Source organism: Pocillopora verrucosa, chromosome 10, assembly GCF_036669915.1.
Source record: "Pocillopora verrucosa isolate sample1 chromosome 10, ASM3666991v2, whole genome shotgun sequence".
NCBI classification, from domain to species: domain Eukaryota; kingdom Metazoa; phylum Cnidaria; class Anthozoa; order Scleractinia; family Pocilloporidae; genus Pocillopora; species Pocillopora verrucosa.
Window position 1 is genome coordinate 1,558,161 of NC_089321.1, and position 281,700 is coordinate 1,839,860.

The window sequence follows — 281,700 nt, forward strand, 5'->3', positions numbered from 1 at the left end:
GAGTCATAGTTTGATTTGATTCTGCCGAGTTATATAGTAATAACAAGAGACAGGAGCCCATCACTTGGAGCCTTCAACTGCTCTGTATTTTTGTCAGGCGTTTTCACAGACAAGTCTATTTTTAGTTTGAATTTACCGCGAACTAGGACTCCCCACGAGAGCACATCGACCAATCAAGATTAGCGCCTGGTTAATTTCTAACTTTACTCGTTAATATATCAAAAGAAAAACAGCAGAGGGATGCAAGGCTTCTTGCGATAGTTCGAGTGCAGATTCGTGTGAACAAAGGCGTCCCAAGTTCACGTCTCGATAAAATGCAGACGATTTATTCATGAAAGCGTCACATGTTGTGTGACTCGATGTTGACTTAGGGGAGGAACCGTTGAGAATTTGAACATGTTACGAGGAATAGCATGGGGAACGAAATATGGTCGATTTACAACGATAAATATTTCGAAATATGAACATTTTACACGTTAAATCAATAGAATTTAGTCACATCTTTTGTGTCCGTTGTGGTTTCCGGCGTTCTCTGCCGTTTTAAGCTTGCTTTGCCGTCACCGTTATTCCTGTTATACAATGGTCGAAATCGAAATGCGCAGCGTTGACTTCGTCTTATAACAGGAATAACGGTAAGCTTGGGACGCTTGTGGTGTGAATATTTTGAAAATACCTCGGGAAGCAGCAGTTCCGAGGAAAGTTCTAATGAAGATAAACCTGACTCTTGACTGTACAATGATCAAAACGACAATAGGCACCGTGAATTGTGCCGCATGCGGCAATTATCGACCGCACTTCACAAAAATAACTGAGATTTGACAAGATCGAAGCCTAATTCGAAAGAGTAGCATTATCTTGCGATCTAGAAAAACACTCTTCATTTTGTTGCATCCGCTCCTGTTCAATCCTGCGTCGCAAAATTTCCTTTACCGACTGTGTGGATGAAGATTCTTGAGATTAAGACAACTCGCACACAGCTTGCTCACGCAAGGTCTTGTTTCTGCGCTCTCCATCATCGCTGGCATTTCGCCTCTTCATCGTCTTGAATTTGGACTCTTTTCATGGAATTTTCTTTAGAGGGGCCAGAATCAGAAGACGGATGACCTTTGATACACACGAAAATTTAAAAACAAAAAATAAAAATACAAAGATGATCCGCACTCCTGCGAATTTTTTCGTAAATGTGAAAAATTTGCAAAGGATAGTGGGATATGTAGGGAAAGGAAGGATTGGAATACTGGAATACAGCAAAAGAAAGACGGAATTTGCGTAGTTTAGATATGAAGACGTCCCCGCATAGGGTCGCCGTTTTTTTTCGTCACGTTTCATAGATCGTATTACCCAAGTGAGCTCGAGTAGCCTATTTCCCGCGAAAGGATAGCCTAAAAATAAACCGTTCTGTAAAAAGGCCGTGACATAGGCCCAGTATGGAAGTTTTGGCCAACAAGTGCTCAGTATTTTTTTTAACGAAAATTATGGCCGCTATCTTTGATTGTAACAGCAGCAGAAGGCCGTGAAGAGAAAGAAATCTCTACTAAGGGGGCGGTTGACGGTCAAAAATAAGGAGAGGAGTGGGGTGGGGGAGTGAAGATTACTTATCTTTTGCCCATTCCCCGCTCCCTACCCCCACCGTCCACTCTAACTCCAAATCAAACATAGCCGGTCGGATAAACGATCGCGAACTTATAACGTTAGCTCGCCCTAATAAGACGCCTGCACTGCAGGATAAATTATCGTTAATGGTGACGACTTCTATGCGTCTGTCCTCCAAAAGATCATAAGTAAGAACCTGTCAAAATCCCTGTATGACTTACTTTATCATAAAAATTCTATTCCTATCGGGAAAAATGATGACGAGTGTGTGTGTGTGTTTAAATTCCCCACCTCCACCCACGCAAGGTTCCAATTTCCCCAAGTAAAGATGAGTAAAAGGGTTAATAGTTGAATAATGAGCTTGAGATGTCTTGTGGGAAACTTTGATGACTGCGAGGTGTGAATCACCTGTCACGTTTGGAAATCAAGAGCGAATAATATAATTTTATATTAAATCTATCAGTCGTCCAAATTAAACAAAACAGGCTGACACTTTTATTTCATTTTGTTTCCAAACGCACACTGGTAAGTTACTCACTACTTAACGCGGAATAGAGAGCGAATAGCGTGGCCAATCAGATTGTTGCGTTTTGATAAAACCTGAACTGCACAACCCCATTTAGTTGCTAATGTTCGACAGTTACAACGTTTGGCGATTTCTGACTTTATGACAACTTTTTCTCTCAATATTTACTTTTGTACCCGGTCTTCAGGAGTTATCCTTCCTCAGCACTCGAATTAGAGAAAAAATGCTTCAGTCTTCAATTTTGTTTAGCACATTGTCAAAAGTCTTACTTTTAATTAACCTTCTGCGTGCGTCAATTAACAGATGAACACATGTTACGAGTGTCGATGTAGAGCAGGGTTGTTCCTAGACAAAACTCAGGATCGTCGGTAACAACAACAAACTGTTTTATTTCCACGTAGTTGACTTCTTGTTTTTAAAGCACTAAGCTTCCTCGCAAATCTCTCTCTCTGTTCGATGGAACTGTCGCTCTTATATACATAAAGTATAAGGATCTAGAAACTTCTCTAAAGAACTAAATTTAGTAGATTAACAGGGTTTCTAAATTTGAATAATTACGTAAGAAATAGAACGTTCCAGAGTGTTCTTTTTACCAGAAGGTCACGTCTAGGTGACTTCGGGTTCTAGAATGTTCTATTAGAATGTTCTGGGACTTTACTTAGACAATTTTTCGTAACGACACAAAACGCTTCACTCAAACAAGTGATCTTTTATTTCCCCACTTTAAGTCTATCCACTGAAAGCTCGTCAGAAATACCAATGCGGATCTCTTTTAAAAATGGACTCACAATCCACATAACACTAGAGAAAACTACACCATTTATCACAATTATTAAAAGTTTGATAATTCTTCCCTTCAACCCGGGTATGAATAATTCAATAACCTACTAATTTCTTATGTGAATGAATTCTTCGTGGCAAAACTCGTAGGCGAAGATTTACACTCTATCGCTAAGGCTCACGTGTAAGATGATTGTTTACATGTATTACTTATACTCTAGACCATTGTGATACGGTGACTTTAGTATAAAGTAGCATGGACAACTGCAGACTCTTCCATTCTCTTACTTTTTAATGTCTACAATTTCATGTAACTGCTTCTAAGACACTGATAAGCAATACCCTTAAAAATTGATCATAAAAATTTGCATCTTTACCATCTTTGAATATGGAAGCGATCTTAGTAATAAACACTTGTTGTGAATTTTTTTTTCAGGCATTATTTTTACTACTGACTGAGTAGTGTTTATTACTGCGAAGATCGCTTCCATATTCATTTATTTAGCCGCAGTTCACATACATGATTTACATATGTTCACAGCCATTTACTCTCTTTTACCAAACAGGAGACTGTAATATGAGGTTCTAAACGGGAATGACCGATCATTTAGCTGTTAGACGTAAAAATTGACAAATTTTAACCGTTAGACGGAAGAAAAATTAACCGTAAAATAAATTTATGGTGACAACAATGGAAACAATGGAGTGGATGCTCCACTGATGGCGCCTTTCTTATGGTTTAATATGTCACTTGCTTCCCCCGGGCCATCAGAAGATCTAGAAGCACGCAGTTTTGCAGAAGCATCTCTCTTTGGGAAGCATATGACACCAGGACATTTACCGGCAAATTAATTTCCAGTCGGTAAGGGAACGCCTGAGAGTAAAAAATAATGAAATAAATAATGATAAATAATGAATCTGTAATGAATCTTCGAAGATGCCTTTGATTAAGTAATCGTTTTGTTTTGATTTAAAGTAGGAAAAAAGTTCTGTCTTGTTTTATTGTCGAGTTTACGCCCTAATTTTAATTTTTAATTACGCCCTAATTGTACTATGTCCGACCTTTTCCGGGACTTCTCTCTAGCTTTTTTTTTTCGTTAATTGAAAGTGAAATTTCGGAACAAGCAAGCCGGCAAGTAGCAATAGAAGAACCAAACAAAGGTTTGTAAAAATGTCAGGCGCTGTAATTTACGTTATTATAACGTGAGTAGAGACGAAAATCCTCGAAGAGAAAAAGAAATGGATAGTCCGAGTTCTAAAGGTTTTCACGCTCAGTTATTAGACTGCAAGCTTACGTACAGTAATAAAAATCAAACAAAGTTAGCACTGCTATAGTATATAAAGTTTTGTGTTCAAAAACAAAACAGGAATTATAAAAATTTAACCAAACTGGCATAACCGTTAGAATTCATACTAGCCATGACGGTGTCAGAGCGACTCTGATCACGCTATGGTCCATCGCGGCTCGCTCATCATGGCGATCTCCGGTCATCTCAGTGAAGCAAGCCTTAGAAACTAAATCGGCCGCCCCTTGAGTGAAAAAATAGGAGCTTGCTCTCATATCCTTTAAACTCTGATATCCTTTCCGATGCGTTTAGTGGAAAGCGACATCAGTCACTGCAGCCGAGTTTTCCGGTGAATTCGGCTATCGTTCAGTCATAAACACTCGCCTTGAACAGTTTGTTTTCTACTTGTTATGTGAAAAAACTTGCGTGTTTTTACAAGCCACAATTCGGCCGAATTTCACTGAACATTTCACTTTCAGATTCTGCATTAGAGGCTAAAGAACCTTCAGGCAAAAGTGTTAAATTCGACCTGCCGAACTATTTAAGTTTGTAAACTATTGCAGAAGGTGAACTTTGATGGGTTTTGAACTTTGATGGTTTGACATTTTGACAGCTTCAGTCTTTTACAGCCAATCAGATTACTTAAACCATTATAACAGGGATTCTGATTGGCTTACTGAAGCGTGCTTTATGAGAGTATAGAGCATGCTGACGACACTGTTTTTCGGTTTGGAAATAAAGTTTGAAAGTAATTTAACGGATTCTTTAGTATAAAACAAGTAGAGAAGCTTTGACTGTGCTATGTTCTGTTGTAAAGCACTTAGGAAGCAGCTAAAGCACTCAAGAAGTGGGGAGAAACACTCGAATACGTCTCGTGTTTCTCCCTTCACTTCTTTCGTGCTCTAGCCACCTCCTGCGTGCTTTATAACAGAACAGAGCACAGTCAAGGCTTCTCTATTTGTTAATTAAAAGTCGACCTACTGTCCCGTTTTGACTCCATTTTCTCTCGAACAACTATCCATCATTTTCATAGCATGCGTAACCCGTTTACTGTAGGTAATCTGAAATCTTTCATCTGTCCAGTATTATCGCATTTCTCATAAAGCGCAGTAAAATACACGCTAAAAACACGGAAAAGGCAACATTTCTCATTCTAAAAGATGATTCCATTTTACGAACCGCTCTCTCCGAATTCCTCATTCCTTCGTTGAAATTTGAACACCTCTCGAACCAAAGAACAAAAACGACGCTCTGATTGGTGCGAAATACATACCCTACTGCGACAATTTGATTGGTGCGAGATACATACCCTAAACGATCTGATTGGTGCGAGCAACATACCACTCTCTGTACGCTAACATAGACGTTATTTTTTTTTAATAAAAAAAAATAACTCAATTATAGACATCTTTGCAGTCCATCGAATCCAGTGACAGCTGAATTGTTTGGAGATGATCTCCCAGAGGTTGTTAAAGATATCTTAGACACAAACAGGCTGAGTTCAAAGTTCACCAAGGACAGCAGCTCTAAGAGTAGCCAACGACACCATGGTTGGCATAGAAAGAAATATGTTAGTCCTCACAATTCCAACAACAAGCAATCAAAGAATTTAAACTTCCAGACACTCCTTCATTTCAGAAGGAGGCAGGAGGGGAAGAACAACAACAACTAAGCCCAAACCCTATACAGGTTAGTCTAACAACAAATAAATTTGCTGGTAGACTGAGGCATTTCGTTTCAACATGGATGAGTATCAGATCAAAATATGCTGGATATGGTACAGCACTGCCACCTAGAGATTGTGAATCCACCTCAACGAAGGCCAAGGCCTGAAATTCAGTTTGATTCCACAGAGGAAGAAATAATTACTTCAGAAATTGTTCACCAGCTTGAATTAGGTGTACAGCAATGCAACATAAACATGAAACCACTATCATTAAGCTAGCTCAATTAGTTGGCATTCTTGTCTCCAGCTTACCTAGGGTAGAGTTTGGGAAACTTCATTATGGGAACCTAGAAATAGAAAAGAACTTGACCCTCAAAGAACATAAGGGTAACTATGAGGCTCTCATATCTCTGTCCCCAAGAGCAAAAGAAGATCTTGTTCAGGGGATTGAAAATAAGGATCCAATATCACATGGAAATCCTGTCATCGAGATCAGAACTGATGCGTCGAAAAAGGATTGAGGTGCGTACCTTGATGGTGATACCACCCAACACTTGTGGTCTGGTACAGAAAGCCAATTGCACATCAGTGAGTTAGAATTGAAGGCAATCCACTTCGCCTTGCAAGCTTTTGGTAAAAGGCCAAATAATAAGCATGTCAAAATACTTTGTGATAACTCAACAGCTGTAACATATATTAATGCTATGGATGGAACAAAATCTTCAAGTTGCAATCAAGTGGCATATGACATATGGGATTGGTGTGTAAATAACAACACCTGATTGACTACAACTCGCATAGCTGGAGAAGAAGACATTGAGGCTGACAAAGAGTCCCGGTTGTTTAATGACCGCACTGAATGGGCCTTAAAAAGGGAGATCTTTACACAAATAACCACCCATTGGGGCATCCCAGAAATTGATCTATTTGCCAATAGACTTAATGCACGGCTCCCCAGGTTTGTCTCTTGGAAACCTGACCCAGCCTCTTGTTTTGTGGATGCATTTACTATTAGCTGGGATTCCTTGTATTTTTATGCTTTTCCACCTTTTTGTCAAATTCACAGATTTTTACATAGAATTTTGGAGGAACGAGTACCTCAGTGAATCATGATCTTACCACGTTGGCCCACTCAAGTTTGGTGGCCACAACTTCTGAGAATGATAATTTCAATTCCATTTATGTAATCAAAGCACCAGAACCTACTTTCACTGTCACATTCTCCCCAAAAGCTCCACCCCTTAACAAAGAAGTTGACTATGCTGGCGTGTCTCCTGTCTGGCAGTCCATCCAGGACCGGGGGATTTCACAAGCAGCTGCAAAGCTCATCGTGGCTTCATAGTGAAATGGAACAAAGAAACAATACGGTACCTACATCAAAAAATGGCAAAACTTCTGTACTCAGAGGCAAATTGATCACATTCGACCATCTGTAGTGCCTGTGCTTGACTTTCTCACTGCTCTATATCAACAAGGCCTTACATACAATGCCATCAACACTGCCAGAAGTACTATGTCTAACTATGTTACTCTTGAGGATGGGACATGTGTAGGAAAACACTTACGAGTGTCCAGGCTGATGAAAGGCATTTTTCAGGAAAAACCTCCAAGACCAAAATACACAGAAATTTGGGATGTGTCTATTGTCCTGGCATATCTCCAGTTTCTATCCCCAGTAAATACAATGTCACTGAAGGAACTGACACTGAAACTTGCTGTGTTAATTTTGTTAGTTTCTGGCCAAAGAGGTCAGACTGTACATTTGTTGAATATCAACTACATGGTTTTTTCAAATAATTGCTACACCTTCCAGCTTGTGGAACATCTGAAGCAAAGCAGACCAGGAGTTAACAACCCACTTGTTAAACTTACAGCTTTTGAAGATAAAACTCTGTGTGTTATATCTACGTTAAAAGAGTACTTAACAAGAACACAAAACTTAAGAGGCTCAGAACGCCAGTTGTTTGTTAGTTATCAAAGATCTTTCAAAAAAAGTTAGTAGAGATACTATAAGCCGGTGGGTGAAGACTGTTCTCACTGACTCTGGAATAGACACTTCCAGATTTAAACCACACAGCACACGGGCTGCCAGTACATCTACAGCTAACAATACATCAGTAAGTTTTGACGACATTTCACACAGCTGGTTGGTGCTCCGAGTCAACATTTGCTAAGTATTACAAAAAACCTATTATAATTGTTAAAGAGAACACGTTTGCTGATAAGGTACTCAGCACTGTGAAGTAACACACAGGTGTAAAATAAAAGTTTTGCCATGACAATGCTTAATGTTCATGTTGCTTCAAAATCTCATGTGATCTTACTGCCCGATAACGAGGTAGAACAGTAATATTAAACGAGATTTACCTGTAAGTTGAAGCTTGATTGAGATTCTACCGAGTTATAAAGTGCTGGGAGATTACATGTCCTTCCACCCACCATTAGCGTAATGGTGCCTTGAATCACTCGCATTAAGCCTTTAAAGACTGAGTTGCTATCTCATGTAATCTCCCAGCACTTTATAACTCGGTAAAATCTCAATCAAATTTCAACTTAAGGGTAAGTCTCGTATAATCTTACTATTTATCTTTGTTCGTATGTACTTACGATTTTTGTACTTCTTAAGCTCCTCTTGTAGCCTCTTGCATTCTGACTCAGAGCTTTTCACTTTTCTGTTGAGGTCCTCTATTTGACTCGACAGGTCACCAACTTGAGTCTTAAGCTGATCCAGCTCCTCCTGATCTGTTTTAGCTTGTAACTTCAATCTTAGTTCCTCCTTCTCGGCTTTTAGATCTCCAATCTGTTTCTCCATTTGAACTTGTAACTTCGATTTTAGTTCGTCCTTCTCGGCTTTTAGCTCTTCAATCTGTTTCTTCATTTTTTCCTTCTCTTCCACAAGACTACTTTTCTCCGTCTTAATCTTTTCACTTGTTCTTGTCAAATCATCTATGTGATTTACTTGTATTTTATTCGTTTTCTCTAAGTCAGCGATTTTGGTGTTGTTTTTTTTTATTATCTCATCCTTTTTTTTTGAGTTGTTTATAGATGTCTCTCTTTGTGTTCTTAAATTGTTGATTTCCCTCTCCAAATTAGGACATTGCAAACATCTATTCATTTCTAAATAAAAAAACCTTCAGATTAGAATAATTCAATTGATATTAACATTACGTCAATGAGAACTTTTATAAAAAAAAAAAATTTAGTGAAGTAGCGATCGGACAACAGCTTTGGATGAAGGAAAAAAGACAAACTAGAATTACAATAAAAGAGAGTGAAACGAATTGAACACGATGAGACCATTCACTAATACTGTAAAAGTTTAAAATTTGTAAAAACAAAGAAAGATGACACATTTGACATTCCGAGTCCCTAACGGTAGTAACTTTTCTAAACTGATTGATCAGTGTGTACACACTTTGCATACTTTCCTAATGAATATCGTGCTTCATATTTCATGAGATTAATTAAGAAACAAATTTTGTCATTAGAATAACACTTAGTGATTCACTAATCGTCCAATATCAGCTGACTCGGCTTCAGTTGAACAAGCCGAGTTGTATGTTTTCCTCTTTCCTTCTTTTTTCTTCTTAATTCTTTGTCTTCTTATCTTCTTCCTGCTTAAACTTTAGCTGGATGATTTTGGTTTTTAATGTTTCTTTTTCTGTTTTCATATCACTTAGTTTCTTTTCCAAATTAGGACAACGCGAACACATTCGGCTTTCTGTATATAAAGAATCTCCAGATTATCACCTTTAAAATTACTCATTAAATGAAGACTTGGCTGCCAAAACTTGAAACATTCGTATTTCTCTGAAAACCCAGCGAGAAAATCCTTGCTGAATCAAAGAGATAGTATAAGGCTCTTAGCATTATATAAATGCGCTAACATTCAGCCCAACTTTGACCAAAATATAAAAAAACATGCAGTCTGACTTCCTCAGATTACAGAAAAGACAACAACTAAAAGAACGTTACTAATAAAAATCACCATAGACTGTAAAACAAATGACTGAATTGAACAAAAAAAAATTAACTATTATTACAAAAATCAAAAAATTTGGCAAGAACTAGACATCATGTCACATTTTGTATGCAAAAATCTCACAGTGGTGATAATGAGATTTCCTGGGGTTTTCCAACACCATGGCTTGATACAAGTCGTCTAATGTATTCACGAGTCCTACGATTCGTCGATTCATGAATATTCATTACGGAAAGGCTGTGCTGTCGATTCATGAATGTCATAAGGGAGACTTATGTATTTTTTCACCACTTTGAGAGAACTGAACCCAGATGGTGGTGTGTCGATTCGTACGAGTCGTACAAGTCGTCGATTCATGAATATTCATCACGGAAACCATGGAAACGATATGCATCATTTATTTCTGTGGAACCAGTCAAATTTGTTCGATGCGTCAGTAATGGCGAGCGTCTTCACAGACAACGTTATTTTATCGAGGCTCTTGTTTGTGTTACATTTTATCGGAGAAAGCTTTTGAAAAGTAAACGACTTCATAAGAGTCGCGAGGCGGTACTGTTTGGGAATCATAGAGGATGACAAAGGAGAGGGGCAGGTTTCCATGGAGCAGTTTCGTAGTGAGACAGAAAGCTTGCTGTTCATTAACAGCCAGGTTTTATGTACTCATTATAACCTTTGCTTTGAGGAGCTTCATCAATCATCTTTGATGTCAGGAGTACCTATGGGTGCCATCTTTATAACTGAAAGGTAGAAATGTAGGTTTTGCCAAAAGTCTGATTTTGGACGGAAAGTCAAACGTTGTGGTTAATCACAGCGAACTTGGAACGTTACGTGAATTCGATGTTTCGTCACTTGCGTTGAATTTTGCATACGATTGAAAAAAAGAGTTCGCCTTACTGTTATTTGTTATGTGATAAGAATAAAAATTTTTATACTTTTCCTTTTACAAAGTGGCGTTTTCAATGAATATTCCATTTGAGTAATCTTTCACACCAACACAAAATATTGCTGCTAAACAACCGGTGTCAAAAGCCGTAGTCAGATGCTTACGCAAAACGCTAAGGGTATGCCTTCGAAATCAAGTACATTCTTAGAAAAACTTATAAGCATTCTTTTTTCTTCCTTAATCATCGTTTCAACGGTCACGTTGCATGTATTCGGTGTTCCGACGCGTGCGTCGAATGTGTCCGCTCATTAATATTGCATTGTATTGAAACAGAATTCGCATTACTTTCGGTTGTGATTTGATAATAATAGAAATTTCTATCCTTTTCCTTTGACAAAGTTCTGTAGAAGTTGCAATTTATAACAAATTATAGGTGACAAGTTTTCTTTTAAAATAAAATTATCTATGAATACCACCTATGAAAGTCAGAAAGAAATTATTTCATTCCCCGCCGACCCTCCAGCCCAAAGGGCTTCGAAAACACCATTCCTAAAGGAAATTATTTGGTCCATTTTGCGTAGTGCTTTTTGCTAAGACGAGAAATGCAGTGGTTGTTTGTGCATTACGAGCAGGGCCTTTTTTTGGAACAAAGAGAAATAGACTTGTTATTTGTGTACTGCACGCGGTGCTTTTAGAACGAGGAATACTTTGGTTTTTGTGCTCTTCGCACGGTGCTTTTAGAACAAGGAATACTCTTTGTTTGTGCACTTCACGCAGTGCTTTTAGAACGAGGAATACTCAAGGATCTTCTTGTTTGTGCACTTCGCGCGGTGGTTTTCCTAGTCTCCCTAATGACATTCATGGATAGACAGCACAGCCTTACGACTCGTTTCGTTTTCATGGTTTCTGCAATGAATATTCATGGTTTGACGAATCGTACGACTCGTACGAATCGACGTAATACCATCAGAGCTCAGTGGTGTGAGGTGAAAAACTGTTAGTCTCCCTTGTGAGGGGCACGGGTCGCACGACTCGTGAATACATTATACGACTCGTGAATAAATTAGACGATTCGTGAATATATTAGACAACTCGTGAATACATTAGACGACTTGTATCAAGCTGTAGTATTGGACATACTTGGAGGGAGGCATGACCGTTAGCAAAAGGGTCAGGGGCATGCTCTCCTGCACATTTCTAATCTTTTCCAAGTGCCGTTAGATTCGCTTGAAAATAGCAAACGTTTTTAATTTAAAACTTTTACTGGCGTTTCTACTCTTGAGAAACTGATCCGTTTAAACTCATTATCAATAAATCCAGAATAAAATATGCCACACACTTCCATTATTATTATTTACAATTATTATTATTTACCCTATTTACCCTATTTACCCTTCGATTACTTTCTTTAATATGGCTTAAGGCCCCCAAGCCTCTTCCCCACCGAGGTGCCCGCTACATGAAGGACTTGCCTCTGTTTCAAGGAGAAAAACGCGTCCTCTTACAGCTGTAAAACCAAGTAATTCATTCATCACCAAATTTCAGTTGATCCCTTTAAAAGACCTAAGAAGGGTACTAATGTGACCTGGCTCTCACAATTTTGTGCAGTAGCAACTTACCATCCCTCAAAGGTTGTCTTTGTACTCCATCCATTGTTGCAGCCTCTCGTGTTTGGCTTTCCCCACGTACTGCTCCAGCGCAGCTTGACCTTTTCTTCACAGTTCTATTTACTAGGTAAAAAGGGGCAAGATTTGTAGATATACATGGTAGTAAGATTGCTGGCTCTTCAAGCCGTTAACATTGTCCGAGCAATTATTCAAATGCTGGCATATGCAATTGCAGTGGTGAACTAGTTCAATTTTCTTCAATTATTTTGAGGAGATCTGACTCGAGTGTAAGGGCTTTAAGCCTCCATGACTATGCTTCAACCTTAAAAACCGTGCGCAGACACAACCCTAAGATACCCCTTTCTTGGTTTAACTTAATATAAAGGCACCGCATGTGCTTACCGTTGTATAGTTGTAGAGTATTGCAGTTGAAAAACAACATGGTATAAAATGTAAAGGTGTAAATGAAAAGCTCTTGTCAAAGCCAAAATTGTGACAAAAGGAGGACTTGTCTAGAACAGACTTATGCACTGATAAATTGACAGGCCAAGGGCAGTAAATTAATCCAATAGGTTCGTGTATTAAATTTCTATCAAACACATAACTTAACCAACATTTGCACGCTATTCGTACCCAGCAGGATGGATGTACCTACTCCTTTCGAGTCCGAAAGTATGATCTTAAGGTTCGAGCCCTGGCCGCGTCAACTTTCTGTTGTCTTTTCTCTTCTTTTTCCCTTTTTTTCCTTTCAATTTCCATTCTTCCTCAAAGGATATGTTAGAATGTTTAGAGTAAAACGCACATCTGAGAACGTTCGACGACATATCTTTTACGTTCAAATCGATAACAATGTCATAATGCAGAGATGAGACCCTGAGAATATACCGAACTTAACCCGACAAAACTAAAAATGAATCCGAAGAAATTCGATCAGATTCGTTCAATGATGGCCAGTGTCTGAGCTGAACCAGGACGAGTCACAAGAGACGTTATGAGTGTCTCATGATTCGACATGATATTCTACCATTTTGAAAACCGCGAAGGTCTTGAAGGAAGTTTACGGACTTGTACGACACAATACACGTAGCGCCTCCGGCCATCCTATAAGGAAGGCACAGCAGGCACAATAGAAACTGTTCGCGGTGCGATCTACATCTAAAATGAAGCCTCCTTGACAAGGCTACGAAGACTTTCGTTCGAAGATCTTTTCCTACATAGGTGTTTAGTTTTTTCGTTATGAAAGTAAATAGATCCAGATAACCCGATATTGAGAGATTTCCTTTTCAAGAGATTACATACCACGCAGTTTTCCGATGACGTCTTTCCTTTCTATCACTCCAAGAGCATTTTTAAGGATTTCCACTGTTGCTTCACTTCCTTCTTTTTGTTTCCACTTTAGAAGCACTTTCCGTGCCCTTTCACGGCATGCATCGTGAGTATCATTAATATCATCCATAGTGTCTGATTCAATCCCTAAGACTGTACCCAGGTCTCTCCAGTTTACGCCTACTGCACCACATATTGCAAATATCTGGATTTCAGTGACAGGGGCCTGTTCAGATGGTATATCACTAGGGGTGGCTGCAAAACAAGTAAACATCATCTGAACAAAAATTGTGGCTTAAAAAGAGCCGCAACAATTATAACTGCGAACACCGTATTTATTAATAACAAGTAACGACTTGGAAGGGATATTGAGTAACACTGATACCGTTTTATGAATTTATGAACATAAAACCTTCATTGCTGGCTTCTGTACCATCCATCCGTCAAAAAAAATCGGTATTGAATCCCGTGTTGGTTATTTCCAGCTTCTGACTTGGCTAAATTAGCTAAAGGAAAGAAAAAATACACTTATGTAAGGATTGCAATTAATCCACGATCAAGCCTTCTGTTTTATCTTTCGGGGAACTCAATGTAAAGTATTATCCTACTTCAGAAAAAGATGGTACGAATTATATCAACAGGTACTTTTATCGCTCGTATTGAACATATAAGCAGTTGAAACTTCTCAATCTACACTTTATATATCGATTCCAATTAGGAAGATTATGTTTTTAATTGTTCAAGATTGGCCATCTTCCCGATGCTCTTGAAAGATTATTTTCGTTTTCAAGAGCAGTCATTGCTATTACACCAGAAAAAGCAACTCCTTTTATATACGCCCTTCAGAACAAATATTAGACAGTTTGCGTTTTGTTTCCAAGGACCTAAAGTTTTCAATTTTCTCAATATAGAAATACAAAATGTTGGCACACTTTCCCTATCTAAGTCTAAATTGCGAACATTACTCCTGAGTTGATTTCCCTCTTCCTTTTTGTTCCTTCTTTTATCAAGCTGCTTAAAAGTAGCTTGAATGTTTCTTTGAGTGTCTGTTGTTTTCTGTGCGTGGGTTCTTTCCTTTTTATCCTAGAATATTTTATACCTGAATCACGCTATTTAACTAATACCTCACTTTTGTAAAATATGAGAAGCCTGTAGCCCACATAAGCTTCTTGATTTCTCTACAGGTTTCCTCGCCAAATGTTAAGTTTTCAATAATATTATATTATATTATGTTATGTTATATTAACGTATCAGTAATTCCTTTTATTTCTACTGATGTATTATAATTGAAAAATGGCAGAATAAATAAATAAACAAAGATAAACAATAAACAAGCAATAATACTACAAAATAAGAGTTGACGGTCGAGAAAACGAGGAAAAGTGATAATGTGGCGGTGCAAGAGTCAGTGGTCGGGTATTATCACGCTTCCCAGTAAGAAATCTCGTAAAGGAATTTAATAACAACTTTTAATGAAAAATATTTAATTTGGCCCGTGGATGTTCGTTTTAATATGGATTTTTTTTTAAATATCACATTCGTACCTTCAGAGTTTTGAAATTCTTCCAATGCACAAGTTATGGCCAGATGCCACGTAATTTCACAAACCATTCATTTTACCCGCTTCAATGGTTACGAATGATTGATTATGTGGGGCATCCTGTGCGATGGTAAGTATCATCTTTGGACAGTCATAAATTGTTTCAATTTCTTCAAAATTCCAGAGCCCCGTTGGTTTTGATTTTTCATTTTCTCACAACTTCTCAATCTGTGAAACAGTCTCGCCTCCCTATATCCTATATGATACAAAGGGGGGAACCTGCGATGATAATGAATGAGATGCCAGTAATCGGATCCTTATGTTTGCGCAAAGATTTCTGGGATCGCCAAGGTGTTAAGGCCTATTTACACGGCACGACTTTGTCGCATGCGACAAGCTTACGACAGGCCTACGACATGACTTAAGAGTCGTAAGCAAGTTGTAGGTTTGATTTACACGAAACAATTCGTGTCGTAAGCCTGTCGTAAGCTTGTCGCATGCGACAAAGTCGTAACGTGTAGATAGGCCCTTAGAAGGAAATCAGATATAGCGAAAGGTTGTTTCGACGTCAAAAAAACGATTTTGGAGAGAGATCAATGCTCTTTCGCTGCCAGTCTCATTATAAATGGATTAAGATAATGTTGATACGAGGGAAGTGAAGTTTTTTGTTGGCATTACCACTAAAAATGTTATAAAATACACCGATTAACTTCTCTTCTTGCGAAAGATCTGTTGTGGAATCGTCATCGCGTAATGGTCTCGACATATTAAAAAAATTAGCCATAAATCGCAGGGAAATAACTCAGTTAAGTCTTTTCAGTTGCATTTTTGTACGTAAAGCCTGTTTTTATACTTGTCAACGTATTGAATAAACAATTTACGATGTCTGAAAATATACGTCTTTAAAGGAGAGAAGCCGTCGTCCGGCAGCGGAGATGGAAATTGTTTTTGGAAAGATGAAACAAGCAGTAAAAAACAAAAGGAAATCCCTAGGTCAAGTGACAGTTTGTCGAGAGAAATCCGAATGTTTTTGAGCCGCTACTTTTCTCTTCGAACTCCTCGGAGGGTCTTGTCAGGAAAAGCAAGATCACGGGAACTCTGGCAGAAAATGTGGACATATATTCAGTTGTGCATCGCTCCTTAAGCAATCCATTTGTACCTACTCATCGTCGCATAAGAAAGGGTTGAGTTTTGAGCCGATTATCAACGCTGGTTCGTTCTCATTGATCACAACAAAGAGGCAATGTAGGTGTTTAATCACTTAATGTATCCCGATAATATTTAATGCTCAAGCACACCATTTCAATCCTTTCTGCCTCGAGGTAACTGTTGTAGCGTTTTATGTTGTTGTTGTTTTTTAATTACCAAGCTAAGGAAAAAGCAAGAAGTAGACTTAACACACGTAAAAAAAACTGAAAAGGCTTTATTTGGTCATCTCATGGCGATTTATAATTAATATTTCCAAATCTCGAGATCATTACGCAATGTTAATTTCACCGTAACCCATGCGCATAGAGAACAGTTTATCGCTAGATTTTACTGATTTCACGGTTGTTCGAACACAACCTTGCGCTACCCTCGTATCACTATTACCCACACCCATTCTTGATAAAACAGCGGCAAAGAAGCGATGATCTCTCACCAAAATCGTTTTTTTGGACGTTGAAAAAACCATTTCTCTCTAGCGAGTTGTAATGTTTGCCATGTGGCGGTCCCAGAAATCTTTGCGCAAACAGAAGGATCCGATTATTGGCTTATTCATTATGAACAAAGTTTATTGAAGGTGGTTGCTATGTTTCTTTTCATTATGAAAGTTGTCCGCATATTATAGCAATTACGTCTACATAATCAATCGATTGAATCGCAGCATTTGTCTTTTCCCGGTATCAAGTTAACCTTCTCAAAGTATTATTTGATAAGGTACTAGCAAAGAGAATTCGGCAACGAAAAGCAGCTCTTGGCTGAGCTTTGCCCATTGGTCGCAGCATTTTGTCACGTGTACAGTTGCTGTGCACTAATCTTCTGTTTGTTGACATTCTTTAACGCGGGCTACGAAGTATGACGAAGGGGATTAATAACAGAACACACTGTCGTAATATTTAAGTTGTCTTTCATGCCATTGCTGGCGTATTTCCATAGAACTAAATTCTAGTTTGGAAAAGAATATCGTGTCACAAGAACAGACTTTTGTAAACATGAATTTGATAGGGTTTTTGGGTTCCTCTCCGATCTCGAACATATAAACTTTCTAGGATGAAGTCTCTACTTCCTCGTCTTGAGACACGCATACTTTAAACGGATGATAAGGTTCTCTTCATGCTAACAAATAACAACAAAATGTTACTCTAGAGATTCTAAGGCCCCTCTTAGGTCGCTATAACTTGTCTCTTATGACTTTTTTCCCTGCCTGAGGTTGTCCACATGTCAGTGACTTTTACGTTATCGACAACAATCTTTTTCAAGACTACTCTCCCCCGGCGATCAGACTACACGATCGACAGTTACTCCTAGGTTCAAACCATATACTGATTATTCTTAAGGTAAGGCTAACCGTTGAAATTGATCCTGACTGATTGCGCACAACAAAAGTAACTTTTCTAGAACGTTTACGGCATTGCTCTTTCAGATAATGAAACTCACATGATGCCTTACCTCAGAATGTTGTTGTAGCCAGTCGAGAACTCAAAGACCTATTGTAAACTCTGACAGATTTTGGTATATTTAAAGAGAAAATTTGCATTTGAATCAATGCATTTTTGCGATTCAGCAACTTCGTTACGATCTTCCTGTCATCACACACCGTCGAATAGGGGGAACTCAAGGAGAAATTTTTGAATCAAAGAAACTAGTTCATAAGTTCGTATTCTGGTGAAGACTTGCCTACTTCACTGCTCAGTTAAAAAATTCAAACAAATGAAAAAAATTCAGTTACTAGATAACATCCTCTACGTGTGTAATTACACTGACACAGTCAACCTTTTTATCATCCCATCAAACACTGACTAGTGTGTTCAAGTTCTTACTGTCGTTCATTCAACTTCAAGAGAAAAATGAGCAATTATCATGACTTATCAATGCCGAGGTTCGAGTTATCTGCCGAAGCTGAAGGCATGAGGTTTGATAATTCATAATATCATGCGAAAGCCGAGATCAATAATTGTTTTGTTGTACATTTTAAAAACATCCTGCTAACGGAGACATTACTCGGAAGACGAGGCTTGGAAACCAGGTAGACTTTGAACACTTTGAATCTTCACCCGCTATTGGATATTATTATACATTCAACTCACTATCTCTTTTCTGATTCGCCGAAAGCGTACAGGGAATTTTCGAACGGGCGCGGAATTTTCAGTATTTCAGCAGCCATTATCCGAAAAGATTCCGCCAAACGACCTCAGATTGAGAATGGTGAAGGCCTCGCCGTTCGCTCATCAACCTGGCCGTGTGGTGCGATAGGCGAGCGACGTGTCAGCAGCTGATTGGCGATATCAAACAGACGTAAAAATATACTATGCTTTTTCACGTGTGTCGTTTCGGCTTTTCTCAGGGCTGGAAATCCTTGTTTAACACCGTAGTTTACATGATAAAAACTGTTCGCGGCGCGATCTACGTCTAAAATGAAGCCTCCTTGACAAGGTCACAAAGACTTTCGTTCGAAGATCTTCTCCTACATAGGTGTTCAGTTTTTTTCGTTATGAAAGTAAATAGATCTAGAGAAACCTGGTATTGAGAGATTTCCTTTACAAGAGGAGATTATATGCCACTCAGTTTTTGGATGACGCCTTTCCTTCCTATCTCGTTAAGAGCATTCATAAGGATTCCCACTATTGTTCCATTTCCGTTTGTTTCAGTCTTTCCAATTCTTAAGCTACTACGAGGAATTTCGTTACGAGGTGTTTGGCGCCCTCGTGGAGACACGACACTAAGTACTGATCAGGGTGCGTGGGCTTCCTGTATACGCTGATGGTGAGGCGGCCGTCAGGTTCCCTTGTTTGGTGTCATTCTCAGTCTCCTTGGTGAAGCGGGCTGCTGGTTGTTGCGATGCTGTAAGAAGTTATCGACGCTTCAACGATCCAGGATGGTAAAGTGTCGTGTACATAGCGTTTCCAGATCCTAGGCTTGTAGGATGATGAAGTTATTGCCTGTTCTTCAAAACTCTCTATTTAGGGCCTAACAATAACAGCGGAAACCGGGCTCCCCATAGCTGCGCCTTCTTGTTGATCGTAAATCGATCCATTATACTGGAAGTATGTGGATCTCAACACAAAAACCAACCAATCACAGCGGAGCATCCTGCTTTCTAATGATGAAGACTAGCAGAATGCAATCGAAACGTCGCGATTCACATCATAAGTGACCACATCGTGAGACAAACGATAATACTTTATCATTATTGTACTCTACCACGATGAACAAGCACAAACATTTTTCCGAAAGTAAACATCATTTGAGCAAAAATTGTGACTTAAAAAGAGTCGCAATAATTCTAAGTGTATTGAAATTGAAAAATGGCGAAAGAAATAAATAAACCGAGATAAGTAATAAACAAGAAATAATGCGACAAAACAAGAGTTGACGGTCGAGAAAACGAGGAAAAGTGATAATGTGGCGGTGCAAGAGTCATTGGTCAGGCATTATCGCGCTCCCCAGTAAGAAATTCCCGTAAAGAAATTTGATAACAACTTTTGATGAAGAATATTTGATTTGGCCGGTGGATGAAAATGAAGCTTAGAAATGAAAAAGGGAAAGAAGAAAAGAAGAATCCCCTAAAATTTGGTTGGCGCCTAACTTGTGGCTTGGTAGCTCAGTTGTTGTGTACAAAGGTTCTGTTTGTAAGTATTCTTTTCATGCGAGCCACGAAACATGACCAAAAAGAGTTGATATCGAAACACATAGTCGTTCCATTCATTTCGTCATTGAGAGAAATTGCAAGTTTGGAATGTAAAACCGCGTAACAACGACACTTATACAGACATGAATTTCAAAGGATGTTCGCGTTCATCTCTGATTTTGAACATGTGAAATTCCTTTGGGATCAAGTGCGTACTTCCCTGTCTAGAGACAAGAACTTTTGAAACGGATTATAAGATTCTACCGATGCTGATTATAAATGGCAAAATGTTACCTAGGGGTACTAAGGCTCCTCTTTCTAAAGTATTGTGGAGTGTCCTTTGCAGTTAACTGCTTTACAAACATTAACTTTCTCGACGCACAAAAACCTGAAAAGGGCTCAAATTGAGCAACAGACCGAACCAACTTGCATAAAAATCTTCATCAATAAGAAATGCACAGGTCTTGAAAAAAGTCAAGCAAAATTGTCTCGGAGACTGTTAATTCAATAACGTAAGTAGAGAATAATACAAGGGCGCGCGTAGATATGGATTTCTCGGGTCAATATCAATATCTGGGCAACTGCCCACCTACCCCTCCCCTAACTCAACAATAGTCAATTGATAACAAGTTAATGTTGGGTTAGGGGAGGGGTAGGTGGGCAGTTGCCCAGATACTGATATTGATCCGATTTCTCTTCGAATGTTGAACTCGATAGTTCACGAGTGAGATGTGAGTTGAACACGAGAAGAAAACTTTTTTGTCATTTGTTTATCATATAAACATAATAGCCCTTTACTTGACAAGAAAAGTCAACTTTATTGAGGAATGAAAATAAAAGGATCGACAATCCCCGCATAAAAATCGTCAAGTGCGTTGGCGCACTCAAGATGAAAACATGCGTTGAATCACTACAAAAACAATGGGCCTAATTTTCAATATACAAAATTCTTATTTGAATTGGTCCTTACCGACAGAAGAAATCTTTCAGGTACACGGCCAAAATTGGCCTTTGGTAAATCATCCAGTTGTCGGTTCTCGTTCTCAGCCGCGAGAAATGCCATTACCAAAGACACTGAATATGTAACTTTCAGTTTTTCCTCTTCATATTTTGATTTCTTTTCCTTCTAGGCAAGTTTGAACGTCACTGTCTATAAGCGATAGGGATTTTTCAGTGTTTTAGCAGCCATAATGCGAAAAGATTCCGACAAACGACCCTGGATTGAAAATAGTGAAGGGTTTGCCGTTCATTCATCAACCTGACCGGGTGGCGCGAAAGGCGAGTGACGTGTAAGCAGCCGATTGGCGATATCATACACATGTGAAAAATATCGTATTTCACGTGTGTTGTTACGGCTTTTCTCAGGGCTGGAAATCCTTGCATAACACCGTAGTTTATATGATAAAGAGGGTTATCTGGAGGTCAATCTATTAATTACTTAGGAAATCCAGGGATGCACACTAAGCGTCAAACTGTTTAGAAACTTTCAATTTATGTTTCCTTTTAGAGAGATTCAGGTTTAAAAACTCTTTTCTTGTTAAGATCGACGTTTCAGACACAGATATTTGCTCCTTTTGCCAGATCACTCCGGAAACTAATTCACTAGTAATTCTGGGATCACTCGATTACGCATTCTTAGTTTGGAATAATTTACAAGCGTTTCTGGTCTTTTCGCATTTCAGTCGATCTGTTGGATGTTCTCACGTTCTAGAATTTCCGAAATCTATACGAAGAAACGTTATTTGATCTAGAGTACAAATCCCTTTGCAACTTGCCCATTAATCAAAAAATAACACGCGTTGTCTCAATTTCAAAGAGAATACTTTAAATTGTTATACACATATATAAAATGACGTGTGAAGAAGCCTATCAATACTTTAGTACCGTGGATGTCATAAAAAGTTGTACCTCCACACTAAATACACCCAATACATGGCTTTTATACACGATTTAGCCACTTGAAAGTACGACACCAACGAATTCCGAGACAGAATTAAAAGGAAAAATAAAAAATACAACGCAGCCTTTATTCAGGGAAACTTTCCCTGGTCTTATGATTGTTCCCCTCAACAGCGGATCCACCGTAGCATTCCCTTTTTCTAGAGTAAAAGATCATCAGGAAAAAGTCTATATCATAGAGAGGCAGCATGATTGATGTTGACCGTTCTGCTCTAATGGACTTTCAACAATGCTAGGTACTTCAAAAGTAAGTTTTCAAAGGTTGTTATGCATGTGCTCAAGTCCTCGCGCACTTTACCGAAATAGCAGGTTATGTGCAAAGTGTAGAGAAGGACATTTAGGTTGAGGAAGAAAATAGCGTCGCATTCTCCGGATCCAAGGGTGACTCAGTATTTTCAGTGAGGCAATGGCTTCAAGAGTCGAATTGTCATCTACTTCAGGAAATTTTTGACGTCAATAATCAAGTTCAAAAACGTCGAATTTCAAATTAAAAAACAAACAAAAAACCGCTGCAGTTTGCGGCGAGTCTGCTGGCCACAGTATGTAATTTCGTGATATGTTTAATCTCAGATGTCACGTATTAGATATCTGTTTCTTTGCCCTCTTTCAATCCGCGTCTCAAAGTGTCACGAAGCATAAGAGAGAAGGATGTTATTAAATCACTTAGTCACTTAAATCATTTTGTTCAACAAAAACAGTGTTAAATGAAATTGCAGGATTATGTATGGAGACTTAAATGCTAGTTTGGAGATAAAATAGCATAACGAGAAAACTTCCACAAACATATATTTAATAGAGAATCGGACGATTTTGTGATCGTGATCGCAATTACTTTCCCATATCAGCTTTCTTCTTCTCGTCGCAGAGTGAGCTGATGGTAAAGTTCTCTTAACACTGAAGGAAACATGTTACCTAGAGGTATTTAGGCACCTCTCGACACCACTCAGCTGAAAAATTTACCCCTCCTTTAAGTTGATCGTGATCCTACTCCTACTGGTACTCTATAATGGTTCTCCATGCACTGACCTTTTACATCAACCGAACTTTCGAATGCGCTGCCATGGCGCATATCTAATTTTCATGTAGTTGTAGATAAGAGAAGCATTATTTTTGTATTTGTACAGCTTTAGTAGATTTAAACAAGGCTGTTAAAACCTGCCTTGATGAGATTTAACATTTAACATGAGCGGTGAATTAGCCAAATGAAACAGCACTCTGGATAAGAGCTGCTTTGCTTGGCATCAACTTATATAGTAGTCAACTGATTTTTTTAATGACAAGGCTCAGCGGAGGTCAGTACAGTTCTTAACACTAATGTTTTGTTTTATTGCCATATTTTATAGCAGGAGTAATCCAACTTACAAAATAGAGAATAACTTATGTAAATAAAGGAAGAAATGATAACCTACCTCGTGATCGCTACTACTTCCCAATACTTCCCCCAGCTTTATTCTTCTTGTCTCAGAATGAGCTGATGGCAAAATTCTCTCAACACTGAAGAAAATATTTTAGCAAAATGTTACCTGGAGGTACTTAAGCACTTCTAGACACTATTCGGCTGGAAGAATAGACTTTCCTTTAAGTTGATCGTGATCTTATTCAACAGTGATATTCAGTATTAATTCTCCATGCACTGACCTTTTACATCAACCGAACCTTCGAATGCGTTGTAATGGCGCATATCTAATGTTTTAATATTCCCCTTGCAATCCGACTTAAAACTCCTCGCTCCATTCACCCTGTTCTCCCTTCTACGCCTTACTCTGCGCCTTACCCCTGGGCTCATAAGTCATTTATTAGTTACAATGTTATTATTTTCCCCGCTGCGTTTAGTTTGCTGTCTGTAATGCATTCGAACGGATCTAGAGTATCCAAGACGCATGTTACATTGGGACGCAGTAATAGCTTGGCCGGCTCTCCATAGAATTCTCTGCAGCTTTGTTGTAGAACATCCGAGCGCCGAATCCGAAGATCTGGGGCTCGATTGCTCGCAAGGGAATCAGATTTTCGCCCCATTCTTATGAATAAATGCATGACATATTTCTTTATCCTCTATGTAGTTGTAAATAAGAGAAGCATTGTTTTGTATCTGCACAGCTTTATAAGATTCAAACGAGGATGTTAAAACTTGCCTTAATGAGATTAAACACTCAAGCGGTGAATTAGCCAAATGAAACAGCACTCTGGATAAGAGCTGCTTTGCTTGATTTGCATCAAACTACACAGTGATCAACTGATTTTTTAATGACAAGACTCAGCGGAGGTCAGTCAGAGTTCTAAACACTTCTGTTTTTTTAAATGCCATATTTTATAGCAGGAGTAATCCAACTTACGAAATAGAGAATAACTTATTTAAATAAAGGAAGAAATGATAGCCTACCTCGTATATGTCAGACAGAGATGGAAGAAGATTTGACTTCATGCAAAGCGAATCGTGCTGGTGTCAATTTCCTAGTCAGCTTTACTTCCCTGTCGTAATCTGTGACCGTGTTTCTTTTCAACAATCCTAGCATGGAAATATGAGTTTTACTTGGTTCATATTCCTCCCTGACAAAGACTTGCCAATAAACGGAAGATTATATTTCTTGAATTCTTGTGCAGTTTAGACATTGCTGAAAGTCGTTAAAACTAACAGAGAAATTGGACGATTTTGTGATCGTGATCGCAACTACTTCCCGATATCAACTTTCTTTTTCTTGTCTTAGACTCAGCTGATGGCAAAATTCTCCTTTCGGTATTTGCACAGCTTTATTAGATTTAAACAAGGCTGTTAAAACCTGCCTTGATGAGATTAAACATTTAACCGGTAAATTAGCCAAATGAAACAGCACTCTGGATAAGAGCTGCTTTGCTTGATTTGCATCAAGCCATATAGTGGTCAACTATTTCTTAATGACAAGGCTCAGCGGAGGTCAGTACAGTTCTAAACACTAATGTTTTGTTTTATCGTCATATTTTATAGCAGGAGTAATCCAACTTACGAAATAGAGAATACCTTATGTGAATTAAGGAAGAAATGATAACCTACCTCGAATATGTCAGGCAGAGATCGAAGGAGATTCGACTTCATGAAAAGTAAATCGTGCTTGTGTCAATTTCCCAGTCAGCTTTACTTCGGTATTGTTGAAATCTGTGCCTGTGTTTCTTTTCAGCAATCCTAACATGGAAATACGAGTTTAACCCGGTTCACATTCCTCCCTGACAAAGACTTGCCAATGAACGGGAAAATCATATCCCTTGAAATCTCGTGTAGCTTAGAAATTGCTAAAATTCGTTAAAAATTAACAGAGAAATTGGACGATTTTGTGATCGTGATCGCGACTACTTTCCCATATCAGGTTTCTTTTTCTTGTCTCAGAGTGAGCTGATGGCAAATTTCTCTTAACACTGAAGAAAATATTTAAACAAAATGTTACCTGGGGCTGTTTAGATACCTCTCGACACTATTCAGCTGGAAAAATAGACTTTCCTTTAAGTTGATTGGGATCTTATTCAACAGGGATATTCGATAATGGTTCCCCATGCATTGACCTTTTACATCAACCGCACTTTCGAATGCGTTGCAATGCAGCAGATCTAAAACTTTAATATTCCCCTTGCACTCCGACCTAAAACCCCTTGCTTCATTTACCCTGTTCTCCCTTCCACGCCTAACTCTGCGTCTTACCCCTGGGCTCATGAATCATTTATTAGTTACAATGTTATTATTTTCCCCGCTGTGTTTAGTTTGCTGTCTGTAAAGCACTCTAATGGATCTAGAGTATCCAAGACGCGTGTTACACTCGGCCGGTTCTACATAGAATTCTCTGCAGCTTAGTTGTAGAACATCGGAGCGCCGAATACGAAGATCTGGGGCTCGATTCCTTGTGGGAGACTTTGATTTTCGCCCCATTCCTTCAAATTAGCGAATAACTTTTTTTTTCTTTATCCTTCATGTAGTTGTAAATAAGAGAAGCATTGTTTTGTATTCGCACAGCTTTATTAGATTTAAACAAGGCTGTTAAAACCTGCCTTGATGAGATTAAACATTAACCGGTAAATTGGCCAAATGAAACAGCACTCTGGATAAGAGCTGCTTTGCTTGATTTGCATCAAGCCATATAGTGGTCAACTATTTCTTAATGACAAGGCTCAGCGGAGGTCAGTACAGTTCTAAACACTAATGTTTTGTTTTATCGTCATATTTTATAGCAGGAGTAATCCAACTTACGAAATAGAGAATACCTTATGTGAATTAAGAAAGAAATGATAACCTACCTCGAATGTGTCAGACAGAGATCGAAGGAGATTCGACTTCATGAAAAGTAAATCGTGCTTGTGTCAATTTCCCAGTCAGCTTTACTTCGGTATTGTTGAAATCTGTGCCTGTGTTTCTTTTCAGCAATCCTAACATGGAAATACGAGTTTAACCCGGTTCACATTCCTCCCTGACAAAGACTTGCCAATGAACGGGAAAATCATATCCCTTGAAATCTCGTGTAGCTTAGAAATTGCTAAAATTCGTTAAAATTAACAGAGAAATTGGACGATTTTGTGATCGTGATCGCGACTACTTTCCCATATCAGGTTTCTTTTTCTTGTCTCAGAGTGAGCTGATGGCAAATTTCTCTTAACACTGAAGAAAATATTTAAACAAAATGTTACCTGGGGCTGTTTAGACATCTCTCGACACTATTCAGCTGGAAAAATAGACTTTCCTTTAAGTTGATTGGGATCTTATTCAACAGGGATATTCGATAATGGTTCCCCATGCATTGACCTTTTACATCAACCGCACTTTCGAATGCGTTGCAATGCAGCAGATCTAAAACTTTAATATTCCCCTTGCACTCTGACTGAAACTCCTCGCTTCATTCATCCTGTTCTCCCTTCCACGCCTAACTCTGCGCCTTTCCCCCGGGCTCATGTGTCATTTGTTAGTTGCACTGTTATTAATTTCCCGTTGTGTTTAGTTTGCCGTCTGTAATGCATTCACCAACGGATCTAGTGTATCTAAGTCGCGTGTTACATTAGAACGCAGTAATGGCTCGGCCGGCTCTCCATAGAATTTGCTGCAACTTAGTTGAAGAACATCAGAACGCCGAATCCGAAGATCTAGGGCTCGATTCATTGTAGGGAAATTAGATTTTCGCCTCATTCTTTTGAATAAACGAATACCATATTTCTTAATCCGTCATATAGTTGCTGATAAGAAAAGCATTTACGCAGCTTTATAAGATGTAAACGAGGCTGTTAAAACTTGCCTCGATACGATTAAACACTTAAGCGGTAAATTAGCTAAATGAAACAGCACTCTAAATAGGAGATGCTTTGCTTGATTTGAATCAAACTTTACAGTTGTCAATTGATTTTTTGATGGCAAGGCTCAGCGGAGGTCAGTACAGTTCTAAACACTAATGTTTTGTTTTATCATCATATTTTATAGCAGGAGTAATCCAACTTACGAAATAGAGAATGACTTATGTGAATAAAGAAAGAAATGATAACCTACCTCGTATATGTCTGACAGAGATGGAAGAAGATTCGACTTCATGCCAAGTGAATCGTGCTGGCGTCAATTTCCTAGTCAGATTTACTTCCCTGTCGGAATCTGCGCCTGTTTTCCTTTTTAGCGATCCTAACATGGAAATACGAGGTTAACTTGGTTCATATTCTTTCCTGACAAGCAATTGTTAATGAACAGGAAAATCATATTTCTTGAATTCTCGTGTAGCTTGGAAATTGCTGAAAGTCGTTAAAATCAACAGAGAATCGGACGATTTTGTGATCGTGATCGCTACTACTTCCTCATATGATTTTTATTCGTCTTATCTCAGAGTGAGCTGAGAGTAAAATACACTTGACACTGGATAAAATATTTTAGCAAAATGTTACCTGGAGCTACATAGTCACCTCTCGACACTACTCAGCTGAAATTAAACTTTCCTTTAAGTTGATCGTGATCTTATTCAACAAGGATATTTGATAATAATCCTCCATGCATTGACCTTTTACATCAACCGTAGTTTCGAATGAGTTGCAATAGCGCAGATCTAAAGTTTATTCCCCTTACACTCCGACTTAAAACTCCTCACTTCATTCAATTTGTTCTCCCTTCAACGCCTTACTCTGCGTCTTACCCCTGGGCTCATGAATAATTTATTAGTTACACTGTTAGTATTTTCCCGTTGTGTTTAGTTTACTGTCTGTAATGCATTCGAACGGATGTAGAGTATCCAGGACACGTGTTATATTGGAAAGCAGTAATAGCTCGGCCAGCTCTCCAAAGAATTCTACGCAGCTTAGTTGTAGAACATCGGAGCGCCGAATCCGAAAATCTGGAGCTTGATTCCTTCAAGGGAAATTAGATTTTTGCTCCATTCTTATGAATAAACGAATGACAAATTTCTTTATCCGTCATAAAGTCGTAGATAAGAGAAGCATTGTTTTTCGGTATTTGCACAGCTTTATTAGATTTAAACGAGGTTGTTAAAACCTGCTTTGATGAGATCAAATATTTAAGCGATGAATTAGCCAAATGAAACAGCACTCTGGATAAGAGCTGCTTTTTCTTGATTTACGTCAAACCATACGGTGGTCAACTGATTTCTTAATGACAAGGCTCATCAGAGGCCAGTACAGTTCTAAACACTAATGTTTTGTTTTATTACCATATTTTATAGCAGGAGTAATCCAACTTACGAAATAGAGAATAACTTATGCAAATATAGGAAGAAATGATAACCTACCTCGTATATGTCAGACAGAGATAGAAGGAGATTCGACTTCATGCAAAGTGAATCGTGCTGGTGTCAATTTCCTAGTCAGCTTTACTTCCCTGTCGTAATCTGTGCCTGTGTTTCTTTTCGGCAATCCTAAAAGTCTAAAGACACGTGTTACATTTGAACACAGTAATAGCACGGCCGGCTCTCCATAGAACTCTGCAGCTTAGTTGTAGAACATCGGAGTGCCGAATCCGAAGATCTGGGGTTCGATTCCTTGTAGGGAAAGTAGATTTTTGCCCCATTCTTATGAATAAACGAGTACCAATTTTCTTTACCCGTAATAAAGTCGTAGATAAGAGAAGCATTTTTTTGTATTTGCACAGCTTTATTAGATTTAAACGGGGTTGTTTATACTCGCCTTGATGAGATTAAACATTTAAGCGGTGAATTAGCCAAATGAAACAGCACTCTGGATAAGAGCTGCTTTTTCTTGATTTACATCAAACTTTACAGTGGTCAATTGATTTCTTAATAACAAGGCTCAGCGGAGGCCAGTACAGTTCTAAACACTAATGTTTTGTTTCATTACTATATTTTATAGCAGGAGTAATCCAACTTACGAAATAGAGAATAACTTATGTTAATAAAGGAAGAAATGATAACCTACCTCGTATATGTCAGACAGAGATTGAAGGAGATTCGACTTTATGCAAAGTGAATCGTGCTGACGTGCTGGTGTCAGTTTCCTAGTCAGATTAACTTCCCTGTCGTAATCTGCGCCTATGTTTCTTTTCGGCAATCCTAACATGGAAATATGAGTTTAACTTGGTTCATATTCCTCCCTGATAAAGACTTGCTCATAAACGGAAAAATTATATTTCTTGAATTCTTGTGTAGCCTAGAAATTCCTGAAAGTCGTTAAAACTAACAGAGTAATTAGGCGATTTTGTGATCGTGATCGCAACTACTTCCCCGTATCAGCTTTCTTTTTCTTGTCTTAGACTCAGCTGATGGCAAAATTCTCCTGACACTGAAGAAAATATTTAAACAAAATGTTACCTGAAGGTACCTAGACACCTCTCGACACTACTCAGCTGAAAATTAATCTTTCCTTTCAGTTTTGGATACACTAAGCGGTGAATTAGCCAAATGAAACAGCACTTTGTATAAGAGCTGCTCTGCTTGATTTAAATCAAACTTTACAGTTGTCAATTGATTTTTTGATGACAAGGCTCAGCGGAGGTCAGTACAGTTCTAAACACTATTGTTTTGTTTTATCGTCATATTTTATAGCAGGAGTAATCCAACTTACGAAATAGAGAATAGCTTATGTGAATAAAGGAAGAAATGATAACCTACCTCGTATATGTCTGACAGAAATGGAAGGAGATTCGACCTCATGCAAAGTGAATCGTGCTGGCGTCAATTTCCTAGTCAGCTTTACTTCCCTGTCGTAATCTGTGCCTGTTTTTCTTTTCAGCAATCCTAACATGGAAATACGAGGTCAACTTGGTTCATATTCCTCCCTGACAAGCAATTGCCAATGAACGGGAAAATCATATTTCTTGAATTCTCGTGTAGCTTGGAAATTGCTGAAAGTCGTTAAAATCAACAGAGAATCGGACGATTTTGTGATCGTGATCGCTACTACTTCCCCATATCATTTTTATTCGTCTTGTCTCAAAGTGAGCTGATAGTAAAATACACTTGACACTGAAGAAAATATTTTAGCAAAATGTTACCTGGAGCTACTAGGCACCTCTCGACACTACTCAGCTGAGAATTAAACTTTCCTTTAAGTTGATCGTGATCTTATTCAACAGAGATATTCGATGATGGTTCCCCGTACATTGACCTTTTGCATCAACTGTACTTTCGAATGCGTTACAATGTCGCAGATCTAAAGTTTATTTCCCTTGCACTCCGATTTAAAACTCCTCACACCATTCACCCTGTTCTCCCTTCCACGCCTTACTCTGCGCCTTACCCTTGGGCTCATGAATCATTTATTAGTGACACTGCTAATATTTTCCCCACTGTGATTAGTTTGCTGTCTGTAATGCATTCGAACGGATCTGGAGTATCTAAGACACGTGTTACATTTGAACGCAGTAGTAGCTTGGCCGGCTCTCCCTAGAATTCTCTGCAGCTTAATTGTAGAACATCGGAGCGCCGAATCCGAAATTCTAGGGCTCGATTCCTTCTAGGGAGAATTAGATTTTCGCCCCATTGTTCTGAATTAACGAATAGAATAACATATTCCTTTATCCTTTATGTAGTCGTAGATAAGGGAAGCATTTTTTTGTATTTGCACAGCTTTATTAGATTTAAACAGGGCTGTTAAAAACTGCCTTGATGAGATTAAATATTTAAGCGGTAAATTTCATCATATTTCTTGAATTCTTGTGTAGCTTGGAAATTTCTGACAGTCGTTTAAAAGATGACAAGGGAAATTTTACCCCTGTATTCAATGACGCAGTCAGCCTTTTTTATAAACCAACCAATGAACTACCACAAAAAATGATCGCTTTCTCTAAAGGTAACTTAGTCAAAAGTTGAAAGACTCGATTTGTCGTCTACCTCTGAACATTTTTGATGTCTATGAACCAGATAAACGTCAACAACAATCAACCAAACTAAAAAAAAAAAAAACCAAAACAAAACGCCGCTCTGCTGTGTGTATCCGCGGGTTCGAATTCACGCGGCTAGAAGAGGATGTGGCAGCAGAAAAAAATGAAAATTATATAAATAGGAAAATTAATATCTCTCTCATGAAGGGGTTACATGAATACTTGAGTAGCCTCTTCCCCCACCCCGACTTAACCCCTCTCCCCACCCCAGCCTTACTTAGCCACCTTCCTTTTTCATACCTTATTTATGGACACCTCCCCGGGCGGCAGGGCTAGACTTGAGAGCCCGTCGGGTCAGATATGATGTTGTTCAGCGGTTAACTTTGCGCCTTCTATGACATGCGTATTAAAGCGTCATGATTCGAGTTTACTCTTTGCTGCGTAGAGGAAATTTCCTCAAGTGAACAGATTTCGATATCTGTGGGATTAACGACCGTAAAATGAAGACTGAGAGAGGCCTCAGTATCAATAATCCGAATGAGTCGTGGCTTGAAAGCAAAGGTACATGGTTCACATACGTGTTGTTAATCACGATTGGCCATTTAGTTATCCTCAGTGTTCCCTTCTTTGATACGCCAACGGCATGGACATTGACAAATACCTTCCACAATTTGGTGAGTTGAACGTTTTGATTCTTTTCTCTTTCTGAAGCGTCTCGCGCTGAAATTTATTATTTAATGTTATACGTGAATTTGACGGCAAAAGGTAACATTATAAAACCTTCTGGGTTTTTATTTAAAGAAGTGTAATACGGATTTGATGTGACGAAAGATGATACGGAGAATTAGTTGTCACGAAAATACAGCAACAAGGAAACATATGAGTTTAATGTGTGCATCGAACTTCAACTAATGGGACCAATCGTATCCTCTATCAATGAGGTCCAGAGAACTCTTAAAAGCAGACATAAAATCATATACTGGGTTTCGACATTTTGAGCTTATTAAATATCTTTTGAATCTTTAGGATTTTAGTTTGAAAATAAACACGGTTATATTGCGATTTGGAGAAAATGATCATAAGGAAGTATAAATGTAGCTTTTTTTTTATTTCCATGTGGAAACACTATTTCCGTGTATAGGGCTTGATGCTATCAAAGATAAACTTTATCCTGAATTAATTTGATATGGCTTTACAATTAATACACATCACTCCAGGTTTAAGGTAATTATAGCCTTTGCTCGTCGGGTAATTTTCAGATAGTAAAATTTCTTTGTGTTATAGCAATTTAGTTTTGTGAACTGTAAGTTATGTTCTAAATTTGCTACACAAACATCAGATTTGTTATTTTTCATGCAGTGGTTTCATTTAGCCATTGTTATTAATAAGTAAAAATAGCATTGTTGCAATAAGTAATCTTGTTTTTTCTGAGAGGGTTAGCAAGAATATTTTCTTCCACAAGTAAATTCAGAGAAGCCATTGATAATCAATGTATGGCTTTTTCTAAAATTTTTTTTAATGATCATGCAGAAATATCTAAGAAGAAAAATTTTGGATGTCTTGTGGGATTAATTGCTTAGTTTGTTAATGAATTTTTAAGCTTGTAGTTATAAAAGTTTTCATGATTTTTAAAATCTGTCATTGGTACCCATTAACTTTTCAGTTATCTTTTATTCAATGATGTGGTAATGCTTTGTAGTGTGTAAAAGGAAACCTTGCTATGTGTTACAATAATCCTTGGCTCAAATTCATGTTCATGGAGACAAATTTGTTTTAATCTGGAGTGACCTCTTCTTTAAGCTGTCAACCTCAGGAGTTTCATCTCCTCTTAATTTGGGTTGTTGAATCAATACAGGTTTCATTCACTGTCCATGAATAGTAAGTTGTTACTTGAATTAATCATATACTATTGTCGAACAATCAACTGAATCTGAATAAAATGGATTGTGGACCAGGCATTTTCAGGTACACAGAATAACAGTTTAAACCCTTAAAAACATTGTAAAAGTAGGCAATGTAATCTAAACCCTTTCACTCCCAGTTACTTTACATTTATTTAATATCCCACTGTACTAAGTAAAGTACAAGTGATGTGCAGGTCGATACAAATATCCTGTGATATTGAACAGTTGGTTTTTTTGTAATTTAACCCTTTACCTCCCAGAAGTGATTAACATGTAACTTCTCCCTATGATATCTACACATTTTCTAGCAAACAGTTAATGAGAATACTAAAACTTATCAAGAAGAAGTTTTAAATCTTGATCTTACATCAAATTCTTACAACCAATTTAGAAGGAATTTTATAGCAGCATGCAGAGAGAATTAAAAATCAGATCTTGGGAGTTAAAAGGTTAAAATACCTGTTTAACAGGTTGGCTGTGAGTGCTATGCTTCTCTATCTGCTTGGCTCTTCCTGACTTCTTAGAAATTCATGTAAAATAAAGCCGTTGGACTATAAACAACTCAAAATAGCACTGTAACTTTCATTACTTAAAAGAGTTCATTAAATTTACATTAAAATATTTTAGATTAAATTCTATTCAATGTATATTCTTACATAAAAAATGTTTGAACTAGTGGCCTGCTCAGCCTCGTTTGAGTGATTGTTCCAAGTAAGAGCACCCCTGTATTGCAAGCTCTATTTAAGGGCTTCAGTGTTGGGTCTTAAAACGGACAGATTTAGTTGTGAGCCATGTAGATTGTATCTTGTGATAGTATTTGTGTATGGGTGTGGATGGAGCCCAATTAGGGAAATGTTATGTGGAGTGTCAACCAATTGAGATTGGACTAAATAAAAAGACAAGAACGAGAAAGTCTAAAGATCTTTGAGCTCTCTTGTCTAAAGTCTGGCAATGCAACCTTGCACTCTGCACTATAGTTTAGTGTACACTACATTGAACATTGCTTCAGCACAGCACAAGATATAACACTGTGGAATACTCTGTTCTTGTTTCAGAGTATGTTCATCTTCTTACATTACCTGAAGGGAACACCATTTCAAACAGCTGATCAAGGAAAAGCCCGAAGGCTGACACACTGGGAGCAACTTAACAATGGTGAACAATTCACAGAAACAAGAAAGTTCTTTACTTTGGTGCCAATCTTCTTGTGAGTCTGTTCAAGGTTGATAATTTCACAGAAAGTCTCAAAGTTTTTAAGAAGGACTTTCCATTTAATTCTTGTGGGGGGAGGGGGAAGGGATGGAGAATATGGGAATATTTTCCATACTGTTCTTTACACATTTCCTTTGTTACTGACAAGGAGAGGTTTTTTAACAATCAAGAGCTTCTTGAGTGGGTGGTTACTTCCTTTATTCTGGTAACCTTAATGTTTGATTCAGTAGTGATAACATATATAGAAATTAGATGTTAGTCTCTCCTAGAGGTTAATTAGTCAAGACCTATTAATACATAATAGCATGCAAGGTTGACATGATGAAATTAATGCAAGATCTGCAGCGGATATTGCATTTATCTTGTCAAGATCAAAGTCTGCCTGTTTTGCTAGCCTCTTGTTTGTGTAGTTTTCTCTTAGAGGGATGTGTCTTCTTTTGCAGATTTGTTCTTTTGGAATTGATTTTGGCTTTTGTCTGATATCATGAATTATCAAACCACATGCCTGTGTAGTGTGCCTTGGCCTTAAGCTTCAGCAAATAACTCAGACCATGGTGGTGATAATTCACAGTTTTGTTAAATAAAAAGAATTGCTTTTTACTAAAGATCTTGTCTAGAAAGCCGAGTTCTCTTTAAAAAATCTGAGCAATTGACATGATGAGTCTTTACGGTGTTGTTGTTGCACAATAACTCATTCGTGTCTTAAGCTGTTATAGTCATTGGTGATGTTCACCAATGTTCACCAACTTTAAGTTTCTGTTTGATGTTCACCAATGTTCACCAGTGTTTTGTTTATTAAATATTATTTACTTTTCTGTATGTTTAACTCCTAATAAGTTGTATTGGATTGAGGACCAACTTTGCCGACGTCTCTACTCAATTTTATAAGTCAGCGAGTTGGCGTCGGCAAGTTGGACCGTCGGCGAGTTGACTGTAATTCATAATTCACAATATCATACTCAACCTTATCCAATAATTACTTATTATAGCAGTCTGTGAAAAAAGGATGGGGCTACCATGTAAAACGTTATCATTATAGGTTATTAATTGCTTTTTTTCTTAAACTTGGTTTCAGATTTATGGTGACAAGCTTCTACACAAAGTATGACGGAATTCATTTTGTCTTCAACTCACTATCCCTTCTTTTTCTCTCTCTGGTTCCCAAGTTTCCTCAGATGTATAAAGTGAGGTTGTTTGGCCTGAACAAGTATTGATAACATGAAGAACATCTTGGTAATGAGGAATTCACTGGATGATAGAAAAACTGCTCACAAGGAAAAAAAACTTAAACCTCTCTTCATGTGCTAATTCGTTTTCCAGGGAAATGATTTTAGAGAATATTCTTTTTTGACAGGAAGAGACAATGTATCTTCTCTAGATGATTACTTATTTAAGTGCTGTATATTCTTGCAGCTAAAATTATTTGAAATGAGATCAAAGTAAATTTAAGATATCAAGTAGCTGAGAAGTGTGCTCCTTCCTTTAATCAATTTCAAGTACACAAAGGTTACAGCTATTATAAATCTAATATGTAGCAGATAACTAACAAATTTATGATGGAAACATTGTCGTTGTGGGTACGTCTTGGAAAACCATTGTACAATTGTAAAGAAATGATACTATATTAGGATATGTCAACAAAAAAACAAGAACAAAAAATCCTAGAGATGTTGACAGGTGTCCTTCTTTTGTTTTGTTGTTGGCATGCTTTTAGCTGTAGCAGAATCCACAAGTGCTTATGTGAAATGAAATGTGGAGCTTAATTTAGATCAAATTACTTAAATGGTAAGCTTAAAGCATGATTCAGTTCATCATATTGTTGTTTTAGGAAAAAAACTGAAAGGTACATATACACATATGCTTGCAAGGTTCTAGCTCAAAAAGCAATGTTCATTTTAGTGTCAAATGTATTCCAGGATTGCATTGCATTGCTTTTGCTTTTCTCTGCTCAGTGATTGGTCCAAAAAATTGTGCCATCCTTTCCACCAATCTGGTACAAAACTCAAGCTGTTAGCTACCTGGTCATACCAATGTGCTTTCTGCTTTTAGGCTGTCTTGTCAGCTTCACATTTTGAGTTCTTTATTCAAATTAACTTCTGTGATAACTTTAATTGTTAGTTTCTTGCTGGTTTTGCAAGACTCAATTGAAAAGCAATTGATTCTTACTTATAGTAACTATGAACATTAACAGTGCTTCAAGAATATCTGATTTGTCCACTGGTTAAATTTGGAATATAGCAGAACAGCTCCTTGAAGTTGTAGTGAATGCTGGCCATTAACTAACTGCAGCTGGTCTGTAAAAAAGGCTGTTGAGAATGAAAATGCATTTCTGCTAGTTGGATCAAATCATGTAGAGATTACTGTGAACTAACAGTAACCAAAAGGAAAAATGATTTTTGTTGTAACAAGTTATGGTTGTCAGGATGCTGTAAGAAGTAACATAACCTATACATGACTGTGAGAATGCTTGTGCGTGATTCTGTGAAGTATATGATTGTAGTATGAACATTTATTTTGTTGTGATTTAACCTTGATCAAAAACTGCTATTGCGGAGAGTGATAAACTAATTTCAGATAAGTTTTCAATTTAGTCATATCACACCTTGGACCACAGAGTTAGTTGTCCTATTTAATAAACAATGGTTTACTTAGGTGAAATTATCATAAGTTTTCAGAAAATACAAAACCTGGACTTCTGTTAGCCAATAATTACAATTTTTGGTAGGTTTAAAGTGTTATTAGATTATAATAAGACAAGGGAAATACATTTTCTTACTTTTCTGGTTACTGTAGACAAGACAGCATATAAACAAAATCAAGGGATGTGATTGTAATGGATTAATTATTTGACAAATAACCTGTAACTGCTAATTGCATGATTTTTTAATAAAGAAATGTTATTATATTTATTATACACCCTGTATCAACATAATTGTAATAAAAGTTGTGGTCAACATGATACGTTGTCTAGTTTGTGACTTGCTCAGTGTTTTGGACTAGCATTTTTCCTTTTCTAGAACAACTTTAGTTGGTGACTGCTCATTAGACACAAGGAAAAACTGCTAGAAACAAAAGCCTGAAATGGGTCACCTAGCACCAAGCACAGCATTCTCCCAATTGAAATCAAAGAACAGTATTAACCATTGAACTCCCATGAGTGACCAAGACAGAATTTCTCCTTACAATATCAATACTATACCAACCAGAGAAGTGATGAAATTAAAGAAAAATATCAATTTAGGGATAATTAGTTGATCTAATAATAAATTCTCTAAACTAACATAAGTGTTGTATTGTTGACATTAAGGAGAATGACAAATTTGATCTGGGAGTTAATGGGTTAAATCCACCCAGTCAGTAGACTGTGAGCAGTCCCTCCTTTTTTGACAAAGTCCACCATGCTTTCTACTCCCAGAATTCTGTGCAGCATGCAGATCAACTTTTCAGTTGTTCTAACCTTTTTTGACTTTTATAACAGAAGTATATTTTAGTTATTTGCTAGGAAACTTGCAAGGTGGTATGAGCAGTTATGATCTTATCCTGTTTTCAAGGCAAAAATAACTGGGTTATTTATATTATATAAGTGACTTTGGATAATGAGACTATATACTTTTCAATGGGACTATTGGGGATTGAAAATCACCATTGGCAAATATCATTCAATGCTTAATACTATTCATATGTGGGTGTACTAGTCTTGACATTTATTATCTGTAAACAACATACAATAACTTGCATAGATCTGTTAGATGAGAGAAAAAACCCAAAGCGAAACAAAAATGTGGACAGATATTTTCACATATTTTTAGAGACAAAATTTCCTATCAATCTCAGTCTTATGGAATTTTGCCTGATTAAGAATCAGGTAATTACTGAGGAATTGAAGATCAATCCTGGGAGGAATTTAAAGTTCTTCCCAACAAGATCACTTTTTCTTAGACATTGGCACTCCAGTAAATCCAAACTCTGTTACCAGTAAGTACCCCTCTACCTTAATAATTTCCCAACACCATTCAGCTCATGATAGCTCACTTTTCAGCAATTTTATTTCAGATAACTTGGTACTCTATGTAACCATTGTCTCTATTACTTTAAGTTTAAATAAATTAAGGCTTGACACAGCATCACTTCATCACACTATTAATACTTTCACAATTTCATGTCAATGCTATTGATTGTTAACCCTACAATTACTATGAAATATCCCACTTGATATATGCACATGCTCATCTCATAACAGTTTTCATTGGCTAGAAAGCTATTTACAAGAAAAGAATAAAAAATGTCACAGGAAACATGTTTGTACCTTAGGAGACACTAACACAATATTTAAAGAATAGGAACTTGTTCCAGCCTTTTGACTGGCCTTTGACTGATGGGTTTTGTACAATTTCCTGGATTAATTTGAATACAGATATTTACACAGCCAAGGCAAAGTCAACTCTGTAGCCACTCATTGGATGAAGAGAATGAAACTCATTGACTTGGGACAACTTCCCAGAGCCCTTGTAAGGTGAAGCCATCCTTTAATTTCTCCACAGCTAGGCCCAGCTGCTCTGAATACACTGGTTCACGATCACTTGACTACAAAGAACAAAGATAGAAAAATTACCAGTCACATTACTCCTCATGACTTATCTCACTACTGCACCAGCCTCAAATGTTGAATCTTTATCAGTGACAGAGCTATTTTAAACTACAAGAAATTCTGCCAATGAATTTGGTATAACATAGGCCTTTAAAAACACAATTGAACAGTATTTCAAAATCAAACTTGTACGTAGGAAACTGCTTATCGGGTAGTTTGCATTTTGGAAGTAATTATAATGGAGAATTTCTATGTAGGAGCTATTCATTTTATACCTTTGGTGTTATGATTGCAAATGCATTAACATAGGGCATGGACACGTACCTTATCACCATCAGCAAAGTATGCCTGAAGTAGAAAAAAAAATTACACAGTCACATACCATTAAGACTGAATAATTCTTAAAGGAGAACAAATGATGTGACAAAGAGTATTATATCAAATTAATTTGGAATTGTGCATGAGACAGCATGAAACAAATTGTTCTTGGAGATAAGCTGACATTACAGTCATTGTGGCAAAGAAATCAACAAATTTAGGATTTGAAACAATGAAGGGATTGATCCTGTGCCTTTTAGATACTGGTTGGCCACTCCACCAGTGGACACAGCGGCATCTAATAACTGGCTATAACAGGGAAGCCACCCCAGGCTATAATATAAAGAGTAAAAACTCTTTCCCATCTAGAGGACAACAAAAGTGGCTTCTTCAAAGAGGTGGTTGTAAGTGATCTCTTCCAGCCATACACTGTAGATAAACATGGCATTAAATTAGCAGCTAGGCAAAATGTTCTTGATCAGTTACCTCAAATAGGTTTGGTCATTCTGGAAGGTCAAACCATTTTGGAAAAAGGTTTAGAAAATATGGAGAGAAAGTTACTGACTACTTACTGCAAAGGCATCAGTGCCTTCCCCCTCGTTAACAATCTCTATATCATCCTGGACTGGGTCAACTGTAACCTCATCTACTGTTTGGGGCTGAAATACAAAAACACAATAATAATCACTCAACAGCAAAATGTGGGAACAAAAGGTAAGAGTTAGTGCTGACTGGAATGCAGATTTTCAGCTAAATTTAAGTCAATCCTCCTCTGAGAAGTCAAAATTCTGCATCAAGTGAGGCTCAAAGGACACAAACAAAATAAACAGAACAAGAATTTCCAATCATTTTCTTCCTACACGTCCACCAAAACTCATGATAGAGCTTGGTTTCCTTGTCTCAACAGTGGCCCTAATTTTTAGATATCCAACCTTACAAGTTATAGATTAGAAAACTTAAAATGATGAAAACCTTTTCCTCTGTTTCAAATTCCACTCCAAATATTGGACTGGCACTGTAAACCTGAAAGAAAGATAGAATAGAAAAAAGGTATGATATATCAGATTGTTGGAAATTAACAACAACGGCAACAAAAACAGTCAATTAGATGCTCTTTCACACAATAATATTAAAATATAATTATTACAACATAGTTACATGTTCTTTAAGGGTTGTGACATGTTGTCAATATTCACAGTATTATTGCTCAGTTTCAACAATAGTGCACAAGATTACTGTGTGGTGGATGTCCTCACCTGGGGTGGGATGGGTGGAAGAGACACTAATTGTAAAGTGCCTTTGATCATCCTTAAATGTTAAAGGGCGCTATATAAGTAAATAAATTAAATTAAATTAAAGCAACACAGCAATGACAAGTCTGTGACCAATTACCTTTTGTAAACTTTGAATTTCTTTAGCTGCTTCTTGTAATTTCTCTCCTGGGTCAATACGGAACCCAAGTACATATCCACCACTCTAAACAGCCAAACACACAAAAATCAAAGACTGTCAGCCATCAAGATGATTATTCACAACTATTTTAAAGGATTTAAGACACGCCTTGCTGATGGGTTAAAGGATGGCATGTTCATGAACTCTGGGGTCTGGGCTCTAGCCCTGGCCAGGTCATTGTGTATCTCTCACCATGCCTCTCTCCACCCAAGAGTCAGAAATACACATTAAAGGGTCTCCTTAAACTTTTTACATAAGGTGTGATTGGGTGATTTTTTTTTGTTATGAATTATGACTTTATGTTTTGTTTATTTGTGAGTTGGGATGATGATCTTTTCATGTCCCCATGAATAAATTTTTTTATTCTAACTATGAACTGTGAATGAAGAGGTGTTCCTTGGTCTAATAGTACCTCACTCTATCTTTGGGATTTGCCCTTGTGTGGGATTTCTTTCAGTTATTTAAATTTCAAACCAAGTATTTAATAGGTAGTTAACCACAAACTGCCTTATCTGCAGAAAAATGATTATGAGAGATTAAAGCTAAATATTTCAAGTTACTAAGGAATATTAGCAAAGATTAACCATTTTTGCCTGTTGTTTGTAGTAGTACCTGCTGTGAAGTTTCCAAAACTAATGCAAGTCCAAACTTGGAATCCCTTATTTTGACTGATCTCTGTTGAAAACAGCACCAACACTGTGATTTATAATACCTCAATTATTAGAAGGGTTTATTAAAAAGTATTCAAAAATAGCACCCCAGTGGTGAAATACATGTGAATTTACAAGTATACTTTAAATATTTAAAAAATACGAAAATCTTACATTTGACTTTAAAATTAAGAGTCTAAGGGGACTGGGAATTACAAGAGTCAGTAGTTATATACCAATGAAAAACGCTTAGGTTTGCTTGACTACAAGAACTGGGCGTTAGACGCCATTGTTGGAAAGAAAGATTTTTTAAATCTTTCGGTCCGGCATTTAAAGAGTGATACATGGTTTTTGTTGTGCAACTCATAAACGTGGCAATCGGCGCGCTTTGGTGGAATAAGGTGGTACAGCCATGACCCAGGCACACAGATACCGTCCCAAACTTTCTTGCAGAGTTCGTCTCTTCTCACATTTAAGCGAGTGGAGTTTGCAGCCACAATGGCGTCTTTGTAGCTCAGCGCCGGAAATAATATACGCAGAGCTCTTTTCTGAACTCTTTCGATCATGTCCTTGAGGTAAATTGGTAGGCTAGTAGACCAAGTGACGCAGGCGTATTCGAGGACCGATTGTACCAAGGCATAAAATATGTTAATAAGGTCTTCGGGTGGAATTCCGGACCGCTTGAGCACTCTTAAGATGTAAAGACGTTTTGAGGCTTTGGAGACAATCTCACGCACGTGCTCATTCCACCCAACATGTATACCAACATGTCATACAAAGTTGAACTCCCCTTGATACAAACTAATCTCCTTATTTCTTATGCAATCTATTGAAACCTCCAAAATAAAAGAAAATCTGGATCTTTTTCCAATTTGTAAGTAGAGTGGAAATGAAGTCTATTTTATTTTTTTTTTCTGCAATGAGTTTTCTGTTAATCCTTTACAACCTAACTACAGTTCCATATTCTCCATTCTTTTCTCTGTACATTTCCTTTGGTACTGGCAAGGAGAATTTGTTGAGCAATCAAAGCTTCTTTGGTTGGTGATCTTTCCCTTTATTCTCATGATCTTAATGAATGATTCAGCAGTATTACTGTATGGAGAAATTAGATGCTGGTCACTCTTGGGGTTTAGAGGGTTATAAAGGTTGGTTGTTGTTTGTGAACTTGTCCATGACAAGAGCAGTCAGAAAACAAAAATTCCAAGAAGTTAAAAGTGATTCCATTGTTAAATTTAAGTAAGCACTAACTCAATATTTTTGTTCATGTTAAATTTATAAGCTAATTAACTATATTAAAAGTGAAATACCTGAATATGTAGACATACTTACTAGTCAAGAAGAATTTCACACTTGAACTTACCATTTGTAAGTAGGGAATACTGACATTGAATGTGTCATTCATGTTTGCATGCCACACCAAGCGAACATTGGTAATATAAAAAGTTCCGAGGTTTCCCTGAAACAGCCAAAACAGAAAATTAACCTCTCAACAGTCCTCACTCTGAATCTCTAAACACCTAAACACTAGTAATGCTAATGAGGTTTTTAACTAATAAAAAATAATAAAAATTCAATAACAAGATACCATCGAGATAAATGACATTTTAATCATTTCTGATTAATTCAGGGCAAGGAAAATTAGTTTTCAAAATCTGCAATTTTCCATAAGTTTGCCCTTGTTTTGGATGGCTGAGTTCTAAATTGATCATCATCTGGCATAGCCTCCACTATTTACAATATAAGAGCTTGAGCGTAAAGAATCAATTCAGATTCATTGCTTTTCATGTACATTGTGACAATCTGGATTGACACATCTAGAGGATAAGAAATTTCCTAAACAACCATTAAAACAATGAAAGGGGGTTAGTTTCTAAAGAACCTGTGATACCACAATCGTGGGAAAGTAAAACTGGGTAATTTAGCATTGTCAAATTGAACAGAGTTGATAATGTACACTGGCCACTATAAAGAGTTCCAAAGCTGACATTTTGAACATTAGCCCTTTATCAGAGTGAATGATGAGGGGCTATTATGCTTGAAATGTCAGCTCTGAAACTCTCTACAGTGGCAAATTTATGTTATTAACATAGGAAGAGTTCTTGAAAAAAGAAAATCAACAAATTCATTACCTGATCACTGGAGAGGTTCCAGACACCATTTATCTAGTATAAAAAACACATTTAAATGAATAATGATTAAAGGTGGATGAATAAAAGGGGTAAGATTCTTAAAAAACTGTCACAGTACTGTCGTATCAGTGGGAGAATAAAACAAGGTAATCCGGTATTGTTAACTGGATTGATCATGTAAATTGGTAAGCTGACATTCCGAGCGTTAGCCCTTCATCAGTACTCCAAGAAAGGGCTAATGCTTGAAACCTCAGCTTTGAAACTCATAACAGGGGCCAATTTATGTTCACTTATCAACTCAGTTGATAATACCAAATTAAATTGATTAAAGGTGGTTATGAGTTATTGTCTTTTGCTCAATATCAAGACACTTAACATGCATGTTGCAACTAATACCCAACAATGTTGACTTTCTTAACACATCCATTCAGAACACAACTGAAAAAGACAACCTGAGTAGTTCCACAGAGCAGAAAGGTTTTCTTCATTTGTAATTTTGGTTTAAAAATTACAGCAATTTTCCAATCATTTTAAACATGCATATAATTACCAAGAAACTTTATAAAAGGAGGCTGGATAACATGTGCATATCTTCTGGGATGCAATAAGCTGCACAAAAACTCTCAAATGCTATAATACAGTAATTTTAATTAAACATTCCCATATTACCTTATCATAAACTTGCTCCAATGGTAAGAGCCGCAGTTGTTTATTAAGGATCAGTGCCCCACGAAGCTTTAAGTCACGATACAATTTAGAAGATTCATATGCTCTGATAAGAGAAGGCATTTTTCAGAAATGAATCACTAAAGAAAGATAAAAAAGGAGGCCAAGGTAATTGATAATTCAAAGCTCTTCTCCACATACCTGAAAACTGAAATCACTGTTGTAAAAAGTCTGGGACTACCAGAGACCTGTAAATGCAAAATATATATAAGTCAATTAATTAACAGGGCCAGGTTGTTCAAAAAGGGGTTAACGTCAATTTAGGTTTAAAAGTTAATCTAGGCTTTCATTTCTGGTGTAGAAGAGCATGTTTGAGAGCTAAGGTTTTGTTGGGTTTCATCTCAGTATGCCGTGAAACTACTAGGGAAAATGTGAACAAAAAATCCCTTTGCAGAGCTATAAAAACTAAATTAAAAATTCACACTAACCCCAGGTTAGTTAAACCTTGTTTTGGAAAACCCGGCCCAGATTTAAACTCCATTTTGCCAAGTTAACCATTGTTTTCTTTTTTCAATGAAAATGTATATCAGCTATGTCTAGTTTCTTCTCAAAATTTGTCATGGATTTGATTAATTGATAACAGGACTTCTTGTTGTCCTTTTTTATCTCTAATCATACCCATGATTAACAAATCTGACTCTTGCTTTTTGGTCATCCAATTTTGTTCATCACTTGTACTATTACAGACTGAATTGGACTCCATTCAGTCCTATTACCAATATAAATTACAGTACATCAGCAGACTTGACCTGCTTCACCCTGTGGATATTAAAACATATCTTTCCCAACAAGTGCTTGAAACTACTAAACAAAACAAAGTGCAGATAATGTGAAAAAAGTCTTACCAGATTTGTGAAGATAAACTCGAACCTTGTGTTGTTACACCTTGTTAAGATATATAGAGCTTCTGTCTGCCCCCGAAGTTTCTAAATTTGTAAATTGGATAAGAAAAAAAAAAGGGTGAGGGAAGAATGCGACATTCATTTTTTCAAAGAAAAATTAATTTCTTTTTGATTGATGACTTCTGCTTTGTACCCTAAAATGCACTGTCAGTGGGAATAAAATTTGATAAATCAACTGAAAAAAGAAAACCAAAACTGAATTGTTTGTGAAACAAAATTAGTAAGGTTATAGTGACTGCATAATTTTGAAATATGTTTAACTTAGCTTTTAATAACAAGTTAATAATGGTCACATTAAAAAAATTATCATACATACTGAATTTGCCGATCTGGTAGACACATTAACAACACAACTGAACCCAACAGCTGCAATAATAGAAACAAAAACTATAAACTATTTTTAGTTAGTAGACTGACACAAGATTTTTTCAGCATACTCTAGCAAATTAGACAAAGGTGTACATCAAATATGTCTTTTTACTATTGCAAGATGCAATGCAAGTTGGGGGTTTTTACAAAAACAAACTTTTATTTTTCCATCTTCCATTCAAAATAGCAAAATATCAATCACTTTCATTGCAAACAGTCCTTTTTAGAGAAACTAACATTGAGGACCAGACTACAAGACCATAATTATTTCTGGGTTCAAACCATTTTCTATTGAGAATTCTACGAAAGAGTGGAAATCAACCCAAGGACTGCAGTTTTAATTTTGCAAGTTCTGTTTTTGCTTTTGGATCATTTGTGCAAACTTTAGACTGAAATGGAAGGGTCAAGAAACAAATTTAGTGTGATTAGAGAGGGTCAGGGAAGTGATCTTTCTATTCCAGATTTTCAGAGGATAACATCTCTGAAGTAGAACAATAAATATTCTTAATTCGTTTGGTAAGCTCCTCCAGGAATCCAAAATTAGAGTGGCTGAATAAAATCTACAAAAATTAATGTTACTCACACAAGTTTACCCTGGGCATACTCTGTGAATGCCATATTAGTCTAAGGTTAGTGACGAGAAGTCTTCCTGGAGAAAAAAAAAAGGATAAGAAACCAGAAAAGGGCATTAGTACCCACATGCAATTTTCTCCTGGCCATTTGATTTGAAACATCAATTCTAAGATCATTTGTACAACTAATAAGGAAGGAAAAATCCTGGAAACAAAATCTCCCACAATTCCCTATCTTCAATCTGAAGGGCATTTGAGGGGATGGGAGTGGGGTGGTTACAACAAAGGAAACGTCTCTTTGACGAGATTGGAAATGTACATCTCAAATGTTTGCCATTGTATGCTAAAGTTAAGGGCTCACAGGCAAAGCCTTAACCAGTCACAGAACCATGGGAGAACCATGTGAGCAGTTTATAAGACGATCGATCAGGCAAATGATTCACAGAGTCCGATCAACGTAAATACACTAATTAATTGTACTGTACTTTTTAAGTAATTGCGTGACAATTAAATTTAACAGTTAGTACCGTACCTCGATCACCATTATTTCCCTTGGTATCTTCAACTGAATCAAGCTTGTCAATTAACTCCTTAAATGATAAAATCAATGACAAGTTAACACGGAAGACATGCATTTTATTCACTCTTCATAACAGCCTCTCAATTTTGGAACCAGTTTCTTTATTTTAGGCTTACATAGCGAGGTGTTGGTGATTATTAATCAAGCAATACTATGTTAATCAATTGAATCAAGGAAATAAAGCTCTACAATTACCTCTCCTGGTCTAAGCTGCATTTGTCTGTAACAAGAAAGGAAACAAAGTGATTAGTGGGCTTTCCAATGCTTGCATGCTCCCTGCTAGATCGATCTGACTCGCACAAGACAGAGTTCAAGTATCTGTGGATTCTAAAACCAGACTTACTGTAAGGTGATGTCAAAACGTACATCTCGATCTTCCCATAAGTTGCAGTAGGCCATTTCTTATTCTAGATTTTTCGCAATCACAATTTTTCCCTGACAACCAACATGGCGTCCTATGAACTTAAACACGATGGCTATGTAAAATAAATGAACTGTCTCAAGAAGGCGTGAAGGGTTTTGTGGGAAACTAGTGTGTCACATCATAGGGATTCCTTGGTCATGGCGGATCAGCTGCTGAGCCTGAGAGCGTGGTTTTGGGACAGAAATTTCTGGTTACCAGAATATTCCACTTGGGAGAGCTTAGAGCAAGCGAAAAAGCATAAGTGGGTCCAAAATGGCGAGCTTTTTCTATGCTTTCCCTTTGCTGTGGTGTTGATCGCTCTACGATTTCTCTTCGAGAGGTTAGTTGATGGACTACATACTCTTTGATCGTATAGTTGTTGTGTTAGATTTTGGTTCACACCTCGGCTTTATTTTTGTGTGACGTGTTCTGTCTTTAACCAAGACTTCTGAGAATGAAAATTCACATTTCGTTTGGCAGTGTTTATCATTGTGATCCAATGCGATTTTGCTTTGAAAACTTAACTTGTCCAAGCAGATAAGATAAGCACGCGCGGGACAGTATTTTCTCCAAGGTAGACTGTGATCATTGCATTTTACAAATGTAGTAAAAGTAAATTCGTCCTGAAAATTTTAAGGAGGTAGTGATTTAATATCGTGAGCATGAATTTATTTCCCTTCAATTCATTAATGTAAGAATTTGATATTTATTTATTTACAAATCCAGTCAAACGTCAACATTTCAACGTGAAGTATAGATGAGGTCGTAGTTCATCTGATTTTTCGTTTTATTCCGGATGTTACCACCCTCCGTGGTGAATTTTTCTTCAGCAAATTTCTATTGACCCCAACAAACCACGTTTAAAGGCCTCTTCGTCATATTGTCTCAAAATTTAACATTAACCGCACGTTTCTGACAACCACTGAGACAAAATGTCAAACCAAAGCTTTAAACTCTAGGTGTGACCTATATATGAGAAGCATGAAATTTACATGATTTCGTTTTGTATCCAAAAAATTAATAGCATTCATTGCTTTGGAAACACCTGTTCTATTTTTGTGTAGCTGTACTAAGTGGTCCGTTCTTTCTCCCACGAAAAGCGTAGCCGATCTGATTTGCATATCATTTGTCGAGAACTACTCTGGAAATTAACAATATGTTCTTTTGACAAACATTTTCAATCGTTTTCTGGTTGCTAAAAGTATTTATTTTCAGCGATAAGCTAGAAAAACCTTGAAGAGTTCCCTGTTGAGTTCATTTTTCTTTATGTTGGATATCATGCAGTGAGATCTGATAAATAGATAATTGCTGAGCAATAACTTCAAAATCTGAATCCATTTCCAGGTTTTTTTTATTTATATTAGTTACAGGTCTTCATATATATTAAGCCATTTATGACATCTGTCCACCAGTAAGTGTAAAGTAAACATATTTTTGTATAGGTGTCTTCTGAGTAGATATTTTATAATATCTTTTTTTGTTGTTTATGTGGACAGTAAAGCAGCATAAGTTTGTTGATGCTGACACTATGTTCTCTCAACCAACTTTCACTACCATTCAATGCATTTTTCTTCTTTTCCATTGGGAGATTGCTTCCTTAACTCTAACTTCCAAGATCTGATTGTCAGTTCTCCCTTCCATCTATCACACATTTCCTTATAAATTAGTTAGGAGAATTTGGTGCTAGATTGAGATAACAACTTCTACCTGATAAGTTTGAGTATTCTTATTACCTGTTTGCTGGATAATGTATGGATGTTACATGGAGAAGTTACATTTTAATCACTTCCAAGGGGTTAAGCTGTCAGAGGGTAATTCCCAGAAAGGACTATGAATATAAAGCTTGGTAGTTTCTCTTATTAATTATTATTTTTGAAAAAAAATCAGTTTTCACAAAAGATTGTGATTTTATAGTGGCAAACATATCCATTTGATAATTATTTGCCTAAACCAAACTTCATCTGGTAATAGTGAAGGGCTTCTTCATGATTTTTTTGCAGTTGTGTAAACAACACTCTGACTTAAAAAGCTTTGTGTATATTTTGGCAAATACATATAGATATATGCTAGCTCTCAGCTGTCCAAAGCTTTTTGCATTTATTTACCCTCCAAGCAGATGTGTTATTGATAGTAGTTGAAATTTCATTATTAAGGTGGAGCAGAGCAAACACTCTAATGGCAAATGTAGTATTTCATGCATCCTCATTCTACATGGTAATTTTTTTTTGTTGTTTTTTTGTTGTTTTTTGAGGTAACTTTTGTTATCAAATTTTTCTTTGGTTGTTAGGACTTTACAGGAATATCTCCAAACTTAGCAGTAAGCTTCATAGGTTTACTTTAAAATCAAGCAGTTAATTTTTTTATTTAAATTTGGTCGTACTGGTTTGCTTTGTATGTATTTATGGAGTGGCCACTAAATTTTGACAACTATTTCAAATGTTTCTGTCACCTTCATGGATTGGCTAACTGACCTAAATTTTATGAATAACTTTTTAAAAAATGATGTTACAGAATGCCAGATCTAGTGGATCAGTTAACACTTTTTTATTGGGAAAGAAAAAGAAATTGCTTCTTTATACAGGTCATGGTCTTTAACTTTTAAAGTCCAGAAGCTGTGTTGATTAGATATAGGTATACACTACCCAAGAGGATAAAGAAGGGATTAAAAATAACCCTCAGGTATACACTACCCAAGAGGGTATGCAAGAGATTAAAAAAACCCTCAGGTGTATACTACCCAAGAGGGTATATAAGAGATAAAAAATAACCCTCAGGTATACACTACCCAAGAGGGTATGAAAGAGATAAAAAATAACCCTCAGGTATACACTACCCAAGAGGGTATAGAAGAGATTAAAAATAACCCTCAGGTATACACTACCCAAGAGGTTATGAAAGAGATTAAAAATAACCCTCAGGTATACACTACCCAAGAGGATAAAGAAGGGATTAAAAATAACCCTCAGGTATACACTACCCAAGAGGGTATGCAAGAGATTAAAAAAACCCTCAGGTGTATACTACCCAAGAGGGTATATAAGAGATAAAAAATAACCCTCAGGTATACACTACCCAAGAGGGTATGAAAGAGATAAAAAATAACCCTCAGGTATACACTACCCAAGAGGGTATGCAAGAGATTAAAAATAACCCTCAGGTATACACTGCCTAAAGGGGTATAGAAGAGATTAAAAATAACCCTCAGGTATACACTACCCAAGAGGGTATGAAAGAGATTAAAAATAACCCTCAGGTATACACTGCCTAAAGGGGTATAGAAGAGATTAAAAATAACCCTCAGGTATACACTACCCAAGAGGATATAGAAGAGATTAAAAATAACCCTCAGGTATACACTACCCAAGAGGATAAAGAAGAGATTAAAAATAACCCTCAGGTAGACACTTCTCAAGAGGGTATGCAAGACATTAAAATAACCCTTAGGTATACAATACCCAAAAGGGTATAGAAGAGATTAAAGGTAATCCTCGGGTATACACTACCCAAGAGGGAATAGGAGAGATTATGAATAACCCCCAGGTATACACTACCCAAGAGGGTATAGAAGAGATAAAAATTAATCCTCAGGTAGACACTTCCCAAGAGGGTATGCAAGAGATTAAAATAACCCTTGGGTATACACTACCCAAGAGGGTATAGAAGAGATTAAAGGTAATCCTCAGGTATACACTACCCAAGAGGGTATGCAAGAGATTAAAAATAACCCTCAGGTATACACTACCTGAGAGGGTATAGAAGAGATTAAAAATAACCCTCCGGTATACACTACCCAAGAGGATATAGATATAGATAGATAAAAATGTTTTTTGTTTTGTCATGAGCATGAGATAAAGAAAAACTTTGGGGTCCCCATGAAGGTCTGAGGTTCAAAAGTTACCATCTTTCATATTCTATAAACATAATGCTAAGGACATTGCTGGTCCCAGCAGTTTGCAGAATACGTGTCACATATGAACTTCATGTTGGGCCTTGCTTACCATAGAGTCCCTGTGGCTCAGTGGTAGGGCACTGGAGCACAGAATCACAGAATCACAGAAGGTGTGAGGTTCAATTCCTTATGGGGACTTAGAATTCTTTCTTTGTCTAATGCTTATGACAAGACCAAGAATATATTTTTCCTTTTCCTTACCAAGTTCAAAACTTACCCTCTTTCTTATTCGATTTGTAATATTATTGATCCCCATTTTCGAAAAATATCTGATATTTTTGCTCCGGCTTTTCATTATATGCTATGATCAGATTATTTATTGGATGAGTTGCATTGAGAGAGCCAAAACAAGAGGGGAATTGATGTTACAGACACACAAAATTGAATTTTTGGAGGTGTGAACCCAGCTGATTTTATATGGTGCACAAGATTAAGTACTCTTAGAAATTAGCTCTTGGTCTGCACACTAAATTAGTTAGGCTCACACATAAAAATTCTTTGTCTTCACTTTCATCAGAAGGTTGGTTCATTTATCCAATGAACAAACATTACTTTATTTGAACCAGCTCCTGTTTTCTCTTTATCTGATTTCCTTATTACAAGGTTTCCTTCTCTGCTCTTTAGATTCATTGCAACACCTTTGGCAGGCTACCTTGGTGTAACAGAAGAACCTATAGTTTTTGTAGAAAATACATTTTGTGAGAAGGTTTACCAAACAATCAGCAAATGCCCTAACGCTGAACGAGTAGAGGGACTGTCAAAACAACTTGGCTGGACTCCACGTGAAGTGAAAAGATGGTTTAAAAATCGCCGACAGCAATCAAAACCATCCATTATGAGGAAGGCTACTGAAAGCAGGTGCATAATATTTTGATCTCTGTCATTTTATTTCTTAGTTGTGCCATGAGTCTGGGAACTGTTGTTTTGGACCAAAATAATTTTTAAATCAAAGAATTCATGGCTGAGACAGGACTTGAAGTTGTGATCACTATGAATCTGCAGGATGTAGACAGCAAAACTATACAGGTTCTCTCAGAGTTTTTAGAATAGTGCTTTAAAGTCTTAAAGCTACAAAATCTAGTGACTATGGTAGCATGACAGTTAGTGCTCTGAACTTGAGGTGTCTAAGCTCAAGACCTGATTGAGCTATTGTGTTGTGTTCCTTGGCTTGATACTTAATTCACACAGTGTCTCTTTCCACCCAGGGCTGGGTTGTTCAAAGCTTGGTTAGGATAACCCAGGATTAGTGTGAAGATCTGAAAGCTTGAAAAAAATTCAGTATAATTCTCTTTGTCTACAATTTAATGATTGGATGCCTTAAAAAGAATATAGAAAATTTTCTGACAGAAGGCTTTTGAGCAAAAGAATAACTAATCCTTGATTAAAATTAACCTCTGGGTTAGTTCTATTCCAGGACTATCAGTGGGGACTGGCAGACTGTCAAATGTATTCTTGTTTTAGGCAGCACACTCTTTCATCTTTTCATTTATTTTGTAGTTGGAGATTTTTGTTCTATTTGGCGACATCCATTTATGGAATAGTTATATTATACAAGGTAATTTTATTTTAACATATGGTTTTCAACATATTTGAGCAACTCGTTCTCTAATAGAAGCTTAATTTTTTTTTTTGAAAAAATAACCATTTCAAGATTTTTTCAGAGGTGACCTGGATGATATTTTAAGAAAAAAAAACCGAAGATAATTAGGTTGTGGCATTAATAAAAAGTTTTGAGATGTTCAAATTTTCAGGAACCTTGGCTTTGGGATCTGCGACTCTGTTTTGTTGGTTTTGGAGAACAGGTTAGACATTTTATGTATTGTACAAAAGAACTGTAAAGTAAGATTGGAAATATTTGGAAAAATGGGTGATTAAATGAAGGGAACATTATCACTTCTTTGTCCCATAGCAAATGAAATATTTTTGAAAATCTCCATCAGCACAACTCATAACTAGAACATAATTAGTATAGCAGTGCATGTGTTGCAGTTAACAAATTAATTGTTGGTCGCATTGAGTTTCAACTAGTTTATTCTGTATTATCATATTCTCCAGATGCATTACTTTAGTAACGCAAAACTACTTGAAAATCATTCATTCATTCATAAATTTGAGATAGTTATTAACCATGTAGATTCATCCATGTTGTCTCCAACTGACTCCTGGTTTCTCTCTTTTTTTCCAGCCTCTTACAGATGCAATATTTTTCTATTATGTGGTTGAAATAGCCTTCTACATGTCCCTTCTCATTTCTTTTTTTGTGGATGTCAAAAGAAAGGTTTGTAACTTTTATGTTTTCTGATCACAAATTTATCATTAAACTTACTATTAGAAATTAACAGCACCACATTTTTATCTTAATTTGTCTTTCCAAGAATGAAGTATTTTTTGATATGCTGGTGGCCTAAGGAAGCAGTGGTTCATTCATTATGACTTTTGTTTCTTGTTGTTGTTCATTTCCTTCTAAATTAAGGCTGAAACAAGTAAAAATGAAATGCAAAACAATGTGCTTTGTGACAGAGATACAAGAAACTAGTCCCTTTTGAGTGGAAGGAAAGTTGTCAAAGAAGCTTTTGATATTTTGTTGCATAATTACATGCAACCTGTGCCACGAACACAGTTGTCAAAGAAGCTTTTGATATTTTGTTGTATAATTACATGCAACCTGTGCCATGTTGTTGATAACATGTCATCAGCAAAGCATGCACAAGTGTACAAGGCTTACGATTGCTTAATTTGGCTAACTCCAAAATCTTCAAACTACAAATCAGTTTATAATGTGGATTCCATTAGCCATAAATGGAGATGAAACTTGATTCCATCATCAAAGTATGAAGTTGTAACTTGCACACAAAAAAGAGGGCAGCTCTGAAGTTGGTACTGATCAAAGTGGTATTCTGAAAATTATCATTCTTAATTTTGAACTTTCTGTTATAGGAGCACATGGGAGGAACTCGTTTGCTGATAGATTGAGTAACTTATGATAAGATTTAATTAAGAAATCTAAGTTGCCCAAAAAAGTTTTCATTTGGGCCTTCCCAATTGATTAATTACTTTTTTAAATACCAGGTAAGGTAAGGAACCTTAAGGTAAGGAACCTTAATTTAGTGAATAGATAATTTAAAGGGTAATTAGATGAAGATCAGGGAGTCATTATTTCTGTTCCCTGATGCAATGTCTCCATATTAAAAATAATTAGAAAAATGCCTAATTTTTGTTTAAAATCAAACCAAAATTTTCTGTTTTCAGGATTTTTGGCAAATGGCTATCCACCATGTAGTTACAATCATGTTGACAGTATGTTCATACTCAAGTGGTTTCTTTCGTATTGGTAGCGTGATAATGCTTTTGCATGACTTGGCTGATATTTTTCTGGAGGTGAGTCTTCATGCTGAATAAGGAGGGAGAGGAATATTATTAAAAACCATTTTTTCACTTTTTTGAGCATTTCAACCAAAAACTTACTGACATTTTCATTTAAAATTTTGTGGAGGAATACGGTAACCCTTTAACCCCTAAGAGTGACCAGCATCTAATATTTTCCTCACAATATCACCCTTGAATCACGTTAAGGTCACAAGAATAAAGGAAATGATCACCAACTAAAGAAGCTCTTGATCGGTCAACAAATTCTCCTTGTCAGCACTTTAGGAAATGTATGGAGAACAGTATGGAGAATATACATACTGATGTTAGAGTGTAAAGGGATGAACAAACCATATATAACTTTTATCTCTATCACTGAAATGCAAGTTTGCATTTGTAAAACTTTCCGCAATTTGAGAACCCAAGGAAATTTTTAAAAATTGCCTCCAAATGTGCTGTAAATTCAATTTTGAGGGTACTTACATTGAAACAACTTAACACACTAATCAAACTTGCCAAATGGCAGAACAAATTGAAGCAAGAAAAGTGCACAAATGACTGCTCTGACTAACAATTACTACAGAAAATCATTGTTGTTAGTAATAAATATCATTATTAATGAACAATAAGTGGATGAGGGTTTTGTGATATCCAGAATAATCAAGGTTGAGGCAGGGGTTATCAGCTTTAGTGGAAGGCTGAGGCTGAGGCTGAGGCTGATAACCCTTACCAAGGCCTTGATTTTTCTGGATATCACAAAAACTAAATCTTATAATTGTTTTGTTATACATTGAGCAAAAAAAAAAATGAACATGACAGTAAGAAGAACAGGTAATTAATTTCCTAATGTGTAAAAATATACAAATCAGTTAGCAACACAATGCGCATGACCTCAACATGATTACCCTTAGAAATCATGTATCCTGGTCATACATGACATGATTACCCATGACCTTAAGTGCCCTTGGTGTGATTATTATATAATCTGCAGCTAGATGACGTCCTAGGCGCTGATTTTGAAAATTCACTGTCGACTTGCGGCCAATCAGAAAAGAGATAGTGAGTTGAATGTAATATATAGATTTAGCCAAGCCTAAGAGTGGAGCTTGCACAACGCCTTGCCCTGGCCAGGACTAGAACCCGGGTCGTCTGTCTTGGAGCCCAGTGCACTGACCACTGGACTACTGGACAAAGCCGTGGCATTGGCGTGCCGCGGTACAGTTGACCAAGCATGTTAAAAGTAGCACCTTGTATGGTCATATGGTTGTAGAGTCGTAAGGTCATACGGTCATACAATTGTACATCCAAATTTTTTCGGCTTGAATGGGTTACTACTATTTTGTATGATTATGAGGATATACTCTGCGAGCTCCGCTATAATAATGATCATTATCTGGAGCATAACTCTCCTTTAACCCTTCAACTCCTATAAGTGATTAACATGTAACCACTCCCTATAATATCTGTGAATTATCTGGCAAACAGGTAGTGATAATACTCAAACATATCATGTAGAAATTGATATCTTGATCCAACACAAATTTCCATTACTAATTTGCAAAGAAATTTGTAGCAGCTAGAGGTGAGAACTAACAATCAGATCTTGGGGGTTAGGGGTTATTGGTTTTTGTTTGAAAGATTTTATTCTGTGACTGTTGATTCTGGGTTTTTTTTTTGTTTTTGTTGCAGTCAGCAAAAGTGTTTAATTACGCCAAGTGGGAAGCTACAACTAACTTAATATTTGTGTTATTTGCTGTGATATTCAATGTTACAAGGCTGGTTTATTATCCATTCTGGTAAGTTTGCTGTCCCCTTACAATTGTAATGGTGGAGAGGTGATAGGAAAAGACAAACTTATCAAGTAAAGGGTGTTTATTATTAGACTAAAAAATAGGCAAAGGTAATGTATTGCTGGAAAAGGGAGAATTGTTCAGGAGTTGAAGGATTCCGACATTGAGAGACCACATTAACCCACAATGATGGACTGTGCATTTGACTAAATTAATTCCTGAATGATTTTCATGACTCACTGATTGATTGACAAACCATCTGACTGACTAAACAAACTGGGGACTTGCCAAATGACTGACAGACAGCGTAGGTATTTGATTTAAAAATTGACCCCAACATTTTACAACACAAATGTATTTCTTTACTCAAACAGGGTTTTGCATGTTGTATACCACTGTCAAGAGTATGTGGGTCCTTTTAAAGCATGGTCATGGTTCTTTGGTTTGTTGTCATGTCTGCAGGTACTGCTAAATCCATTATTTACATGCTCCAAGTGAGAAGTTTGACAGCTAAACTTGTGACCTGGCCCAGGGTTTGAGCAATGTGAACTCCAATTTGTGCTTTTAAAATTAATTGAACCATGCTATGTATGAGTTTTGCCAAATGGTGAAGTAAGCAAAGAAAGTTACTTGTTTAGTTCAACAATCTGCTTGCCCCAGATAACCAAAAGGTTGGCAGAATGGTTTCAGCTCTTTTAAGCCAGCAGGATAATTTAGAATATTATGTATTCTGTATAAATTTTGAGAAAATGCTGTGTGAAAATGAGCATGAGTTACCTACTTAAACCTTCCTTGAGATCTCAATATGTGATACATGCGACAACCCTTCAAATTGTTGTCACTCTAAAAGTTCTTTTGTCTTTTTATTTTGATCACTATGTTCAGGTTCTACATGTTATTTGGTCATATAAAGTTGCTGAGGTGGCCATGCAGTTTTTGATTAAGGGAACGGTGAGTAATAAATCTTTTTGTGCCAAGTCAGGGTGGAGGGGGGTGGGGATTGACGTCAATGAAGATCATTACTTCCAAGGGAATTGAGGATGGGCCAAGCCAAATCAGGCCAAAGGGAGAGAGGGATAGGCCCAAAAATATTCTAGTTGCCTCTGGTGAGGCCACTTGAAGGAGAATACCATTCAAATTTTTGTGGTTGTGGTTCTTGATCATGGATGCCCTATTAGTTTTCTTTTTGTTATTGATTCAAATTTGTAGGCGTAAGAAATAAGGATGTGGCATAACAATGTATGTTTGCCTTATAGAAGGCCTCTTGCAGTGTACAAGTCAGTAAAGTTTTCCTTTCTTTCCTTATTCTTGCTTTCTTAATTTTGTTAGGTGGAAAAAGACACACGTAGTGATGATGAACTGTCAGGTCCAGAGGATGAGAAGCCTGACGCAAACCATACAGATGGCAATATGGTGGACAACAAAAAGAAGCATTGACCAAAAAAATTTTGAAACCAGAGCTAAATAGTCCATTTTACAGTTGTGTGCTTGGTTGCCAAGCCTTTGAACAGGAGTGAGGCTAAGGGTGACCTTGTTATGATACAAACCTTGCTGCTTTTGAAATGCAAATTAATTTGTTATCATGCTAACTAGATTCTGGTCTCTAACACAACAAGGTCACCTTCAGCCTCACTCCAAATCAAAGGCTTGGCAACTAAGTACACAACTGTAAAATGGCCTATTGTGGGAGTTCCAGTAGTCTTATGTTCTCCTTTTTAAAGTGCTAATGTTTAACGACAATTGCAAAATTTGTTGCCAAAGAACGAGAGCCATTTCCAACAAGTCATTCTGATTCAGTAATTTACATGTACCTTGAGTGAGTTGAACAGTTTCTTTCTTTTAAATGTGTCTTTTTACAATTTTCAATTTTACAAATTTTCTGAAGTGTTTTTGTTTAGGAGGACAATTTATGGCCTAATTTTCATGTTCAAATGTTGAATGTTGTCAAGTAGTTTTACTATCTTCCATCTGAGTTCCCTATTTATCAGAGGCTACTGCTTCCTATCCACTGTTTGATGATTTTTGTATTAGTGAATAGATTATTCTCAGACTTAGCTACTATTCACTTACTGTGCCGATGTAACTTTATTGTTTAGTATTTCACTATTTGAGAATTTGACTTAAGTTTGAATTTTTTCCATATGTTTCAAAGCTATTTAATAAACACTTGTGAATGACAATAAGACACAGCACTTGTGGTCTCCTAGCATTCTATAATAACACAAAAGTTGACCTCTTTTTTAGTTGGTTAAGGTTCAAGCACACCATGGAAAATCCAGAAAAGAGGAGAATACTGAGTGTTTGTGGTAGAGAGTTAGAAAATGATTTTTCTGAGAAAAATAAAAAAGAAGAATCACCTTGAATTGATGACTGTGTTTGGACTATGTTGAAACCAGTCTATCAATGGTAGGTCGCATAATCAGTTAAACAGTTTCAATTGCTAAAAGGTAATTTGCCCCTTCACCTGTGTGAAAGATCAAGAAGGAAATTCACTATTCAACATCATTACATTATCAAGCACACAGGTAGTGAGAGGAAAGAAAGTAAACAAAAAGGCAGTATTATTTATTTAACACTGAGATTCAACATTATACAAAATGTCAGGCAGACAATGCAAAGGATTTGTATTTGGATGTTGGGTGTGAAAAGTTTTAAAAATTGGGAGAGAAAAGGGAGTGGGTTTGAATTGAACCTCGTCCCAAGGGTTTAACTAAGTACAAATGACATAAACATTAACAAAATTTTTCTTTTTATCATATGAAATAGACAGATTAAATGTTGCCTTGGGTCCGTACAGTAATGAAAAACATACAACATCAAAATGTGGCCAGAACATCAGTGACACACTCAGCTGCTCATCGAGTGCCACTTTTTTGTTGTTAATTACCACAGTTTGATGTGTTTTCCCTCTATTCATTAAATGAAATTTATGATAGCCAAAAAGGGGTTAACGATACTGAGATCAAGAAGTGAATGACTGGGCTCCTCAGGTGGGTTTATGGCTAATGTGGAAAGAAGGCGATTGAAAATTATCAAGTACAAGAGGGAACAAAAGGAGCCACCAAATCAGAAGTACAGTTGGACCTGTATTAAGTGGTCACCCACCTGGAATGGTGGGGTGATGGCTTAACCCTTATTATCACCCTTATCATATTCTCCATACTGTTCCTTAAACATTTCCTAAGATTCTGACATTAAGAATTTGTCTAACAATCAAGATCTTCTTAAGTGGGTGATCAGCTCCTTTTTTCTCCTGACCTTAACATTTAATTCAGGGTGATATGGTAAGGAGAGATCAGATGCCAGTCACTCTTAAGAGTTAAAGGGTTGATACAGGTTGACCCTTGAAGACAGGTTCCACAGAAGTAGGTATCATGAGAAAAGAAAAAGGGTGTCATTTACTCCCCTAAATGTACAAAAACTTCTCAAAAATACTCGTAACATTGATTTTGGGTGATAAACACAGATTTAGTTTTACTTGAAATATTTTCCTTAGTTCTATTTGAGTAGATCTGTGACGTTTCAATACAGGAAAAGGGAAATACAAGCAGTAAAGGTTCACCATGGCTGCTAAATAGAGGTGACCACTTAACAGAGGTGAAAAATTATAATGACTGAACCCTTTACACCCAAACATCAGTATGCATATTCTCCATACTGTCCTCCAAACATTTCCAAAGAGGCTGATAAGGAGAATTTGTTGAACAGTCAAGAGCTGCTTTAGTAGGTGATCATCTCATCTATTTTCGTGACTTCCATGTTTGATTCAGAGGTGGTATAGTGAGGAGAAATTAGATGCCAGTCACTCTTAAGTACTAAAGGCTGAAGGGGAAAAAATTGGGGACTGAAAACTGACTGCTTATTAAGTGTGACCTCTTAATACAGTGCTGCTTAAAAAAATCATTACAGGTTTGACTGTACATTGCATTGATTAAGGCAGAAAGGCCATGCATTATGATAAAGAACGAATACTTTTTATTCTTCATGTAAATTTTTATATGCCAAAAAAAAATTATATATTGTAGCTTGCCTCTAATACATTTTCTTATAATAAATGTTAGTCCAGTTCATGTGCAAGTCTTATATAAATATCGAGCTTGCATATATTGTACATCTTTTCATGTTCTGACGCTTTCAAAAAATGTTATCAGTAATGTAATATTATTTAACTGAGGAGACCTATGTATTTCGAAAAACTGTGTTCATCTGATTGATAAACTGTATTAGTATATACTAAAACAGTGGATAGCATTTAAGGCTGCTCAAACTTCAAATATCCTTTGCAATTTACCTCCAAGCAACTCACACTGGACCTGCACCTTTATATATTGTTATCGTTGCCTTGATAAATGAGTGAAAATCATCTTTTTGTGCTATAGTATCTCACTGTTTTAGTATATACTATAAAACAATAATATATATTCACCTCATTGTCGGTTGCTAGCAGTAGATATTTACCTCACCACTTTGCGGCCTGGTAAATATCCACCATGAGCCACCTCCACTTAAGTGAAGTAGTTGTTGATTATCACATATTCTAACATAATATTCCTCAGTTGTGTACATATTACTTATCTATGAAACAAAAATAATATGCTTTACAAAATTTTTTTATTATAAAAATTACTCCAATGATTCAGATGCTGAAACCTGCAGCAAAGTAAGATGGCTGTATGTTACATGAGCCAAAAACAAAGTGGCTTTCCATCCAATACCTGTACTAGAGCTGAATATCAACATTTCAAATGAGTGCCTGAAGTGATACCAAATCCTATGATCTACCTCCTGCACAAGATGCCAAACACATACTGTATCCTCCCTCCACTAACTTTGTATGTTGTTGACTATGAAGAAAAATGAACTCATAAAGGTTGGGGGGGAAAGGAGGGGGCAAGAAAGGCCCCTGGGGAGTTATGCTCCTGTAATACAATATTGAACAATTTCTAGTACAAATTAGTGCAAGGCATTCTTCATGGCAATAGAGGAATAACTCAAACCTAATGTGCCTGCAACTATCCCAAATAACACTATAAGCATCTCACAAACTTTCTTATACCAAGTCAACTTGTTCCATTTAAGCTGCAAATGGAATAGGCAAGGGAAAATCATGGTGATACAAGCTCCAAACAAGCTTCCAAATATACTCATCAGCAGCCCAAAATGAGGTACAGCTACAGCAATACCAAGTGTTGAGAGGACCAGGAAAGTGCGGGTGAAGAGAACCCACAAATAATTGTAACGCTTGTGATTGTAGCAGAGAGGAAACTTTGGCAAAAGCATTATATCTAATGTTCCACTTACAACAAACATATTAAGAGGGTATGAAAAGTAAATATTTATGATAACCAACACTGTTGCTATTTTGCTAAGAATTGAGCCATATGACAAACTGAGATTTATGATCACAATTGACTTGGTGTTGCTACCAAATGTGAGGCAGCAGAAAAGCCCAACTAAAAATTTCACTGCCGTGACGGAGATAAATGCCCGATGCGTGACACTTTTGTATTTCATGGGTTTCTGCATAGAGCCCTCTATTCCAGGAAATACTGTATGGCCACAGTATGAAAACATAATAATTCCTAAACTAACTGGAAAAGTGTTAATGTTAAATGAAGGAATTTTGTCTAATGTCCAAGAGTTCGAATCCCCCAGAGTAAAACCTAACAGAATAAAGGCAATAATAAACACTGCTACTACAGCTAGCATACTTAGCCAGGCAAGAATGGACAGTCTTTTGATGAAAACTGTGGGTAACATGGCCAGTGCACAGATCAAGCACCATTCCTTTAAGTTTAACATGAACAGTTCCTTGAACAGTTCCATGAAGCTACTACCGAGAACCATCACCATCAGAACACAGCTGCAGTATGACAAGCTCACGGTTACGAAATCAACTATCCACCCACCCACTGGTCCCCAAACGTGCGCTGCAATCTCGGCATAACTCGCTCGGACTCGTTTGCGAAGCCGGCTTTTCGGTGAGATTTCGTAAAGGCAGCCAACAAGAAGAACTGAAGTGATGTCGGTCAGAAATCCAATGAATAAAATTAGGAACAGAGCTGCGAATCCTCCCAGGAAGATCGCATAGGGCATAGCTAGAACACTAGTGCTAACAAAGATCATGTTAATCATGTTCCATAGCGCAAGCATGGTCGTTGCTTGGCCATCTTCTGACAACTTCTCCAACAAGGTTGTTGATTTCGATTTCGAGTCTTGGCTACTTCTGTCGTCAATCGTGAGGGCCACAGATCGTTGATTTAGAGACCGCGAGATTGATACTATGCTAGAATACAACGAAAACTGGAACGAAGGGATGAATAAGGATGCCTGACTCGTTGTGAAAGTTGTTGTGAAACTTTTGCTGTTGTGTGTGAAGAAACTTGAGTCACTCTTTTCTAGAGTTTCGTGCGATCGAATGAGTGGAGTGTTTTCATTCGGCTCGAACTCATCCTCGGCTTCTTCCAATAGATCTTGTTCTTCTTCGATCTGTTCGTTTGTCAAAGGCATGTCCTCGAGGATTGTTACTAACTCTGGTTCTTTTATCACAGTAGTCGCCGATGGAGCTGTGCTAGTCACCGAAATCGTGTTCATTTCCGTACTCTCCTCGTCCATTCTTTGATTTGAGGACTGTTCTTCTCAGACTTTTATCTCCTTACAAGAGCAACAAGTACTCCGTTTGGCACAACGGTTGTTTGATTCTGTATAGAGATACGACGATGAACGCGCGGAAATACGGAGACCATCGGTCCGGTTTGTCGCACGTTCACCAAGTCAGACTGGTTTTCCAAGTTTTCGTTACTAGTTTCGCGACTGTATCTCGCGTGTAGTCCCCTAACAACCAGGCTTAAAACGTGAACCATTTTATGCACTGAAAGTGATTATGCTTATTTCTTAAGACATATTGGATCGAAAACCAAAACAACGTCGGTTTGTGAAAAACTCAGTTCACGTATTACATGTCGTAAATCGCTGCATGCGGTCTACGTCACGCAAATATTGATACCATGTTACAACAATTGACCACGTGTTCAGCACAGAGAAAACCCCGCAAATTCAGCGCAAGAGTCCGGCATCCTCTAAAAAATTACACTTCAAAAGTTCCTCTAATAACTTTTTTGTATTCGAAATTGACCGATAAAAGACCGAAATAACAATAGAAAACAGGAACACCGAGTTCTGTCCCGTCGGCATACTTAGCATAGCAAGAAATACAACAATAGGTACTGATAACTAAGAAATGAAAATAAATTAAACTGTTTGAACTGACGATGATAAACAAATAAAGATAAAATCCTAGCCGGTGAGCAGTAAGATTACAAAATCGCAGTAAAAAAGCCTGAAATAAATAAAGAATCCATTTTAATTCGCCTTTGTCTGATCATGTAGCTCTATGTAGCACGTCCAACTAGTTTCTGTGAGACATGAGTTCGAATCCTGTCAAAGCCTGTGTTTTTTTTTCCAGGGTGGTTCCGTTGCAGCTCGGTTGCGAGTTGTAATCCTTTACTTATGAAATGCATGTACCGTATTTAGGACTTGTAGTTCGAGAGGCATTTAGCGCAAATCTAGGTTAGTTTGAATTTCGTTTGTATTACAGTCCTGAAGGATTTGAGTGAAAATATAGGAATCTAAACTGTAAGAATAGATCTCTCAGCAAAGCGATAAAATCGAGTACAAAAAAATATATACAGTAACGAAGGTTTTCTGAACAAAATGGCCTTGTCGTTTCAGCCCGAGCACAAGAATCATTATTTTAATACTTCTACTATTCACAAAGTTTTTTTTTCCAAATTCGCGTGACCATCTGTGAAGAATGCGCAAAAAAAAGAAAAGAAACTTAGTCACAGTTACACCATAGGCATGGTTTCCACAGTCACAGGATTTCGAAATTCTCTACTTTTCCCTGACAAACACAACATTTACCAGACCAACTGAATTTACATTGTCACAAACGAATCCATGTAGTAGTCACCAACCTCCACCCACAGCTATCCATAAATTTCTGCTACAGTGTATATGAATTGATAGCTCATTTAGGTAACATGAAAAAATGATAGATTTTTTTGGAAACACAATATTAGTTTTAGTTTGTCATCCAATTTAGTTTAGCAATATTCTACTGATCCACACCTTTCTCATCCATGAAATATACCAAAGAATTTGTGAAAAGGATGAGAAAATGATGAAAACAGAATAAAAAGAAAGTGTATGATTTCATTCACAAACCAACAGGAGTTTGTCAATTGTTCTAAACAGTAGCTGCATCACTGCATAGAAAAGTGGAACCATCTCTCATCATGAAGTGGGCCAAGACAAGAGGAAATCATTCATATTCCCTGGAAATTTTGCTTTTCCCTGACTTATTCAAAAGATGTGAAGTTTTCCTGACTTAAAGTTAAATTCCCTGACTAATCCTTGACCTTGAAGAATTTTAATTTTTTCACCTTTTTTCTGACCTGTGGCAACCATGTTAGGTTTTAGGGTAACTCACATACCACAGGTTTAACTTAGAGATGACAGGAAGCACATCACTGAGGCAGTAGCTAGAAGTGCAAGTGTTCATGACAACAATTTTTCTTGATTCAACTAATAAACACTGTTGTCCAATAACATATGTTCTAAGAAAGGGAGAGTTCAGATAGAGGACTCTTTAATCCTATACTCTTCCCACAAGAGTAGATTCTGAGGTCATATGAGTAGAATAGAATGCTGAAACAATATTCTAATTGATAAAAAAAAACTTTAATAGCTCTCAATTTTGAACAACTTGATTATAAATCATTATTCAAATCAGTACAAAAATATCCAATACTGAACTGATATTGGACCAATATTGTATAATCAGAATAAGAACTACCCTCTGAATTTTATATATATCATGGCACCTAGAAGCTTAATGTTTTGGTAACAATTCAAGCCACCATTCACCATGTCTTCTAGAGTCACTTCACACTCCAGCCAAGAGTTCTAGGCCCCCAAGAGGCAAAACACCCCTTAACTCATTGCGCATTGATTAAAAATAAAAAGAAACTCACATCACCTCTAAATCCTAACATCAACCTTGATTACCTCAATGCACCTGAAGTCAATGGGTGTTGAACAAAGCTTTAAAAAAACACATCTACACAACTTATTAAAATTGATCTTCATTTAAAACATTACCTGTCCAGTAATCTCATTTCAGGTTCATTAAAACAAAAACAAAAAAATCCATCAGATCCCTTAATAAAGATTTGAGAAAATAAGAAACTCACCCCTAATAGCTCCTTCAGCCACAGAGTCCGACAAAAGTCAATGAATTAAAACAAAGAATGTAACAGTATAAACTGTAATTTAATGTAAAGTATATTTTGTCCCATTCTTTTTTTTTTTTTTTCACTCTCATTACAATTATTGGCTTTTTTCACTCTTGCCTAACTGGTTCTCCATATTAGCTAAACACTCTACTATCTGTTACATTTAATTTATTAACTCATACATGACAAGTTTACAGAATAAAACAAACAGTAGCCATCAAATTTATTTGCTTATCATAAAATAAATTTCCTGATGATATAATTTCCTGACATCTTTTAATTAAATAGTTTGTGATAATTGTAGAGGCTATGGCAAAATATTTCCCAAAGATGATCATAATTTTTTTGAAAGTACCTAGCCTCTGAACTGATACAATTAGAAATGAATTTTAGATCTCTTAACCCTTAAACTCCTATGAGTTGCCAAGAAAGAATTCCTCCTTCCATAACAAACCAATATCAAGCAGACAAGTGAAGAGAATAAAGAAAAATATCAATTAGGAATTCTTGGTTGATCCTGCCAATGGCAATTTATCTGAGCTAACTTAATAATTGTATGGTAGGGGAAAAAAAGTAAGGAGAATTACTAATACGATCTTTAGAATGAAAGGTTAAGACCGCTCCTGTACTCTTCATTTAGTTAAATTAAACTATTAATTATTTTCACTGAAATGTCCTAAATGAGTCCACAAGTGCTTTACCCGAATAAACAAAACCTAAACCCCCTGCTAAAACTCCAAACACAATAAGAAGAATTTCCGCCATAATGTGATACCAGCGCAGGGAATTCCACCGTAACTTAAGATGAGCTATACACGGAAATCCAAAAGATAGGCATGTGCCAGTGAAACTGCCCACAAAACCCATCAACAGGCCAAAATGGGGCACAACCAAGGCAATGAAAAGGGCAAATGTTACAAGCAAGGTCCTTGTTAGTACTAACCAGAACCAATGATACTTTGTACCTTTCTTTAAATGAGGAAAGTATGGCCCAACAGTACTGTCAAATGTTTCCACCACTACAAACAGTGGTAGTGGGAATGAAAAGAATACATTTGTTGCCACAAAAGCTGTTGCTACTGTGTTAAAACCTACATTGCCTGCCAAGTTTATGGTAAATACTTGTTCTGTAGCCAAGCCAAATGTTAGGACAGCGAATACACCAAACAAAGCTTTAACAGCAGCTGAGATGAAGAAGGAAACATGCATCATTTTGTTGAATTTCTTTGGTTCCCTCATACTGCCCTCTATTCCAGGGAAAACTGCATGAGCACAGTAACTGAATGTCACGATACCAAACCCAACAGGAAATGTATTTATATCAAAGGATGGGATGTTGTCCACAGTCCACTGATCATATCGTACAACACAGTAGGCTACCATAACAGCCAGCGCAGACATCAGGGAGAACACTGCCAGCATGCTCATCCAGGCAATAAGCGACAATCTTGTGATGAAGACACTTGGCAGGACAGCTATAGAACAGAGGACGGCCCATTCATTTAGAGTGAGAGGTAAAAACTTGTTTGTAATCTGATAAAACATGGTCGTTAAGAGCACTAAGTAAAGGATGGCAGCCGCATACAGTTCTATTGTCTGGACAACACTAACCACCCTCCCTCCCACACCAGGCCACACTGCTTCACCTACATCAGGGTAAGAACTACGAATCCTCTTCCTCAGCTTGCTACGGGGAGAGACTTCGTATAAGCTATCGACCAGAAGAATTCCAGTCACATCGCAGAACACGGCTACAATGAAGATACAAATAACTGCTGCAATTCCTCCCTCACGCACGGCATAGGGAACTCCAAGAATTCCCATTCCTTGAATCAGATTAGTCACATTCCAGCCGGCAAGAACAGCAGAAGCTTGCCTATCGCGACATTCCTTTTCTACCAACGATACTGTGAAATGAGACATGGTAAACGAGCGAAATCGTTTAAAATTTGTACTCCACGCGGATGGGGATTCCTGTTCTTCTGGGTCCACGGTGCGCACCAAAGGTGTTCGTTCATTCTTCTGTGATTCCTTGTTCCTGTTCACCAGTTCGTAGCTTGGATCTTTCTCGGTCTCGTTTTCAGTGTTTCCCAGGGTCAAAGAGTTCGATAAAGCGAGCTGTACATCATGCTCACCGAATTCGGGTTCGTCCGCCATTCGAGAAGCCGGAAAATACCGTTGATCCGCCTTAAGTACAGAAGATCGCGCTAGGCATTTTTACACGTGGGACAGTTCATTTCAAAGGGACACTGGTGTGGAAATGTACGATTCGGCAAAATTAAACCACAGGGATGAATGAGGTCAAGGTAAACAACTTTGATTGCAGCTGGATCAGTCGTGGCGTTTTCGTCACGTCGTAATCTCTCTTTGATTGGTCGAATGGATTTAGTACCGCTGTCACAGTGATATGTGTACCCCCGTGATATGTGTACCCCCGCACACATATCACTAGTGATATGTGTACCCCCTCCAAGATGGCGGCCAGTGATATGTGTATCCCCCACCCCCCTCCCCTCCAAAAAATAAATAATTACGGCTAACTTGTGTTAATGGACGCAAATCGTTCACTGAACCATCTTCCACAATCAGAACTGTAAAGACACGACTCGCGAGTCCGACAGTTCTTATGGGCCAGTAGCAAACATCAAACAATCTATTGGAAATATAAAGGAATCGAAATTGTCATTTAAACAAAAATATATCTTAGGGATTCACATATCACTGGTGACTACAATCGTATCGGCTTTGTCGCCTGTCTAGCACTGAAATTACTTGCTACTAGCTCCTTTACTGGCTAGTACGTAAGTGCATGAAATATTTCACCAACTGACAGCAATTTTTATTGATTCCCAATCATATGTGTCATTGACAAATTTAAAAAGTACACAGACGACATCGTACTAGCCAGGGGATACGTATATCACTGAGATCTCTCGTTCAGTGATATGTGTATCCTCAACATATCTCGGGGTTACGCATATCGCGGAAATCGTAGTAAGTGATATGTGTATCCCTTGGTAAAGCAAGCGCTGTTGTCTTTCTAGCAAATTACTAGCTAAGCTTATATATGGCTAGTAAGTGTATTATTGATTCCAAATTGACAGACGACAGCGAGTTAGTCAGGGGATACACATATCACTGCGATCGCCGTTCAGTGATATGTGTATCCCCAATACATCTTGGGGATACAATGTGGATACGCATATCGCGGGCAATAGCAGTCAATATGTGTATCCCTTGGTAAAGCAAGCGCTTTTGTCTGTCCAGCAAATTACTACCTAAGCTTATATATGGCTAGTAAGTGTATTATTGATTCCAAATTGACAGACGACAGCGAGTTAGTCAGGGGATACACATATCACTGCGATCGCCGTTCAGTGATATGTGTATCCCCAATACATCTTGGGGATACAATGTGGATACGCATATCGCGGCAATCGCAGTCAATATGTGTATCCCTTGGTAAAGCAAGCGCTTTTGTCTGTCCAGCAAATTACTAGCTAAGCTTATATATGTCTATGGGGCACATGTTTTCTTTGAAGCTCTAAAAGGCCCGGGTGCAAAGCTTCAGTGTTTTGTGTATCCCTACCAGGGGTACACATATCACTAGTGATATGTGTGCGGGGGTACACATATCACGGGGGTACACATATCACTGTGACACCGCCTCCAATTTCGGTGTTCGGTCGAACAACAACAAACTAAATGGCAACACGTATCATCTCTACGAGAGTTACTATTCTGTACCGATGATCGTTTTTATATTTTCAAAGTAAAATAATAATAGCAATGAAACAGCTTTCTTGCGATTATCTCATCGGTGAAATTGACTCTTGGCACAGTCGTCGGGGCATGTCACGCTCCTGTTACATCCGGTCCATATTCTCCTTCATGATTGGTCAGTCGAACGACAATAGTTTTGTTACGCAAAAGAAGCTTTAAAAATTAACAACAAACACGCATGGTACGAAATTTAGGAATCTTGTTTTAGACAAGTGATAAGGCCATCGCGCGAACACTGAAAGCCGTCCAAGCTTGCATCAAATTTGTAGCAGATAGTGCAAAAGGAACATTTAGAGTATCAGAAGAAAAGAGCAAGATGGATGGTGGTTCTGCTGGTTCTAAACCGAACAACGACGGCGAAACGATCCCACTGAACAAACCGTCCTTGCAATCAGGTGCAGAAGAAACACCTCTTATTTTCACTCACACCGACGATCATGGCGTGAGTCTGAGGAAGTCGGGTTTTGCAGAGAGCATCAGAAAACTACGCGGCGCTACCATGACAGTTTCGATTTTGGAGAAGCCTTCGGATGATCGCAACGCGTCTGCTTGGCTGGCCGGCTGGAATGTTACCAATCTAATTCAGGGAACCGGCATCCTCGGCGTTCCATATGCCGTCCTGATGGGAGGATGGGCTGCTGTAGCTACAATCGTTGCAGTAGCTGCTGTTTGCTGCTACACCGGCAAGCTTTTGGTCGACTGCCTGTACGAAGAGTCGAAGCGAACCGGTCAGCGCAAGCGAGTTCGAATTAACTACCCAGAGGTTGGAGAAGCTGCTTGGCCAGGCTGGGGGAACAGAATTGTCAGCGTTGTGCAAGTTTGCGAGATGTATGGCGGTGTAATCATGTACATTGTGCTTCTTGCTACGGTATTCAGCGACATTTTGAACGAGCTGACGCCCTTGGACATCTATCAGTGGGCAGTCGTATGCGCGTATGTTGCGTTACCAGGGATCTTCATAACGCGCGTTTCTGTAATCGCTTGGATCAGTATGATCTCCGTGTTTGCGCTGCTTTCTAGCATCGCCACCATTATTATCTACTGCATCACTGAGTACCGCGACATGTCCGTCTCAAACATTCCTGGCTTCGACCCAGAGAAGTTTCCCATTGGCTTTGGTATTATCGTGTTCAGCTACTGCGCACACGCAGTGTTTCCAGGCGTCGAGGGCAGCATGAAAGAGCCAAAAAAATTCCCTATGATGATGAACAGCGCGTTTACTCTGGCCGCAGTAGTTAAGATGCTGCTTGGTATGTTAGCAGTTCTCAGGTTTGGTCAAACTACCGAACAAGTCATCACAGTTAATATGCGCATCAATCCAGTTTTCAACATAGTAGCCACAGTACTTGTTGTCACTAATGTGTTCCTGGCCTTCCCTATTTGCATGTTCGTTGTGTTGGAAACATGGGATGTAAAGGTTTTACCTTATTTCCCGCATCTTGGCAAGGAAACAGGTTACCACTGGTTTTGGTTGCTTCTGACCAGAATCATGCTTCTCACACTTGCTTTGTTCCTGGCAGTTATTGTACCACACTTTGGTCTTCTGATGGGTTTTGTTGGCAGTTTTACAGGCACTTGCCTTTCTTTTGTTTTCCCTTGTGTTTTCCACATGATCTTGAAATGGAAAACCACTCCTTGGTACAGCATTTTAACAAAGATATTTGTGACAATATTTGGGTTGGTCTGTGGTGGGTTTGGTCTGGTGTTATCAGGAAGGGAGCTTGCAAAAGCTTTCTCTTTTGGTTGACTGTTTTTAAAGTTGTCTCTTATCTCCTCATTCCTTAGGTGACTATGGAAACAATCACACTGTGATCAGTGGACAGTTATTCAAAAAAAAATTTTAAATTGATTATCATTGTAGTGAGTTATTTTCATGTAAGCAGCTTGTCTGAGTTCAGTATAACTAGTGTTTTTTAGAGAAGTCAGGGACAGAGGAAGTGCAAAATAAGGCTTACAGTTGTGAATCAAGTGCTGGGGACTGTAAATACAACCAAGAGATCAAGCCTTGTTTTTGGTCACAGCCAAAATCCTTTCATTTTACCTCTTAAAGGCACAATCAATCACTATTTTTGATTTTTGTAGGCAAAAAAAAAAAAACAAACAAACAAACTCAAGGATAATATTTTCCTGAGTGTCTTCCACTAGACCATTACCACTAAGAATCTCTCCCCATTCTCTGCTTAGCAAGGGTAATCTAAAATAAATAAGAATTGGCTCTGTTTCTGATTTTTCATCTAAGCAATCAAATAGTAGAATTAACCCTTTACGCCCTAACATCAGTATGCATTTTCTCCATATTGTTCTCCATACATTTCCCAAGGTACTGACAAGGAGAATTTGTTTAACAATCAAGACCTTCTTTAGTTGGTGATCATTTCCCTTTTTCTCATGACCTTACTACATGATTCAGGGGCGACATTGTAAGGAGAAATTAGATGCTAGTCATTCTTAAGGGTCAAAAGCTTAAGGAAATGTCAAGGTGCAATATTTCAATTGACTCCTATGCCGTATTTAAGAGGTGATATGTTTTTAATTAATTATTCATGTAATTATATATAGTCAGAGCTGGTCTTGTTCCAGTAAGACAAAATTTGATGTGAAGCTGGTTCAATTGGACACTTTTAGTCATACTTGTGACAATGGTATGATTACAAATTTATAATAGCTTCTAGGTGATTTTTTTTTATGCAATCCTGTAAGAAATACAGAAACCTATTAAAAGTCTTATTGCTACACAAAATAGTCTCTATCTCTCATAGCTTGCTTTGTTTTAACTTGAGATTATTGATTTATTTCTAGAAATTCCCTAAACGAAATAAATTTAATTTAAGTCCAAAGAGTATGCGTTTAACACTTTCATCAGTAATTTGCAAATTAATAGTGTACAGTGAAGAATCGAGCCAATCGTAATTTCAAAATCTTGAAGTCACGCAGCACTTTCAGAGCGTTGTGTGACATCTCAAACGAAACTCGAAGGAGTGTACTGTGTATCGATTAGCACCAATTTAAAATGTACATCGCACTGTTTAACCTGCTGTTCCCCTAAACAATGGGAAACCAATCATCCGTTGATCTTCTGCTACAAAAGAAAATTAGTTTTGGCTCGTTGATTGGGTACCCTTGACCCTAATGTACCCAGGAAAGGCGTGTGGTACACGTGATTATTACCTAACCACGTACTGATTATCACAACAAAAACAACAATCCGCGAACGGGACGGTAGTAGTGAGTCTCAAGTACTTGATTGCTTGTTAAAGCGATTTCTGTTTACCGTATAAAACAGCACGTGGGTAGCAAAGCTTAAACAGTGAAGCACTGAGCAGTGGAACAATGGCAGAAAGTGTGCCTTTGGTGTCTTCGCCGAGTTCATCAATTAGGCAGCCTGCCGAAGAGGCAGCTTTCGGAACAACTCAATCAAAGCCTACTATTGTGCCTCTGGGAGAGAAAGCTCCTTTGGTCCAGGGTGAACATGAAGTGGGAAAAAGTCTTCTTGGACTTAGTTTATCAAGGATGAATTTGTCGCGGAGTTTAATGAGATTGCGTTCCGCCACGATGACTGTGTCGTTAATCGAAAAGCCTTCAGATGATCGCCGAGCCTCAGCGTTTCTTGCAGGTTGGAACGTAACAAATCTCATTCAAGGAACGGGGATTCTAGGAATACCGTACGCTGTGAAGCTCGGTGGGTGGGCTGCTGTTGTTTGTATTTTTGTCTGTGGTATTCTTTGTTGTTACACGGGCAAGATTCTAATCGACTGTTTGTACGAAGATTCCAAGCGGACAGGTCAAAGGAAACGAGTAAGGGTGAATTACCCTGATGTTGGCGAAGCCTGCTGGCCCGTGTGGGGAAACAAGATTGTCAGCATTGTGCAAGTGGTTGAGATGTCTGGCATAGGCGTCACCTATGTTGTCTTGATGGCCACCATCTTCCTTGATCTTTTCCACAACAAGAGTATGGATGTTTATGACTGGACCGTTGTGGTTGGTTGTGTTGTCCTTCCAGCAATCTTTATCACCCGCGTGTCACTCATCGCCTGGTTCAGCATGATTTCTGTCTTCTCTTTGTTCTCTGGTGTCTTCACCATCATAATCTACTGCATTACACAGTATCAGAAGATGAGCTTCAGCAACATGCCAAGTTTCCACTTAAACTCTTTCCTGGTTGGCTTGGGCATCATTGTATTCAGCTTTACAGCACATGCAGTATTCCCAGGAGTGGAAGGAAGCATGCGTCATCCTGAACAGTACCCCATGATGCTGAAAGTTGCCTTTGCAAACTCAATAATCACCAAACTTGCTCTGGGCCTACTGGGTGTGTTTCGATATGGGCAGGAACTTAACCAGGCAATAACAGTTAATATCAAAACCAGTCCAGTCTTTTACATTCTGTCCAATGTTTTTGTTATTGGTAATGTTGTGCTTGCCTTTCCTCTTGTCATGTTTGTTGTTTTGGAGACATGGGATAAAAAAATGCTTCCTCACTTTCCTCACCTTTCTAAGGATTCAAGTTTTCACTGGTTTTGGTTGATCCTGACGCGTCCATTGCTCCTTACATTTGGTGTCTTCCTGGCCATCACCGTACCTCATTTTGGCTTAGTCATGGGTCTGCTTGGCAGCTTAACGGGAACCAGTCTGTGTTTCATTTTCCCATGCGTTTTCCATCTGAAGCTGAAGTGGAAGAAGTTAAACTGGTTGCAGATTGCATGTAGAGTGGCTGTCACCATCTTTGGAATTGTTGTTGGAATCCTTGGAGTGGTATTCTCAGCAATTGAACTAATCAATGTGTCCAAGTGAGAAAATAAATTCTGTAACAATAAGTATTTCATAAGGTATATAAACTGAGACCTGCTTTGTTGATACATGTAACACAAATGATAATAACTATTAATATATATTGGATCCTAAATATGCATTATTCTGTAAATATTTTGACCTGAATTTTTATTTAATATATGGTTCCTCAGAATATCAAACCAAGGAAGGTCATCAGGAATTTGAAGGGGAGCGGGGGGGGGGAGGTAAAAGGAGAGGGCAATCATGGTTATAAACATTCCCCCACCCTCTTCTCCAAAAAAAAGAGAAAAAAAAAACAGTGAGCCCAGAAAAAAATGATAGAAAAAAATTAAACTTAGAATTCAACTTGAAATAGAGATCAGGAAGAAAGAACAGCTCAATTTTTGAGCAAAACCTGGTTGAAATGTATAAAAAGGAAGAATAATTTGAGGTCAGTGGCAAATTATAGGGATGTATAAGGGTGATCTCTGATAATTTTCTTACCTCAGACAGCACAAATTCTTCATGACCAAATAAAAAAAACAAACAAACAAAAAAAAAACAATTATTGGATCATTTTTGCTCTCACTCTTAACATTATGCTGAGTAATGTCACCATGAAGCGCAGTAGCATGTATTCCAAATCAACTGTGGTCATTCAGAATTATTTCACTGGTATTGATGTGAAGTTTTCTCAGAAGCTTGCACCTTTAAAGACTATTTAATTGTATAGCTGAGTTGTAATCAAAATATTAAATTTTACATTTTTAGCTGGGAATTTAACAATTTTTATTGTGTTGTACCTTATTATGGGAAGGGGAGGTTACATGAACCTGATGCAAATTGACATTAATTTCAGTGGGATGTAATAAAAACAGTGAATGGGAAAATGGGAAAATGAGAAAGTGGGAAAATGAAAGAGAGAAATTATTTTTCAGATAAATTGTTTATAATGCAGAACAGATATTTTCAATGGTGATTATCAATATCCACGCTAATTTTTGGAAAATTCTGCAGCAGAGTAACAGAATAAATTGGTGATGACAAAATAAATTACACTAACTTGTTTCGACATTTCACTATCTGAGGCTCAGCAATTAATGAAAACAATATTATAGATATTCTGAGGTTCAGGAGTTGGTTGTATCGTGGATGAGCGAGCAACCAATATTTATGGCATTCCCCATTCTCTACTCCCTATTCCCTATTCCCTATTCCCCATTCCTCATTTTAGTAACGTCCATGTCGTTAGTTTTAATTTGCGTAACACTGATTAAGTGAACTGTGAACTTCCGCGCTCTTTATTTCACTCATTTATGTCCCGAATTATCGATTCACCCCAGACGTTGTTGATAACAAAGAAACAATAGCGAAAAATAGTTCTTTCAACAGGCTGAAGATCTGTCAGTACTGTAGACAATGCAAATGACGCTAAGGTAACTTTCAATCACAGTTGACATGGTGGTTTATCAGCCTCAATGTCGAACCAATTTTCCTCCTGTCCCAGTTAATTCTTCTTAACATCTCACATTTTGACGGAAATTTCCAGAGCACCTCCTTCGCATTATTTCTCTTCAATTATTGGAAAGAAGTCTTTGATGCTAAATTCATGTCAACGTCCTCTATCCTATTTGTAACGAAGTCTCCGCGGGAGATTTGCAATCTAAGCTCCTTGAGAAGTCTAATCTGAGCGTGGCATAAGTTCCATTTGACTTCATAGACATTTGAAAAATACTTTCCCAGTCGCCCATCAATACTATAGAGCTGTATAGTCCAAAAAACTTAAAGTCAGAACAGAATACATCCTTAACGCCCCTCAGCAGGACGGTGGACGACTCCCAGTCTTTCATTTGAGTCCCAAGAACTACCAGATACAAATAGATTGAAAACAGGTGCCATGTTCTCAGTCTCTGTCCGTGGAACTGTCGTGTATTCTTTTAGTGGAGACACTCACTCTTCGACTGCTTTCTATATTCTGTCTTAATTCATCGACCAAATATCTAATAAGTTGCTACAATCATGTTACTTGATAACAGTACTTAGTCTAGTACTTTCACATCGTTCAGTAGTCCAGCAGTAATATTACTAACACTGGTAGAAGTACTTTTACAATGTTTTCAATACACTACAAGAACCCTGACCCTTTACTGTAATCAAAAGAATATTAACAGTTGATATTCTCTTGCTGTAATATAGAGTGCGATATCGAGAGAACCACTCCCACACAGACTGTGGGGATCAGATAATCGTCCCCTGTAGCATCTTCCTATTTTCGCGTGAAACGTGAAATGAAATCGTCCGTCTCCGTTATTTGAGGAATTTTCTGGCGCGAGCCTGCCAAGGAGTTCGATTCAACATGATCCGTGAATCATCTTGTTGGATTGAAGCATTCTGGTCATTATAAGTCTATAGATTTATTAACAATGAGAGTAGATTTAAATGTTTTTTGTTACATAAATCGCTGTTGAAACTAGTTGGCAACAAACCCTTGTGTATCCGTTCAGAGTTTAAAAAAAGCGGAAACACAAGAGACGTGATCGGATTTATTTCAGCCATATGTGAAAGAATTCTGACTTCAAGTTCTGTTCGTGACTCAATATTTACCCTTTGAAACTCGTATACTTCCCACATGCCACTTTTCTTCAGCCACTTCTTGAGAATTCGTAACGACAACGTAACTCGAACTTGAAGATTAATGTAGAAGTGAATAAATGTCCTCAAGAGATTAATTGAGGGACGGGAGCAAAAAATTTGAAATTCAAAACCCTACAACTGACTTGGTGAAAGGCCAGAATAAATTACTTATTACGAGAAAAAATCAAACCACAGATAAAACCACAGATCAAACCTCAGATCCCTGCTGGTGGGAATTTTGGCCATTGATTTGTTAGCATTTGTAGATGTGGAAGACAAGCCCATCTTAAATCATTTCAGGAATATTTAAAGACGTTTATCAAATCGATTTCAAAAGCGCAGTAACATATTTTACAATTCAACATCCCCAACGGGTTTAAACTATACTTCTGAGGGATACAAATAATCTTTTATTTTTATTTTGTGACGTAACAATAAATGGTAACGCAACACTACCACGCGGTACATGTACAAATCAATATTTGTGTCTGGCTAGTCCAAGCGTGCGTAGTGGTCGCAATCGAACGTGCGAACTTTGCGTTAAAAAAAGAACTTGCTGAGAACGCACCGCCGATTCTTAGCAACACGGGTTACTAAACAGATATAACAGCAAAAGAAGGAAGAAACAGAACCTTCGCATAAAAATGGCGTCTGAAGCGGCCTCGCTCGAAGAAGAAGGCATCGCTATGACTGAACAAGATCCTGCAGCACCCCAACCAACGGTTGTACCTTTGGACGAACGTTCGCATCTGTTGTCTGCGTCAAACGACCAGAAATCCCCAATCTCTTCAAGTGTAGTTGGAGGTTCTCCTAGATCTGGCTTTTCTCAGAGCATTAAAAATCTGAAATCAGCCACCATGACCGTTTCGTTGTTAGAGAAACCGTCCGATGACAGACGTGCCTCAGCGTTTCTTGCTGGCTGGAACGTAACAAACCTCATTCAAGGCACAGGTATCCTTGGGGTACCCTATGCGGTGCGTATGGGAGGTTGGGCGGCCGTAGCTGCTAACGCGAAAATCGCCTTTCTTTGTTGCTACACCGGCAAGCTGTTGATAGAGTGTCTGTATGAGAGATCTAAGCAGACAAAGATGTTGAAACGGGTCCGAGTTAACTACCCGGAGGTCGGGGAAGCCGTATGGCCCGGGTGGGGGAACCGGATTGTGAGCGTGGTACAGTTCTGTGAGATGTTTGGAGGGGTAATTTCTTACCTTGTTCTGCTTGGTACCATATTTAGCGATATCCTGAGCAAGTATAAATCATTGAATTTTGATATCTACACATGGTCCTCCATCTGTGCCTGCATTGCTCTCCCAGGCTTCTTCCTACGCCGTGTGTCAGTCATTGCTTGGATCAGCATGATATCCGTCTTTGCACTGATGTCGTCGATCATGACAATCATCATATATTCCATAACAGAGTACAAGGACATGTCTTTTGAGAAAGTTCCTGGATTTGACATTCGTAAATTCCCCATTGGGTTTGGTGTCATTGTCTTCAGTTATACAGCCCATGCTGTCTTCCCAGGGGTAGAGGGAAGTATGCGACGCCCTGAACAGTACCCCATGATGATGAATGTGGCTTTTCTACTGGCTGCAATTGTGAAAGTGGCATTTGGCCTCCTTCCTGTGCTGCGATTTGGAGAGGACACAAACCAGGCTATCACTGTCAACCTCAAGACCGATCAGGTTTTCTACATTCTGGCTAATGCTTTGGTTGTGACCAATGTGTTTACAGCTTTCCCCATTGTAAGCTACATAGTGTTGGAAACTGTTGATCACAAACTTCTACCATACTTCCCACACCTGGAGCGAGAGACAAAGTATCACTGGGTATGGATCTTGCTGTCACGCCCGCTTGTCTTATCCTTTGGCCTCTTCATGGCCATTATTGTGCCTCATTTTGGCTTATTCATGGGTTTGGTTGGAAGTTTTACAGGTACATGCCTTTGTTTTATATTCCCCTGTGTTTTTCACATCGTTCTGAAATGGAAAGAGCTGAGATGGTACAACATCATAGCCAGGGTTTATGTGATAGTTTTTGGCATCGTCTGTGGGGTTCTTGGCATTGTCTTCACCGGCATAGAGCTTGCAAATGCTGTTAGTGGAATTTGAGTCACCTCAATCTCATGTTTAGACTCATTAGTAATTCTACAATCTTTCATATTGTGCAAAAAAAAACTGTGTAGGTTTTTTTAGGGCTAAATTATGCAAGAGAAACCTTAATTATGAAGCAAATGACCAGATTTTCTCACTGAAGATTGTAATAGACATGGGTTGTAATTAATTTTTTCAAAGAGGACTACTGATGGTTCGATAGTGTGAATCTTTATTGTTTTTGTAGAACAAACCTTAAAAATAAATTCTCTACAAATAATAATGACAGGAGACCACCTATAATCAGCTGTTAGGGAAACCTCCTGGATAGAGTTGTTATGATAAGTGTAAAACCTAACAAAACATGATTTCAAGTTTTAGAGACCCTGCATTAATCAGCTGGTAAATTTAACCAGACTATTCATTATTTGGTGAATTTTGAGATTTTATGTGGATTTCACAATTAACACAGTTTGAACGGAGATCAATTATTGTGCCAGATTGCATCTTTAGATTATGTCAGAGGCCTGGAATTTAGGTTGTGTTTGGAGTGTTTTCCAATTAATCAATAACTGGAGGCTAGAATGTATCAGCTTATTCCATATGAATACCTTATACATGAATTGTAAGAAATGCTCAAGGTTTTTTTTTGTTGAACTTTATTTAATCCTCCATACATTTAAAAATTATGATCGTGATTGTGTAGATTTTTGTGTGATAATAAAAGAATCAACTGTTATCCTTGATGCATGTAAAGAAAGAACTTAATTGCATCCTTGATGCATGTTAAGATAACTTAAATGCGAAAGGCAAATTTAAGGGGAGGTATAGGAGAACTCTCAAAAACAAACTCATATTGTAAGTGATCTGTGTGGGAGGGGATTCACCCCTACAAAATAACCTTTCCTCCAAACTACTGTCAATGGTTGTTTGTATTTGACGATTGAGTCAAGATGGCATTATGTTTGTCTTTGATTGCACAATATATTATTCAAATTTTTGTCTTTTGTAAGTGAGTGTAAAGAGTCTGAGTTCAAGAATAAAGTATAAATAACATTAAATTTATATATTGTAATTTATTACTTGGCGTATGTGAAAATTGGAGCACAAACAACAGTGTTTTATCAATATACTTGTTGGATAAGGTACACTTAACATTCTAATATTATTAATTATCGTGCATAATAAACTGTTGATGATGTTTGGCATTAGTTATTTTGAGTTATGCAAGTTTGGTGTTTTAAAAAAATTTATATGCATAAGTTTACTTTCGATCAATAACGTCAACCCAATAAAGCAGTATGTTCTGGATCCATGTTGAAACTTGTTATATAATTGGAGATTATTTTATGAGAAGTCGGACAACCTCATTGAGTTGTGATCTGCGCCCTGTTACCGAAAATTTCTGAAAATTTGGCAGACATGCATTACTTCGAGTAAATATTTTTTTTTTCAGTCAGAGGATCGATCGATGGCAAATCCATCATTTCCCTCTTAATATTAAACCGTGCTTTTCAAAGAGAGCGTCGACTGTGTCAGGTGTTAAAAAACTCATTGTAGATCAGAAAAAGGTCTCGTGTTGGTTCGCTGTCACCAAATAATGAAGCGGGAGCCATCATTTGTTCGGAAATTTTATACATTTGTTGAAGGGGCGACAAGGAAAAGAGGATGAAATTATAATAGTTTTGTTTCATACCTCGTAAATTACTCCAAAACAACCTGACTTTGAGTGCTTTTTCCTTCCTTTTCTCAGAAAACCGCAGCAACTTGCGTCGTGAAAATTTCCGCCCTCTTGTAATTTTCTGACAGTGGAAAATCCTTACCCGCCCCTCCCACCTAGTACTGTGTACAAAGCCTCGCAATCAGTCTTTCTTAAACCCCACCCCACCCAAAACAATTCCAGGACCGAAGCAGAGACCCCTGGGAAAAATGTCACAGCAGTTGAGTTACGATGAGCTTTTTTTAGAACTAATAGGTATTTTTGAGGAACATCAACTTCCTTGAGGGAACTTTGAGCCTTCAGGAATCAAACATGACTAGGTTTGAAAATTCTTTCTGGGTGAGTATCACTTTTAGATCGTATTTGTTTTATAAGGAGCACAAAATGTTTTAAAATCTAACGTTATTTACCGCATATATGGGCGTCATAATTTTGATTTCCCGTTTACCTGTTTACGGGAAACAATAATTATTGTCTTTGTTTGTATTCAGGAACAGAAAGGGTACGAAGAATTACGGAAGGTTTGCCGGCAAGGAAATGACTTTTCCCGCGAAGTTTCTTCAATTTTCAACGAGAGGTAAGTTATGTTGTAACGTCAATAAGCATAGAGGGGGACAAATAAATTTTCATATAACTGTATTGGTTTCTAGTCGGATCTTTCGGCTTTTTAGTGGCCTCACCTAAGCTTCCAATGCATGTAAGCAAAATCCTAAGAATCTGGTTTTATATTTGAGCTCAAAATGTCTATAAACATACCTGCAGCTGTTTTTCAACTCGATATGCAGCACTTCCAAGTATTTTCCACGGCGAGACATGCACACTGGCCGTGTGAGTTTTGTCTTTCTGTGTTTGCTGTTGAGTTAGTTTCATTTGCAGTTTCCATGTTGGTGTTACAAACAATGAACTTGGATTTCTATTGCTTTGATTTGTTTTTCAGTTTGTACATGGTGGTTAGATGCAATACTTCCTCCATTTCTCCCTCCCTCGTAAATATTAATGCTGACAGAATTGGTTACATAGTAATAACATAAAATTATTCATGAACTGCCAGGATTTTGATAACATGCCTTTTTACAATTGTGCTTATGTGTGATCATGTTAAAGGCATGTGTGAAATATTTTTCCATGTGATAGTAGTGTGATAACATGACTGTATGAGAGATAATTAACTTTATCAGATATTCCAACCCCTTTTGAGGGGAAATAGAGAGTTTATTTTAGCGCCAAAGGTGCAAGCCTCTAAAATTACCTGGGGCATGCCTCCCCGGGTAATTTTTCCAAATTTAGTTTCTTTCAAGTGGCATTTCCTGCATTTTGACATTAATCCATTTTTTCAGAATGAAAAAGGGAGATTTCTTTTACTACTTAAGCTGAAACTGCAAAACCAAAAATCCCAATGCACCCCTCTTTGTCACCTTAAAATGCCTCAATATATATGGGAAAAACATGTTTCAGATAGAGACTCAATCTGGTAAACATTGTATCTCACAAAATCAATTTAAAACAATGAAAGGAAAGAGATTCTGCTCACTAGTATCAGTGAAGCTAAATCAGATAGTTTGGTAAAGAAGGTAATATTGTTGTGAATACTTAAATAACCTTAGATTTTCATTCTTTCAACTAACATCCATTAAGATTATAGTCAGGAAATAACAAGATAAATAGGTACCTAATATCATTTTCTAAGTAACTCTTGATCAATATTAGCTTTTGAATCATATTTCACGTAATTCAACACTCCCAGCTGAACTTTTTAAAAATTGGTGGCAAACTGAAATCACAGAGTGGTTATCAGAAATATAATATTGGTCACCAGAGAAAAGACATTTTGTGTAATATTTCTTGACATACGAAACCACTGGTTACATCCCTTGTCTTTGAAGTAAGCAGCATGGCTGACCTCATGGCTAATTAAGATCCAGGTGATCAAAGACAAAGATCGGGGCAAGCTATTACAGAAGGAAACAATGAAAATGATTATCTCACTCTGTTTTCACACCATAGAAACTAATTTATAAAAATGTTACAACTTGTTATATGATTGCTGAACACTGCTTGACAAATTTTCCAATAACACTGCAAAATTTAGTTGTCTCAATTTTTTTCCTGGTATTGTGTTTTAGGAGTTAGGGAGTAGTGTTATTCTGGATGAAAACTCTGCATTGACAAAGGAGAGGAGCAGTTAAAAAAAAATTGATGTCAAAGCTGTCTTTAAATTTGGATTAGTGGTTTACAGTCTGCCCTTTATTACCACATTTTCTCATCAAACTCAAATTTATTTCTACACTCTCCATGCTAAATGTTCTGAATTGTATTTTGTCACAAATCGGATTTGAAATCTTTTAACAAAAACCTCTGTTTATTCCAGGGCAAAAATTGAACAGACATATGCTGAAAGCTTAACCAAGTTGGCAGCCAAGGCACAGAAAACATCAAAGGATGCATTGGGGTAAAAGGAAATGTTGTGAACTATAATTGTCAAAATGGAAAAAGAACTGTGAACTCCTAAAATATTTCTTAATTGTTACTTTTAATAAATAAATCCCATTAATAGGCTAGATTTAGGATATCCAAACAAAAATCATTGTAAAGACCAACTCATGATCAGGAAGTGTGATAACGTGCTGTAATAGGTCTTGGCTAGCCAAGTAGTCATATTTTTACAATGCCAACTTTTTGATTATCTTAATTCATGCACCAAACTTTCATTATCTGTAATTACCTTTGCAGGACTCTCAAATCTTCATGGGAAAGTGCCCTCTTGGAAATGGAAAATGAAGCAGAAATACACAAGTAAATATTAAGTTATAATTAATAATCGTATTCAAACTTTGTAAATTGAGCAGGCGTGAAGATTATTTTGTTAGCTAAGGGGAATGTGTTAACTGTATAAGCTCAATGAGCAATAATTTTCATGCAGTTATGACCTTCTCACCTCTATCCTTATATTAATTTATTACGTTGAAAACTTTTAAATAGAATTGTCATCTTTCTTTTGAATTTAATTTGGACAGTAGAGTAAATTTTTTTAGCTAGTAGCTAGTGTTAGTGATTTGTCCAAATTTATCAAAGGCAATGTCAATACAAGTACCCAGTTTGAATCTTTTAAGGAGTTAGATGCTTCTAGCTATCAATTGAAAGGCAAAAGACACACTCTTGTTGACTGCAGATTTGGCTCCAAATTCTGCTTAATGTTCCATCATCTTTTGCTGGCAACATTAGACATTTCTTTTTTGCAATTATCCTTGTGTGATATTCTTTTTTCAGATTGATAAATCCATAATCATTTCATTTTTATGATTCAAACTGTGTGTTATTTTCTGTTCATTTAGAACATTAGGAAATCAGCTACATGACGAGGTTTCAAAACAGGTCAAAGCATTTGTGGAAACACAGTCAAAAGCAAGGAAAACGGTAGATATTTTCAGTAAACCAATCACACTACTAGTATTATAGGAAAAAAGTACAAAAAAAAAGAGATTGTTCTAATTTCTGATTTTACTAATTTGCTCATCAGGTGGAGTCCCTGGTAGATAAAGCTTACAAGAATTTTAGTGATAAACTAAATGATGCATTAAAGGTGAAATGCTTTATTTATTTTCTGTATCCCTGGTTAATTAGTCAATTACTGTTATTTGATTGACTGACTATCTGACCAACTGAGTATCTGAATGACTGATTTATTGTAAAGCACATTTGATCATGTGCCATGGAAAGTTGCTTTATATAAGTTTTAATTAATTGCAATTGTAAATTGATTAACCTAACTGACCGACCAACTGACTTATCTACTGACTGAATAACTTTGCTACCTTTTCTGGTTAGCTCTAGATCATAATACTTACCTTTCAGGAGTTAAATATTGTAAACCAATGCTTAGATAGCCAAAGGAATGATGTGTTTGACTGACCTCAAATTTTGTTCTCAGCAGTCCAACTGAAATAACAGTTACCTTAACTACAGGACTAAACTTTTCTGCTTCACTGAGATTTTCCTGATCAGACCTGACCAATTTGTTATAAATATGTTTCTAGGCAAAACGTGCTGCCCATACCAAGACAAGGGAAGCTGAAAATATGTTCGAGCAGGTTGAAGAAGCTCGAAATGGAAAAAGTGGTAAAGTGATGTCAGAAAAAGAGATTTCTAAGGTATAAGATGAATGTTGATCTCTGAAGCCCTGATACAATACATGCAATTAGTAACCTTAAAAAATGTTGAATTTTCAAATTGTTGATTGAAGGTCATTACTCCCCCATAAAAGCCTTGATAGTAACTTTTTGTCTTGAATTATTTGAAAGATAGTTTTAATTCAGGCATAGAACCATAATGCAAATGACTGTTTCCCAATACATCATTCATTCCTATTACTGGTATGAAATTTTTATAATCTAGCAGGTGGATGGCTTCAACATTATTTAAACTGAAATCTAACAAGTCATTTAACACACATTTAAACTGGTGGAGGTTCATTCTATTGGAAGGGTTTTAATGATAACTGTTGCTAAATGAGATTTGTAATTCATCTTGTCACTCATAGATGGATGTGAAATGTAGAAAAATGATGGACACTTCTTTGAAATCAGGTAAAGAGTCTCAGTTTATTTTCTTTAGTTTTACCTTTGTTCCTTACTGAAATGAGAGATCAGGTGTCTAGGGTCTTCTTTTAACCCCCCTCCCCTCCTCAAGTGCCTAGATACAATGTAGTCCCTTATAGCTCCATGACTGGCAACTCCCTATAACTATGCAGTGAAACAACTACTATCACAAAACTGCTTAACCTTTTAACTCCCAGAAGTGATGAACATGTAACTTCTCCCTCTAATATCCATACATTATCCAGCAAACAGGTAATAAGAATACTCAAACTTATTAGATAGGAGTTCTTTTCTTGATCAAACAAAAAATTCTCATGGTCAATTTCAAAGGAAATATGTAGAAGTTAAAGGGAGAATCATCAATTAGATCTTGGGAGTCAAAGGGTTAATATTTAACCAGGGGTTTTCATTAGCAACTACAGCTTAGCAGGGCTATCTGCCTGCTAGCAGTGGGCCAGCAACTGGCTTGTGACCTTTACACTTCTACTCATAATGTACTTATAACCCAGTAATTTTCTTCAAATTGGTTGACTTTTAGGAACAACAAAACATTGTAAATTTGAATAGACCTTGTACTTCAGGAAAATGCAACTGTAAGAATGTAAACCTCCAAAACTCCCAAATCTCAGATCTCCCCAGGAAGAGACCTTTGAGGCCTTCCTCACAACCCACCTGCTAATCTATAGACTAGCTTTTTGTACCCAATTTTATCGAAACCCCTATTGACTCAAAGATGGAACCATGGTATAGTTTCGATATTTGTGTACTTTTGAGATTGACTACTACCTCCTGAAGGAGCCCACAAAGCCAAAGATTGCTTTACTGCAATGCTCTTATTTACATTAACTTAACCCTTTAACCCCTAAGAGTAATAACAATCTAATTTTTTCCAAAAGTATCACCCTTGAATCAAACATCAAGGCCATGAGAATGAAGGAGATGATCACTGACTAACTAAAGAAACTCTTGATTGTTGAAGAAATTTTCCTTGTCTGTACCTTATGAAAAGTATAGAGAACACTATGGAGAATATACATACTGTTTGTAAAGGGTTATTTCACATAAATTTATTTTCTAAAAGATAGGGAATATCGTGATCTGTATGAAAAGACAGAGAAAGCACGACTGGAATGGGAGGCTGCCATGCTGAAGTTTTGCCAGGTAAAATATCATTAACTATTTATTTATAATTTTTTTTTCTCCAATGTGTGTTACATTGATTTCCATGACCCTAAGAATGACTGGCATCTTATTTCTCCTTACAATATCACCCTGAATCACACATTAAGGTCATAAGAATAAAGCAAGTCATCAGTAACTAGAGAAGCTCTTGATTGTTGAACAAATTCTCCTTGTCAGCACCATAAGAAATGTATAGAGAACAGTTTGGAGAATAGTTATGCTTTAATTTGCTAATTTTTTTTATTGTGATTTCAGACTTGTGAAAGGTTAGAAGAGGAAAGAATAACACATTTAAGAGAGATGTTCTCATTATATAGTAACATGTTGGCTGCTGCGATACCTCAACTGCAGCAAGTAAGAACATCATCAGATCTTCAAAATTTAGTGGCTTCTTTGTTCTTCCATGTTAAGGAATTTGCTCACAATTCATTGACTTACATCATATTTTGAACAGAAGATGATAACCAGGTTTATAAACATCAAGTAATTAAGTGATTGGTATTTTTCATTTCTATCTCATCTTAAGGCACAGCACAATGGACTTGCTAGAAGCATTAATTATTTAATTAGGAAGTTTGTATTAAAACCAATAGTATATCCTTCCCTTTAGCTTACACTCCTGGAGATTTTCAAGGACTAGAAAAAACAAACTCTTGCAGTACCTTCAAAAAAAGTGAAACTGAAAATTTTCATGTTGCGATGGTAGATATTAAGTATTTTTATTACACATGGCAGAATTATGAGACTGTCAGCTCAGAGGTGTGGAAAATCAATTCTTCTGAAGATGTTATCACAACAGCTCAAACAAGAGGAGAACCACGAGGTCCTTCTCAGCAGATCCTGTATGACTGTTATGTAAGTTCATGAAAACAATTAACCATAAACTATGTAATTTGGTATTTTCAATTGCATTGGCAATGTTAATTGGCCACCCTAAAAGAATTTCAATGCTGATGTCTCAAGCGTTAGCCCTTTCGTCAGTGAGAGTGAATGACGAAGGGCTAATGCTTGTAACGAACCCTTCTCTTTAGAAATTTACCCCCTTTATTCAACCGTAAACTGTGTTGAATGAATCACCAAATTGTGATGTCTCATGTGAAAATGATAGTTGAAAAGTATAGTATTACATACCGTATAGAGTAATTTATTTTTAAATTCACCTAGGAGGAGGACTTGGAGAACACTATGAATTATGACAGGAGAAGAGCAGGGTTAGAGACAAAGATTCATCTTTTGTCAGAATCACTGGAGAAACAAAAGAAGACAAGAGATGGTAATATGGAACTATAAATTAATATCACCCTCTATCATATTTTCTTTCATACTCTCACCAAAGAAATTTAGACGTGTGGAACTACAGTACTATAAGTTTTCTTTTTTAATTTTTTATGATCACAGTTTATTTCAGTCAGTAAGATGGTGGTGGACCAGCATATTTTTTGGAAATTTTTATTCTCAACCTCAATTGTGAATGGAGAATATTATCATGGGCTGCTTATAAATAACTTTAATAATTTAGACTCAACTTCTCCTAATTCATATGTAACTTGACTTCTGTAAACTTACAATTAGTCTCTTTTCATTTAGGGATAACTTCTCTCTTTGAGGCATACTCTGCAACTCCTGATTACTGTAATGAAGAAGGCCAACAAGATGTTGCCACACAACTGATACATGTAATATATTACCTCAGTCTGATATTAACTTCCTGATTGCTTAAGTTAACAAATCTTGTTTTCTTTATCAACCTATTATTTAAGTTAAGCCGCATGTGTTGTACTTTCCAGGCAAATGCTATAATAAATAGTTTAACAGCAAGTGTCAGTAAAGTTCAATGTGCCCTGGCACAGTTGAATGGTCACCCTGCACCAGATGTTTGGTTAATGCCATACATATCAAGCACCAAGGATAAACAGGCAAGTTCCCTCTCTTTGTTACCTTTTCACAGATAGTTGACTACTCGGAACAGGCTTCTTACAATATTTGATATCAATATCAAGTACTGGGTTGATAATGGATTGAAAGGTCTTCCATTGCCTTCTGGTTCAAGGTGATTTTGTCTTGTTCTTCCAGAAGGACAGTTAAATGAGTCTCTTAAAGTGTGTCTTGCCAACTAGAATTATGAAAAGGTTTTAGCAAAATTGCGATATTTCTACTATTTGATGGGATAGTTTGAGTGCACCAGGTGATTCATTAATACAAGGGCATATTCCTTGGAGTTTGTTGCAGTTTTGTTCCATAGGCAGCTGGTGACATGTTCACCCTTTTGCCTCACTCCCATACCCCTCCAGGAAAAACTAAATCATGTTTTTAAGTTAAGCATGAAATTAATCGGCCTTAGAACAACTGGGCTCTGATTTCTCACCCATGCTGCTTCTAATGACACCCACTATATAGTTTATACCCTCTCTTTGAATAATAAAGGAACTACCAGTAAGAAGTATTAGAGCTTAGTTGTACCACAATTTATGGTCTCTAATATAGGGCTTACTACAGAGTTCTCTCTATATTCCACTTGATCAAGTAACAAGAATGGAGTCTGTCACACAGGATGAGGGAGACAATAGAAGTAAGAAACTACATATCCGGATCAATATCAGTATCTGGGCAACTGCCCACCTTCCCCTCCCCTAACTCAACAACAGTCAATTGATAACAAGTTTGGGTTAATGCTCGGTTAGGGGAGGGGTAGGTGGGTAGTTGCCCAGATACTGATATTGAATCCCATCATCCTTAGTGTTTTACCATATTGGTCTACTAGATTAACTTGACTCAGGAGTACAGTCTTTGGCTTTACACCCTAACATCAGAATGCATATTCTCCATACTGTTCACTGTACATTCCCTTAAGTGCTGACAGGGAGAATTTGTTAACAATCAAGAGCTCTTTTAGCTACTGATCATTTCCTTTATTTCCATGACCTTAATGTGTGATTCAGGGGTAATATTGTGAGGAGAATTTAGATGTTAGTCACTCTTAAGTGGTCAAAGGGTTGAAAGACATAATTATGCAAGTTCCTTGCACTTTCACTCCAAGGACTAGGTTTACCCAGAGACTACAGTGTCATTAAGACTAAGATATGATTAAGACTGTCGGTCATTTCATGGGTCCTTTGCCTTGTGATGAACCAAATGTTATGACTTGCTGTTTTGAGCTTTAATTACTATATGTGGAATCAAAGGGATGTATTGAGACCTCTGTCCTTTGATTATTTCAGGTGATGATGAGTTTGATGATATTCCAGAATCAACTGGTGAGTTTCAATGCACGTTCAATGAGTTTCTCTCTAATGTAGCTCAAGCAAAACAATGAGAACTGCATGTGATCATGGGAAGACCACAGGGGGAATCTGCGCCATTGAAGCTAAGTTCTATTAATGAAAAACATGATACATGGTTGCCTGTTGATTGGCACACTAGATTCATGTTCAAACTTCGCCTAGTATCATCATGTCGCCTTTGTGTTCTTTGAAATATTTAATATTGTGGTTGGGTTGGAAGGAGCCTGGAGATGTGCACGTTTTTCTGGAAAGTTGAAGATTTTGACTGACATTGCTGTCAAGATGAATAACTCAATCACATATTAAAGGATTTTGTATTTATTGCTTTTAACTAGGGATATGCAGATGCCGTGCATTGTATGAATACAAGGCAGTTCATAGTGATGAACTTGATATATTACCTGGAGATATTATCACACTAACGGCTAAAATGGATGATGGATGGTGGCAAGGAGAACTTCATAACAAAACAGGCATATTTCCTGCCAGTTATGTGGAGGAGATTGGATGACCAGATATTTCATACCAAGAGAAAAAAATATAGCAAATTTCTGGTTTTTGCTGTTTAATTAATTGTTTTGGGACGTGGAGCTTTCATAGCAGGTGAATGCCCCATTTGCTGTTTACTTGTTCCAGGGTTTTGATATTGAGATTATCTAATTTGGTGCAGCCACAGGGTGTATTTCATTGAGTCTTTGTGGCAGATTTTCTACCATTCACATTAAAAAATTTGCAGGGTTATAACTGGAGACACCAAGTGATATACTTAGCCCAGTGAGAAACAAGAAAATAATTGAGGAAAGGCATTGCTTTTTTTGTACCTAAAAAACATTGCCATGGGCAATTTAAGCATTTTTTTTAATGTAGCTGTTACACTAGCTCTTAGAAAAAAGAAACCTTTTTTAGCAGTGAATACTTAATGTAAAGCCTAAATTATGTTCCATGATTTAGTTTTCTAGAAGCCTATGGATTTAGAATTCATTGTCTAATTTTAAGAATGGCCAACTGAACCAAATGACAAACAAAATATAGAGATTTAGGGTTCCAGCAACAGGGAAAAATTTCTTGTCAATGAACAAGGATATGTTCTGTGGATGCATTCTTGTGGGAATGATCATATATTGCTGATTGCAATCTTTTAATTAGTTCAATTATATGCTTAATATATTCTTATTTAGTAATGGTGTCTTAAATTCCAGGTGATGTTGATGTAAGTATATTGGAGTTCAAAGCTATGTTATAAACTTTTTTAAAAATTTTTCACAAATTTAAATTTTTAACCTTATAAGAAAAATTTTATGTTGTCCAATCATGTGGTTGATGAGAGGCTTCATGTACAGGCAAGCATTGATTAAATTCAAATGATGTTTGAGGTGTTAACCCTTTAAGCCCTGGTATCAACATGTATATTCTTGTCACTGTCCTCCATAAGTTTCTTATTTTACTGATTAAGAGAATTTGTTCAAACGTCAAGACACTTCATCTTTGGTGATCATTTAATTCATTCTCATGATCTGTACATTTGATCAGACAATGGTGTTGTTAGGAGAAATTAGATGCTGATCACTATTGGGGCTTAAAGGGTTAATCTGATTGCTAATGCATCATAACTCAACTCAATTACCTCTTCTTTGAACATTGAAGAAATAAATGTTAAAGTTGCTCTGTTTCTAATATTTATTTTCAAGGACTGTTCAGTTCAATATGGCTCTTTATTTACTCTTGCACCAACAAACAATGATCCAGGAGGATATAAGTTCTGTAGAGATCTGGGAAACACACTACAAAACACTACCACCACCAAATAAGACAACTGCCAAGACAGATTTTTTCCCTCTTATTTAATCTTAGAAGTCAACAACAGTTTTAGACAGTCAAATGAATAAAGGGGGTATGTTTGTAAAGAAACTGTGGTGCTACATCAGTGGGAGAGTATAATAGGGTAAGCAAGTGAGTTGATAAGATAAATTGGCCACCATAAAGAGTTTGAAAGCTGATGTTTCAAGCATGAGCCCTTCATCAGAGCAAACAATTTGACATTGTGGATGCAAAATTTAAGGCTTTTTCTTTCTCTATACAATTTCCTTTATTTGCTTTTGCAAGACTCAAAATGTGACAATATACAGCTAAATCTTGGGAAATGGATTCCATTGTGCACCTATTTCCTGCATTTCTCTAGTTAGGAATTCTGAAATTCACAAGTCTTTTTATGGAAAGGAAAAACTCCCTACCAGTGATTTTCCAATTTTTATATGTCAGGAAATATAATTTGCAGATTGCCATTAAGAATTCCTGACCTGGTCCTCGAATCATGTAATGTTGTTTCACTCCATGTCAGGTCCTGAAGATGTACTAAAAAGCACGAAAAATTACACACTCCATTAGAGATGTTCCTTTTATACACTCCTTTATCATGGCAACATCCCACACCACAATCTTTATATACATATCTTTGTCTGAGTTGCAGATTGAATGTCTAATTTTTTGTTTCTACCAAATCTCTAAATTTTCTCCTCATGGCAACAACAAATGCAGAGAAGTTATTTGTGCTGTTCAGCTTTTCCACCATCTCAGGAAGTCCTTTGACCTCTGGCATACAATCCTTCACTGTAAATAAGAATTGACTATTATTATTTGACTCTGCACCACAGTGGATCTTAATTAGTCAACTTTAAACATTTAATATGTTTAACTAATACATGGACTGGCCATTTTGAATTCGTCATTTAGTTGCCATTTTCAACTGACTTTTCTAGTCTTCATTAAATACTGTTCTAAGTAATGCTAAGATTTGTTAAGAAGAAGTTGGATCAGACAAGCACTTGGTGTAAGCAAAGGATTATAGAACATGATTGTAACAACATGATGAACATTTCAGTGACTGAGGGTTTTACCATTGTACTTGTCCAGACTGGTAATTGCCACAGTGAAAACAAAGGGCCTATCTTCATCTTTTGGGTCAATGTACTTGAACACAAACTGTAAATGTTCCTCTGTGAAGTGGAAGAGGTTCAGATCACTTATTAAGTATATTGAGGCACTCATTTTTGTTATTTTTTTGGTTGGGGGGGGGAGGGGGTGGGGTATAAAATGGAATTTGCCACTAAAGCCATTAGCCTAAATAGATAAAGAGATAAATGTTTATTTATAATCGCTTTGCAACTGAAAAATTGAATTACACGATTATTACAGAAGATAATAACACTGAAAAGAACTATCGGTAGTTTAAAGCAAGTTTGTACAAAAATGTGTTTGTATATCTTACGTTTGTAAATAAAAAATGTCGATTAAATTCTAGTAAAAAAGTTTAGGCTGTAAGGGCATTAAAAATGCTACAACTGTTGCGAATTATTTGTGTCCTGAACACAGGTCTAAACTTCCGTTTGTTTCTAGGGTTCAAAGTACTTGTGGTACGAGCAGTAAGAAGGTCATGGAGCTTGTTCGGTTCACTCTGAATAATGTTCATGAATAATTTATCAACTAGTTCCTAACGGCGGTCTGAAAGTTTGATTTGGCCTGATTCAGCCAATGCCTCATTATTTAAGTAAAATGGTAAGATGATGTGCGTTGTTCTCTTTTGTACTCTTCAGCACCAGGTTACCATAATCCAGTCCAACTTCCTTATGCAATATTAGCAATTTTTTAAAATGCTTTTAATAACCTACCATCCACCTTCTTGAAGGATAATCCTAGTCTTTCTTTGAAGTACTCGGTACCTTTGGTAAACTGTTTAATCTTGTACGATGTGCTCTGCTCCTTAGCAGATACTTCTGCAAGAGTTCATTTGACCACTGGTTAATTTACAACTGAGATTATTAGTCTCCTGTCAGCTTAGCAGTGCTTAGTGTGGCTTGATCTTGTTTCAAAACTCGTAAAGTTTATTTGTAGATGTGTTGAAAACTAAGCAAGTATGATCTAAGCATGTTTAACAAATGTGTCTTTCGAGACACTTCTCACTGCAGAAAAAATAAACTTTTCCTATCACCTCCATTTTCACTAGTCTCTATCTTGCAAAACGTGGTTTAACTACACAAGTAATTTACGTACCTTCTTGTTGTTTGCGGAGTTGACACTCGGTTTCTTCAAAATGTTTTTGATTTTGATTCCTTTGTTCTACCAAGCGTTCCGCTGAAATCTGTAATTCTCGCAGTTCTCGTTCCAGATTGGCAACTTCTTCAGCCCTCTGCCGTAGAACTACAAACATGTCGGAAACCTTTGATTTATGTCTGCTTTTATCAATTTCATCGTTTAGAAGTCAGGTCAGAAGTAAACACGATAACTTCGTCTACTTGCGTCTTACCTTCTAAATTCTTCTCGCTCTGAAAATGATACTGATTGATCGTCTCTTCTAGATGCCTCATCTCCTCTGTAAGTTGGGGATAATAAGAAAATTTGGTAATTTTATACTGCTGTTTCATTACAATCTTCGTTATAAACACAGTTACCTTTCCCTTTCGCTAGTATGTTTTCGTGATTCTCTTTGTCCTCGAGACGAGCTTTTCGAAAAGATTCCCCAGTCCAATCGTTAAGGAATTTATCTTGTACTTTCTTCAAATTTACAGCTAAATTTTCCAGCTCTTCTTTCGTAACAGATCCCATTTTATTTCGTTGTGAAACTCGAGGATTTTTTTTTTCCAGTGGGAAAAGTTCGCGGTGAAATTTCAATTTTCAGTTTCAACCAATTAAATTTCCTTATAAGATCACGTGCCTATTGACTCCGCCGGATAGCTCACGTTTATTGCTGGCTCACTGTCGTCCGCTATCTTGTAACCTTTGAGGCAGAGCAGGGAGCCCACAAGATGCGCAAATTAAGAGTTACTGAAAACGTTTTGTAGTTATTTTTCAATTAAAACTGTTATAGATGACCTTAAATCTTACATAATGACACAACGAACTCAATATTTTTGACAAGCTTTCCACTATGAGCACGGCAAACTGGCAGGTATTGTGGTCTCCAAACCAACACGACAAGTTTATCACCTTCGGAAATGAAATATGTCTCTACAAAGTCAGCAGGTCTCAGGTAAGGTGATATATAGAGAATTTTGCATAATTTTCCTTGATGGAAGGCCAGTTTTTAGAATAAAAGCAAATTGTTATTTCGCCCATCGATTATAGGATGATCATGTGCCTAAACAAGTCCTACGGAAAATTTAGGGGGTGGTACTTGGTGGGTTAGACATATCAAAGTTCACTTTCATTCAACGATCCAAGTATCAGGAAAAAGATTGTGTCAAACACTTTTTCCCAATGTCCTGGGTAGTTTCTTGCATATCTTTCTCCAAAAAATACGCAGAAGTCTCTACAATGATATCCTTAGATCATCAAAGCATCAATAAAAATTTGCAGCAATGTACACTATATTAAACATTTTTGTTTCTTAACTGACTGGTTTCAGGAAAGTCCACCAACGGCTGCAGGTGTAAGAAGCCAAGGTATATAGTTTTACCTCAGTCTGTTCCTTGCCAACTTATGCCTTGCATTTCAGTATTGTCCTTGGTTCAAGCTTTTGTTAATATGAATTTTCACTTGTAAAATATTTTATATCTTTCTTCTTATGATTTCAGTAATGCATCTTTCTGGAGATACCTATGCATCACTTTTATCTGTTGTGAATGATATACAAAATTTAAAGGTAACCAGTTCAATTAAAAGCTAAAAATATATATTTGTTTTTTGGTTCACTTTATGTTTTGATTGTCCAAAACCTTCCTTTATTAAATGGTTTGAGTGACTAAGACATAATTTCTCCTTACAGTATCAATATAATATGAAGCAGACAATATCAAAATTTCCAAACTTACGTCGTAGGAATTGTATGGCAGACAGTAAGGAAAATTGCTAATTAGATCTGGGTTTTAATGCATTGTGTTTTTCTCCTGGGAAGACATTTCACTCTTCAAAGTTCCCAAAATCACTGATCATTTGGGATTTTCCCATACATATGAAAACCACCCTTATCTCATCTGGAAAACACCACAGAAATCAATTCTGATGTTTACTTCTGCCATGACTGAAAATGGGAGTCACTATAACAAACAACATTTAACTTTTCAGGACTGCTTTCTCCTGCACTAGTTATAAAACTACATGTCAATCAAACATTATTCCGTTTACTATAAGTTCTGGCCAGGTTGGCTACAAGTAAAAGTGTTTTCTGTGTTTTCACAGTGTGTTGCTTGGTATCCAAAATCAGAACCAGAAAATTTATTAGCAGTTGGACAAGCAAATGGAAGAGTTTTAGTCACAAGGTAAGAATTAACAAAACATGTTTCTATAAATGGGAAAAACAATGGATACCGACATTCATTAGGAACAACTTCAGGAGAATCATACAGCAGCAGACTGCAAAGAGAACATGTGAATAAAGGGGGTAAATTTCTAAAGAAACTGTGGTGCTGGGTTGGTGGGAGAGTATAACAGGGTAATTTAGTATTTAGTATTATCAACTGAGTTGATAACATAAATTGGCTGCCCTAACGAGTTTAAAAGCTGACATTTTAAATGTTAGCCCTTTGTCAGAGTGATTGATGAAGGGCTAATGTTTTGAAATGTCAGCTTTTAAACTCTTTATGGTAGTATTATCAACACAGTTGATAATACTACTTTACCCTGCAAAGGGAACACATCTTCAACATGTGTTAATCACAACTGTTAAAAACCAACTTGCCATAGTATTGTGCAATGCTTCAGAAGGTGAGGAATGTCATGACTGGTGGACCTCATTCCTAGGGTTGTCGCTAAGTAAAGATCATCCACAGGAACTATTAGCAGGTGATCATTGGTAAAGTAATGCAAGCACTTCTGTGGTTACATAGTATTACCATTGTTTGATATTCAAACACTATCTTTGAGCCATCATGCTTGAAATTTCAGTTTCTAAGCTATAACCCTGAATCCCTTGAGCAATACAACTGAAATGTTGTTTTCATTCTTTGTTTGAGATAAAAAAGTGAAAACCACCAAGTTATTAATCATTTTAACTTACAGCAAACATCTATAAAAATATGGCTGAGTGATATTTTCTCAGGCATATTGTTCACAATGAGGTAAACATCGGTCACTTTTCAATGGAAACGATTAAAAGTAAATAATTTGTTAATTACTTATCATTATTGTCTTCTCTTTCAGCATTGGAAAAGAAAGTAATCAGTCAAACCAAAGAATTTCTAGAGAATTTGGTAAGAATCAGTTGATTTCAAACTTACAAATGCCGGGATTATGAAATTAGTAATGTTGTGTTACTTAGTACTTTCTTTTGAAAGTGTGACAATAAGTGGTACTGGTAGTTTGATATTTTGTATAATTGTGAAAGGATTTCATCAACTGTTATTACATGACATTAATTAAAAATTTAAACTTTTAAGTCCCCAGGCATTCACGGCAATGTAACAGCCTTGCATGGAATCCTGTTGAAAATAAATTGGTATGTTAATTATCTTCTTGATGAGATGACACAAGGGATTGGTCCAGGTGCAACTTTCAACCCTTTTATTCCCACGAGTGACCAAGAAAAAATTTCTACTCACAATTTCAATATGATATCAAGCAGACAAATGATGAGAATAAAGACAAATATCATTTAGGAGATAATTGCATGTCCAATATCAAATCCTCTTAGTTCACATCATCAGAACTGAGCCCACTAAGGAGAATTATCAGCAAGATTTTGGGAGTGAAAGTGTTAAGGCTCAACAAATGTCAGGCTACCGGGGGCTAATTTCAAATTTCAGCTAAAAGGAGGGGTGCTTTTTGGAATAGCAGGGCTTAATCTAAGGGGGCGCTTGTTAAGGTAACCCAGTAAAAATTAAAAGAACAGATAGCGTATATAATACAAACTCTGCAAGTGCATAGAGATAGAAATAATAGGAAGTGACTTAATGCTGTAGTTGAAGCTTGAAAAATTGTAATTAAAGTAGGAATAGAAACAGGTTTTTTTTAGGTATCCCTACAATTAAGATGGTGAAGGTGGGGAAAGGTGTGCTTACTTGAGAGGGTGCTTGCATGACTCCAAGGAGGGGGGGGGAAGTGCTTATTCAAGGAAGAGCAACTATTCAGGAAATACAGCATTCAGACCTAGGGAGACACCCTCCTCTTCCTTCCCCCCCCTCCCCCCCTTCACCTCTACCCCTACCAAGTCTTGGTAAATGTAAATATAAATGTAAATGTACATGTAAATCAAGAATGGGATGGGTACAGCACAATTTTATCAAAGACATAAAGGCAAAAACACACCCGAGCTTAACAAGCATAGGCAGCAAAAGAGAAAACTGCACTACAGATTCTTAGAATGTGTTTGCTAGACACATTTTCATCTTCATCTTAGATTGCCTTTATTACTTATATGCAATCCCTCCAAAATTCAGGAAAGTTGTTTTACCCTGGCCTGTGTGACCATTAATTAATGTTTGTACAAAATAGTTTTATTTACTTTTCCTCATCACTCAGCTGGCAGTTGGCTTGGACAAAGCAAGAAATGATCCTTCTCTCCTTGTTTGGGACGTCAGTGTTCAACCCAGTAGGTCAACACTCCATTTTTATTTACTTCATTTTATTCTTGCAAAAAATGAATTAGTGGCAGCTTAAACCCTTAAAAAAGCTTATTAGCAAAGTCATTCTAGAAATTACATACTAAAACATTGCACAATTTGATCATGTTCCACTGAAACTGTGGCTAGCAATCATCATTAACCCTTAAACACTTGAGAGTGACAGCCATCTAATTTCTCCTTTCAATGTCAACCCTGAATCAAACATTGAGATCATGAGACAAAAGGAAATGATCTCTAACTAAAAAAGGTCTTGATTGTTGAACAAATTCTCCCCCTAATACCACAGGATATATGCAAAGAACAGTATGCACCCATACTGATGTAAGGGTGCAAAGGGATAAATTATCTTACAAAGACTTAGGAAAGTGGATGGTTTTTAAACTTCAAAATTAACTTTGAGAATGAGTGAAAGAGTCAGGATTTAAGGGAGACGTTTTTCTATGTGGATCTGTTTTGTATAGATTGCACTGGGATGTGATTTAATATTTTATTCTATGATTTGTTTACTTTGATTTATTTCTGAATCATTTTTCTAGATTATACTTTGATTACTGATTTATCTTTGTTTTAGCTGTAAGGGAAAGTGGTAACCAAGAAAAGAGGTTAGTTCACAGGAACATTGTTGCTGCTCTGAGTTTTAACTTGAAAAACCTTATTCAGGTTAACAACCTGTATAGGAAAGTGATTGTGTTGAATAGCACCTGGTTTGTAACATTTTTGATCTAAATTTTTTCATCTCCAAATTATAGACACTCAGGAGTGACTGGTGGCAAACAATCTCCCATTACCGTAGGGACAAATTTCCAAGAGCCTTCACACGTGCAGAATAGGGCTCTTGTTGAACTATGTAAGCTGCTTCACCTTATATTATTACAATAATTATGACAGTCACCATGATTTTACCACAGTGATGGTGACTGTGCAGTAGATGCTTGACTTATCTTCAAATTTTTATGGTTATTTGATGTGACTTTATTAGCTAATTTCTTGTCTCTTGTTTCTTGGCTCTTGTCAAACTATGTAAGCTGCTTTATGGTAAATTATTATGATAATTATGACAGTCACCGTGATTTTACCACAGTGATGGTGACTGTGCAATTGATACTTCAATTATCCTCAAATTTTTATGGTTATTTGTGGCTTTATCTGCTAAATTATCTTCAACTGGTGTTATCCCCCCACCATGACTGTCTCAATCTGATGTACAAAGATCAGATCACAACACAGGGGTCTTTGCACCATACTCTTTGTAATTTGGAATTCAATGAATTAAGATATCAAAAGCTTATCCTTTCCCTCTTTCAAGTGCAAATTAAAGCACTATCTTCAATATTCCTAATGTATATTTGTAGCAGTATGTACTCTGTCTTTATTTACCTCATTCAGTGCACTTATAAACTTACATTGTTAACACTTTATTTCAACTATGGAACATAAAGTGTAAAATTTTATATATGAAAAATTATATAACTATATGAGACAGTGTTCCCCCTTATTTTAAGCATGATAGGTAAAAGAGATTTTTAAACCAATGGAGAAATCCTTTTACCCGTTGAATTCTCAAGAAATCCAAGTGAGTTGGGAAGAAGTGATGATGGTGGTGAAGCCAGAGCCATCAGCTTACAGTATTTAGTAAATACAAAAAGACTTGAACCTCTCACCATTTGCAAACCTTACACTTGCGTTGTTTTCATTTTAATTGCTGCAGCCACTTCAGATATAACTGTTTCATTAGCTTGGTGTCCTTATGATTCTAACGTGTTGATCACTGGGCAGGGACCAAAATACATCAGAGCATTTGACATCAGAGGTGAGCAGAGTGTTAAATTGGTGGGGTGAAGTTCTGTCATAAGCAGACACATACGTAATTATGCTATAGACACTGCATTATATGGATTGATAAGCTGAATTATACACACAATTTGATTGGTTCATACTTATGATCTGTTGGAGAACAGACACATAGATGACATCACCATTAACAAAATTTTGCTCCTTTATCACATAAAACTGATTGATTCTATCTTGCTGTGGGTCTGTACCATGGTAGATCACAGAAAAATTGTTGAAATTTGGTAAGAACATTAGTGACACACTTGGCTGGGCTTTGAATGCCATGTTTTGGTCTTGTACAGATGCTCTACAACATGAAATCTATTTGTTGATGAGAGATAAATTTATGATGGACATTACTCATAAGTGTCTGAACACCATGATTTTATATAAGTTTTAAGAGATACATCCTTTTTTGTCTAGCGGACACATTCCGTCCACAGAATGCTGCCGTAACAAAAGCAGTGTATGGTGTATGTTTTGACCCACTTGTTGAACACAGAATAGCTTCATTCTCTGGGGTAAGGATTAGAGAACTGTCTCAACATATATTAAAGTAATATCCCAGATGCATAAATACACCTCATTTAATGGTTTACACATAATACATGGGAATATTTTGTGTGTTGGGTGACAAATTTTTTTCCTACTCATTCTTTGTAAGTTTTTTCTTTGTAATTTTCCTAAGGATTTGGATTTAATATGGTTCACATGTGAAAACAAAACTGATACCACATGTAATTGTGAAGATTTTAGAGGTTGTGGCTTACTCAAATCCTCAACAACTACAGGGGTGGCGCAGTGCGAGGTGACAACAATTCAAACTCCACTTGGCCGATTTTAACTGATTTAATGACAGATCAAAATTGAAAGGTCTAGATCAATCGGTAGCATTTGACATGAAGGGTCATAAACTTTAAGATAATGAAGATTGAAGTTTGTTGGCCTTAGTAGCAGTAGCAGCAGAAAGAATAGTAGTAGCTTTAGGTGCAGATTAAGTTGTAGGTTCAAACTGGAATACAAGAAATCAAAATAGAGTTGAACTTAGATTAGGCTAAAAAGAAACAGTAGACTATCAAGAGAAATAATTAAACAATAATAACACTAGTGGAACTCCTAGCATGAAACAAACAGACGTAACAATTCTAGTGTTGTAAGAAGATACAAGCAACAGTATCATACTAAACACAGAGTAACTACAATGAGCACAAAAGAATAACAATTTGAAAAGAAGTAAGGTCAACTGATGGATAAGTTTGTTTTGCTACAACACTGTAATGATAGCACTTAGTTGACTATAAGCAAGATGTTCTGTGACCGAGAAAAAAAGCTGATGATTCTGCAACTTAATTAACAACAAAGAAGAGACTTGCATACATTGTTTGACAACTTGATCACACCAAAAGAATAGCAAAGGCACTCTAGATATCATTTTATTTATGCACGAAAAATGTGATGCGCACCATTTGATTGGCTCTTAGCTTCTTCAACCAGCTTGTGAATGAAAATTTATTTAGTGCACATTCAGTGTGTAAATCTTGGTGTACATATGATTTAGTGAAATATTATGTTAAGAAATATATACATTTTTTTTTTTTTGTAGGGTGGGCCTGGCGTAATTTGCATCTGGGATGATCGAAACTTTGAAAAACCTGTATCCTCTCTGTAGCACGAAATGGCTCAGATGTTGAATTTTTCTGGAATGGACTCCCATCTGAGAAAACAGGGATGATAGTTGGAAATCAAGTCAAATCTTGGGATTGCTTGAGCTAAAATTTGACCCCTGAGAAGCCACTGTCAAAATTACTGTTAACCAAGATATATGTAAACTATGTAATTATAAGGACAGTTAACTTGAAAAGCTATATGTGGAAATTAGTTACTGTTGTCCATCTTTAAAAATACAAAATTCAAGAATGTTTTTGTCCTAATAACTCCAACTGGTGTTTCTTCTTGTGCAAGTTTATATTTTCAGTCCTACCTTAACCTTTTTCAGTTGATGACAATGAGTCAGTTATGTCCTGTGACAGCCATTTCATGGAGTCCAACACGATCTGGCTTAGTAGCCACACTAGGTATAGAGAGCCCCATTGTGCAACTGTATGATATTCAACATGCTTCAGCGGGTAAGTAAGTAGACTAACATGTAGAGTCCATTAGGGAGCTAGTCTAATCAAAGATTCAGTGCAGAACTTAGAAGAGTGTAAAGCACTGTCTATCTTTCTAACCATGTAAGCCCCCCTACTTAAACAATCAAAAATTAATGATTTTAGATATATGAAATTCATATATTTGCACTGCTGTGAAGAAACAAATCTAAGAGATCCTCACAGCTAAGAACACTACTGAACTAGCAGTTGAAAAAAATTCAGGCCTGTATGGGATTTGAACCTATGACCTCTGCAATACCAGTGTAGCGCTCTACCAACTGAGCTAACAAGCCAACTTGGAGCTGGTCAATATGTTGGGTCCAAATAAACCATCCAAGTGATGAATAATGGTTTTAGATATATGAAATTCATATATTTGCACTGTGGTGAAGAAACAAATCTAAGAGATCCACACAGCTAAGAACACTACTGAACTAGTAGTTGAAAATAGGACCTGAAAAAAATTCAGGCCCATACGGGATTTGAACCCATAACCTCTGCAATACTGGTACAGTGCTCTACCAACTGAGCTAACAAGCCAACTGGGAGCTGGTCAATTTGTTGGGTCCAAATAAACCATCCAAGTGATGAATAATGATTTTAAATATATGAAATTCAAAGGTCATGGGTTCAAATCCCATGAGGGCCTGAATGCAGGGTTTAACTTGATAAACCTGATTCAGTTCTTAAATTGAAATCTTTCCTCAGTTTCACCAACATATGGAGTTGGATACGAGATAGAACCATCTTTCATTGAAAGGAGTGTTAAGCGTAAGATGTAGTTTCCCATTGTTTATAATGATTTTCAATAAATGTGTTAAGTTGCCCAAGGGTGAATGAGTTTTTGAGATATAAGGGTGGTAAATCGTCAGTGAAATTCAGCACTTCTGCATGTTGACAAGCTGTAAGAAAGCTATAAACATTTTATACCCTTGATGATATAATTTTCCATTGCATGTTTGAATTCAATTTGATATTTCACAATGATGCACTGGCTAGAAATGAAATTATAGGCTGAAATTAATGTATTAAATTGGCTAATTTATCCAAGAGGAGTAAGTGGCGTAGTTCTGTTATGACCTTTTCTTTGTTTTGAACTGCAGCTTCTGTGCCTTAAAAAAAAAAGAAAAAGAAAGAAAAAAAAGGAACTGAGGCTTAGATGGCTTATTTGTTCATTCATAGAACAATGATAATAATAATAGTCATGCCTGTCATTATCAATGAGGTCTGTAAATCATGGTACAGTTGATACATGTAGTCCTTGAGAGTTGAAAAAAAATTTTTGTATATTTTTTATTTCATGGTGAACAGCATCAGGAACAGTTGTGTCTGCATTCTCCTGGCATCCTACACAAGAGAATCGCATGCTTGCAATATCATCATTTGGTTGGTGAAAAGTTATGACCTCAGTTACTTCAACATTGGAAAATGTTGATAATATAATTTTTTTTGTTTTTACTCTTAGAACTTCTGTATTATTTATTATTTATTCTTCTTGTATTGAATATTTTCAGGACTGGTCCAAGACTGTACAATTTTTGAAAGAATATCTGTAGTAAGTTCAGTTGTCCATGGTAAAACTTATATATCACTGGGAAGGTGTGAGATATCATGATTGTTATATTTCCCCGACTGTTCTACAACATTAAGTATGTTCTTTTTAAGTTAGTTTTGTTTTGTTTTGTTTTGTTACCCCTGCAGACTTGGTCCCCAAACTCCTATCTTACTTGGGGTTGTGGGAAGCATTTACTGGAGTGCTCACAAAAGGTATGTTTGACCTTTACTATGTTATTTCTGTAGGCCTTGTTTGTCATCCAGGTTTATCTGCATGGAACTTCAGGCAGTTTGATATGAACCCTAACAGGTTTCTGGTGTGTAAACAACATTTACTTTTTTTAGCAACTGTTTGCATCTATAGACTGTACTATTCTAAAAATAAATGCTAGAGAAAAACAATGGATACATCAAATAGATGGATATAGAAAAATCAAAATCAAAAAACATATTAACTATCTTTTTTCTGTGCATCTCTCAAAATACTTTTTTTTTTTCCTTCTTTCTCAATTTTTGGACAGACACATTTTACTTTGGCCATTGTAACCCTTTGACACCAAAGAGTGACTAGCATTTAAATGTTTTGTTCCTATATTGCCCCTGAACCAAACATCAAGGTCTCAAGAATAATGGGAATGATCACCAACTAAAGAAGCTCTTGATTGTTAAACAAATTCTTCTTGTCAGCACTTTGAGAAATGTTTTGAGAACAGTTTGGAGAATATACATACTGATGTTAGGTTATAAAAGGTTAACACTCTTAGTTTATGATCACAAAATATTTCTGTCTTCATGCATTCAAGTGTGTGCCTTGGCAGGGACAAAAGATGAAATATTATTTCATTAGTGTCCTAAATTTTTTTTTGTTATTATTTTATCAGATAAATGCTTATTTTGTTTTTGTGGTAGACTACAGAGGCAGCTTTAGAGGAAGATGTCTCATTAAAGATGAAGCGCAGAGCATTTGCAGGATATGGAATTGACTTTTATCAAGTGAGAGATGTTGTTTGTATTTGAAGGGAGGCTTAGAAAAGAGCCCTGAATGGCTTAAGAGAGAGTACTAGATAATCTCTCCAAGCTGTATCCTTTTTTGAAACACATGGAGTAGTTGATCCGGTATCAAAAGTCACTTACTCCTAGTGCCTTATTTCTCTCAGCCATTCAATTGGAGGGCTCAGAGCAAGAACGATCCCTTGATTTTTCGGCCATTTTTGAAAGTGTTCAGAAGTAGTTGAGAAATACTTCTGAACACTTTCAAAAATGGCCGAAAAATCAAGGGATTGTTCAGCTTCTTGCTCTGAGCCTTTCAATTGCAACTGTGAGGTGTTGGGATTTTTTGCACCTATTTGTAATAGATCCTAGTTTATTTACATATTTAAAAAGTTGACCAGATTTTAAATGGGAGTTGATTAGTATTGATTGACAGCCAATAATGGTGATAATGATGATAATGATAACATAATGATGTCAATAGGCTGTTTTTTTTCTTTTTGGGCTTAACAGGCACAAGACATTGCAAGAATAACTGGAGATCCTAAGCTTGTCAAGCTGTGGTCATGGATTTATCGTATCTTTTTTTTTTAATCATGTATTATGTATAGGTAGCAATGGAATTATCAGGCTCAGAAAATGATCTCTATATTCAGTCTATGTTGCTGAATGACAAAATTTCAAATAATAGTACATATATATCAGTAAACCAAACTGAAGCATAAGATTTCAGATGGAGAAAAATCCACACAGCAACACAAAAAAGGTTTACAAAAATGTTCACAAAATCTTCAATTATCACAAATGGTGAATTTTAAGTGTATTTCAGTGAGCAGCTGTCAAACTAGATTCTCAAGGAATCATTTGGATTTCCATTTGCATAAACAGAAAGGTGGCAAAATTCACTTGTCAACTTTGACCCGTAAGGTGTGATTAGTGAATCTCCCTTCCAGTTTCTCTACGTTTTTTTGTAGTTTGGTCCTGTTTCAAAATAATGCCTTCACTTGCATGGTGGATATTGCATTCATATTGCAAGGAGAAGATAAACATCAACACTGGTGGGAGTTAAAAGGTCAAAAGCTTTGCAACATTGCTCTTCCAAGGTTTTAGAAGAGGCTCAGTAATTTTGACTCTATCATTGACAAAACTGGAAGAAAAGGATGAAATGGGGAGAGAAATTGGCCAAAATTCTCACATGGTCATTTTTTTTTCTTGGAGAAACCTTAACAATATTTCAGGGGTAAAGTCCATGAGAGAACAAGGTACAATTCACTTTTACTCATTCATGTATGCTAAGTGATGATCTTTAAAGGTGATGAGAAATTTTTGGAGGCTGAAAGAATGTTTCCTTTATGTAACTTTCTTTTCAGTGTGTAACTCCGTGTATAATCTTTTTTCAGATAAATCTAAAACTCTTAAATATGATGGCATCAAATCTATCATTGGTGGAGAGAATGGTGGTGGAGGTATATAAAACTTAGGGAAAACTACTTCTCATAGACTGTATTTTTACAGTCAAGTAATATTTCTTGTTACTGAGGGTTCAAATAACCAGGTTAAAGTTGCAGTGATACACTGACCATGCAAGTCCATAGGGTGTAATTCAAAGGCCTACTATGATCATAATTTATATTCAAAGGTGCAACTGCAAGAAGTAAAGCAGACTCTTACCAAGAACAGCGTCTTGTAGCACCAGTGTACTACAGTGATGAAAGGTCAGAATCAAGCTTGTTATGCTTACTTGTAGTTGACTGTACCCTTGTTCCTGAAGGATGTTGAATTTTTTGTGGCACTTACAATTTATTGATGCAATCAAACCTGTATTAAATGGTGCCATATTAAGCAGTCACCCTGTATTAAGTGACCAGTTGTCAAAGTCACAAATGTGTTTCTCCTTACTCACTGTAATTTTCACCTCTATTAAGTGGTTGCAGTCACCCTTTACTAAGTCTCAACAGCCTGTTTTTATTGTCTTCCACCCGTATTGAACAGTCACTTAAAGTGGGACCACTCAAATGAAATTAAGAATAATCTTTCAAGTTATCATTAATCCATGTTTCTTTCTCAAAATCAATGTGTTTAATAGTATTTTTGAGGGAGATTTTGTACATTTAGTGGTCAAGTAGGGCATTAAGTGACATTGTTTACATTTTTTTTTTTTATAATACCCCCCAATCTGTGGAAGCTGTGTTAAGCAGTCAACCTATAATTAGCAGTCACCCTGCTATTCCCCATAGGTGACAGTACAGGTTCCATTGTAATTGTAGTTATTTCTGTGTGATTGCAGAAAGCTGGCTCTTTCTCTTTGTGGCTGGGATTTTAAAAGCTCTGGAAATACACTTGCTGATTTTTTAAACAAGTAAGTGAAAAGCTTAGATTAAATGATTGAGCTAGTTTGTTTGACTAAGGTTTGAGCAATTGATGGTTCTAGGAATTTAAATGACTGAGTTTGGTGCATAATCTTGGAATGGGTTGACAAGACAAACTTGATTCATTCTATAGTTTTTTTCATTGTTTTGATGAAAAGTCACATCACTTGGCCTCAGCAATTTGTTAGAAAAACATTGTTCTTTTAATTTGTTTTACTAAGCCAGTGGAAAAGTGTGCATCATTTTGATAGTCTTAATATATTTTTCATTTTTGAATCCTTTTTAATAAATAAACCTATAATTTTCTCTTGTTTACAGATTGCAATCCTCTGGACAGTATGAGAGAGCTGCAGCAGTAGCACTTTTCAATAACAAGATCAGAGATGCAATTGAAATATTGAGCTCACAAGGGTCAAATGATATGAAAGGTACTAAAGGTAATATCTTAATTAATACAGCATTCAGTTACTCTTTGGTTTAAACTTCACTCTGCACAGAAACACACTCACACTTTTGTGTAATCCTCTCCAAAGAATAGAGTAGTTATTTTGGTGTTCTGATTGATTTCTGGTACTTTTCCAGGAAGTTCCCTGAATGTGGTCGCTATGGCACTGTCAGGGTATACAGAGGAAAAGAAGACTTTGTGGAGAGACATGTGCAGGTCACTGTGTGGTCAGGTGAGTTATAATAGTTATATAAAACACTAAATTATCTTTCATCAGGGATTCATTTTCACAAAAACAATTCTAGGCAAGATGTTAAAATCTCACAATGCTCCAATCCACTCAGGAGTGTGAGTGGATATTTGTAAACTGACAGATGAATGTGACAAAATACTCATGTACTCTGAGAGGGGAGACTGGAGACTAAACCATTCAAGAGGAGTTTCAATCTTCTTAAGCATTCCTCTGTCATGAGTGACCAAACAAAACATTCTTCTTTGAATATCAATTTTGTTCAACTAAAGTAGTCATGAGAAGGTGTGCACTTTGCATTTTAGATGGAGAATCCTTACCTTAGATCAGCTTTTGCTTTTTTGACCACTGAGGCTGAACACTTTGAGAATATTTTGGTGAGTTCCTTCTTTAAATTTTGAGTTTTCTATATATACTGTAAGTTTTACCTGTAAACATGCCACAATCTTTTTGGTAATTGATTATAAGATTTGTACTTTAAGGCATAAATAGTTCTCAGTACAGAAAAAGGGTCTAAAGCTATTATTATTGTGCAGTGGGAAGAGAAGGTTTGTCTAAAATTGTAATACTACTGCAGTGTACTTCTTAAACCTTCAACCCTTAAGAGTGACTAGCATCTAATTGCTCTTTACAATATCACCCCAGAATCATGTAGTAAGGTCATGAGAATAAAAAAAATTATCACCAGCAAAAGAAGCTGTTGATTGTTACACAAATTCTCCTTGTCAGTACCTCAGGGAATGTATAGGGAACAGTATGGAGAATACCTTTACTGATGTTAGGGTGTAAAGGGTCAAAAGATTGAAAATATGAATGTGCTCTCTTTGAGGCTGAGGAAGGAATTGAAATCGAGGACAGAGTAGCCTTTGCTTGCAAGTACCTTCCTGATCACAAGGTAGGAACATAGCATTTTTAAAACTGCAATCTTTGAATGCTAGCAAGGTGGTATTGACATGATAAGAAGCTCGATTGAGCTGCATGGAACAAAAAGTGAATTGTAATTTCTCACTATTTTCATATATCAGTTGTCCCAGTTTCTTGAAAACTTGTCAACAAAGTTGAGTAATGCTGGGGATCTAGATGGCATTCTGCTTACTGGTAGGAATTATTTCACTTCACCTTCATTCTGTGTTTGGTAAACATAGTCTCTCTAAATGTTATGGATGAACTGAAATGAATTTGGAGAAAGGTAAAAAAGAAGTGTATTGCAGTGTAAAATTTCCCTTGAAGTGAAACAGACTGTAATTTAGGGTGTAAGAACTGTTTGTTCCAACAAAATAGCCTTTTGATGGCAATTAATCAATCAATGACCAAACATATTTTAGGAAGAGTTTTCAATTTTCTTACCTCATCTCCCTTCAAGTAGACAGGAAATTTTCAATTGAATAAGGCATGGACATTGTTATCTGCCAAAATTTTATATGGTGGTTTTAATGAGTTTGAAAGCAATCTTTGCAGTAATGAACACTACTTATAAGCAGTAGTGAAAATAAGATTTTCATATATTCACAGGTACTTGTATGTACTCGTATGGTAGTTTTAATATCAGTGCCAGAAGAATTAATATTAGTGAATTATATTTTCATAAAGAGTACTTACAATTAACGGGAAGAAAAAATATATACACCGTATCTAATTAACCACTGACCAGCAAACTATGTAACAAGAAATAGAGAGTAACATAATTTGCTTTCATTTGTATTACTACATTGTTAAGTTTCATGAATATACAACACTGTTTTTTATGCTACAAGGCTATCGATATCAATCAGTTCTAAACAATTTCTATCAGTTAAATAATTATTGTCTTTATCCCTTAGGAATTTCAATGGATGGAATAAACTTAATAGAAAAATATGTAAATAAGGTAAAGTCTCCCTCGCTGTACTTCACACACATAAAGATTATTTATATTATCTTTGTGTATTGAGTTTTTCAGTCACAGGTTTTTTTCTCTTAGTTTCTTCTATTTTTTTATTTATACATTTATTTTTTCAAGGGAATTTTAGAGGGTTTGTCTCTCTCATAGAGTAATCTAATCAGATTCCTTAAACCAGCTAAACCCTCCAAAACTTGCTTCACTTCCAAGCATGTGGGTTCAAACCTTACTGAAGCAGGAATTTTCTTCAAGCTTACTCTCTGCAATTGCTTTAATTGAAGTCCCCCCACAAGGATCATTTTTTTGCTGATTTTTTTTCCACAGGTCAAACAAATTTATTTCATCCAATAAAAACAGAAAAAAGAATTCGAGATTGTTCAAGTACCAACGCAGAGCTTGAGAGCAATTGTGTAATTCCTGGGTCTCCAATTTTCCTCACTCTTGAGACAATTTTCTAAGAGAAAACAGAAGGTCTGGAAGTAGACAAGTGATCTCCCATATATATTTTGTTGTGGTTAACATTTGGTTTTCTTAACAGACAACAGATGTTCAAACAGCAAGCTTGGTCTTTGTCAACTGTGTAACTCATATCTCCAGTGAAGTATTCAAAGATCCTAGAGTTTTATCATGGATAGAAAAGTAAGACAACAATACTTTTTTAGAGAAAGACGTTCATCTATAAAGCACCACTGTTTACAGTTGCACTTTCAAAATTTTAAATATTTATCTGAATGTTTTGGTATTTTCAGTTATAGAAGTCTGCTTGACATGTGGAGGCTCTGGCATCAAAGGTATTGTTTGATAGGGAAGAATTGGTAGACAATTTCCATATTTCTTGGGGAAATTGATGGTATTCAATAAGGAATTGTTTCCTCACGGTGTATTGCTAAGACTAGCTGCATTTATTGTAGTTATGTAGTACAACGGCTATAAAATATATCAAGGATTATTAATAGCTGTGGAAGAAAATGGTTCTCTCTTTTTGTTAATGGTACTATCTGAGAAAACAACGTGTTGTCAAGGCAAGATTTGTCTTTTCAGTTTGTTTTTCCAAGAGGTAATAAACCTTGACTTAAATCTATCACACAAAGTTTTCCAGTTTTCTTGTTTTAGAAAGGGGCACCAATGGGCATCTTGTGAGGGAATAAAACCATCAGAGATATGAAGCCACATGCTTGAAGTGAAGCAAATGCTTACAAGTATTTGTAAAATATTGAGTTTTTTTATCCCTCTAAGGAAATATGACCATGATTCATATATATGTTGTGTCCTTCGACTTTTGTTTATTCAACAATTACTTTTATTTTCAGGTCCCTGTTTGATATTCATTTTAACTTAAAAGATCCCACCCAAAGGCCCCCTCAACAAGTGTTTGTTTCATGTAATTTTTGTGGCAACTCCATCCTTACTAACATGCTATCAACAAGTAAGTGCTAATGTTTCATAACATTTTATCTTCTCTTTGTCTATTGCCATCATTTCTTATAGTGATATTATGAGCATTTACCTGGATCCATTTCCTAGCTCTCCAAATGATTCATGTCCTTATGTGGTGTTCCATTTTAAAGGCTGTTCTAAAAAGGCAAATATTGTTGGAAAATAGACAGTGTTGTCTGATTACATAACTGATTAGTTATCTGTAGTTTGCTGAATGCTGGTTCTTTAGTACTATTTTTTTTGTGGTACTCAAAAAAAATTTGTTTTGTGGTACTCGATAAAATTTCCTACCCCTCTCACATAAGGTCTCCTTGATTGAGCTCTACTCACCCCACTCTACTTAAAATTCTTGGCGTATGAGTTATATCACAACACTGTACATTCACATTTACTGTAGGAAGTGTGCTTGTGCTTTAATGTAATAATGTGGTGGAAATGAATTGTTGAGCTAACTTTTTATCACTACTGTTAGGTTCAAGGCCTCGTAAACTTGCACAATACTGCAATCCCTCAAACAGAACAAAGGTGTGTCATTATTCACAGAAGAGGCAGCATGATAATGCTGTTTTTTTGGCATGGCCCACAGCTAGCCTTTGGCTTATCTTTTTTACCTTCTTTGACAGTATGTTGGCATGAACAACAATAATTATTGTTGAACACAATTCAATTCCAAAAAACTTGTGAAGTACACAGTCTAACTCCATGAGTTTGAAATGTACTGAGGCAGTTTGACTTTCTACTTCACAAGTGTGCAGACAGCTAATCAGTACAAGGGACCTTTAGCAGTCTGTGAGGAAGACATAGACCAAAAAAATATTTATCGTGTGTTTCAGATTATGGCTTGCCCAGGTTGCCGTAAGCCTCTTCCAAGATGTGCTCTCTGCCTAGTTCACATGGGAACATCTTCATCACTTTCACAGAAGCCAGCAAATCAAGGTCAAGAGAACTAATATATTTACCAGTATATAAGTTAACCTATAACTGCAAAATCACAACTGAATCTTTCAGTTCCTCTTCTTCCTAGAGAATCTTATCTACATGGAGACTTTTATTTCAGTTGGTGTTCCAAACTGTTACTGTTAAGTAAGGTAGTTTAAACAAAAGTGTCTCTGAAATTCAAATGATGCACGTGTAAACAAAACTTTTGAGCTCAGGTGATATAACCACCTTTGATTATCAGCTAAAAAACAAATACTCAATACAAATACTTAAATCTGTTCTTTAGGAGATTCAAGTGCAGAAAAACCAGCAAATGCGCGAACTGTGAATCCATTTCATAACTGGTTCACATGGTGCCAATCATGTCGTCATGGTGGACATTCCAATCATATAGTTGAATGGTTTAAGTAAGTGTGAAATTGGAGATTTCAGTTCTGATACACATGCAACAAGGGAAGTAATATAGAATTCTCCTAAAGTAGCTAAATATTAATGGTGGGGGTACCTTTACAAGCATACCTCTTCCCTTGTGATTTTAGACTAGGCCAACTGAGATGATTTCTTCAAAACTGATGTTTAAGGGTGGGTGGCCCTCCCTCATGTCTTATGAGTCTTTCCCTTCTCTTTACTACCTGGATCAATCTCTTTTCATTGGAATTGAAGTTTTAGAATTCCATTGCATGAGTGTGTACTATAAAGGGAAGGCAATGGAAAAAAATTTCCAGGCATTGGATTAAAACTTTTTGGGAAGAGTGCATATTCTCCTATAGTCCACGACTTGTTTATCATGTTAGGGTTTTCTTTCAAAGTGTTATTAGTTTGTTAGTCACTTAAATGTTAGATTTTGTTTCTCTCCTTGTGCTAAGGACTTTTGCTACCCTTTGTAGAGTTAAAGTGTTTATTTTTATCAAATGATGTATGTGACTGTTAACATTCTGGATTCCTTTTCAGGGAACATATTGAATGTCCTGTCACAGGATGTGGATGTCACTGCATGAACTTAGATTCTATTGCCATGGCAATGCCAAACAATGACATTTATTCAGTAGCATGAGCGGATAATTATTTTTAAAATAATGTCAAAAAAATTAGACTCAGACTAGCCATTTCTGACGTTTACAGTGTTATCTGGAAAATATTTGTGAAGACACCTTTACAAACTGTTGCTCCTATGTCTGAAAGAAAATATTTTTTTCTTTTTCATCTCAAAAATTGGATTTATTTAGTCCTCTACTAATTCAGATATTGCAATTTAATTCATTCTCTACTCTAACAATGAAAAATTACTAGGCTTTTTTTAAAATTGTAATTGTATATGTATAAATTAAGTTATGAATCAGTGAACTTTTCTTTTTAATTCTTGGCTCATTGCCCCTAGAACTCTGGTGTGAATTTTTTTTATTCATCATTTGTTGGAAGCACTGACGTGAGACAAAACCATTATGCTTGAGTTACAGTAGACTGATTTTAGGCCTTCTAAGTGTTCATGATTGAAAGCAGCTGTAACCATTACTGGGATAGTTTATGCAATAATATTCCCTTATTCACTTTGAAGCTGCACTTAAAGTCAAATTTCATAAATTACCATACTTAACTGCAATATTCCCTTTCCCTAGTCTGTGTTTAACAGTCACATTATAAACAGAGCATGACATTGGATAGGGACAGCTGTGGCATAGTGTCTTAAGAATGAGTGGTAAATTGGTATATTCTTCTTTGTTACTATTTAAGGGGCAATGTGGAATCTTCTCAGACAGTAACAGCAGACACATTTCACCCCAATTTCTTCTGTCACACAAACATAATTGGCAGCTTTCATATGCAGATAATTGCTGTGAAGACGTCGTGAAATAAAAAGTACTTCAGTCAACAGGTCAATCATTTGCATGTCTGCTTCCATTCATGTTTGTGTCACAGTAAAGATGAGCCTAAACTTTAACCAGGTTCATTGTTTATTAACTAAAAGGATCAGCCCTGTCTGAAGTATCTAGTGGTATTTTTGTCAATCTCTCTAGAAAAGTCTTTTACACATCGCCTACCACTAATTTAATTAAAAATTCATGTGATTCCTTAACATTTTTTAATTGTAAGGAAAATCTCAAAAACTCCAAATCAAAGATATTTCACAAAGGGATTCTTTGAATTAAAATCATTGTCATAAACAAATGTGGTTTTGATCAAATTGTCAACAGGTAAAATACCTCGCCAACCATACATTGACTTATCCCAGAAGGTGTATGGACTTGCTCCCCCTCCTGTGATCAGAACTAGTTGACCTTGAATCCACGTTAGCTCTTTGACCTCTAAGAATGACTAGTATCTAATTTCTCCCTACAAAAGTCACCCTTGAATCACACATTAAGGTCACAAGAACAAGGTAATTGATCACCAACTAAAGAAGCTCTTGATTGTTAAAGAAATTCTCCTGATCAGCACCATGGGAAATGTATAAAGAACATTACGGAGAATGTGCTTACTGATGTTAGGGTGTAAAGGCTTCAGATTAAGGCCTTTGAAAGAGAAAGGTGTTTTAAACTATTCTTTCCCCAAGATTCAAATACCAATTTTAAGTCTGCCATACATTTGCTATATATATGGCAAATAATTTTTTTGTGAAATCCAATGATATACCTATAATTTATTTCTTCTTTTTACCTTTCTGTTGAGATTTACTGATATTGTGAAAAGAAATTTCTTCTGGGTCACTGTAGGGAGTGAAAGGGTTACATATTACAATATCACTCAAGAATCACACAATAGGGTCACCTGGCAAAAGGAAATGATAATAAATAAATAAGCTCTAAATTGTTAAACAAATTCTCCTTGTCAACACCTTAGGAAATTTTAAGGTTAAAGTAAGGAGAATATACTGAGACGAAATGGGAGACAAGATCTAGAATTTCCATTTATTTGTTAAAAGATTGTAGCTCTAAACTACTCTTCAATAAAAACAGTGAGGGTTTACATGCAACCATATTTTCCTTCCACATTGTCTCTTGTTTCTTTTCCATAACAGTTGCAAACATCTCCACCAGGCCAATAGAGAAAAACAAATCTTAGTCTCAAATAATGAGCAACACAATGCGAGGTGTTGGTCTGGAAAAACATGAAGACTAGTCAGCTAGGAGTCTTTTTTAGGTTCATTTAACAGTCTTTACTTTCTGGTTCATGACAAGGGAATAACTTCATGTTTTTATCTGGTTAGTGGCCAAATCCATTCAACTGTGTAGATCCAAATATTTCAGGGAAGTCAGCAGCTAATGAAACAGCTTGACTATAGGCATCCAGGTCTATTGACAAAAATTATTCACATAACTGTAAAATAGAACCTCTATTTTATGTTTCCACCAAATAGAAGCAGAAAGCTACCAAAAAAAAAAAGCTTAAAAAAAATTGACATAAGTACTGTTAATCTCAACCACTTATTGAGTTGAAAGCCATATCTACCACAACATCCATTAACCCTTCAACTCCCAAGATCTGATTGTTAATTCTCCCCTCGAGCTGCTAGACATTTCCTTGGAAAACAGTTTCTAGAATTCAGAGTTGGACCATGATAACTTTCTACCTGATAAGTTTGAGTATTCTCACCACCTGTCTGCTGAACAGTTTATAACTTATTATAGGGAGAAGTAACATGTTTATCACTTCTGGGAGTTAAAGGGTTAAATCATTGGTAAGCAGAGAATTATATCTAAAATCACATGACAAAAGCAGAAGCATCCTTACCAAAATCATTGCTGTATGGAATAATTCTGTGTCCTGACAGCGAACAATTGTTCTCTACTCTTCCTATAACCTCCACTGCCCCTTGGAGCTTTTCATCAAGCTAAAAATTTTATTTAACAGAACAAGTAATCAGAATGTGTTCTTCGATACTGAGTGAACAACTTTTCATTTGAATTAAAAATATAAATTATTTAAAGATAGGACTTACTGGTACATCCAGAGTGACTTTGACAACCTTGTGGTCACAAGCCATGAGCTTAAGCTCAGCACCATTTGAACTGATCTGCAAGAAAAACAAGATGAGTCTTAAATTGAACCAGTATAGAAAAAGCTGAATTGCTGAATTACAACCCTTGCATTCACCACCTGAAAAATGAAGAAAAAAAATAATGGATAGTCAGGTCAGAAGCCTAGTCAATCCTACCAAAGCTAATTTTGGTCTATAGATTTATTCTTTGCATTTCTTTGCAGTTAGCACACTGAACTCCAAGAAGAGAGGTCCAGTTCCAGATCAAGCCGGGTCATTGCCTCTCTCTGCCCAGGAGTTTAAATCAGAACAGGCAAACTGTTAGGGAGGTCCTGTGAAATGCTAGGGGGGTAACCTTGCAATAGACTGTCATCCCATCCAGGTGGGAATAGAAATACCCCTGGATACTTGATACTACAGAAACCAGGATAAGCTCTGCTTGAATAGCCACTGGGCTCAAGTGCAGACATAACCTGTGCATTTCTTTTAGTTGCCCTGACAATTCATCAGTTCCCCACTTTTACTCCTCAGTGTACATGAGTGGTGAGTGTAAAAAATTAAAAAGGAACACCATTACTATGATCACTTTTCAGCTTTGAATTTGGTCATAACAATAAGTAGCTAGTCAGCCAAAGAAGATGGTAGGAAAGAAAGAAAAAAACTGAGGCTGAATGAAGAGGTGAATAGAAAAACAGCATGAATATGAGAATGAAGTGGTTATATTTGACAGGCGATTATACAACAAGAATCCAGGAAAGATTTATCTATAACCCTATCTATTCTCAAACAAAGATATAGTCCCAAAACTATTCTATGGTTTTCACTGTTGTGTTTATCCAACAACTGGTAAATTTTTTTTTTTAAAAAGAATGATCTTAAAAAATTATGAGCTATCAAATACCTGAACTGCAATCTTCAACAGTGAAATGTGAATGACAAGAAGCGGAAAATGTGAATAAAAAAGCGTGAAATTGTTAAATAATAATACAAACAATTATGAATGTTTGTTAAAAATAATGTTGTATTGTCCAAGCAGTGGACATGAATTATTGTCCACATTGGGAGCCAGTTTGGTATTCCAGGTTTCCAGTGTCTTTCCTGTTCTAAAACCACCTTTACCAATTATAGAAGCGTTTTCAAAGTCAATATTTTCAAAATCGTGATCATCATTAATCCAGGATAATTATTAATCCAGGAACTGTTTGCATAATTAAGTATGGGGCTAAGTAGAAATCTTGCGAAAATGGCATCCATTCGTTCGGGAATTTTTATTTTGCGGCTCAGTCACGTGAAAGTGAGCAAACGTACAGCAATAATTAAGCCATTCTAAACTTTAATTGAAAATAACAGACAGTCAGTGAAGACTAAGACATTCAAATTTCGTCACGAGATCGAATAATGGTCATTTCCAATTCCCCCTTCCAGCCTCTCGCAAAGAATTAGCTATTTCCCCACAAAAACCCCCACTAGGTACAGTCATGCATGAATTGTCAATTAGCAATCTACCTCTTTGCCGATCTAGAATAATAAAATAATATACTTATTAGCTGCAGTTAGTATAACATCGAACATCGAGTGTAGACCTTTCACACTCTTTCTTCGTACTTACCTCTGTTACATTTCCCACAAGACAAACAGTTTTCCCAGAATATTGGGTTAACATAGAAGCATTGACTCTCGGTGCCTCCATGTCAAAAACACGGGGAATGATCGAGGAAATTCCAAGATCTTTGTGCCAATAAATAAAATTCTCGACTTCGCGGAATAACTGATAATTTTGGCGCGCTGTTCAACTAGTACTTAGTCCCTTTCGTACAAATTGAAAGGCTAGTTACCAGGACCATGAATCATTTAGAAGTACTTCATGTAATTCGCCTATTTTGTCTAGAGGTCTAGCCGCTATTTTTAGAACATCCGTTGTCACGTTAGTATCTCTAGGAACTAGTGATCATCCATTTTGTCGTCATTGCAATTTCTGGTTGTGCCTGTTATGCTGCAAGCAGCTGGACTTGGAAATGAGCTTCCTTTCTAGTATTTACGCGAAGGTTTTGGGAACGAACTCAAAGAAATCGGAGGAAACCAGTTCGGACGGTGGAAACGGTTTCGCAGAAGCATACGACAATGAAGACGGCTTTGTATTGTACACTCCTTATCAAAACAAGCGATGCAAGGTATGAAACACAATTTGTTTCCTTAAGCTAGCTCTAGGAAGAGGAGAAATAATTAGAGTAACAAGGTCAATCTTAGGAGCTAAGTTTCTTGATTTTATTGGTGTAAAATAGCGTGTGCCTTATTGATTAGATTAGACCGTTAGGTGGAAAGAACTATGTCGGATCTTTCGACACAAGCTTAAACTGGATCTTCAGTATTCGTGTTTATCTCGCCAGCAGTATTTTTTGAAATAGCCTCACATCTTTCCAGGTGATTTCTTGGATTACAGGCCAAAGTTATATATAATTTTTCAAATCATGCATTATTTGACTGATAATTATGAAATATTTGGTTATAAAAACGCTGTAGAGTAGTTTCCTTGTCCGCATCGACCAATGCTTTTGTGGGTGATTTCACTCCACACCATAGGAAACGGAAATGTTCAACAGAATTTCCTTATGGACATGTGGAAAGTCACCTGTATAGTTTGATTTTGTTAAGAAGACATAAGCTATTGAATCCATGGAATCAGATAAATAAACTGCAGTGAGCCTCAGGGATTGTTACTCAGTAGTACTTGTTCTTTGCTGATCAACTGAAGACCCCAGCATACCCAAGTCATACTTCAGAGTGGGCTTGAAATCCATGTTACCTAAAAATGATTTGAACAATTCTTACTCAATCACAAGAGACTTGATTTTTGCAAGTTTTGGGAAGTGAAAAAGAACCATTAAGTTAGATGTGACAGAGTAAAACCCAACTCTAGAGGCGAAGAAAAATGCTGTAATTCATATTTTCCTATGTTGCTATATAAGGTGTGAAGTGAAAAAGTGAAAATTTTCCTCCCTGTTTAAATATAAAGCCTTCTAATCTTAGATTTGACTCATTGGATTATTATCTAAGTTTTTTCAGTTGAGGCTTGATAAATGTGCATTTTTTATTTTGAAGAAAGTTTGGTCTTGTCTTACCCTTGGTAGAATAATTGTTGATTCAGTTTTTTTTAGGTAAAATCAGATTTACTATTTCCCCATTCCTACAATTCAACACCAAAGTTTTCCAAACCAAGCTCTAATATATTGTTATTAGTTACCTTTTTCTCCTTTACCAATTCCTCAATCAAAAGAGGGTGGCAAAGATTTTATATGCAATGAGTAATAAAGGCCAAAATTATTAATATTTGATGCATGAATATTAAAGAAAAGTGAGTTTGACTTATGTATTTATGAACCAATATGCGGCATGATTTGAGTCCTGAAATATTGGTGACCCATGAATGTTTTGTCTTATATTGTGGAAACCTCAAGATTTCCTTGAAACATTGTACACAGGAAGAGAGATATGAAGGTTTTCCTTTTAAATACATGTACTACATGACACATGACTTTTTCGAAAAATTGAGCTTGAAATGGGATCAGTTTCCCCCTTTGCTACCCTCTCAAATTATGCAATATTTTTCAATCAAAAGAAATCCATAGATGCTCTAGTCTCCTATTTTCATGGTCATTTTTCCTGTGGGAAATCTTGATTGTAGACGAGATCCTGAAATTATTTGAATTAAAATAAATTTTTTTTCATTTTTGTAGCAATCTGATTACAACCCTGAATCTAGAAATGTGAAAGTGTTTGAAAATTACCAGAAGAGCTGTTCATATCCACCAACAGGTAACTGTCTTACAGATCTCTTACTTCCATTTTCCTATACCTTTGTTCTTTCCCCTGTTAATTTTTATCACTCAACAAACTATTTTTATGTAAATTTTTCTGTTTCTAATATTTTTCTTTAAAATGTTAATTTTCAAATATTAATTTTTCTAACTGAATTGTTACTAAACAAAGAAACAAAACTGAAAATGTTTTTTATATCATCAGTATTTCATATTTTTAGAGAAAGAGGAAAAACTTCATAGTAGCCTTAAAAAAACAGGGCAGCTGTATGATATAACTGCCCCGTATTTTTAAGGCCATTAAGAAGTCTTTGTTCCTCTTTCCCTAACCCAATTAAGCCCTCTGATGTCCAAATTCATTATTATGTGCAAGGCCATAACCCTATAAATCTAAAGATCTGGACTAAAATTCTCCCCACCAACTTCTGCACATTTTCTTTTGGGTAAGTTAGGAGAATTAGGTACAGATTTAAAAATGACTTTCTCCAGTTCTTATAAGCCCCTATGTGTGCTTTTCTCTGCCTAAAACTTGAGGAATAGTCCCCCCCCTCCTTGGGTTACTTTATATCTACTCTGTTCATGTCGCACATTTTTGTTAGCTCAAGTCATTTCTAACTTATGCTTTGTTAACTGATCTCTAGGTTCAACTGCTTACACAACATCTACTTCAAAGACAGCATCAAAAAAGAACACAACTTTCATTACAGTCTCTGATATTCCAATGGAACTGTCTAAACAATTGCAAGCTATTTTACACACAAATCAAAGGACTGGTAATGTCCTGAGAAAAGCTTCGCCAAATATCGATCAATACAATTATGACTTTTCACTGGAGAGAGCTGTCATCAGTTCATTAGAGGGGATTTCATGACTTTTTATCAAGCTCTGGAACATTTGCAAATTTGATTTTGCATCACAAAGACTTCATGGATAAGTCAGGACATTAGCGTTGAATCCTTTCTCTCCCTGAAGGGAAAAATCTGTGGACTTTCTGCATATGTTACTACAATGTCATTCAGAGAATGAGTAGGGCTTAGAAAATTACATAATACCAAATTCTCAAGAATAGCCGTCATTGGGATGTGTGGTCATCTATTAGGAAAATTAGCCCATCATTAGTTGGACCAGAGTAAAAGGGTTGAAAGATTGAAACGGACAGCATATGGACTAGACTAGACTAGAAAGTAAAACAGTCAGATTACTTGACGTGTCTTTTGTAATTACAATAGCATGTAGTACAGGCGTCTTGTTAATTTCTTTCTTTCCCCAGCCTTCCTCTTACAATCAAAGATAGTGGCTATAATTTTCACTGAGAAAAATACTGAGCGCTCACTCCCTAAAATTACATCTGCTCTTCAGGCTACAATAACTAAGGAAATCTTTTGATATAGCTTAAAACAATTTCAATATTTTTAAACATCTATTATTTGATGTATACTGGCTTCCACATTCTTCATTTTTCTCCTTGAAATTGTATGAAAAAAACTCAATCATTTCACTTCAAGTTTTAATTATTTTTCTTATAATTGGGGTTACTATGGCAACATTACAAGCTCTTAAAACAACCTTTTTTTGCCGCATATTTTTTGTCTAAAATAAGTTTGCTGACCCTCTTTTTTTTAATCACTGAATATTAATCAGTTGCAAAGTTACATAAAAAATTTGTACAAATAGTTCAGAGCCGCACCAATTCTTTTTAATGTAAAATACAGCTTTGTAATAGATGTAGGTACATGACATTACCTGCAAAGATAACCTTAAAACATACAAATGTTTTATCTTGTATGACAAAATGTTTCTCTGGATTGACAATATTTTACGTTATGTTACGAAATGACTCCTACCCCAGGAACAAAATAAACCCTCTTAGGTTTGGTATCTGGAGGTTTCATTTTGATCGAAATGTATTATGATTTTGGCAGAATACGTTCTGCTGTAAAATAACGAGTGGAAAGATTTGGGGGTGAGCGAATAAAGGCGTGGGCGAAGTCGCCTTACTTCGAGGGGCGAGCTTACAATGGGAAGAAACCTCCATAAACCCTTAGTTACCCATTTTGATTTTCTGAAATCTTGCAATGAACTTCATGATGTCTTAAATTCCCTATGGGCCAATTTCCACAAGGTATTATATTCTCTTAAAGCAGACATATTTCGTTCTAGAGAATCTAGATCATGATGAGCTATAGTATTAATTCTATCAGCCATGAACGACAGCCATTCATCGTTTAGCCATTCGTTTAGCCATTCATCTATGGAAAGTTGTCTTAATCAATCAAAGCACCACATTTTCTAATATTTCCCATAATTGAATCAATTTATGTTCTGTCAACTTTTGCCTAAAGATACGAATGCTAATTTGTCTAATTTGTACGACCAGTTCTAAAAATCTACCTCGCTTGACATCTCAAAGTTGTGCGCTGAACGAGGAAATACGCATTAATCTGTTTTTGAAAAGACCAGCTTTATATTGAATCACCAGCAATGCTACTCAAGCTGACTGCAGGCCTGTATGCAAAGTACCGCATGTTGTTACCTTTTAGACGTCATAAACTTATCTCGTTCACTTTAAAAAAAAAAATTGTCGAAATTTCGTGATAGACATCGTTATAAAACAATCTGTCTTTTGGTAAGGGTGAGTACATTGAAACAGTAAAACTAAACAGAGAACTTGCAATTTCAGGAAGGAGTATTCGACGCTCAGGTATTAGTTAGAAAAGCTCTGATTGTTGTGGTCCTAATTAACCAGTGAAATTTTACTAGAGGAACTGATTCACGTTTTACAACTATTTTGTCGTGAGGAAACGAACTCGCCATTCTCAGTTAATCATAGTAGGCTCCAGCAAAGTCTAATCTGGTCTGTAATCAAACGAGCGACAGACAAAATGGGCGACCTTTGTTGAAAAAAGGGCGACGGCGCTGTTGGAGATCAACTCGCTTAATCAGAGTTAATTTCGAAGGTGATTCAAGACACGAAAGGTTGCTAAGAACTTGAAGGAAAGTTCGTTTAAAAGGAAGTGCAAGTACAATTTAACAACCAGGACATAACTTTTAGAAAATTTCAATGAGGTTTTTCGAAGGAATTACACAAGAACCAAGAGAATATATTCTCTTGGAAAAAGCCAAGCGTATTGCTCAGCAAGATGCCGTGCCGATTGTTTATAAAAATGACAATCTTTCAAGACGGTTCTAAAGTTCTTGTCTCTGGCGGAAATATTATTAAAATTAATTTCATAGCTTCAATTTTTAGAACATTACGTTCTGTGGATCGAATCACAGGAAGAACCGAGTTTAAAACAGGCTCAAGCTACATTAGTAAATGATATCCTATAAGATTGAGGATCGAATTCGGCCGGCGTTTTTTAACTATCCACTTATTGGCATAAGTTACGTTATCACGCATAGGATGAGCATATGTCTGTTAGACTGAGTCAGCGTCTTTGCACGTGTATCATAAGTGAAATTTTATTATTAAATTTAACCTTTAACCAGACACAGAAGCCGCTAAGACTTCTTAGCGCCAAGATCATACGCCCGTTTTAGTGGCGTCCGCTCCGGCTGGGCTGAAAACCGAGCAGGTGCTGAAACCCACACGATAGTGAAATAAGCAATAGAGTAAATATCTCTTTACAAACACTTCTACTCGACTGTAGCAATAGCAACTTGTAAGATCACGGAATTTTTTTGCTTAATTGCACTATATCTTTTTTGATGGCAAAGAGAAGGAGTAGGGGGAGGCATGGGCAAAAGTTACATAAAACATAACAGACATAAAACTTGGTATTTATCCCCTGCCCCCCCCCCCCCCCCCCCACTCCCTACTTGCTTTTCAGCCTATTCTGTCTGGAATGAACAATGATGAAGGGGTTTTGAATGCTTTACTGAAGAATTTATGTTGGAGCGCGAGGAAGGGGGGAGTCCCCTACTTTAATCATGAAGGAGCTCTTCGCAAGTGCGACCTTGTTAAATAAGGAGCGAACGCGAGACCAGAATCAGCAAGTCGGTGCTAAGTAGAATTTGATTTTTTTTGTCTTGTCACGAGCGTGAGACAAAGAAAAAAATTGTGTCGCCATGAGGAATCGAACCTTAGACCTTCGGATTCCGCGCTCCGATCACTGAGCCACAGAGAACTCGATGGTGAGCGAGGCCCATTAAGGAGTTCATATATATTGTTTGCCCGCATTTTGCTTTCATTAGGAAACGTGAGCTAATCTTTTCTTGCTGTTAGGAACCATTCGTTATTTACAGCCTGGGATGAGAGGAAAAAAATTTTTTTTTGGGGGGGGGGGGTCACATGGTTTTCAGAGGGAACGGGGGGAGGGACAAAATATAAAGGGGGACTGAGAAAATTGACTTCCTCTCTCCCTCCCTCCCCCTCTTCAGGTAATAAATATTGAGCAGTTACTCGTGTGATATTTTTTTATCAAATTGAGTTCAACACTGGCGAGGATGGGGACTTTGTATACTGAGTCCTTTAAACTAATAGATCTAGATTTGTTACTCGTTTCTGTGAGTTAGGCAATAGATTTTCACCACTTGAGGCACGATGAGTGGTTCTACAGTTATCTTTTGGTAGTTTATGACGCAAAGGACATCATTCTGTAGTCTACACTAAAACAATAGATGGCGACAGTGAAGATGCCCTCTTATTGGCTACCCAAACTCCGAAGATCCTTTGCCATTCATCTCGCGTGGGATTTGCGCCCGAAAATATTGTAATCGTTGCAGGACTAAATGAGTTGAAATTATCTTTTTGTCTCGCAGTTTTAGAATACACTAAAACAACTATTCACCAAAGTGGTGGTGGCTAGCGGTAGATATTTACCCCAAAGCTTCGCGGCTCGGAGAATATCCGTTATTAGCTACCCCTACTTCGGTGAACACTTGTTACAGACAATTACAGACAACTTGGATCGCTTTGCACATATTCTTTTGCTTTTGTCAGTATTTTTTCCTTGCCAAACAACAAAGAAACAAGAATAAAAACTATTGATACCAAAATGTGTGCAGGAAATTGCCAGGTTTTGCGACGGCAATCCTCTTTTTCACCTCCACTGACGTCAGTAGATCCGTACACAAACCCTAAACTGTGATAGGAAATCTCAAGATAATTGTTGAGCAACCTAAAGCCATACAACAATAGGAGTAAAGGAAATAATTTACAGATTTGCAGACCAGGAAATCAATCAGTTTTTAGAATCATTCGTTTTTAGAGTCTCGCCTAATTTTTAAAAATCGATCTCGATCTTCTAATTAGGCTGGGTTTGAACAGACAGGTATCAAGCTAAACAGGGCAAAATTTAAAAGTTCTGTGCCGTGCTACTTTAACATTATTTCATATATGTATGTATTTTTTAATGCAATCTGCCCGGCTGGCACTAGATAAAACAGCGCTTGATTTGAGAAAAACACCTGCAGTCTTTTTTATCCTCGCCGCTTGACGAAACGACAACAATGTCTGGATGAAAAATCACTCCGAAGAATGACATGCAGGTAATCCTAAGCAGCCTTCCTTGGGCGAATTTTCTTAATCTTTGTCAAGGCATAAACTTTGCGCGATGAATCAAGTTTTTAATTATAGTACTAAAATCACACCTGGCTATGATTGGTCACTTCTTTTCCTCGATGACGTCACATGCCCTATGAATGGGTTCAGTTATCAATCATTTTCACTTACACCGTAGCTGCTAATACTACTACTCGAGGCACACTTCTCTTGGCTGTAAGTTCATCTTTGGATACCCTGAACCAACACTTCCACGAGACACCAACACGTTCCCATAAAAAGCTACGAAACTGTGTTTGCTTTACCGAAAGAAAATCTAACCATAAGGTACGATTTTATGATCCATTGTTTTTAAGATGAGTGTTTATATATTATATGATTTATTCTGAACATATCTACCGAGTGTTCGAGCGCCTCGGAATAAAATTAATCGGTGAATCGGTGAAATTTTCTGATTCAAAGCATTGATCGCTAGAAACAGGATTTACGTCGTTCGATCAGGTGATGAGAAGGTAAATATGAGATTTTCGAGAAGAGAAATCTAAGTTAAATGACGCTCTCTCTCTCTTGCTTAGCAATCAGTTTGCTGTATATGCTAATTTCTTTCGTAACGTAATAACCTTTCGTTTTTGATATGCACGTTCTTGTCTGTACGCCTCCCTCGTCGCTTGGGGTTAGATTTTCATAACCCGACTAATCGTCATACAATTTATCTGCAGAGTCACTGCGTGATCAGTTCATGTTGAAATTTAACCGTCCGATAATTTTTTCCGGCGAAAAAGTTTTGTTTCTAACTGACGAACATTGCCGTTTCGAGCGTAGTGACGTCATGGCGTTTTTCATCTCCGCAGCTGTCTATTGCGAACCTGCGCGGAAAATTTTATAATTATTTATCGTGTAAAGGAAATCGAAAATGCTAGTTTTCAAATCACGTACAGAAAAAGGATGCATATCTATTCTTGTGAGTAAGCTTTATGAAAGAAAATTCGTGGTTAAAATATTTATGTTAGTTTTATCTCCCCGTCAAGTATAAAATCTTCGCGGCCAAAGGAGCTTATTGTTGAGCCGAACAGATTCGCTTACGTTTAAGATTACTTTTCTTTCTGCGACCTTTTCATCTATAGGGGAAGTACTTTCAGTCAGGAATGATTAAAACTGATTTTGAAAGCTTGAGAAAGTATCAAAAACGCTACATCTGTTTAAAAATTCGAGCAAAAAATTTTGCACCAAATAAAAGGATACACTTATGTGCTGCATATTTATGAAATAAAACATTAGTTTAGATAATAGCTGTAAAACATATCCCTTTATCAGTGAAATTAACATCATTTGTATTTAAGCAAAGCGAAATGTCAAAATTAAAAGATTTCTCTTTCCCTAAAAAAATGAAACACATCTGGATTAAAAAAAAATCAAAGCAAACTCCTAATTTAACAAGGTTAGATTGAATAAAAAAAATCTATTTCAATTTCCTTTCATTTTTTTAACTTATTTATCGAAAACCTCTGACGATTATTTTTATAACGCTGAAACTCAAACAATTACAGAAGACTTTCACAACAAGAAATGACTCAGCCAATAAAGAACTTCTTAAAATTATTGCTTAAATTGTTTCAATAACATCTTCTGTTTTATTTTCTTTCTCTTTAACTTAATCTTAGCGTTCAGTCCTCATTTTTAAATGCATATACCCTACAAGGATATGTTTCTAATCCCAAAAAAAACGAGTCAATACTTAAATAAATTGGCAAGTATTCTAGTGGCAGTTTTTGTTTCAGCACATCAGTGTATGAAATGTTATTTTTATTTTTTACTTTTAATTTTCGAGACTAGTTGCCCATGCAGTCTGGGGTGGTTCAAAAGACTCCGTCTGACTCCGTCTGGCGTCACTCCCATTGCAGCTGTTATTTTTTATTCATTAATGCCGCGTGTACAATTCCAAAATAGACCAAAATAGTTACACTTGTCAGACAGGATCCACCAATGTGTGGAGCGTTATTCTCCGTATTTTATCCCCAGATATCTGAGAATGTAGAAATTGAAATATAATTTATCCAGGACGAGGAAGAGGACGTTTTTTGCTCAAATTCGGAACTGTATTGTGTCTTAAGGGCTATACCGCCTAAAGCGCTTTTCTATTGAGTTATCATGTCAGCCAATCGGAAGAAAGAGCAGGGGCAGCGTGTCGGGGAGTCAATAAGAACTTCAGGTAAGTGCACCTGAACTGCTTAAAGCGCGGGAAAACGCGGATGACCAAGAAGCTCATTGTTGTAATCTCCATATGACACACAAACTTTTTTACGTTCAAAGACTTCCCCAGACAGTTATGATAATTCTTCACTTTATTTTTTCTACAGTGGGCTTAAATCCCATATGCGAATCTAATTGCTAATACCGCGTTCGTAACCAGTCCAGTTTTTTACAATACGGACCACGCTTCATAATTTTTTCCGCGCCATTCGCGGCAAAGTGGAAAAAAAGCAAATGAGCGGAAAAAATAGATGTTATATGCTGGTCTAAGTCCATTCGTAAAGGAAAAAACTGTGCCCTTGGTCTTGAGTATGGCCCTCGGCCTTGCTTGCCTTTTTGCGACTCGTAGGAGTAGAAGTTCCCTCCTTATATAGTTCTGGCAACAACACAGATTGGCAACGGTCACTAATATTTCTTAGACGAGACATTTTATACGTCAAAACGGTTACAATGACAACATCCATCGAAGCCTATAGGACCCATGTAAATGTATTCGTTATAAAAGGCTATGAGACCCGTACGTCAGTCCTACTTACTAGAACCAGAATGCAGCCACATTCCTAAGTGGGAGGCTGATAGGCTCGAGTATAGACCTAACATATTTATGACATACTACCCGATTCCTCTCACTAATTTACAGGAAAATATACAGTAGTTATGAGGAAGTATTAAGGGACTTCTTCTTGCGTTGCCCATGAGACAGCTATGTCACAGATATTAGTATTTAACGGGACTGTATCTTCACCAAGAAGATCTTACTACTGCTTTTTCCGAGTCAAAACTATAAACAAGGTAATAATCTTTTACTAGAAAAAATTACAGTAAAAAAAAAGGTAATAATGATCTGTGAGCATCTTAAATTGCATTTGAATAAAATCAGTCCCACTCGCTCGCACAGTAGAGAACCGTAAAAATCGTTGCTCTCTTTGATAACACTGGAAAAGTTCATAATAGGACTATGCTTCAGTCAACTTTGACTTACCCAAAGCGGAATCTCTCCAAAGACACGCACAAGGAAACACCTTCATCCTCACCACCTGTCCTAGTGATCCCAAGGGACTTGTTTGTTGTCAGCTTTTTCAAATTCCAAAACAATTGACTTGACTCCTAGGAACGCGTACGAAGGTTATAAAAAGTACTTTGAACTTTCAAGTTCTTAAGTGATTGAAAATGAAAGTACTCTCAACAAAAGAAAATTAAACGATTGAACAATAGAATGACAATGAACTTGAAACACGGAACGTTTTAGCGGCCGAATCCTGGCTTCTCGAGTGTATTCACTGGAAGCCTTTTTAATCTTATCCCTAGAAAGTTCTTTACCCGCCCGCAATTTTTTGCCTTTATCTCCTCACAAGTCCTCTTTAGTCCCAACTTTTTGTGCCACTTTTATGATAGATATAGAATGTTTGGTCCTGGATTGCCTAAAGCATGAAACCCGACTCGACCGCGCTCGAGAGAGAAACGTTCCCAAGGGATTGAGGTACTCGGGTCAGTTCTTGCTGGTTCTCCGCCGCTGGCCTCTTACAACCTCTGTCCCATTGAAGTCTATTCTGAACTTAGTTACTTTTGGTCAACAGTAACAACTTTTTAACCGTGAATCTTCCATTTTTAAATCCCTAATTGCTAGAATTTTTTTTGACGAGCAAAATCTCGCAAATGTGCGACGCTATTCTATTAACTATACTGAAAATGTAACCCCATTTTAATCAATCCAGTCGTGAACACGCGATCCAAACCAGTGGCACTGCCTATTCCTAAGAAGTAGCAGACAATCTTACACGCGAAAACCACCAATCTCTACACCCTTCATTACTTCGAACTGCCATGCGTAATCGTGTCACTACGGGAGAATTGTCACTCTCGACAGAACGCAGAGGTACTTATTTGCTGTTCATCGAATCAGGTTCTCTCTTGTGACTGTTTCTTCGGTCTTTCTTTGCATATACTCTCTTACCAGGCGTGAAAACCTGGCAGATTCTAGCTAGTATTAAATATCTTAAAGTCACGCACACGATAAAATATTAAGCTGACACTCTTCGGTTACTAATTTTCAATCCATACCGATCCTCGATCTTTTTTCTTAACCATCTTCGTTCGCTTTTGATTTATTTGTCTGTCCCTAATGATTTCTTTCTTCCTTTGTTAATTTTATTTCACTTCTTCCACACAGTGAAGGTAATTTTCTCGTCTAAGAAAACGACTCGAATGACCGCGATGTATTGACTCCGAGGGTGGCTTTGTCAGAGCGAATTGTTATAACTAATATTTGAAAGCAATTTTGATATTCATAGCACGTTGCATGGTTGTGCAACGCTAAATTTACCATTGTTCTAGGCATTTGTCTCAGAGAGACATCTTGTACAAGACGCTTATTACTAAAATTGCAATTTTTTAAGGGTTCATGACCCCGAAAAGTATGTTGTATTTCTCGGCACGAACCCCTACTAGCTGATCTTGGGGAATGTTCCCCCCCAACCCTCTCCACTTTTACAGACGTCTTAGAAACCCTCATCTGACTGTTCCATTTACGCAAAACTCCGGCACTTGCTTTCTTCGCGAAAAGGACGGCAATTTTTCATTGTCTCCAGCTTTTCAATCACCAATCCAATTTCGTGTCGCATACGTGCTAGTGCTTTGTCTTTTTTTTTTTGTTCGTTTTTTTTTTTTGCAGTTTTCGTGCTTAATTCGTGATCAACACAGCACGCAGTTCCCAGACGGACGCAATGTCGCCATACTGTTTGGTCTTTAAGCGTGTCGGCATGATACAGTGATCAATGTTCTACATGCATGTATGCTTTTAAAATGCAAATACTTGAGCCATATCTACCCATGCTGTGGTCCAGCTTTTCATTGTCTAAACCCACGTGCTTAAATGCTGTGTTATCATTATAATTTACTCTTTGGTCGATAAACGATGTCGTTGCAGCTTATTGTATATCTCTTTCAGTCAAATCTTTCCATCAAATCCCTCCCCTTAACAAGTGTGGCTTTTACCCCTGAGAGCTTTAAAAAGCTTAAAAGTACACATTTTTTATAGAATTCGGAATCTTGGCATTGATATGTGCAGATAGGGCGGACAGAATCACCTTAATCCGAAATGCAATGACAAGCTTTCAGATTTCAGTGTTAAGAGCCGCTAGGATAACAAGCTATAGAAAAGTCCTTGACATGTTGTAGAAAGAAACAATAGCCATCACCTTTGTCAGGAAAATTATCAGGTTTCTTATTAAAAACGCGAGAAGAATAGTACAAATTCATTTTGGGTAGAAATTACAATTCTACCTTGATTGCCTTGAAAGGATATTGGAATCGACCTCGTTAATAGTCTTTTCTTAAAAAAAAAAAAAAAAAAAAAAAAAACACGCACACACATTCGCGTAAACAAAAACACTTTTTCAGCTTGTTTTTCTTCCATCCCGTTCGCCTCTCGGCGTTCAATATCACTTTAATCAATAGCATAAATTTTCAGGTCCAATCCCAGTTTAGTTGAGATAGTCAAACCCCTCGTTTTCAACCCTTCTATAATGATAGCGAACTTGCATTTCCCAAGGTAAATAATCTCCTGGACAGACGACGAAGCTTTCTTTTCACAAAATTAGTAACCTTTTAACGCTTAAAAGCGGGTGTCAGATACCATGGATTGCTTCCCTCGATAGATGCAAATATTCCTCTTAAAACATGTATTAGTTCAATTTTCCTTTCACTTGTCATAATAAATTTTAATTGTAAATTTGGGGGTTTTTATTCGCCTTTATCCGACACACTCCCTGAACGAATTATACCACATCACGTTCTTACTTTACTTGATAAACAAACCAACATGATTAAAATTCAGTTTGTTCTGTATCGAGTGATAAAAATGTGGAAAAAAAAGGCCAATCTTAGCCACTAAGCCGTAAGCAATCATTTTTCACTTTGTCTGCAGTTATCAACGTTATATATTGATCTATATTTCACAATTTGTACTCCTTTATATTATTGTTTGAGAATTTACAGCGCTCAGATATTTCTCACTCATGGACAAACAGGAAGAACAGCTAACTTAGTTTCTCTTTAATTAATACTAGTAGCAAATGAAATCCTTTAAAGAGCGTACACCACGTTGCGAAAGTGGAAAGTGTAACAATATAAATATTCCTCTAAAACCTATTGTGAAGCCAGCTGTACACAAACTGGTTCTTCATAGTTGCGTGGCAAGCACTTTGCTCTTGAAGTTGCGTAAAATTCAAGCTGTGATGGTTTCGTCTCAAATTTCACGATAAGAATCGAGAAAATGGTCTTAGTTGTGTTTACCTTTCACTGTCCATTGGAGATCGAAGTTGGAATAATTCATGAGAAAAATATGATTTGTCTCCGGCGGAGGAAACTGAATTTCCTCTCGCGAAGTAAATGACCGAAGCAAGCGTTAAAAACCTTGAAATAAGCGTAGAAATACACGGAAGGGTTTTAAAAATGTTCTGTTCTCGCGCAAGCCATCCACAAATTAAAAAAAAATTCCTATTTCAAGTTTCTAAAAAAACAAAATATCTGAAAGGTGGAAAGCTTTTGAAGGCTCGACTTTCTGTTTGTATTAATCAATTTATGATCACAAAATACACACGGAAGATATCATTCAATTTCGCCGATTTCCAAGACTACATCGAGTGATGCTTTTTCCACTTTGACTGAAGCAGCAGTTATGAATGGTCGAGTGACATTGTTGTCATTAAGGAAACTACTATAGACCGCAAATGAACTGGGAGAAATTCCAATTTCATCAACAATGTACAAAATGTGTTTTTAAGCGCGTCATATTACGAAATAGTTGACGAATGGCAACCAAAGCATAACATATTGCGATCGAATAACAGGGAAGGTAATTTCTTTCTTGAAGAAATTTTTTCCTCTAAACTCTACATTGAAAAAAGTCAGTTTCGAACCGTGGCGCTAATTTTGGGTTGTATTTCTCATCAAGAGCATCAATTATAAATGACATAAACTCCGCGGGATGGGTAAACAACATGATTCGTATTTTACCACGAACATAAATCTATTTTATTGACCGGTTCTGAAAGCAATTTTGGATCGATTTGAAAAGAATGGAGAATGAGAGAGGTCTTAACGCGTGATTTACGGGCAGATACTGCTCAAAATAGTATGTCACTGAATGAGCTGAATAATGAGAAATAAATTAAACGATCACATCTCCGATACGAATTTTTCAATAGTCTCTAGAGGCCAGAGGCAATTTGCCACCAACTGTGCTATGGAACAAGGATTTGCTGGATACAAATAATTCTGAAACTTAGGAAAGCAGTTTCCACTTTTTCCAAACGAAGTTTCAATAGAAAACAACATTTTTCGCACAATTACCTCGTGCTAAATTAAGCCAATCAGAATCAAGGAAACCATTAGACAGCTGGTGTTGACGTTTTCCGCGGGAAAATCAGCCTAGCGTAAAATCTAGCGTGACAGGCTATACGATGTAAATTTCACTTTACCTTCGCTTCAAGCAAACAGAAAACGAATTTTTTTTTGAAAAGCAAGGAATTTTTATTCTTATCAGGAACGAACCGAATTAACACGGTTAAGAGTGCTTAAGTGGAGCCTGTTTTAAGGAAATCATATAAACTTAATGAGCTTTTGCATATTTTAATGGTCATAAATTTTCTTTTAAACTTTTGTGTCAATTTGACACGAATAAAAGTGATATCTGACAAAAATTGAACGCCTGCTTTTTGAAGAAAAATGTTGGCGAGAGGGTTAGTTAGTTTGTTTAGAGTGTGGCGTTTGTGGCTAGAGTCAGTTTAGGCTTATTATTAAACAGGTTGCTTGTTGATATTTAGGGGCATTTCATTGATGAATAGAAAATATATGGGCGTACGGCGCTTCAAAACCGCAATATTTAAACGAACACGTGTTTTTCGCACACATTTCATTCTTAACTAGTTCTTCATCCCTACGGGCTGAATTTATTTTTCTTAATCAGAGGGCGTCCTCCATCGGAACAACCTGAATAAGTAGGCTTAACCGTTTTGGAAAATCTTGTTTCTAATTCGAGGGCAAACCAAAATTTTATTTTGTTTTCGATAAACTGGAAACAAGCTTAGCGTGGCTCGGCCATTGTGTCGCTTCAAAATGCATCATTGGTCGCAAGTGAAATTCTCCCAACAGGCGTCTTGTCAAATAACGCCTATCAGCCAATGAGCGCGCAGCTAATTTGCATCGATGTAATTAGAATGCTTACTCCACCACAACTGGTGTTGTTGGTGGGTAGTGTGGGAACGGATAGTCGGACACGATTGTATCGGTAACTTTTCACCGTTAAAACTAGATTGGAGAAGCCAAAGCGAAACGATGAAATAAATACTACATCTGATTTCTCTCTGTAGGTTTTTCGGGACACAATGGCTTCACAGCCGTCCCAGAGACCGCGTCGAAATGCTTCGCCTGCATCGAGCTCCAAACTACAACCTATGCGGGCTACCTTACCATTTTCGCTGATATCTCCCAGCAATCCGAGTTCTACTCGCGGAAATGGACTACGAAGACCAAGTCCATCTTCTTCACCGGTTCATGGCAGTGAAAATGCCCTCAAACATCGAAGAAGTTCTCCTGAAACACGTGGGTCTCCTGAGCATCGTCGTAGTCCTTCTTCACCATCTTTATCTAGCTCGAAAGGTTAGCTGACGTGCTCTTTTAAGTAACCTTTAAAACGGGCTCTGAAACTTAGGATAGTCACTATTTATGACTGTAAAAGCTTTACTGTGCCAGCTGTTAATCATATATTCATTCTTTTCGTTTAAGTTCAGTGTGGTAAGTCAGCGAATTTCGCTTTTCATGTAGATGTATCGGTTCTTCTCTCTCTCCGTTCAGTGTATTGACTTACACTGAAAGCCATTTCCGTTGTTTCATAACAGTTTGGACTAAGCTTACTGACACCGAAATTATTTTCTGTGCAGGTGAGAGAGGAAAATTGTCGAAAAGCAGTTCGGGCTCCATAAGAAGAACGCCATCCATAGACGCCATTTCGCCTTACATGAGTGGACAGTGGCCGAAAGACGTTGGAAGTTACGGTCCGAGTGTGTGCCATAAATCAACTCAGGTTAGTTAGCTACCGCTCATTTAATAATACATTTCTTAAAAACTGGCCAAGTTGTAGGCCAATTACACGTATTTGGACTTGGAAAGGTCGTTATATGTTCGCATGGAACGGGGTAAGCTAAGCAAATTTGCTTTGCCGACACACTTACCAAACCACAGCCATGACAACGACATTGATTCCCAAGCAACTTTGAAATTTGATGATCTGAGCTGTAAATTAAGTTTGCCATAACCGTTGTGATAAAGTCAGCTTCACAAAAGATATTGTAGAATTTTGCAAATCAAACTTCGAGGTAGCAAAGAAATAAAAATATCGCTGAATATTTTGGCGTGGAGGGAAGGACTTTGAGTTTGATTGAGGGGTCAAAGAATCACTTCTCAAAAAGTTATTTTTAACCTGTAGATTAGAGCCAGAGTTCTTGATTCTGTTTTGATTATTTTAAAATTACAAGGAGAATTGAGTTAAGCAAGGAAAACCTCTCAGATGGGATGTACATTTAACCGTCGGGATAGCTGCCAGTTTTTCAAGTAATGCCTACTGTAGAGTGTTTTTGGTAACTGACTCCAAATAGGCAAAACGCCCTTTTAAGAGCCCTAGCAGAGAACTTGTCTACAGCTTTTTTATAGCTTACTCCCTTATCTTGCAATGAATTCAACCCTACTGTGCTAAAGATATCACTGTCCATGCTGAGGGAAGTCATTGTATCAGAAACATTGTACAAGGAGGCACTATCTTATTTTACTGTAAAACTTACTTTTACCTAAAACTTAAAGTCAAATTAACAGTAACAGTACATGATGCCACAAGACTAGATGTAATGTTTTTATATTTTTTGTCATAATCTGTACTTTAAACAAGTTAGAGATTGAAAGAAAAGATATCTGGCATTGATAGTTCAAGCAGCCCTTCTAGGCATAGGCTTAGGGCAAAAGGGCTGGACATCATTGCAGGAACCTGGAAGGATGAAACTAGAGAAGGTCCATGTTTAGGCTTTGCCTAATCTATTCCTCAGAAATGGCCACCTTTGCATACCAACTGTGAAGGAGTCCTTGGAGGCAATTTTCAGATTTTTTCATTTCATTTGGTCTTGTTTTGCAAGTGTAAGGACACTGGGTACACACTGGAGTTCTAGTATACTTGTTTGCAGAAACAAAATTTGGGAAATGTTTGATACAGGAGGAGAGGGGTTGAGTTATTGTAATGAAAATTGTATTGATGAAAAAGTCGTGCTTAAAGACATATGACTTTTGAAAGTATTGGTAACTGTTATAACAACTCACTCTGGCAAGGGTTAATTTAGGTGAGATTTATGTACTCTTTAAGTTCAAAAGGTTGTTTCCCTTGTGCAATTCATATAAACAGAGCAAAATAAACCACAATTTTCACCCTCACATTTTCCTAGCCCTAAATTCTCACCCAATTGGCTTCTTTGGCATTAATCCCATCTGATCCTGTGTAGTACTGACAAGTTAAACAAGGCTTTGCAGATACTTAAGCTTTAAATCCCATGTTACTTGGGAAATAAACAACATTTCTAATTCTCAAGCAAATTTTTTTTGTGGTCTCTTATTAACCCCAATACTGTCTCAGTTGGAAGGTACACGTGTGCAGATATCACCTTTACCTTTTGGCTGTTTATTTCAAGTGTCGTATTTTCAGGGGAAATCAAGATTCCTTAAGGATTTCTGGTATCCCTAAAACCATCATAACTCCATCAATATTTTTCCTTCTTGGAGTGGAAGCTCAATGTTTTTTCCCCTTTTTTTTTTTTGCTTTAAAAATCAGAATTTCAGAAAGTTTCTTGAATGTAGACAGGAACCTCTATTCAAAGTTTTTTCTTACATGTTGCTTAATATGCTGTGTAAAAAATTGCCATAAAACCATTTTGGTGACAAAGTTCTTAATTTTCGTCTTGGGTATGCAATTGAAAGGAAAGAATTTAGTGACAAGTCTGAAAGCACACATGGCATTTTGTAATAAACTAAGCACTTACTGGTGCACACAGTTTGCCATCAACTAAGGGCACATACACTCAACCAGCACTGAAGATAGTGCTTTGGTGGATGTTTTGCTGTCATCAGATAACCTTCCTTAGAGTATGTGTATTGAATTCTATTTTCTGTTAGATTTCGTTTATATTTTGAGGATCTATACGAGTTGTCTTTTTGTTATCCTGTTGTTGCTGTTAGATCTATATTGTAATCAGCTGTTAGTTCAGTTAGAATGGCAAATTTCAACAATTTATGTGCAGGGCATACATGTGTGAAGGCTAAATCCAAAGCTGATGTGTTGGATTATCGATTAACAATGTGGGTAGATGGCTGGGAGCACTCTTTTTATCTTTATCTGTGTTCTCTCTTATGTTGGGACTTGGACTTTGTAATCCTTAGGAGAGGAAAAACATAATGCTCTTGTTTAAAAATATTCACAAACAGCTTACATGCTGTTTAAAAACGTAAGTAGATGGAAGTAAAGATTTTAAGCGAGTATTATTTTGATGGTGTACTGAGTTAGCACAACCAACTGTCTGCTACAGTACGCGATATTTTTGAGCTTTTTTGTCTGCACTTTGACAACTTGTCAGGCTGTTCTTAAAATTGTTTTATTATACTTGGCCTTTTGGAAGATTTAAAGGTTAACTTGTTTTAGTGTTGTTGACTGATAGATTATCTGTTTTTGACAACTTGTCACTTTTTTTCCTTTATAATATGAAAAATATTTAAATTCTAATATTGGATTCAATTTTCTAACAAGTTTATCTTTTGTTTAAAAAGGCTTTGGTTTTTTTTTCCTCATCACAACTCATAACTGATATTCTGTTTCCATTAACCTAGAGAAAGGGTGGCTTCTAAATTTGTAAGCTTGATTAAAACTGTTTTCAAAAAAATTACTATGACAGCATACAAAATTTTTGGTCATAATGTGGAAAAGTTTAGAGATTAACACATTAAAAAAGGTTGCTTATAACCAAATGTCTAGCAGACTAGAGAAGGGCTGGTACTGTTTTAAGTAAGAAGTTTGTGGGAAACAGTCGTATGTCACTTGTCAATAATAGGGGTTAAAATGGCTGTCTTTAGAAGTTGTCTTATATTCATTGGGTCAATGAACAAATTTGATGCCCATTGAATTCAATTTTTAGTAGAAAGTCATGAATTTACTTCAGAAAGGGTATATATATTTTAATTTTATTTCCACCTCTTTGGAGGTAGGAAGAAATGCTTCTTGGATCAGATAATGTTTGAAGAGTCAAGGACCAATTTCAAATTCAGCAAGGATAGACTGCTAAATTCTTTTTGCATCTAACTGTGAATACTCACAAGAAAAACATGTTTTGATGTGATAACTGCTTTCACACAATTTTGTTTACTGGATGATAAGAAACCTTAATGAAGGGGTGTGTTTTTATGGCAGAAACAAAAAACTTGGAGACCCTTTATATGTTTCATTCATTCTGAGTAATAAAAAGGAATTTGGATAAATGAAATGGTTATGGGAGCAAAGCAATAGCTTTATTTTGTTTCACAGTAGGCACAGGTACCCAAGCTTAAAAAGTGACTGGGAAACTATGGAATTGTAGATTGTTTTGCAATGTGATAATATGTCAATTTAAGCTGTAGTATACACAGTGTGCACGAAAAACCCATGTCCAATTGTATGGGACCAGTAGAAATTTAGTTTGGACATGTAATCCTTTCATATAACTTGTGCATAGTAAGGAAAAACAAAGAAACAAGTGAAAATTAACTTCGAATTACAGTAGAGTTAAAATACATCTTTTAATTATAAAAAACCCTTGTACTTGACAAAGTAAGGTTAAATATTCTTTTTAACTCTACTGTTCTGCGGCCATTTTATTTGTTCTCTTATGAGCTCCATTTGAATCTGGCCCTAGTAACCAGGCCTATTATTACATAACTTATTCCCAGGCTCAAAATTTGAGTTTAGGTTTGGGACAGCAAAATTTAATACAGTGCATGTCCAAAGGACTAGTGGGTAAGAAAATTTTTCTATTAGCCTGATACATCCTGGTGATTTCCAGCATGACAGTCTCATAGAATATTCTTAATGAAGAAATTATTATTTTTAGTATAGAGAAAGAGATTCTCATTGTAACATTGTAAGAATGAAGTGGCTGTTCTGCTCAGATTACAATATATATTTTTCTTAATTGTGTTGTTTTTATAGACACCAGTTTGGGAAGAGGGGGATATTGAAGATAATTCAGGAACAAGAAACAAGCGATCAAATTCCCTTGGAAGTGGAGACCAGAAGATTAAAGAGGTAGTCTCTAAACTTTATAGAGGTTAAGGTCTTAATGTATTTTGAGCTCTTAAGTTAACTACACCAACTCCCTGTGTCTGTGGCATTCCACTCCCCTTACTTCCCCCCCTTCTTCCTCATTCTATCCCCTAACCCCTTTCCCCATAAAAATGATGAATATTGGTTCCTGGAATTCTAGAAATCTACCCATAGGCAGGGGAGCAACAGTTTCAGTTTCCAGAGAAATGGGGAATGTGTTCCAAAACCTGCTATTGGTCTTCCTGTATCTCTTTTACTGAAACTATGTTGCTCTTTAACAATAATTATTATTGGTGATAATTATTGATGAAAGCCACTTTCTCAAGGTTAATCCCGTCTTTTTAACAATCTTTTTATAGAAATTGAAACAACATCTTCAACGCACAAAGCAAGGCAGTAAATCTAGCCATACATATGGCCGCCAGTCTCCCCTTCATGGTGATCATACTGCTATTCCAGCAAGCCGGCTGCCTCAGTCAATTCCCATTTCAATCCCTTTGGGCCCAAGACCATCAGAAGGACCTCAGAAAAGAAGCTTGGAAGGCCTAAACTCTGAAATTCAGAAACTTGTTTTGACAGATGCTTCAACAGAAAGGGTATGTTTATTATGTGTTGGTGCAACATATCTCGAGTTAATCCTGGCTTGTTTACCATTGCCTCCTTCTTTGGTGTGTCCGAAAATAGCCTAGTTAACCTTAAAAAATGCACAAATTTGTATTTATTAAAAGAGGTTTATGTTTCCTTAGACATCAGAACACGTTCCAGATGGACGCAAAGCCCCTGTATTTGAGGTACTGTCTGGGGCCCCTTTTCGGACAGTAGACACTCACACGCAGACTCCCTCTAATAATCAAGAGGGGCAAGATAGTAGTGGCAGTGGTAGCAGCAGCAGCAGGAGCCATTCTGCATCCCCAACCTACCCCATCATGCCAGGAGCATCTGATTCAAGGCCTTCATCAAGATGCTCCTCAGGAGGTGCTGCAGATGCTGAAGAAAATGTTTCTCCTGAGCTTCCTTCAGGGGGTTCTAAATATGCCTCCTCACCAAAGCCCAATAATTCTTATCTGTTTGCGAGGGAGCCTCCTGATGGAGCAGAGAAAGTCCCATTACATGTTGAAGATGCTGACAGGTGGGTAACCCTTTAATGAAAAGGAGGTTAAGAAAGTTTCAAAATGTTTTTCATGTTGTTTTTAGTGCTCAAGATAACCAGTCAGCATGTTACTGCTAAAGTGCTTGTTAGTTTTAAGAATTTATTTTTGAATAAAATCAATGCAGTAGTTTTACCTTGCCAACATGAATTTGATGAAATCAAACCTCACTGACACCCACAGTAGTAAGCGTCTTGACAACAGAAAGCATAAAAAGGAGTTCATCATCTGGTAAAGTAGCATTCAATTGAGTGTTGAAAATAATGCAGGATTGCTATGGTTTTGCTATACTTCATCATGTGATTGGTCTAGAAAACTCTTGCCACTTTCTTAACAATTGGGTTCAAAACTAAAACCAATTGCAGCTTGGTCTGGTGCAATTTCCCTCACTTCAGACAGCTTATTTGTTTTAATCTTGACTTCTCACTGGCTCTTTGTGATATTTTCCCTACCCCGCTTGGCTGTTAGTGGTTTTTATATATTTTTTTTTAACAACCCCCAGCTGAAAAGTGCTCCATAAGACATAAACTGAAGCTAGGCTTAACAGAATGCAGGTTAATTGTTTTTGATTGAAACTAATTCATATGTGACTTTAAAAAGAATCCTAATAAGCTTCGTAACAACCTTCCCTTTCTTTTAGAAGTGCATCGCCCCAGATTTTTTGCCCAGACAAGACAAAAGTGAACTTCATAACCATCCCTGCAAGATCAGCATTTTCTGTCTTCAATGCCCTTCCTTCCTTGCCCAAGGTGGCCGTCACCTCTCCAGCAACAGCAAACCAACAGTTATCACAAGTGGAGGCTTCACAGTAATAAGAACTGCAAGGGACTTAAACAAGCTGCAAACTGTTGCCATGCAGTTCAACCATGAAACTGAAGTACTTTAGAAATACAAAAAACAAAAACAAAACAAAACAAAAAAAGATTAACAAAAATAACTAATTTATTGCAAGCATTAAGAATGACTAGAGGGTTCTTCTTAGTTTCCTCTCTGACTCCTGTGCATTAACCTATTTAATTATTTTAAAACATCTTTTCTTAAATTGTCCTAATGTACCTGTTTTATGAAAAAAATTGATATCTTGACCAACTTGTTTGGTTTGAGAAAGTAGTGTGGGGGTGGATGTTTTGTGCTTCAATGAAGAAGTACTTGTGATAAAATTATTCTTCTGTTGTTTTTCTCTTTCTCCACTGGATGAAGATGGCTGCTCTACATGACTGGCATTTCTTTTCCAGTGATAGTGTGTTTCAAGGAGCGTGTGTATATGGTAATGAAATTTGTAAGGTCTTGTATATTGAGGCATTTGTTACTAAAGATCTCTGAACATTATATATTGTCTCAATTTACCCCCCAACTCCCAAGATCTCAATATAAATTTTCTGCAATGTCTGTCACATTTCTTTTCAATTGAGAATTTGGCGTTTTAGACAACATCTCCACATTTAAATCTTTCTTGCTTCTCATCACCTCCAGCTTGCAAATGTTGATACAGTTTGAAAAGGAAATCTGTTTTGGGTACACTGGGAGTGAATGGATAAAGGAAAAATTGAACACTCGGAATTTCAATTTTTTTAGACTGGTCCTTTATAAAAAGGAAACAGTTATGCAATGTTGGGGAGAGAAAGATGGTTTTCTTGTGATCCTGGTGTTGGCTTGGTCTTGAGTCAGGAAAATGTAAATGATGGCTCTGGTTTGATTTTTTTTACTCGAACATTTGTAAGTTACCACAAGAAGTTTGCATGTTGTAGTTCTTTAGTTTGTGTGTTTTTTTTTTGCTGTTGTTGTTGTCGTCTTTTTTTCAACATGTTTGTTTGATGTAGTGCTAGTGTTTGGAAGCTTTCTTAAAGAAATTTTATACAAAAAAAGTACCAACCACCCTTGATGTACCGTTGTCAGGGGGCATTTGAGTGTTGAAGATTGTATATTATGTTGTTATTCTGTCATGTTAAAAAAGTGTACTATATTGATAGATTTAATATTAAGTGTAACTTAAAGAAGACAAACCTTTCAGTGATAATGCGTTTAACAGTTAAGGAGTTTCATATAAAAAGAAACCTATACAGCATTCATTGGCTTAATTCTTAATGTATACTACAGTTCTTGATGTAAATATTTTATGGATTGAAATAACTATATAATACTTGTATATTTTTACACTGAAAGAAAATCAAATCTGTTGTAGATTTATTGGACAGTGAAGACTGCTCCAGAGTTTGTGTACTGAGACCTGTTTTGTGCCTCTTCTAACTGATCTACTGGCTAGGTCAGTGTTACCGGTAACCGAAAGTACAACTTCTGCCCTTGAATAATGTTGAACAAGAACTAAAATTTTCTGTCAGGGAACATTCTCGTATTTATTTTGTGGAATTGTCAGTTTCTGTCAAGAGATGTGTTTAGGTTGGCTTCCTTGGATTTTTTTGAACCAGTCCCCAGGTATAGGGTGTGATTTCACATCTTGAAAAAGTGATGATAATGATCATTTTATAATTATCCATGTCTTAACATATCTTAGATGCTCTCTGTATTTTAGGAGAGTATAATTACTTGGACATACGTTTTGCTAAACACATGTAACTTATTGTATTCCTATTACCACATACTCAGTACTATTAAAAATTTTAACAGAAAAGGTCTGAGCATTTTTTTATTCTTCTAGTCTCAAAGTTTCTTAATTCTCTTTGCCTTGGTCAGGAATCACTTCGCTGAATTGATATGAAACAAATTGTTTCATATTGCTTACTGTTGGCAATGTCTTTTTTTCTGGACAAATCTACAGATCAGGGCCCAGTTGTAATGGATGAGTGATTGCTAAACATTTAGTGTTGTCCACATTATTGACTTATCCAGTGGATAGCATTATCTAACCTTTAAACAACCAGGGCTGGATCAAGTCAATCTTTTAAATAGTGATATACACCTTAGGCTTGATTACCAGCTACTGTTCAGGAATATGAGCCCATGCTCCTCCAATTAAACCCATGGGGAGAAGCAAAGACTGGACACAAGAGCAACAGAAATGGTGCCTATATACAGCATGAAAAACTGGAAAGTTGTGTATCAGCTTACTGACACTGACTCTTGTAGACAATGTGTAATCAATGCATCATCTTGGGTTTTTCTTAATCCTTTACACCCTGACATCAGTACGCACATTCTCCACACTGTTTTCAATATATTCCCTTAGGAGTAGACCAAGAGAATTTGTTAAACAATCAAGAGCTTCTTTACTTGATGATCATTTCCTCTATTCTCATGACCCCTGTATGTGATTAAGGAGTGGCATATAGGGAGAAATTAGCTGCTAGTCACTTTTAGGAGTTAAAGGTTCAAATGTTTTCCTTTATATACACCTCTCAATAAAAAAGGTTTAGGTCTGTACTTTAAGTTCTGAAACACAAATATTCTTAAAAAATTGTGTTCTCAGGAAAAAGCCACTTGGTCACTAAAAAAGGAAAATGCAAACAACAACTGACAGTTATTAGTTTGTAGCTCTGAGGTTTGCTCAGGTGACCCTGGCTTAATTGTGAATGGTCTGAAAATAACTGAGTTGTCAGTGTAAGATCAAAGTGATAATGCTTTTTCACTGTCTTCTGGTAATATAAAATAAAATATTCTTTCTTGCTCATCAAACATATCAAGAGAATCTTTGGAAATGTTCACATTTTTAGGATTACTCTTCTGATGCCTTCTAGCTTTCCTCTAAATTGCAGGAATAATGACAGTGTATTATTTTGAGAATGCCATTTGAAAGAAACTTTAATAAGTTACAATTCTCCTCCTCTTATTTCAACATGTCTCATATGATTGACAACTATTTACACTTGTTACCTTAAGATCATTGATTGGCTATAAGTAACCTCTCTAAAAATTTCAACAGTTTAGTGGGTTATCCTCTATAGCCTCATGGCAACGTCCCTTACTTTATGTTGAAGTTTGTAATTTTAAAATTGGTCTATATGTGAATGGTAGCTTCCATTTGGTGCAAAATTGGGCTAGCTTTGAGCACTAGACTATATTTCCAAACCAAATGGAGGCTATCATACAATTATTCTTACTATCCATAGAAGAGAGAGATCACAAACAGCTTAGCATCACAAATGCATGTTGCTTTTGCAGAGAAACTTTATAGGCCAACACATTTTTCTATTCTTCTGTAACAACAACAAAATGCTTCCCCTATCTTGAATAAACTATCTATGGACAATTTTCTCCACAATGATTACAAGGTTGAGTCTTGTGGAACATCACTGAGAGAATATCACTGGATATCACTGGATATCACAACATTTTTATCAGACATATTCAGTGAGGTGTCATATATAGATAAATCAAATTCTAGCAAAAATATTCAATGAATTATAACTTTAATGACTGATTTTTACTGATGGTGATATCTTAATGATTCATCTCATTCTTGCCATTTCAAAAAAATTCATTTTGTTGAGACTGCATATTCAGATAAGATTACGCAGATTAGCAGTATAATCAACAATGTGATCGTAGTTCCATTCATCATACCACCGACAACTGCCCTGCTCATACTCATCACAAGACACTCGGGGCTGATAGGCTCCACGCTTTGGTAGTTCTGGTTGTGGAGGTCGCTTTCCAAGGGTAGGGAAATTATGGTAGTAGTACCTTCAAAAGAAAAAATAAATAACCAGGGTTAAAAAAGATTTTTCTATATCCAGATTTTGTAGCCTTAATACTAGGGTAGGAAATCATCTGCATGTTTGGGTCATATCAAAAAATCCTCCCAATAACCTTTCAAAATAACCTGATGTGTATGAATCAAATAAAAACAAAAGCAAGATTCAAGAAATTTTTACGGAAAAGGTGGAGAGGTACTGTGCCAGTTTAAGTATCATGGTCAAGAGTGAATCTCCTGGCCCCAGCTAAAGCACAAACCCATACCATCCCAACACAGAACCCAGCACTAGAACTGCAAGGCCACAGCTTCTTTCCCCTTAACAGTACCATCTCCTTATCACATTCATTACACTTACCATCTCTGTATAATAAACTTGTGTCCTCTGATCACTTTGGCAGCATTGTGCAAAGAAGTGGGGTCACACTCTCCATGGTTGTTCATGCTGTTCCATATTAATGCAAGACCTTTACGAGGCTTCACACTGATTCCCAGTTGTGGGAATTTTGTCTCTCCACCTTCCTCTACATCTTTCAAGTACACTAGTATAGTTGCAAATCGGTCTCGTTTCTCGTCATTGTCAACAATGCAGTCAGTGTGATTCTTGTAGCCTGAGAAAGTTTACTAAAGGGGTAAGTCAACTGTTATATGAAAAGGGAAAAAAAATAATATAGGGATTTCAACTAGTAAACATAAATCTGAATCAACAATCCTTCCATTCATTCAGCAATGCAGAGAAGATAGTTTAAAGACTTAAACTACTTTCCCAAGAAAAAAGGTGAAAAGGAACCAAGAGTGACCAGCATCTAATTTCTCCTTACACCCCACTGATGAATCAAAAATCAAGGTTAGAGGAAATAGGAAAAAGGGAAATGATTGCCAACTAAAGAAACTTTCAGTACCATAGAAAATGAGTAAAGAATAGTTTGGAGGACCTACATACTGATATTTGGTTAACAAGAGTCAGCTCATGTTTAAACAGCTGTTTTTTTGAACAACTGTCCAGACTTTAACCAGATATTAGATTTTATTTTATTCTAAATCAAAATTATATATCAAACACTTTTTTTGATTTCCAGCTACTTTTGATTAGTATAACACTGTTCATATACAAAAACTTTAAACCATGCAGTTTTGATGAAAATATTGACCTGAACCACATGAAACAGTTTGCTAAACACTACAACTGATAGAGAATTGTTTTGGATCAGGCAGTTTATTGAATTTATACATCCTACGTACAAAAACCACAAGACTATTACATTAAAAGTATTTGATGGATGCATTAAAAGTTGCCTATGGTGTGGGTGGGAGGGAAACTAAAACTTTCCAAGAAGCTAGAACAAATTTGTTGCTTGAATGCTTGACTGCTAATAACATGTGCACAGATACCTAAGCAGTAATATACTAAAGTAATTTTGCATTTAAAATGGGCTGGTGTGGTGCGTAGCCATTGGCTCTATCCAAGTTCTATGACTTACATGCTGAACAAATTGCTCAATCTAGGAAAGGACTAATATGTAAATTGCCTGTACCCTGTCTAAACCTCTCAATTATCAGTGTCTAGATTCATATTAATGAGATTAATATTCACTTTATAACTTACCAATATTCTGTGGGTATGATGTAATTTGGAACTTTCCACCATTTTCAAGTTTCAGCCCTGTAGCCTCTGATATTCTCTCAGCAAATATTGTTGAAAATTTACTCTCCCCTGGATAAAATGCTGTGCTGTAACTCCATTTAAAGTGAGGCTGTAATTTTTTTGAAAATGTCTCATTTATGCAGGTTGTTCCTCTGGTGAAATCAGTCAGAGACACCTTTAATTTTAGCTTTGCTTCTTTTAAGTATTCACGGAAAGACTTGATATCGTCAAAGCAGATAATGGGTACCTGCTTGTTTAGCTCAGACACGTACTTGTCATGTACCATGACAAGCCTATCACATTCCATGTCACTGAGGAAATTTTCAATCACATATGCGCGGACACTACTTTTGGAATTACTGTGTGTTAGTGGCTTGAGTTTCAGCAATTGATTCCTTTCTTTTAGATCCTTCATTTGCAGCTCACTTTGAATAGACAGCTTGAAATCTTTATATTCTTTAGGAATTTCATGAGCTCCTTTAGAAAACAAAAAAAAATAACAATCATCACCACAATTACAAAGGGTGAATAAAACATAGGATTTGTTATGATAATTTTGCAAGAAATTTAGGTTTTTCTAATCACAGGCCATGGTACAATCAAATACAATCATACAGGACAAGAGAGGGTTTCTTCTAGAAAAAATTAATTAAGGGCCCATTTATATGGTCTGCAAGACAACCCTCACCCAAGTTAACCTGGCCAAGCTAATTTTTCACTAATTTCTTTAAGAAAATTTTCAGGAGGGTGAGCTGTTTGATTTTGGTTTCTCCCTTTTAGAGGCTACCCAAAAACTTTGGCTTGCCTGCCCAAGATGAGGCAGCTCAAATTTTATGCAATTTGTAACCTGGCTAGCTGTCACAGGAGAGGCTAGTAAGGGGTCAGCTGTTGCAACTTCCAACTCCCAAAATGCCTCATAACACAAAGTAACCTCGAGGAGGAAGGTTGTCTTGGGTACCTGAGACCATATAGATGGGACCTTAGCACCTGAAGATTCACCAACTTTAGGATAAAACTAAACGGATTTTGCAAACGTGAAAACCAACAACTAAGTGGGGAATTGTCTTTCTTTGGAGTCAAGGTATCCCAGCCTGTTTGAAGGTATTTGTAAAAACCTAGAGGTCAGGCCAGGCAAGTTCATCGATAATAACTGAAAATAATTCAATTTTTGATTAGTAAGCCATATAACAATCAGTTCCCAACAGAAAAAAGTCGGGGAGGATTGTGTAAAATTATTGTATAATATTTTTTTGGATATATATTTATATGAACTTATCTGGCTGACTCTGTTACCGTATGCAATCAAATTCTACGAGGCAACAGAAATGTTACTGGTTCCTTCCATCAGGATTATTAGCATAAACAAATATCCAGCCTTAATGTTGAGATCTAATTACCCTACAACGCAGAATACCGCGTTTATTCTAAAACGTTGAATTCTAAAAAAAATCTTACCTGTCGATTTCGGTTTTTGGTCCTCACTTGGGTCATCTTTCGACTTTTTGGCTCTTTTATTTTGATCGTCATTCCTACCCTGTGAAACCTTTCCTCTGGGACCAGTTTGGGTGAAAGGATTGAAATACACAACAATTGTTCCAATTAATAAACAAAGCACGACAATGACGAGACCAATTTTCCATCTTGAAGATGTCTCTTGCTTCCTCTGAATATGTTTTTTCGAAGATTTTTTGGCGGGTTGTCTAATTTCGGCCCCCCCTATGTGGCCTCTTTTCGCTGCTTTTCTGGGAGCCAGCTTCGTCATATTTAAAGAGGAGTTCGGTCTGAGCTTTTGAACTACAATAGGACCGCTCTAAAAAACTATGAAGCAAACAATTAGTGAAGTACTCGAAAGGTGCAAAGTTGTCATCTGAAAAGCTGTGTGTGTATTACCAAATTGGAACCCAGAGCCCCGGGTCTTTACATTTTGTCACGCTACCAAATCAATAGTCATGCAATGTCAGCCACTTGTCACGTATCTTCCTAACCTCTCATATATACAGATATGTATACATATTTTGAAATAAGGAAAAAAAACATTATATATGCATTCTCGCCTTTCAGCACGAGGAAATGAAGCCTGGGGATAGGGTATGTTTCTATAAGATCAAGTAAAACCTTATCTGTTGCGTAAATCCGATTTTGGTTATGAGAGTCCAACCTGTTCAATCATGGTAAACGGAAGTTGCGTGACATGATCCCTACGCATCCACCACCAGGCTAAAATTGAAAAAGGAGACGTTAGGATTAGAATGACAGGTTTGAAGAGAGAGAGTAGCGAGTTTATGACGTGGTGAATGTTGCCGATAAAAAATAAAACAACAATTTGATGACTGAGAATAGAGAATAGAATGTTCAAGTTCGGTACAATGTTCATTATCATTAACCGAGCATATGAAAAAAATTTAAGCCCACAATGAAAGACCAACTGACAGAAGTTGTTCTATCGAAGGAAGCCTAAGACTTCTTTGCAGAACAAGCGATCTCGATGTTTGTGGTGGAAACGGAAACGGAAGCTTTTTTGTTGTGTGATATTTTGATGCATTGTGGGTAATTGGGTTTTCACTTCATGCATTTCGTCATACCTGTCTAGTTCTCTCTCTATCTGCCTGAAAATCGTAAATTTCCTATGTTTTGACTGAATTTGATGCGTGAACAAAATAATGGCCACGAAAGTAAGTTTTACAAAGTTCAATATTTAACGCTGATGAAGTTTTTTTGACGAAAATTGTGGTTATTTCAGGAGTGTTGATTCGTTGAATAAACGACTATCATCGTAAATTAAGTTTAGAATTTTCAGTTCGAGCACCATTTCCAATTTTAGATTACTGTTAGTGAAATGAACTTAACTGTGACGCTCTAAGTCGTATTCTACGTAAACTTACATTCATTTTCGTTGGCCTTTAATAAATGAAGAAAATCTTAGCATTGTATACAAACTCAGGGAAAGCCTAATTTTTGTCAAATTCCAGATACGATCAAGTCGTTAATTTTGCTTTCAAAATTGTTCAAACTTGCACATTACGTTATCAATAAAGAAGCTAAACTAGTGCACCTAGCAATATATTTCAGGATCAACATACAGTTAATCAAAGCACTTTACATTTCATCTCTCCTGGGAGAACTTTTCTTCCATACCATTGCCAAATAGTTCAAATTTCTCCTTATGATTCTGTGCCAACCAATTTTATGAAGTAGGTTAAAAGAGAGGTTTACGGGGTAGTATATGGTTGTCACGGGCTTCAAATTTGGAAAATGTTGGAGATTATTCTTGATCCTTAAAACAAAGTCTCTCAATAAAAAAATACCCTGCAAAATAAATAGCCACAAAGAATTCACTTCTCTTGAGCAATTAAGCAATACCTTCCAATCTTAAATGGAATTCAGTGAAATGTATTTAATAATGTACTTAGTGTACACTAACTCATGAAAAAATAATAATCAGTTTGAATGTTTAAATTGTCTTGTTTAACCCAAAGGAATATTTTGAATGAACTTTAAGAGTTTGATATATCTCATGAACAATTCCTGTAGCTCATGATGTATAGGCATTTTTGTGCTGAAATTAAGAATCTTAAAACAGGCCATGTTAACCAAAATTGCATTTTTTCTAACAGGCTCTAAGAAGGACGAACCGTGCTGTTGAGTACTTTCCTAGTTTAAGGGCTGTTGTCAATCAAATGGTCAGGAATGTTCAGCAAGGAGCATCGCTGAGTACATCAAGGACAGATACTGCAGTTTCTGGAGATGGATCTGGTACAGTATGACTCATGCCTATATATTGTCATCATTATTGTTAATTGTGGTATGGAGGAAAAGAGGAAAGAAAATATCCTTTCTAAAAGAAGACCTGGTTAACCCTTTGAGTTGCAAGACCTTTTAGTATTTCTCCCTACTGACTGCTATGCTGTTTATTGTAGGGCAATTTGGTGTTATAACAACATAACACCCTCTTGCTGATGCTTTTGTCAACTCTTACCTGTTTGTAGGATAACATACTAGAATCGCAATAAAAAATTTTCAAATTAGAAGAGTAATCTTTTTACCTGTTGAATTTTCTGAAATTCTATGTGATTTTAGACAATAATTAGGGGTACTTCAGTCACCAAGAGAGCACCGAGTCATCACTATATTGGTATAAAAGTCCTTCTCAGGACTACCCTCATTATCAGACTCTACCCACTTACTTAGTTACCATCAGCCCATCACACCTCCTGGGGAATAAGGTAACAACAAAGTCTTTCCATTCTTCCCTATCCTGGGCCCGCTTCCTGATTGCCCCTCTTGTCTCATGTATTTCTTCATCCCTTCTTCAATCAGACTATATGTTCAAATAATTATTCCAGGTTCAAACTATTTGTTGGATTGAATTATATTGTCCAGTTTATCTTAATAAAGGACTGAAATTAATTAATAATTAATTTAAATCACTGAAGAAGAGAACTGTTCTGTTGTTTGCTTACAAGTAAGGATCACATGAGAACCCTTTGTTAAGAGACATAAACCTTTTTGCAGGTAATTGGCCAGATGCCAGACTAGGACCATTTGCACCTAAAGATCCTCAATTCCCTCTTCCTGGTAATGTTGGTATTGACTTAACTCAGCTTCCACAGCCAGCCAAAAAAGAATGTGGAACACAAAGGCAGACATTAGCAGAAGCTTTATTAGAACTGGAATCAGATGATATCAGAAAAGCAGTCATTATTGATAGTTATTCCAAAGATTTTGTGGAAAATTATGAGGAAGCAGTTGAAACAGAGGTAATCAATTCTGTTACTCTTTAGTACCTTGTTAGTCTTTAGCAACAATCAATTCAGCAAAAACATCTCAAATTTTTTTTTTTGTTGATTTTAATTCACAATAATTGTTCAAAAGTAGCACAGTTTTGGCTTTCACCTTTATGTCCTTACAACAGTATATATACTCCCCATTCTGAATACTATACATCTTCTAAGGTGCTGACAAGGAAAATGTATCTGGCAATCAAAGTTTTCTTTAATTGATGATCATTTCCTGTCTTCTCTTTACTCAGGGGTGATATTATAAACTAAGAGAAATTAGATGGTAGTCACTCATAGTGGTTAAGGGCTTAAGTGGCTTGAACCCTCCTACAGTGTGTCATTATGTACAGCATTGTACTCAACTTTAGACTCTCTTTGGTTTCAAACTTATTTTCTTCATTCAGAATGACAGTTCTTCTGGTTCAGTAGAATGCAGTGTACAACAGTGCCCTTCTTTCCTTCATCAAAGCTTTATGGAGTTGTTTCCTGGCATTGGAATACAGATTGGTCAACTAACAGTTGTCAGCATTAGTCAGCATACTAGAAATGACATGAGTGCTTGGTCACCAGATGTTGAAGAAGAACGAGAAAGTCTCATGGCTAGTGTAAGATAAAATTGTTCATTAATAGATAATCACAACAGTTTCAGTGACAACAAGGCAGACAGACCTTCAAAAAAACTCATTGTGTTGATCATCTCTCATTTTTTCTATGTTTTTTCTTGTTGCAGTTTGTGGAAAGTGCAAAAGAAATCTGTAAAAGTCTCCTAGCAGCTGGGTATTGGGCAGACTTTATAGACCCATCATCAGGAACAGCAGTAAGTTTATGAGTTTTGCAACTTTCTCTAGTTGTTCTTACCAGTATACATTTAATTTTATCTTTAGTTTCTGAGAACTGTACTGTACAAACAGTGATGGTTTTGGGGATAAGTTTCTAAAGAAACTTTGGTGGTGTGTTGGTAGGGAGTATTACAAAATAATGTTTTTTTTTTGACTGAGTTGACAAATGAACGTAATATGGCCACCTTAAAGAGTTTCTTAAACTGAGCTTTCAAGTGCAAGCCCTTCGTCAGAGTGCCCTTTGCTCTGACAAAGGGCTAATGCTTGAAACATCAGGTTTAGTGGTGGTCATAGGTTGATTGTACCCAATTTCAGGTTCAGCAGATACACTTCTCTTTTTGTAGTAGAAAGTTTAATTCCTATGTTGTACTTGAAAACAGCAAACTGATTTGTCTCCTAGGTGTCAGCTGGAATTTCTAATCATGTGATGTGACAATTGAATAATTTTTTCCTGTGTTTATTTGAGTGGAATGTTGGTTAACTAGTGTTAGCAACTTATGTCACTTCCACTAAATATGAACATCTGCCACTTACTTTTGTTGAATAGATATGATTATATTCTTACCCTTTACTCCACAGTTTTTTGGACCACACACAAATAGTACTTTGTTTGAAACAGATGAACGATATAACCATTTAGGCTTCAATGTGGCAGATCTTGGTTGCTGTAAAGTTATCTCACATCGTGTTTGGGGATCTTTTGCATTTGTTGGAACTATATTTACTAATGCACCTGCAAACTCAGATATACTTGGTAATAGTCTTGAACAAACAAAGTCTTCAGCTTAGAAGGGGGCAGTGGTGATTCATCAGCCTGAAAAAAAGACAGTTACTACAATTATTTTTGACTTAAAATATGGAATATCCTTATTGTGGGTGCTAAAGACCTATCTCATTTCTTCTCAAATTGTAAAGAAATTATTCTATTTTTAGTAGAAGAATTATGGTTAATTCTCTCTCCGTATGTTGTTATTTTAAATTACATTTAGAGTGACAGAGTTTTACTTGAAAAATGTATTTGAACTGGTGATGTTAAGGTCATATATACCTTTCACATGAAATGTGAAAAGATTACATGTCCTCTGTTGAAGATTAGATAGAAGTTTGTCATAGATACTGCATATTAGCTCTTACTGCTAGTTTTAAATTCCATGTGAACCCTTTAACTTCCAAGATCTGATTATCAATTCTCCCCTCTAGCTGCTACACATTTCCTTGTAAATTAGTTTCAAGAATTGGGTGTTACAATATATACCTGATTAGTTTAGGTTTTCTCATTACTTGTTTGCTGGATAATGTATGGCTATGAAAGGGAGAAGTTATGTATTAATCACTGCTGGGAGTTAAAGAGTTAAGTGTATTCTACAGACACAAGTTAACAATGCATGACATTGTTAAATTTCTATTAGTTATTTGCAGAACAACCTTAGGTATTTATTTGAACTTTTTCTTTCAAAATATCTAAAACCAAACTCTTGTGGGCATCCTCCTTAGATCTCTTTGTTGAATATTCTAGAGAATGTGTCTCTTTTTCATGACATTCTCCCCTCAGATGTAAATGTTCCTAATTTTAATTTTTTGTCCTAATTTTCAAGACTCTCAAGACTTCCTAAGCTAAATTTATTACAGGGATTTCAACCACTGGGAGTAATTTTATTTAAAAGTGTGGTAACTTCAGAGGCTAAAAATTATTTATCTTTTAATTGTTTTAAGTTAAAATAGTTTGAATTGTTTGGCTAAGATTTGCAATACATAATGAAGTTGAACAAAATACTTCATGTCAAGTGGTAGACTCAGAAGATAAGCCCAACTTTACTTTTTACCTGCTTAGTATTAAAACTTACTGAAAGGCCCTTACAATACCAGGAAACGTAAACATTCATAACTAAGATTTAAAAAGTGTTTGTGTTCATTCCTCCATTAAAGCAAACTAATGATCTTGTACAGGATCCCAATGTCTGTGAATTGTTCTTTGAACTAATTTTTCCTGAAAATCTCTGAATTTGTACCCTTTTTGTTCTACTGGGACATATCTTGACAGAATGACACAAGTGTTAGTAAACATGGAGGGGAGGGAAGGGAAAGAGTCTCCTGAATTCTTCTCAAACATGAAGATCAAAGTAGAGGATAGTATTTTTTTATGCTATGTCCCAATAATGGTCCAATAATAAAGGATAATTTTCCATCATCTTTACCCTCAGTGTTATTGAGGATTTATCAGAGTAGCATGAAATAATTGATTTTGAAGGTAACAGTTTTGAAGGGCTGGATATTAAAATTCAGGTTGTTCGAAGGGTGGATAACGGTATCCACTGGATAAATCTCTATCCAGTGGATAGTACAGTACGTTTTGTAAACATTCGTATGCTGGATAGCGATTTATCTGTGGGATAGCACTATTCACCCTTACAACAACCATTGAGGCCCTGAATGCGTGAAACCTGGCTCTGTATACATGTACTGATGTTCATTTATTGAAGAATTAATTTGCTACCTTGAGAACACTACCATACAGTGATACTGAAGTATCTGTGTGACGAAAATTGCTTATTGACTAGTTCTGAGTCATTTTCCACAGCTAGTCTTCTACCTCTCTTAGCTTGGATTACCCTTAGAAAGGCAACTTCTGACAACTTTGAAAAACAAAACAACAAAAATACATCAGTCAATTAAAAAATGGCTGTTACATTCATTGAAGAAAAACGTGGATGAGTTTCCCAGGGTAAATACCCTCCTAACAGAAACGTTGGCCAGTGGCATATATAGTTAATCCTCATAACAACAAGAAAAAATTGCGAAAAATGTCTTCAGTCAATAGGTTATTGAGCGGGACTAGGTTCTAATATCCGGGTCAGCGACTTTCGGGCATAGCTGCATAAATTGTTTGCAGAAGTTCGGCTTCAGAGGTGTTGCTAAAAATTTTCAGGCACGAACTATTTTTTCCCTCGGAGTTTTAACAATTCTTTCATTCAGTTTGTATTAGATAAACCCAACGAACAAGATGGCTGCCAGAGCAAAGACGAAAAAGACAACAAAAAAGCGAGCTCACCGAGCCACCTCTAATGTTTTTGCCATGTTCGATCAAAACCAAATTCAGGAATTTAAAGAGGCCTTCAACATGATAGATCAAAACCACGACGGCTTCGTTGATAAAGAAGATTTACACGACATGCTTGCGTCGTTGGGGAAGGATCCAACCGATGATTATTTGGAAGAAATGATAAAGATGTCGCCTGGTCCTATCAACTTCACTATGTTCCTAACACTGTTTGGTGAAAAACTAAACGGGACAGATCCTGAGGATGTAATAAGGAATGCCTTCGCCTGTTTTGATGATGAAGGAACCGGCAAAGTGCATGAAGATGCATTGAAAGAGGCTCTAACTACTATGGGAGACAGATTTACCGAGGATCAAGTTGATGATATTCTACGTGACGCGCCTATCGACAAAGATGGATACCTGGAGTACAATCAGTTTACTCATATCCTGAAACACGGTAAAAAGGACGAGAATGATTAACTGTTTAAAATTCCGCTCAGCAGACATTGCTTTACGCTTAGAACAGTTTTCAGGTTAGCATAACTTTCATTTCGTGATTTGCATTTTTTGTGTATTAATCAGTTACGGGGTTTAATGATTATTCATGTATGGCAATACAAGGTATGATACCTACGCGGGCTGTTTATTTTCCATACAATTCTAACCATCAACCAAAATTTGAATTGGTTTGTTAAACAATAGGCTTGTTTTCTCTCAAATCCATGCGGTATAGACTAGAAAATTGAGCTGTTTAAGCTGGTACAATAAACAGTTTGTTATTTTAAACTAATTAAACGGTGATGGTAAAATCTCTGTCATTGTGGTTTGAAGATAATAATTTTCTCGGGTGCTCTCCATACCTCTTTTATTGCTCAAGTTGAAAAGAAGTGCCTTCACTTCTGAAAATGTTATACCCTCTGAACAATTTTGAATTCCCATAACATTCTCAAGTGCTTCAAACAAGTTTTCAGAACTTAATAACTGTTGTGTGATAGATGGTTAAAGTTTGAAAGTCCATTTAACTTTTAAACCCTAAGAGAGACTAGCATCTAATTTCTCTCGCAATATCTCCCCTGAATCCCACATTAAGGTCATGAGAACACGAGAACAAAGAAACAGATAACCAACTAAAGAAGCTCTTTACTGTTAAACAAATTATCACTGCCAGCACCTTAGGAAGTATATACAGAACAGAATAGAGAATATACATACCTTAATGCTGGGATGTAAGGAGTTAAACAAATTCTTCATGCCAGCACCTTAGGAAATGTATAGAGAACAGTATGGAGAATATGCATTTTGATGTTAGTGCGTAAAGGGATAAAGGCCCTTTCACTTTGTTCCACTTAGATATGTCTGTGCCCTTCAGTTCTATGGTTTTACATACAACTCTTACCAAATCGGTGTTTTAACCATTGGTTAATGCATTGAAATTCCAAACCCTATTGGTAAAAATTTGTATGCTCTAACATTCATTATGGGGCAGGAGAGAGCTATATTTTCAAATATATCCACTCAGGAGATAGCTTTCCTGGTATAGTCAACTTTTAGGAAATGCCACAAAAGCAAAAGTGTGAATGGAAAACAGTTTCAAATTGATCCAGTTCAGTGGGGATAGTGTCAACTTCAGGTGAACTTACAGTGTATGATAAAGAGAAAGTGCCAGCAAATGTCACTTACCATCCTTGAAAGAGATGTGCAAAATGTTTAATTTGAAAAGAGTGGTCAGTAAATGTTCTTTCTAGTATTGATAAGGGAGGAGTGGAGCAAGTTTGTACTTCTAAGCAAGTCAATTTTGAGCACTATTTCTTTGTTCATATTTATATCATAAACATGCCAAACATAGATTTGGCTGTCCTTGGTTGTAATTTCATTTGAGAGATAGGATGTGTGAGATGATACCAAAAAAAAAAACAAAAAAAAAAACAGGCATTCAATACTGAATTTTTATAGTAATATTTTTGAAGAGATGATATGAGCTAAGTTAAAGCTTTTGACTGCTAACTACTTTGAAAAATTTAAGAAGAAAAGATGATGGTCACTCCGCAACTTTTTTGCTGTTACTGCAAAATCCAAGTGCATTTGTTATCAATCATAAAAAGTGTAACTGAATGTTTTTTTAAATGTAACTGCTAGAAATTTAGCAGACCATACTTGAATATGAATTTTAGTGGTCTGTTGATCCAGTGAATGAAAAAAAGATTTCAAACTCATAGAAATTCCAAACAGTATTAAGCAAGGTCTCCTCTGCTAAAGTTTATGAAAACATAACATTTCTAACATTCATAAAATATCTACTTTGAGTGGATGTTCTATAGCTGAGAGGGATTTATTTTACCAAGTGACATTGGCAGAGTATACCTCACAGTTCACTTAGTTAACTTCCGGTATTTGAACCGGAAGTGACTTCATGCGCTACGTGCTGCGGGAAAGTAAAGGCGTGTGGCTTCGTATTTCAATTTCCAAATTTCCTTTGGGAGGAGTGTCAAGAATTAGTAGCGAAAACTGTTTCTTACACCGCCTCTATTTTTGCTTGCCGATCCGATTTTATACGTGTTAGTGCTTAAGGTACAAGATGGCTTCAAGAAAGACCAAAAAGACGACAAAAAAGCGAGCTCACCGAGCCACTTCGAACGTGTTTGCCATGTTCGACCAAAACCAAATTCAGGAATTTAAAGAGGCTTTTAACATGATCGACCAAAACAGCGATGGTTTCGTGGATAAGGAAGATTTACACGACATGCTGGCTTCCCTGGGTAAAGATCCTACCGACGAATATTTGGAAGAGATGGTGAAAATGTCTCCTGGTCCTATCAACTTCACAATGTTCCTAACGCTGTTTGGTGAAAAACTGAATGGGACAGATCCTGAAGATGTAATAAATAATGCGTTTGCCTGTTTTGATGACGATGGTAACGGTAAAGTGCACGAAGATGCATTGAAAGAGGCTCTAACTACGATGGGAGACAGATTTACCGAGGATCAGGTTGATGATGTGCTTCGTGACGCGCCGATTGACAAAGATGGATACCTGGATTTCGTTAAGTTCACACACATCCTGAAACACGGAAAAAAGGATGACAATGATTGAGACTATCGACAGTTTCCATGAAAATATTTCAGATTTGTTAAGAAAATTTTTGAGGGTCTGTTCTTTTTACTGAAATTTGTAATATATAAAATAATGAAGCGAAGATCTAATGTATGATATATTAGCTAGTTTGTGGATTCCATATTGTTAGCCATTTAAGGTCATTTATTGGCTTTGGAATGTCTGGCATGAAATTTATTGAACTGGAACGAATTGTTACCTATCAGAATTTACATTAATGCGATAATCAATGTTAACTTTTTTTAAACATTTCATCTTAATTGATCTTTTGTCACAATATGGGTTGACAAACTTCACTGTGTTTGACAATGGAAGCCTCCGTGACTCTCCTTGTTATTTCCCAGTGCTTGATTTAAGGAAACACTAAGATTTTTTTAAAAATGCCTCAAAATAATATTTTATGAATAAAGAAATATCAGGAACTAAAGTTGTAGCCATAGGGTTTGGTTATTGCAGTTAATGGCAAAAGCACAATCTTCAATCTTCCTGCTTTGTAATTCCTGTTTCAAGGTAATGCATTGTCACAAATGGCTCCCTTGCCTCAAGAAATTCATGGTAATTCACTTATAGTGGAAGATCACAGTGCTTTAATCACTAGAAATTGCGATTGTTGGTTCTCACAATTCACAATGAGGTTCACTCCCTCAATACACATGTGGTAGTCCTAATCCCTCTCTAAAATGATTGACATTGATCTTTTGAAAGCTGTCATGTGGTGATGTGACACATCAATAAATTTAAACAACAGTAGTTAGACTGATTTCTGATGTTTTCTCGTTAATCTCAGCAGAGAAGTCAGTGTTATCCCAAGTTAACACTGTCTAGCTGGGAAGTCTAGCTACCCATTATAATCACTTGAAAATGTGCTTTTATCAACTGAGAGGGTAATGTGAATTAGCCACCATAAAGAGATTGAAAAAACTGAAATCTCAAGCATTAGCCCTTTGTCAGAGCGAATCACTTGTTTGCTGCCAGAATCATAAGTAGCCGACCCAAGGGAAGGGTCCGCAGAGTCTGGACACCCCACCTAACCTAAGGGTACTTTTACTATGTATCTGGACCCAAAATTATTCCAACAACATGATGAGATGTGTCAACTTTTTGGCTCTTGTGTAACAGTACTTTCATACACAAAAGTGATTTCTAAACCAAAGTTTGGATCTAGTCTTTTAAGAATTCCTGTATCAGCCCTTAGGTGTGGATGTTACAGTGAAAAGTTGCATGTGAGTCACTTGGAAGTAACATGAACAGCAGTGAGAAGGATGACAACTGGCCTCCTAGATTGAACTGTTTCAATTGCTATTGTGTATAAGAAAATTGTAGCTTTAAAACAGCTCTTTCACTTAAGAAATTACATTAATATTGTTGAGAGATGTGAGGTCAATTTTAATTTTTTGGAAATGTCTCTGAGATATAGCTAAGGGATTCTTTGTGTTTTCCTTTGTAATAATATATTATTTACATTTAACAGAAAAAAATGACCTCCATTGTAATCTTTAAGTGCCCAGTCCTTCATATGTGATAAGTGATCTTCAAGCGTTCACTTTTGCTAAGGAAAGCAGCTACACGAGAAAATGGGTCTAATATGAGTGTAGCATCACACGTTCCTGAGATAATGCAACAAGTAATCCACGTGAGTCGTTTTCGAGTCGATTAACTACCATCCCCACCCCTGCTGTGGTTTGAGTTCCGTAGTTCCCATGATTCTCATTGTCCCAGAGTTAGGCAGCGTCGTGTTTGATCACAAAGAGAAATTACAGATAAGGGATTCAGAACACGCAAAAGTTTGACTCTTGTGACACGTCTAAGCATCAAAATTTTGCTATGAATTCAGAAAAGAAACTTCTCATTTGGGTAGTCAAAACGTCAAGTAGCATATAGAGTGTAGCATTGTGGAGAACTGAGGACAAATTTGTAAACCATGTCGAGTATAATCAGTCGTTTTTACAACCGAAATTCAGTAATCGTCTTTAGCGTGGTGGCTGTGTCTGCGTATTTTGCTTATCGCTACTATAAAAAAAGAAGAAGGACAGACACTTTTGCAGACGAAGATGCGTTACATAGGGAAATAAGAAGAAGAAGGGTAGAGAAACTCGTGGAGTTACGGGATAAACTGGTAGGTTAGCTTTCCTCATGCTCAATCAGTGTGGTTAATCTCTTAGTGGCTGATTTCAGTTATGTTTAACCGAAAATCGATATCATATTTAAAGTTCACTAAGACTGTTTTAGTTGTGAAGCCTTCACCAAGGATTGCCCCTTTCAGTTCAAATTATTATATCCACAAGGCAAGCTCCCTATTCTGATGTTTCTCCAAGTAGATACATGTAGTTTCAGTAGCTGTGGATCCCTTTCCGGTGCTGTACCTTGGAATATCCCAGTAGTTACTTTTATTTTCTCTGTTTAGCAGGGATATATACACGACAAGTGGGATATTCAATGTTTTATCAAAACTATAACAAAATTCTCGAACGCAATTGGTTATCACCAGCCTGATTTGAGCACTAATAGGACAGTGTATGCGTCATGCTTGTAATTGGACAAACCATGTCATGTGCTTAGGTGCTGTTGTCTCGCATTTTACCGAGTTAACTGTTGATATTTTCTATGAAAACAAATAACTGATGTCTAGTTTCTTTCTCAAATTTTGTCATAGTTTTCATTAATTGGTAACAGGACTGCATGTCATCCAATTCTATCAGTAATCATACTCAGGATCAACAAATCGGGAATCATCTGATTTTGTTAATCACTTGTATGATTACAGACCGAATTGGACTCCACTTGGTCGTAGTACCATTATTAGCCTCATGAAGGAGTTTTTTGACCCAATGTTCTTGGGAATCAATTGCAGTATATCCTGGGATTGTAAACTGACTTCTCATTATTTAGAATCTTGACAACATTACCAAAACTCTTCTAACATTCACTATGATTCTTCATGCTAACTACAAGGAATGCATATAAGATCAAGTTATTACTGTGAAATACCAAAAAAAGCTAGAAACTGATTGTGACCTGTCAAATGAGGAGAAAAGGTGTAAAACTGTCATACATATAACACATTTCCTGTATTCTGATTGACTTGATTTTGTTATATCATGGTATAAAATTAAGTGTGAATCTAGATCAAACATTCAGGAGGAGCATTTGAGGGAGTTGTTTTACACTATACTCTTGAAAATCAACTGCAACATACCCTGAGATTTGTCTGAGGGAGGTAGAAATTCTCCCATGTGAACAAAAGATCACAATGACTAAATTTCTTGAAAGACTGTTCTTTGTTCATCCCAGCAGTTGAGCTGAAATTTCTGATATGAACAAAAGATAAAAAAAACTGTCATCGTGACCAGGTCCCATGGAAGAGGAAACAAAATGCTTCCATGAAGAACTAAAACTCAAACTAAAGATTTCCAGGAAATCAAGGTATTTTCTTCTTTCCAACAGGAGCAACTCCTTGGCTCATTAGACAACTTTCAACCAGAACTCCCTGATACTGAAGATGATGAGGTAAAATTTTTGAAACATTCAGTATATGTTTGTTTACCTGGTGAATTCATCATTCAAAACTTTGAAAGATTTGTGGTATTCTTCAAATGCAGGATAGATGCAAATTTATGTTCAATTATCTTTTTGCCTTAATTGTTTAGTTGTTAGTATATATAAATATTAGTCATTGTCTTGTGCTATAATATTTTACATGTTGCCCTTTTTGAAAAAAAGGTTGCTTCTTTGAGTTGTACACCCATTAACCCTTTAAATCCCAATAGATGATTTCCTTGTAAATTAGTTACGAGAATGTGGTGTTAGGTCAAGATGACAACTTCTACCTAATAAGTCTGAGTAATCTCATTTCCTTTTTGCTGAATAATGTATGAATACTATGGTGAGAAGTTACATGTTAATCACATCTGGGAGTTGAAGGGCATAAAAACCTCTGCTGTAACATAATTCTTTACCAATTCACTTGTAAGTCATAAAGGATTGATATGTATAGCACATTTCAACAAAATTGTTCAATGAGCTCCATGTTAAGTCCTTTGAACTGTTATTTTCCCTCTTCTAGTGTATTGTGTGCAATAGTGCTAAGGCCATCATTCAAACATATCCTTGCAAACACCGAGTTCTTTGTCGTCGCTGTTTTGTCAGAACACTGCAGGTGGCTGTTAACGACCTCAATCTTCCCTTGAAGTGTGTGGTTTGTCGTGCAAGGATTCAAACCTTGGACAGAGATCGTCATGAAGGAAATCCAACTTTGGCACTGCTAGGAGCAAACATTTTGTTTTAAATTTGTTTGAGTTTGTCAAATTACTTCATAATGTTTGTATTAGTTATTTTGAAAGTGTAGCTAATCATATCCTTGTTCAATAAGCTGGAAGATTTTTTTTCTTCAGAATGTGCAGCAGTAAATTTATAATTTAATAAGCTATTTCACTTTATATGAAGTAGTGGGGTTACTCATTTATTCCCTAGATATTGTTAAAGGGAGGCAACTTGCTAAGTTGCATTATTCTAGACTTTAGTAGAACTTCAAATAAAGTAATCAATAGCTTTCAAAGCTTGTTGTTTTTATGGCTCTCAATGAAAAAATGAGAGAAGAGCTTTGAAAACAGTCACAGAAACCCCCCCACTGCTTTAATTTTTAACTCCTTTTCATGAGGATGCTACTCAATGCATTAAAGTGCATATAATATTTGTTTTGTGTTCCTTTTCTCAGGTCAGAGGTGTGGTCTATAAAAATAATTTGTCAGTTATTCATGGCCCATTCTTCATTCTGTTTGGTAGTGAGAATAACTATTTCGACACAAATATAGCATATGACAAGGACTGGGCATTTACAAGATAGATTTATAACATTAGGCTTTTTTTTAATTACATGTAATAGTTGATATTTTGCCATTGAGATTAAAGACTCCATATGGATGCTTGGAAAAGTGTGTACAAGAATAAGCTATTGATAGATTTCAAATTCACTCTAGACACTTGACATTGTTGTTCTGCAGAGAATATATAGGAGATTGAAAAAGTTTAGGAGCTTTTTGTATCATCATGAGCTCATAGCTGTCATATTCAAGCTTTATTAAAAGTCCTTAATTTGTCTCTCAAGACCCTATATTCTGTGTTACTACAAAGTACAGTTGCTACTTTGCACTCATAGGCTTGAAAAGCAGTTTTAAACATCCAGTTTTGTGGCCCCTTAACCTTTTGACCCCTAAGAGTGACTAGCATCTAATTTCCCCTACAATATCACCCCTGAATCACACATCAAGGTCATGAGAATAAAGGAAATGATCACCAACTAAAAAAAAGGCATTGATTGTTACTCAAATTCTCTTTGTCAACACCTTTGCAAATGTATAAAGAACTGTATGAAGAATATGTATCCTGATGTTAGGGTGTCAAAGGTTAATTTAGAAGGCAGATAATGTAATTTACTGAATGAAAAACTAAAATATGAAAGCCAAGGCTGGAATAGAGTGTAACTCTACTGCCATTTTTTGTATGTAAGATTTTGCATGATTGTTATCAGGCATTAAAGTAATGATTGTACTTTTTCTGTAATTTATAATAAACTGTCTTTTGTAATTTCATGTCTTGTTTAGTAGTTGCTAAATGTTTACAATTCACAATGATTGGCAGGGGGGGGGGTGGGGGGGCAGCAGCACAATTTCAAGTAAAAAAACTGTGGTTCTGTGTTGGTGGCAGGTATTGCATGGTTCCATCAACTGGGTTAATGATGTAAATTGGCCACTGTAAACAGTTAAGAGTTTCTAAAACAGCCACTTTGGGTATTCCCCATTTGTCAGAGCTAGTTGATTGTGCCTTGTGGAGTTAATTTTCTTCACTTTAAAATCATGAAAATGTTATCTACTCAAATGGACGAAATAATCTCCTTTGATGGGTTTAAAATTAAGTAACTTATCACAACAAGCCTATGTTACTAAAACTGGAATTCCAATGTTTGTTTTGGGTATGTTCAAGTCTTTACAGTATTTTAAGTGTGAAGTGTCTCACTCCTTTCCATTGAATGCTCCAATTGGCACTCTACAGCCCCACCCTTTCAATGTCTTTGATAGCTCTGCTTGCTCATTAACAAAACAGCCTCCTCTTCCTGAATGGATTGAATCTCTTCACTGTTCTGCTGTTCCTAGCACTCTGGTGTTGACTCTGTATGTCCATCATGTTTGAGTTTCTCTTCACCATCCCAAGCACCACCATCTCAATGTCCCTCCTATGACTTCTTACATACTGCAACATCATGGCTCAAATATTTTCTGTTACCCTATTCATTCTGATTCTTCTCCTTTTCACTTTCTGTTCCTCCACTCTTTGATTCTTCCTCTGTGCTTCCTCTGTTCCTATCTCTTTTTTGTCTCTTGCAGGTTAACATCTCTGAACTTTTAACCTTTTTAAAAGGCTCAGCAGTATCTGTTTTGGTTTCATTCTTATTTTTACCTGCAGTTCTTTTTGTTTTTGCACTTGAACTTTTCTCTGGTTTGGGTGTTCTTGAGTCATCTTGATTTTCTTCCCAAGCTAGTTCCCAGTCTTCATCACCAAATTGTGCAGGGCTTTTGGATTTTCCTGGAGCCTGGTAACTGAAAATCATAAATCAGAGAAATTCCTGGAATCACAGTCTCAAGTGAAAAGTAAGTAAAATACTTTAAACTTGTAAAAATCATCTGGCTATCAATTTTCATATCTAGCATTGAAAAAATAAACAGAAATCAGGCAAAGGAAGATAAATTAGTGAAAAAAATATTTTGGGGGAAAAAAGTTTCTGCGATTTTGATGATGTTGCTTTACTTCTGACATCTATATTTGCAGAAATAACCATCAGGATATAGTAATCTTCTGTATGACCTCTGTTTTCAATCAACCATTACACTCCCACAGTTTCTTTACAATCAGTCATACATTTCTTTTCAATTTTTTGTGAAAATTTGGTTTTGATTAATGATAACCTCCTAGATGATACATTCTCTTATTTTCTTATCAGGGGTCTGCTATGTATCAATGCTAATGATCCTTTACCTCCCATAAGTGATTAACAAATAATTTCCTCCTACAATATCCCTGTACATTATTCAGCAAGCAGGTAATGGGAATACTGAAACTCATGTGGAAGTTATTGTCTTCATCTGACCTAAATTCTCATAACTTATTCTCACATAAATGTGTGACAGTTTGAGAGGAGAACAAACAACTGGATCTTGGGAGTGAAAGGGTTAATTAAGAGACAGCAGAGATCCATACGGGTGATTTTCCAAAGTTGTCAGCTGAGCAAGTATGTCAGAAAAGATAGTTGCCCTGGCTAGATTTAACTTGCCTGTATATCTGCCTGTAACATTGCATTATAAACTTAAGAAAGGCAATGACAAGTACAAGATAAATGGGGCCATAATTGTACCACAAAAATTGGCTTCCAACCATAAAACTTTGCAAACTAAAATCTGCTTTTTTTTTCCTGGTAAAAGCACTTTATTGTTGGTGGAAAGCTAAACCACAGGTCAGTCTTGGATGTCAAATAATAATAATTTAATAATAAAAAATTTCCAAATTTAGTTGTCCATCAGACAAATTTTTGTGTTATCATACTTGCCTGAATGATGTTATAGTTGTCTCGGGTGACCTGACAGCTGCTAATATGGATCACTGAGTTATCATATATCGGTCACTCCTGAGAATGGACAAGCTAAACCTTATTACTAATCTCTGACAACTTACCCTGGTTGAGATACATCTAAAGGGATTTTGGACAGAGTAATACTGATGGATGGAATTTTCCTTGTCACTTGAAGCCTGTAGATACAAATCACAACAATTTACCTTTGTACTGTAACATCTTAACTTTGACTTAATGATAAAGAGTATACTCAAACCCAAAAAACAGGCTGTAGTGAAGTCAGATGATGCTAAGTTGTTTACAGGGGTGATATTGTGAGGAGAAATCTGATGCTAGTCATTCTTAGGGGTAGATTGGTTAAAAGGGCCCATGGTTGTTAATTGCTAGTCAGAGATTGCTGTTAAATGGATTCATTGATAAGAGAGGTAATTATACTCACTTATCAAGATGATCCTCCTTGGGTTCCCATGTATCTTGAATTCTGATTAGAGAAAAATGGATGATTGCCCGTTGTATTTGAATATCAAGGAAAAATACAACTGCAGGAAAGGCATTGCTCAATGTACACTTACCTGGAGTAAAACAGCTTGTTTACCTGGTGTAAACCCTGGCATGGAAGTAGCATTATCAGAAAAAAAGAAATAAAATTAATGCTAACAAAAAAAAAGTTACCAAGGCAAAGTCACAAGACAAAGCTGAGGCATCTCTCTAAGAAATGCAGGTAATTTAGTGTTTAACAACTGAGTTGAAAAGGTAATTTGGCCACTGTAATGGGTAAAAGAAATATTCAAAGAAATTGAAATGAAATGTTCTGAGAAATGCTCAAATTTAGGAGAGGAAAGGCAATAAGAAAGATCATATGTTGTGACATGGTGTAGTTTGCTTAAATTTAGTTATTTTGTTTGAGTAAAATATCAGTTGAAGGCTCAGGAAATTATTTCAGACCATAACTTTGAAGGAGCAGAGCAGGAGAACATGTTCTCTGTAAATGAACCAACACATCCATATATAGCAGCATCATAGAACCTATATCTGTTTTTACCTTTGTCTTTCTTTTTATAATTTCAGCGCATGTAATGGTTTTGGTCACAGTCGGTCCTGATCCAATCAAAACTATTTTCTCGCCCTTCTTGTTCTTTGTCAAAAAAAAGAAAGAAAGAAAACAGTAATGTTGTTTAAAATAAAGGGGTTCTATGTAAGTTAAGATATCAAGTCATCAATTATTGTGACAGGATTTCATAGCTCCATTTTTATAACAGGACTTAGAGTTATAAAGGGGAAGGGACTGTAACATGTATTCTGTTCCGAGGCTGCTGAAAAAAGAGACAGAAAATATCTACTAAGACAACATAACTTTGAGGGCAGCAATTCATCTTTGACCCTCTCCCTTACAACAGTGTATTCAGTTTATTACCCCTAAGACAGGATATGAGCTTTTTTATCCCTTCAATTTCCATACATGATTAACATGTAACTTCTCCCCTTGATATCCATATGTTATCCAGCAAACAGGTATTGAGAATACTCAACCTATCAGGTAGAATTTGCTATCTAAGTCTAACACAAAATACTCGTACTAGGTAATTTGCAAGGTTATGCGTAACAGCTGGAGGGGAGAATTAACAATAAGAATCAGATCTTGGGAGTTAAAGGGTTAGAGCAAATCTGTCCTTTTGTTGTAATAAACAAACACCGACCCTAAAATATCTTAGTCCATGTTGTCCTTGAGCAAGAAATAATCCTCTTTAAATTTCAGGTCAATACCTGCAGTAGTCTAAAGGCTTGAGATATGATGTTCCTTATCTTGCTGCCACTTTTGACGTGAATATCACACGCTTCTTTCTTCTCCTCGCTTTCAGAGGCGTGACTGCTGACTTTTGTATAGTGCTCCATCTGCTATGTTCTTCCTTCTCCCAATAGAGCAGCTATCATTTGCAAAACTGGAAGTCTACGATTTCTTTCAAATATATGGTTTAGACACAAGCTTGGAAAATCGCGGGCCCTCGATACATGTAATTCTGTGGTGTATGATTATACAGAAAGTCATCTTCATCCGGGTACTTTTTTGTTCAAATTTCGTTGCATTGTGGGTTTCTACGGTGTGCGAACGTGAAAAAAGATGGCCGCTTTAGCTAAAGCCCCGACTACACATGAAGGTAAATGTGTCTCTTTTACACTCCAAGAAACTATACTATGCCAGCTTTATCCATTACCTGAGTAACTGAAGTACATTTTCTTCCTTTCAGAAATCGAGTGGCAAATTCAGCAATTACAAGCTCAACGATCGAATTTACCCAAAGTTGACATCGGAGAAAAGGTTAGATTTTCCTGACGTACTCTTTTATCCGCGTCTACTTTCGACTGTGTTATATGAGGAGATACATTTTCAATGTCTTATTTGCCTTCTGTATTGTTTTAATGTAGATATCAAAAGCTTTTTAGGCTTCACCATCATAAAGTACCTCAAATAGTATAATAAAAATGTAATTCAAGAAGATGATCGACTTGTTTGCATTGTTGGTCATGTACCTTTTAGGTTGGGTTAGCTTCTGTTGGCGAAGGAGGATATGATGTCGACATTTATGGTGCGGGTGGTGGCAGGTCGGTGTCCGTTATTTCTCTCTCGATAATTATTCTTGTATGTTACAAATATTATCAGTGACTGTTCTAATTGAAAATTTTCAGTCGCATTATCCCGAATACATTTTTTTTGCATCACGTATCATTAATTTTCCTGTGATAAATTTATTTCCTTTATGCTGCCAGATATGACCTCTCTGTTTATTTATATTCATTTCAGGTTTGAAGGCTATTCAATTGATATTGCTCCAAATGAACAAGAAGAGGTGAGCATCCTTAAATCTAGTATTCATTAAATATTTGTACTGAGAATGTCTAACAACCTGGTTTCAGGACCCCATAGATTTGTTGCAGTTATGTTTTTGCTCAAGTACTAGTAATGCTCACATCTATTTTTTTAAATTTTGAAGTATTTTTTTTATTTGTTCATGACAGGATGATGATGATTACTCTACCACTATTATGCATCCTTCAAGGAACACTTATACAGCCCCTACAGCACTGTTAAATGATATAGCCAGGTCCTCTGAGAATGTAAGTAAACCTCAACAATGTTTGTCACTTGTCTTTTCATAATTTCATTAATGAAGATTCATTGAGATAGTACTATGAATGGAAGAAAAGTTAACCCTTCAACTCCCAAGATCAGATTGTAAATTCTCCCCTATATCTAACACACAATTCCTTGTAAATAAGTTATGAGAATTTGGTGTTAGATCAAGATAACAGCTTCTTGATAAGTTTGAGTATTCTCATTACCTGGTGGCTGGCTAATGTAGGGATGTAATTAGGAGAAGTTACAAGTTAATCACTTCAGGGAGGTAAAAGGTTAATCTTGACTGTGCTGTATGACATAGGTATATAAAAAACAGCAACAATAATATAGCAGCTGAGTAAGGAATCAATTTGACCTTTTGACCTCTGAGAGTGACAAGTATTTAGTATTTCCTTACAGCGTCATCCTCAAATCAGACATCAAGGTCACAATAATAAAGGAAATGATCATCAGCTTAAAAAAGTCAGGATTATTAAACAAATTCTCCTAGTCAGCACCTTAGGAAATGTATAGAGAACAGTATGGAGAATATGTATACTGATGTTAGTGTATAAAAGGTTAGAGAGAAGTGAGTTTGATAGAAAAGAATCACAGGTTCTTCTATCTTCATTGATTACAGGTGGATCCGTTTGCACAACACAGGCAGCAAACCATTGCCGAGCGTGAAGATGAATACAGAGCAAGGAGAAGACAGATGGTGATATCACCACCAAGACATGATCCTTTTGCAGATGGTAGGTGTTGTAGATTGACAGACTATTTTTAAGTATTCTTTATGCCAGTGTTTCTCGTGTATGTGTTTAACCTGCTACAAAGTAGTCAAGTAGGAGGTAAAGTGTGGTTGGAATTGATGATTTGCCCACAGTGATGATGGTCACATAATTGTAACTAAGCATGAGTAGAGAAGAATGATCATTTTGTGGAATTCATTACAACATCCAATTGCAAATGTGTTTTGACGTGACCTAGAAATGTTTTATTAGGTATCTTAATTAGTTATTCAATTGATGATCAAATTCAGTTCTATTTATTGACTGATTTACCTGTTAGCCATTATGTACAATTTTGCAGTTTTCAAAGTTTTGTCAGTAGTCCCATGGAGACAGACAAATTAGTGACATAAGAATCATTGAAGGATTCTTGTTGACTTAAATCAAGTCTTCCCCCTAAGCTTTCTTAGCAGTATTCCTTTAAAGAATTGGCAAGGGAGCTTATTGCCAAGAATCTGTGCCTTCCACCCTTGAAAAAGGCTTAATTTTTGAAGTTAAGTAGTACTTTCCAGCTAAGTTTGAACAAAGAAATTATCCTTTGTAACCAACACTGTGGACCCCATTGGTCTCTTATGATTCCTTAAGCTGCCTCAAATTAACTAAGCATTGCTTTTTCCATCTGTGAATATATCCTAAAGTAGATGTTTGGCTTATGCAAAACTTTATTTGGTTCTTTGCAAAAGGCTGTCTTGCCTCTGCAGTGTTGTTAGTCTGGCTAGAGCAGTTTTTGATCGGCTATTGCAAAGAAAATTACACAGTGTATCACTTATAGCTTTTTTGTTATTCAACAGTAATTTACTCAGATTATTAGAGAATCCTGCTCTTCATGCCAAAAGTTAAAATCCAGTGGAATTTTATTTTTGAAAAAAATTATGTGCCACATGTTTTTTTGATATTTTGTTTTCTATGTGCTGGTAGACTAGAGTTTTTGGTCATCATTTGTCATTCAAAAACTGCTCTTTGCTTTTATTATTTAAGTAAGAACTGTTTACTTCATTTTACTTACTCCTAAACCCCTTTTCTTCATTCAGCGGTGATGGAAACTTCACTCATCAACTGCGCAAAATTAATGCAAGAGTATTTGTCTCAATGTTGGTTATTTATAGATACTATTGTTCAAGTTTTATTTTTGGTACAAGTCTTGTGGAACAAAGTGTCATTACCAGCATAATTTCAAGGCTATATAATTTTTGAATGACAATGTTTGAATATTTCAATGTTTGCTAAATTGTAGCTGTTCAAGTTTGAAAAACAGTTTTCAAAGTGTTAGACATGCAAGTAATTTGAATTCTTGATGGTTTCACAACAGTGTTTCATCATCAATACATGAATCTATGTGCAAAGGGAACCCTTTTTTCCTCAAAATTATATAATTTTTACAGTACTCTGTATTCTGAAATGCAAGGTGAATTTTAATCATCTTCACTAAAAAAAAAAATTGAAAAACAGATGTAGTCAGACAAAATTTTTTACTATCATGCCAAAGCTAACTTCATCCCTTCCAAAATTTGTAAATAAAAAAAAAAGAGGCATTGTGAAGAGGACACCTTTCCTCAAAATCCAGGGAAAGTTTATTGAAATTTCATATTTGTAAAGTGTAGAATACACAGTACATACTTAGAGTAAGATGCCCTAAGCCAGTACTGATGCTACACAGTGGTCGATTACTGACCTCTGAAGAATTTTTAAATAGGAGAAGTGCTTGAGTTTATCAACTAACTCGATGCCATGCCAAGATGCGACGTCAGTGACTCATCTCAAGACTAGCCATTGGGTTGGTGTTACCTTGCCGCAGCCACCTTTCCAGACAAAAAAAAAAAACAACAATTGTACATGTGTGGTGTTATTGTGTCTGTTTGTCATAATCTGTCTTTTGCAACTAGCAGCTTAGTTTTAACAAATACACTTGCTGGTTTCTGAAAGTCCTAAAATGGCAGTTACAATTGAACTGTTTCCATGGATTTGAAGAGACTGGCAATTGTTGTGTAAGAGTAGTAGTTGAAAGAATTTCAGAGAATTGATATGGCAAGAAATTGCATGGTAAATTTTTGTGGTAGGATTTTCTAGTCTGTTGTACCTCTTCATATTGTTAGCTAAGCTGCTGTGATAATTTTGTTATTTGTCATGTGCTGTTGTGTTTGGTAATTTGAAAGCAGCTAATATTGTTTCTGTTTTTTATTTTTCTCTTGTAAGGTGGCAAAACACCTGATCCATCCCAGTTGATTAATACAAGGACGTATCAGGACATTATTCAAGAAACAGCTCTTCATAGAGAGCAGGTTTGTATTCTGTGCACTTTACATAGATTATGGACTAAATTAATGATATTTTGAGCTGAAGAAGGAATAGTCTCATTTTTGTGAAGGGCTCTTTTTTTGTTAATTTTTGCTGTATTATAGATTTTTTCATTAGTAATGTTGGGCTTTTTTTCTTAATGATTTGTTACATAACTTCTGTCATTGAAACCTTCTACGTGATGTTCCTTCAAGTTATCAAGTAGGACAGTCTTTGTTTGTGGGAAAGGTTAGAACAGCTAGTGATAAATTTTGTTTGTCTTCTTTCTAGGCGCAAATCTTTCATGATATCAGGAACCAAGCAGCCTCAGGGGAATTGCAAAAGGCTCAACCAGCTGCAGCATCAAAACCAGGTTTGTTTCTGTTAACCTTTCTACCAAGATTTGATTGTGAATTCTCCCCTCTAGCTGTGACATATTTCATTGTAAATTAATTACAAGAATTTGGTGTTCGTTCTATATAACAACTTTTACCTTATAACTTTGAGTGTTCTCATTACCTGTGTGTTGGTTGAAGTTACATGTTAATCATCTTAAGGAGTTAAAGCTTTTCAATCCCCTCTCCAAGTAGTAATATTGCAACAAGATAACACTGTACTTTTTATGATTGTTGGATATTTATCTTCTCTTTTTTATTTTTTATTTTGGGAAGGAAGGGAAGAAACATGTAAAATAGGTGCAAGCAGCTTGCTTAGCTGATACTAATAAAATGTCGAATATGAGTTGTTTGCAGTTTAAACACTCAAGTGGAATTGTGTTTCATTTCATTTCAGAGAGGAAGCGCCGCAGATGGGATCAGCAGGCTTCTGGGGATGAAACACCAGCCAAGAAAAAGTCTAGCAGTTGGGATCAGGCTGAGGTAGGAAAACTTGCTTCTCAGAGATGTCAAGCTCTTTTTTCCTCAGGATATATCTACGAGTACTGGTTTCATGTCCTTAAAGCAGTATATAAATCAAAGACAACTCAATTCTTGTACTGTTTATGAACCCTGCAACCAGTCTTTAGTCAGCTTTGAAGGCAACAAATGCAGCCATTTCTTTCTCAGATAAAATTTTAAAACCTTTAAAACCTTTACTTGCTTTCATTACAGATGGCGACTCCTTCTGCCAGTCGCTGGGATGAAACTCCTGGGCGTGCAAAAGGCTCAGAAACACCAGGTGTTACCCCCCACAGGCCTGGCTCTGAGACACCAGGAGCTACCCCTAGCACCAGGATATGGGAAGCTACACCAAGCCATGTGACCCCTGGACATGCCACACCTGGACATGCCACTCCTGGCGGCAATACCACACCAGGTAAAGTCTTCTTTTTGTGTGGTCAGGGCTCATATATTTATATATATATGTTCTTATTTTGGGTCAACTACTGTTAATTTCTAATGGCCTTCACTTGATTACCAGGCATTTCATCAACCAGGAGAAATCGCTGGGATGAAACTCCCAAGACAGAAAGAGGTTTGTTGTTTTCAGTATGTCAATAATCTCCTCTTTCCTGGGCAGTTGTTGATTTTGAAGGGAAGTGTCACCAGTTTTAAGTTCTTCTGTTTTTACAATGACAGCTGCGGCTTTTAAACATGATCTTGATCTCTTGACTTTTTTCCCTTTACATTATGCACAATGAAATAACTAAATTTCCTGAACAGTGCAAGTTTCTTTAGGCTAGCAGGATCACAATACATTACCAAAATGTTAGGGAGTAATTATTATAGAAAAGATTGAAGTATATTGAGACAATTGATCCTCCTTAAACTTGGAAAATTGAACATAAGATATAAATGAAAAATAAAATGCTGATCATTTAAGAAAACTTTTGTTTATGGACGGCTTTTCTCCTCAAAGGTGAAACTCCAGGTCATGCCACTCCAGGCTGGGCAGAAACTCCTAGAACAGATCGCACTGGTGCCGAGACACCTGGAGCCACACCTACTCCAGGAAGTAAGCGACGTTCACGATGGGATGAGACACCTGCCAGTCAAATGGGTGGCACCACCCCGATGATTGGTACCAGTGGCGTGACACCAGCTGGACCTGCAGCCATGCAGATGCAGACACCTACCCCAGGACAGATGGCTATGACACCAGAGCAGATGCAGGCATATCGCTGGGAGAGGGAAATTGATGAAAGGAACAGGTACCTTTCTGATGATGAACTGGATTCGTTTTTCCCAAAAGAGGGATACAAGGTATGAGTGTTTTATTCTCATTTTGGATTAATTAGAGGGAAAAAAGGGCCTTTTCCCTTTCTTTTTTGCTTTTGAGCTTCACAAAGAAACAGACTATTCTTAAGCAAATTTGCAGTCAATTCCGTGGAATGGTGTGGACTTCATTTGAACCAGTCTTCATTCGGTAGCTGGTCAAATGTTTCACTCTTATTGTTTTAAACATGTATTAGTAATGCTTTCAAAACTTGTGGTCCTTTTCCAATGAATGTGCAATAAAATGACACAAAAAGACCCTAGAATCTATAAGTGAGGAGAGAACAAGACTTGACTGCACTTCAAAAATTACTGGTTACCACCAGTTTCTTGTTTCTTTCAAACTTTCTATAAACCTGGGCCGGGTTGTTTGAGTTGGGGTTAAGATAACCCAGGGTTGGTGTGAAATCTTTTTCCAGATCTGAAAGCTTTAAAAGAAAGTCCAGAAAGAAAGAAAGTTGAACAACTGGGCCCTGACGATAAACATTTTATCTTTCAGATTCTTGAGCCACCTCCAGGCTATCAGCCTATCAGAACTCCAAGCCGTAAGCTAACAGCCACTCCCACCCCTATAGGGGGAAGTGGCTTTTTCATCCAGGTATGTGGTACTGACTTCCTTTCTTGTCATCCACACTATCCATTTAAAATGTTGGAAAGATTATATGGCTTGTTGATATGATACCATCTCATCTCTGTCATGTGGAATTTATTCAAGATAACGCTTATGCTGTTGTTGAAATATTTCACTTGTGACTAATTGTTTTCTTTTTATTTGTTAATGCAGCAAGAAGACAGATCAGCCAAACTGGTTGAAGATCAACCACCTGGTAACTTGCCCTACTTGAAACCAGATGATGTACAGTACTTTGATAAGCTGCTGGTAAGTTGAAAAAGCCCAAGACTTTATAGGTGTAGACATACAAGCAGCAGCTCCCACACATTTTACTGAAAAAAAGAACTGTTAGTTGATACCTTTTTTAAAATCTTATTACTTATCTTCAGGACAGTATGTATATTGTTAGTTGAATTTCTGTGCTGATGACTTGAAGGAGGCAAGAGAGTGTACAATAATGGTTATAAAGTAAAACACACCCAAGAGTATTTTTTTCTATTTGGAAAAAATAACTAAATAATAGATTTTTTAATTTGTTTAAACTGTGCTGTGTCTCACCCGGCCTCATGATATCAACAGGTGGATGTTGATGAGAGCACTCTTAGTCCAGAAGAGTTGAAGGAAAGAAAGATCATGAAACTCTTACTGAAGATTAAAAATGGCACTCCACCCATGAGAAAGGCTGCCTTGCGTCAGATCACAGACAAAGCTCGTGAGTTTGGAGCAGGTCCACTGTTCAACCAGATCCTACCTCTTCTTATGTCTCCTACACTTGAAGATCAGGTGACGTAAAATTTGAACAAACTTCTGGTTTTGTTCTTTTTTGTGAAATGGAATTTATATTTATTTGGTGAAGTTGGGCAGTTCTTTGCATGCACTTGTATTTTAGGCATAGTTTATATGATTTAAAAACAGTTTGATGTGGGTTCTTTTGGTTAATTACTTTGGTAACATAGCAGGATCAAAGAAAAAATTGATCTATTTTAAAATCATTTTAAATTAAAAAAATAAGTACTTAGACTTCCTGATAGTAATGCCCTCTGTCCATTTACCACTTGCTTGCTTGGAAGAAAATAAATTCCCAGATACTTTGTTAAATTGTGTACACACTAAAATAGCTAGCATGCACTCATCTGTACATCTTTACATGAAGTCTGAACTCTTAACCCTGAATTTTTGTTAAATGTAAAGATTTTTTAAAAATTGTCTATAGCTACCCTTGCTCATTTTTACTTTTGATGATTCAATCATTTTCATCTCTCTGATGAAGGAGTTTTTTTGTTTACAGGAACGTCATTTGTTGGTGAAGGTCATTGACAGAATTCTGTACAAACTTGATGATCTTGTTCGTCCATTTGTCCATAAGGTAAGCTAAATGGTTGCTATGCTTCAGTGCATCTTTTTCTTAGGTAGTATGCTCTTTATATTCATGCCATTTACTGAACTTGGCCTTATCTCTTGCAGATCCTTGTGGTTATTGAGCCACTTTTGATTGATGAAGACTACTATGCTAGAGTGGAGGGACGTGAAATTATTTCCAACTTGGCTAAGGTTAGTAGAGGATTCATTTTTGTCTTTCTGAAACAATATTTTTTTCTCTTTTAGGGTGGTATAAGAGCGTTGTTTTTTCTTTTCCATTTCAAGGAAGGTGTCTTCCTTCACAGAGACTTAAACAACTCATAAAGAGAAGAAATCGGCTTCTGCCATAATCAAGCCATGTTGAATATTGTACAATTTACTAATGTGTGGCCTACAAAGACTGATCAAATGTCATGTAACTATGAAATGGAAAAGATGATTCACTATATTGCTAATGTATATCTGTCTTTTAGGCTGCTGGTTTGGCCACAATGATCTCTACCATGAGACCTGATATTGATAATATTGATGAGTATGTCCGTAACACAACAGCAAGGTAAGCTCCATACATATTAGTCAATAAAAGTTAGTGTTTAGTTTTTTATCTCCAATCATATATGTTGATGTAAATGTACATGTACAACTTACATGACTGTTGTGATCTATTCATTGCAGAGCTTTTGCAGTTGTAGCTTCAGCTCTTGGCATTCCTTCCTTGTTACCATTCTTAAAAGCTGTATGTCGCAGCAAGAAATCATGGCAAGCACGTCACACTGGAATCAAAATTGTCCAGCAGATAGCCATTTTGATGGGATGTGCTATCTTGCCTCATTTGAGAAACTTAGTGGAGATTATTGAACATGGTAAGAGAGGCTGTAGAGAAGATTTTAAGATTGAAAGCTCAAAAGAGCAAATGACACAATGTATAGCCCTATGTAGTACAAAATTCTTAGGTAGCTTGATATCATTTAACTATCTTAAACTATCTTATCCACACTTATTGTGCAGTATAAGCAATAGCTTTCTTCTAGACTCTACCAACAAAATAGTAAAAGTGAGTTGCATCTATCAAAGATACCATATTTAGAACATAGAGATATTGTCCACTGTATTGTGGAAAGAGTAGATAATGTCTGGACGGAAAAATTTAATAGCATAGCTACTGATGAACATCCAGAAAGGACAAACATGCCATTTCTCCTTTCAATTTTACTACATTATCCTGCAAACCATGATGGGAGCAGGCAGACTTTCAGGCAAGGGTTTTGTTCTCGATTTTTCACCAAATTATTTAATCTGAGTTACAAAGAAATGTTTACTAGTAATGCACCAAGTAATACCTTTATGGGTATTCTGTGGATGAGTAACACTCTTGAAATATATATCTTGGCTGCTTTGTTAGGTTTGGTTGATGAACAGCAGAAGGTGCGAACTATCACTGCTCTTGCCTTAGCTGCCCTGGCTGAAGCTGCTACACCCTATGGTATTGAGTCCTTTGATAGTGTTCTGAAGCCCCTGTGGAAGGGTATAAGACAACACAGAGGAAAGGTAACTTTTTAAAAGAATGTGCCACAGAGCTTAGTGAAGAGTCTTGGATTTTCTAGAAACTACAGAAATTTAAACACTTATAAGACCTCTGATAAGCATGGATAATACAGATGAAGTGTTTATAAAATAGCAAGATGTCTGCTGTTTTTCCAAGGTGCAAGAAGTGATCAATTCTTGTTGAGATTCTATTCTGCTGAAGTGAATTTCTCTCAAATTTCCTTGGCCAAATCTTATTGTACAAGGTCTGAAAATTTTGAATTTGGGGTTAACTATTGACTACAGTCTGCATTAACTCAAAATCTTCTACACAAGCCGTGTAATTTGGCTGAAAACTTTGAATCTGGAAAATGAAGATGTTGCACACAAAATCTCACCATATTATTTCTTCCAAAGTAACGTTCTTAAGAGAGACACTTTGTTGCCTTATCTATTCTGCTTTTATCACTATTTTGTGTCTAGAGATTTGGAAGTGGGTTTAAAAAAAGGTGAAGGTTTTTTATACCATTGCTTACTTCAAATGTGTTTTTGCAGGGTCTGGCTGCCTTTCTGAAGGCTATTGGATACCTTATTCCACTCATGGATGCAGAGTATGCCAACTACTATACCAGAGAAGTGATGCTGATCTTGATTCGTGAGTTTCAGAGCCCTGACGAAGAAATGAAAAAGATTGTGTTGAAGGTAAAACAGCTAAAGGATTCTTGTTTTTCTTGAAATCGGGTTGATTGGTTAACATACTTCAGAAATGGTCCACCAACTTAACATTGCGAACTTTGTTATAAACCCAAGTGCAAGATAACAAAGCAGAAAATCAAGTTGTATCACTGCGCATGTTTAGTAGCTGGCTAATATCCTTTTGGCTTGTCTGGTTTGCAGGTAGTGAAGCAGTGCTGTGCCACGGATGGTGTTGAACCGCAGTACATCAAAGATGAGATTTTACCAGATTTCTTCAAACATTTCTGGCAGCACAGGATGGCATTGGATAGGAGAAATTACAGACAGGTCAGTCAAGTTCATGATATGTATGCATTGTGCTCAAATTGTATTAAAAGTAACTTAGCCAGAGTAGTCTGAAATTTAGGGTCTTGAAGAGTTAAATTTTTTTAAGCATATTGTTATCATTCAGGCCTTGTTTTCACTACTGCCGTACAGGCCTGAATTTTTTCAGGCCTTATTTTCACTACTGCCTAAGTAGTGCATATCACTGCGAAGATCACTTTCATTCATGTCTTTATCCGCAGTTCAAATATATGACCTTCATATATTCTTAACCGTCTATTCATCACTTCACGGGTTTATTTAGAACCACCATCATGACCAGCTCTCAGTTGGCTTGTTAGCTCAGTTGGTAGAGCGCTGCACCGGTATCGCAGAGGTCATGGGTTCAAATCCCGTACAGGCCTGAATTTTTTTCAGGCCTTATTTTCACTACTGCCTAAGTAGTGCATATCACTGCGAAGATCACTTTCATTCATGTCTTTATCCGCAGTTCCAATATATGACCTTCATATATTCTTAACCGTCTATTGTTATCATTGTCAGGAAAGTAATAAGCATCTTAGAAACCTTATTTCTCGATCTTCTTTTCCTGTGTCTGCAGCATCAACATAATATAAAACATCAGTTCTCACTTTTTTCTTTAAGAGAAGCTTTTATTTTAGAATGAGTTTTGTAATCCGTTTTCAAGCACCAAGTAATAATAATGTGTAAAGTGTTCCAATCTCAGAATTAAAGTGACATTGTATATTTTGTATAATTTTGACAGCTTGTGGATACAACTGTGGAACTGGCCAACAAAGTAGGAGCATCTGAGATCATCAACCGAATAGTGGACGATCTCAAAGATGAAAATGAACAGTACCGAAAAATGGTCATGGAAACGATTGAAAAGGTAACTATAAACATATTATCTCTTACCACCCTAACGTCAGAAAGCCAGTTCCTACTATGTGGATTCGAGTTAAACCACTCATTGAATTCCACGTACAATTTCGTGGCAAAAAGGACCAAAACTACTGACAGAACTGAAAAATTACACCAAATCTTTCGTCGTGCTTTTTTCCAACTCAAAACTAGATCACATGCCCCAAGCAAAATTACACTATATGTATTATGCACTCACACGTCCTTAATGGTCACTGTCCTTCTTACCACCATTTATGACGTTCTGTATATTGTTATTGTTTTGGTTCTTGTTTGTTTTCTGGGTGAGTTTGAAAAAAAAATCTAATTTTTTTTATTTTCAGACCATGGGTAACCTGGGCTCATCCGATGTTGATTCCCGTCTTGAGGAGCAGCTTATTGACGGAATCCTGTATGCCTTTCAGGAACAAACTCAGGAGGTAATTACCTTTTTGTTTGTTTGTTTGTTTTGTTTTTTGTTTTGTTTTGTTTTGTTTTGTTTTTTCACTCCAAGAGTGACTACCGCACAAACTCTCCGTAGCATTTCGATACTCTGTCAAAGACAGGTAATGAGAACTTTAAAAACATAAATCAGCTAAGTTGTAGCCTGAGAGCAGGCGCTCGTTATAACTGCTTCGGTACGATTGCTTCTTCGCCCGCTGGAAAGTATGAGGCGAGTGAGGTTTGCAAGAGGTCCAACACTGAAAATGAGCATTATTAGCGCCAGACTCCCGAAAAACCTCTCCCCTGCTCGTCTCCAATCCTCCCGCGGGCGGAGAAACACGCCTCTTGGAGCTCATTTGTCTCGATAAAACACCAAATTGTTTGAACCAGTAAACAAACAGAAAAATAAATATCAACTAGAAGAACTAGCTTTCGGTTTCTAAGGGTTGATACCTCAATATTTGTCCAGCAGAATTCTTATTTCTGCAAGGAAATTTGTGAACAATGGTGCGTTTTCTGTTATTCCACTAGCGTCTCGCCTAATCACATTTTCTCTCTAATTTTGTGTTGTGGCCTTTGTGTGAAAATGCTGGTTTTTCCGCTGAGCTTTACTCATTTGTTCTCCATAGGACATTGTTATGTTGAATGGTTTCGGTACAGTGGTGAATGCACTGGGTAAGCGTGTTAAGCCATACCTGCCTCAGATCTGTGGTACAATCCTGTGGAGATTAAACAACAAATCAGCTAAGGTCAGACAACAGGCTGCTGATCTCATATCAAGGATCGCTCAAGTCATGATGACCTGCGGAGAGGCAAGTATATGTTTCAGAGTGATATTCTTTTTCTACTTTTTTGTCTGTCTCTCGCTTTGTTGATGGCTTCCACTCAGGTTGTCAAAACGTCAGTCACTATTACCGACAGTATTCCCTTTCTGTACTACTCTTACCCTAACGTTCAGACTTCACTATCAACAAGTCTTTCATGTGGTAAAGTCACTAATCTGCCTTACGCGAAGTAGAAGAAAGATCGGAGTACGCAAGGAAAAAGCGAAAATTTTGAAGCTTATTAAGTCCTGAAATCCGTGGAGAGAATAATTTGTAACGTCCTGTAATTTCTCTACATTGTACAGCCAACGGGCGAGCTAACAACATCACTGGTTACTTCTTACTAATTGCCTCGCAGGTCCCGATCGTTAGTATGATCATTTATAACGCTATGGACATTTCCAAAACTTTTCTGTTATCTCTTCTATCTTTTTTTCTTATCTAACGTAACATGGAATTGTCTTTGTCTACAGGAGAAGCTCATGGGCCATTTAGGTGTCGTACTGTACGAGTACCTTGGAGAAGAGTACCCTGAAGTACTGGGGAGTATCTTGGGGGCCCTTAAGGTGAGCAAACATACTTATAGGAAATTATGGTAAAAGGATTTGTTTAACATCACCTAAAACAGTGAATTTTCTATGAAACCGCTTTAACTCCAGAAAGGTTTCCTTCACATTGTTAATAATGTACATGAAAAAATTACGCGCTCTGATTGGCTGAAAACGAGTGCAGTCTCCTGTAACACGAGTGCAAAGTTGTAACATGAGTGCAAATTACAAATAGCGTGTTGTAGAAATTTACGTGTCTTGACTCTGCGATGTTTTTTCAGGTACATTACTAACAGGTAATCAAATGATTTCTCGTGCTTTGTGGTGTAATAAGCACTTGTAAATTTTTTAAAGACAGTAAATTGCATTTGCCCTACGGCTCGTGAATTTTTGTTGTATTTGAAAAATTTACTCGTGCTTATGAACACCAAATTGCAATCAAAATCGTGTCATTACCTATACAAATTGCAAATGCAGGGCGTGAAATTGCGCCTAATACAGGCGCCAATACGACTAAATCTTTCACCTTGGCGACCAAATCCTGAAAATTAGTCGCCAAATTGGCGACTAGAATGTTTCATCATAACCTTACTTAGCGATATAGTGAATTAAAAAGATTTGCAAAGATAAATCCGCAGCAAACTTCCTCGTTAAGTTTGTTTCCAAAACGTAGCACATGCGTCTCGATCGATAACTAGACGCCATCGTAGATTTAGGTGAGCTTGAACGTTGCATATCATCCATCCTAATGTCCTCTTTGTAAATATCTTTCCCTGACACAATTTCTAGAACGATGACAGCGTAAAAAAAAGGTTTTGTTTGTCTTTGAAAATGGCGACTAATTTTTTTTAATTGGCTACCACTTTGAAGAATTTAGGAGCCAAGTGGCTATCAGAAAAAAAAAATTTATTTCACGCCCTGAAATGTAAATTTTAAATTTACAACTGTAAATTTCCGGCCAGATCTTGTGCAAGTGTAATTGTTGAGGAAAAGTTTGTAAGGGACAAAATTTGTCAAAATAGACTAATTCACCGAGTCTCTAATCAGTAAAATTTTGAACTGAGTGAGAGTAATTCTACCCCAGCGTCTTTTCCTGAACAAGATTCATCAACAAGTTTCTATTTCCAACATATTCGATGCAAAACTTTGTGCTTGAAAATTGCACCACTACTATAGAAAGACTCTCTATTATGAATCCCCTTTACGTAGTTAGTTCATTTTCAAAACTGCTCAAGATTTACAAACAAAGAGATGGCGATCGGCAAGAATAATTAGCTTTGATTTTACAGTTTTGTTGGCATGAACGAACAGTAAATAGTTTTTAAAAGAGCCTTGCTTATGTGAAGACCGGATACTAACCACTGGTGATTTGTTTGTTTATAGGCAATTGTCAACGTTATTGGAATGAACAAAATGACTCCACCCATCAAAGATCTTTTGCCGAGACTCACACCCATTCTCAAGAACAGGTGCGGGTTTTTCCATTTTATGTTTTTTCCTATATTACCAAAGTAAGCACGACCTTGTAGCGCGAGCAATGACGAACACTGAAGCTTTGTTGAACGTTATTAAAAGCTACTGAAAAATTTGCATATAAAAACGAGACATCGGATTGAGAAAACGGATATTAAAACAAGCTGATATTATGTAGTGTCTGTTACTTTGAAGGAAATTTTCGCTTCACATTCTAGCACTTCGAAATATCGATGTTACAAAGGCTCATAGAGGGCTAGAAACCATCTTTAAATTTGGTCTTTTCCTTTACCAGACACGAGAAGGTTCAGGAGAACTGTATCGACTTGGTTGGTAGGATTGCAGACAGAGGAGCAGAACATGTCGGTGCGCGTGAGTGGATGAGAATTTGTTTTGAGCTCCTTGAACTGCTGAAGGCCCACAAGAAAGCTATCAGAAGAGCTACTGTCAACACCTTTGGATACATTGCCAAGGCAATTGGGTAAGTTACTTACTGCAAAGCTAAGCCAGTTCTGCAATTGTTGCCTAACGGTCCTCACTATGTTTCATGTCTTCGCTTTTAGGTTAGTCGACACATTCGGCTGCTTACTCATCGCGATATTTTTCTTCGTATTACGGACATCCTATAAAAGAAATTTTATCAATTTTTTTCAATGCCTACGTCTGCTAATTTCCTATAAACAGAGGTTTGGAAACGAAAACAAAAATAATTTAATCAATGCAAACGTTATCTTTTTTGTGAAATTTTAAACATTTTCCATTTGTGAAGAAAAATCTCCGGCATATGTCCGGTTGTTTGGCCAGAGATTGTTCTTTGAGTTACACTAAGTCGCATAAACAGAAATTTTAAGTGTTTTATTGATTAATACCGACGTCTTCTTACTCAATTCCATGTTATCTTTTCCTGTCGTCTAGTCCTCAAGATGTACTCGCCACTCTGCTCAACAACTTGAAAGTGCAGGAACGGCAGAACAGAGTGTGCACCACTGTCGCTATCGCCATTGTTGCAGAGACATGTTCGCCATTCACTGTTCTACCAGCCCTAATGAATGAATACCGTGTCCCAGAGCTGAACGTCCAAAATGGCGTCCTGAAGTCACTGTCATTCTTGTTTGAATACATTGGCGAAATGGGAAAAGATTACATCTATGCCGTGACACCTTTATTGGAAGATGCTCTCATGGACAGGTTAGACACACCTGTGAAGCATTTTGAGACTAAAAGTTTTATAGAGCATCTCTGTTTCAGCGTCGCAACGCGGATTCTTGGTGGTTTCATGCTTTGATTGAGCCTGAAAACTCATGCCATCCCCATAATCAATCAGACTGTGCTGTTCAAACACTTAATTTAACGGCGCTCTGTTAAGGGATATATACTAACAAATTGTTATTGGTTTCTGTATCCTCCAAACAGAAAATGGACCAAAATCTCCAGCTGAATTTAGGCGGGGTGGCAGGGTTACTTCAGTATAAGGATCATCAACGCTCTGAGAGCCGACGGGGGGGTGGGGAGGGGCTGATTTATTTCCAGGTCATTGAAACGGGTGAGGGGGGCTTTGTAGAATCTCTAAATTTTAGACAGGGGCTTATTTAGCCGTTTACGGTATCTGGAATGACCCTCATAGGGTTAGATATTGTCAGTCTTCGTTCATAACAGAATGACCTTTTCATGTGTATTAGTTACTTATTCTTACGACTGGTCTTCCAATCCTTTCAGAGATCTGGTTCATCGCCAAACAGCGTGTGCCGCAATAAAGCACATGGCCCTGGGAGTGTCAGGCTTTGGCTGTGAAGATGCTCTCACTCACCTTATGAATTACGTGTGGCCCAACATCTTTGAGACGTCGCCTCATGTCGTGAACGCAGTGATGGAGTCTATCGAAGGCATGAGAGTGGCTTTAGGACCTTCCAAAGTACTTCAATATTGTTTACAGGTGAGAGGCTATAAAACTCTTTGCTATGCGATAATATTTTTGAGGTTTTCTCCTTCGAAGTTTTTGTTTTTTACATGAGTTGAATCTGTTTACTATTACCAATCATTTCAATTGCACCATTTCAAAAGGGTATTGTTTATTTCGGTTAACTTTACATCTTTCATGTCATGTTACGTTGCGCTACATGTCGTGGCTTGTCGATAGTTTTGTGATGGATAAATCTTTGGAAAAAACATTTCATCTCACGTTTTTATCGTTACATTTCCCAGGGAATGTTTCATCCGGCGCGAAAGGTTCGAGATGTCTACTGGAAGATTTACAACAGCTTGTATATTGGATCACAGGTAAAACTGTCACTAACGTTTACTCTTACCATATATCCTCCTCCGTCTTAGTCGTGTTTTCATTTATGTGTTATTCAGAAATTTTACCTATGTCACCGCTTTTTGTCTCCTTTTAGGATGCTCTGGTAGCAGCATATCCCACAGCACCCAGTGATGAAAAGAACCATTTCTCAAGATCAGAACTATCCTATTTCCTCTGATCAGAGGAAGATATCAAGGCAATGGATCTGCGCCGAACATTTTCTGACATAGCATCATCATGCACTTAGTAATTTAACATTTTAACCTTTGTAGAAAGCGTGCACGTACCACGCTGTAAATAGCAGAACTTGAAGATTTTGTTTTAGGTTAGTTTGCACTTTTCTTCGTTTCCTGCGTTCAGGGCTCGAAATTGAATTGAAACAGTTTGCGCATAAATACGAAAATGTAGTCGCAAGTTCTTAAAAAGTGGCAAAACTAATAATCCCTGTGAGTTATTGAATACACTAGACCAACAAATGATTAACAGGAACGTGATTTTATTACTTCATCAGCTTTCATGCCCTCAGTGCAATTATGGAACGTCTGTACGTATTAATAGTTAAATATCTGCGTAGTGATCACAAATTTGGGCTTCCTTTGCTTTGGGAAGGTTTAAAGACGAGGTTACATTATTGAAACAAATCAATCCCCATTATCTCTACATAAAGAAAATTTGCCTCGCGAGTGTTAACCTACATGTATGCCTAGGCAAACAAAGGTGCCTATGCTCATGGTTTAGCACTCTACCTGGTCGAACAGTTCGTCTTCCGGCTAAGCGCGTGTGTGGATTATTTAAAATTGAACGCGTGTTCGGTTACAGCCCGCCTTGTTTTTTAGCCACTGAGGCCTGGGCCTAGACTGACCCGGGTCGAATGAGAATTGCGTCAATTTCTCAGAGAAAGTTAGCACTTAGACCTAAAAGAAAAACGTAGAAATGCTGAAGATGGTATTTCTGAGGGTTGAAACCACTGAGTGATCCTCATGCGCTCTCTGAACTATCTCTCTGACTGACTGATAAATTCTTAACTTCGCGCTCAGGAAAATTTTCGAGAGAGGTAGATCTCTGATGTAAGCTTATCTTTGATTGAGTACAGAATAAAACGTGTCGAAGTTGTCGCCGTTCCTGTCACGTGTTGCGTAGGAGCGCTTTTCGGGTGTGTTTCGTTAAACCAAAACCAAAACCAAAGTGATTACATCAACGGTGCAAAGCGAAAGTATGTGTGAAAATTGAGCAGAGTAACCTCGAATAAACGACCTCCAGCGCGGCCCTTGGTCCGTTTTCCGAGACTTAAGTGAACCCCTTGTTCCAGCGCCTTGTTCGAAATGCAGTACGTATCTGGCAGTTAAATACCCATCGCGAACTTGATCTAACCTTTGCGAGAGGTTGCTCGTAATGTGCGTTTGGTTCAATTCTTTCTAACCAACACAAGCTTTTCAGATTAGAGTAACTAATTGAGATCTTCTTTCCTCTTGAAGGCTCTATATAGGTTTTACCAATTTCTGTTGGATTTTCACCAGTAATTCCTAGAATGGAAGTCAGTTTTGATGGAAATAATTCCATCTTTGTTATAAGGGAATGCGTTTAAATATTTTCCGTCTAGGGGTTCGTAACTTCGGTAGATTTGGGAATGCGATTTTCTGCCTTTCCCTCAATTTGTACTGAAATCCAGACAACATGTATGTAACCCCTCTAAAATATGCTCAACGGCAAGAGGTTAGGCAAATTAGTCGCCAGGGAAAAAAGAAAAAAAAACGTGCCCTTTTTTTATTTACCGAGGCGGGCTTTTCATAGCAAAAGTAGCTCTAATTCCCAAGTGAATTGCAGTTCAATTAAAAAAAACAAAACAAAACAAAACAACAAAAACAAACGAAAAACGAGGTTAGTGTAGCGACTAACTCACTCCAGTCGTAAATCATGTGGGTTGAGCTACTACTAGAGCGCTCAGCTGAGCAGGGTTGTATTGTTTTGTAAATTCATCTTCTTTTGCCAATCATTCTCGCTGTTTTCAAGTGGTTTGCAGAAGAAAACCTGTTAACAATACTTTTCAACACCTTCAGAAGTATTTCAGCGATTTTCTGGCTCCAATTGAAAACAAAAGGCCTGGTCGTAAGTCATTGTATCCCAAGCCTCCGAAGCCTAGAATTTCCAAATTAAAACTGGGAATGACTCCCTGTTGCCAGGCAGCGATATCGAAAACGCAGTGAGACCACATGATCAGAATCATTGCCTAGCAACAGGCAGTCAACACCCGTATGTTTTATAAGTAAAGGCTCCGCCATCTTTGTGAGTGTTGAGGAAAGCCAACTACAGGTTTAGGTTTGTTGTACCAAGAATTCAGCCATGGCTATGCAAGTGTCTTCACGGCGAGGAGAAGATTATGTAGAAAGTATATACAATTTGATTCCAAAGATTCAAGAGAGGCCTCCAAAGCCTTCAATGTAAGTTTTATTTCGACGCGGCCCTTGATCTTTGTCAAGTTTACCGCGATTGCGAAATTTTGTATCTTAACTTAAAATTTAAGTTTTCGTTGCCTTTCGTTTCATTTTAAGCATGGCCTTGATCTCCTGAGTAATTTATTTCCTCAGGTATCGCTCTAATTTTGCTTCAACCGTGAAACAGGAGCAGAAGACGAAGAAGCAAAGCTCTAAAACCATGGTAAGCGTTTGTTGTTAAGAAATGACCTCCGTTACCATGCGAGTCTTGTGCAGTTGATCTGTGGTTGTATGCAATCGTATTTCATCGTGTATTGACTGAAATTTTCCTCTGTCCTCCTCAGGGCCCAGCGAAAGTAGCTGTCACAGAACCCAAGGATTTTTTGGCTAAACATTCCAAGGAGTTCAAGCTGCCAGAAAGTAAGCAAAGATCTTTAAATAACAGTGATTAATTGCGAAGTTTACTTATTAACAGAGAAACCTTCTCAGTCATCAAAAATAGTTATTTGTAGCTTTAAAAATGCTTTAGTGTAATTGTGTGTTGAGTAAGAAGGAGTAGTTTCATAATTCTTTCCGCAGTCTGTAGATCACACAAGCTTTTCCAGGAAACACAGGAAGTCTTTATTGAAAAAGCTGTGTACTGAATAGCAGTCTCATTAATTAACTCAACTATTTCTTTTAGAAACTGACTTCACGTATCCTGACTATGATAAAAGACGTCCCCCAGTCCCAAAACACACAGAAAAACCCCTAATGGGATTACGTTCCACAAAAAATCATATCACAACAAATGCTGTGGAGAATATCATGTCTGTGCCCAAGATGCCTGAGAAAAAATTCGTGGACACACGTGGAGGAGCCACACATCAACTGGTCCCATCAGGTCTCACTCCAAAATATGTGAACAAGAAAGATTATGGCAAGACCCCAGCTTATCTGGAAAAAAGGAAGGCTGAAGTAGAGAGAGCACAGATGGAGTATGATGCTTATGTGCAAGAGAGATGTAGACAAGGAGCAATGAAAAATTTGACAGAAGCAGAGAGGTGATTGACAAGGGTTTTTTAATACTAGCTATCACCTGAACTGATCGTTTCTATTGTAGGTTATGAGGTGTATTATTCCTTATTATTGCTTCACTTTTCATGAATTTAGATTAGCTGCCCAATCTAAATTCATGAAAAGTTTTCAAACGATTCAGATGATGGACTTTATGTGAACTTGATTTGTTGAATTGAGTGTTACCTATGTGGTGTTATTGATCTAAACTGTGCATTATTTTTAGATTTAAAATGCCATTGAAAGTAGCTGGACACTTGCCTTTTGAAGTTCTAAAATTTTCATATTTTACCATTATATTGCATCATGTAATTATTTATTGTATTTATATTTTATTTAATTTTACAGGCAAGGAATACTTGATGGACTAAAAAAGAACTGGGAGGAACTTCACCACCAATATCAAGGACTTTCTGTCGTTACTGATACAGCACCAAAGAAGGCCCGAAAAGAGAGAATGGAGGCAGAAATGAAACAATTAGAAAGAGACATTGAAACCATTGAGAAACACAGAGTTATTTACATTGCCAATCCTTTCTTTTAATGAAAACCCAAGCGCCAGTTTAACGTCAACCTGATTCCTTTTTTTCGGTTTTGTTTAATTGTGACCAGCTCGACACTCTTGAGGAAAAGTGGTTAAGAATTATCTCCAAGGTATATGTTATTTAGGTTAAATAGCAAAGAAAAAAGTTAAAAGAAACCCTGCCACTGGCAGTAACAAAATTGTAAATACAGTTGTAATCATGTACAAAGTATTTTATTAAAAATCAAGCGATGATAAAAATTGTTTTGGAGTATATTATTGTTCCCTTTATCTTTGTAGACAAATTTCAACAAAAGCTACCTGTCCACCCCTTGATTTGTCCATCCATTTCATATGGGAGAAAAAAATTCAAGACAAAAGTCATTGCAGTACTGACAGTTTGGTTTTGATCATTCATACATGGTATCATGATGCAGATATAGGAGAATAGGGTCAAATTAAGTTTATCAAATGTCCTGTTCAACTTAACAAAATAATTTGGTTTTATCAACCAAGTTCTAAACGTTGATTGGCCATTGTAAAGGCCTTCTAAAGCAGATGTTTAGTGAGTTAGGCCTCCTTCAGAGCGATTGTTTTAATTATATTTTCCCTTGTCTCTGATTTAACACAATGATACTATTCATAGACAAATAAAAGTCAACCTTTGCATGCAACCATGAACAAGCTTATCCTCCATACCTTTCCCACCTCACAAGGAGAAGTTGTGAAATAATCAAAAGCTTCCCAACATGGGTATCATTTCTTTTTCTCATGACCTCGGTGTTTGATTTAATGGCGATATTATCAGGAGACATTAAAAGATAAGTCACTCTGAGGCATTAGGGAGTCAAAACAAGTCAATCAGAAACACAGAAAATGTTCAATCTAGTTCTTACTGATTTCATACATCTTCTGGATTGCTATGGGAGAACTAAACAACATTTTATTTCCCCAGGGAACTTTGCATGGGTCGATCATTTTTTTTTTCCTCTTCTAATTACAGAAACATCATTTGTACTGAGCAAACAGTTTAACAAAGGGATTCCATTTTGCCATACACCTGGTCAGTAATAGATCACAGATGATGTAAAATTGTGGTCAGAACAAAACAGTGGCACACAAGGCACAGCTGAGTGTATCATTGATGTTCTTACCACATTTTGAAGTTTTCTGTGATCTATCACTGAACAGACCCATGGCAACTTGGAATCTAAATGTTTAGCATGTTAAAAACAAAACAAAAAAATTGACAATAGTGACATTATCTACATGTCTGTCCTCTAGATTGAAGATCATAAGGAAGAAGCAATCAAAATGCGTGAGTGTGTAATTCAGCTTATTACAGGAACAAATTAATACTAATACAACACAGGACAATCAATGATCAAAGAGAACCAGTAGAATTTATTGCAAAACTATTATCTTTTGCCATGTATTCTTACATTTTCTTCAATATACATTAGGAAGCGGGGAACAAGATATTTGAAAGTTATATACACAATAAGAAGAACAAGAACACCAAGCCGCCATGAATGCCAAGGAATTCCCAGTAAGAGTTCTTCAAGCACTGAAGGAAAATAAACATGACAGTCAATGTATTAATATAAATTAACACTAGTCTTGCACAACACAGCAAACAAATGAGACAGTGAATCTGTTTGGACACCTTTGATGAGGGAAGAAGGAACCCCTGATGGCTTGACTAAAACCCCCAGGTAAGAAGGAGGATAAAGAAACAACTGGAACAATCAAATAATTTCTTGGGTTCCTTTTGTGACAATTTGCCACAAACATACTGAATAAAAAATCACAAGAAAGTTAAGAAAAGAGATCTCCAAGAATTCATAAGTCCCTGGCAAAGTGATTTAACTACAAATAAAAGCAAAAAAATGTAAAACTCTGCCAACCAAGAATCCCTCTTCATCGCTAATACCAGGAAGAGGTAATTACCTTTTAACGCAATTTTTTCAGTAATACTGTGATCAGTGAATGATGAGAAATTAGAAATGTCTGCTTGCCTATATTGTAAACTACAGGTTCAGCTAAACTTGCAGGATTGTAAGGAATTCCAGTTCTGACTGCTGTGACATTTGCATATTGTTCCTGAAAGTTCAGTAAAAATTATCTTTTGTTAAAATCTATGTAGGCTGCCCAACATGAAGAACAACACACATCAAAGCCCTCAAGTTCCTCTTGGTTTTCATAGCTACAATAAATGACTAAAAATGTTCCTACTCCCACCTCCCGCCCCCCACCACCCTAGAAGGGTTTCTGGTCCATGACAAGGTTATCCCACCCCAAGCATTTGGTAAGGTTTCTTTGACAGTTAACCAGCACCCAGTTGAACTCTTGAGTGGAGAGAGGCACTGTGTGATACAGTGTCTTGCTCAAGGACAGGACACAATTGGTGATACCAACTTAGATCACAAGACAACCTTTCAATGAGGAGTCCAGCCCATAACCACATGACTACCAAATCTCTGGAAAAAATTTCAATGATCTAGTGTACATAATTCAACATTATCAAAGAAAAATGTGTTTTTTCAATATAACTTTAGACAATAAGAATTACTTGCAATACACATCTTTTAGAAGAGTGTTCAGAGTAAATGACACGGCACTTGCACAGAAGTTTGTGAAAGATAGAATATCCCAATATTCATACCCTCTACTTCAGCTAGATTTGGAACTTAAGGAAGATATATTCACATCTACGCACAAAAAAAATTAAAAACTATTTAATATAAGTAAAACTGATACCTTTAACTCATTACTGAAAACCAGTTTTTCAATATTAAGGAGTTTCCTTGTTTTACGAGCCTGTAGAGCTTTGTGAGGAATCAGCTGGATATAAAAATCTGTTGGGGTCTGACAAGAAAAATAACATTGCATATGCTATGAGATATTTTGAGAAATTCTGCTTGGAGGACAAATATTTCAATTTCAGCTGGGCTAACTTACTCAGCATCTGACTACTAAAAAGTGTTGGAATTTGTGTAGAGGCACACTTTTGTTGGGAGGGGAGGGGTGGGGAGTAAGGGGTAGGATAAAATCATCAAGATGAATTAACAAAATAGCTGTGGTGGGCAGTTTGTGTAGCTGCTGTTGATTCACAGTAAATAGTGAGGTGATAAATCATCGAAGTCCATTTTTCACCCTTTAATGAAACTTGCTTTAAAGGAAAGTCCCTCAAAAGGCCAACAAGGACTTAAAAAAGATGGGGAGGGAGAGAGTATATGTCAGGCGTGAAAAATAGAAAAGAAGTGCAAATCAAAGACAGTATAAAGTTTGGATTGCCATTTCTTTTTTGATTTTATTTCTCACCAATAGAAAGTACTGCTTCAACATACAAACTAGAATGATATTAACTGTTAACCCCTAAGAGTGACCAGCATCTAATTTCTCCTTACTGTAATACTGCTGAATTAAACATTAAGATCATGAGAATAAAGAAAAAGATCACCAACCTCAGAAGCTGTGATTGTTAAATGGATTCTCCTTTTCAGTATCAAAGGAATTGTATAGAGAAGAGTATAGAGAATATTGATACTGATGTTAGGGTATAAAGGGTTAACACTAGGAGTATTACTACTATTTTTAGAATTCTCCCTTAATGGTATGCTAGTTCATTGCAGTGTTAAGCCCTCCCCCTCGCATTTCATTTGTTACCCTAAGAGTTTTGTGATACTTATTTATATCCATGGTCAACAAGAGGAAATGTGGTAGCTAAATGTCTTACTCACAAACATAACACTTTGATTCATCTGCAGCTTGAAGCTGGATCTTGTGATCAGAAGAGTGACACTCACCACAAGTCCACCATGAATTTCACATAAAACAAAATAATTCAAAGCATAGTACCGTAGAAGGGTATGACACTCGCAACTCATAACTTTTGCTTGGTTTCAGTTGCACTAAGTGGTATACGACCGTCTTTCTATGATGCAGAACCTGAAGAATAGAACACAGTCACAGACAAAATCATGGAGGAGAAAGGATCAACTTATTACCTCAAAAGTTTTGGGAATTTTGCAAGGATGCAATGCAGCATTTTACAGTGGCCCTAGTACTAGAGGATTCATTATTGAGCTTGAAATTTATATGGCCAGCACACTTAGAATTGATTAGGCACATAACAGTATGATTTTACAAAAGGAATGCATTTGGTAAAAGATAAATTTTCCTGTGTTTGAAAATATCTTTATATTCTTGCTAAGATTGCACAAATTTCCCCAAAGACTGGTGGTTTGAGAGGTTTTCTTCCTACAGATACAAGTAGTTCTTTTTAAAAGTGCATTAGGTCTTCTCCAATGTTTTGCATTGCAAATCATCAGATAAAAAAATTGTAACAAGTAGGGAGGTACAGTAATCTTAGGTAACATAACTTTTCATGAAATTATATCACAATTATCATTATCACTAGCATAATTATTATCATTATTATCATTATAATTACCATGATTATTATTACCATTATCACTAATACCATATTATAAGTTTAGGTTATAATGATAAGTTTAGATTCCAAAAATTTTAGATTATGTATTTTACTCAACTGATGACAAAAAAATGGAATTTTCTATTATTGTCATCTCTATTGTCATTATCATTATCATTATTATGGTAAACTTTATTGGTAAAATAATTCAATGTAGATATCAATATTATTGCAGGCACAGCCTAGGCAATGTGGACTAGAATATAAAATATATATATGTACACATTGTATAAATTTATATGTCTAAAATAATGGAAAGTAACAAAAAATACACCCTTGAATGAGATAAATAAACTAAAAATTCTCATTGTTCATGTACTTGAGAGGCTCAGTATATAAAGCTAAAATCTGTTCTTTCAACTATTATATCACTATATTCATGCATTTACATAGTTACACGCATGAAGATCTCCTTAGAATTTCACAGTTCTGTGAAATAACCCATTTCTGGGAACGTTCAATTGTTAGCCTTGCTACTTTCGGCCCAAATAACATATTCAGTTTTTTATCTAGGTCTTTTTAGTATGCACCAAGATAGTCAATTACTATGGTGATAGTCAAATACTATGGTGATAAGCTTCACTTTGTAACCTGGATACAAGTTCTTTATCCCCAATCTAAGGTCTACATACTTGTTCTGTTTGTACTTGGTTCTTTCAGCAATTGTTCCTGGAATACATATCGTACCTTCCACTAGAGACAATTCTTTGTTCTAATTGTCTAGTATACTGATATCTGGCTTGTTTGCACCGGCCTTAGGACATTTTTCAAGTTGCTATGGTATGTCCCATAATATCTTTGCTTCGTTGTTTTCTTAGCTTGGTTGTGGATGAGATTGCATGTACCATGGAGAAGAATAATCAGATTCATCGAATCCATATTTTCCAAGAGGAACATGATAGACAGGGCGGAGCATTTTGTCATGCTGAGTTTTGTATAGTGACTGAGCTATCTGTATTATAATTATTATCATTATTATTGCTATTATTACTTTATAGAGAGAAGTATCCATAAAACTTACCTGATTCAATAGCAGCTTTTCTGGCTCCAGCCTGTGAAAAAAGCATGTACACAAAAAGTGACTACAAACAAATATTGAAAAAAATTAATATCATTATTTTACCTTGTTTGTGCAAGTATTCGGATAACAAAGCAGTAGAGAATAAAACTATGACAAAAGAAAACTAGCGAAATTTCGCGAGTCATGTCTAGACAGTTAGGTTACTCGACGTCCATTACAGTTTAAGTTGAACTGCTGATTAGCAAGACTGTTTGTTCATCTGATGCGGCTTTCCGCGCTCCAGAAAGTAATCATGTGATCTACTCAACTTGTCCTGATTGGCTCCCTTTAAAATCGCGCGGGTATTTGGCTCAACGCCCAACTATTTGGTCAGGCTCTTACTTCGTTCCTCTATGAAGACTTTTAAGGATGATTTCTTCGCATAAAATTCCATTTTTTGCGAGATTCTTTCGTTGGTTTTCCACCCTCTGTGGTATACTAAAGAGGTCTTACAAAAATCTTGGAAATATTGGTAAGTTATGTTTAATTTTATTGGTATTTTTTAGCCAGAGAACTTCGATGGTAAGTGAACAAATTTAGCTTTCAGTCGTAAGTTATTTTAAGTTGCTTTTAGCGGGTTACACCGTTGTTTTCTACGTTTGTTTTACGTGTCACCTAACTTGAGTGAATCTTAGTGAACTAAGATACAGTTGTCGAAACCTCGTAAGCAATAAGAACGTCGTTTTAATTTCACAATCAAACAAAACATGGCTTACTGTGTCGTTACCTCAGCTTCTTCGGTGCTACTGGTAATTTCGTTGTGAATCACTTATGTAAAAGAAAGGACAGAAAAAAAGCTGAACGGAATAAAGGAAATAGGTTTTTGAAAGAGATACCTTTTTGTAATCATTTTAAGGACGTTTAGGCTAATTTTTAGTTTCTTATTTCAATATTTCGTCCTGTGGAACTAAAGTTAAGATTTTAGCGCGCGAGTGAAGACCGTTTCTTGTGTCGAGCACATTTTTCGTTGCCAATATTGTCTAGGTCAAACGAATAAAGGGAGTAAGTTTCTAGAGAAACTGTGGTGCTGCGTCGGTGGGAGAGTATAACAGGGTAATTTGGTGTTATCAACCGAGTGGAAAACGTAAATTTGCCATCGTAAAGATTTTAAAAGCTGACGTTTTGAGCGTTAGCCATTCGTCAGAGCGGACGCCGCGTCCATGAAGCGTTTCGCCCAGACCTGTACTCTTTCGCCCAAACCTAGACCCAGACAATAATTGAAATAACTAATTACACAATAAGAATCTCTGATCTGACTAGAATTATTTCCGATAAGACACGTCGAGAGTCGAGACTCGTAAGAGATACTTAAGCTTACATACTTTGCCTCGATTGTCGAGGAATAAAACCAAGCTAAACGAAACTTTCTATCCATTGAAATAAACTCAGACATATTTAAATGTCTGAGTTGACAGCATCTCCAATTGAGAAAAAAGTGCCTCGTGAAGCGAACCGAACCGAATGGGAGTTACTACATCACGGGCGACGAGTGGGGGAAGAAGAAAGGACCGAAATACGAATGGTCAGCGAGGAAACAACTCTAATACCTCATATAGAGATAGAGATAGATCAGTTGTAGTTGCAGAAAACAATAATGTTGTAAAGCCGAAATGTCATCAGTAACCTGCGCTAAATAAAATGTTAAGCAATTTGTCAAAAGTGTTGATTGTACATACATCTTTTACTGCTATAATAAACAATGGAGGCATCGGAAAAGGCATCGGTGGCATTTGGAAAAGCACCAAGAAGAATTATATTTACATTTTGTAACTTGCAGAAAACAATCGTGTTGTAAAGCCAAAATGTTACCAAGTTATACTTCGCTGCTTAAAAAGTTAAGCAACTTTTAAAACGCTTTGACTGGAGCAATATTTTTACTGCTATATTAACCAACAGAGGTATCAGGAAAGGCATCAAGAAGAATGATATTTACAATATGTAACTTCTTGTATGACGAAAAAAGTCTCTTGACTTGTTTAAGGAGTTAATCACAGTTGGCTTGCTTTTCACTTGAATTTTGCAATCTCAACTTTTGATTTTGGGAAAATTAAAAGCTAAGCAACTCTACAAAAATTAGTTATCGATTTTTATATTTTTAGGGTCATTAATAAATTTGTAACCACAGCCAAAGATAAGAAATTTAAAATTTCCATCAGCTCTAGTTCTTTTTATATATATATATATATATATATATATATATATATATATATATATATATATATATATATATATATATATATATATATATATATATATATATATATATATTTATATATATATAAAAGAACTAGAGCTGATGGAAATTTTAAATTTCTTATCTTTGGCTGTGGTTACAAATTTATTAATGACCTTTAAAATATAAGAAATATAAGAAATATATACATCAAAATATATATGTATATAAGCGATTCAGGAAACAGGCTTGTCGGGAAAATGTAGTTGCGTCCTTTTTTCCTCTATATATATATATATATATATATTCACTCGCCCCATTTCATGTGAAAAAAGGCAAGTAGGAAAACTACTTCAAGAAACAGCCAAGTTAAGGCTTATGTGTTAACCATGCTTAAATATTTATAATCAAGGCCACTTGTTTAGGAGACCTTTTCTCAAAAGATCAAAACATTTAAATAATTCTCTTTTCTGTTCAAAGGGTTTTTTTCTCCAATTTAATTTATCAAATGCACTCAGATGAAAACTTAACATCCAAACTGAATGGCAGGCAGTTAACACTATACATCTATATTTATAAGCCATAGTTAGTGGCTATACAGGAGCTAATGACCATAAAGGCTTGGCTGGATCTACAAACAGGAACAGGCAAAGTTGAAAAAATTGGAAAATTATTTGGGGACCACGTCTTTGGTTTTCTTTTATTGTCATGCACATCAAACAGCAAGTTACAAAACATAACTATAATTCTTGTGGGTGCTTTTCCAGATGCCACTGATGCCTTTTCCAATGCCTCCATTGTTTATTACAGCAGTAAAAGATATACGTGCAATCAACACTTTGAAAAATTGCTTAACAGTTTATTTTGCGCAGTATACTGTTGGCATTTCAGCTTTATAACACTATTGTTTTCCACAACTACAACTGATCTATCTCTATATGAAGTATTTAAGTTGTTTCCCCGCTGACCACTCATATTTTGGTCTTTTCTTCTTCCCCCGCTTGCCACCCATGATGTAGTCCCAAACCAAACCAGATCAAATTCAAAATGGATGACCAAAACTCTTTCCTAGGCCCCTGGCCTTTGTTTCTTGAAAGTTTTGTTATGAACACAAACAATTTCTTCTTGCAAGCACAAAGGCTAGCAAAGGCAAAATATCTTGAAAATGAAAAGATCAGACCGCAGGACAAGTAAGTTAAATGTTTGATTTGAAAAAAATATAATCCCTTTTTTGTGGATTTAATTAGTAATTCGCTTTCACTATATTTTGTTCTTTCTGCAAATTGTTTGTGTGCGTGTGTACCCTTGTATTCAAAGAAATTATAAGGCAATTCCCTTTTTCACATGTATGTCTAATTTGCATGCAATGTAAGCTTAATAGCAAAATGAATAAGTACAAATGTTTTAAAGAAAGCAAATTTGATTCTAAGGGCTAAAATCTAACTTTTAGAATAAATAACCTTAATCCCTTATTCTATTTAATTTCAAACTATTGGTCCATTGATGTGGGAACAAGCCTTGAGTAGCTAAGCTGCTGACTTTTGGTAGCAGGGGCACTGCACTCAGTAGCTTAATATTTTCACTTGGTGGGAGCGGTACTTTTTCTTTGTAGTTTTGTTAATTTTCTTTCAGAGACCAATCTAATCTGAAGGGCCACAAGGCAGGCTTCCTTGTGCAGTAGGTGTATCAGCATGTAAAGAGGCATCTGGGCTCTTCCTGAGGCACGTTTGTTTAGGCCATTATGCCATCCTTCCACATCATTATTTGTGTAGATCTGCTGCTTGTATACGCTCCCACAGGAGGGAGGCCAGGTAGTGCTTTGTACCCGGGTGCTTTCAATATACTCCAAACTTCTGCAGGGTTCTGTTAGAACTTTCATACTGCACACTTCGTTAGAGTCAGAAAAATTAATGCTATTTCACTGCTTTTTTTTTGTTGTTTTTTTGACAGTCGCTCAAAGCCATTTGTACATGGGTTATGTTGTTACTTAAACTAATCACAAATGAAACTGGCTTTTTTTACAGTCGCTCTAAACCATTCCTTCATGAACTATTTCATTATTTAAAATGATCATGGATGGAAACTGGCTATTTTACAGTCTCTTGGGGGGGGGGGGGGCAACATGAGGCATGCTGAAGTTTCGCAAAGACACATTTTTTTTAAAGATTTTGTCCCAAAATGTGAGGCATAATCCCGATTTGGTAGGTGGCTTGGTGGAAAAATTATCCACTGTATATGGTATGTGAGGTATTATTCTGGTTTCCTTTTCTGATGGCTACTCTTTACCTCTTCAAAAATTAAGAATGCCAAATTGCAAGTGTCCACATATGTGTATATATATGCAAGTGATTTGATAGTGCTATAGAAGAATCAATCAAGTTGACACCACAGATACCTTGTGCAAACTAAAAATCGTTCATAGTGAACATGCACAACTGTTCATGACATGGCTAATGCTTGTGTATCCCTGGGCTGACTGGGGTTTCCAGTGACAAGTGTAAAAGTATCATGCAATAGTACATAATAGAACATTATACCTAGTATGAGCTTCTTAGGTTGTATGATGTTACTGTGAATATAAAAGATAAAGACACAAAAAAAGTTTAAAAAGAGAGAGTAGAGAAAATTGAAAACTAATGAGAAAATGAAAAAGAAAAGAGAGAAATAGGAAAATAAAAGTAAAAGAGAAAATGAAAAAAAAAAAACAAAGAGAAATAAGAAAAGAGAAAATGAAAGAAAATAGAGAAAAAAGAAAAGGATGAAAACAAAATAGAGAGGAATAAAAAGAGGCAAGATAAAATGAAAAAAAGAAAAGAGAGAAAATAAGATAAAGAGTGGTTAAAGGAAAAGAAAAGAAAAAATGGAGAAAAAAGAACATGAGATGGAAGAGGGAGATATATGAATTGACAGTTAGACATAGTTGCAGATACGTAACGAATTTAAGAAAAACGACACTTGTCGAACTGTTGGAACATTTTTTTAGAGGTGTTTTTTTCTTAAATTAGACATGGTTGTTTAAATTGATATTGAAGAGTCAGGGCATGCATACTTGCTCAACTCTGTCAAGTGCCTTGTAGCTAACTGGTGGTCACTCGTGAGGAAGTTACGATAGATCTTATCTCTTCAGTGTGTGAATTAAGGACCTACCATGTTTTTCCAGAAATTGTTCTACACAACGTTATGTAAACAATACAAAACTTCAGATCTCGTTGAAGTTTGAGACTATTGTAATGCTATGCATTACTGATACTCTTATACACAACTGGTGTTTTGACAACTATCTCTATTTACAACTGGGGAAAACAAAGCTAGTGGTATGCTGTAGAAAGCTGGCTGTGAAACTCGAAGATTTTCAAGAACTTACCCCAGCATCATCTGCCAAGGACATTCAGGTTCCATTAAACCCTTATTTGGATGCATCTAAATACAGTAAAGGAAGTAAGTGACCTTTGTGATAACCTGAAAGCTTATATTGACATTTCTAACATGCAATTCCAAGCTTTTGGACATCATCTCGTGTACAGCATAAGGCAAACAGAGAACCCTTCACCATAAATCAATGGACATTGAAAATTCTAGTGAGGGAAAGGAAAGGAGGCAATAAAATAAATAAAAACATGAAGGAAGGGGAATGGAAGAGGGAGGTGCTGAAATTAATAAGGTCTGTTTCCTCTTATGTACACTAATAAGGAAGATTACATGGGGTGCAATTACTGTCAAAAATAGATGTTTAACTATGATATCCACAATTTCAGTTATGACATTGAGATATACAATTGTGCTATTCCGATGTGACGTCTTAATATGCTATTTGGTCCTTGTGTCATGACATTGTTATCACATTTGACTATTTTACTTTTGCAATGTGCTGATTTGCTACTGTACCTTGGCGTTCGGCTATTATTCTTTGCTATTTTGCCGTTGCATTCTAGTATTCTTCAATTTCGACATTGGGAAAAGCAGTTTTGCTGTTGTGATTTGTCATTTTCATGGCGTGCATTTCATTATGGTGTTTTGTCAAGGTAACATGCAGTTTGGCATGACACTCAGAAATGAGTTTAGGACAAGATAAGTTATTTTCCGCCAAAATTATAATTATATTAATATATTTCCTCTCTGTCGCCCTGTCTTGGTTGGAAACATGGCGGCTCTTCGTGAAAGAGCGGTGAATTTATAATTATTAGAAGAGGCGACCCGTCTTATTAGTGATCACACATCCCAGGGTCCCGAAAATGGTCCTCCAAGGTACGGTGTGCAGTGAAAGGACGGGAAACCGACGGACGAGTACTAGACAATTTTCGAAATTTATTTTGGCCGTACACGGTTCGCGCAAGGTCAACCAGTTTCTCAAGCAGCAGCAGACAGCAGTTGACGTCGTCAGCTCCAGCTACTGAATAAAGGAAACGGAGCATATCTGACAAATCGCCTTAACTTTTTAACTCCAAAAATGAAGAAGACATTTGTAGGTTTATTATCCAAAAATAAACCTACAAATGTCTTCATTTTTGGAGTTAAAAAGTTAAGGCGATTTGTCAGATAGATACAATCTTGACCTGTAAATTGTACACACCTGGCAATCCTCTAAAACTGCCTCGATGGGATCTTGATTCAGATTGCACTGTAGATGTCTTGTGTAGGCGATTGCTTGTCCCAATCCCGCACAGTCGCGTAAAAAGTGTACAGTGTATCCTGAATTTGGAGGAGGAGTAATGTTTAATTCAGTAGGGCTCAGACTTCGTCGTAGTTTTTCGAACCCTCCACCAGCAATTAACTTAGGGTAGCTTTCTTCTAGCTTCGTCTTGACTTCCGTTGCGTTGGCCTCGCTGTTGAAGCAAATTTTTTTGCGGCCTAGACCAGCCTATTACAACTGGATTTTAAATGATCTGCTAGGGACTGCCATCTGCCCTTTATCTGCCCTTTATCTGCCCTTTATCTGCCCTTTATCTGCCCTTTATCTGCCAAACAAAAAAAATTCGTGGGTCCATGTATCTCGTTTGAAGAACTTTATTGTTGTGCTCCGTTTCCTTTATTTAGTAGCTGGAGCTGACGACGTCAACTGCTGTCTGCTGCTGCTGCTTGAGAAACTGGTTGACCTTGCGAAAACAGTGTACGGCTGAAATAAATTTCGAAAATTTTCTAGTACCCGTCCGTCGGTTTCCCGTCCGTTCACTGCACACCGTACCTTAGAGGACCATTTTTGGGACCCTGGGATGTGTGTTCCCTAATAAGACGGGTCGCCTCTTCTAATAATTATAAATTCACCGCTCTCTCACGAAGAGCCGCCATGTTTCCAACCAAGACAGGGCGACAGAGAGGAAATATATTAATATAATTATAATTTTGGCGGGAAATAACTTATCTTGTCCTAAACTCGTTTCTGAGTGTCATGCCGAACTGCAGGTTGCTTTGACAAAACACCATAATGAAATGCCCGCTATGAAAATGACAAATCACGACAGCAAAACTGCTTTTCCCAATGCTAGAATGCAACGGCAAATAGCAAAGAATAATAGCCGAACGCCAAGGTACAGTGGCAAATCAGCACATTGCAAAAGTAAAACAGTCAAATGTGATAGCATAATGTCATGACACAAGGACTAAATAGCATATTAAGACGTCATATTGGAATAGCACAATTGTATATCTCAATGTCATAACTGAAATTGTGGATATCATAATTAAACATTTATTTTTGACGGTAATTACACCCATATGAATATTCATTTAACTTGAACTTGAATTGATTTATTTAACTTTAATGTCATTTTTGTGGTGCTAGTCTTTTTTCCTACAGGCATTTAAAAAATGAAAGTGAAAAATTACAGGGTGTGGTCAACCACATCTTTTGGTGATAAGTGTACGAGTATCATTTTACAGATGGTCTTTGACTGCTACTGAATTTGTCACAAAATGAAAATGAGGAGAACAATTAACATTTGTGAATACTTTAATCACTTATGCGTAAAACAGTTCACGTGAATATTAGAGGCATGTTGAGCATTTAGTGAAAACCTATTAGCATTTGACAAATGGGTTATACAAATGCTCTCTAATATTGGCTTCATTAGGTTCTATAAATAGAATTATAATTTGAATAAGATAAAAGAGAATTAAAAGGAAAAAGGACAGACAAAAGCATGGTATGACTAAAACTCCACTAAATTGAACTCCAAAGAGAAACGAAAGAATGGTTTGATTTATCAGGCTTTGTTTTGATTTTCGATTATCCTGTCACTGATAAATAATGGTAATTCAGACTTCTGGTCTGTTCAAATATTTTATTGATTCAGTACTGAGCTGGTTTGTAAAAGGTTGTGAAGGCTCTTTAATTTTCCTGTAATTGATTGGTTACTTTAAACAAGTCTTAAAATATGAATAAAGATTAGTTGTTGTAAAGGTTTCCCATAGGCTGAGAAAAAGATGCTATGTAGAGAAAAAAGTGGTGTGATTTGTGATAAAATTGCACTGATGAGAGCCAATCAGATTGTATGGATCACCAGTGATTTCAAAATAGATGTAATTAAAGGTTGAGATGTCTCAAACCACCTCAATATACTGGATCAATAAATTATCTGCACTGACTATAAAACTTATATCAAGTGGCTGAATTTTGCAATTTCGAAATGGTAATTGAACTTCTTGTAGTACAATTTTGGTCTGAAATCATGCTGCTTATCATGCTTATTTGGTTTTTAAATCACATGTATGATTTCAACCAAATTGCACTCCACCCAGTTCAATTACCATTAGAAAGTTCAAGTTATCTGGGTAGTAGTTCTAGTTAACAGGGAGGTACAATTACCAAGTTTAAGTCAGCTGTTAATTAATGACTGAAAAAAATGGCGTCAAATTCAAGGGAAGGCAGTGACATCTCCATATCAATTGCGACGCATCTTATAAAACGTGGCTTGACTTCAAATGTTTTCGAAATAATATTTCCAGATAGGAATTTATTCAGTGGATAGCATTGTGCACCCTTCAACAACCAAGGCCTGGATTGCACCTTGTGTTGGTGTATTCAGGTTTAAGGGTTATAAACTTAAAATACTCCAATCTTTGTGACTTCCCCCTGAAAACCATCTGATCCCCCTAAAACATCTTTCCCCCCCGCCCCCTTAGGTAATTAATAGAGAGTGGTCACTAGTGTCACTTGAAAACAGCAGTGCTTATTCATAAGCAATATTATATGCAGAATGACAACTGAACTTAAAATCTTATGGTAGTGTTATGAAATAAGCCAGTGTAGCTGATGGGCTCTTTTATTGAGTAAGAAAAAGTATACTGAGCAAGCACTATCACTATCATTTTGTCAAATGTAAATGTATTTCATTACTTCTATTAACTCATATCCCAATTTTCTCTTCCAAAACTGCGTATTCGCCATTGTTTGCAGCTTTTTCTGGGACAACTTTATCCAATATAAAATTTGAGAATGCTCATTTTGGGACGAGTGGGTGGGGCATTAGTGGTGAATATTTGCATATCGTAGTATATATTCAAATGAGTTAGGTCCGTTTGCTGAGTTGATTGGGACACGTAGAGTTCAATTCAGCCATTGCACAGTCACGTTTCAAGTTTCAAATCTAAATGCCATCATCCAAATCGTAGGAAGATATCGTCTGATGAAGTGCTCAGTGTTGTGGGAAAAAGAGCATAGAGAAAAAAATTGCAACGAAATCTGCTGTACAATTGCTAACTGATAGATTATATACCATGCTCAGTCAATGGGCATCACTGACACTAGCCTCACTGGGAGATCAATGAATGAATTTGAAAATCCACCCGTTTCATTAAAACCAAGAGAATATAAACCATATTATCTCGGTTTGAACGAAGTACACAAATCTGACGCGGTATCCTTTCTTTGCTGGGAAGTTCAACTGTATAGTGTTTTCTTTAAAAATTTTTCATTCCGATCACAGAAACAATATTTACAAAGTAGACAATAAAATACTGATACAATCTACGATGCAGTACTTACAATAAAAGGTTACAACGATGCGACTAAACATGGTACCATACTTACAATACTACTTGTTATTATACGTGAGTTAACGATTACAGAAAATATTTACAAAGTAGACGATTAAATACTGATACAATCTACCATACAGTACTTACAGTAAAAGGTTACCTACAACAATGCTACTAATTATGGTACCATAATTGCAGTACTTGTCATCATACGTGAGTTACGATTGCAGAAACAATATTTATAAAGTAGACAAAGTACTGACACAATCTGCTATACATTACTTACAACAAAAAGGTTACAGAAATGCCATTAATTACGGTACCTTAAAATATTCCTTATACGCGAGTTACGATTACAGAAACAATATTTACAAAGTAGACGATTAAATACTGATACAATCTACCATACAGTACTTACAACAAAAGGTTACAGCAATGCTACTAATTATGGTACCATACTTACAATACTTCTTGTTATACTTGAGTTACGATTACAGAAACAAATTTTCAAAGTAGACATAAAATACTGATACAATCTACCATACAGTACTTACAGTAAAGGTTACAGCAATGCGACTAATTATGGTACCTTTCAATACTACTTATTACTATACGTGAGTTACACTACTACTGATCACGTTGCGTTACTAGCTATACCACTATAAAGTTACGTTGCTTTACTCTAAATATTACACTTTTCGGCACTCAAGTGTTTTTTTTTTTTTTTCTTCTGAATTTTCTTATTCCAGTCTCAGGAACAATTTTTACAAAGTGAACAATACTTTCAGCAATGCCACTAATAATACGTTACCTTACTTACAATTATACCAGAAGCTTATAAGCTTCTGATAATTATTGCAGGCTACAGTAGCGGAATTGTTGCGAAGTACGCCTTATCGATATAATGACCCGAGTTAATCTCCTACAGAGTATGTGATGGGGCTTATTTCTACATTATTGATTGCGACGCATGGAGATTCTCAATAGAGCAGATGTTGCTTTATACCCAACCTTAAATTCAAGAGTAATCACCAGGGAGTATGGTGTAATTCAAGTAACGCTCAAGTGACTATTTCCAATAGCCTGGTAGAAATGGAGAAGATCTTATTCGAGCTTTCCTTGTGAAGAAGTCAATGAATCAAATAGGGCATGAACTACGTTTGAAGGGAAAATTCTCGGTTATTATATTGAAGGAGTCTTTCTAATAGTTTTCCGGGCTAGTCTGGGGCTGTGTGGCTCGGTTTTAGCACAGGTGGCCTAAGCTCAGGTCTCGAGAAAAAGCCAGCAATTAATTCGTGAACGCATCACGGGTTGTGTGACTCAGTGTTGAGTTACGAGAGGAACCGTTGAAAATTTGAACACGTTATAAGGATTAGTATGGGGAATGAAATATGGTCGATTTACAACGATAAATATTTCTAAATATGAACATTTTACATGTAAAATCAATAAAACTTATTCACATCCTGTGAACCCGTTGTTGTTTCAAGCGATTTCTGCTGTTTTAAGCTTGCTTTACCATCACTGTCATTCCTTCGTCTTTTGACATAAATAACAGTGATGGTAAAGCAAGCTTAAAACAACAGAAATCGCCAGAAACTACGACGGACACACAGGACGTGAGTAAGTTTTATTTATTTTAGGTGTAAAATATTCATATTTCGGAATATTTATCGTCGTAAATCGACCATATTTCGTTCCTCATACTATTCCTTGTAACATGTTCAAATTTTCAACGATTCCTATGGTAACTTAACACTGAGTCACACAACGCGTGACGCGTTCATGAATTAATCGTTGGCTTTTTCTCCAGACGTAAGCTTGGGCTACCTGTGGTTTTAATTTATCTTTTTTCCACTTTATGCAACGAGGTAAGGTTTATATAGAGGACAAAGCAGATAAACAAAAACCGAGCTAAACATCCCTAAATCAGCCCAAGAAATCTACACGATACAAAGGAACACCGTAACGAGGTAAGTTTTTTCTTTATGATTCAAAGTAAGTTCAGTTTTCAAGGCCGAGGGCGCGACCCTTCATCTTCTTATAAATCTCAACCAATTACGCCCATTGATAGCGTTAAAATATTTGCATACAAAATTTACGGAGACTCACTGCGAATTGGACTGTTCGTGGCTGCTTCGTTGAGACCTATACAACTGAAAGCAGGTTATATTATAAAAGGTATCTTGGATAAAAGATTGAATAGGGATAAGATATCACAGGGGATACCGTTACGCGCGTGCTACAGTGCTAGAAAGTTGCGCGAACGTGGCTGAACAAGTACAACTGAGGGAATATAAGAAGACAGAAAGAGAGAATCAGGGCGTTGGTCAGGATACGTCTAAGGCCAGAGTCAAAAAGTTGTCGTAGGGGCTACACGAGTGCTTTACTTTGCTTCTGACGTTGCTCTAGCCAGTAGAGAAAAAAAAAGCCCTAGCCACCCGTTTTTAACTAAGAACTTGTTGAATTTAATGTACGGAGATGTTCCAAAAAACATATTCTCGTCCGAAAGAGTATGAGAAAGAAGTCCCAAGCCTCCCTCTCTGTCCCACTATATTCCACTGGTATATCATCAAAAAAATTTGTCGAGTTGTAAGCTTGATTCGACACCATCGAACATCTCGCAGCATGTTAGTACAGGGTGATAAAACGCCCGTAACTTCTAGCACTGAATCTCTTGGGTACAATGCTCTCATTTAGAAGAATGGGACGAAAAGCTATGCAAACTTAACCCTGTAAACCTTATGAGTGGTCAGCATGGAATTTCTCCTTACATTAATACTGTAATCATGATCAGACCACATCACAATACGCCGAATACGGATATTGATGTGAGGATGTAAAGGGTTAAATTGAAACTTCCATGGCAATGTTGACCGAATGTTTCTAAATATCTTGGTTAACACTGCCTTTTCTTAGTTGCACCTGTGCTATAACTAGTAAATCTTTCTTTTTACTGAAAAAATACTGGCTTTTGTCGCGATTACCAACTAGGCTAAACTAGAAACTATACATGTTTAATTTTAGTTTGAACAAAACCATTACGTAACTGTACTTTCGCTTTTAGTGCAGTTAAAAAATTAGATCCAAACATCTATTTCATTATAACCAATGAGGTATTAGTAATCAGATACTTGTTTTGCGCAAAGATTTCTGGGATCACCACGGGGCAAACATTGCAAGTTGTTGGAGGAAAATATACGGCGAAAGGTTGTTTCGACGTCCAAACGAACGATTTTAGAGAGAGATGCGCGCTCTTTCCCCGCAGTTTTATCATAAATGGATTAAGATAATGTTGATACGAGGGAAGAGTAAGTTTTTCTTGGCATTATCACGAAATATGTTATAAAATATACCATTTAGTTCTCTCCTTGTGTAAGGTCTAGTGTGGAATCGTCATCGCATAATGGTCTCAACATGTTACAAAATTAGTCTTAAATCACAAGGAAATAACTCAATTAACTCTTTTTTTTTTCTGTATATAAACAAATTACGATGTCTGAAATTGAAATATACCTCATCAAAGGAGCGAAGTCGTCGTCAGCGGAGATGGAAATTGTTTGGCCGAGCTCTTGGTCTTATAATAATAAGCAATGAAAAACAAAAGGAAATCACTCGGTTAAGTGATGATTTGTCGAGAAAAATCCTAGGGTTTTTGAGCGGCTACTTTTCTCCTCGAACTCCTTGAAGAAACTTGTCAGGAAAAGTAAGATCACAGGAACTCCGGCAGAAAATGTGGACATGTATTCAGTTCTGCATCGCTCCGTAAGCGACCCATTTCTACCTACTAATTTAGTGCGAATGTCGAGCTACGAAGATACTCCAAACAAACATTAAAACGGGTCAAAATCGGATGAAGTCCGGCATTCCATTGTTATACTCACTTAATCACCCACTCCCTATAGGAGACAGTAGCCACAAAAATTATGAGAGTATGAGCTTCCTTCGATAAGTTCAACGCACAATTGAACCTGTTCCGTGGACTATGGCTTTTAAATCCTTCGTTCGTGCCCCAAACTTCGCAACTTCGCATTCATTAGTGGCGGATCTAAGGGGCGGAAGGAGAAGGGGGATCTACCCCCCCTTCCCCGCCGTGAGGCCTGTAGGTCTTAACTACTTTTCTTTCAACGGCAGGACCACTAATTAATGCTCAACACAAGGTATCAGAATTGATCTATCTTGAAATATCGCCTAGCTTATCGAGGATCTTATTGAGGCTAAAGTAATGTAATTAAGACCTACGCGTAGATTTGTTCGAAGCTTCAACACCTATCCCCCACCCCACCGAGGCAAGGTTCAAATTCTCTATCGCTCGGGCACGGACGACAGTCAAATGTCTCTAGGTTGCCCGGGGGCGTATGTTAAAGCATTATGAGTTCTAATTAGTATTAATTTTTTTAGATAGAATTCACATCTATCCAGCTTCTTTTCGCCCCCTTGATGCTCGTTTTACACCACAAGTTTAGGCTTTCGCGTTTTTGCTCCCCGAAAAAACCCGACGAGAGCTAAAACGCGGTTTTCCCTTCATTGTAGACGAAAGCGAAGATAGTGAAGATGACTGCGCTCATTGGGAAGAATATATGAAGAGATTCCACATCTTAATGAAGGTTAGTGGGCACTAATTCATGATTTCCAGTTCAACGAAACCCTTTAATTAATTTTTTTGGTTTATTTAAAAAAAGACCATGCACTTGAATTTATCGAGGATGGCACTTTTACCTCTCCAATAGTGTATTCCCTGCGCATATTTCATGAGTGATCAGGTCTAACCAGCTGTTTAGGGCTGTAAATCGTTAAGAAAACAGTTACCGAGAAAATCTTGAGGGGATTGCATATTACGATATTATCATACGCCTTCCACCTTTGAATCAACATTCTTTAAGATCCTCAATGGTTTCTTTCTTTTTTTAAAGGAAAATGGCTGGTATCCTTTTCAATACGGAATTCCGCCACGGCAACGCACTCATAAAGGAAAAAAGATTCCAGAAGCTGTCCGTAGGACATTAATGAAGCTGCTGGACATCGAGTCAAAGCCCGGAAACTGGAGGTATCTGGCTGAACGTTTAGGAGCGTCTTACACAGATGTGCAATTTCTGGAGAGCCGCAACCATGAGTCACCAACGCAACACGTCCTCAACGTATTCGAAACAATGAACAAGCCTTTAACTTTTCTGAGAGACATCTTCATTGACCTTGACCGCCACGATGTAGTAACTGTATTAAATGACGAGATTAATAGAAGCCAAATAGGCCACGGGTCAGGGCAACTGTTTAAGGAATGAGACCACGCCCACCCCGCTCCACAGAGAAATCGAGCTTGGATCCGCAGTGGATGTAAAAGACATAGGACAGTATTAACTTAACACTCAGTGCAGTCCTCACATTGCTCTCTTCATAAGAGATATATATTCCTGATTGTCATCGTATCTTGATGACGTTAGCGTTGTTACGGGAAAATTTAGTGATTTTTCCGTGTGTTTGTTTGGAACATATGTACGCATAAAACTTTCATGTTACCAGTTTTCGAGTTATTCAAGCTGTTTCGCTCTAGTATTGCAAAGAGTATACAAAAGAAACAGTAGTTTTTGAATTGCCAGCTATTACATTATTGCTTATTACAAATATGCTGTTGCGAAAGGTTTTCTTTTTGATACGGAATAAAGATAGCAGCAGAATAAGAGAAGCAGGGAATACAAATAAATCCATTTTCGTGTTAATAATCAATTTTCGATTAATTCAAGTTCTTTCGCTTTAGTATTTCAAAAAATATAGAAAAGCCACATTAGTTTTTGTGCCAACTATTGCATTATTGCTTATAACAAATATGCTGCTATGAAAGGAATTTATTTTTTATACGCAATAAGTATAGCAGCAGAATGAGAGAGGCAGGGAGTAAAAATAAATCCATTTTGAACTTTACTAGGAGTGTGGGTGTTTATTGTGGCGACAAATTTTGCCGTTAATTGAAATCGTTGCAGTTCCCTCGAATGTGATTGGTGTAAGAACTCCTTAATTTTTTCAGTGTATCCAGACAGTATATAGATCGTAATTGATTACAGTGAGTATAGCAACAACTTACCATGCAAAGCTAGGGATTTATAAAACTGGCGGAATATAATGCATTCGGTTATATTCATGCTGCAGATGTTTTCCATTATTTTGGAGAAAAAATTTAAGTGTCACCCCTACATTTTTAGTAGTTTTAACTGACATTTTATGATACGAAAACCGATCTTCCGTTTGTTGGGTCACCACGAGTCGATCGATCAAAGAGGCGTCAAAGACATGGTAAATTCCCCAAAAACAACTAAGAATGCAAATTTATGATTGAAAAGTCCCCTTCCTCTAATCTTAATCAATAACGTATTTTAAGAACGGTTTGTACATTTTGCATATTACGGGTTATAGTTGAATATAAGTGGACCTAAAATGTTTATGTAAGTGAAATTATTTGATGTGGAAACGTATATGGATCTATGTTAGTATCTGACCAGCTTAACACCTACCTCTCCCCTAGCACAAAAACAGCCCACTGATAACAAGTACGGGTAAGGGGAGGGGTGGGTAAGCCGTTGCTCAGATACTGACACTGATCTAATACTCTGTTCAAGCAAGTTGGACAGCTCGTGGTCTTGTCTCAACGAAATACAGGGAAGAACTTGTTAGCGTTAGACTTGATTGTTCTTTGTCCGATAAATCAGTTGCTTTTTGTTGAATTGTTAATTTCTGAATATCATCATTATAAGCGAGTAACTAACAGCTTCTTTGAGCTGACAGTTTAAAGTGGTTTATTGTTGTTAATTACTGAGGCTTTTTTTTTGCTGCTTTTGTTGTTGTTGTTTTGCTTTTATTTTTTTATTTTTTCCTTGTTTTTATTTTTTTTTTGAGTCTTTGATCAAAATACTCAAAAAGCGGAATCAAACATAGAGAAATGTCTTTTCTGTCCATGCACCGTTGAAGCCTCTCCTCACTTGCGGCTCTTGCCCCCAAGCTGTTAAGGATGCCAATTTGGGAATGCATCACATCAGAAACTCATTACAAATACGCATTTATACACGCTCACTGCGGAGCAGATGACTATCAAAACCACAAATAAGTTCATTGATTAATTAAGTTAAGATTAGAAGGTTTACGCAGTTTTTACAGCGGCTCAAACTGGCGCTCTCTTCATCAAGATGCACTCATCCCCTCGCAAAGGTTACGATAAACGAAGGTTTCGAGGGCGAGAATCCGGGGCATGTAAAAGAAATCAGAAATAACTCAAAAGAGGACATCGGCCAAGTTGGCGCGGGAGTTGATCCATAGAACACAATTTTCGAAACGCTGGAAGATAGATCGAACCGGGTGAAGCGATCAATTTGGCGATATCTGGGCCCCGTTATCATCGCATGCTTGATTTCAGTTGTCGCCCTTCCTCTAAGTTTGATGGTGGTTTCCGGAAAAATCGGCAAAAAGTGTTTTCTTTGAGAGAAAAGCATTGTGACACAGACTGCTTCGTAAACACATATACTTGGTAGTATGCCATCATTGACTTCTCCAACTTAATCAAGATATAGGCGTTGTCACTGACATCAGTAGCTACATTGGCAATGCTTGAGACTGTGTTGGGTTCACCACTCGGAGGACACGGAAATGAGTACTGGAACTTGCCAAAACGATCGTAAACTTTAACATCGCAATCCCGTTCGCCGCCAACAATGATGCGACCTCGTGAGTCTGCAGCAGTACCCTGTGGTATTTTAAGGTGGTTGTCTTTTTCATCTTGTTGACCAAGTGTCAATGGCTGGACGGAAAACTGCTCCATGTCAAGTCTACAAAGAATTTCGGCGACTCTGGAGTCATGCAGTGGATTTATTGTATCCTTTCCCTCGCCGATCAAGGCAATAGCGAGAGCAGCTCCCCACTTTTACCTATTATTGACATGACGTCGTAGATGGCCCGGTTTATTTGACAACCAGACGCGATTATATGCCTGCGCTCTTCTTTGCCAAAGAGAAGTCTGAAAACCCTTCGTCAGTTCTCCGCTAAAACTTTCCTGCACTCTTTTCAAAGAGTGCACACTGCTAGCGCCTCTAGGGGATGAGCTATGTTTTCGAGAATTTTTTGTTGTAACACGGATGGCTATTGCTTGAACGCGATTCAACGTGCTCAGACTTTCATTGTTAAACGCTTCTGTTACTTTCAGAAAAGCACAATTTTTTGGGATGGGAGGAGTGGGGGAGTAAAGGGTAGAATAAAATCATCATGATGATGAATGATGAACTAACAATGTAGCAGTCGTGGGAAGTTTGTGAAGCTGCTGTTGATACACTGTAAATAGTAAGGTGGTAAATGTAAGTCCATTTTTCACTCTTTAATGAAACTCCCCTTAAAGAGAAAGTTCCTCAAAAGGCCAACAAGGACTTAAAAAATATGGGGAGGGAGAGAGTATATGTCAAGTGTGAAAAATAGAAAAGAAATGCGAATAACAGACAGTTTAAAGTTTGGATTGCTATTTCTTTTTAGATTTTAGCAATCAACGATAGAAAACACTGATTTAGCCTACAAACTAGACACCATTACTACTGAAGTTTAACCTGGTTTCAGTGATATGAAGACTAGGAATATTACTAAAATTTCCACAATCCCCCCTAAATGGAATGCAAGTCCATTGCAGTGTTAAGCCCCTCTCACATTTCAATTGGTTACCCTTAGAGATTTGTGATACTTATTTATACTCATGGTTAACGAGAGGTAATGTGGTCATTAAATGTCCTGCTCATAAACAAAAACTTTGACTCATCTGCGGCTTGGAGCTGGATCTTGTGATCAGAAGTCTGACACTCACCACAAATCCACCATTAACCTCACATAAAACAAAATTCAAAGTATAGTACCGTAGAAGGGTATGACACTCGCAACTCATAACTTTTGCTTGGTTTCAGTTGCACTAAGTGGTACAAGACTGTCTCTCTATGATGTAGAACCTGAAAAATAGAACACAGTCGCAGACAATATCATTGAGGAGAAAGGATCAATTTATTATCTCAAAAAGTTTGGGAATTTTGCAAGAACGTAATTTAGCATTTTTAACTGGCCCTTGTACTTGGGGATTCGTTATTCAGCTTGGAATTTTTATGGAAAGCACAGTCGGAATTGATTGAGCACATAGCAGTATGATTTTAAGAAAGGAATGCATTTGGTAAAAGATAAATTTTTTCTTGTGTTTGAAAATATATTTGTATTCTCTCTAAAATAGCACAAATTTCCCTCAAGACTAGGGGTTTGAGAAGTTTTCTTGCTATAGGTACCAGGGGTTCTTTTTAAAAGTGCATTAGGTCTCCTCCAATGTTTTGCATTGCAAATCATCAGATAAAAAAACTGTAACAAGTGGGGAGGTAAGGTAATCTTATGTTAAATAACTTTTTGTGGAATTATTTTTTAATTATCACTAGCATCATTATTATCATTATAATTACTTTTATTACAATCATTATTAATAATATTATTATATAAGTTTAGGTTATAATAATAATTATAGATTACAATATTAGATTATGTATTTTACTCAATAAATGACAATAAAGATGGAATTTCTATTATTATCATCTCTGTTGTTATTATCATTATCATCATCATCATTATTATTATTTTTATTATTTTTATCATTAGTATTATTGTTATTATCATTATTGTTATTATTATATTGTAGTATTCCCCAAAACTTACCTGATTCAATAGAGGCTTTTCTGGCTCCAGCCTGTGCAAAGAGAATGTACATAAAAAGTGACTACAAATAAATATAAGAAAATCCAAATCACCGTTTTACCTTGTTTGTGCAAGTATTCGGATAACAGAGCAATAGAGAATAAAACTATGACAAAAGACAACAAGCGAAATTTCGCGAGTCATGTTTAAACATCTAGCTTATTCAACGTTCCTTACAATTTCAAGTTAAACTGCTGACTAGCAAGACTGTTTGTTCATCTGATACGGTTTCCGCAACATCATGTGACCTACTCGACTTGCCTTGATTGGCTCCCTTTAGGGTTGCTTGAGCATTTCGCAAAATTTTGTCCGGCTCAAAGTCCCCTCTACTGTGAAGATCTTTTAGGATGAATTCTTCCCATAAAATTCCTTTCTATATGAGATTCTTTCGTTGGATCTCCACACTCTTTGGTATATTAAAGAGGCCTTACAAAGATCTTGGAAATCTTGGTAAGTTATTTTTAATTTTACTTATATTTTTTAGCCTGTAAACTTCAATGGAAAGTGAACAAGTTTACCTATCAGTCGTAAATTATTTTAAGTAGATCTTTTCCGAGTTACACCGTCGTTTTCTACGTGTTTTACGCGTCATCTAACTTGGGTGAATCTTAATGAACTAAGTTACAGTAGTCGAAGCCTCGTTAGCGGTAAGAACATCGTTTTAATTCATCAACGATTGTTGTTATCTGATGGACCTATCATTATACATGATTTTTAAATATTTACAGTCAGTTATTTATCACTTCACGGGTTTATTTAGGACCAACATGATGACCAGCTCCCAGTTGGCTCGTTAGTTCAGTTGGTAGAGCGCTTCACCGGTATCGCAGAGGTCATTGGTTCAAATCCGTACAGCCTGAATTTTTTTAGGCCTTATTTCCACTACTGCTCATGCAGTGTTTATAACTGTGAAGATCGCTTCCATATTCATTTCTTTATCCACAGTTCACATATATGATTTTCATATATTTACATTTGGACCTATCATTAATTTGAATATTCTCCCTTAATGTTAAAGATAGTGAGTAAACTTCTATCAGTTTTATTATTTTGCAATGCACATGTCACTGGCAACCACCAAACCAACTTCCTGCAAGGTGAGTGGAGGGGGGGGGGGGGAGCAACATGAGGCATGCTGAAGTCTCAGAAAGACACAATTTTGTAAAGATTTTGTCTCAAAATGTGGGGCATAATCCCCATTTGGTGATTGGCTTGGTGAAGTATCCACTGTGTATGGTATGTAGAACATTGTGGTTTCTTTTTCTCATAGCTTGTCCTTACCTCCTCAAAACTTTAGAGTGCCAAATTGCATATGTCCAAATATATGAATGCAAGTGAATTGATATTGCTATAGAACAATCAAACAAGTTGACATCAAAGATGCCTTGTGCAAACAAAAAACTCACTGACTAAATATTACATAGCGAACATGCTTGATTGTTCGTGAAATGGCAAATACTTATGTGTCTCTGGGCTGACCAGGGTTTCCAGTGACTAGTGTAAAAGTATCATGCAATAATAAATTATAGAACATTATGCCTGTTGTGAACTTCATAAGTTATATGATGTTATTGTAAATATAACAGATAAAACAAAACAAAAAAGAAGAAGACACAGAAAAAAAAAAGAAAAAAAAAGAAAAAAGAGAGAAAGAGAAGAAAAAAATTGAAAGCAAAAGAGAAAATGAAAAAAAAAAAAGAAAAGAGAGAGAAGGGAAAACAAAAGTAAAAGAGAAAATGAAAAAAACAGAGAAACAAGAATAGAGAAAATTATAGAAAAATAGAAAAAAAAAGAGTGAAAATAAGATATAGAGGAGTAAAAAGAGGTGAGAAAAAATGAAAAAAGAAGGAAAATAAGATAATGAGAGGTTAAAAGAAATGAAAGTGAAAAAAAGGAGAAAATGAAATGAAGGAAAAGAAAAGATAGAGAAAAAGGAACATAGGATGGAAAAGGGAGATATATGAATTAACAGTTAAGCATATTTGTCTGAATTGGTATTGCATCAGGGGTCAGGTCATGCATACTCACTCACAGGCAGCCCAAGCTCCAGCTGTAAGATGATCATCTTGAAAAATTAGAGTCATAGCGAAATTATAAGAGTTTGTTTGGGAATATTTACAACTGCTCTGAGGATTAAAAAATATGGTCAAATTCTCAATAAAAATACCTCATCTTACTTCCACAGTGCATTGCTTGCTATCTGACCGCTTACTATGTTGAATAGAAACCATTTTGGCAAGTTATCCATTTATAGGTTTACTGCTTATATAAGAAAAGCCCTTATGTTCGCAGTAAACCTAGAAATGGATAACTCGCCAAAATGGGTTATTTTCAATGTAGTAAGTGGTTAAATAGCTGAGACCTTGATTTTTCTGGGTGTCACCAAAACCGAATCTAATTGTTTTATTACACATAAAACGAAAAAAAATATATGGTCACGACAGTAAGTGGAACTGATAATATATTACGAAAGGTGTTAAAATATAAAAATCGGCAAGCAACACAAGGGGTGCAAACTTGACATGATTACCCTTAGAAATCATTCACCACTGTCCTTGACCTGGATTGACTGTACTGTACCTTATTTTGGTGCATTCAGGTTTGAAGGTTTAAAATTAAAATACTCCAATCTTTATGACTTCCCCCCAAAAAATCTCTTTCCCCCTCCCTTCCAGGTAATTAATCAAGAAACATCCTATGCAACATCCTATGTTGAATAACGACTGAACTGAAAAACTTATGATGGTGTAATGAAATAGGCCAGTACAGCTAGTGGGCTCTAATAATTAATAGTGAAAATGATTACAACTATGGTGAAACACATTTACATGTGATAAAATTTACCTCTACATTTCTAGTGCTAGTAGTTTATTAGTGCTTGCTCAGCATACGTTTTCTTATTCATTACTTCCATAGCTCAATATCCTAATTTTCTCTCCTAAGATTTTGCTTAAATTTCTCAATTCCGATTACAGAAAATATTTACAAAGTAGAAAATAAAATACTAACAATAAAGTACTAATACAATCTACGATACAGTTTTTTAATCACGTGTCGGTGAGAGGCCGTCGTGAAATGAATGGGATGTTTATCGTCATCTATAACGTTATGGTAAGAAGTGAAAAAAAATTTGCCTGAGTTTTTAGGCACCCTTTAACTCCCATGAGTGACCAAGACAGAATTTCTCCTTACAATATCAATACAATAGCAGGCAGATAAGTGGTGAGAATAAAGAAAAATATCAATTAGGGGATTATAAGTTGATCAAATACCAAATTCTCAAAACTAACATCACAAGAACTGTATGGCAGCCTGTTAGAATAATTATTTATGAGATCTGGCGAGTTAAAGGATTAAGACATCCCTCTTTCTTAAGTGTAAGTTGCGCTTATAATCTCTGGTGCGAATGTCGAACTACGAGGATACTTCAAAGCATTCCATTGATACACTCACTCACTCCTACATTTCGACGACATATGTGGCTTCGCTCCCTGTAGGAGGCAATGGCCACAAAAATTATGAGTGTGAGCTTTCTTTGATAAGTTCAACGCACGATTGGCCCTTTTACAGTTGTGTAATTAGTTGCCAAGCCTTTGATTTGGAGTGAGGCTGAAGGTAACCTTGTTGTGATAGAGACCGTATCTATTTAACATGATAACAAAGTAATTTACATTTGAAAAGCAGCAAGGTTTGTATCATAACTAGACCCTGTGAGCAGGGTAACTGGGATACCTGGATGGTACTGGATCCTTGGAATCAAGTATAGTGATGCTACGGGTGTCGGACTAGTATACTGAAATAGTGCGCTCAAGTCTGGCCAAGGGCATATACCTATTTCAAAACATAGGCATGCTATGCGTGCAAGAGTTCCTTTTTTGTAGGGTGGGTGGATTACTTGAAACATTGTGAGTGATGTCTACATTCTTACAAAAGGAGAGAAGAATATTATTGTGGGAAAGAACGAAAATGTCGAATTACCTCACTCACAGGTATTTTGTGGGAGATTATGTGTGTTTTGCGAATAAATGTAACCAAAAATAAACTGTATTGGTGCCACGGATACCTGTTAGTACAAAATGCAGACAGCAGACTGCAGACCGGATACAAAATATACACTGCAGACTGCAGAGTAAGTACAAAATGCAGACTAAGAATGTGAAGAGTTTTTACGTCTGGTATATAATAACATGTCATCTTACAGCTTACCGAGCGTCACGCAATCGCTTTTCTGCGATCCGCCTTCACGATTATTTGCACCATTGTGGGATATTCCTGGCCCATTTCTTGATGAAAATCGATCGCAATATTATTTCAAGCCTTCAAAATAGTCTTCCTACTTTGCGCGCGAGTTGGTTGGTGTGATGTCTGTACAGATTTTATCAACGTAATAAAAGTAGATGATGTGAACAACAGTGATGGTAAAGCGAGCTTAAAACGGCAGAAATCGCCAGAAAATACAACGGATACACAGGGTATGAGTAAGTTTTATTGATTTTACGAGAAAAATGTTCATATTTCGAAATATGTATCGTTGTAAATCGATCATACTTCGTTCCCTGTACTATTCCTTATAACGTGCAGTTCTCCTCGTAACTTAACAACGAGTCACACAACGCGTGACGCATTCATGAATTAATCGTTGGCTTTTTCTCGAGACGTGAGCTTGGGCCGCTTGTGACAAGACAATTGCGTAAACAATATTTAACATAACAACATCATACACAAAAAAACACAGGGTTTTGGATCACGTATTTATTAAAAAAGAATATCCATACAACTACAATGAAAACAAACATAAGATTCACCTTTCTGATCGTGAAATTAACACCATTCGTACTGTTATCGTAGCTACGTTCCTTGCCATCAAGTGAATCCAACATGTCGTCTTTCTTCACAAGCAGTTTGCATCCCTTATAGTTATGTTCTTCAGTCTCACGGTAGTAGCGTTGTTCAATAGATTGCATAGAGTATATGCAGTTTGGTTTCAGATTTCAGATTTTGCTTTTTACAACAAGTGAACGTTTTTCAACTAAGACATTGGCATACTTAGCATACAAGGCATTCAAGGATTTCATGGCTTTCAAGCGTTCGCGACTCAATCCGTTCCAAAATTACCGCTCAATAACATCTTTCAGTGTGGATTAGCCGCGATTAATACGACTTGTATATGCGTCTGTAAGTATTTTGCGCGTTTGCGCTATAATGCTCCAGGAGATCGCAATCCAAATACGTTGAAATACAAAATAACTGACCAAAGAATTTTATAAGCAAAATCTCGTGTTCGTCATGTGACCCGGCCCTGTCTGTGCATGACAACGTCAATCATCATCAAGATAACACGCGTGATCAGCATGTGAACACCTCATTGGATCACAGTTAGTTGTCATGGTGTTGAGGGATAACACGCGTGATCAGTATGTGAACACCTCATTGGATCACAGTTAGTTGTCATGGTGTTGAGGGCCCAATGACCTCTGGGTACTATTGCACAATTTTTCCATTTTGTGGCGGAGGAAAAAAAAAAAAAAACCAGACCCTGTGAGCAGGGTAACTGGGATACCTGGATGGTACTGGATCCTTGGAATCAAGTGTAGTGATACTACGGGTGTCGGACTAGTATACTGAAATAGTGCGCTCAAGTCTGGCCAGGGGCATATACCTATTTCAAAACATAGGCATGCTATGCGTGCAAGAGTTCCTTTTTTTGTAGGGTAGGTGGATTACTTGAAACATTGTGAGTGATGTCTACATTCTTACAAAAGGAGAGAAGAATATTATTGTGGGAAAGAACGAAAATGTCGAATTACCTTACTCACAGGTATTTTGTGGGAGATTATGTGTGTTTTGCGAATAAATGTAACCAAAAATAAACTGTATTGGTGCCACGGATACCTGTTAGTACAAAATGCAGACAGCAGACTGCAGACCGGATACAAAATATAGACTGCATACTGCAGAGTGGGTACAAAATGCAGACTAAGAATCTGAAGAGCTTTTACGTCTGGTATATAATAACATGTCATCTTACAGCTTACCGAGCGTCACGCAATCGCTTTTCTGCAATCCGCCTTCACGCTTGATTTGCACTATTGTGGAATATTCCTGGCCCATTTCTTGATGAAAATCGATCGCAATATTATTTCAAGCCTTCAATATAGTCTTCTTACTTTGCGCGCGAGTTGGTTGGTGTGATGTCTGTACAGATTTTATCAACGTAATAAAAGTAGATGATGTGAACAACAGCGATGGTAAAGCAAGCTTAAAACGGCAGAAATCGCCAGAAAATACAACGGATACACAGGGTATGAGTAAGTTTTATTGATTTTACGAGAAAAATGTTCATATTTCGAAATATGTATCGTTGTAAATCGACCATACTTCGTTCCCTGTACTATTCCTTATAACGTGCAGTTCCTCTCGTAACTTAACACCGAGTCACACAACGCGTGACGCATTTATGAATTAATCGTTGGCTTTTTCTCGAAACGTGACCTTGGGTCGCCTGTGACAAGACAATTGCATAAACAATACTTGACATAATAACATTATACACAAAAAACACAGGATTTTGGATCATGTATTTATTAAAAAAGAATATCCATACAACTACAATGAATACAAACATAAGATTCACCTTTCTGATCGTGAAATTAATACCATTCGCACTGTTATCGTAGCTACGTTCCCTGGCATCAAATGAATCTAACATGGCGTCTTTCTTCCAGTTTACATCCATTTGAATTTTGTTCTTCAGTCTCACGATAGTAGTGTTGTTCAATAGATTGCATAGAATATATGCAGTTTGGTTTCAGATTTCAGATTTTGCTTTTTACAACGAGTATACGTTTTCAACTAAGACATTGGCATACAAGACATACAAGGCATTCAATGCTTTCATGGCTTTCAAGCGTTCGCGATTCTGTCCGATCCAAAATTACCGCTCAATAACATATTTTTGTGTGGATTGGCCGCGAACAATACGACTTGTGTATGCGTCTATAAGTATTTTGAGCGTTTGCCCCATAATGCTCCAGATGATCGTAATCCAATTACGTTAAAATACAAAACGACTGACAATCGACAAAATAGTTTTATGGGCAAAAATCTCGTGTTTGTCATGTGACCCGGCCCTGTTCGTGCATGACAACGTCAATCATCATCAAGATAGCATGCGTGATCAAGGTGTTGAGGGCCCAATGACCTCTGGGTACTATTGCGCAATTTTTCCATTTTGTGGCGGAGGAAAAAAAACAAAAACAAAAAAAAAGACGACAAAAAAACAAAGGCATTTTATGACTGGGCTACCACAGGTATCCCAGTAACAAGGTCACCCTTAGCCTCAAAATGGACCATTGAACCTGGTCCGTGGACTAAGGCTTTTAATTCTTCGTTCGTGCCCCAAACTTCGCATCCGCTGGTGGTGGATTCAAGGGGCGGAAGGGGACGGGAGGGGGGATCTGCTTTCGGTCAGTTTTAACCACTTGTCTGGAACCAAAAATCTTTCAACGGCAGGACCACTTATTAATTCTTAACACGAGGTATCAAAATTCATCTTTCTTGAAATATCGCCTAGGTTATCGAGGAATTTATTGGGTCCTAAGTAAAAGAAATTAATGTTTTCTAAATAAAAGTTTGGACTCTCCTCAACAAATATTTCCGGATCCGCCCCTGAGATATTTCATATACGACAGTGTAAAACAGGTATCTTATATCCCAAACACGTTCAGTGATTGCTGCTGTTTTATCTCGTTTTTGAATATGAGACCCATGCGTGGATCCATGCAAAGCTTCAACATCAATCTCCCGGGTATTTGAACTTTTGAAGGTTGTTTCGTCCAAATTCCCACCAAAATTGTGTTTAAATGCCCTACTCAATAGTGAGCAATTTGTGTGATCAGCGAATGCAGTAGACTTAAGTGAAGTCACGTATTGGTTTTTGGTGCTGCTGTTGGGTTTTCTGCTTGTAAGCATCATTCTACGAAATAAAAATCGTCTATCTAAGCCATTTGCTCACGAAAGCGGATCCACCTTTACCTTTAAAATCCTCTATTAATACACGTGTATTACGCTGGAAAGACTTTACACCTCCGGTTCAAATACCCCACCCCACCGAAGCAAGGTTCAAATTCCCCGCCACCCAAGCACGGACGACAGTCAATTGTCCGTAGGTTGCCGGGAGAGAATGTTAAAGCAATGTGCGTTCTAATTAGCACTAATATTTTTTGGATAGAATTCACATCTATTCAGATTCTTTTCGGGAGCTAGAACGTGGTTTTTCCTTGCATTGCAGACGAAAACGAAGAAAGTGAAGATGACTTCGCTCATTGGGAAGAATATATGAAGAGATTCCACATCTTAATGAAGGTAAGTGGGCACTTATTCATGATTTCCCCCTCAACTAAGCCCTTTTATTAAGTTTTTTTTGTCTGATTTAAAAGAAAAAGATTACGCACTTAAATTTGTTGAGGATGGCCACTTTTGCCTCTCCAATCGTTTGTTCCCTATGCATATTTCATGGGGGATCAGGTCTAAGCAGCTTTTTAGGGCTGTAAATTGTTAAGAAAAGAGTTACAAGGACAATCTTGAAGGGATTTCAAAGTTTGATGTTAGCCAATATTAGCATAAACCTTCCTCCTTTGAATCAACATTCTTTGAGATCCTCAATGATCTCATTCTTTTTCGAAGGAAAATGGTCGCCATCCTTTTAAATACGGAATTTGGCCACGGCAACGTACTCGTAAAGAAAAAAAGATTCCAGAAGCTGTCCGTAGGACATTAATGAAGCTGCTAGACATCGAGTCCAAGCCCGGAAACTGGAGGTGTCTGGCTGAAAGTTTAGGAGCTTCTTGCTCAGATATACAATTCCTGGGAAACCGTAACCACGAATCACCAACGCAACACGTCCTTAACGTATTTGAAACAATGAACAAGCCTTTAACTTTTCTGAGAGACTTCTTCATTGGCATTGACCGCTACGATGTTGTTACTGTGTTAAATGACGAGATTAATAGACGCTGAATAGGCCGCTGGTCAGGGAATGAGCCCACACTCCTCCCCGCTCCTCCTCAACGAAATCGATTGGATTCGTAATGGCTGTGAAAGACACAAGACAGTGGGTTCCTCACTGACCTTGACCAGTGTTAAATTACGAGATAAATTTATTCCGAGAAGGCCACTGGAAGGAATTTAATACTTTCGATAATATCCATGCTGGAGATATTTTCTCTAATTTTGGAGAACAAATTAAGCTGTCACCTCTACATTTATTGTTTCAATTGGGCTCTTGACATTATTTCGATACAAGAACCGATCTTCCGTGCTTTAGACTACAAAACTCGTCGAGGTTTGTTGGGTCACCACAATTCGATTAAAGAGGCTTCAAAGACATGGTAAATTCCCCAAAAACAACTAAGAATGCAAATTTTATGATTGGAAATTCTAAGCTTCTCTCTTTATTCGTAATCGGAAAATTCTACTTTACAGTTGAACTCATGTTGGGCAGAAAATTGGCTCAGCCACTATAAGGTAGGCCTCTTTACTCACTTACATTTTGTCTTTATTCGCACAATCGTCTTCCTCTAACCTGAATCAATAACGTCTTTTAAGAACGGTTTGTACATTTTGAATATAACAGGTGGACCTAAAATTTTTATGTCAGTGAAATTATTTGATGTGAAAAAGTATATCATCTCTGTTATTATCTGACCAACTGAGCACCTACCCCTCCCCAAACACAAAAAAAGTCAACTGATAGCAAGTAACGGTTAAAGTTGGGTTAGGGGAGGGGTCGGTGAGCCGTTGCTCAATTACGACACTGATCTGAAACTTTATAAAAGCAAGTTGGACAGCTCGTGGTCTCGTCTCAACGACATACAGGAAAGAACTTTGATAACGTTAGACTTGGTTGTTCCCTGTCCGATATATCAGTTGTTGTTTGTTGAATTGTTAATCTCTGAATATCATTATTGTAACCAAGTAGTTTAACAGCTTCTTTGAGCTGACAGTTTAAAGTGGTTTGTTGTTTTCAATTACTAATGTGTTTTTGTTTCTTTTGTCGTTGTTTTGCTTTTAATTTTTTTTCTGTTTTCCTCGCTTTAATTTTTTTTTTCTGACGTCAAGGAGTCTTTGACCAGAATATTCAAAAAGCGGGATCAAACACTGAAAAATATCTTTTCTGTCCATGCACCGTTGAAGCGTCTCCTCACTTGCGGCTCTTACCCCTAAGCTGTTTTGGATGTCAATTTGGGAATGTATTAAATCAGAAACTCATTACATAATACGCAGTTATACACGCTCACTGAGGAGCAGATGACTATCAAAACCACAAATAAAGTCATTGGTTGATTGAGCTAAGATCAAATGGTTTGCGCCATTTTTTACATCGGCTCAAACTGGCGTGCACTTCATAAAAATGTACACATCCCCTTGAAGGGGTTGCGATAAACGATGGTTACGAGGGCGAGGATCCGGGGTGTGTAAAAGAAATCAGAAATAACTCAAAAGAGGACATCGGCCAAGTTAGCGCGGGAATGATCCACCTAACACAGTTTGCGAAACGTTTGAAGATAGAACGAACTGGGAGAAGTGATCAAATTGGCGATATTTGGGCCTCGTTATCATCGCATGCTTGGTTTCACTGAGTTGTTACCCTTCTTCCAAGTTTGCTGATGGTGCGCGAAAAAATCGGCGATTGTGAATGCTACAAAAGTGAAGGTTTGCAGTTATAAGTGAAAATCTCGTCAGTCAAAACAAGAGTTAACATATGGCGGTTTACTGTTTCATAGAAACACACGGGAAGATTTGTCTTCAAGAAAGAGGGTTTTATTGACGGTTTTCTCTTGCAAAATCACTAAATAAAAAAATGGTATTTCTGACGATTGAGTCTGCGAATGAGGCAGAAATTAACATTTTTTCAGCACGAGATACGACAAGGCCTGGGCTTTAGACCCGAGCATCATGGGTAATGATGCAGTGGTATATAAAGGAGGGTGTAGCACGTGATGACCATCTAGGCCTCAAAACCAACCGTCCACCTATGGCTGATGACAAATTTATTTTAGTTTGAAAACTTATTTTGTTTAACTGTGAAGTCTCTTAGGACAGGTTGCCAACTGCTCTGAGTTTGGGCCATGGTTCCAACCCAGATTTCCTGTGATATTTTTTCCCCAAAGGGATTTTCTCTGGGAGGTTTTTTTTGGCCTCCGTATAGCTGTAGTAATGTCCTTGTAAGCGGTTGCCCATTTCTGTTAATCCCAACTTGGTGAGGTTTGCATGCTAGCAATGTATACCTATTTTTGAATTTGTAAGGAATTGACTGTATATCAGGATTGTATATGGTATACCAGTTGCAATTGCGAATGTATGTATGTATGTATGTATACCTCGGGCAATACATGCCTCGGGTTGGTTCTCGGCAGGCGTCCCTAAATAAATTTATTTGGTTTGTGTAATGGAGACTAAATAATTGTAATAAGTGGGAAGTTAAGGTAATCTTATGTTAAATAACTTTTTTTCGTGGAATTATATTATAATTATCACTAGCATCATTATTATCATTATAATTACTATTATTACTATCATTATTACAAATGTCTCTACAATGATATTAGATTGTGTGTTTTTTACTCAAAAGATGACAATAAAGATGGAATTACTATTATTATCTTTTTTTTTTAAGAGGGCACGGTAACGAATCCTGCAATCTGATTGGTTCTTTACCCGGTCAGTATTTTCCTTTATTTTTTTTTCAGAGGGCACGGTAACGAATCCTGCAATCTGATCGGTTCTTTACCCGGTCAGTATTTTCCTATCTCTGCCCACGTGCCACGGTAACGCTTTCGTGAGTCGCCGAGGACATCCCTTCATTCGTTGCTATTTTTCATAAATATATCTCGTTTTACCGGCTGGGCAGTATTTTAAAGCAAAGAAGTCGGTCACTACCTCAAGCCGATAAATGACTTATTAATCCTCTCTTTTCTCTCTCTCAAGTCACTTTGGTCGACTGAAAAATTTTCGTTTCAGAATGACTTTTTCTTGTAAGCAATAATGTCATTACGCCGGTTGACAGGCGGCCTAAAAACCGTCTGCAATTAATTTTAATCGTTCGCAAAAAGTACCTAGAGAGTTAAAACGATATTTGGCTACAGTTGAACTAATCGATGGAACTTTCATTCATTTAATATCTGAATTTTCTCAAACAATTTGTTCGTAGTGAAAAGGCGAGCGAAGTTTTAATTTCAGTTCTGCAACAAATATACGCTCTCGGTGAGTCTTTTCAAGTCCGTTCAATTTGGACATTTGTATCGTAAATTGCACAACAGAAACTTAAGGAATTAAATGAGAAAAGACCGCATGAAATCCCCTTGTGTCTCGTTGGAGTATATCATCTGAATTTAGTTTTTGCGAAGGAAAGACCAGATTTTCACACGCCATTGCAGCAAACAAACGAGCAAACTCTCACAACTTCAAACAAAAAATTTGAATTTACTTACAATTACTTTCCTCGCCGATTACTTAATGAACAAAGGTAAATCTTCGTACATAAATTAATCGTCGATGAGAATGAATAATACTCTCCGTAGGATCATTGACTGTTTTTGAAGAAAACATTGTGGTGATAGTCTTTGCCAAACTAGTTTCGTTGTTTTTTAAAAATTGACATGCGCTTTTTTCTTTTCTTACGCGCTCTCTAATTGAAGGGTGTCAGATTGTGACAGATACTTGTATAATACCGTTTCAAAGTTTGTTTGGAAACCTTTTAAATCTCTTTTATCATTACGCAAATGAAAATGTTCTCTTTAATTTGCGTCACCTCTATTTTAACTACCATTTACTCGCTCAAAAACTGTTCAGTTTATGGAAGATCTTGCCGTTTTTACAGCCCTAAATCATTCGGGTTCTTTCGGAATAAATTTCGTTAAGTTCAAAAAAAATAAATATGTTATTTACCGGCTAAGGGTCGGTCCGTATGGTGAAAAACTGTGACCTCGGCCTTGAAAATGCTGCAGCATTTTCAAGACCTCGGTCACAGTTTTTCATCATGTGGACCTCCCAGCGGGCAAATAACATATATTTATTATCCTCTCTATTGTTATAATCATTATCATCATCATCATTATTGTTGTTGTTATTGTTATATTGTAATACTCCCTAAAACTTACCTGATTCAATAGCAGCTTTTCTGGCTCCAGTCTGTACAAAAAGCATGTACACAAAACAGAGACAACAATTAAATATTAAAAAACCAAAATCACCGTTTTACCTTGTTTGTGCAAGTATTCGGATAACAGAGCAGTAGAGATTATAACTATAACAAAAGGCAACAAGCGAAACTTTGCGAGTCATGTCTAGACATTTAGCTTATTCAACGTTCCTTACAGTGTTAAGTTGAACTGCTGACCAGCAAGACTGTTTGTTCATCTGATAGGGCTTTTACCGCACCCTAATACGTAATCATCATATGACCTACTCAACTTGTTCTGATTGGCTCCCTTTTGAGTCGCGCGGGTATTTCAGTTTTGCCAAGCTTCTTTGAGAAGATCTTTGATGATGACTTCCTTGCTTAAAATTTCCTTCTCTACGTTCTCTCGTTGGTTTTCCAGCCTCCTTGGTATATCAAAGAGGCCTTATAAAGATCTTCGAAATCTAGGTAAGTTGTTTTTAATTTTACTGGTATTTTTTAGCCTGTGAACTTCGATCGAAAGTGAACAAATTTAGCTATTAGTCGTAAATTATAAGTCGAATTTTACTGATTTTTCTACATGTTTTCGTAAATGTCGTTTTCTACAAGTTTTAAGTGTCACCAAACTTAAGTGAATCTTCATGAACTACGATAAAGATGTCGAAAACTCGTAAGTAGTAGGAACATCGTTTTAATTTCTTAATCAAACAAAACATGGCTCGGCGTCTTTGGTGCCACTGATAATTCCGTTGTGAAACACTAGGGTAAATAAAAGGACAAAAACAAACGAAAACGAAAAAAAATTGATATTTTTTTAAAAGAGAGCCCTTTTTGTAACCATTTTGAGAAAGATCGAACCGTTTGTTAGAGTTTCTCATTTCAGTGTCTATCTTGTGAAACGAAAATTAAGATTTTGGCGCGCAAAAGGAAGACCGTTACTTGTATCCAGCACATTTTTCGTTGACAAATTTTGTCTTGGTCATTAGAGAAATAAAAGACATCGCAAAAGTACCCGACCAACTGGCATTTTTACAATCACTCGAAGCCATTCGTTCGTGGGCTATGCCGTTACTTAAAATAATCATGAATGAAACTGGTATTTTTTTCAGTCGCTCGAAGCCATTCCTGCGTTAGCTATTTCGTTACTTAAAATGATCATGGATGAAACTGGCTATTTTACAGTCCCTTAAAGCCGTTCGTTCGTGGGCTATTTCGTTAATAAAGATAATCATGAATAAAACTGGTATTTTTTACAGCCGCTCAAAGCCAACCGTTCGTGAACTATTTCGTTGCTATAATCTTATCCTGAATGAAACTGGCATCTTTGCCAGCACAGATAATTTGCAAAAGTTAATTTTGGTTTCGGTTCGCAACTACAGTAAGCCCTGAAAAATAACCAGACAGTCAAATTTAGGAGAGAATTCCTTTACATAGTTTTCGATATACATTATCATTGCAATATCTTTGTATCATGATTCAGAGCTCAAACATGCATAAATTGAACATAAAAATAATTATATTCACTTTTTACATTAAATCCCATTCAGTTTGGTTCCTTTGGTATTTAGAATTTCCATCTTTAATTTCTTTTATTTTGATTTTAATCTCCCCAGCATTAATAGGACAAAATATACATCATACTCGTTCCTGGACAATGTAATTGAACATTTTATGCATCATGCCTGTGTAATTGGGCCTTATGCATCATTTGTACACATTGTAGTTGCACATTATGCCTTGTTATTATCGTTATTATCTAGTGGACCTATCATTAATTTAAATATTTTCCCTTTATTTTTAACCCTTTAACTCCCATGAGTGACCAGGCCAGTGAGTGGCCAGTGAGTGACCAGGCCAGAATTTCTCCCTATTTCATCCATACAACATCATGCACACAAGTGATGAGAATAAAGAAAAATGTCAATTATGGGATTACTAATTGATCTGATATCAAATTCTCCAAACTAACATAATGAGAATTGTTTGGAAGACAGTAAAGAGAATTACTAATGAGATCTTTGGAGTTAAAGGGTTAAGGATAGTGAGTAAACTTCTATCAGTTTTAGTATTTTGCAATGCACTTGTCACTGGCAACCACCAAACCTACTTCCTGCAAGGTGAGGGGGGGGGGGGCAACTTGAGGCATGCTGAAGTTTCACAAAGACACATTTTTAAAAGACTTTGTCCTTAAATGTGAGGCATAATCTCCATTTGGTGGGTGGCTTGGTGGAAAATTATCCACTAAGTATGGTATGTAGAGCATTATTCTGGTTTCTTTTTCCTATGGCTCCTCCTCACCTCAAAAAGTTAAGACTGCCAAATTGCACATACCCAAATGCATATATAAAAATGATTTGATATAGAACAATCAATCAAGTTGACATCAAAGATGCCTTGTGCAAACTAAAAACTCACTGACTAAATATTACATAGTGAACATGCTCAACTGTTCATGAAATGGCTAGTGATTGTGTGTCCCTGGGACTGGGGTTTCCAGTGACAAGTGTAAAAGTATCATGCAATAGTGTATTACAGAACATACCTAGTAGGAGCTTCATAGGTTGTATGATGTTATTGTAAATATAACAGATAAAGCAAAACAAAAAAGAAGAAGTCACAAAAAGAAAAGAGAGAGAAAAAGAAGAGAAAAATTGAAAACAAAAGAGAAAATGAAAAAAAGAAAAGAGAGAGATGGGAAAATAAAAGTAAAAGAGAAAAAGAAAGAAAAAACAAAGAGAAATAAGAAAAGAGGAAATGAAAGAAAAATAGAGAAAAAAGAAAAGGGTGAAAATAAAACAGAGAAGAACAAAAAGAGATGAGAGAAAATGAAAAAAAAAAGAAAATAGAGAAAATAAGAAAAAGAGTGATGAAAAGAAATGAAAAGAAAAAATACCATGGGATGGAAGAGGGAGATATATTAATTAACAGTTAAGAAAATAAACAACACTTTTTAAAAACATGCAATTACAAGGAAAGTTTTAAATTAGCAGGATAAAGTTGTTGATTAAGTGTAGGTTGCTCCCATTGAATGGGGATAGCTTCTTGTTGGTTGGTTGTTGAAAGTTGGAAAGTTGTGGAAGCATGATCCAAGATGCTAAAACACTCAGCAGAACATAGAGTGCAACATTGTGGAGAATTTTGTAAAGGTCTGAAAATGTGAGAGGTCCTATCACTGACCAAGTGCTCATGCAAACTGTGGGTAAATGCAGAGAGGTTTCCTTGTAATTGCATACATTGTTCTGTTACTATTGTTTTTTTTGTCCCGTCAGCATTTTGTTATACACTTTAAATTCAACTTTGTATAAATCAGAACTGAAGATGACAGAAGAACTGTCAAAACATGTTTTTAAAAAGTGTCGTTTATTTTCTTAAATTAGACAGTTGTTAAAATTGGTATTGACTAATTTGCTCTTCTAAAACGGGGACAACTTGCTATCCAAAATAAAATTTGGGAATGCTCATTTTGGGGTGGGTGGGGCAGGGGAATAGTATTAGTGGTGAACAGTTGCATGTTGCAGTATATATTCAAATAAGTTTGGTTGCTGTGCTGAGTTGATTGGGACATGTAGAGTCATTTTTTACCAACTATTCAGCCATTTCACAGTCACGTGTCAAGTCTAATCAAAATGCTACCATGCTACCATCCAAACTCCTGGTACATATCTTCTGATCAAATTCTCAGTGTCATGGAAAAAAGAGCAAAGAGAACAAACTTGCAACGAAATCTGCTGTGCTTCTTAACTGATAGATTATATGCTATGCTCAGTCAGAATGGGTCTCACTGGGGGATCAATGAATGAATATCCATATGTTTTACTAGAACCAAGAGAATACCAACTATATTTTCTCTTGGCTAGAACGAAGTACATAGATCTGAAAAATGGTTTCCTTTTCTCTTCGCTGGGAAGTTCAACTGTATGGTATTCCTGTTTTTTTTTTTTTCAATTTTTCATTTTGATTACAGAAACTGTTTACAATGTAGACAAAAAATACTACAATCTACAACACAGAACTTACAGCATAGGTTACTTACAGCAGTGCTAATAATTGTGGTACCTTACAATACTTCTTGTTATCATACGTGTGTTACACTACTACTGATAGCGTTGCGTTACCAGCTATAAAACTACAACGTAACGTTTCGTTACTTTAAATATTGCACTTTTTGCGGAACTCAAGTGTTTTTTTCTTTTTCCCAATTCCAGTCTCAAAGAACAATTTTTACAAAGTGGACAATACAATTTACGATACAATACTTACAGCAATGCTACTAATTGCGTAGCCTGCAGAGCAGGCGTAATTTGGCGAGCGAGTGCGCAGTATCTTCTCAACAAAAATGGTAGCGGAAGGCAGGGCAGAAAGATTTGTACCAAGCAGCCGACCCCTACTCCTACCGTCCACTCTAACTCCAAATTAAACATGGCTGATCGGATAAACGATCGCGAGCTAATAGCGTTTGCTCGCACCAATAAGACGCTTGCACTGCAGGCTACTAATTCCGTTACCATCATAGCAATCATGTCAGAACCTTATAAGCTTCTGTCAAAATTCATTGCAGGCTATGGTAGCGGAATTATTGCCAAGTACGTCATATCGATCTAGTAGCCTGAATTAACCCTTTAAACCCTGACCAGCATCTAATTTCTCCCAACAATATCACCCCTGAATCAAACACTAAGGTCATAAGAATGAAGGAAATGATCAACAAAAAAGCGTTTGGTCCGTAAACAAATTCTCCTTGTCAGCACCTTAGGATATGTATATAGAACAGTATGGAGAATATGTATAATGAAATTAGGGTGTAAAGGGTTAATCACCAAGAGAGTATGTGATGGGGCATATTTCTACATTATTGATTACGATGCATGGAGATCCCCTGTGGAGCAGATATTGCTTAGTGCCCAATCTTAAATTCAAGAGTAACCACCAGGGAGTATGGTGCCATTCAAGTGACGACTCTCAAAGAACTATTTTCAATAGCCTGGCATAAATGGAGAAGATCTTATTTGAACTTACCTTGTGAAAAAGTCAGTGAGTCGAGTGAGGCATGAACTACGTTTGAAGGGAAAAATTCACGGTTATGGGTCTTTATATTATATAGAGGGCAAAGTAGACTACATGAGCAAAACTGAGCTAAACTTCCCTATATCAACTTAAGAAACCCACACGATACAAAGGAACAACTCTTGTAGCGAGGTAAGTCGTCTCTATTATTCATAACTAGCTCGGTTTTCGAGGCAGAAAGCACATAACTGAAAGCAGGTTATGTTATATTAGATATCTTGGTTAAAAGATTGTATAGGGATAAGTTATCACAGAGGATGCCGTTACACGCGTGCTATAGTGCTATTAAGTTGCGCGAATGTGGCTGAACAAGTATAACCAAGAGAAAATAGGAGGACTGACAGATAATCGGGGCGTTGGCCAAGATACGTCGAAGACCAGAGTCGAAAAGTTATTGGAGGGTTTACACGAGTAATCCTTAGCTTTGCTTTTAACGCTGCTCTATCTACTGAGGAAAAAAACGCCCTAACCGCTTGTTAACTAAAAACTATGTCACTGAGTGGAAAGCTAAAAGTGGTCGGTACTTCAGAAGATCAGATACATGTTGAATTAAATTAGTGAGGACTTTCCAGGAAACACATTCTCGTCCGAAAGATTGTGAGAAAAGATATCCCAAGACCTGGATTAGAAGCCTCCCTCTCTGTCCTATTATTTTCTAGAGGTATAACAGAAATTCAAAAAAGCTTGACTCAACACTATAGAACATCTTACAAAATCTAAGTACGGGGTAGTAAAACGCCAGTAACTTCTAGCACTGAAATTCCAGGGTACCATGCTCATTTAGAAAAATGGGACGAAAAGCCATGTAAGGTTAACCCTATAAACCTTACATGTGATCAGCATTTAATTTCTTCTTGCAGTAATACTGTAATCAGACCACATCATAATATGTAGAGTATGGATGTTGGTATGTAAAGAGTTAAACTGACACTTCCATAGTAATGTTGACCGAATGTTCTCAAATATCTCACTAGCACTGCTTTCCTGGTCTCTAACTGGTAAATCGTTCATTTTAACCAAAAAGATATTGGCTTTTTGCCATAATTAGCAATTTGGCTAAACTAGAAACTACGCATATTTGATTTTAGTATAAACGAAAACACTGCGTAACTACTTTTCCTGTTGTGGATTGACTTCTAGTGCAGATAAAAAGATTAGATCTAAACTTTTATTATAACCAATGAATGAGTTGCCAGTAATCAGATCCTTGTGTTTGCGCAAAGATTTCTGGGATCGCCACGGGGCAAACATTACACGTTAGAAGAAAATATATGGCGAAGGATTGTTTCGACGTCCAAAAAAACGTTATTGTAGAGAGGTAAACGCTTTTTTCGCCGCAGTGTTATCATAAATAGATTAAGATAATGTTGATACGAGGGAAGAGAAAGTTCTCGTTAGCATTAGCACGAAATATCTTATAAAATATACCGATTTCTCTCCCTGCGTGAGGTCTATTGTGGAATCGTCATCGCGTAATGGTCTTGACATATTACAAAAGTAGCCATAAATCACAAGGAACTAACTCACTTAAGTCTTTTTAGTTGTATTCTTGCATAAACAAATTACTATCTCGGAAATTGAAATATACTTCCTCAAAGGAGAGAAGTCGTCGTCAGCGGAGATGGAAATTGTTTAACCGAGATGTTGGTCTTAAGTTAAAAAGTGACCCATTTGTACCTTTTAATCATCGCATAAGAAAAGGTTCAGTTTTGAACCGACAATCAGCGCTTTCGTTCTCATTGATCACAACAAAGAGGCAATGTAGGTGTTTAATCACTTCATGTATCACGATTATATCATTTTAATTTCCTGCTTCCTCGAGGTAGCTGTTGTAGCGTTCTTTTTTTTTTCTTGTTTTACCAAGCTAAGAGAAAAGATAGCACTGGTAACACTTGTAAATAAAACAGAAAATGCCTCATTGAGTTATTTCTTGGCAAATTATAACTGATATTTATGAATTTCATAATTCTTGCGCATGGAGAAAAGGTAACCGCTAAATTTTACTACATATTTCACGGTTGTTTGAACAAAATTTCGTGCAACCCTTGTATCGATAATACCCGCACCCATTTCTGATTTAACAGTTGCAATGTTTGCTCAGTGGCGATCCCAGAAATCTTTGCGCAAACGCAAGGATCCGATTACTTGCAACTCCTTCATTATTCCTATTAAAACCTGAAAATAGGTGGTCTGAGACTGCATGTGACTACTGATATGGCACAATTTTTATAGCACTGAAAAAACCAAAGGCTGTAAAATAACGTTAGAAGGTAGTGTTGCTGAAGATTTGTATTCACATTCAAAACAGAAAACCTGTGATTCAAGAGTTTAGTGACTAATTGACGTGTAACCAAGAATGAAATAGTAAAAATTAATCATATTAATAGTAGTAATAGTGATAACAGTAGAAATGCTGCTTTTAATTTTTTCTGTTAATCATAAAAAAGATATTGCAATTCCATTTTTGGCAGACTTAAGTTTCAACAAGGCATTCCATGTTTCAGGATATTCCGTCATTCTGTGTTTTAAGACTTTCCGCCATTCCACCGATCCGGCATTCCACCGTTCTACCGTTCCACCGTTCTACCGTTCCTCCATTCTATCATTTCGCGGAATGGGTCATGTCATCTTGTTGTACTCAAGGCATCGTAATTTCGCATTTTGTGCGCTTCGCAAATTTAGCGGCTCTTTTGGCAACTCCCTTTAAAGAAAAAAGTTTCCTCTAAGTTACTCGTGAGGTGCTGTTCACATTTATTAAGATATTTCTGTAGGAAAAAGTTTTAATTTGTTTTGTTTTGTTTTTTTTAATCATGCGTCGGCGAGAGGCCATCGTGAAATGATTGAGATGTTCATTGTCTTTCATCCTGTCATGGGAAGAACTGCAAATATTACACCTTAAGTTTTGTTAGGCGCAATCTAGTGAGAATGTCGAGCTACGAAGTCGAAGTCTTCTCCCTCCCCCTCCCGCCATGAGACCCGTCGGTTTTAACTACTTTTCTGAAACCAAAATCTTTCAACGGCTGGACCACTTATTAATGCTCAACACGAGGTATCAAAATTTATCTATCTTGAAATATCGCCTATCTTAACGAGAGTCTTATTGAGGCTGAGATATTTCATATACGACAGTGTAAGACAGGTATCTTATATCCCAAACACGTTAAGTGATTGCTGCTGTTTTACCTCGTTTATGAACATAAGACCTATGCGTGGATCCATTCGAAGCTTCAACATCAATCCCTCGTGTATTTGAACTTTTTAAGATTGGATCGTCCAAATTCCAACCAAAATTGCGTTCAAATGCCCCGTCCTACAGTAAACAATTTGTGTGATCAGCGAATGTTGTTAAGTTAAGTATTGGTTTTTGGTGCTGCTGTTGGGTTTCCTGCTTGTAAGCATCATTCTACGAAATTAAAATCGTCTCTCTAAGCCATTCGGTCACGAAAGCGGACTCTATACCTTTTAAGACATAGATATTTCGCTGGAAAGACTTCACCGAGGCAAGGTTCAAATTCCCCACCACCCGGGTACAGACGACGGTCAACTATCCGTAGGTTGCCCGGGGGGGGGGGGAGGTTAAAGTATTATGCGTTCCGATTGGCACTAACATTTTTTTGGTAGCATTCACATCTATTCAGCTTCTTCCCAGCTCCCGGTAAAAAAAACCCGACAGGATCTGAAACGCGGTTTTTCCTTTCATTTTAGACGAAAACGACGATAATGAAGATTATTCCGCTTACTGGGAAGAATATATGAAGAGATTCCACATCTTCATGAAGGTTAGTGGGCCCAAATTTATGAATTGCCCTTCAACGAAGCCCTCTTATTAAGTTTTTTTGTTTGATTTAAAAAGACTACGCCCTTAAATTTATCGAGGATGACCACTTTTGCGTTCCCTGTGCATATTTCATGAGTGATTAGGTCTAAGCAGCTGTTTAGAGCTGTAAATTGTTAAGAAAAGAGTTCTCAGGAAAATCTTTAAGGGATTTCAAAGTTTGATGTTAGCTGATATTAGCTTAAGCCCTCCTCCCTTGAATCAACATTCTTTAAGATCCTCAATGATCTCATTTTTTTTCGAAGGGAAATGGTCGGTATCCTTTTAAATACGGAGTTTGGCTGCGGCAACGTCCTCATAAAGGAAAAGCGATTCCAGAAGATGTCCGTATGAAATTAATGAAGCTGCTAGACATCGAGTCCAAGCCCGGAAACTGGAGGTATCTGGCTGAACGTTTGGGGGCATCTTACTTAGATGTACAATTCCTGGAAAGCCGTAACCGTGAGTCACCAACGCAACACGTCCTCAACGTATTCGAAACAATGAACAAGCCTTTAACTTTTCTGAGAGACGTCTTCATTGACCTTGACCGCCACGATGTTGTTACTGTGTTAAATGACGAGATTAATTGATGCCAAATAGGCCACTGGTCAGGGAATGAGCCCACACTCCTCCCGCTCCTCCTAAACGAAATCGATTGGATTCGTAATGGCTGTTTAAGACACAAGACAGCGAGATCCACTTTGACCTTACCGCGCAGACGTTGTTGCTGTGTTAAATTACGAGATAAATTAATTCCGAGAAGGCCACTGTTCAGGGAATGAGACCACGCCCACCCCGCTCCACAAAGAAATCGAGCTTTGATCCGCAGTGGATGTTAAAGACATAGGACAGTATTAACTCAACGCTCAGTGCAGTCCTCATGTTGCTCTTTTCATAAGGGATATATGTTCCTGATTGTCATCTTGATGACGTTAGCGTTGTTACAGGAAAATTTAATGATTTTTCCGTGTGTTTGATTGGAACATACTAACGCGTAGACTTTTCATGTTAGCCGTTTTCGATTTATTCAAGTTTTTTCGCTATAGTATTTCAAAGAGTATAGAAAAGCCACAGAAGCTTTTGAATCGCCAACTATTATATTATTACTTTTTACAAATATGCTGTTATGAAAGGTTTTGGTTTTTTTTAATACGCAATAAGTCTAGCAGCAGAACAAGAGAAGCAGGGAATGCAAATAAATCCATTTTCATGTTAACCATTTTCGATTTATTCAAATTGTTTCGCTTAAGTATTTCAAAAAATATAGAAAAGCCACAGTAGTTATTGAATTGCCAACTATTATATTATTGCTTATTACAAATATGCTGTTATGATAGGTTTTCTTTTTGATACGCAATAAGGATAGCAGTAGAATAAGAGAAACAGGGAGTAAAAATAAATTCATTTTGAACGTTACGAGGCGTCTGAGTGTTTATTGTGGCGACAAATTTTGGCATTAATTGAAATCATTGTAGTTTCCTCGAATGTGATTGGTGTAGGAACTCCTTCATTTTCAGTGTATCCAGACGGTCGGTCGTAATTGGGCACTTCTAATCGGACAGTTACATCAGCCAATCACACCGAGTATATTGAAATGAATCTGTCAATCACATAATTGATTACAGTAAGTATAGCAGCAACTTACCACGCAAAGCTGAGGATTTCCAAAACCCGAGGAATTTAATACATTCGGTAATATCCATGCTGCAGATGTTTTCTCTTATTTTGGAGAAAAGATTAAAGTGTTACTCTTACTTTTCTAGTAGTTTGACATTTTATGATACGAAAACTGATCTTCCGTGCTGTAGACAACAATACTCGTCGAGGTTTGTTGGGTCACCACGAGTCAATCGATCAAAGAGGCGTCCAAGACATGGTAAATTCCCCAAAACAACTAGGAATTTACATTTTATGATTGGGAAGCCTAAGCGTCTCTCTTTATTCGTAATGGGAAAATTCTACATTATAGCCGAACTCATGCTGGACAGAAAATTGGCTCAGCCACTATAAGGTAGGCCTCTTTACTCACTTAGATTTTGTCTTTATTCGCACAATCGCCTTTCTCTGACCTGAATCGATAACTTCTTCTAAGAAAACGGTTTGTACATTTAATAATACGAGTGGACCTAAGATTTGATGTAAGTGAAATCATTTGATGTATATGGATCTATGTTAGTATCTGACCAACTGAGTACCTACCCCTCCCCTAGCACAAAAACAGCCCACTGATAACAAGTACGGGTTAGGGCTGGGTTAGGGGAGGGGTTGGTGAGCCGTTGCTCAGACACTGACACTGATCTAATACTCTGTACAAGCAAGTTGGACAGCTCGTGGTCTAGTCTCAACGACATACAGGAAAGAACTTTGATAACGTTGAACTTGATTGTCTCAGTTCTGTCCGATATATCAGTTGCTGTTTGTTGTGTTGTTAATTTCTGAATATCATCATTGCAACCAAGTAGTCTAACTGCTTCTTTGAGCTGACAGTTTAAAGTGGTTTGTTGTTGCTAATTGCTAATGTTTTATTTGTTTCTTTTGTTGTTGTCGTTGTTTTGTTTTGAATTTTTTCTTTTTTCCTTGCTTTTCTTTTTTTTTTTCTGACGTCAAGGAGTCTGATCAAAACCATCAAAAAGCGGGATCAAACACAGAGAAATATATTTTCTGTCCATGCACCGTTGAAGCGTCTCCTTACTTGCAACTCTCGCCCCAAGCTGTTAAGGATGCCAATTTGAGAATGCATCACATCAGAAAATCATTACAAATACGCATTTATACACACTCACTGAGGAGTAGATCGAAAACAATAATGTCACGTATACTGCGTCTTCTACACCAAGTAAGAGCCCATTTTTTACATCGGCTCAAACTGGCGCGCACTTCATAAAAATGCACTTATTCCCTGGAAAAGGTTGCGATAAACGAAGGTTACGAGGCCGGCGAGGATCCAGTGCATCTATCTAAAAGAAATCAGAAATAACTCAAAAGAGGACATCGGCCAAGTTAGCTTGGGAGTTGATTCATCGAACGCAATTTGCAAAACGTTGGAAGATAGATCGAATTCGGTGAAGCAATCAAATTGGCGATATCTGGGCCCCGTTATCATCGCACGTTTGATTTCAGTTGTTGCCCCTCTTCTAAGTTTGGTGATGGTTTACGGAAAAATCGGCAAAAAGTGGGAATGGTCCAAAATTGAAAGTTTTTAGTTAGGTGAAAATCTCGTCAGTTGAAATAAGAGTCATCATATGGCCGTTTACTGTTTAATAGAAACACACGGGAAGATTTCTCTACAAGAGTGAGGGTTTTATTGTTTTCTGTTGCTTTTTTTTTCTTTTACTTATATTTCAAACAGATATCATGGATCTTGTAAAGTTTGTCTGTTTTGAAACTATAGAAATTCTTATTTTGTCGTGAAGCGTTTAAATATCATTCTCCAAACTGCAATGAGATGGCTGGAATGATTGACCAAGACTCAGTGGGGTGACCTATACGAGAAAAAGTGGACTTCCGTATAAATATTTTAGATTCTTTCTTTGAAAAAAAGGCTTGAGATATAAGCGCTGGGCAAGAAGTGACTTTCCAAGTTATTTATAAGTAAGGATTCACTCCCGTTTTACAGCGAGAGTAAAAATTTCTTTAAAATCCTGAGGTATTGTCCAAAGTCATACACCTTCGCAAAAGTTTATCACTAGATTAATGGAACGTCGGTGATGATGTTGACAAGATTAGGGCTTTGAAGGAGAACATGAAAAAGCTGACAACTGATGCTGACATGATTAGGGTTTTGGAGGAAAACATAACGATCCTTCAGCGGGACCTTGTAAGGAAAGTATTCTATAGATTCAGAGGTGGGTTAAGCTTTGAAATGAAACTCTTTATGTGTGTCTTTTTCTCTGTATCAACCCAGTGAAACCAAATCTCATTATTTTCATATATTTACTAGCTGTTGCGCTTCGTTTTCAGCATATTCGCGCGCTTTGCGGAAGTCTGAACGTTTTGTGTTGGCGGCGAGACAACTAATATGTTTGGTTTTGCTCATTAAAGTCAGATGATTGCATCCTCAAGTGCAAAATTAGTCTGGATTTCTCTGCCGATCTTGTGATCAAATTGGCTCTTTTTTGGCCGGAAATTTCTGGCCTTCGCATTGCAATGTACTGGACCATTTACTAAGCTTGCTTAGTGTTACCGATTACGGCCCAAACATGCCATATCTTAATCTAAGTTGTTGTTTACTTTTGCATCACGCATTTCTAGGAATCTTAGGCAACATTACTAAAGCTGCGTTTCGGCGAAAAAAGGAAACTCGAAGTTACAGAACGGAGGGACAACGAAATCAACAACGGTCGAAAGCGCCGTGCAAAGGAAGGCTTTTGTCTTAATAATCTGATTAAGGTGAAGGAACATTTTAGATAAACTTAACAATTATCACTGTACATTACACTAACAACGATTTGCTCTGTTTAATAGTTAAAGATATAAGCCAAATGTTACATACTAAGCAAGTGACAAGACTCAAAACTGTTCGGTGAAGCTGGTATAGGTCTGATAACTACGGGTACGTTAGTCCTTTGGCGACCTAAACTATCTTTTTAGAACAAAATCTACATATTTGTGAAACTATGCAGCATTGTGAACAGATGTGTTGTTTGTAAACATTCCAGACACAAGTTTTAAAACTTATGTCATCTTAAATCTTAATCTAAACTAGATCTTAACCGAAACATTTGAATCTCAAATTTACATTAATATCTATCAACTCCTTCGCTCATCAATTTTAGATAGTAGTTAAGTAAATCCCTGAGCCGGACAGTTTTTAAGAGGTTTTGCTTTTTGAATTCTCTACGTCGTAGGTTTTCACTAAATAATGATCCTGTTGTTGATCTGTCTTTGGTTCCATTTCTGTTTGTGTGACAAATCAAACTTTCCTTTTTTTTTAACAACTATGCAACGACTACAATTAGATTAAACAGCTGCAGTGCTCAAATGTTCAAAATATAATTTTAAAAGAAGAATTGCCATAGTCATTAGCAAACGTAAACACATCGATTTGATGCGATACCACAGCCTTGTTCTACACAAAAATCGCTCTGCTGTTACCTTCGCTCCTATCAAGTATAGCAACTGCGACGTGTCCCTTAAAGGTGACTGTGATTCCTCGGGTAGAAACCTGTTCATTTGCGGCGAGTTCAATGCTGCGAACAGATTCATGTCTGTCATCTTTTAAGGCGTAAACGGTAATTTTTACGCAGTGTCCCGTTCCCATAGAATTCTTACAAGGTACAGCCACAACTACATTATTAAGTGCCTGGTAACAAGCAATGGAGGGCCTTGATCTTTGGTTACAAGGTTCTTCTTGTTTATCTACGTTAAACTGGAATGAATGTTTTCCATTTGGGAGAAAGACGTGAATGGTAAGAGAGCAATCATCGTCTTTGTCCAGGACAAGAATACGGCCATCTCCAGCTACAGTCAAATCTTGTGAACATTTCAAATGTTGTTCTCCGAAGCTGTGCAGGAACTGCCCTGCTTTGTTGTAAACCTCCACAATGCTCTTGGTATAGCTTTGGTCCAAAACGTCGGCTATCACGAGAACTTCGTTTTCTTTGTTTAATGTCATCCTTAAGACTTTTCTGGGCTCTTCTTTGAGAGAAAAGGATTGTAACACCGCCTGCTTCGTAAACGCATACACTTGGTAGTACGCCATCGTCGACTTCTCCACCTCAATCAAGATATAGGCGTTGTCACTGTCATCGGTAGCTATATCGGCGATGCTTGAGACTATGTTGGGATCACCACTCGGAGGACACGGAAATGAGTACTGGAACTTGCCAAAGCTATCGTAAACTTTAACATTGCAATCCCATTCATCGCCAACAATGATGCGACCTTGTGAGTCTGCAGCAATACCCTGTGGTATTTTAAGCTGGTTGTCTTTTTCATCTTGTTGGCCAAGTGTCAAGGGCTGGACGGAAAACTGCTCCATGTCAAGTCTGCAAAGAATTTCGGCGACTCTGGAGTCATGCAGTGGATTTATTGCATCCTTTCCCTCGCCGATCAAAGGTAGCGAGAGCAGCTCACCACTTTTACCGATCATCGACATGACGTCGTAGATGACCCGGTTCATTTGACAAACAGACGCAATTATCTGCCTGCGCTCTTCTTTGCCAAAAAGAGGTCTGCGAAAACCCTTTGTTAGTTCCCCGCTAAAACTTTCCTGCACTCTCTTCAAGGAGTGCAGATCATCAAGAGACAATTTGCACACCGCCAGCGCCTCTTGGGGATGATCCACGTTTTCGAGAATTTTTGCTGCAACACGGATGGCTGTTGCTTGAATGCGATTCAACGTGCTCAGACTTTCATTGTTAAACGCTTCTGTTGCTTTCAGTCGGGCCTGGTGAAAATCCTCTTTCGCAGTCAATAGCGCTCGGTGGCCTTCCTCATCCAAGTTTTCTAGTTTGAAGTCTTGCAAACCCCGATAAAATGTACTCGAAAGACCTGTTGGTGATTCTTGGGACACATCCTTCGGATTCTCTGCAGATAAATCTGCGGTTAACTGTGCTGTTTCCATGCGATAATCACCTCTTTCCTTTCTGTCTAATATTTTGAAAAGGGAAAGTACACCTTCTTTAAACAAAGTGATACTTGTTAGAAGATGTGATTTTGCGAGTGCATCCAATTGAAATTTTATCGATTCGATTTCACTAACGACATCTTCTTCCAACATCCTTTCTTTCGTCTTTCGAACTTTTTTCGTAAGCAAGCCAAAAACAGTCTCAAGCAATTCTTTTCCATCTGGAGCCATCTCCTATGATGAAAAAATAATTCGATAGCCTCTCAACTCTAAATGTGCAGACGTGGCGCGTTACAGAGTAAAATGTCTTCGATGAATTTCTTGCGATGATTCAAATAGAAAATCTTTGCTTATCGATCGTTAACTGTCTCAAACAAAGCATCAATTTTATTGACTTAACCTTTGTCATGGAGAGCCTGTATGATGCATTTGTGGATGGTTCGAGTTATATCACATTTTCCCAAAGTTTGATTGGCAATCACAAGAGACGTGTCATATTCCGCGTGTATCAAAATTAAAAAAACTCAGAAAGACGTGGACAGAAAAGTCTTAATATGCACACATTTCAGCAAGCATTTACTGATACAAGAAAAAAATATGAATTCATTTTTAGAGTTCCTAACAACCATGGGTCAGATTTGTATTTGTTGGCAGACAACGCGGATGGTGTTTTACCGAAAAATAACACCAATCCTAATAAGTGTCGCCTCAGAGTGGGAGGGCCAACACATCAAAACATGATCTTTAGGTCACTACCAAAGCACTGACTTATGGGTCGCTATTATTCGCGCTGAGAGTTAAGAAAAAGAGACCAATCTAGCTAGCATATGATGAAGTGTCCTTCTTCAATCATAATCGTTTATGTTTACATGAATGCAGCACAAGAAAGGAAAAAAGCGTAGGTATCTATAAGATTCTAGGCCTGCCTTTCAAACAGTGGTGCCCGAAAATAAACATCCCCTCATTCATTCAAATGCCCTGGCTCGTTTTTGAACAAATACTGCAAGTAAATTAATGTATAGTCTCCACCCAGGATGCGATTTGAAATACTGTTTACAAGACGCGCTTGGCAGAGATAATTAATATCTAAAAAACAAACACAAAAATGGTCCCATACATCTTCCTCAAACATTTTCTTGGTACATCTCAATCAGCCGAAGCAATGTTTAAGATAATCAATCAATAAAGCTAAAGCACACTAGAAGGGTAATTGTAATCAGTTCGGAAACGACAACATTTATAGTTCATGTGTGGTACAATTACCTGTTAACGACCAAACACAAGCGCTGGATGTAGAATTTGACTCCACTCGCAGAGAACAACTTTTCCTCTTCCCTTACGAATCTCAGTTTAAAAAATGGGAAGAAATAATATCACGACTCTACGTGTCTCTCAAGGACAAGATTACGCGACACATCGAGAGAGAGCAAAATTGGATTCGTTCTTATCAACAAAACTATGCAAAACATATGCTTCCAGGCCATATTCAGTTCACTTTGAAAATACTTGATACTAAAAGAGTTACGTTGCATTTGTATTTAAACTTGAAATGGCCCAACTTTTCAGGGCTTTGGGCTGTGCATTCAGTCTTTACTGTTCAAAAACGAAGCTCGTCCAGCGATTATGGAATTTACTTCAAATCAATTATCTGTGCTAAACCAAGCGTATAAAAAAGAATGTCAAAATGTCATCCAAAGAAAATAATTTTTTATCTCTCGAGTCATTATTTATGGTTGCAGTGTAAATATTATTTTGATTCTGGGAAAAGCAGAGGGAGGGAGGGGCTTCTGTTATTTGCGCGCCATAACTAAGTTAGTTAGATTAGATTATCGGTCCTAAATAAGTATGACTAATTCATTTAAGTCAGTAGAAAATCTTTTCTGAATCTATCCATAATTTTCTTTTGCTCAGCGAAATGTAAGCCACTAGAAAGAAGCATGGTCCTTCAACGGCTGTTCTACACAAATATCTGAATGAAATCACCTTTCAGACAAAAGTTTTCCCAGAAACGTAGTTCTTCTTGTGCCCTCTTCAAAGTGATGTGTTTCAAGCTGTTTCAAGCTTTTGCCTCCAAAATGATTAAAGAGATGTTACGTTTTCAAACAGTCAAAGATATCAACGACGCGATGCAAATGAAGCTTTTTCAGACCCTTTGTTATCCCTGTGTCATTTTGTTGATGAAAGGTGTCTTTATTCAAACAAGCTGTCTACTTTCGGGCCTTGTGAGACTCATTATTTTTTCACACGTGATTGACATTGCGGTCCGTAGATTTACTTGGGTCAAGACTCTATCAGGCTTTTATTCTTATTGTGCGTATCCTTTTCAAGTTTCATTTATTTTCAGAGCTTTCATTTTGATGCATTGATTGTCGACTGACATACCAACGTATCTATTGTTCAGTGTAGGTTGGTTTGGAGCTCAGCAAAGTAAAAAAGTGCAAGAGATGGAATTAGCACCTTCGTTACTACTAGGTCTCTGCGGATTTAGTTTGAAGGCTTGCCAGAGGCTAGCTTTCAAAAAGCTTCAAGATGACGATACAAAACACAAAACGCTGTTGCATTTAATCGTAAGCCGTATTGACGAAGTCGCGTTACTAATCAAGAATCAGAAAAAATGGCAGCTTAAAACAAGTTTGCAAGAGTTTCAAACAGGCCTGAAATATTTGGAGAAGGAGTTAAACAACCAAAATCGTGACCAGGTGGAAAAGACACCGCGTACAGAATTGAAAATAAATGACACTTTTGTAGAAGCATCTTTGCTGACAGAGACCATGACACATTTATCAAAGCTGGCTGACCTCGATGAAGCAGCCGAAGGACTTAAGGATGCCCGGAAAATGTTCGAGAAGGCTTGTGATAATGCAAGGGCTGTTTTTAATAGCGATGGCCTTTCAACAGCTGAGCAGATTCTTGCTGCCAATGTTGGCGTTACGGCTGCCATACTGACAAAGATTAAAGATCCCTCGAGGGCACTACCGGTATGTGAAATTTGGCTTGGATATCTTAATAAAATGGAAAAGGTCAAGGAAATTTTTAGACAAATCTTTAGAAGCGGAAAAAAAGATCCCTTCAGAGGCGACGAACACATCAAAAACTGTTTCTTGGGTGTGTATCACACTAATAGCGTCGTTTACGAAATTAGCCGAATTGCTGAAATTGCTGACAAACCCGACGAACTTTGTTGGATTTGGCCCTTCATTGAGGTGGAAAAGAAGAAAGTCGACCCATTGCGCGACATAAGAATTTCTGAAACGCTTTCTAAAAATCGTGATACGGAGCGCTATTGCTTTCCATGGTCATTTGGTCAAGGCCCCGAAAAAGAAAAAAAGTTGAAGGTTGCACAAGACATTGCCATAAACAAAGAGGGACATTTCATAGTAGTAGACAAAGGTGATCAGATGGTTAAAATTTTCGACGAAAAAGACATCTTTTTGCGCTCTTTCCAACCCCTCAGTCGTCGATTGGCTGACGAAGATGTCTGTGGTGTAAGTACTGATCACGAAGATAATCTGTTCGTGCTGATCATGATAGATAAATATCACTACGAAGTCCGTGTGTTTGATCAAAACGGTAACTTGAAAAGCAGGTTTCGCTTGAGGGAAGGATCAGTACGCTGCTCGCTGGTCGCCAATGACAACAAGGAAATCCTTGTCATCAACGAGGAACCTGCATCAGATCGATGTGTGGTGGAACTTTATGCGCATAAGAACGGCCGGTACGTCCGCAGCATTGTGCCGGAAGACCCAGCAGAGCCCAGTGAACCTGAGGAGGCAAATGGATTAAAGAGTCCAAATGAAGAAGACCCTAAAGAGCCCAAAGCACAGAAAGAGACAGATCGTTATGAAAGCACCCCTAAAGGCGCCAGGAAATCTAAAGAACCTAAAGACATAGACACAAAAGAGCAAAAGAAGTCCCAAGAGTCAAACGCCCCCTTGAAACCAAAAGATATAGCTATTACTGATAATGGAATCGTATTGGTATTGAACGACGATGGTAGCGTGAAAAAATTCGGTGGAAAAACACAGCCTCATCAGATGTACGAAGAAATTAAAGCAAAGGGAGGTGAAACTATAGCATTCCATTCTCCGAGCAAACATGTCCTCATTGCGAACAGATCAGATGGAATCGTACAAGTTTCAGTGTTCAGTGAATGCGGCAAACTCGTGACCAGTTTTCATGTATACGAGGATAAGGATGTCCAGGAGAAAAAGGACTATATTGCACCAAGGATTGCAGTGACTGCGGATGGTCGCATCGCCGTGCTCAATGGATCTGCGGGCGAAAGTAAAGTAACTGTTGTTTAAAGAAAACTGTCGCCTCGTTTTGACATCAGTCAGAACCTCTCTTAAAGCCCAGAACTCCTAGTTGGTTCGGAGTGACAAAAATTGTCAGTGTTTTAATGATGGAAATTCCTGAAAAGCTGCGAACATCCTAGTGACATTTTTTTCTTTTAAGCGCTGATCCATTTCGTAGACAATCCCTTTGGATTCTTAGAAATACCGGAAGGTAAACGAACGTATTGAAGGCACCGCTTCGAGTTACTTCATTTGCATGTGCATTAGGCCTACTTTCATGATATATTACCTTGTGTGCTATGGATAAAAGTACCATTATTAATATGTACAACTGATCATCTCATTGGCTATATTAGGTTTCAACGAAACTTGGTAGAAAGTGATTATTTTTAGAAACAGCGATGCTTAAGGTCACTTTTAAATTGTTTACTCAGCTAAAAGTCAATCTATTCCGACTTAGTTGGAAAATATTTAGAGTAGCAATCGCATATTAAAAACGTCGTGATCTTCAAAGGTGGACAATTTTTATTTTAAGGTCCATAAGAGTTTAGTATAAAAGAAAATTTCTTCATTTTAAGATTGTACTTTCTTATCCTGTTGTGTGCTTGACAACGTGTGCCGTCTGTACGTCTAAAACCACACAGACGCTTGTAAACTGGCGACTGCGATTGCCAACGAGGCTTCAACGTGCAGTCCTTAATAAACCACGTTCTTTTTTGTATTTAAGGACGTTAGAAAGGAAAGTTATCCTGCTGCTCCTTGCCTTACAGCACAGGAACGTTAACTACCGTTTGGTGGCGTCAGTATTTGGGAAAAAAAGACGCTACTCATAGATTCTAAGGAACCAATCAAAATCAATTTACTCAGCAGTTTACCAAGATAAGTTAAGCTGGGATGTGAACCTCGCTTTCTCCTTGACTCTATCTTCCCTTCCCTCCCCCCCCCTCCCGGTGAGTGAAGCAGACGCGGTCGGCCGTGACATATTTGCATAAATTAAAACTTAATAAGGTCAACATACAGTATGTTTATTGTCTTGAGCAGAAAGAAATGACAGTTGTGAATCGGTGCTTCTGTATTCTTCTAATAAATTTTTTCTTATGGGCTAAAAAAAACCCGTCTTGTCTCGGATGGAACTAACTACTAGGAGTTTGAATGTTAATTTTGTTAACAAAAATTTTTTGTTTTTAATTTTGTTTTCTTTGTTTTGTTTTTGTTTCCTTCGTTTCTATGTTTTTTTTAACGTCAGACTTCAAGGAGTCTTTGATCAGAAAATTCAAATTACAACATCAAGCACAGATAAATATCTTCTTGCCCCCATCAACACTGAGCGTAACGAATAATTGCGTATCTGTGATAAGTTTCTGATGCGATAAATTTCCAATTAAGTTGGGGGCACATCAGAAAATCTTTGTAAATACGCAATTATACACGCTCACTGAGGAGCAGATGATTATCAAAACCAAAAATGGGATCATTGTTAAATTTAGCTAAGATAAGATGGTTCAAGATATTTATAGACAGACTCAAATTGGCGCGCACTTACAACGGCGAGGATCCTATTATGGAGAAACCGGTGTATCTAAAAGAAATCAGAGGTAACTTAAGAGAGGACATCGGTCAAGTTGAAGCAGAAGTTGATTCATCGATTTTTTTGATTTTACGAAACGATGGAAGGTATATCGAACTAGGTGAAGCGAAAAAATTGGCGATATCCAGGCCCAGTTATCATCGCATGCTTGATTTCAGTTGTTGCCCTCTTCTACGTTTGCTAACGGTGTCCGGAAAAATCGGCGATTGTGAATGCTACAAAAGTGGAGGTTTACATTGAAACACATTGAAAGATTTTTCTACAAAAGTGAGGGTTTTCATTGTTTTCTCTTGCTTTATTTTCTTTTACTTACATTTCGTGGATCTTGAGGAGTTTCTACTCACGCTCGAAACTTGTTTGCCTGTTTTGAAACTATAGAAATTCTATTTTTGTCGTGAAGGGGGTTAAACATTCTCCAAACTGAAATGAGATGGCTGGAATGATCGACCTCAGGCTCAGGGGGTGTCCTACACGACAAAAACCGGGGTTCCATATATATTTTAGATTCTTTCTTTGAAAAAAACCGCTGGGCAAGCAGTGACTTTGCAAGTTACTTAAAATTAGGATTCACTCCCGTTTTACAGCGAGAGTAAATATTTCCTTAAAATCCTGAGGTGTAGTCATGCCCTTGTGCAAAAGTTCATCACTAGATTATGGAACGTCGGTGATGATGTTGACAAGTTTAGGGCTTTAGAGGAGAACATGAAAAAGCTGACAACTGATGCTGACATGATTAGGGTTTTGGAGGAAAATATAACGACCCTTCGGCAGGACCTTGTGAGGAAAATTTCCTATCGATTCAGAGGTGGGGTTAAGCTCTGAAGTGGATTCACGTGGACGTACGCCCTGATGATATTATACGTGTGATTCCAAAATGGAACGAGTGCGCAGAATCAGTCCGATTTGCAATCTAAAGTATATTTCAGACCCAAGCCGCCAATTGATCACATCCATTTTGATATTGCAAAATTCAATCGCCGCAGAAAAGGTTTTAAGTTCAGCACCCGCTTTTTAGTCATCCAGCACACAGAATGAATAAAGAGGAAACGAAAGCACTTTTTTAAAATTCAATTTGAAAGTAAAACAGAATATTTCGGATGGATTTCTCCATCTTTCATTTCTTGTAATTTGATTGGTTACTTTAAACATGCCTTTCAATCTGATTTTGTTTCACTGTACCATTCTATTGGCTGAGAAAGAGCTTCACTCTAGAGAAAAAACTTACACTTCATGAAAAAAGTGCATCACCGAGAGCCAATCACATTGTAAGGTCGCTGGGGATATTAAAACGAGTTTGATAGCTAAAGGCGTTTTTCAGATTTTTTAAAAGTTTGAACTCGGCAATGTTCAGTCCAGCTAATTAGCCTTTTCCCTTCTAAATTGCTTGTTAAAATATGCTTGGTTTTTTTGAGTTGCGTATAAGGGTTGATATTCTACTATAGGGTAATGCATGAATCAGACCAAGTTCTTAAGTACCCGCTTCTCCTTGGATGACCTTAACTAAGTCTTCCTTGATTTTTGTGCAGAGGTAAGAACGGCACTTTCGACGATTTTTTTTATTTTAATTCAAGTATTATTGTTTGTCTCTTTGGTCCATGCAAACCGAAAATCCATGAAACCATGCTCTATAACTATTCGACAATTTACGGCTCGTGGACGCGAACTTTATTTCCAAGTATGTTTGTAAGTTTGAATGGTTTTGAGTTTGTAGGGTATACAAAGATCAACTTTGAGCATGTGGCTGTAGTATTACCGATTTAGTTAGATGAGTGAAAACAGAGAAAACAAAGAAAACATATATTCAGTTCCTTTTTAAGGAATATAAAAGGGAATCAGATAACATCGAATTTTAAGCTAGCAGAGGTACTGAACTGCCTTCTTTTTAAAGGTTTTCAAGTCTCCAAATCCCTGTAAGAACGGTGGCTAGCTTTCCAGAAAACGAGAGGTGCAGATGCAAATATGTGTGCCCTCCAGGTTCGCTGGAAAAGAATGCGAGAAAGGTATGCTTTGTTTCATAGGTATGTAGCAGCTCATACTTGTTAACTTGGGAGGTACGATTCCGGCAGTTTTCATGTTCACAATATTCTATGATTAGGAAAAACAATTTCCTAGAGAAACCTGAAAGGTTCCTGATTGCAATAGATGCAAATTTTTCGTTTTTTCATATTTCGAAAACATCCCTCGTTCGACCATTCCTTGCATACTTGGTTGGTTTGTAAGGATTAGTACATGTATCTATTATACTGTCGGCCCATATTTCTCAGTCGACAATATGCTAAATCCTCAACGGTAACTATGGCGTCAAATCTCGGAAAAAAATGTTCATTTCGTCGTGTCGTCTTGTCATCTCGTCATGCCAAACACTCATCTCGTCATGTTGCTACATTATTGCGTCGTGCTGTGTTCCCATCTCGTCGTGTCGTCGTGTCATCTCGTCGTATCGTCGTGTCATCTCGTCGTGTCGTCGTGTCATCTCGTCGTGTCGTCGTGTCATCTCGTCGTGTCGTCGTGTCATCTCGTCGTCTCGGGTTTTCCTCTCACTGTCTTCTTGTCCTTCAGCTCAGCTCCGCCTGCATAGTCATTCAATTCTCGTTGTGCCTTTACATATCTCAGGCCATTGCCAGAGACCGCCTCTGCTGCCTGTCCTCGCTTTCTTTCTCAGCTTTCCTTGGCTGGCTTCGCTTACCCGCATGTCTTATTCAACTGTCCGTTGCCAAGTCTCCTGGTCTTCCTCTCGTTCTTTTCTCAAGTGGAGTTCAGTCCGCTGGACTGAAACCCTCCCACACTGCGCCTGACTAGGAGGACAAGAGGTTATAAATAGATAATATTTTCTCGATGTGGAAAGAGGCAGTTTCACTCTTAGAACTCAGAAAATGTTTTCTATCCACATTCCAATAATTTTAAAACGCACAAATAGGCAGCATTAAAAAGGCTTTACCGCTATAGATGAAAATACGGTTAAGTTGTTAGACTATTTTTTTTATGATTATCTTGCTCATGGCTGCAAAATTTGAAATTGTTGACTTTATTCCGATCCAGTTTACCATATTTATCGTAGTTTAATTTCATGGAAGCTATTTAAAGAAAAAACTATATCAAATCTCACCAGGTTTTTTAACTAGGCCTGTCCTAATTACGCTTGGCAACTTCAGAGCAACTTCTAGCTTTGAAGCAAGTTTTTGCAGTTTTTTATTGTTATCATAATTATCATAATTATTATTATTATCACTATTATCGCTATCATCATCATCATCATCATCATCATTATTATTATTATTATCATTATCATTTTTCTCCATCCTTATTATCAGTCCGGGATGGTTATCAAGTATTTACCTTTCTATTTCGACAATTTAAGCTACAATCACAAGTTAGCTTAAACAGTCTGTCAGCTCAATGAAGTCAGTGTGGTTCGGTCTTCGGACCACATGTTGATTATGGTATTGTTGCCTCAGTAATATGTCACGTGGACTTGAATCTGAGCAGCGATAGGCAGGAGTCCATTACTGGGCTAGGTTATCAAATTTGATAACTCTTCTGGACTGATTATGATAGGTTTCTAGGAATTACAAGTATAAAGGTTCTTTAGAAAAAATACGCATGGAGAAAAAACACAATAAAAACAAAGTAGGAATAGAGAAGAGCATTGTGTAGTTAAGACTAATTAGAGCCCTTTCAGTTTAATTAACAAAGCTCATTAACTCATTTTAATGAAAAAAAATTTCAAAAACCTGTACTAAAACTTAGGCCTTCTTTTTCAGTATATGGCTCAGCTAGAGGCCATGGTGTGCTCATTGGGGGCATGGGTTCGAGTCCTTTTGAAACCCGAATTATGTTAGACATTTCTCTATGTAAACATTTTGGCAATTTTTTTTCATCTACCTTGTAAAAGTCATTTCTTTATTTGAATAACATCCGCAATTCGAGATATGATATAATTCATTTCATCGTGTTTTGATCCTACTAGCGGGCCAATCAGCAACTGAGTTTGCTCTTTGTACCTTGGATCAGACACACTCCCTATCCACTGTCACACGACGAGTCTTGGTGCTTGTGGAGACGGTGGTTGTACATTGGTTATGACAATGGATGGTTCCATGGTAAATAGAAATATCAAGTGAATAAACATAGCATTTTTAAGTAGAATCTGAGCCTAGCTTACTGTCAGCTGTTGTCTGTTTTGATCGACTCATACCTTCTCTTATCGTGAAGGCGGGTTGGTACAGCTGTTCAATTAGCTTCTTTTGAGTAAACTACGTGTTTTTTGATTTCTGTGGATGACAGCACCAGCGTGCAGTTGCTTTTGCTTAAGCTAATTTTTGCACCAGGCCCTCCTTGAAATTGCCATCTTATATTTTCTGTCATTCTTAGCTCCCTTTCTCAACTTTATTTTCTGACCAATTCACTATTGGGGAAAAAACTTTCTTCATTTTTAATTTAGTACAGTTAACACTTTCTTTATTTAGAGCTTTTATACAACACACTCACTCGAGGTGGCTGTTTTTGTAAACAACTTTTTCTTTCATCTTCCGGGCTTTTAATTCATCGGCCCCCTTCTCGAACTTTTTTGTTCATCCTGTTGTAATTTATCACTCTCTAAGCGTTGAATTCTTCGTAAAACTTATCTATTTTAACCTAAATTCTGGTGATGTTGTTCTTACAATTTGTATATTGATCTTCTTATTTCAGTTTAATCAAATCTTGACTATGTAACACTAAGATTACTGAGAATAATGTACGTGATGCTTTTGGCAAGCTTTAAAGAAGACTAGTTTTGTAGGTTATGTTCTGTTGATAATGATAACGACAATTTTTTAAAAAATCTTACCGACAAGAGCACAAAAATTTACGAAGAAATAAGCATTGAAAAGAGAAGAAAATTGAAGGGATATCACTTCTAAAAAAAGAGATTGGATGTTCGTAGTTCAAATCGATTCACTAATCAGGTGTTGATTAGTTTTTAAAGTGTCAAATTGACAGCTTGGTTAGTGTCACCGGCAGGCACCTTTATAAACAGGAACTTCCAGATGGTCTGCATGAACAAATCACCCCAAGTGAAATAGTGTTGTGGTGTGGTTAAGAAAAATTTCCTAAGATATTGGTCTTCGGAGTGATCCATCGAATGTTCTGCTCAAAAGAGATTGGTTTAAACGCGTCGCATGACCGCAAATGCGCCAACTATTTATCTGTTTGGTACAAGAGATTAAAAACATTTTTGTTTTCTTTACCTTTCCACCTGGCGATGTTCTCCTTAGCGAGTTCGTCTTGCACACTACGCCTCTTAAACTGCTTTGGACCACTCACGCATCAAAATTGATTCGAAGAATTGTGAACACTCAACCAAAGAGCTCTTCATTCTATTCGATTTTTATTTTCTTAATTTTTATCTTTTTTAATTTCTTTCATGCGAGTCAGTCAATTTTTTAGAATATTAACCTTCAAATTCAAATAAATTTTATGATAAAAGGACTGACAGATTTTCTGCGAACACCCAACCCAGGTGGTGACTATTTTAGAGAGAAAATAAATAGGTGATTATTTTCTATTGTAATTTTATCGTAGTTTTATTGGGATCGGGAGCCCGTATTTGAGAAAGGAAATATCGTGATCAAGTAGAGAGAAATATCCTTTATTGCCCCTTTGTAAGAAATCAATACTTGTTTTCAAGTCAGAGTGGAATGTATTTCCGTTCGGCGAAACCGGAAGTTGATATTAGTGGAATTATTCATGGAGCGTTTGTTAGATGGTAAGGTGTTAAATCTGAGATGGGTGATTTCAGTTTTGAAATGAAAAAAAAATGGAATGGCGTGAACTGAAGGAAAAAGAAAATGTGAACCTCAAACTAACGCACACTTAATCAAGATTTATTCAATTTTCTTGAAAAATCGTGGTAAGTAAAGACTGGGACGGCGACAATCCAAAGAAACGGGTGGATCTGAGGTAAATCACAATTGACTGAAAAGAAAATCATATCGGCTCTGTTTGGCCGTAGATGATCCACTGCTGGGAAGAGGAGAAAAAAAAATCGCACTGCGCAAATCGATCAAACGGCCTATATTTGGGCCTAGACTTTATCGTCTGTTTGGTTTCGTTTACTGATGGCGTTCGAGACGTGAAAACAGAACGACTTTTGATAGGGCGTTTGTGGCGAAAAGTTACACCCCTTGCCCATGACGTATGTAAATCCTAACTAAATGGGGGTCTCTTGAGCGATCCTAAGCAGGAAGTCATTTAAAAAATTTAGATCTGATTCATGCTCGATTTTTTATGCTTTCGTTTGGCTTTCCGTACGCTAAATCACGAACTAAACTCTTTGCTTTTTAGAATTTAAAAAAAAAAAAAAAAAAACAGCAACGTAAAAAATTAATAAAAGCATTAGCTAACTAATTGGCTAATTTTGAATACATTTCGGCTATTTAGGTAGCAATTGAGGTTTACCAATCCCGAAATTAATTGCTTATCTTATCTGATCTCGCTTCCGGTGAATTTGGTTGCGAAATGAATGACATACCAGCGTCCTACTCCGTTAAACTATTTGTCATGAGTCACTCATGACAGTGCGTCAAAAAGTCACGAACAGATATCACTATGTTACGCCCTTTTCTCTCTGTCTGGAATATGCATACGTAAGGCACGGTCCGATCCGGCCGAAACACGTTTTAAGTGGATTAAAAGAATGAAAGGAATAACCGAAATTTGATGAAATCTGACATCCGCGCCATCTTTTATTACTATAGCCTCATTTCCAAGTCAATCTGAAGGAAGGATCGGAATTTGTAGTCACGTGATAATTTTTCCTCGGCGCTGGCCAAGAGAGAGGCCGCGAGAGATTAGTCGAGAAATTGGAAGTTTTACTCTGTAAACTGGTGCTCGGTTTGCCGTTTTTGAAGTGCTGAGGGCTTTAGAGGGCTGTATCACAGCTACTGGCTGTGTTTTTGGTTTGCATGCGAGGAAGTTTATGTCGCATTATGGAGCATCCGTTTCATGGAATGTTGTTTTGAAGTAGCTTACTTCTTACTTCGCTCACGGGAAGCCCGAAGGTTTCTACGTTCGACTCCGATAGTTGCGCCGGATGTGTTTGCTGGATGATTCTGTGTCGACGCCCATTGATCATTAGAATATCAATTCACGAGTCGTCTATTTTCCAGATAATAATAATAGGAATTTACGTGTGTAAAGTGCGGTGTTCGCCTTTGTTGAATTGGACGTAGCGTTCGGCGGCCCATATGTCAGTCTTATATTGAAGTTCCTTTTGGAAGGTCAAGGCAGTTTTTACTCCTTCGTTGATCTGTGATTTGGTTAAGAGTTTAGCATCGGTTATTTTGAGAGTTTCTTACCCCAGAAGTGCAACGAGTTATTCGTTATTTGGAATACAAACGATTAATTACGAATTGTCAACTGGAGTAATTTATTTCGACGTGCTCAAGAATTGCGACTTTCTTCTGTATCCAGCACAAGTTTACTAGTTGCATTGCTGACTGTACCCTGTCTGTGCTGGCTCTTCATCATGGGTTAAATTTAGCCTTTGTTCACTAACATATGGCTTCTATTAGAGGCAGCGTTGAGGTGAGTTATCTCTATGTTTCTGTTTTAAACAGCGGTTATGGGTTTTGTTGATCCAATTCGACAATCACTATCCTTAAACATTGCAAATTTTTTCAGCAGGGTGTAGAATTCCTCAGCCAATTCTTTTCTTCTGGTGTCGAACATCTAGTCTGCACCCTTTTGGTTGGTTCCTTTTATCTTTAATAACAATTTCAGTTTCAGCAGATGTTTATTAGAGTTCAGTTTGTTACTTGCAACCGTGCGTAAACTGAACAGTAAACCTTGTTTATGTTTGAGTTAATGTCATGTTATAGAATACCTCACTTTGTAAACTTTACTATAATAGAGAGTTTTCTCACGCGAAACTTGTTTCGGCTCAGGTATTCGGAAATACATAGAATTTAGCTTAATACTGGCTATTTTTATTGATAAGTCGTTTCGATGTAATCCTATTTCGGCAAGGTGAAGTACCGTTCTAAATCCAGTAGTATTCTTTAGCCGCGTGAGGCTTTGAATATGTGAGAATCGTACGTCTGGATTCAAATATGTTTGCACAATGGTGTCTTGGTGTTCGGCGCGTTCATTTTTAGAGACCTGTTAGTTGTTATTTCAAGATACAATACCCACTAACCAAGTTATTTATGGCTATGTAGTGATTTATTGGAATTAACATACACTGGTAACTGTGATTTCACGTCCGCGTTCATGCGAGATATCTTCGTTCAGCGTGCATTCATTTTTTTTTTTTTTTTACTGAAAAGAATTTTTATCCGATCGCTAGTTCTGAAAGGAAAAAAAATTCGATTGCGTCAATGTTGTTGCCAAAACTTGATAAGATGTTGAAGATGACAGTTACCACTTTTAAAACATGGCGACCTTCGGTTCTTGTGACTACGATCATCGTCTGTCGCTTGTGTAGTGTCGGAGCGTAATTTGAAAATAGTGTGATTAGCCTGCTAGGGTACTCATGCGGTAAAAGATTAATTTCCTTTTCATTTGAGGGTCAATTGTTTTTAATTTTTAATGCAGAATGTTGTATTCAATGAGCATTTCGTGGTAAATATTGCATTGTAAGCAAATGTAGCCGAACAGATCTTTTCACACTGCGGGTATAGGATGTGAATTGAATGTAGTTTTTTGTTATATTATACGTAAGCTTCTGGTCACTTCAATAGATGCAATTACCTCTTTGTATTGTGTTAGCGGTATTCTTTGGGGTAAACAGATTAATTTTTTCTTTCCTGAACTGATCATGTTGAAGCAGAAGCTCTGTTAAATTTTACTGACGGAAAGAGATCTCAATTATGATGTAACGCTGAATGGAAGCCTTTACATTCCGTAAGAGAAAATGAAATTTCGTTCTATAACGCACAAACGCGTTGATGTACAAACGTAGTGTATAGCTGGCTCTTTTATTCTTTTGAGTGCTCAGTACTTAAAATCTCTCAATGAAATTTAAACATTACTTCACAGCAAACCTGTAACATGAAATCAGTCATTCGTAAACACAATCTGGAGGACACCAGAGCGAATTCGCCACAATGAACACAATCTGTAGCTGTGTTTCAAGTTAAGATTGACCTACAGAGTTTTCTATTGTTGATGAGTAAATTTGCATTTGGTAATAATGTTAAGAATTTCTTTGTTTGTGTTGAATACAAATTTCATGCACATAGTGAAAGCTGTTAACGATCAAGAGTAGTTTCAAGAAATGATGTGTGCATGTATTGTCAAATGAATGATCATAAGAAACATTAGTTTGTTCTTTGTAAAGTTACCTCTTAAAACGACCTAAAATTACCAGAAAGTTTTTTTTTATTAAACTTTTATTTCTGAGGTTCTTTGTATGAGTTTCTTTTGTACATTTGCACACATTGATTTGAAGTATTATTCCTGTTATCTGTTGTTAAATTGTCAAATGTTTAGACACTTAAGTTCGTGCAGAAAAGCTTTTGCTGCTTATCTGTTGGTGTAGGTTTTGAATTTATTTTACCGTCAAACTGATTACAATGCTTCAGTAATTAATGAGTCAGCGAAAGAAACTTTTGCACGTAGGAATGAGGAAAAAAATTTTTTTTTAATGCATTTAATAATGTGGCTTTTTGAAAATAAAGAAACACGTGATGTACCCAACCTTAGGTCTGAATATTATACAATTGAAATGTGGAGACTATAAATGAAATTTTAGTATAACTGAAAAAAACTAGCTGTTAACTTTTTTTCTATTTATGACCCATCAGCAATTATCATTTTGATAAATATTTAGGTAGATAACTTTATTTACAATGGATGAAACACTTAGCCACTGGGCTAGTTTACAGATTTCCAACATGAAAAAGATAATATAGTAATTACAATATTAATACTCATTATTATAACATCTAATATAACTTTCCAACCACTCCCCTTTCTCCCCCCCCCCCCCTCCTAAGAAAAATACATAGGTCTTTCACCAAAATTATCAACTTAAGCTTAAAAACTAATTGTTCTTGAGTGCTTGAGAAATTACTGGCCACCAGCATTTTCATAATACCTTCTATAGATGTCTAAAGCTTGGAACAGTGGGTAATGCTATTAAACAAAAGCCTTTCATTTACTACTGTGTACAGTGGTCTTTACATTCCTCAGTTGTTGGTACTTCTTTTTTATTTTTCAATTTTCAATTTTGTCACAGTTACCTAATCTTGTTAATTTCTCAGACTTTTTGTCAACTTTTCAAGAATTTATTTTGTATAATGAATTATTTCAAAAGTCACCTCATTAATATGGGCGTTCGATTTACTCAGTGAAAACATCCTACTTATTAAGTTGGCCCTTCAGAAGTCAAAGACATAATTTTCAAATCATTTACTATTAATACTTGTTAATTCAAACACACAGATGTGAATGAAGCAGATAATGGCTTTCATTGTTTATTGACAAATCTTTTGTTACACAAAACAACTGGTAATAATTTGTTCATAAATGTGATTTTGTGCCTGTTGCACATCTGTTCTATTATTCAATTTTGAGTTCATTACCAACAGTGTTAGTTGGTGACCTGAAGGTCATTTGCATTGTGTTATCCTTGGAACTTAATTCTGTTAGTGTATTTAAACTCATTACTCCAGTTGACTATGGGTCATAAAAAAGTAATAATACTTAATTGAAGAAGATTACTGGCTTAATTCCATTTTAACATGTGACAGTTTAAAGTCCATTGACTAAATATAGTTTGCAGAAGGTTTTTCTTGAGGTGAAACTTATTTTTAACTGGTGAAAGTAACATAAACCTTTAGTGATCTTAAATAGTTGATGAGTTCCGCAGATATCAATAACTTTGTGCAAGCAGAGTTTTTGAGAATTCTATGAAGAACTTTTTACAGAAGACATCCTGCTAACATAAGTTCTCATTTTCTTCCAATCTTAATGTGCTTTTGGAGATTGTTTGATCTCAAATATATGTATGTGTATAGGGATTGAGAATATAGAAAAATTGAAATGAAGAAAATTAATAAATGAATGAGGAGTCATTCTGTATGGAGTGTATCACACTCTATGAAAGATCCTGAATGTACAGATTACTGTACCCACTGCTTTTGTACAGTATTATGAGAATGTTATTTTCACTGAGTAACTTCTGCTGTGGAACTTAATTTTCTCTTTAGGAAAGTGAACTGGCTTGGCAACAAAAGAAAGACATTGGACATAACCCAGGATATCTCCCACCCTCCAAGTTGATAAGTTTGCAGCGTCAAAGCAATGGATTTGGATTCACATTGCGACACTTTGTTGTTTACCCTCCAGAACTGATACGAAAAACAAGTGAGGTAGGTGTCAATTTATATAGCATTACCATTTTTAGTTCCAATTGTGTCAAGTGAAGGTGGTGTGACAGAAAAAACTGACTTACTGCCTTTGTTTTTCTGAGTTTTGCTACAGCAAGTGAACAGAGAAATTCTCTTGGGCTCAGCATCCATGTAAAAGGGAAACAGGAAAGGGCAAATAGCTTGTAATAGGCTTCTCCTAAAGTAAAACTTTAAGCTTAACCCTTTAACTCCTGTGAGTAACAAAGACAGAATTTCTCCTTGTTATATCTGTCCAATATCATGCAGAAAAGTGATTAGAATAGAGAAAAATATATCAATTATGAGATTACTAATTGATCTAATACCAAATTCTCCAAACTAACATAATGAGAATCATTTGACAGACAGTAAGGAGAATTGCTAACGAGATCTTGGGAATAAAAGGGTTAATTATGAGGCTTAGATGACACAGACAAACATGCTTGTTTCCTTTTGTTTGTGTTCTCTGAGTCCTACAGTTAAGAAGTACATACAGTAATAGGGTAAATGTGATTGACTTGGTGAAGTTTGACAGGGCACAAACACAACTGTAAGAAAGTGTTATATGTAATTTTGAGATATGGAAGGCTTGGGGGAAAGTTTTTGTCTGTGGTTTAGCAGTTATAAAGTATTGTTACTTGTTAGGTACTAAACTGTAATCGTTGTTTGTTCCTTGATAGCTTTTTGAGCCTGTTGATTCAAAACAATATTTACATGATAGAAATATTTTCTTTTTATCAAAACATGACATGGCTTTTCCTTTACTGCAGCCTGACCCAGGTGTTAATGGCATTGATCATCATGTTGATGATGCTGAGCGGCAAAAGTCAGAGCCCATGGACACAGTCTTTGTGCGACAAGTTGCACCTAGTGGACCTGCTGACAGGGCTGGACTTTCCACAGGTACAGTACAACAAGAATTACAAATGGTGGTAGATGTGGTGGCTGAATAATTGCCAAAACCCCACTCCCACCCCCCCTCCCCCCCCCACCTCTTTCCATGCAGGAGTATGATTGTGTTTGATGTAGTATGGGATTGGGGAAAGGGCAACTTTGGATTAATCAGCTTGGATTACCCTCAGGTTTTCTTGAGGGGTTGCTGCCACCCATTTGCACTCATGGGTAGTTAGAACCACTTTTGGGAGTTGTGTCTTGCCAGAACATGACATAAAGACCTACCTGCTCAGGGCTTAACCCTTTAACTTCCAAGAGTGATCAAGACAGAATTTCTCATTACATTATCAATACAAAAATCAAGAAGACAGGTGATTGAAAAAATGAAAAACATCAAGTAGGGGAATACTAGTGATCCAATACAAAATTCTCCAAACTCTCATCATCAGATTTGTATGGCAGACAGTAGAAAGATCTTGGGAGTGAAAGGGTTAAACTTGCACATTTTGGCCAATCACCTTGGGATTGAAGAAAAATTCTCATCAGGGCTCAAAATAACAGCTGTACAGATGGACCATGTGCAGTCAAATATAAGTTTTGTGTGGTCAACACCCTAGATGGCCAAATAGTTTGTGCAGTTGTTTATTCATTTGAAGAGGAATTTAATGCTGAGCTAAGTTCAGGTTTTAAATATGACTGTATCACTTTTCTTAAGTACATTTGTTTTAAAAGGGGAGAGGGGAGTTATTGAGATATGACTTATGGTTTTTGTCCAGCCAAACATGGTTTGTGTTAGAGCAAAAATAGTTTTGACCGGCCAACTTGATGGGGGCCAGCTGGAAAAATTAAATTGAGCCTTGCTTATTACCTGTAGCACAGGCCCAACCTTTGAGTATATTTCAAGTGGCTTTATTTTAACCTATATGTACACTTCTTGCCTTTTTCCAGGTGATCAAATTGTTTCTGTCAATGGCAATCCAGTATTGGGAAAGTCATATTCACAAGTGATTGAGCTCATAGTTTCAAGGTCAGTAATAAGGTCACAGAAATGTTTGTTGCATTAAAGAGTCTTCACTCACCAGTTGTCTTCTCATATAAAGTTCTGTCAAGGTTTTATGAGTCATTTGATCACTCTTCAGTATGAAATGGTTGTGAATGGTGCACTTATCCAGTACTACTGGTAGAAGCCACTTACCATGTTCCCAATTTTGTTCACAAGATTTCTCTAAATAGTTATTATTTTACTTCTCAGCCAAGAACTCTTGGAACTAGGCATCATTCCAAAAGAAGATTGTGTCCTTCAAATGGTAAGTATAGGCTTAGGTTTGTTTTTGTGTCAGTGATGATGATGACATTTTTGGTTCTTGACTCCCTTGTGCAAGATGCAATTAAGCAATTACTTAATATAGCTTGTTAACATACCTTGTATTGCAAAGACTACATAAACCTCCTACTCTCTAACATCAGTATGGATATTCTCCTTACATTTCCCAAGGTGCTGACAAGGAGAATTTGCTTTACAATCAACCTTTTTTAGTTGATGATCATTTTCTTTATTCTTGTGACCTTACTGTGTGATTCAGGGGTGAAATTGCAAAGAATAATTAGATGCTAATCACTCAAAGGGTTAAAAATCACTCTTCCATGCATATAGAGGTACATACTTCAGAATCTCCTGTGCAAGTTGTCGTGGTATAGCCAACATACCCTGTATTGCACAGATTACTTGAATATCACTCTTGCACAAATTTAAAGATACACAGCTCAGGATTTGGTTTTGGTTCTCTTACTTTGAGAAATTGCTATAATAAATCTGAGTTTAGCCAGGAAAAAATATGAGATCACAATTTCTTTAGATCAATTTTCAATTGCTTGTCAAAAATAATCTAGGATTACTTTGGTTTTACTTAATGTCATTACATGATTAGTCCAGAAAAGTCATGCCACTTTCACGACCAAGCAGATCCAAAACCAAACCTGATAGGGACTATTTACTTGGTCACTTGTGTTTTCGTGCACTTCAGGCAGGCAGTTTGTTATTTACTTTGAGTTCAAATTAGCTTCTGGTGATATTAATTTCTTGCCATGATTGCCTGTTGTGGTTGTTTTGGGTTTACACAACACTTGATCAAAAAGTGCCTTAATATCTTCATTTTCTGGTATTGACTAATGAATAAAAGCCATGTATCATCCCAAAAGTTCTAGACAAACAGACTAGTATCATCTGTCTCAAGGTAAAATGACCTATTCAAAATGTTGCTTGTTAAATGTCTAATTTCTTTTATTTCATGCAGGTGACTCCCACACTGTCCTCTATTCCATCAAGCATATCTGTTAGGTCACATGAATTCACCAGTCAGTCACCACCTCCTGTCAAGCCCAAACCAGTGTACAGAAGACTGTCAAGTCATGACAGCCCAACAAGAGTCATGTCTACTATGACCATAAATCCAGCAAACTCATTCCACCTGAAATTGTCTGACAAAGATTCTCAGAGCTCTGCAGTTTATGATAGGGGTATTCCTACTCCAAGTGTCACTCTTAGGCGTGGTTCTGTGGACAGGACTGCAATGGAGAACAGGAGTTTTGTTATCACCTCGGAGAGCAGTGCTTACAATAATAATTTAAAGTCGAGAAGTTCAAGCACTTTGGAAAGTAGCTCTGTGAAATCCCCTCATATGGATGGCTCTTATTTTATGGCAGCCACCGATTCCACTGGGAGGCCTCTTGCTCTTCGTTTTGACAAAGGTTCCAAAATGGGAAACACTCTAACAGTCCTGGAAGATTCTTGGACTAAGAGCCGTTCTCATTCTCTTCCAGTAGGAGAAATGCAAGGGCATGAAGATCAAAACAGGAGCCCTGGTGGAATATCTGAGCCAGAGAAAGTCAGTTCTGTAAATGACAGGTTTGGATCAAAAAGTAAAGAACATGGTTCAGTTAGCATACCCCCATTCATGCTGTCGGCACCTAGAACTGTGGCTTCAGATAGCCCTTCAACAACGTACATGAACACAAGCCCTGACATGGGGTCTCGTCAGCCAGTGGCAACAGATCCAGGTTACAGGAAGAGTCGTCCTTCCCATGAGGAGACCACATCATATCTAATCAGAACTATTGCGTCTCATATGAACAAGAATAGTCCAGTGGGGTTGAAATCATCAACAATGGGGGCCACACTTCTTGAAAGTAAAGAAGGGCTGCCTCATAGACAGAGTGGTGACACTGGGAGCTGGTCATCACAATCAAATTCTGAAACACACAAAGACACAGAATCTCCTCATCCAGCCAAAGTGCCACGGCAGAGTGAGGACCATGTGAAACAAGCTGCATATTCAAGTCAGCTATCTGTTTATCCAAACAAGCCCCCTTTTGATGAGATGACTGTCACGCGAACAGTTGGACATGCTGTATCTGAACCAGACCCATCTGCAGCAAACAAACAAGGCAGTCCAAAGCCACGTCGGGTTTCGTATCTAATGGCAACCTCCAAAGGTCCTTCCTCTTCTTCTCCATCCGACCAGAAAATTTGGTCCACAGCTCCTCAAAGCAAGGGAAAGTCACCATTGGTTGAAGCATTTTCTAATATGTTACCACCAGTTATGGTACATGTTTCATCTGGAATGGAGCTCTGTGAGGACGTGAATGAGGATGAAGGGATGGACATTCCTTCTAGTGAGCAGGAGGACGAGGTACAGTGCCAGCCAGATGTAAGTTGATAGTCCCTTCAAGTCAAATCCTCCAGCAAAGCTTTGAGAATCAAAGTTGGAGTTTAGCTTTAACTAGTGCAAGGCTGTTGGAGAAATTGTTAAGGGCTTTCGTTCAATTTCTGGGTAGTCTTGCACTTTCACACTTTTATATAATTTCTAGATTACTAACATAAATATTGGCTAACATGCTAATAGTGTAGCAGTCTATTATGGGTCTGTTATTAAGAATGAGATATATAACTAAACTCTCTTAAAGCTAACTGCCAGATCTAAATTGTTTTTAGTGTTGGGAAATACCAACAACTGAATACATTTTACTATCAAGGAATAGGTCAAAAAGGAAATTATTAAGTAAAAGCTTGGTTACTTCATTATACTTTATAATAATTTATTTTTGGTATACATGTAAGTGTATTGGTAATTAAGTTACTTTCTCTGTTGGCAAGGATGCCAAGAATTTCATCATTGTGATAACAAATAACAAATTGCACTTTATCTATACATAACTGGGTCTGTTCTTTGTAATCACTTATGAAAATATGTATTTCAGTTTTCTCTCTGTTATTTTGTTTACATTTTGCATGATTGACCATCCATTATGTATTGCATAGGTGTTTTCAGGCACTGGTGATGAAAAGTCTTCCAATGAGGGTACAGCCCAAAGAACAAACAGACGTATCTCCTATGTCATGGCAACGTCATCTCCAACATCTAAACATGAAGCATCACTGGAAGCTACCAAGGAAGATGAGGTAAAAACCTTTCAATGACATACATGTTGACATACAAAGTGGACACCTATTCAAAGTGAGCACTTCTTAAAAAATCTGGCTTAACCCTTCAACTCCCAGATCAAATTTGCCATTCTCCTTACTGTCAACCATATGATTCCTATAATGTCAGCTCAGAGAATTTAGCATTGGATCAACTAATTATCCCCAAATTGATATATTTTTCTTTATTCTCATTACTCATCTGGTTGATATTGTATTGATATTGTATGGAGAAATTCTGTCTTGGTCACTCATGGAAGTTAAGGGGCTAAAGGAGGGTTACTTACTTAGAAACTATTAACCTGTACTGGTTCAGCTGTAGCTGAAGCTCAAAAAGTTATGAATTAAGTGGCATTAGAAATGGGTTTTCCTTGTATCCCCACCATCTAAGAGAGTGAGGGAGGAGGGGGGAGGGGCTTATTCGAGAGAGACACCCTTTTGATAGCGTGGTGTAGCAGGATGGCACCTTTTAAATTATGGGAGCTTACAGTATGTTGAGGTTCAATTTGATCCCTGGTTGAAAAATGTTTATTGCCATGGCACAAGGAAGTGGTAAGGTATCAAAATGAGTGACAAGGAGAGGTTACAAGTAACCAAGCATAAAACTGAACCAAAAAACATGCATCAAGGATGAAAAGTTGTATACCTTACATGCTTTGGAAAAATTATTTGGAGAATTTACTTAAGATGTCATTGCGATAAACCTCTTATAACAACTTTGTCATTTGAAATGATGTGTGTTAAGGGTGTGTGTTACTATATGTGATCAGATTTAAGCATTGCTTGCTCGGACCAAGGGCTTATGCTCAAAATTTCAGCTTTGAAATTCTTTTTGGTGGCTAATTTATGTTATCAACTCAGTTTACAATACCATATTGCCCTGTTATACTCTCCCACCAATGCAGCACCACAGTTTCTTTAGAAACGTGCCCCCTTTATTCATGAAGCATAAGTAGTTCATCCCAAACTGGATAACTGAATGCACAAAGTTTAAATTAAATGTAAAGTGTTGACAAGTCATTTCATGATCTCTCTGGTGAAGAAGCTAGAGTGCCCCTGACCTACTTCTCAAACCAGCTGTTACCTTGAGCTCTACAAACCCTTATGCTTTTTATCTTGATGAATCCACAGCTGATAAATAATGGTAATTGAACTGAGTGGAGTGCAATTTGGGCTGAAATCATGTGTGACCACAAGTATGATTTCAGACCAAAATTGCACGACACGAGGTTCAATTACCACTTTATTACATCCATTTTAAAATTGCTCAAATACAGGCCTTGGTCAGTTAAAATATTTTATTGATGCAGTACTGAGCTGGTTTGAAATTAAATTCATCCATTTTTTTTTGGGGGGGGGGGGGGGGAAACAGTTTTGGAATCCAAAGTAGCAAAATTTGCCACATGATACTCTTTGTCTCACATTTTACTGCAATTTGATCGGTTACTCTAAACAAGCCTTGAAATCTGATTGATTGTTTTGTTTTTAGTGTAGCCTCCTCATTGGCTGAGAAAAAGATGTAATTTAAAGCAAAAAATGGTGCGATTTGTGACTAAATCACACCAATTTGAGCCAATCAGATTATAGGGACCACCAGTGATTTCAAAATGGGTGTAATAAAATAACTAACTGCAATTGTTAATTGACACATCTATTTCAACCAGGAAACCAAAGATAGAAATGATCAAGTTCCAGGAATATCAGAGGTAAGCCACTGTGTTGCTGTTAATAAGTAATTTGGTTCTTGGGGGTAAGAACTCAGGTCCCATTTGTTAGTTTATCTTTCCTGTGGTTAAATACTCTGATTTTATATAATTAGTGCATGTATTTTAATGCTAGTAGACTTCTTTATTCACAACTGAAAAGGATGCTGTTACATCAGCATTGATTTTTTAGATGTAGTTTAACTGATGTTTCAATTATGTTTGTGGTGCAATCATGTAGGTGTGCAAGGAAGGTCTTCTTTATAGAAAAGTAGCAGTGGTGGATGGAGGCAAGGTATGAGAGCAAGAAACAATTAAAACATAAGTTTTGTATTTATACATTTTTTTGCAAAGAATATGATATAAATTGTTAAGATTTCTGTAAGTGTCGTGGCACTCACAATCAAGCCATGAAAATAAAAGCATGTTTCTTTGCTGTGAAGGTCGATATGGCAAATAATGATTCCAACTCCCATTCTTGAGAAAAGCTAACACATTTCTGTAAATTTGTAAGAAGATATCAAATGAGCCATTTCAATATGCAATATTTTACTGACAAAATCAGTTCAAACATTTTCCCTCTTTCTTTCTTGGAAAAACACTTGTCCAAAAGAAAGATATAAAGAATAGAAGAAAAATCCAAATGGGAAATAATTGGTATAAAAATTATCTTCAAATGGTTTGTTTGTAGTGGATGATACCGTCAAAACTAAAAGGTTTTTCGTTCAACAAAGGAAAAATTATCGAATTAGTCGTTCGAATAGGGGGTTCTTTTCTTTCTTTACATTTTCATAGAGAGAGAGAGATTTGTACCTTTCCTTTCTTCAAGTAAGAAATAGTGATCGTGTTCACGAGCATTTTGATCTAGTTGAAGTTATTACGTAAATAAATGTCTACGTTCTTGCTGTTGGATCTTGTGAAGGTGAAATGTCTTATCAGTATCAACCAGTATACCTTTTATATTGATATTTCTCTCTTATAATTATTGTGCAAATTGACCACTAAGAATTGTGCGAACGGTCCAAAACTTATGCTAAAAGACTTGTGCAAAAAGTCTTTAGTGCGAAATTTCCGGTTACCAAAACATACATGTTGCTTTAAAAAAATTTTGATTGGAATTGTGGTTCATAAATGTTTTATTTCCTGTTCTTTCTCTGGCTTTTGTATTGTTTTTGTTTTAAATCAAGGGCCACATCTGCAATTAGGGGTTAGAATTGTCTTTGGAAATATCTGGTGTGTTTAATTGTTTCCTTTTTTTTTGATTGTGCATTTTTATTATGACAGCAATATTGCAATAACATGCAGTTGCTGATCAATGTAGAAGTAAGGATGTTGGTTAGATTTTGAATCATATGTTAATGTGGTACTTTATTTTTGTTTGGTTCAAGCGTTCAAGTGCACGGTCTTGGAAACCTGTGTATGCTGTTCTCAGAGGCCATGTTCTCTATTTGCATAAAGACAAACACTCTGCTCATCAGGTGGGTTGCTTAACCCTTTAATTCCAAAATCTGATTGTTAATTCTCCCCTCCAACTGCTGGACATTTCCTTGTCAATTGACTGTGAGAATCAGTACTTTTTGTGTCAAGACTATTCTTTGAAATTGTAATCTATGTAAAATTTTAGGAGGACAGTTCTGATGAACAGCCCATCAGCATCAAGTCTAGCATTGTGGACATTGCCCATGACTACACAAAAAGAAAGAACGTTTTCAGATTGACAACATTCAATGGATCAGAGTTCTTATTTCAGGTAATACACTCAAAAAGCTTGTAGGCAATGGTCCCTGTCTTAACCTGAAACATTTCCACTGAACTGTTTCAAGGTAGTAGGTAATAATAACAATTGATGTCTAGTTTTTAGTAGTGTAGTTTAGTTAATTTCATTATAATAGCTATTAGCTTTTCATTTTATAGTTTAATCATTGTTGTACAGTGCTTTGAGCAATTAGTGGGCACTCTATAAGTGTTACTATGTTATTATTATTATTATTATTATTTTGTTTGTGTGGAAAGAAAGGCTAGCCCTTTAACTCCCAAGATCTGATTGTTAATTCTCTGCTCCAGCTGTTATATTTTTCCTTGTAAATCGGTTTTGAGGATTTGGTGTTAGATCATGATAACAACTTCCACCTGATCAGTTCAAGTATTCCCATTACCTGTGTGCTGGATAATGTATAGATATTATATGGAGAAGTTATATGTTAATTGCTACTGGAAATTAGGGGGTTAACAGTAGTTCTCTTCATTATTTTGTAGAGTGAAGATGTTGAGTCCATGATGTCTTGGATTTCAGCCATTCAGGCCAACAACAACCCAGATGAAGATGTTAGTGTATTTTCCATTATTTTAAGTCATTTTGAGCTATTATGTTGAATATAGAACACCAAAAAGATAAATCACTGAAATAAGTTCATAAAACTGTCAAGTAATACAAACAGAAATGCTATCTGAAGTTTATTAAGGGTTCTAGATGTTTGCAGTTTTGATGCACCCTACCCAACTGTTTCTAAGTGGCAAACTGAAGTAACTGTTGTTTATTGTAGGTTTCCCAGAAGGCTTTTTTCCTTCTCCTCTCCACTCCTTTCCCCCTCTTGGTTTCGCACTAAGATGCATTACTAACTAGAACCCTTATTGTGTGGTGCTGCACACTCTGTAATGAGATCATCAAAGACGTAAAGATGACTTTTCTCTTAGGAAAATGGCGTGAGTAGTCAGAGTTTGATCATCAGAAGGATGAAAACGGTGGAACAAGAGACTTCTGGGTAAGAAGTAAACATTAACTCCTTCAACCACGTATTTCGTTAGAAATACTATCAGCCTTGTAGCGTGAAAGAAAATGTATGTATGAAATTAATTTTATAACTGTGAAGAGGACCGCTCTTGTTATGTGACTTGAAGAATGTAATTAATGTAATATACTTTGTAATGTAACGTATGTTTTATATCTTAAGTGTAAATTGTAATTTGTGTTGTGGGCTTCTCTTGTATTTTATATTTTTAAATACATGTTGTTTTACCTGGTATGTCTTAAGCAGACCCTCATTCAAACCAGCTTGAAGCTGAACTGGGCCAGCCTGCATAAATATCGCTAATAAAGAAATAAATTTATAAATAATTAAACCCTTTACACCCTAAGATCAGAATCCATATTCTCTATACTCATCCCTACAGATTTCCTTTGGTAATGACAAGGGGAATTTGTGCAACAATCAAAGCTTCTTAGTTTGGCGATCATTTCCTTTTAGTTATTTTCATGATCGTAGTGAGTGGTTCGACGGTATTACTTTAAGGAGAAATTAGATGCTGGTCACTCAAAGATAAACAGGGGTGGCTAGTGAAGATAAGGGTTCTCTCTTGATAATCATTATTGTTTCAATAATCAATCTCAGTATATGCGCTATCGCGCACCTACCCTTCCCCTAACCAAACATCAACCTAACTTGTTATCAGGTGACTGTTTTTGGGTTGGGGAGGGGTAGGTAGGCAGTTTCTCAGATACTGACGTTGAGCCAATGTTATTTTTTATAGTACAACCGCTGCTTCGTCTGGTCACAAAATGTCGCCTCCAGTGAACACCAAGATACACAGCCTTGGAATATCAAACATCAAGAAGAGCCTGTCATTCAAGAACATTACCGCTGGACCGAAAGGTGCAAGACGCAACCATGATGATAGTCTGATGCTCGGATAGTCTGAGCTCATTTATTCTAACTCCTTCCTATCCCGTCTGGTACAAGATGGGAGGAGAGGAGGGGTTACACTTAGTGACAGTTTGAGAATTGGACATTGCAAAATGATTTTGGTGTTCAAAACATGTATATTTTTTCCCCAGTTGGCTTTGTTTTTAGAGACATCCTGGGTTTTATTATTTGGCAAGACATCTAAATTCGAACTGGGAAAGACAGCGAGGCTCTGAAATTCACACTTGCAGCCTCTGCTCAACGCTTTACTCATCTTTGTACTGTTTCTGCTCCTTTACAGTTTTAATCGTAGTTTTCGCCGCAACTTTTGCAATTTCTCTCATTTCGTGACATTTGAAACTTTGCAGTCTCGACTTGTATTCCCTAGTAATTTATTGGTTTTTGAAAATTTGTCATCTTTGGTTTTTTTTTTTTTTGATGATGGTTTTGTTTTTGAAGGTGAAAGTGGGAAAAACCATGGAAACAAATCGACCAACAAGCGGAAGAAACCTAAACACCCAAATAGTTATCCATCAGGTAGAGTGTCCTAAGTAACTAGGCGGCTAAAAGTGGTCATAATTATGGCTGTAGTTGACTACGTTTTAATGAGGAATGTTTAGGCAGATGCGGTGTTATTACATCGTAAGCTTACTTGTGTTCTAATGATAAAATTGTCTTTATGAAATTGTCAAAGTACTCTGTGCTGGTCATAACTCACACCTGCATTACCTCTTCATGGCAAATGTGGAGCTTACATAGTTGTTTAAACATTGAAAGTATTTCAATTTTATGAGAAGACTGTGATAGTGCCGTTGCTGTGGCAATTTAAGGGACTTACTGTATCATGTTGTGTTTTTAGGGCACTCTGTTGGCGTACCACTAGAGCTGTGTCCATCATCCAAGGCTAACAAGGTTGGTTTAAAAATATTTACACTGCGTGAAAATCAGGGCAAATCATAAACTCCAGGAAGAATAAACCTTAGAAAAATGAGAATTGTCCTACTTGTCACCCATAAGGCATTTCGAGCGCGCGTTTTAAACGAGTACTCGCTCATTAAGAAGTCTGAAAATAAATGTTGTTTATGAAGGTAGAATCGAATAAATTGTTCAACGACTCTTTATAGTTCCTAAGTATCCATTGGTTGGTTTCTGGCCGCGATTCATAAATTACTTGTTCACTAAGTTACAGGAAAATAACTCTAAAACATAAAGGTAGATCGTGAATCGCAACATAGAGAATTCATTCGCCCGCTATATACGTGGCAGCTTGCTTGACAGAAAAAAAAGAAGGAAACATGAAAGTAAATCATTAACCCTTTAAGTCATACTAGTGACCTACACATAATTTCTCCTTACGCTATCAGCACGATATCAAGCAGACAAGTAATGAGAGTACTGAAGAATATCAATTGAGGGATTATTGGTTGATCCAATTCCAAATTCTCCAAACTAATATCATATGAATTGTATGGCAGACAGTAAAGAGAATTACTAATGAGATCTTGGGAGTTAAAGAGTTAAAAATAGTCTAGAACAAAACTAAAAAGGAAAAGAAAAAAAAAAAAAAAAAGAACTCCATCATTTGTTAACTAGGCAGTTTAAGTGGGAGTGGGCTCGACCACCTGTGCGCTGGATTTTTCGGGCTGAGCATTAATCTTCTTCTCAAAGGGTGGGTGGTTCTTAATTTTTTTTCCGAATCCCTTGCAACTAGGTATGACACACCTTTCTTAGGGTTATTTCAAAGTTCTCTCCGGCATGAAACAGTCATTTCGGTTCGGTCTTACGAATTTTGTAAAATTTCATCCGACGACACCATATGGTATGCAAATGAGTTTAAGATCTCAGTCTTCTAATAGTATGCAGGCGCCAAATACCTTACTTTATTTTCAATCGATAAGTCCCAAGTACTCAATGTTGTTTAGTTTTTGCGCAAAATTTCGTTTCCGCCATTTTAAAGAGTAAGAAAACAATGACAAAGGGGGAGGCAGGGAGGGGAGGATTTTGGTTGCGTCACGATAAAATTTACCCAGGGCTCTTTCTCCTCCCCCACATTCACACAGTGGCAGTTAATTGGCAGTAAATTTTCTGTAGTCCCCCTTCATACTCTGTTGGCGAAGGCTGATCCCCCAAGGTTCTCCTAAAAACCATGTGATTTCCCCCTTCCATCTAAAAATGAAAAAGAAAAAACCCACCCACCCCACCCCTAGGAGATAACATAATGACTGGTCCCGAAGGAAACAATAAGGCGACCTCGATCATCACATGATAAGCACGAACCTATCAGGTGTGTCCTAGAAAAATCGGAGGATTCATTGCTAATTTGAGATGGGTGAGTTGTATCGACTTATCCGTGCCCACTTTGATTCGACTTTTCTGGCGATTTTGGGCTGCGAATTAATGGCGAAAACCAATTTGACAGGAGATGAAACGCAGAAGAACATCTCTTTCTTAGATGGGTTGCATCAACGATCGATTTTTTTCCCAGCAGCCAACATTCTCCTCTCCATCACAGCATTTCTTGGGAATTCTCTAATCCTTGTTGCCCTCCGCAAAGAAACTTCCCTTCATCCTCCGTCCAAATTCTTGTATCGTTGTCTTGCAACAGCTGATCTGTTGGTTGCTCTTGTTAGCCAGCCTCTCTACGTTACCTGGTGGATTTCCCGGACTCTATCCACGATTCTTTCTCGATACGCATCTGACGCAGCTTTCATTACAAGCGCTGCATTATGTGGAGTTTCTTTGTTGACTTCGACAGCTATAAGTGTGGAGAGACTTCTCACCTTGTTGTTGGGGCTGAGATACAAACAAATTGTGACTTTGAAGCGCGTATGTGTCACTGTAACTATCGGTTGGGTTTTTTCTTTTTCCGCTGCTTTATGCTTCATTTTAGACAACCGTATATCTTTATGGTATGGGTATACTACTATACCATCTTGCTTGCTTATCTCAATCGCCTCGTACACAAAGATTTTTCGCACACTCGCTCATCATCAGGCTCAAGTACAAGAGCAAAATCAGCAACGGCCGAGCCAAGTAAACATACTGAACATGGCGCGATACAGAAAGGCAGTGTACAGTGCACTGTGGGTGCAGTCAGCATTAGTTGTTTGTTATTTGCCATATTTTATAAAGGGACTTGTGATCAACCAGAGGAAATCATATTCACTGCACTTAGATGTCCTGAAGGAAACAGCGATTCTCTTAGTTTACTTCAATTCCACGCTAAATCCATTTCTTTGCTGCTGGAAGATTAGTGGAGTTAGGCAAGCGGTAAAACAAACAATTAGACAAGCACTTTGCTGTCCATGGAGTTAAATATCTCTTGGATCACACTCATATTAATACTCCCAGGCCTGACTTATGAAGTTACGGTTATCATGAATGAAAGTTCGAGGGATATTTTATCGGGATAAAGAAATAAGAGATTTCTTACATCGTCGCGTAAGCTGTTGTTGGTATTCTTTATTTCCATATGGAAAGCAGCATCGGAATCGGAAAACCAACTGCGTCTTAAGCATATGTTTTGAGCGACGGCAATTATCCGGAATACGACAATACAAAATGATATAGTCGAAACAAACGTAAAAATAGTTTTACTTTACTGCGTTGTTGAACTTTCTCAGTTATTTTTAAGTTTGGGGTCATTAATCAAGGATTAGTTAAGGAAGGCTAACACCATATTGCCGTGCGAACTGATCACAAGGGTAGTGAATTTTTTTTTTTTTGGTGATAGAAAAACTTTCAAGACGCCTATGAATTTTAGAGATATTATTGTAACTTGTAAAGAATGTGTAAGTAAGCGTATGGAATAACAGTGATCATTTCTGGCTCGAAATCTCTTGTGTTTTTTTTAATTTTACATAACACCTTATCCTGTTTGCCCAGCAACGAACTTCTGAAAGCGTTCTATCCTGTTCTTACCATTGTTTCGTTTCAAATTCTCTCCTGGTGCGAAACGGAAATAAAAAAGCTGAAACATCTCATCGAACTCAAAGTTAATTCAAATATTTCAAAATCAGTTTGCCTACGTGACTAAATTGTAAATTTTAATAGTTGGATGCATTCAGAGATTGTCACAAATACAGTTTTCCCTGACACTTGGCCAGTATGTCTGGCTGATAATGATTCAAGTCTCAACTTCAGGCAGATGACGTGGACTCCAATTGGCACCCTATCAATTAAGGAGGAATTGTTTTTAGTAACATAAAAAAAGAAAATATCATATTATAAGAGTCTCTTTTTATACCTTATATTACTATTAATACCTGAAAGACCTGACCAGTTCAATTTAAAAAAATCATGTTTGAACAATTTTCTGACGCATTTTAAGGAGGCTGGAAACAGTCAGTGAAACCAATTTCATGGCTGTTGACCTAAGGATAGAAGTGAACATGGCATGGAAATCGCTGTTATTATGTTGATGTTATGGGTAATCCCATGCAACAGTTTTTTGGGAACGTGTGTGGTTTCGACGAAATATTTCTCGTTGCATTCGCAGATAAACCCACGTGAAAAAGTAAACGAAACAACGTCGCTAACAAAATATCCGTTTTGTTTACAGTTTTAGTCTCGAATTTCTTTGTCTATGATTAAAATTTCCGTAATGCATACAAATCGACTTTTTTAAAAAGGGTTGTTAAATGTCTAGCTTATTTTGTGGAAGTCTATTTTGAGTCGCTTTTCTGAATAATCGAAGTAAGTTTGAAGGAAAATTTCCAAGGAAAGAGTTAGAGTGATTTTTGCATCTTTTAGCGAGTAAATTACTCTTGCTTTGTCTATCAGCTGTTCCTCTATCGGTTAATAAAATGATGGACTTGAAATAAATATTTCAGAGTCCGAGAGAAAAGTAATGTTTTAACAATAACTTGAATTTGTTTTCTCGCAGTTTGTGCCTCTGATCGTGGAACACTGTTGTGAGGTGGTAGAGAAAAAGGGACTGGAGACTGTTGGTGTCTACAGGTAAACAATATAAAAATGTCTCGAAAGCCCTTTGATAATTTCTTTACCCTTAAACCCCTGAGAGATTGGCTTCTAATTTCTCCTTACAGTATCAGAATTGAATCAAATATAAAGGGCATGAGACAAAAGGAAATCATTAAGAAGCTTCTAATGATTGTTAAACAAATTCTCCTTGTTAGCGTCTTAGGAAATGTATAGAGATCAGTGTGGAGAATATGAATGTGAAGGGTTAGACGGTCTCGAACGTCTCAAAACTCGATTTAAGCTTTGATCCTCAAAGTTTTCGAGAATAGGGGATCAAAAATCGATTATCGTGTTTCTAGAAACTATCAACATACGTTTTAGCGGTATCGTGCACCTCATACGCAGTCTGTGCAGTTTCCACTTCAAGTTTCCCTCTTCTACTTCTTTTCAGTTTGTGAATTTATTCCATGATTTTCGTAAAGCGATCCTTCACCTCTTTTTCCTTATTTCATGAACATATGTACTATAACCCTAAGCAATTTTATATTCCTTGTTTATTCATAGAGTTCCTGGAAATTCCGCTGCTGTCACTGCTTTACAAGAAGAGCTCAACAACCGAGGGATCGAAAATATTTGTCTCGAGGAAGAGGTACTTTATTCGTCGTGTCTTTAGAAACGCTTGTGCAGTAAATGTAATTGCATGTCAGATTTTAAAAAGTAAGCTGTATGCCTGCGATATTTGAGCTTTATCGAGGTGTCTTTGGAATATCTTAGCGCTAGTTTGGATAGCTACCTTTTCTGTATGAGGTGCCGAACAGGAAATTTTGCGTTTTTTTTGTTTTTTTTTTCGGAAAGTGGATGAAAGATGAACCGGCTCAAGCCTTTCTTTTTGTTTGCCAAGGATATTAGAATTAACACGGCATGGCGGGTCAATAAAGTTCCGGTATAAAAGCATTTGCACTGTGAAGTTAACTTTAATCAAAGCCAGATTTTAAGGACGGTGTTTGGGAACGGAAAGCACTGGTGACAAGTTGGAGAGCGACAACGTAAAGAAGCTGTAATCCTCGTTTACCTCTATCATGTCTGGAAACAAAGAGTTATAGTTACGGTTTACGATGTGGTCATATTCTCTTGATTCCCTTTAGTCTTTTTGTTATTGAATTGGTATTTCTGATGGAAATAGGTTCACTTGACACTAGTTATGTAAACGTTTAGAACTTGATGAGGTTGTTTTTGGACTCTCATTTATTTCTAAATGTCTCTTTGTAGAGGTGGAATGATGTCAATAATATCACCAGCCTCATGAAACTCTTCTTGCGGAAGTTACCGGAGGGTCTTGTTACTGCAGGTACTAAGAAAATCAAAAGAAATGAACAATCGTTAGACGACGTTGAGCAAAATATATAAAGTATCAGTAGCGAACGGATTAAGTAATAAATATTTGCCTTTATTTTCTGAATAAGACGATTGCTTGTTTGTTTTGGGGGCCAACAAATTGAGTCATTGTTAATATTTTTTTCATACTTCCTTGCACAGATTTGTACGATGGATTTATTGAAGCCAATAAGAAGGAGGACCCTGTTGAAAGGATGTGGGCAATAAGATCCATGGTTAGTTTTGTGTATAGTATGATGATGAGGTAGTGGAGGGCTTTTTGCTCTTAGGAATGAGGTCACGGTATTTTTGGTGATCGGTAGGTACATTACACCTTTTGTAACGTGGAGAGCGTCCAAGGGAGAGTGTCCGTAGGAAAGTACCCTTAGGAGAATACCCGTAAGAGGGTACCCGTAGGAGAGTGCCCGTAGGAGAGTGCTCGTAGGAGAGTACTCGTAGGATAGTGCTCGTAGGATAGTGCTCGTAGGATAGTGCTCGTAGGAGAGTACCCGTAGGTGAGTGCCCGTAGGAGAGTGTCCGAAGGAGAGTGCCCGTAGGAGAGTGCCCGTAGGAGAGTACCCGTAGGAGAGTACCCGTAGGAGAGTACCCGTGAGAGAGTACCTGCAGGAGAGTACCCGTATGAGAGTACCCGTAGGAGAGTACCCGTAGGAGAGTACCCGTAGGAGAGTACCCGTAGGAGAGTACCCGTACCCGTACCCGTACCCGTACCCGTACCCGTACCCGTACCCGTACCCGTACCCGTACCCGTACCCGTACCCGTACCCGTACCCGTACCCGTACCCGTACCCGTACCCGTACCCGTACCCGTACCCGTACCCGTACCCGTACCCGTACCCGTACCCGTACCCGTACCCGTACCCGTACCCGTACCCGTACCCGTACCCGTACCCGTACCCGTACCCGTACCCGTACCCGTACCCGTACCCGTACCCGTACCCGTACCCGTACCCGTACCCGTACCCGTACCCGTACCCGTACCCGTACCCGTACCCGTACCCGTACCCGTACCCGTACCCGTACCCGTACCCGTACCCGTACCCGTACCCGTACCCGTACCCGTACCCGTACCCGTACCCGTACCCGTACCCGTACCCGTACCCGTACCCGTACCCGTACCCGTACCCGTACCCGTACCCGTACCCGTACCCGTACCCGTACCGTACCCGTACCCGTACCCGTACCCGTACCCGTACCCGTACCCGTACCCGTACCCGTACCCGTACCCGTACCCGTACCCGTACCCGTACCCGTACCCGTACCCGTACCCGTACCCGTACCCGTACCCGTACCCGTACCCGTTTCCGTTTCCGTTTCCGTTTGATATTGTTGGGAGAAATTCTGGCTTGGTCACTCATGGGTGATTAAAAGATTACCCCTTACATAACCCTTTTGCCGTTATACTTTTCTGTTCTCCTTTTCATCCCCTCCTTGAGTTTAAGGGTGAAGGGCAATCTCCTCAGGATAAAATAAGGGGGTTAATTTGTTGTTACGAATGAAGGACTGATGACGACTCAAATCACGGAGTACAGAGGAGTTGTTCGTTACTGATTTTTTGTTTTTGTTAGGTGCAAGAATTGCCTGATTATAACTTTGAAACACTCAAATCACTCGTGAATCATTTGAAGTTGGTGTCAGATAACTGTGACAAGAATAAGGTAATGTGAATAGTCATGCACACTGTATCTTTCCACTCGTGTTGGCCAGTTATCTATTAACAATGCCCCTACTTTGCGAGTTAAAATTACAAGGGCTTAGTGCGATCGTTTGGTGAGAGAAATCGGAGAAAAAGACAGATTTACTCTTGACTGAAGTGCCTGCTATCCGCTCCCCTTAGTTATTGGAAGCACGGCGATTGAATCTGACTTTTCTAGGATTTTTGCGCCCCAAAAATAAAAAGAAGAAACCCGAATGCTGTTTACAGCTTAGTGAGCAGAGTTATTTGATATTTCGTTATTATCCTATTGCGCTAAGTAATGAACAAATACCGCGTGAGTCCATTACAATTTCCTTGTTAGTCAAAATCCTGAGAGATACTACACACCAAAACGTCTTATACGTTAAATACATTATACTCGATTGTTTCAAACATTGCTCGGCTAGTGTTTTAAGTGTTGGGGGAATATCGCCGTAAAGATTAACAACTCTGAAGTAATCACGTGCCAAAACTCTATATAATACCAAAGAACGAACAAGTCTTTTGTTGCTCTGCTTTGCAGATGGAAGTACGTAACCTGGCCATTGTGTTCGGCCCAACCATCATTAGGACTGGGGACGACTCTATGATGGCCATGGTGAAAGACATGTCGGACCAGTGTCGCATAGTTGAAACACTTATATCTGAAGTAAGAAAATTAAAGGATCGATAAACTTAGGATGGCCTCAACGTTATTATTATGCAAGTTCCGTTTGTACTAAAACTTGCAAACTTTATTTCAGTGTGATTGGTTTTTTGAGGAGTCTGAAGGTGATGAATGCCCAGTGAAGGTATCAGTCAATTACTTTTTCCTTCCATTTTAATTGTTTTTTCTTGAGATTGTGGTTTTTGTTAGTTGCTCTGTTAAGAGGAGACTCAGGCGAATCTGAATTGCATTGTGAAACGTGTAAGTTAATGCCTCGTGCATTAGACGAGTTAAATGAGTTCAAGCAAAAGTGGGTCGAGCCACACATGTCTAAAAAAGCCTGTCAACAAGCACAAATTGCTCATTATTTCAGACCCAGTTGATCTTTCTTCCAACATTTGTTTATCCTACTCGGGAATCAACATCAAAATAGTCGAGTTCAGACCGTTCCCTGTTGTTTGTTCGTCTGTTTTTGGAGTGGTTTTCGGGTGAGTGTCGAAAGTAATCCCAGATTGTATTGGTTTTGCCTTACTTCGCTCGGTGATTGGTCCAGAAAACTCCCGCCACTCTCTTAACCAATCAGATGCAAAACAATTAACAATGACGACTTGGTCACCCGTGTTTTCCCGCTCTTTAGGAAGTTCGCTTGGTTTTAGTGCCAGTTCTCCCTTTTTTTTTGCGGTATTTTCTTTCGTCTGCTTGGGCGAAGTGATAACTTCGGTTTTCGTTGTAGGACACGTAATCGAAAAGCGCTCTAAACTCGTTGTTTTCTGCATTTTACTAACAGCGCTATGTGTTAGGCCTTGATGTTGAAAAGAAACCTTTTAATTACCCTTTATAAGATGTAGACTGAAGAAGTTATTGATATTTTCCTGATAGGCCCTCTCACAAGGTCAAGAAACACTGCAAGAGCATATCCTGTCTCAAAATGTTCTGAGCTCTTTAGGACAGGTTGCTGTAAATTTCGGTGAGCTCTCAGTTGTTTACCTTTTCGTCGAACAAGAGAAACCATACAAGCCTGAGATTAACTATAATGGCGAATATCATCGTAGTATTATGGTAGTAAACTGGACGTTGTTAATACTATAGCTGAACTACACTGTTATTTGGATTTTGCACTCTTAGGGCACTGGTTAAACATTCATTTTTACGTTAGTCGAATCGATTAGCGGTTGGCGAGAACAAACGATTTTTCCTTATTAGCAAGGTTCCGGCTAAAATACAATAGTCGCTGTATAACCTTCATGTGTCATAAAGTGTAGTAGCACTTCAGATCCACACCCATGAAAAATGGTTACAGTTGCTTACAATATGTTCAAACGAGGAGATAAAACAGTCTTGCAGACCACGTGACTAAAATGGATTCCGTATCCGTTTACTCATGCTTGTTCCGCGAGGTTCCCAATAACGTTCGAATATGTCACGTATTGCTTCCACAAGATGGGGAATATAACAACGAGGAGTCAAATCGGAGTGTGTATGGACAAGGCTCTTACCTTTTATTAGCATTAATTTGTTTGTTTTCTTTCCTTATCAGGAGATGATGGGTCATATAAACCGAAGGTGAGTGTTGTTGTTTAGTTTTGCTTTGTATTTTTTTTTTCTTGTCGTGCTGAATGTCAGTTCTGAGTTACGCTCTCTTCTCAACCCATACTTGTTTCTTCAGCTCACTTTTATGTAAATCGTGAACAGTTACGACTGCTTACTGGTCATGAGAAATAGAATGTTTTATCAAGGGGGTCCTTATACCTAAATAAAGGACAATGGGTCACACGGTCTCGATATGTGCTGTAACCTTTTCTTATGCTTGCTGTTGGTCTTACAGTCCAGCGGAATATCTCTTCATATCCCAAAGTTCCGAAGTGG

The 281,700-nt window shown here is 37.0% G+C and overlaps 28 protein-coding genes, 1 non-coding gene and 1 pseudogene across 40 annotated transcripts in view; 19 read left to right on the forward strand and 11 right to left on the reverse strand.

Moving 5' to 3' along the window:
* Positions 1 to 2,091: 2,091 nt before the first annotated feature.
* Positions 2,092 to 30,707, reverse strand: LOC131791135 (paramyosin-like). Of its 6 annotated transcripts, XM_066173658.1 has the most exons (14): positions 30,426 to 30,707; positions 30,043 to 30,168; positions 29,351 to 29,484; positions 28,708 to 28,841; positions 27,471 to 27,596; positions 26,237 to 26,365; positions 25,008 to 25,136; positions 24,360 to 24,485; positions 23,389 to 23,473; positions 14,062 to 14,155; positions 13,623 to 13,904; positions 12,336 to 12,446; positions 8,459 to 8,968; positions 2,092 to 3,773 (listed from the first exon to the last, which is right to left on the reverse strand). In XM_066173658.1, the coding sequence occupies exons 10-14, from the start codon at positions 14,087 to 14,089 to the stop codon at positions 3,748 to 3,750; spliced, it is 957 nt and encodes a 318-aa protein (XP_066029755.1). In that variant the 5' UTR covers positions 14,090 to 14,155; positions 23,389 to 23,473; positions 24,360 to 24,485; positions 25,008 to 25,136; positions 26,237 to 26,365; positions 27,471 to 27,596; positions 28,708 to 28,841; positions 29,351 to 29,484; positions 30,043 to 30,168; positions 30,426 to 30,707; the 3' UTR covers positions 2,092 to 3,747. The 6 variants fall into 6 exon arrangements, with proteins under 6 accessions (XP_066029755.1, XP_066029757.1, XP_066029756.1 ...); XM_066173660.1 differs by lacking the exon at positions 29,351 to 29,484; XM_066173659.1 differs by lacking the exon at positions 30,426 to 30,707 and having other exon boundaries at positions 30,043 to 30,240.
* On the forward strand, positions 6,245 to 8,177 carry LOC136283892 (uncharacterized; annotated as a pseudogene).
* A 974-nt stretch (positions 30,708 to 31,681) lies between the features above and the next one.
* LOC131791146 (ORM1-like protein 1) lies at positions 31,682 to 37,328 on the forward strand. The gene is made up of 3 exons (XM_059108461.2): positions 31,682 to 31,927; positions 34,213 to 34,364; positions 35,445 to 37,328. The coding sequence occupies exons 1-3, from the start codon at positions 31,754 to 31,756 to the stop codon at positions 35,581 to 35,583; spliced, it is 465 nt and encodes a 154-aa protein (XP_058964444.1). The 5' UTR covers positions 31,682 to 31,753; the 3' UTR covers positions 35,584 to 37,328.
* Positions 37,231 to 47,134, reverse strand: LOC131791144 (Bardet-Biedl syndrome 5 protein homolog). Its single transcript, XM_059108460.2, has 16 exons — positions 46,999 to 47,134; positions 46,851 to 46,875; positions 46,608 to 46,665; positions 46,087 to 46,152; positions 45,451 to 45,500; positions 45,078 to 45,158; positions 44,374 to 44,420; positions 44,176 to 44,278; positions 43,507 to 43,539; positions 42,738 to 42,833; positions 41,340 to 41,402; positions 40,668 to 40,751; positions 40,248 to 40,298; positions 39,848 to 39,934; positions 39,282 to 39,305; positions 37,231 to 38,953 (listed from the first exon to the last, which is right to left on the reverse strand). Exons 1-16 carry the CDS (start codon positions 47,052 to 47,054, stop codon positions 38,846 to 38,848), a joined length of 1,032 nt encoding a protein of 343 aa, XP_058964443.1. The 5' UTR covers positions 47,055 to 47,134; the 3' UTR covers positions 37,231 to 38,845.
* A 46-nt stretch (positions 47,135 to 47,180) lies between these two features.
* On the forward strand, positions 47,181 to 58,493 carry LOC131791156 (ceramide synthase 5). Of its 2 annotated transcripts, XM_066173062.1 has the most exons (11): positions 47,181 to 47,398; positions 51,632 to 51,865; positions 52,505 to 52,562; positions 52,759 to 52,809; positions 53,193 to 53,285; positions 54,257 to 54,385; positions 56,063 to 56,169; positions 56,538 to 56,625; positions 57,049 to 57,114; positions 57,493 to 57,627; positions 57,844 to 58,489. In XM_066173062.1, the coding sequence occupies exons 1-10, from the start codon at positions 47,217 to 47,219 to the stop codon at positions 57,598 to 57,600; spliced, it is 1,116 nt and encodes a 371-aa protein (XP_066029159.1). In that variant the 5' UTR covers positions 47,181 to 47,216; the 3' UTR covers positions 57,601 to 57,627; positions 57,844 to 58,489. The 2 variants fall into 2 exon arrangements, with proteins under 2 accessions (XP_066029159.1, XP_058964458.2); XM_059108475.2 differs by having other exon boundaries at positions 57,493 to 58,493.
* Positions 58,494 to 60,169: 1,676 nt separating this feature from the next.
* Positions 60,170 to 63,129, reverse strand: LOC131791151 (vesicular inhibitory amino acid transporter-like). Its single transcript, XM_059108469.2, has one exon. It carries the CDS (start codon positions 62,776 to 62,778, stop codon positions 61,117 to 61,119), a length of 1,662 nt encoding a protein of 553 aa, XP_058964452.2. The 5' UTR covers positions 62,779 to 63,129; the 3' UTR covers positions 60,170 to 61,116.
* Positions 63,130 to 64,923: 1,794 nt separating this feature from the next.
* LOC131791152 (vesicular inhibitory amino acid transporter) lies at positions 64,924 to 68,749 on the reverse strand. The gene has a single exon (XM_059108470.2). The coding sequence runs from the start codon at positions 67,614 to 67,616 to the stop codon at positions 66,123 to 66,125; it is 1,494 nt and encodes a 497-aa protein (XP_058964453.2). The 5' UTR covers positions 67,617 to 68,749; the 3' UTR covers positions 64,924 to 66,122.
* Positions 68,750 to 69,091: 342 nt separating this feature from the next.
* Positions 69,092 to 72,085, forward strand: LOC131791155 (vesicular inhibitory amino acid transporter-like). The gene has a single exon (XM_059108474.2). It carries the CDS (start codon positions 69,559 to 69,561, stop codon positions 70,987 to 70,989), a length of 1,431 nt encoding a protein of 476 aa, XP_058964457.2. The 5' UTR covers positions 69,092 to 69,558; the 3' UTR covers positions 70,990 to 72,085.
* A 342-nt stretch (positions 72,086 to 72,427) lies between these two features.
* On the forward strand, positions 72,428 to 75,268 carry LOC131791154 (vesicular inhibitory amino acid transporter-like). Its single transcript, XM_059108473.2, has one exon. It carries the CDS (start codon positions 72,573 to 72,575, stop codon positions 74,031 to 74,033), a length of 1,461 nt encoding a protein of 486 aa, XP_058964456.1. The 5' UTR covers positions 72,428 to 72,572; the 3' UTR covers positions 74,034 to 75,268.
* A 1,815-nt stretch (positions 75,269 to 77,083) lies between these two features.
* LOC131791153 (vesicular inhibitory amino acid transporter-like) lies at positions 77,084 to 80,060 on the forward strand. The gene has a single exon (XM_059108471.2). The coding sequence runs from the start codon at positions 77,291 to 77,293 to the stop codon at positions 78,755 to 78,757; it is 1,467 nt and encodes a 488-aa protein (XP_058964454.2). The 5' UTR covers positions 77,084 to 77,290; the 3' UTR covers positions 78,758 to 80,060.
* A 610-nt stretch (positions 80,061 to 80,670) lies between these two features.
* Positions 80,671 to 91,197, forward strand: LOC131791208 (nostrin-like). Its single transcript, XM_059108542.2, has 17 exons — positions 80,671 to 80,798; positions 80,951 to 81,036; positions 82,828 to 82,908; positions 83,190 to 83,252; positions 83,792 to 83,873; positions 83,977 to 84,039; positions 84,494 to 84,607; positions 84,997 to 85,042; positions 86,136 to 86,215; positions 86,492 to 86,590; positions 86,972 to 87,091; positions 87,401 to 87,509; positions 87,824 to 87,912; positions 88,024 to 88,152; positions 88,721 to 88,805; positions 89,455 to 89,490; positions 89,853 to 91,197. The coding sequence occupies exons 1-17, from the start codon at positions 80,772 to 80,774 to the stop codon at positions 90,026 to 90,028; spliced, it is 1,485 nt and encodes a 494-aa protein (XP_058964525.2). The 5' UTR covers positions 80,671 to 80,771; the 3' UTR covers positions 90,029 to 91,197.
* Positions 91,198 to 91,345: 148 nt separating this feature from the next.
* On the reverse strand, positions 91,346 to 94,140 carry LOC131791209 (kinetochore protein Spc25-like). The gene is made up of 6 exons (XM_059108544.2): positions 93,963 to 94,140; positions 93,818 to 93,883; positions 93,565 to 93,711; positions 93,183 to 93,287; positions 92,412 to 92,510; positions 91,346 to 92,124 (listed from the first exon to the last, which is right to left on the reverse strand). The coding sequence occupies exons 1-6, from the start codon at positions 94,114 to 94,116 to the stop codon at positions 91,994 to 91,996; spliced, it is 702 nt and encodes a 233-aa protein (XP_058964527.2). The 5' UTR covers positions 94,117 to 94,140; the 3' UTR covers positions 91,346 to 91,993.
* Positions 94,141 to 94,263: 123 nt separating this feature from the next.
* On the forward strand, positions 94,264 to 115,005 carry LOC131791211 (GATOR2 complex protein MIOS). Of its 2 annotated transcripts, none has more exons than XM_059108546.2 (36): positions 94,264 to 94,540; positions 94,916 to 94,952; positions 95,085 to 95,152; positions 95,689 to 95,768; positions 96,649 to 96,698; positions 96,885 to 96,943; positions 97,966 to 98,035; positions 98,641 to 98,671; positions 98,819 to 98,916; positions 99,778 to 99,879; positions 100,326 to 100,423; positions 101,506 to 101,556; positions 101,899 to 102,028; positions 102,761 to 102,823; positions 103,364 to 103,438; positions 103,567 to 103,607; positions 103,754 to 103,819; positions 104,516 to 104,599; positions 105,110 to 105,173; positions 105,835 to 105,858; positions 105,997 to 106,062; positions 106,236 to 106,311; positions 106,884 to 106,955; positions 107,284 to 107,402; positions 107,548 to 107,642; positions 107,966 to 108,037; positions 108,490 to 108,555; positions 108,686 to 108,758; positions 109,481 to 109,527; positions 110,078 to 110,178; positions 110,289 to 110,330; positions 110,850 to 110,965; positions 111,449 to 111,501; positions 111,810 to 111,912; positions 112,202 to 112,322; positions 112,867 to 115,005. In XM_059108546.2, exons 1-36 carry the CDS (start codon positions 94,439 to 94,441, stop codon positions 112,967 to 112,969), a joined length of 2,718 nt encoding a protein of 905 aa, XP_058964529.2. In that variant the 5' UTR covers positions 94,264 to 94,438; the 3' UTR covers positions 112,970 to 115,005. The 2 variants fall into 2 exon arrangements, with proteins under 2 accessions (XP_058964529.2, XP_066029158.1); XM_066173061.1 differs by having other exon boundaries at positions 107,284 to 107,393.
* Trnat-agu (transfer RNA threonine (anticodon AGU)) lies at positions 102,520 to 102,592 on the reverse strand. Its single transcript has one exon. It is a non-coding gene; the product is annotated as a tRNA-Thr (tRNA).
* Positions 114,810 to 117,673, reverse strand: LOC131791210 (replication protein A 14 kDa subunit). Its single transcript, XM_059108545.2, has 4 exons — positions 117,501 to 117,673; positions 115,853 to 115,927; positions 115,645 to 115,744; positions 114,810 to 115,205 (listed from the first exon to the last, which is right to left on the reverse strand). The coding sequence occupies exons 1-4, from the start codon at positions 117,579 to 117,581 to the stop codon at positions 115,117 to 115,119; spliced, it is 345 nt and encodes a 114-aa protein (XP_058964528.1). The 5' UTR covers positions 117,582 to 117,673; the 3' UTR covers positions 114,810 to 115,116.
* Positions 117,674 to 117,812: 139 nt separating this feature from the next.
* LOC131791189 (uncharacterized) lies at positions 117,813 to 120,944 on the forward strand. Its single transcript, XM_059108520.2, has 3 exons — positions 117,813 to 118,062; positions 119,626 to 119,704; positions 120,348 to 120,944. Exons 1-3 carry the CDS (start codon positions 117,907 to 117,909, stop codon positions 120,575 to 120,577), a joined length of 465 nt encoding a protein of 154 aa, XP_058964503.2. The 5' UTR covers positions 117,813 to 117,906; the 3' UTR covers positions 120,578 to 120,944.
* A 4,458-nt stretch (positions 120,945 to 125,402) lies between these two features.
* On the forward strand, positions 125,403 to 141,319 carry LOC131791158 (glucocorticoid-induced transcript 1 protein). 3 transcript variants are annotated; one of them, XM_059108478.2, is made up of 7 exons: positions 125,403 to 125,536; positions 133,831 to 134,119; positions 134,401 to 134,543; positions 138,729 to 138,824; positions 139,202 to 139,438; positions 139,589 to 139,971; positions 140,631 to 141,319. In XM_059108478.2, exons 2-7 carry the CDS (start codon positions 133,846 to 133,848, stop codon positions 140,800 to 140,802), a joined length of 1,305 nt encoding a protein of 434 aa, XP_058964461.1. In that variant the 5' UTR covers positions 125,403 to 125,536; positions 133,831 to 133,845; the 3' UTR covers positions 140,803 to 141,319. The 3 variants fall into 3 exon arrangements, with proteins under 3 accessions (XP_058964461.1, XP_058964460.1, XP_058964462.1); XM_059108477.2 differs by lacking the exon at positions 125,403 to 125,536 and adding an exon at positions 133,696 to 133,748; XM_059108479.2 differs by lacking the exon at positions 125,403 to 125,536 and adding an exon at positions 133,696 to 133,748 and having other exon boundaries at positions 140,634 to 141,319.
* A 1,293-nt stretch (positions 141,320 to 142,612) lies between these two features.
* Positions 142,613 to 148,161, reverse strand: LOC131791159 (prolyl 4-hydroxylase subunit alpha-1-like). The gene is made up of 4 exons (XM_059108480.2): positions 147,739 to 148,161; positions 146,245 to 146,760; positions 144,997 to 145,249; positions 142,613 to 144,628 (listed from the first exon to the last, which is right to left on the reverse strand). Exons 1-4 carry the CDS (start codon positions 148,043 to 148,045, stop codon positions 144,445 to 144,447), a joined length of 1,260 nt encoding a protein of 419 aa, XP_058964463.2. The 5' UTR covers positions 148,046 to 148,161; the 3' UTR covers positions 142,613 to 144,444.
* Positions 148,162 to 148,845: 684 nt separating this feature from the next.
* LOC131791164 (methylmalonic aciduria and homocystinuria type D homolog, mitochondrial-like) lies at positions 148,846 to 153,857 on the forward strand. Its single transcript, XM_059108485.2, has 6 exons — positions 148,846 to 148,955; positions 149,898 to 150,036; positions 150,796 to 151,040; positions 151,466 to 151,666; positions 151,792 to 151,878; positions 152,480 to 153,857. The coding sequence occupies exons 1-6, from the start codon at positions 148,944 to 148,946 to the stop codon at positions 152,687 to 152,689; spliced, it is 894 nt and encodes a 297-aa protein (XP_058964468.2). The 5' UTR covers positions 148,846 to 148,943; the 3' UTR covers positions 152,690 to 153,857.
* A 904-nt stretch (positions 153,858 to 154,761) lies between these two features.
* On the forward strand, positions 154,762 to 155,749 carry LOC131791176 (myosin regulatory light polypeptide 9). The gene has a single exon (XM_059108497.2). It carries the CDS (start codon positions 154,902 to 154,904, stop codon positions 155,418 to 155,420), a length of 519 nt encoding a protein of 172 aa, XP_058964480.1. The 5' UTR covers positions 154,762 to 154,901; the 3' UTR covers positions 155,421 to 155,749.
* Positions 155,750 to 157,361: 1,612 nt separating this feature from the next.
* LOC131793079 (myosin regulatory light chain 12A-like) lies at positions 157,362 to 158,479 on the forward strand. Its single transcript, XM_066173778.1, has one exon. It carries the CDS (start codon positions 157,516 to 157,518, stop codon positions 158,029 to 158,031), a length of 516 nt encoding a protein of 171 aa, XP_066029875.1. The 5' UTR covers positions 157,362 to 157,515; the 3' UTR covers positions 158,032 to 158,479.
* A 1,280-nt stretch (positions 158,480 to 159,759) lies between these two features.
* Positions 159,760 to 163,640, forward strand: LOC131791172 (uncharacterized). The gene is made up of 3 exons (XM_059108492.2): positions 159,760 to 160,168; positions 161,497 to 161,559; positions 162,116 to 163,640. The coding sequence occupies exons 1-3, from the start codon at positions 159,974 to 159,976 to the stop codon at positions 162,335 to 162,337; spliced, it is 480 nt and encodes a 159-aa protein (XP_058964475.1). The 5' UTR covers positions 159,760 to 159,973; the 3' UTR covers positions 162,338 to 163,640.
* On the reverse strand, positions 163,267 to 167,663 carry LOC131791195 (ribonuclease P protein subunit p25-like protein). The gene is made up of 6 exons (XM_059108526.2): positions 167,438 to 167,663; positions 166,716 to 166,808; positions 166,246 to 166,280; positions 166,113 to 166,154; positions 165,775 to 165,849; positions 163,267 to 164,645 (listed from the first exon to the last, which is right to left on the reverse strand). Exons 1-6 carry the CDS (start codon positions 167,564 to 167,566, stop codon positions 164,333 to 164,335), a joined length of 687 nt encoding a protein of 228 aa, XP_058964509.2. The 5' UTR covers positions 167,567 to 167,663; the 3' UTR covers positions 163,267 to 164,332.
* Positions 167,664 to 167,764: 101 nt separating this feature from the next.
* On the forward strand, positions 167,765 to 185,733 carry LOC131793077 (splicing factor 3B subunit 1). Of its 2 annotated transcripts, XM_059110490.2 has the most exons (32): positions 167,765 to 167,829; positions 167,920 to 167,990; positions 168,210 to 168,274; positions 168,474 to 168,519; positions 168,689 to 168,787; positions 169,429 to 169,543; positions 171,773 to 171,858; positions 172,145 to 172,226; positions 172,646 to 172,731; positions 172,963 to 173,167; positions 173,273 to 173,326; positions 173,711 to 174,054; positions 174,566 to 174,664; positions 174,851 to 174,946; positions 175,259 to 175,462; positions 175,968 to 176,045; positions 176,144 to 176,230; positions 176,512 to 176,594; positions 176,714 to 176,901; positions 177,441 to 177,586; positions 178,118 to 178,264; positions 178,460 to 178,585; positions 179,349 to 179,474; positions 179,830 to 179,925; positions 180,559 to 180,741; positions 181,227 to 181,319; positions 182,685 to 182,770; positions 183,070 to 183,255; positions 183,690 to 183,962; positions 184,491 to 184,707; positions 184,977 to 185,051; positions 185,168 to 185,733. In XM_059110490.2, the coding sequence occupies exons 1-32, from the start codon at positions 167,793 to 167,795 to the stop codon at positions 185,249 to 185,251; spliced, it is 3,963 nt and encodes a 1,320-aa protein (XP_058966473.2). In that variant the 5' UTR covers positions 167,765 to 167,792; the 3' UTR covers positions 185,252 to 185,733. The 2 variants fall into 2 exon arrangements, with proteins under 2 accessions (XP_058966473.2, XP_066029204.1); XM_066173107.1 differs by lacking the exons at positions 167,765 to 167,829; positions 167,920 to 167,990; positions 168,210 to 168,274; ... (1 more) ...; positions 168,689 to 168,787; positions 169,429 to 169,543 and adding an exon at positions 169,575 to 171,353.
* A 1,600-nt stretch (positions 185,734 to 187,333) lies between these two features.
* On the forward strand, positions 187,334 to 189,345 carry LOC131793080 (enkurin). The gene is made up of 5 exons (XM_059110491.2): positions 187,334 to 187,511; positions 187,659 to 187,728; positions 187,850 to 187,925; positions 188,188 to 188,548; positions 188,910 to 189,345. Exons 1-5 carry the CDS (start codon positions 187,414 to 187,416, stop codon positions 189,103 to 189,105), a joined length of 801 nt encoding a protein of 266 aa, XP_058966474.2. The 5' UTR covers positions 187,334 to 187,413; the 3' UTR covers positions 189,106 to 189,345.
* Positions 189,346 to 190,485: 1,140 nt separating this feature from the next.
* On the reverse strand, positions 190,486 to 194,829 carry LOC131793085 (uncharacterized). Its single transcript, XM_059110496.2, has 6 exons — positions 194,706 to 194,829; positions 194,604 to 194,634; positions 192,946 to 193,035; positions 191,845 to 191,952; positions 191,103 to 191,187; positions 190,486 to 190,651 (listed from the first exon to the last, which is right to left on the reverse strand). Exons 1-6 carry the CDS (start codon positions 194,786 to 194,788, stop codon positions 190,503 to 190,505), a joined length of 546 nt encoding a protein of 181 aa, XP_058966479.1. The 5' UTR covers positions 194,789 to 194,829; the 3' UTR covers positions 190,486 to 190,502.
* A 179-nt stretch (positions 194,830 to 195,008) lies between these two features.
* On the forward strand, positions 195,009 to 210,071 carry LOC136283936 (UNC5C-like protein). Its single transcript, XM_066173523.1, has 3 exons — positions 195,009 to 195,114; positions 209,323 to 209,396; positions 209,703 to 210,071. The coding sequence occupies exons 1-3, from the start codon at positions 195,012 to 195,014 to the stop codon at positions 210,069 to 210,071; spliced, it is 546 nt and encodes a 181-aa protein (XP_066029620.1). The 5' UTR covers positions 195,009 to 195,011.
* A 30,984-nt stretch (positions 210,072 to 241,055) lies between these two features.
* LOC131791199 (uncharacterized) lies at positions 241,056 to 243,483 on the reverse strand. The gene has a single exon (XM_059108530.2). It carries the CDS (start codon positions 243,394 to 243,396, stop codon positions 241,666 to 241,668), a length of 1,731 nt encoding a protein of 576 aa, XP_058964513.2. The 5' UTR covers positions 243,397 to 243,483; the 3' UTR covers positions 241,056 to 241,665.
* A 12,375-nt stretch (positions 243,484 to 255,858) lies between these two features.
* Positions 255,859 to 281,700, forward strand: part of LOC131791147 (rho GTPase-activating protein 23) — a 29,852-nt gene continuing 4,010 nt past the window's right edge. The window contains exons 1-26 of one of the 2 annotated variants that reach the window (XM_059108462.2): positions 255,859 to 256,614; positions 260,241 to 260,402; positions 261,191 to 261,323; positions 262,263 to 262,341; positions 262,567 to 262,621; positions 263,609 to 265,021; positions 265,633 to 265,773; positions 267,459 to 267,500; positions 267,739 to 267,792; positions 268,886 to 268,975; positions 269,122 to 269,247; positions 269,754 to 269,822; positions 270,192 to 270,259; positions 271,026 to 271,147; positions 271,637 to 271,714; positions 272,037 to 272,089; positions 276,063 to 276,136; positions 276,665 to 276,749; positions 277,370 to 277,448; positions 277,637 to 277,710; positions 279,061 to 279,150; positions 279,712 to 279,837; positions 279,932 to 279,979; positions 280,714 to 280,801; positions 281,372 to 281,397; positions 281,660 to 281,700. The exon at positions 281,660 to 281,700 is cut by the window's right edge and continues 4,010 nt beyond it. In XM_059108462.2, the coding sequence (XP_058964445.2) occupies positions 256,588 to 256,614; positions 260,241 to 260,402; positions 261,191 to 261,323; positions 262,263 to 262,341; positions 262,567 to 262,621; positions 263,609 to 265,021; positions 265,633 to 265,773; positions 267,459 to 267,500; positions 267,739 to 267,792; positions 268,886 to 268,975; positions 269,122 to 269,247; positions 269,754 to 269,822; positions 270,192 to 270,259; positions 271,026 to 271,147; positions 271,637 to 271,714; positions 272,037 to 272,089; positions 276,063 to 276,136; positions 276,665 to 276,749; positions 277,370 to 277,448; positions 277,637 to 277,710; positions 279,061 to 279,150; positions 279,712 to 279,837; positions 279,932 to 279,979; positions 280,714 to 280,801; positions 281,372 to 281,397; positions 281,660 to 281,700 (3,443 nt within the window). In that variant the 5' untranslated portion in view covers positions 255,859 to 256,587. The remainder of the gene's footprint in view (positions 256,615 to 260,240; positions 260,403 to 261,190; positions 261,324 to 262,262; positions 262,342 to 262,566; positions 262,622 to 263,608; positions 265,022 to 265,632; positions 265,774 to 267,458; positions 267,501 to 267,738; positions 267,793 to 268,885; positions 268,976 to 269,121; positions 269,248 to 269,753; positions 269,823 to 270,191; positions 270,260 to 271,025; positions 271,148 to 271,636; positions 271,715 to 272,036; positions 272,090 to 276,062; positions 276,137 to 276,664; positions 276,750 to 277,369; positions 277,449 to 277,636; positions 277,711 to 279,060; positions 279,151 to 279,711; positions 279,838 to 279,931; positions 279,980 to 280,713; positions 280,802 to 281,371; positions 281,398 to 281,659) is intronic. The other variant, XM_059108463.2, reaches the window with a different exon arrangement.
* Positions 273,503 to 274,492, forward strand: LOC131791148 (melanocortin receptor 4-like). Its single transcript, XM_059108465.2, has one exon. It carries the CDS (start codon positions 273,503 to 273,505, stop codon positions 274,490 to 274,492), a length of 990 nt encoding a protein of 329 aa, XP_058964448.2.

Bases quoted from the DNA above. Each gene is read 5' to 3' on its own strand.
- LOC131791135 (XM_066173660.1), bottom strand. From the start codon at position 14,089: ATGGATGGTACAGAAGCCAGCAATGAAG. The intron at 8,969-12,335 runs GTAAGTTGCTAC...TTTTTTATTTAG, and splicing joins AAGACAACCTTTGAGGGATG to AAATGAATAGATGTTTGCAA. The intron at 3,774-8,458 runs GTAAGTACATAC...TTTTACTCTCAG, and splicing joins GCTTAAGAAGTACAAAAATC to GCGTTCCCTTACCGACTGGA.
- LOC131791146 (XM_059108461.2), top strand. From the start codon at position 31,754: ATGAAGACTGAGAGAGGCCTCAGTATCAATAATCCGAATGAGTCGTGG. The intron at 31,928-34,212 runs GTGAGTTGAACG...TTCTTGTTTCAG, and splicing joins CAAATACCTTCCACAATTTG to AGTATGTTCATCTTCTTACA. The intron at 34,365-35,444 runs GTGAGTCTGTTC...ACTTGGTTTCAG, and splicing joins ACTTTGGTGCCAATCTTCTT to ATTTATGGTGACAAGCTTCT.
- LOC131791144 (XM_059108460.2), bottom strand. From the start codon at position 47,054: ATGGCCTACTGCAACTTATGGGAAGATCGAGATGTACGTTTTGACATC. The intron at 46,666-46,850 runs GTAATTGTAGAG...TTATCATTTAAG, and splicing joins TGCAGCTTAGACCAGGAGAG to GAGTTAATTGACAAGCTTGA. The intron at 41,403-42,737 runs GTAAGTTCAAGT...TGTTTTCAACAG, and splicing joins GTATTCCCTACTTACAAATG to AGATCAGTCAAAATAAGGGA.
- LOC131791156 (XM_059108475.2), top strand. From the start codon at position 47,217: ATGGCGGATCAGCTGCTGAGCCTGAGAGCGTGGTTTTGGGACAGAAAT. The intron at 52,563-52,758 runs GTAATTTTATTT...TCAAATTTTCAG, and splicing joins GAATAGTTATATTATACAAG to GAACCTTGGCTTTGGGATCT. The intron at 52,810-53,192 runs GTTAGACATTTT...CTTTTTTTCCAG, and splicing joins TTGTTGGTTTTGGAGAACAG to CCTCTTACAGATGCAATATT.
- LOC131791151 (XM_059108469.2), bottom strand. From the start codon at position 62,778: ATGGACGAGGAGAGTACGGAAATGAACACGATTTCGGTGACTAGCACA.
- LOC131791152 (XM_059108470.2), bottom strand. From the start codon at position 67,616: ATGGCGGACGAACCCGAATTCGGTGAGCATGATGTACAGCTCGCTTTA.
- LOC131791155 (XM_059108474.2), top strand. From the start codon at position 69,559: ATGGATGGTGGTTCTGCTGGTTCTAAACCGAACAACGACGGCGAAACG.
- LOC131791154 (XM_059108473.2), top strand. From the start codon at position 72,573: ATGGCAGAAAGTGTGCCTTTGGTGTCTTCGCCGAGTTCATCAATTAGG.
- LOC131791153 (XM_059108471.2), top strand. From the start codon at position 77,291: ATGGCGTCTGAAGCGGCCTCGCTCGAAGAAGAAGGCATCGCTATGACT.
- LOC131791208 (XM_059108542.2), top strand. From the start codon at position 80,772: ATGACTAGGTTTGAAAATTCTTTCTGG. The intron at 83,253-83,791 runs GTAAATATTAAG...CTGTTCATTTAG, and splicing joins AATGAAGCAGAAATACACAA to AACATTAGGAAATCAGCTAC. The intron at 85,043-86,135 runs GTAAAGAGTCTC...ATTTTCTAAAAG, and splicing joins GGACACTTCTTTGAAATCAG to ATAGGGAATATCGTGATCTG.
- LOC131791209 (XM_059108544.2), bottom strand. From the start codon at position 94,116: ATGGGATCTGTTACGAAAGAAGAGCTGGAAAATTTAGCTGTAAATTTG. The intron at 93,884-93,962 runs GTAACTGTGTTT...CCCAACTTACAG, and splicing joins CATACTAGCGAAAGGGAAAG to AGGAGATGAGGCATCTAGAA. The intron at 93,288-93,564 runs GTACGTAAATTA...GAACTCTTGCAG, and splicing joins ACTCCGCAAACAACAAGAAG to AAGTATCTGCTAAGGAGCAG.
- LOC131791211 (XM_059108546.2), top strand. From the start codon at position 94,439: ATGAGCACGGCAAACTGGCAGGTATTGTGGTCTCCAAACCAACACGAC. The intron at 95,769-96,648 runs GTAAGAATTAAC...CTTCTCTTTCAG, and splicing joins GGAAGAGTTTTAGTCACAAG to CATTGGAAAAGAAAGTAATC. The intron at 108,556-108,685 runs GTAGGAACATAG...TTCATATATCAG, and splicing joins AGTACCTTCCTGATCACAAG to TTGTCCCAGTTTCTTGAAAA.
- LOC131791210 (XM_059108545.2), bottom strand. From the start codon at position 117,581: ATGGAGGCACCGAGAGTCAATGCTTCTATGTTAACCCAATATTCTGGG. The intron at 115,928-117,500 runs GTAAGTACGAAG...TTTTTCTTGCAG, and splicing joins TTGTGGGAAATGTAACAGAG to ATCAGTTCAAATGGTGCTGA. The intron at 115,745-115,852 runs GTAAGTCCTATC...TAAAATTTTTAG, and splicing joins AAGTCACTCTGGATGTACCA to CTTGATGAAAAGCTCCAAGG.
- LOC131791189 (XM_059108520.2), top strand. From the start codon at position 117,907: ATGAGCTTCCTTTCTAGTATTTACGCGAAGGTTTTGGGAACGAACTCA. The intron at 118,063-119,625 runs GTATGAAACACA...TCATTTTTGTAG, and splicing joins ATCAAAACAAGCGATGCAAG to CAATCTGATTACAACCCTGA. The intron at 119,705-120,347 runs GTAACTGTCTTA...ACTGATCTCTAG, and splicing joins CTGTTCATATCCACCAACAG to GTTCAACTGCTTACACAACA.
- LOC131791158 (XM_059108478.2), top strand. From the start codon at position 133,846: ATGGCTTCACAGCCGTCCCAGAGACCGCGTCGAAATGCTTCGCCTGCA. The intron at 134,120-134,400 runs GTTAGCTGACGT...TTTTCTGTGCAG, and splicing joins ATCTTTATCTAGCTCGAAAG to GTGAGAGAGGAAAATTGTCG. The intron at 134,544-138,728 runs GTTAGTTAGCTA...TTGTTTTTATAG, and splicing joins TGTGCCATAAATCAACTCAG to ACACCAGTTTGGGAAGAGGG.
- LOC131791159 (XM_059108480.2), bottom strand. From the start codon at position 148,045: ATGACGAAGCTGGCTCCCAGAAAAGCAGCGAAAAGAGGCCACATAGGG. The intron at 146,761-147,738 runs GTAAGATTTTTT...TGTTTTCTAAAG, and splicing joins CCAAAAACCGAAATCGACAG to GAGCTCATGAAATTCCTAAA. The intron at 145,250-146,244 runs GTAAGTTATAAA...AAACTTTCTCAG, and splicing joins ATCATACCCACAGAATATTG to GCTACAAGAATCACACTGAC.
- LOC131791164 (XM_059108485.2), top strand. The intron at 150,037-150,795 runs GTACAGTATGAC...ACCTTTTTGCAG, and splicing joins AGTTTCTGGAGATGGATCTG to GTAATTGGCCAGATGCCAGA. The intron at 151,041-151,465 runs GTAATCAATTCT...TTCTTCATTCAG, and splicing joins AGGAAGCAGTTGAAACAGAG to AATGACAGTTCTTCTGGTTC.
- LOC131791176 (XM_059108497.2), top strand. From the start codon at position 154,902: ATGGCTGCCAGAGCAAAGACGAAAAAGACAACAAAAAAGCGAGCTCAC.
- LOC131793079 (XM_066173778.1), top strand. From the start codon at position 157,516: ATGGCTTCAAGAAAGACCAAAAAGACGACAAAAAAGCGAGCTCACCGA.
- LOC131791172 (XM_059108492.2), top strand. From the start codon at position 159,974: ATGTCGAGTATAATCAGTCGTTTTTACAACCGAAATTCAGTAATCGTC. The intron at 160,169-161,496 runs GTAGGTTAGCTT...TCTTTCCAACAG, and splicing joins TGGAGTTACGGGATAAACTG to GAGCAACTCCTTGGCTCATT. The intron at 161,560-162,115 runs GTAAAATTTTTG...TCCCTCTTCTAG, and splicing joins CTGATACTGAAGATGATGAG to TGTATTGTGTGCAATAGTGC.
- LOC131791195 (XM_059108526.2), bottom strand. From the start codon at position 167,566: ATGGAGCACTATACAAAAGTCAGCAGTCACGCCTCTGAAAGCGAGGAG. The intron at 166,809-167,437 runs GTATTGACCTGA...TTTTTGACAAAG, and splicing joins AAGCCTTTAGACTACTGCAG to AACAAGAAGGGCGAGAAAAT. The intron at 166,281-166,715 runs GTAAAAACAGAT...CTTCCATGCCAG, and splicing joins TTATAAAAAGAAAGACAAAG to GGTTTACACCAGGTAAACAA.
- LOC131793077 (XM_059110490.2), top strand. From the start codon at position 167,793: ATGGCCGCTTTAGCTAAAGCCCCGACTACACATGAAG. The intron at 173,168-173,272 runs GTAAAGTCTTCT...CTTGATTACCAG, and splicing joins TGGCGGCAATACCACACCAG to GCATTTCATCAACCAGGAGA. The intron at 176,902-177,440 runs GTAAGAGAGGCT...CTGCTTTGTTAG, and splicing joins AGTGGAGATTATTGAACATG to GTTTGGTTGATGAACAGCAG.
- LOC131793080 (XM_059110491.2), top strand. From the start codon at position 187,414: ATGGCTATGCAAGTGTCTTCACGGCGAGGAGAAGATTATGTAGAAAGT. The intron at 187,512-187,658 runs GTAAGTTTTATT...TTATTTCCTCAG, and splicing joins AGGCCTCCAAAGCCTTCAAT to GTATCGCTCTAATTTTGCTT. The intron at 187,926-188,187 runs GTAAGCAAAGAT...TATTTCTTTTAG, and splicing joins GGAGTTCAAGCTGCCAGAAA to AAACTGACTTCACGTATCCT.
- LOC131793085 (XM_059110496.2), bottom strand. From the start codon at position 194,788: ATGACTCGCGAAATTTCGCTAGTTTTCTTTTGTCATAGTTTTATTCTC. The intron at 194,635-194,705 runs GTAAAATAATGA...CTTTTTTCACAG, and splicing joins CGAATACTTGCACAAACAAG to GCTGGAGCCAGAAAAGCTGC. The intron at 191,953-192,945 runs GTACTATGCTTT...TTTTCTTGTCAG, and splicing joins GAGTGTCATACCCTTCTACG to ACCCCAACAGATTTTTATAT.
- LOC136283936 (XM_066173523.1), top strand. From the start codon at position 195,012: ATGATTTCTTCGCATAAAATTCCATTTTTTGCGAGATTCTTTCGTTGG. The intron at 195,115-209,322 runs GTAAGTTATGTT...CCTTCATTGTAG, and splicing joins CAAAAATCTTGGAAATATTG to ACGAAAGCGAAGATAGTGAA. The intron at 209,397-209,702 runs GTTAGTGGGCAC...CTTTTTTTAAAG, and splicing joins GATTCCACATCTTAATGAAG to GAAAATGGCTGGTATCCTTT.
- LOC131791199 (XM_059108530.2), bottom strand. From the start codon at position 243,396: ATGGCTCCAGATGGAAAAGAATTGCTTGAGACTGTTTTTGGCTTGCTT.
- LOC131791148 (XM_059108465.2), top strand. From the start codon at position 273,503: ATGGGTGAGTTGTATCGACTTATCCGTGCCCACTTTGATTCGACTTTT.